General features: G+C 40.7%; 17 protein-coding genes across 28 annotated transcripts in view; 8 read left to right on the forward strand and 9 right to left on the reverse strand.

The window, feature by feature from the left end:
* The first annotated feature begins 1,012 nt into the window (after window positions 1–1,012).
* glis3 (GLIS family zinc finger 3) lies at window positions 1,013–19,156 on the forward strand. 2 transcript variants are annotated; one of them, XM_056402847.1, is made up of 10 exons: window positions 1,013–1,492; window positions 1,960–2,428; window positions 3,008–3,182; window positions 3,270–4,413; window positions 9,234–9,395; window positions 9,532–9,642; window positions 11,783–11,924; window positions 12,086–12,158; window positions 16,961–17,118; window positions 17,859–19,156. In XM_056402847.1, the coding sequence occupies exons 2-10, from the start codon at window positions 1,990–1,992 to the stop codon at window positions 17,984–17,986; spliced, it is 2,532 nt and encodes an 843-aa protein (XP_056258822.1). In that variant the 5' UTR covers window positions 1,013–1,492; window positions 1,960–1,989; the 3' UTR covers window positions 17,987–19,156. The 2 variants fall into 2 exon arrangements, with proteins under 2 accessions (XP_056258822.1, XP_056258821.1); XM_056402846.1 differs by lacking the exon at window positions 17,859–19,156 and having other exon boundaries at window positions 16,986–17,112.
* Window positions 19,157–21,288: 2,132 nt separating this feature from the next.
* rfx3 (regulatory factor X, 3 (influences HLA class II expression)) lies at window positions 21,289–38,471 on the forward strand. Of its 2 annotated transcripts, XM_056403203.1 has the most exons (17): window positions 21,289–21,431; window positions 26,031–26,143; window positions 26,302–26,390; window positions 27,275–27,533; window positions 29,018–29,092; window positions 29,386–29,567; window positions 29,695–29,814; window positions 29,912–30,036; window positions 30,165–30,280; window positions 31,128–31,243; window positions 31,427–31,581; window positions 31,708–31,805; window positions 31,959–32,108; window positions 32,222–32,430; window positions 32,515–32,668; window positions 32,975–33,017; window positions 33,428–38,471. In XM_056403203.1, exons 2-17 carry the CDS (start codon window positions 26,036–26,038, stop codon window positions 33,706–33,708), a joined length of 2,280 nt encoding a protein of 759 aa, XP_056259178.1. In that variant the 5' UTR covers window positions 21,289–21,431; window positions 26,031–26,035; the 3' UTR covers window positions 33,709–38,471. The 2 variants fall into 2 exon arrangements, with proteins under 2 accessions (XP_056259178.1, XP_056259179.1); XM_056403204.1 differs by lacking the exon at window positions 29,018–29,092.
* Window positions 38,472–38,524: 53 nt separating this feature from the next.
* smad4a (SMAD family member 4a) lies at window positions 38,525–46,787 on the reverse strand. 2 transcript variants are annotated; one of them, XM_056403206.1, is made up of 12 exons: window positions 46,424–46,787; window positions 45,918–45,978; window positions 45,200–45,555; window positions 44,900–45,074; window positions 44,463–44,492; window positions 44,171–44,374; window positions 43,732–43,839; window positions 43,020–43,070; window positions 42,717–42,900; window positions 42,374–42,542; window positions 41,863–42,001; window positions 38,525–40,835 (listed from the first exon to the last, which is right to left on the reverse strand). In XM_056403206.1, the coding sequence occupies exons 3-12, from the start codon at window positions 45,437–45,439 to the stop codon at window positions 40,624–40,626; spliced, it is 1,512 nt and encodes a 503-aa protein (XP_056259181.1). In that variant the 5' UTR covers window positions 45,440–45,555; window positions 45,918–45,978; window positions 46,424–46,787; the 3' UTR covers window positions 38,525–40,623. The 2 variants fall into 2 exon arrangements, with proteins under 2 accessions (XP_056259181.1, XP_056259182.1); XM_056403207.1 differs by lacking the exon at window positions 45,918–45,978.
* Window positions 46,788–51,404: 4,617 nt separating this feature from the next.
* LOC130186745 (bone morphogenetic protein 10-like) lies at window positions 51,405–53,756 on the reverse strand. The gene is made up of 2 exons (XM_056404016.1): window positions 52,940–53,756; window positions 51,405–52,486 (listed from the first exon to the last, which is right to left on the reverse strand). Exons 1-2 carry the CDS (start codon window positions 53,277–53,279, stop codon window positions 51,432–51,434), a joined length of 1,395 nt encoding a protein of 464 aa, XP_056259991.1. The 5' UTR covers window positions 53,280–53,756; the 3' UTR covers window positions 51,405–51,431.
* Window positions 53,757–56,227: 2,471 nt separating this feature from the next.
* Window positions 56,228–73,071, reverse strand: arvcfa (ARVCF delta catenin family member a). Of its 3 annotated transcripts, none has more exons than XM_056402749.1 (16): window positions 72,649–73,071; window positions 68,702–68,878; window positions 66,838–67,454; window positions 65,065–65,543; window positions 64,793–64,976; window positions 64,579–64,696; window positions 63,733–63,901; window positions 62,748–62,765; window positions 62,574–62,606; window positions 61,422–61,549; window positions 60,632–60,782; window positions 60,350–60,542; window positions 59,897–60,008; window positions 59,369–59,456; window positions 57,448–57,524; window positions 56,228–57,186 (listed from the first exon to the last, which is right to left on the reverse strand). In XM_056402749.1, exons 1-16 carry the CDS (start codon window positions 72,667–72,669, stop codon window positions 57,094–57,096), a joined length of 2,658 nt encoding a protein of 885 aa, XP_056258724.1. In that variant the 5' UTR covers window positions 72,670–73,071; the 3' UTR covers window positions 56,228–57,093. The 3 variants fall into 3 exon arrangements, with proteins under 3 accessions (XP_056258724.1, XP_056258723.1, XP_056258725.1); XM_056402748.1 differs by having other exon boundaries at window positions 62,535–62,606; XM_056402750.1 differs by lacking the exon at window positions 62,574–62,606 and having other exon boundaries at window positions 72,649–73,070.
* An 11,033-nt stretch (window positions 73,072–84,104) lies between these two features.
* On the reverse strand, window positions 84,105–95,205 carry zdhhc8a (zinc finger DHHC-type palmitoyltransferase 8a). 3 transcript variants are annotated; one of them, XM_056402703.1, is made up of 10 exons: window positions 94,733–95,205; window positions 88,517–88,638; window positions 88,263–88,420; window positions 87,584–87,756; window positions 87,374–87,476; window positions 87,082–87,173; window positions 86,858–86,978; window positions 86,630–86,741; window positions 85,966–86,078; window positions 84,105–85,869 (listed from the first exon to the last, which is right to left on the reverse strand). In XM_056402703.1, exons 1-10 carry the CDS (start codon window positions 94,834–94,836, stop codon window positions 84,553–84,555), a joined length of 2,415 nt encoding a protein of 804 aa, XP_056258678.1. In that variant the 5' UTR covers window positions 94,837–95,205; the 3' UTR covers window positions 84,105–84,552. The 3 variants fall into 3 exon arrangements, with proteins under 3 accessions (XP_056258678.1, XP_056258677.1, XP_056258679.1); XM_056402702.1 differs by having other exon boundaries at window positions 86,630–86,744; XM_056402704.1 differs by having other exon boundaries at window positions 86,630–86,744; window positions 94,610–95,204.
* Window positions 95,206–95,557: 352 nt separating this feature from the next.
* On the forward strand, window positions 95,558–97,499 carry LOC130186727 (rhodopsin). The gene has a single exon (XM_056403997.1). The coding sequence runs from the start codon at window positions 96,357–96,359 to the stop codon at window positions 97,497–97,499; it is 1,143 nt and encodes a 380-aa protein (XP_056259972.1). The 5' UTR covers window positions 95,558–96,356.
* A 610-nt stretch (window positions 97,500–98,109) lies between these two features.
* Window positions 98,110–112,205, reverse strand: nup155 (nucleoporin 155). Its single transcript, XM_056403998.1, has 34 exons — window positions 112,058–112,205; window positions 111,661–111,827; window positions 110,679–110,816; window positions 110,440–110,536; window positions 110,176–110,246; window positions 110,002–110,094; window positions 109,388–109,651; window positions 109,222–109,295; window positions 109,015–109,106; window positions 108,805–108,902; window positions 108,529–108,696; window positions 107,781–107,881; window positions 107,355–107,525; window positions 107,129–107,239; window positions 106,915–107,009; window positions 106,738–106,823; window positions 106,121–106,262; window positions 105,914–105,980; window positions 105,709–105,824; window positions 104,972–105,075; window positions 104,594–104,727; window positions 104,222–104,413; window positions 103,800–103,938; window positions 103,529–103,664; window positions 103,228–103,381; window positions 103,035–103,139; window positions 102,626–102,780; window positions 102,298–102,427; window positions 102,085–102,198; window positions 101,815–101,935; window positions 101,601–101,711; window positions 101,107–101,243; window positions 100,894–101,000; window positions 98,110–99,517 (listed from the first exon to the last, which is right to left on the reverse strand). The coding sequence occupies exons 2-34, from the start codon at window positions 111,800–111,802 to the stop codon at window positions 99,379–99,381; spliced, it is 4,104 nt and encodes a 1,367-aa protein (XP_056259973.1). The 5' UTR covers window positions 111,803–111,827; window positions 112,058–112,205; the 3' UTR covers window positions 98,110–99,378.
* A 786-nt stretch (window positions 112,206–112,991) lies between these two features.
* Window positions 112,992–135,168, reverse strand: LOC130186451 (nipped-B-like protein A). The gene is made up of 47 exons (XM_056403600.1): window positions 135,043–135,168; window positions 133,582–133,730; window positions 132,815–132,980; window positions 132,330–132,430; window positions 129,801–129,909; window positions 129,561–129,709; window positions 128,825–128,955; window positions 128,652–128,742; window positions 128,009–128,527; window positions 126,407–127,900; window positions 126,049–126,162; window positions 125,635–125,817; window positions 125,269–125,340; window positions 125,071–125,160; window positions 124,873–124,973; window positions 124,693–124,779; window positions 124,352–124,583; window positions 123,808–123,959; window positions 123,623–123,703; window positions 123,381–123,481; window positions 123,137–123,266; window positions 122,958–123,040; window positions 122,619–122,751; window positions 122,384–122,527; window positions 122,189–122,275; window positions 121,679–121,896; window positions 121,482–121,578; window positions 121,294–121,392; window positions 120,988–121,134; window positions 120,370–120,504; window positions 120,176–120,274; window positions 120,021–120,074; window positions 119,812–119,920; window positions 119,561–119,697; window positions 119,198–119,338; window positions 118,983–119,076; window positions 118,506–118,660; window positions 118,290–118,380; window positions 117,960–118,133; window positions 117,625–117,815; window positions 117,348–117,455; window positions 116,349–116,549; window positions 115,927–116,073; window positions 115,418–115,782; window positions 115,135–115,309; window positions 114,656–114,844; window positions 112,992–114,004 (listed from the first exon to the last, which is right to left on the reverse strand). Exons 2-47 carry the CDS (start codon window positions 133,643–133,645, stop codon window positions 113,645–113,647), a joined length of 8,100 nt encoding a protein of 2,699 aa, XP_056259575.1. The 5' UTR covers window positions 133,646–133,730; window positions 135,043–135,168; the 3' UTR covers window positions 112,992–113,644.
* Window positions 135,169–137,468: 2,300 nt separating this feature from the next.
* On the forward strand, window positions 137,469–140,235 carry mlana (melan-A). The gene is made up of 5 exons (XM_056403693.1): window positions 137,469–137,704; window positions 138,538–138,630; window positions 138,801–138,897; window positions 139,201–139,308; window positions 139,947–140,235. Exons 2-5 carry the CDS (start codon window positions 138,542–138,544, stop codon window positions 140,013–140,015), a joined length of 363 nt encoding a protein of 120 aa, XP_056259668.1. The 5' UTR covers window positions 137,469–137,704; window positions 138,538–138,541; the 3' UTR covers window positions 140,016–140,235.
* A 56-nt stretch (window positions 140,236–140,291) lies between these two features.
* LOC130186515 (uncharacterized protein KIAA2026) lies at window positions 140,292–151,843 on the reverse strand. Its single transcript, XM_056403692.1, has 10 exons — window positions 151,351–151,843; window positions 150,058–150,869; window positions 149,386–149,586; window positions 147,639–149,272; window positions 147,397–147,458; window positions 147,127–147,216; window positions 146,881–146,996; window positions 146,464–146,669; window positions 143,766–145,826; window positions 140,292–143,037 (listed from the first exon to the last, which is right to left on the reverse strand). The coding sequence occupies exons 2-10, from the start codon at window positions 150,774–150,776 to the stop codon at window positions 141,035–141,037; spliced, it is 7,092 nt and encodes a 2,363-aa protein (XP_056259667.1). The 5' UTR covers window positions 150,777–150,869; window positions 151,351–151,843; the 3' UTR covers window positions 140,292–141,034.
* Window positions 151,844–154,436: 2,593 nt separating this feature from the next.
* LOC130186363 (E3 ubiquitin-protein ligase UHRF2-like) lies at window positions 154,437–185,498 on the forward strand. Its single transcript, XM_056403446.1, has 16 exons — window positions 154,437–154,759; window positions 162,758–163,153; window positions 164,807–165,126; window positions 173,951–174,169; window positions 174,456–174,565; window positions 174,677–174,863; window positions 175,823–175,946; window positions 177,668–177,775; window positions 177,966–178,070; window positions 178,205–178,311; window positions 178,817–178,979; window positions 179,248–179,385; window positions 179,659–179,893; window positions 180,177–180,325; window positions 180,662–180,760; window positions 180,861–185,498. Exons 1-16 carry the CDS (start codon window positions 154,607–154,609, stop codon window positions 181,005–181,007), a joined length of 2,760 nt encoding a protein of 919 aa, XP_056259421.1. The 5' UTR covers window positions 154,437–154,606; the 3' UTR covers window positions 181,008–185,498.
* Window positions 185,499–186,804: 1,306 nt separating this feature from the next.
* Window positions 186,805–193,222, reverse strand: oaz1b (ornithine decarboxylase antizyme 1b). The gene is given in 6 exon segments (XM_056404024.1): window positions 186,805–187,911; window positions 188,053–188,138; window positions 188,480–188,652; window positions 189,061–189,147; window positions 189,149–189,200; window positions 193,028–193,222. Coding segments are annotated over 6 exon segments (654 nt in total). The 5' UTR covers window positions 193,153–193,222; the 3' UTR covers window positions 186,805–187,780.
* Window positions 193,223–197,487: 4,265 nt separating this feature from the next.
* Window positions 197,488–217,419, forward strand: LOC130186128 (endoplasmic reticulum metallopeptidase 1). Its single transcript, XM_056402890.1, has 15 exons — window positions 197,488–197,861; window positions 200,030–200,334; window positions 202,253–202,380; window positions 202,559–202,664; window positions 203,133–203,279; window positions 203,469–203,561; window positions 205,978–206,190; window positions 206,362–206,582; window positions 209,375–209,549; window positions 209,854–210,044; window positions 210,353–210,505; window positions 211,093–211,295; window positions 211,434–211,549; window positions 212,046–212,209; window positions 212,749–217,419. Exons 1-15 carry the CDS (start codon window positions 197,587–197,589, stop codon window positions 212,923–212,925), a joined length of 2,667 nt encoding a protein of 888 aa, XP_056258865.1. The 5' UTR covers window positions 197,488–197,586; the 3' UTR covers window positions 212,926–217,419.
* Window positions 217,420–217,529: 110 nt separating this feature from the next.
* Window positions 217,530–253,697, reverse strand: ric1 (RIC1 homolog, RAB6A GEF complex partner 1). Of its 2 annotated transcripts, none has more exons than XM_056402889.1 (27): window positions 253,079–253,697; window positions 247,147–247,254; window positions 235,419–235,498; window positions 234,085–234,192; window positions 231,882–232,027; window positions 231,515–231,651; window positions 230,467–230,555; window positions 229,673–229,761; window positions 228,464–228,608; window positions 228,292–228,340; window positions 227,628–227,798; window positions 227,266–227,478; window positions 227,002–227,040; window positions 226,430–226,540; window positions 226,007–226,096; window positions 225,743–225,903; window positions 224,800–224,938; window positions 224,583–224,699; window positions 223,971–224,378; window positions 223,523–223,834; window positions 223,157–223,315; window positions 222,495–222,631; window positions 222,051–222,331; window positions 221,684–221,896; window positions 221,320–221,497; window positions 221,034–221,222; window positions 217,530–220,823 (listed from the first exon to the last, which is right to left on the reverse strand). In XM_056402889.1, the coding sequence occupies exons 1-27, from the start codon at window positions 253,217–253,219 to the stop codon at window positions 220,508–220,510; spliced, it is 4,326 nt and encodes a 1,441-aa protein (XP_056258864.1). In that variant the 5' UTR covers window positions 253,220–253,697; the 3' UTR covers window positions 217,530–220,507. The 2 variants fall into 2 exon arrangements, with proteins under 2 accessions (XP_056258864.1, XP_056258863.1); XM_056402888.1 differs by having other exon boundaries at window positions 230,467–230,558.
* Window positions 253,698–254,224: 527 nt separating this feature from the next.
* exosc2 (exosome component 2) lies at window positions 254,225–257,880 on the forward strand. Its single transcript, XM_056403691.1, has 9 exons — window positions 254,225–254,379; window positions 254,920–255,021; window positions 255,143–255,188; window positions 255,287–255,376; window positions 255,541–255,606; window positions 255,707–255,775; window positions 256,080–256,256; window positions 256,542–256,670; window positions 257,466–257,880. The coding sequence occupies exons 1-9, from the start codon at window positions 254,264–254,266 to the stop codon at window positions 257,544–257,546; spliced, it is 876 nt and encodes a 291-aa protein (XP_056259666.1). The 5' UTR covers window positions 254,225–254,263; the 3' UTR covers window positions 257,547–257,880.
* Window positions 257,881–258,579: 699 nt separating this feature from the next.
* The window catches only part of abl1 (c-abl oncogene 1, non-receptor tyrosine kinase), a 33,280-nt gene continuing 5,107 nt past the window's right edge, over window positions 258,580–286,752 (forward strand). The window contains exons 1-7 of one of the 4 annotated variants that reach the window (XM_056402932.1): window positions 258,580–259,143; window positions 259,901–260,268; window positions 281,302–281,466; window positions 282,458–282,753; window positions 285,258–285,530; window positions 285,769–285,853; window positions 286,189–286,366. In XM_056402932.1, coding sequence (XP_056258907.1) covers window positions 260,142–260,268; window positions 281,302–281,466; window positions 282,458–282,753; window positions 285,258–285,530; window positions 285,769–285,853; window positions 286,189–286,366 — 1,124 coding nt within the window. In that variant the 5' untranslated portion in view covers window positions 258,580–259,143; window positions 259,901–260,141. Of the gene's footprint in view, window positions 259,144–259,900; window positions 260,269–274,806; window positions 275,632–281,301; window positions 281,467–282,457; window positions 282,754–285,257; window positions 285,531–285,768; window positions 285,854–286,188; window positions 286,367–286,752 lie in introns of those variants that run through there. The other 3 variants (XM_056402934.1, XM_056402933.1, XM_056402935.1) reach the window with 3 other exon arrangements.

Raw genomic sequence — 286,752 nt, forward strand, 5'->3', positions numbered from 1 at the left:
AGCTTGACTGCAGAATCCAATTAGTACTCCACCACTCAAGACACAGTAGTCGACATAGCCTATGTACATAAGTTTTCATTGCGTCATTATCACAGATTGTGGAGCACAGCCCCTCCTCCATGTATGTTCCCAAGGAACAGCTACCTTCCCTCCTCTTATAAACATGCTGGTTTCCATGCCAACCTGGAGCAGGATCCACAGTGCAAACACTCCAGCAGCCAGGAGAAAAGTGCCCGATGTTAGGAGGTGGTGGTGGTGTGGGGGTGTGGGGGTGGGGGGTGGGGTGGGGGGTGGTGTGTGTGTGTGTGGGGGGGGGGGGGGGGGGTTGTTAGCAGGAAATATGAAAGGGTCAGATTGTGAATTGATAGAAAAGCCCAGTGGCATAAAGAATAGACAGAATTCGCACAGTAAAAACTTTATCAAACCAACGTGTCATGTTTTTGCAGAAACTGTCAAAAACAGTTAAGCAGTGTCTGCAATTTTGGATTTGGACTGGTATGATATGAGCTGCAATAACTGCAAAGAAAATAATTTTGAATGGCGTTTTTCTTCTTCTTTCTTTTCAGAACAGAATTCAAACAATTTTTACAATGTCAGTTTTACTGAGAAGAAAAACATTTAATCAATACCATGAATCAAAAAACACTGAACATGTGTAAATTTTAGTTAAAGCTAAACCACTGTGGGGCAGAAGGTTGACATTCATTCACTACATGTACTTCAGCTATTATAAGGCTATTATAATATGATATACTGTTGGTGACATCTGTTGTTTTATACCCAAAACTCTTTCACCAAGCAGCACAGAACTGATGTTTTTCTTTGTTATAGTATTATTATTAATCATTATAATTATCATTATCAATTAATTAATTAAGTATTAAATATTTAAATTATTCTGTTAGTGAGAACTTTTTTAAACTATGAAAGGTTATTTCAAGTATAAAGGGCGTAAATGTCAAGGGAATTTAAATTAACAACTCGTTTAAAAGTAACATTTGTCGCTATTAATGTGCAACTAAGCTTGAAAATTTAGTTTTTGATGGTAGTATGACGGAGCACGCGCTCACCTGAAAACTGCCTCTAATGCGCGCGTGCAAACACATGATAGGCATCAGTAGGAGTAACTAACAAACCTGTAACTAAAAAAAAAAAAAAAAAAAAAAAACTTTAATTATTTACTGTTAAGGTGCACTCAGTTTGAAATGACGTCGTCCACATAACGCCGTGTCAAGGGCAAAAGGGTAATCACATCAGGGGAAGAAAAGAAGTTCCTGGAAACAGAGTAGTGAGGGGGACGCCGCGGTTCAAACTGAGAGATTCCTCTGAGGCTTGACTTCTCTGCTCAGTGAACACCCATCACAAACCCTGAGAGAAACGCGACAGTTGATCTCCTGGTGTTATCCAAATTGCATTCACAGCTCGGCGGAGTGAAGCTGCCTTTCTGCCCGACATGTCACTTTTGGAGAAGTGTTTGCGACTACAAAAATAGGTAAGTGAACGCGCCGTCGACAATAGCAGTGAGATGAAAAACTTGACTGCAAAGGTCATATATTTCGACTATAAGATAGTACTCTTGTAGGAACTTTCTGAACAACAGTGAAAACATATTTAATAGTCCAAACTTATGATTTAAGAAGTCGCCTTCATGTTTTTTCTTATCATGTTTATTACAAAACATGTTAACTCAGTTATCATAATGACATTTTAATAAAATATATTTATCTATTTTCTTTGTCTATTTATAGTCTTTATGTTGGCTCATATTCATTTGTATATTTGTAAGCCTGAAATAATCTTGTTTAAACACAATGCACAGTAAAGTTGTTTATGGTTGAGTGGTTCTCCAAATGTTTGAGGTTCAAAGTATAAACACTTGTGCATTATTGTTTTAATAGTATCTTTCCTGTTTTAATTCAGCCGTTCTTCATGTGTGGACTGTATATGTTTGTTTGTTAGCTGCATACTACCAGCTCCTGAGTAAATTTTATGAATTGCAACTACTTGAACCGACTTCCTCATGAGCACAGAACTTCCGAGGAATCGGTTTCAGCCATGAGTGGAAAAGGTTGTCAGCTCCTGGTGTCCCCATGCAATGTGTCCCCGTCACTGAGCATGATCAGAGGACACCAGCCCAAGTCCATCAGGATTCCCCTGTCCCCTCGCCAACGGTCCAATCTCAGTCCTTCCTTAGGAATGGAGAAAGTGAAAAAAGGAGCCATTCACTCCCTAGCCTCCGGGAAACAGAGCGGAAGCCATGTTGTTCTGCCAACCCTGAGCCTCCGCAGGCAGGTGTTGACCACTGGGAAACAGTTAAACATGCCGACTGCACCCCAACAACAGCAAGTGCCTGCTCATCATCCTCCAACCACAACAGTGACAAATACCATTCAGACAGGACTCAGCTCCTCTGACAACAGCTTCAAAGGTAAAAACAAAAGTCATCAAAGGTGAAAAATATCTAATCAGCACAGGTGTGTGAGCAAAATCCAACTTTTACTTTTCAGGACAGTATTTTAATATTGCAGTATTCAAGATGTAACATCAAGCTCAACACACACACTGTCTACATTTCATCACAGAAATCAGGACACATATACCAGAAAATCATAAGCCTGACAAGAGGGATGTTATTGTCAGAATTCTCATTCCCAATGTGCTGTTCACAACTCACTCTCTTCTTGCTACAGCTCTTGTTCTCTTATTTATTGATAATTAACCAAGCATGAAGCTTGTCCTTAAATTTTCTACTGAGGAAAAGTGGAAGGAGGTGGAAAGTTTATTAGTGATTAACAGAGCAGAAATTGTCTCTGGCCTGCTCAGGTTGGTGAGGGGAATTCCACAATCTATTGTAAACCTCTATTAAAGCACAAAAATCTGATGCATTTATTTTAATTCGAGTTTAATGCCTTATGCACATAGTTGTGTAATATTATGTTAACACTGTGTTACTCTGCTGCAAACTACATGCATTCTGTTTATTGAATTTTGGGCTTGTGTCCCGCAGGTTGCCCTGCATCTGGGCCCGCCATGGAAGTATTCGGCCAGCCCGCTGCTGCAAACCTGACGGTGATCAGTAGTCCCGTGACTATTGTCACAGGCCAACCATACCCTGTAGGGCCTGCAGCGCCTCATCCTCCATCACATTTACATAGTGTAACGATTCCCCACACTGATGCCAGGTGGGCAATATCAATAACAGTGTGTGATGATGAGCTCACTAAAACCTTTAGAGTGTTACTAAAGTGGTTAACAACAATGTGTTTCAGGTCCTTACTGTCCCGAGAATCCCTGGCATCCACCACCCTCAGTCTGTTTGAAACACAGTCAATGTTTAGTGGAAGACATGACTGGCCATATGGCTACCGTGTGCTTCCTCCACTGGGACTACCTCAGTGCTCCACCCAGGCGAGCGAGGGAGGCGAGCAGCTCAGCATTTCATCAGGCACGGCCATGTCCGGCACGACGATATCAGGTGGCACAAGCACCTCTGCCTCCCTGCCTTCATACCTTTTTGCAGGTGATACTGGAAGCCCCAGACCATCTCGTGCTAAGAAGAGAGCTCTCTCCATGTCGCCTTTGTCAGATGTCATGGGTACTGATTTCAACTCCGTCATACGCACCTCGCCTACCTCACTTGTGGCTTACATCAATGGTTCGCGCAGCTCTCCAGCCTCCCACGCCACACTATCCCCTGTCCAGTCTGAGGGTTATGGTCACTTCCTGGGTGTGAGAGGCCGCTGTATCCCCCAGGTCCATCCCTACAGCATGCCAGGCTCTTCGAAGGCTATGGCCCCACAGACGGAGTGTGGCCGTATGCAGATGCTGGAAGAGGGAGGGGGTCTGGAGAGCCAGATGGCTAACATGGTTGTGGAACAGCAGTGCCTCCCAGAGGAAGGAGGGGCGCTGGAGAACACTTCAGAGAGCTGCAGTCAAACCACCAACAACCTGCTGCCACCTTTACAGTTAGAGCCGGCTCTGCTGACCACAGTCCATGAAGCTTCTGCTCCGCATGGGCCTCCACCGCCCTACCACTCCCACCAGCACTTTCACCTCTCCAGGCGTCACTGCAAAATAAAGCCCTCATATCAGGACCCTCTCACACAGGCCCCCATGGCTCCTCCAAGGCATGGGATGAGCTTTTTACCCCAGGTCCCAATGCTGGAGGAAGAAGAAGGAGAGCTGGAGGACTATGGTGCCCACTGCTGCAGGTGGTTGGACTGCAGTGCAGTCTATGACCAAAAGGAGGAGCTGGTAAGGCACATAGAAAAGCTACATGTGGACCAGCGGAAGGCTGAGGATTTCACATGCTACTGGGTGGGCTGCCCACGCAACTTCAAGCCCTTCAATGCCCGATACAAGCTTCTTATCCATATGAGGGTCCATTCAGGAGAGAAACCCAACAAGTGCACGGTACACCATGCAAATCACAGCTGTGTCTCTATTTATGCAATGTTTTATACTTTATTTTATTTGCATTATAGAAAAATTATTCCATGCGCTTTCTCACCTCTTAACAATACACAGATAGCAAAGCTTCCACTCAATCAGATGAATATTGTTTTCACTCATTTGTCAGAAGGCTCAGTGAATGCAGTCAGAGCAGGAGGATGAAGAATGCCAGGGGCTTACTGAGTTCAGTTCGCTGTGTTATATTCAAAGTTACAGTATCTAGCTGAAAAGTGCAGTTAAAGAAAAAAAAAAAAACTTTTTAAGGGTAAATGCCTTCATGCACTCTTTGTTTATGGCCAAGGTTTTAGATCAGAAATGTGGCCCCTCTCTCCTCTTAACTTTAGCCATGGGGTAATTAGCGGAGCTCTGTGATAATTGACATGGGAGTTAACTCAATTATGTAGTTATTAAATCAGCACAAAGGAGGCCTAGCACTTTAGATCTGGCATGGCACCATGGCTCTGTAGTAGCTGCTGGGCCTGTTAGGAGCAGGGGGTTTGCCAGGCCACCGTCTGAAGAACTTGGCCGTCGTTCTGGGAAGGTGATGCCCCATAGTCTGGCTCTCTACAGGTCTGCGTCTGTAGCCAAAGAGTTGGCATTTATCCATGGGCCTTATTATTGATGAACTGTTGGCTTTGTTTCTCCAAGATGCACAATCTAGTTCTTTCAGACGTGCTGCAACTTAATGATGGCTCTTTAGTTTGGGTCTTATTTCTGGATGTGATGTGAAAGATTTCACAATGTAGAGATTCCCATCTTAGTTTAGAATGTAGTAACAAAAGTCTACAGCCACGCTAATGGATCTGTGCCATGACGCGTTACTTTGAGCTAAATGCTTATGTTAGCATGCTAGCATACTTACAATGACAATGCTAACATTCTGATGCATGGCAGGCGTAATATTAACATGTTCGTCCTCTTAATTTAGAGCATTAGCTTGCTAACATTTGCTAATCAGCACAAAACACAAATTAGACCACAGGCTAAAGAGACTGTCATTAGTTTCTCAAGTATTTGGTCATAAAGCAAGGTATTGGACAGTAGTTTAACCTAATGGTTGCATTACATGAACAGTCAGGGGGATCACCACAGTGACTTCAATTCATCCTGAGGGGGCCAGCAAAACTAGCTGTTGAGATATTTCACTAAAAGCCAAAAGTGACAACCTGAATCATCATCTGGACAGTATGACCAGTGGACTGTACACCACTCTTTACTCCTTTTTAGTCCCACTGGGAAAATACTTGAGACTAAGATGAGTAATTGACAAACCACTTGCCAAACATGTTTCATGTCGCTGCTTTCAACAAGTCAATTATTAACGCCATGCATACCTGCAGTCGACCTTTTGTACCAAAATACTCACTTATTACTTGAAGCTCGCTCTCTTGCCATGGGGCTACAATTGTTAGATGGTTCTGCGTTCTGTGTAATCATTCAATAATGAAGAAAATAATCATGGTCACAACCCACTCCCACAAACAGAATTGATACTAGACTTATTGTTCCTGAGTCTGAGAATAATGTCAAGAGTGCAGACGTTTTCTGTCTATACATCAACATGTTCTTAAACCTGAACAAAATTCTGTCCATATAGTGAAAGGTTGAAAACTTATGCTTTAATGAAGGAAATGCTGCATAGTAAAAGTACATTCATATTTAGAGAAAGCTGAGCCCATCTTTCAGACTATGCAACTATAAAACATGTAGAGCCCAGTTTTCCTTAGGAAATGATTGGCCGGTGAATAAACTGATGCATGATAAATGAGGTGCGAGCCAGCAACAGAACAATGAGGTAGCTCTTGTTACACAGTGAACATATAGGGCAGGCCCAGACTTGTACCTGTCATTTCACGACCTGTTTACTGATGATTGAACGGTTTGTTAACATATCCTTGACTCGCCAGTCTATTTGCGTCTGTCACTGTGATTTAAACATATGGGGTTTTAAAAGTATCACTTGAACGTAAACCCCAAACAAAACAGATTTCCACAGTCGCTGTGAGTCAGCATGTTCATAATGTTTTGTTTTTTTTACGATTTTTTCTTTCTGTACTTCTACCATTTTGGTAATCCCATTACTCAGGTGGTGGAGTTATGGCTTCTTCAGTTATTAGTATGTACATTGTGGCTGACATGTTTGCATGCCATTCCAACACAGAGATTTAATTTAAGTTGTACTGAAAAGTTGCGCTTTTTATTTTTGGTTGTTTATACTGAATTCAAAATATTTAATTAAAAAATTAAATGAGCATCAGTCATTAGCACCGCTGACCAAAATTTCTACTTTTTCATTATGCATTCATTATAGTGTGATCAATGCATTTTGTAGGGTGAATGAAACCTTAGTTCCCTCCTTATCCACTAGATTTCCCTATATGAGCAGCTTGTAATTCAACCCTTGCCAATGTCACAGAAGGCCTAATGAGATTTCAGGTTTGACAACATTTTAAGCGTCATCCTCACAATTGTTTTGGAGTGAACTAACGTGGTTTTGGCACCAGGATGCTTCAATACTGGAAGTCATTTTTACATTACAGTCCCTGTATTCTTCTTTTGAAAACAAATCATTCTATTCCACTGCAATTATTTTGACTTTAAATAGACTGATGATAAAAAAGATTTTGAATCCTGGCCTAGAGATAAATGTTGTCTTGCTTTCTGGTAACACTGGAGCATTTCATCCTACATTTTAGTAGTAGCTCGAGAATGTTGCAAAACTATTATTTCCCACCCACCCCGGGGAATTTACAAATCAATAGGAACAGGGACAGAAAAGCTAAAAATACACTGTATAAGGAAACAGGTGTAACAAAAAGAGCAAAGAGGGTAGAAATATCACTGGTGAAACAGAAAAGAGTGGAGTCCAGACTGAATTGACCTCAGAGTAAGACTGGGCACTGGACAGACGCTGCTGGCACAGACTGCAGCTGTCATTGTTCAGCCAGGGCATGAGTACCTGCCAGGACCTGTCAGAAGCTGGCTGTAACACTGATCTACACTGAGGAGCCATGCTGCTTTCTTTTCAGCCCAGACGTCCCTTGCGACACACTAAAAAGCCCTGCCTGCTTTATGAGAGCTACATGAGACAGAGAGAGAGAGAGAGACAGAGAGAGAGAGAGAGTGTTACACAGTTACCTACCCCTGGCTAGTCCTGCAGTCTTGGCAGTATTTTAGCTTTATGCTGGTTCTCGCTTGTCCGTCCACTTTGGTTCTGAGAGACTATTTATCTCCGTCTGTGCTGTTTTTCTTGTGTTACTCTAGCTGAGAGGTTTGTTGTTAATTCTTCTGCTTAAACTATATTTAGGATTGGGCTACTTCTCTAATGCGTCACCTTATGAAAGAGCCTATAGCGCAATAAAACAGAATCAGAAAGAGTGCTCAAGAGAAGATTTACTCTCATGCGTGGGAAAAGGTTAAGAGGTTAAGAGAAGCATTTCTCATTTTGTGCTACTCTGCACTTTTGTTCGGTTTCCAGTTTAGTCTGTTTTCTTCATATTCAGTGCTGGTCAACGTACACCTTATGCATATATAAAATATCCAGAATGCAACCACCATCCATTTAACATACAAAAAATGGTTGCAATAACACTGACTTGTAACGATGGCTGTGCTGCAAATATGGTTTAGCAAAAAAACAATGTGAAAAATATATTTGCGTTCAATTTCAGAAACATGGAGAGCTTTTTAAGAATGTTCACAGGAAATAAATTGCTGCATTGTGATGACAGAGAGTGGCGAGCATTTCTATGTGGAATGCAGAGGAATGTTATTAGTGAATTATTAATGGGAAGAAAAAAGAAACATTTTAATTTGGCTTTTGGGAGTCATGACCTAGAGGTATCGGTATGTGAGGAATCCAGTCTTGGAGGAAAAAAATAACAAAATTGGACATGGTCTGTGTGTTTTCATCTTAAGGTTTAGTAAGGACATTCCAAACCCCCTGTGAGCAGGAAAAGGGAGAGTAAAGTCAAGTAAAGGATTGAAAACACAAAATGACAATACATGGATGTGTGTATGAACACTGACCCCTGCTGGTGACACTTTCGACAATCAGAGATGTATCAATGAAGATATGATATAAAAAATGTAAATATATTTGAAACCATGCGTCAGAAGGTTTGGTTCAGTATCATTTAGACCCACTGATGGCTGTAATCAGAAGGGCTTAAGATTCATGTAAATTACAAGAAGAAAATTCTCAATATAATTCTTCTTAAGTAGAAATTGTCTGATGGTAAAAGAAACGTGACTGTATAATGAACAAATAAAGACAAGCAATATAATACAGTCTGCCCACTGCTAATAATAGCCATGAGATCCAGTTGTTCATATATAACATACACTTGCCATTAAACAAAGATGCACCTGCCCCTCCCAGCTCTATAGCTGCTCGCCTGTCAACCATGAAACTAGCTGTGTGCATTTAGGGCACACTTGAGTGTCAGTTGAGACTAAATGACAGTAATTTTTCTATTCAAAGGTTTTCTATATTTCCTCTTCCACTCCCTCCCACGCACTAAGGTCAGCAGCCTTTTGTCTTTTGTGATACCAGCTAACAAGCTCATAGCTCCAAGTATGTACTCCGCAAGTATGTGTGCAACATCAGGTTAGAGATGCTCGCAGGGCGTATATTGAATATTGCCAAGGATAGAGCCAACAGCCAAAAAAACATGTAGGTTTTGTTTTGAATGTATGTAGCCTACTACACTGTGTAGTATCTTAATCTGATGGCAGTATACTGCTTGATCTACTTTTACTGTGTTTATATACCGTCACAGTTCGAGGGCTGCAAGAAGGCTTTCTCTCGACTAGAGAACCTGAAGATCCACCTGCGTAGCCACACGGGGGAGAAACCCTATCTGTGTCAGCATCCAGGATGCCACAAGGCCTTCAGCAACTCAAGTGACAGAGCAAAACACCAGCGTACACACTTGGACACAGTGAGTGGCAGTGCAGCACAGACACACATGAAATTATGGTATTTCAAAGTGTGTGTGTGTGTGTGTGTGTGTGTGTGTGTGTGTCTTTGCCTCTTTGTGGTGTGTTACAAGTTTTCATATATCTGTGGTTGAACAGAAGCCGTATGCGTGCCAGGTGCCTGGCTGTGCAAAGCGTTACACGGACCCCAGCTCCTTGAGGAAACACGTGAAATCCCACTCTACTAAAGAGCGACAGTCAAGGAAGAAGGTACGCACTAGCCCACAGCCCATGCTGTAACACATTTGATTGTTCTCAAATAGGAAAAACTGTAAACTAACACTTTCGTTTTTGAGAATATATTTTACTTACATCAAGTGCACCACTTTCAGATGGATTTGTTGTCTGATAAATTAAACATGGGCAAAGCGGAAGGCCTGATCTGAACACAAATCTGCAGCTAGAGGCAGATGATGTAGGTTTTAATTTAACTTGTGCAATGATGATAAATAACCATAAATGCTGGTAATGCCCTTTACATGACCACATCAGTTTATTGCTACTGTATCTCACCTCACATTGGTAACATCTTAACATAAAATGTGACGCATCAGCAATCGCACCATAACGCATTTCAAGAATAAAGCATGTAATGCCACTTTTGCTAAAAAGAAAGTTGAAAAGGAGGCTATGACACATAGGATTGTTCTATCAGTAAAACAATAGGATATCATGTCATATCAGACCAGTCTCATGTGTGTAGTATTGTATGGTACGGTATGGTATGTATGGTGGCAGCCTGGTGTCATTTACATGTGATTTAAAGGTGGTGAAGACAGTGGATTGCTGTTTGTAATGCACTGTAACATGGTACTTCTCAAGTCAGAGGGAACAGGTTCAACAACATGTGTGTGCTGCTGCCTTCAGATGGCAGTAAGAATTTTATGAACTAAAGAAGAGATTTTCACAGACAGTATCAAGCTGTTGTGGACAACAGAAGACTGTAAGAATCACTCATACTAATTCAAAGATGTATGCAGATTGATTTGCCCACCGTTCTGATTTAAACAAAATAAACATTCATTGGCTGGGGAGCGATTAGTGCAAATGGTTTATTTACATTTTAAGCATCATCACGTCCTTCCTGCGTCTCCTTCTGAGACGTCTACGCTCAGCACAAAGTCTAAGACGACCACTTGGTTTCCACTGCCACATTTGAATGAACTTTTCACCTGTTTGTGCCTCTCTTCCCACCTGCGCACCGTGCGCTCTGCGCTTGGCAGCAAAATACCACTCAGGTGCCCAAAGCCAGTTTCAAGGTCAGGAAATTACCAAACTGCTGCAGTGTCGCTTGCGCTGGTTGTCGCATCGCCACAAAAATAGTGCCAACTAGGTTTATTAGGTATTTGCAGTCATAAATACATGTATGTTGAAATATGAAATGTTTTCTTTGTCCTTTCAAAATCAGGTGATGGTACCGAGTATATACATAAATGTATATATATATACATGTGTATATAAAACCCAATTTATCTTAACTGTCATTAAATTACATCTGTGTTGTGTATGCAGTCACACACACCAAGCTGCCATCAAACTTATGCTAACACTCCCACAGTGGGGTCACACAAAAATCCACATAATCATGATGTTTGTCATATCTCTGTCCTGCTTTCACTCCCTTTATTTTCCACTGGGTTACAGATTTTCACATAATAGCACTGTTGTGCTGCAGTTATTTGCGTTATATTTGCATGTGTGTGTGAGATTCATGCTCTTTAGCTCTTACTGAGAGGTAAGTCACCATAGATACAGACAACGAAGGTGGGTAGTTACTAAAAAAAGTGACATTTTACAAAGTCTCCACATGCACAACCTCTGTCTTCTAAAACTCAAATAACCAATGTTTATTGTGACTGTGATTTCACTGATAATTTTCAAGATGGAGTGCATGTTATATTTGTTTCTTACTAAGACCACCACTACAGTATATACTGTACAGCAACCCTCTGTCAGCATGCTATAGCTCTTTCTTGTCTTGTCTCCAAAGCAAATTGTAGTAATAACTGACAACTGACTTTAAACTAGAGCCTAAAGAACAAGTGATAGGAATTTATAACCCCTCATGTTGGCATTTAATACTTTAAGGGTGTTTTTGTAGTAATATCTGACTAATCAAAAATCATCTACATCACAAAAATATATAGTGCACCATAATAATTATATTCATTAGAAATTATTATATCCATTATAAGAAATTTAAAGAAGTAATATTTCATTATTATTATTATCATTATTATTGATGTTAGTATTATATTGCAATGATTCAAAGAAAATTCTGCCAGAATCTTATAACTGTTGATGCTATCCACCAGTGTTTATGTTTATGTTCCATGTATCATTTCTCTAGATGAAATCTACTGCTGATGTGACCCAGGACACGCTGACAGACTGTTTAACCATTCACCCTCTACAACCAAGCCTCTCTCCTCTGGCAAGGATAGACAACAACTTGAACCCATCCCCTGGCGCATCCTATGAGTCATACTCTGGTACGTCTATGGCCTGGCTCTTTGCATTAATATGTTTTATATAAAAACTGGATAAATAAACATACAGTATTCCCCTGCAACCATTTGCACATAATAGGTTTATCCATTAGATTTAGACTGTGGTGGACAGCCCTGAAGTGTCTGTCATCCCTGTTCCCCAGCTGCTCCACAGGGACAAGACTCCTCCAGCAATCCTCACCTGGCTCTGTTGTGCTCCTTACAAGACAATTACAGGTACTAAGGATTTTGTGTTATTGTATTAAGTCTGAGGGATTTGTAATATATACAGGCAGATGACAAATTAAAGGAAACACCTGAATAAATTAGTGGAGAAACATAACCAACGCAGATGCTTGCACACAGGTGCACTGCTGCATGGCACAAGTAGGCTATCAACACCCAATCATGCTCTGTGGCAGATATAAAAATGCTGAGCATGCCGAGTTGGTTCTGATTTTGTATCAAAAAGGCAAGAGGAAAAGATCTAAGTGACTTTGAAAGAGGGTTGATTGTCAGGGGCGTGGATGGCAGGAGCTTTAGTCACTACTGCTCAACTGGCTCGTGTTTCACTAGGAACAGTGACTTAAGTGACATTTGTATTTAAATGGGAAAGACCTCAGTAAATAGGTTTGGAAACTGTGGTCGACAGCGCACATTTGATAACGGTGATGCTTGTGCATTAGTGTGATATGTAAGGAAACAGAAGAGCAACATCTTCTGCTTCCTCAAGTGATGGAGGAGAAAGTCATTTGTTCGACAGTTACATAAAGAGGAATATTGTAGTGGAGTTGCAGTGTATAAACCCCCCATGGTCTACGGAGATGTTGCATGCCCGCGTTGTCAACGATGTCGCCACATATGTTTATAAAAGGCTACTTTGTAGAACTTTAAAGATCTAGCTAGCCTAGATGACTAAGCTAACCAAAGCAATCATGCATACCATGGCCCCTGATTATGGTGCACTGCTGAGAAAATCAAACAAAAAGGTTGCTGACCTTGAGGAGGATATCTGACGGTTCTCCAACGAACTGCAAGCGAAGGATTCATTATTGTCAAGCTTCATGGATGTGGCATGTGGGCAGTCCAAGGAGTTGACCTCGCTCAGTTCAGCCCTCCAGGACACGGTTGTATGGGAACCCTCCTCCTGTCAGATAGATATAACCAGCAATCGCTATGGGCCGACGTGGTACTCCGTGGCTGCCTCTTCTCTTCGCCTGTGCCTCTCCAACCGCTACGCGGCCCCGTCCGACGACAGTCTGGTGCATCCATCTGACGGCGCCCTTCGACCTCATCCTCCCGACGTAGGATCCTACAGGAGGCCGTGTTCCGGCAATCTCCTAGGCCTTGAGCTGACAGGGAATCCCTCTCCCAGGTCTGCTTCCCTGCCATAGCACTTGCCTACCAGGACACACAGAGAGGCTCGTGCACTTGCCTTACAGGTGAATCCTCAACCATCACCTCCTCGTCCACTCTTCTCCCCAACCACACTAATAGGGGGTGATTCCATGATTAGGAATACCCGCTTTTTTAATGAAACCACTCTCTGTTTCCTTGGAGCCACAGTCCTAGTCATCCTGGACAAGCTCCCTGGTCAGCTGAGCTCACTCCAATCTTCCATAAACCGGGTGATAGTCCAAGCAGGATGTAATGACACGGCCCGGCAGCAATCTGAGCTGACCTAAAGGATTTTAACGACCTTTTTTGACTTTTTAAACTGTGGGAAGTCGGTTACTGTCAGCGGCCCCCTCCCAACGCTGGTCCCTGGGGTTGGGCGTTTTAGCAGACTACTCAACACCTGGCTCCAGTTCACTTGCAGAATCCACAACATTGGTTTCAATGACAATTTTAAAATGTTCTTGAAATCGATCATCCATCTCTAGGCCCGACAGAGTTCAGCCCAACCGGCTCGGTAGACAAATGTTAGCAGCTAACATTCAGCACGCACCTCCAATCTGCCCCACGTGACTGATTGTTTACTTCACACACCCCCTTCCCGGTGACTACCTCACTTACTATACCGACATCTCAAAGCACTGTTCCCCCCACCTGTGCCCCCTACAGGCCGCATTCACCATTACCACCTTTACCTCCCAAAACAGTCAATTAACCAACCTACCTTCTGTCATACCCCACCATCATCTCCCACCACAGGTCCACTGCACACTCAGTATCACACCCTCCTGCTGCCAATCTGATTTAATTCAAGTCCCTCTTCAACCTCTTCTATCTCCACCTACTAGCTACAACCCGGTACATTTTGGTATTGGTACATCCTTTTTATGTAATGATTTTATTGTCTCTAATAATTTAGATTTTTTTTAGATTTTATACATCTCCATCAACAAGGAAGAACATCCTTTTTTTTCTAATCAATACAGGCCTGAATGCTTGACCCCTACTGTGAGGAGATCTGGAAGTTCTGTTATGTTGTGGAGGGCATTTTGCCGACATGGTTTGGATCCACTTGTTCCCTTAGAGGGAAGGGTCACTGAAAATCAATACAAATTTATACTGAGTCTGATCACCTTCAATCTATGATGAAACATTTCTGTCAACGAGGGGTCACTGAATGGTTTGATGAGTATGAAATGATGTGAATCATATGCCATGGCCTTTGCACTGACCAGATCTCAATCCAATTGAACACCTATGGGAGATTTTGGGCCGACGTGTTAGACAGTGCTCTCTACCATCATCATCAAAACACCAAACAAGGGAATGTTTTTTGGAAGAATGGTGTTCATCCCTTCATCCATTCTGATCTGATGGTACCTGGTTGCCCAACACCTTATCCACTTGAGGTTGGTGTATAATCCACAACATAAATCATTTAACCTATGTTTCTATTCAAATTACATAATCATACATTATGTACACTATGTGGTGGACTTCCAACCACAGTTTTCTTTTTTTTTTTTTTAAAGCTATTAAAACCCTTTCGATTGTAAGGGCATACTGTGTTAATGTTTGCATACCCATTCCATAGCGGAAAAAAATCTTTGAATTGAACATGTGGAGTGACATAAGCGCTAACAGTTGGAGCAGTTAACTAACTATTACTTTCTTTTCATTTCGTATTACTGTTCACAGTTAGGACTTCAACCATGATGGATTTAAATTCTTCAAAAATCTTTTTTCTCCCTATTTCTGAAACAATCAACTTAAGCATTGGTTGCCATGGTTTCAAAGCTATAAGCTCATAATTAGAATACTCAGTTTAAAAGGAAGCTCTATTTTGTACCCTGTTTTTTAAACAAAAAAAAGCCTAAAGGGTTGGATTTTTGTGGTGTGTGTGTGTGTGTGTGTGTGTGTGTGTGTGTGTGTGTGTGTGTGGTGTGTGTGTGTGTGTGTGTGGCTGCTATGGCTGGGAAGAAGTGTGAGAGGTTGGGAATGGCCAGCAACACATTTCCTTAGTCAGCCCATAGGAAAACATCCCTTCATCTATACACTTCAAAGCATGTGATAAAGGATTTCTGTCATTCTGAGCAGCCAGATGCTCATGGCTCCTCACTGGCTGTGATTGTTCTCATATCAGCGGTAGGCCAAAGCATTCACTGCAGGATTCTGGGTAGACAATTGGGCTGTGAAAGCAGACCTTGCCTTGCCTCATTGGTCTTGACCGCTGGTATAAATGGATGCTATAGCCACCGACAAGAGCGGCTAAGGAATTCAATAAGTGAATCATAAAATCTAAAAAATACCATTTAAGGTCCAGTGGGAGAAGAGAGACGGTGTAATTACTTTTTTTAGATGTTAAATCAATTGTAAAATCCTTGTTGCCATTTTCTGTACACTTTTCTGGGATTCCTTTGGGTTCCCATTGAGTCCTTCAGTATACTGACAGCAAACTTTGGCTCCTTTAATATTCTTGTTATTGGCAAGTAGATATGCAAATGTCTTACTTGGCCAAACCTAACAGCAGGGGTGTCAGCTGCCATGGCCACTGAACAATATTTACATTTACTAGTTTAATCCTCTGTGTCTAACAATGAGTTACATGACTCTGAAAGTAATGTCCTTCGTTTTTTGTTTTTTTATAGCAATGAGTGACAAGGATGTTATAGTGATAATAATGGTTTAGTGGTTTAAAATATTACAGGAAAACTAAGAGAAAAACTATGTTCAATTCAATATGTTCAGACTGCTTTGCTTTATTGAGTAATTACACTAAATACAGTATTAATCTATTATTTATGTAAAAGAGTGATGAAGGAAAACATTGCAGGGAGACTTCCTCTATTGTGCTGGAAAATGCTATTGTTGCACAGGCCATAATGTGTGAGTGCAGATTGTAATATTTAAAGAGTGTCTCTCTTGCTACTTAAATCTATTTTCAAACACTTTTAATGATTTATTTGCACCCTAACTAGTCATTGTGTCCCTGTGTGAAGCTGTAGCAAATGTGGAACTGGACAAATACAGTTTTTGGTAAAACTGCATAAGTTTTACAGTAAATTTAACTGTGGTTAAAGGATGGATTCAGTTTGTGATCTTAGATTTTTCTGATCTGATGCCTTTGACATCTACAGTAAGTGGTTTAGAATGATCACCTTTAATGATGTCATTATATATACAGCTATATATAAACTGTGCACACTGTGTACAAACCAAAATATTATACATTGGATCATGTTCAAAGAGGATGGACACAATAAAAGCGACTCCTGTAGAATGTGTTACATTTCACTATGGCCCTGCACAAATCCTGCCTCTTTGAAGCTTGCAACAAACAAGTCTTACTGATTTAAATCAGTAGCCTAAGTAATAATTTTCATTTTTAGAAATCTTTTAATATTTAAAGTATTAGGTACACCTTACATGTTAATCCAATCCAGCCTCAAAAGTACCATAAAACTGAATCATCATCAAACCTATGCAAGGCTGTTGTTTTTGAAGTCATTTTAGGATGTTTGTATATGTTCCATAGAATACACATAAGTAATAGATGTTGGGGGTTTTCTTAATTATAAAAACATATATTGTTCTTTTTCTTATTTCCACAAGCAGAGTATTTAATTCGGTCTGAAATATTTCAGGTTTGTTGATCCTTCCCCTCACCAGCTCTTCCCTGGGGACTCGTGTGGGCCTTGCTCTTCCACCTGCCTCCCTCATCCTCCCAATGGGACATCCCTGCAGAACAACCGAGATCTGAAGCAGCCCAGCCAGCCGCCTGAACTAGCAGATCACAATCCAGGTACTCAGATGTTTATTATCAGTGTATTTCCAAGCTTTGTCAAAATACTCGCTCTGCCGATGTAAATACAATTGAGCTGGGGGGTTGGGGAGTTGGGGGGGGGTAACTGAAAATGGTTTATAGTGCAAGTTTCACATCTGAGCTTATTAGCAAATGTGTGGGCGGTTTGACAATCTGTTTGAACAGATTTCTCTCACATGCACATTAATCGTGCAGTATATCTTTATGATGTGTAGCAGGTGGCTGCTGATTTTCTAGTTAGACAGAATCAGGCAGCTCCTACACTCTATGTACCTTTAAATAGATATCACCCCTTCACCTCCCCCCAGACTTGACAGCCACAGTGATGTTGACAAGGTGTTCAGAAATACACAGTTCAGTTTTAACTGCTGAGATAAAGACAGGGTTTGAAAAGACTGAAATGAAACACGATTTGTTTCATTTATGAGGTGTGATGCTGCTTTTATAGTGGAACGTATAATTTAAGGTGTAATGTTATAGACTTTAATTGAATCGCTCTTTACAATAAGGATAAGGACTCTCGCTGTGCATACATACACCTGTGTTCTTCTGTGTGTGTGTGTGTGTGTGTGTGTGTGTGTGTGTGTGTGTGCGTGCGTGCGTGCGTGCGTGCGTGTGTGCGTGCGTGCGTGCGTGCGTGCGTGCGTGCGTGTGCGTGTGTGTGTGTGTGTGTGTGTGCGTGCGTGTGTGTGTGTGTGTGTGTGCAGGTGCATCTGCAGGGTTTAATGTCCACAGCCAAGCACACGATTTGGCTCCTCATCAAGATTTACATGGAGGAGATTTCTTCACTGTGGTGGACCACTGCACAAGCACAAGCCAGGTCTCCTGCATCTATACAGAAGGATAACATCACTCAATTGTGGGTTTTTTTGCTCCTTTGCACTATTTTGTGTCACTGCAACCTGGTTGGCAGCTTCATTTAGGGAAATAAAAGAATATTTGATAATAAAAACTGCTGCTCCCTGGGTTAGATAGCGCTGAAGGAATTGACACTTACATTCACAATGCAAGTTTTCTCTCTCTCTCTCTCTCTCTCTCTCTCTGTCTCTCTCTCTTTCTGTCTCTCTTCGACTAAATCTCTGTAAATGTACTATGTGACTCCACACTCTGGCCTCTGCCTCCATAATCAATGTATTTTAATGACTGAGCCTACAGGATTTTAATGTTTACTTCCTCAGTTTTATACAGCTTGTGTATCGCATGTAGTAAGTACTTCAAGTAGTTTCTGGTGGCATTTTGCACAATATTCAACACTGCAATCACAGCAAAGTATTCAAGGGATCACTTATTAAGGTTTTTCTTAGAACCATGGCTTTGTAACTATAGTAACAAGACAGCCTTACCATTTCAAAGTAAAGCGAGACATAGATATAACTTGTTGTTTGATATATAGTAATGTGCTGAGTGCTCCTGTGCCTAGATCATGAGGTGGATTTCTGTTGATAACCATACCAGTGATTTTGCATGTTTTAGTTGATTTACTGCAAACTACTTACACTTCACATTACAGATGTGTGATCCTTTCTAAAAGCAGCATAGTGCTCTACATTTTGTACTGATTTTCCTGCAGCCAGTTATTTCCATATGGTATGAAAATGACCTTATGTAGACAGCAAAACTTGCTCAAGAAAAGGGAAACTATAGCTATATTATAGCTGCTTTTGTTTTCTTTATTTGTTGCATTTAAATGCAGTTCCATCCAATTTGTACTTTCAGCTGCATTACTACGCAATCATAACACAACCACCAATAAAAAGCAGACATAATTACCACCATGAATCCAACACGAAAGCAATTTTTAAGTCTCTTCAAATTTTTAGTGTTGTGAAATGACCATTAGGATAAAAACACTTTTCAGAACTCAGAAGCATGTTTTGAAAAATCAGCAGCAGCAATGTGAAGTGTTTGTGTTTTGTAGTAAATGGACTAAATTATGCTAAAACGCTGCTATCGTGCCTTACCCTTTGAATATATTTGGAATGGATCAGGAAAAAGAAGTAAAACAATGGTAGCCTTGCTTGTCATCTGTCATACCTTGTGTCTCTCAGTAATATGAAGATGCACCAAACTCTCTTTTGGATCAGTACATTTAAAACATTTAATTTTGACACAGATCACACATCACGCAGATCATTGTCAAGGTTACAATTTCAATACCCCAAAACACCCCGCAATTGATAAAGAAGACTTGCACTTGCCTTTACACATTGAGAGCCAAGACAACACCACATAAAAATGGAAGAAACAAGATATTAAGTGGATAGCATCTCTAAAAATGTTTTAGTTGACACTTTAAAAAAAACAGCGTTTTTTCACACTAGAAAGCACATTTTCTCAAGCAAAAATAAAAAATATTTAATTTTTCAAGTTGGTATTTTTCTATAGAGTCTGTATCTCTACCTCTTTTTGCATTAAACAAAGCAAGACAAAGTTAAAAATGAACAGCAGAGTAACTAGTTTGCGGTAACTATACAAATAACTAAACATACCAGTGCAGGAGGCAATAAGCTAACATAAATCACAGACATAACTAGCAACTATGCTGCTGTGTACCTGAACAGTATGAAAGGTCCAGCAGGCACCAGTCTTTGCAGCAGTTTATTTTTTATTTATTTATTCATTTTCATTTATTCATTTTTTATATGAAATTGAAAGGACAAACTGTTTTACTTGAAAATAATTATTTTAGCAAAAGAGTGTCATGCTTCAGATGTGGGTTTCAGTAGTTGCTTAGCAACAACAACAGCTTTTCCAAAAAGCATCTGTCTACTACTGCTAACCAAAAAAAAGTGCTGCACAGTGGACACAGGTGGTTGGTTAAGCTTTGTATCCAGTAGGAAGCGTCCTAACAACACTGGCTTTGTTTGGTCACTGTTTCCAATTTAAATGTGCTGCATGTTTTTAGCCCTCCTCGTGGCAAATGACTTGTAGCACATGAGTAGCATGCTTTATATTTAGTAATTTCATAGATATCTATACAACCAATGTTTTTGTTTTTTCTAGCAATATCCACCACTTTTGCACAATGTGCGAAAATGACAACAATTTAAGGCTCAATGGTTATTGTAAATAATCTCTCATAAAGCAAAGGTTAACATCCAGCTTTACCTAAAACAACTCTTTCCCCAGTTAAATTTCACAAAGATAAGGCCCAAGCTGAGAACCAAACAAGGACCTTTTTTGATTCCAAAGCCCTGAGGCAAATGTTAACAGTCAAGTAACAAACACCTGCAGTGCTAACTTCTAACTGTAATTGTTTAGGTAGAAAAGTGCATTCACGAGGAGAGTTAACTTTAATACTCAGAAGGACAGTGAGATAATGGCAAAAATATTAACATGATGGTCATAAAATATACAGCACAGAAGAACAACTAATAATGGCATTCACTGTTGGCCTATCAAGCCAACTGCTATAGTGAATATATACTGGGCACTGCCTGTGTACGCTTGTGGTTAAAAATTCACAAAAACAGTTCGATACATCAGGTTCATAATTTTGTAAAAGTCCATTTAATGTGAAGGGAATCATGTACAGTATCCATGGCAAAATGAGCTGTTATTACGCATGCGAAAGACAATGGTAAAAGGCAACATCCAGATGTTGCTGAGGCTGAGACAAACACCACAGTTGGTTCATACAGTAGCTTTAGGGGCAGATTTTACCCTCCATAACAAGACTTGATATTAGGCCTGTAACTTCAAGTGTGCATATAACAGACATATTAGACTAAGCAAATGCATATTCATGTATTTTCATCATCATTACTATTACTGATTATTACTGATTATTACGCAGGTCGTGGATCACGGTTAGATGTTTATAAAACTTTGAGGCATCAGCTGAGGGAGAACAAAAGCGTCTTGAGAACAACCTGTTCAGAGACTCCAGGCGTCGTCTTTGCACCTGTTGGGAGCACTGAAACAAATTTCGGACTTTATTTAAATAACCTATAACATACAAATGATATTGAAAGTCTCCAAATAAATCATACTAAACGCAAGTGATCGGGTGTAAAGGCCAGCCTTGTAAGGTACTCTCATTACACTCTAATACATATGTATTTGGGTGTGATTTTATTTCCGTTAAGACTGTATTTAGTGCGCTATAATCTCCTCCCACCTGCCTGATAAGGTTGCGCGCTCCCGGTGAGTTTTATAGCAACTGTTGCCCAGTGAGGCAGCGCCATAGTCACCGTAGTCCTGGCGACTGTAACCCACCAACAACAACCTCTCGCTCCATCATTACCACCTCCTCCACCATCCTCATCTTCATCAACCAGTCCACAGCTCAGGTTTGAATACATTCTTTATTATTTTTTAGCCCGAGTTGAAGTCCTTTCTCGCTTCAACGTATCGTTATATGAAATAGAAATTAATGCTTTGGTTTATGTTTTGTCCGCTGCTGAATGAAGGCTCGGTGAATAGCAGGGGTACTTTGCTAGCGAGGGTGTTTCTTTGTAACGTGTTAGCCTGCTTGCTAACGTTGCCTGTAGATACCCACAGATGTGAGAGGTCCAGCTCGCTAGCAGGAGCTAGCATTGTCTGCTCACTGGGTGCTTTGTGGCTAAAAATTACCCAAATGTAGTCTGTTTGGCAGAAAACGGATTTTCTGTGTAACTTATTGGTTTAAACTTACCATGCTGGGTGGTAGCATAGGTCTTGGCTAATCACTGATGCTAGCTGGTCAGCTGGAGCAGGAGCAGGTGTCTGTTGTTGCTAGGTTGCTAACGCCAGCGTTGCCTTCTGACAATGCCTGTTGGTAATCGCATTTTATAGCTAATATTACGGTGATATTACAAGTTAGTGTTTCGGGGGTTCAATTGTTTTTGCTCATACAAAATCAACAGCGTCGATCAACAATATAAAGTGTTGTGAGCTAGCTTTCCATACACTAACTGCTATTGACAATAGCTAAGCCATTACTTTCCCTTTTGTCTTAGGGAGCCAGATAGCTTCGCTAGCTTTCCATCTGCCCTCTTTGTGGCATCAGATGGCTATGATAAGCTATCTGATAACACAAGGCTAAGTTTTGCAGTCTACAGCTTTAAAGCAAAAAATCACCTGCCGGATTAACATTAAAATACGTTGATGTTAGTACCCATTTTAACCAGAATCCTTTCGTTATTCTGCATTGCACATATTGGGTCTGGGGTTGTAAACGTCAGGGTTTATCCGCCCCTTCTTCAATACATGTGTACTCTATAAATGATGAATAACAGTTAAAAGGTTATATTTTGTATTCTTGTTATACACATGTACTGTGTGTGTGCATGTATTTCCTGGATGCGCAGGAAAGAGGAGTGTATTCAATCTAGCATGACACTGTACAGGGGGAAGATCCTTATTTGTGAGTTAACAGCTTCATATTGTGCCAGATTTGTTTGACTCTCACTTTAATGGAATGAAAACAGTCACATCTATTTCAGTCTATTCATACTTTATAATTTTTTCACACTATATAATGTTTAACTTGAATTTTAGCATTCCTTAATCCTGTAGGTGATTCATATAAGTAGAGACTTGATTTCTTAATATTGCATCACAATTATTGGGTCCAGTGGGTGTCCTATACAGCTGCGACCTTTGATTCCTGTTAGGAGAGAGAACAGGTGTGTGTGTGTGTGTGTGTGTGTGTGTGTGTGTGTGTGTGTGTGTGTGTGTGTGTGTGTGTGGAGAGGTGATTGGAGGACAGGTGCACTTATACTTTTAGTAGTGGTGGGAAAGCCTTACCATGTAGGACTATGAGTGTATGTGTTCACGATGGAAAAGGTATTCAGCAGTAAATAAACTTTGGTTGTCCATCGCCATACTTAGAATTTGGCTCTCCTTCTTAATTATTTGTCAATTATTTATGTGTAATTACACATGTAATAAGTCCTTTGTATGAAAAAGACCTGTCAAGTAAGACCTGATAAGTAAGTGGGCCTGACAGTGCTAGAGCAGTTCACACTAATTAGGTCAGAACAATAATGGTACCATTTTTGCTTATACTAAAGGCAAAGCCCAAAATAATGTAATTATATTGATCTGTGGGCATATACAGCCCAAAATAGGTCAGACACCCCTCCCAAAACATGCATACACACAAAACAGGATGTTGGTAACTGCTAGTTATTAGATCAGGTTACCACTTACCTGTAGTCCAGTAGGACAGAAATAGTGCCATGCCACCTGCTGCCTGGATCCTGTTGCATTTCCAATCACTTAAAGAGGGGCTGATTAATTCAATTATTCAGTCATCCATTTTCATGGCTTAGCAGAATACGGCATGTTTGGTTTGTTATTTGCCTCAGCCTGCCAGAAATAATGTGTGTTGTTGATGAAAGAGAGGACTTGGAGGTCCCTATTTTGTCCTTCCCAAACCCAAATCCGGCAACATCAGTTGAACAGTGTACATTTGGACTCATTCTGGTAACCTGTGTCATGATGTTTCAGGAAATTTTGGCACATTTAACATTTCTGTTTCCCGTAGTCCTGTCTTGACATCAAATCATTTCATATGTTGGACTCTAGCTTTGTGACTATTTTTGGCACCATCAAAACTGTATGTCATGTTTACTTTATAATCTGAATACCCAACTCATAAACAAACAGTACTTTGCATACGTGCTCTCCCTCCAGCTGTTTTCCTGTTACTAGCACCCGATCATGCTCCTGTCTTGCCTTGGGTTGAATTTGTGTGAAAGGAAGGGATTTTGTGTATGGTATACTTTTCAGCCTTGTTAACCAGCTCATATTTCTTTGCGTGGTGCATCAGACTCCACTTTTATCATACATGATCATTAAAGAGGCAAATGATGTTTCTGTGCATTCTGTGGTAGCTGCTGTGACTGTGTACCTATTTGTTGCTTGTAATGTTAGCAAGAGGAATTGAGGGGAGAAAACGCAGGGCAAAATGTTGCCCTCCTTGGTGGCTTTTGTTCCTCTGTGTCTTTGTAGGGCTTGCACTTGCTCAGTGGAGCACAGCATTTAAGTGGGCCACAAGGGAGTGCCTGAATGGTGAGGCAGGAGGTGTGTTAGTGTGTGTATGTGTTTGTGGAGGGGGTTGGGGTGAGGCAACAAGAGTGTGTTGTGATGCAGGGGCTCTTTTCCTCGATTAGGTGGGCTCAGTTGGGCACATGTACTTTAGCTTTCAAACTGCACTGTGGAACATGAGTCTACATTCTCCTCTCTTCTTCATCCTTTTTTTAGCGTTGGGATATAGTAAACTGAAGGCTACACTTTGATTGTTCAGAATCACATTTTTTTTACTCTGGTAGCGTGCATCCAATGGCCTTCACACTTCACGATAATGGAAGTGCTTGTGTATCGTAGTATGTAAATCATATGTTCAATCAGGTTGTCATTTTTTGGTGAATTGTCTTCATTAATAGCGTATTTACAAAATCACAGAATATAAAAATGTAACTCACCGGATAGGAGTTTATTTCTCCATCAGATAGACCACAGTCTGTCTATCAACAACCTGCTGACATGTCTGACAGTGATATTAGATGCACATATCCCCATCCCCAAGGTGTTCAAAATAGTCATGCTGAAAGCAGATGGCTCTTCGTTAATGAATCTCAGTTCTTCTGTGTCTATAAGAAATTGAATTTTTCCTGCTGCTTCACTTTTCCCCACACTCATAAGTGCGCTAAGAAAGACTGACTCAACTTTGTAATTCAACTTTGAGGTTAACACAAATAAAGTGACAGCCATCATCTCAAGAAAAAAGGACAATATGATATTGAAGATAAAGGGAAGGGACAGGCTGTCCCTGGAGAGATTTGAAGCTGTTAGGAGACCCAGCTTAATTAACCAAGAGAGGCTTGTTCATGGAAACTGTGATGGGGAGGAGGTGGCCTTCCCCTGGAAGGAATGGGTGATGTTAGCCATACTATTATTAACTCACAAACACAGGCTCACCAACAGTTTCTCCTCTCATTTTATCCTTATCTTCAAAATAGTTATCTTTACCCTTGGTTAGTAAGTACTTTAGGAATTCTCTCTGATTTACAGTGTAGCTCTTTTATTAGTAGTAATGATGCTAAATGGTAGAGTTACTCAATAATTTGATAACTTGCCAATTGTTCTTAGCACCTTTTCGTAGTAATGATCCGGGACTTCCAATCTCAAGTAACATTAGACCTGTAAAAGTGGGGACTGACAGAGCAACAAGAAGCAGCATCTATTTGGAGTTTGTTAAATATTAACTTGTTTTATGGCTGTGAACATGGAGACAAGACCATGTGTCACTGATGCATGAGGCTTTCAGTACATCGAGTACCACAAGGCAAAAGCAGGTGCTTGTGGAGAATTTCTGTAGAACAGCTTTCTAAGCATTGATTTGGGCAAAACAGACAAAGGTCTGTGATTAAACCTCGTGTTTTCTATTATGCCTTGAGTAGTATCTCATTTAGGCATATTTTATGGCCAAGGCTAAGCAAATCATGAGGATAAATATTGGCTTTGTTTTGTTCTATACAAAGCTTTTGTCATGACATATAATGGTTTGTGTTTCTGTTACTTTGTGCAATATGTTCAGGACATATATTTATATGTGTTGAGTTATTTGAAGTTCATGGCACTGACTTAATGACTATTTCACCAGTCTTTATAAAACAGTAATCTGTGTGTTTTTTCTGTTGTAAACTCTAAGTCTGTTGTTCAAAAACATTTAGAAGAATACAAGCATGTATTTATAAATCTATTCTTTGTTTACATGAGTTATTAATCTTTGATGCCACGAGTGTTGGCTCAGTGAAGCATTACAAAAATCATATTGTTGTTGTTGTTGAGTGTAAAGTTGCTTTGCCAGTTAGACCAGTAGGTTCAGAGTGCTCTTGGTTTTCAGCAATTGTGGTCCTTATCTATCTACAGCAAGACTGTGTTTTCTCTGTCTTATTCAGGCGCCATGCAGACCCCTGAAGCAGGCGCTGACTCCACCTCCACTGTCCCTCTTCAGACCACCGTGCCTGTCCAGCCTACCGGCTCCACCCAGCAGGTGCCTGTCCAGCAACAGGTACATACAGCATGTCTATGTGTGTATTCATGTCTGAATGTAACTGCACACATGTGCATATGATGCCTGTATCCATGCATGTCTGTGTCTCTCAGTGAAACATGTAATTTTAGTCAATTACATAATTAATTTGCGGGTCTTGCAATTTGTTTTGCCAGGCCCAGACTGTTCAACAGGTTCAGCATGTTTACCCAGCACAGGTGCAGTATGTGGAGGAAAACAGTGGTGTCTACACCAATGGCAACATGTGAGTCACTCTGCTACCCAGCTCTGCTCTTACACCACTCCACAAATATTAGTGCTATGTCTCTGCAGTCTGTTGTTTCTCCTCTTAAGTCTCTTCACACCATCATTCATGTCACAAGCACATGATGCTGGTGGGAGTGCACTGGTTTTGTGTGTTTGTTTTCTTTTCTGAGGGGTGCTCAGTCACCTGAACATGACCAGAAGTAGGTCTGTCTTCTAAGTGCTGACGCTATGTAAGGTCCCTTGGGTCTGAGGAATGGGGTTACATACACACTCCACTAACAAGCCCAAGCTGTGTTTGCCCTACTGTGATACACACATATACGCACATCAGTGCATATACAGAAACAAACACAACGTAGCTATGTGACATCAGCTACTGGCGGAAACACTGGAGGTGTAAGGTAGACCGATAGACTAATTACTTAGAAATACAAAATCATGCATTCACCAAACAACTGGACACATGGGCTGAGTTCCAGGCTTGTGACAACATAATGTGGACATTACATTTAAAGCTTCACCCAAATCACATACAAAATCAACTTTATTTGATTTACATATATTTGATGTTGCTTAGAACATTACTCAAAATGGCATTAACCATTACCAATGATGACATTTTGAATTAATTCATTTTGGATTGTTCACAGTATGCTAATTTTTGTTGACAGCATTTGACTGTGCCTACACAAACAAGGTGTCTTGTATAATTGAGAACCCATACTTGGACTGAAAAAATGTTTTATTCCAAGACAATGCAAAGTAACACAGATCATTTAAAAGTTGCAATAAAAGTACTCCATCATTTAGACAATTAGACAAATCTCAGTTTTATTTTCAGTTTGTGCACATTGACTGACTGCTAACCTCTCTTCTGAACAGAAGAACCTACTCATACTCAGAGCCGCAGCTGTATAGCCAGAACAGTGGAGGGAGCTACTTTGACACACAGGGCAGCTCATCACAAGTGTCCACTGTGGTGACATCTCACGGCATGACCAACAACGGAGGAGGGGGCAGTGGAGGAATGAGCATGGGTCTGGCAGGGGGTCAGGTAATCAGCAGCAGTTCTGGGGCTTACCTCATGGACAACGCTGGACCCCACCCTGCCACCCAGACTGCACGAGCTTCCCCAGCTACTGTAAGTGCATAGTACCTACTAATTTGGTTCCTCACCTGTCCTTGCCCGCCTGCTTTTGTGTGTTTTGTTGAAAGACAATCTGACTAGTATTTGTAGCGACTTTGTAGTCACTTCTAACTCTTCCCTGTTTAGATCCACACAGCTCTTCATTTGCTGACACCCAATTAGAATAGATTCCCTATTTCTGTCATACGTTATTGATCTATGCTGATGCCAGTCTCCTAAGAAGAGGTCCATACTTAGAGTCAATGTTTGTGTCATTTTCTCAAAACGTCAGTGTGTACACATAGTACACATATTATGTGACATTACAGATAAACAGTTTGTATGTACACCACCTCCGTGATTGTGTATGGTGTGTTTTATCTCGGGCAGTCTTCCTCTGCTGATGTATGTGATGCACTGCGTAGGCTGGGCCTGAGTCTCTGTAGTGATTTAACTACTGCCAGCCATGCTCACATTGTAACCCTTAATATTTTGTTCAAGTAATGCAGGCCTTTGTTCCCATCTCTCATTTCGTCTGTCTCTTATTCCCACTGTTTGGTGAAAAAGAAAGAGGGGATAAAACCTGGGGAACAGGTGTGTTAAAGATGGGAGAATGGTGAGGGAAGGTGCTTCTGGAGAACCACAGCTAACCCACTCCTCAAGAGTTTAGTATTGGACAAGCTGGTGCACACAGCACAAGGGCCTTGCTCTTTAGCTGAATGCCCCATTGGGCATTTTCAAGTACTGACACTTTTTGGCAGAAAAGTATCAATGATGTGTTACTGACATAACATTATGTGGATGTTAGTCATGGCAGAGAGTTTAATAATGACAATACAAAGGTGAAATGTTTTTTTTTTATGGAAAAAAAAAAAAATAGAGTTCAAAAGTGTGCAAGGTTACCAGTGTGTTTAACTGCTAAAATAGCAGCTCATCCTTGTATGATATGTATATTTTTTTCTGACTAATGAAATACCAAGGAGTAGACTTGGTTGAAACAGATGAAAGATCTTTTTGGCGGAAAGTGGCGTGCGATGGTGCTAACAGGAAATACATTAAGATATGGAATCCTATTAACTTGAGATTATTTATTTTAAACTAATGATCCTTTCATAAGAGTGAATTTCACATTTTCCAAATACTGCATATCTCACTTCGTAAGTAAACATCTGTCATGACTGGACAGCAACACATATTGCTACCAAGCTATACTAGTCTGGAAGAGTTGTGTGTCTGCCAGTTGTCCATGACTGATGTACTTAGTTGATCCTGCTGAGCTTATGTCCCTGTTTCTCAACTAGGCAAAGGTTTTCCTGAAATAGCAGGTAGTCCTGCTCTGCTTGGGTTTAGAGGTGCTTGCTTTGGAATCTTTTCTAGATTCTCCTTTATTTTTGCTAGTGGCCACTAATGTGTCTTCATCAACTCTTTATTTTTCTTGCTTTCATTTTTTTATTTCCCCCCTCTTACATTTTGTTGTCCTGTGCTTCGTGGTTTATCAGATTGAAATGGCGATTGAGACGCTCCAAAAATCTGAGGGTTTATCCAGTCAGAGAAGCTCGCTGCTCAACAGCCATGTAAGTTGCTTTTACGAATGCTTGCCCTCGCCTTACCTCGACTTTTGCTAAACTCACTCTCTTGCTGTTCTGCCTCCCTCAGCTCTCTATAAATTTGAGTTTGGTGTGGTGCTTTGCTGTTTTTGTTGCTCCTTTTAATTGTAACTGTTGCTTTAAATTCATTGGCTGCTATAGAAATGCTTTTGCAGAGCTGTGATGCGGCAGCTCACTGACTGTTGCTCTGAGGTCATTCCGGACAGTTTGCATGAACCAGTGTGAATCTCTTCAGTAAGACAGCATGTGTTCCCTTGTAGCTCCAGTGGCTGTTGGACAATTATGAGACAGCAGAGGGCGTAAGTCTACCACGATCCACCCTCTACAATCATTATCTGCGCCACTGCCAGGAGCAGAAACTGGACCCTGTAAATGCAGCCTCTTTTGGCAAACTCATCCGCTCCATCTTCATGGGACTCCGTACAAGGCGCCTTGGGACACGGTTAGCTTTTTTTTAGCTTCTCTTCTCTTCCCTCTCCTGTTAAAACAGTTTTTCCCAATCATGTGACCTTTTCTGTTCACTTCACCTGGAGACTCAATATGTGCTCACTTTTGGTTTTGTGTTGCAGAGGGAACTCCAAATATCATTACTATGGTATACGTGTAAAACCAGATTCCCCACTCAATAGACTCCAAGAGGACATGCAGTATATGGCTCTGAGACAGCAACCTGTTCAGCAGAAACAGAGGTACAGAGGCAGCTACTCATGCATAAAGACGTGCAGCACTTTTCACAGTTATAACTGATACTGAGGTATTGAACTTCACATGGCCATGTGATTGCAGGTTCAAGCCGGTGCAGAAGTTTGATAGTGGCTCTGGGGAGAATTACTCAGGTGGAGTCCAGCATCATCCTGGTGCGGCAGAGCAGACAGTCATTGCACAGAGCCAGCACCACCAACAGTTCCTAGGTCAGCAGCTTTTCTCTTTATCTGAATGTATATAAAACCAAAAACATGTGAAATGGATTGAAATGCAACGATATCTGACTTTAGATTATTCCACAGTGACAAATAAAGAGTTTTTATTACCTTAACAGATGCATCGCGGGCGCTCCCTGACTTTGTAGAGCTGGATCTGGGACAGAGCAATACAGAGAACATCAGTCCAGAGGATGTAAAAGCTCTCCAGTCCCTTTACAGAGAGCACTGTGAGGTTAGATAAATTCCCTTCAATACTGTAGCATTCATTGATATAACATCAGCCTTCACTACGCAGGCACTGTGACGATACATTTTCCTATCGATCTGCCAGTACTTGCTATATTTTGCTGCCACATAGATCTATTCCACTTATTTTCTACAAAGATTTTCATTCTCTACTAGAATCAAGTCCAGGTTTTTCCTCATTACGTATAAATGCCTCAATCCACCACTATCTATCATCACAGCAATGAAGTGGTTTAATCCTGCTTAAGCTTTCTTTAATAAGAAAGGTTTAGCAAGAATGAAAATACTGAACTAAAGTTTTTCAAATTTCGAAAAAGAGCACACGTTTAAACTTTGGCCGGATTCAGACTGTGCAAACTTTTGGAAAGGTCATGTGTGTTTGTAGTGACAGAGATTTGTAAATGCCATCCACTGGCATTTTGGAGCAGAATTTTCTCTTCATCCTGTGAAGTTTTCAATCACAAATCTTTTAATGTCTGGAAAACAAGGGATCAGGTCATTCACAAGTGACCAAAGGCCTTGTGGTCTGACAAACAGCTGTCCACCTTCTCCCCGTGCACATAGTTTGGTTAAGTTCTGAGATGTCCATGTATTGCATATCTACTGCCACATCAATACAATGGAAGTGAATGGGATGTCATTTGTTTGTCTGTTTGTTTGTTTATTTGCTCCTGAGAGCACTGACGAAATACATTTGACCTGGTTCTTCTGGATAATCCACAGACCTCACTCTCAACAGTTTTCAAGGGGACTATTTCTCCTCCTCCTTTTATAAAGTAGCTCCAGTGAAAACTATTCACTGTTTTTTTGTTTATTCTCTGTATTTGTTTCAGGCTATCTTGGATGTGGTGGTCAACCTCCAGTTCAGTCTAATTGAAAAACTGTGGCAGACATTCTGGCGCTACTCTCCCCCTGATTCAGTAGAGGGTGCCACTGTAACAGAAAACAGGTGAGCTGATGATGATTTACTATGTTACTCTGTTGGTTTTCTTAGATGAAGTCTGTCATGTTTTGCTAAAGAGAAAAATAGATACCAGATCATATTCAAATAGTATAAGTTTGAACTTATAACATTTTAGGGTAATCAGATTTCAAAGGGCATCTGTCAGAGTCTGGTTTGTTCATTCTGCAGCAGCATTAGTGAGATCGAAGCGCGGCTCCCCCGATCACAGCTACTGGTGCTGTGCAGAAACGAGGCTGTACTCAAATGGATGAGCACCTGTGACCATCTAATGTACCAGGCCCTTGTGGAGATCCTCATTCCTGATGTCCTGAGACCCATTCCCAGTGAGCCACACTATAGACAATAGACACCTCTCATGTTTACTTGTTTTCTGTGTCAGTGCTTGTAATATTATAATTAACTCGCTGCTGTTGTTTTTGTCTTGTTGTTTTCTTTGTTTTGTTTTTCAGGTGCCTTGACTCAAGCCATTCGCAACTTTGCCAAAAGCCTGGAAGGTTGGCTCAATAATGCCATGAATGCCATTCCACAGAGAATGATCCAGACCAAGGTGAAATATTGCAGCTTTGTGACAATGCTACACAAAAAGTCACATTAATGTTTTCAAAAGAAACAGTTTTTACTAGTAATATTGAAAGTTACTGTATGTATGATATACTACCAGTGGGTAACAACTGGGTTTTTGTATGCATCGCTTTTACAGATTGCCGCTGTTAGTGCCTTTGCGCAAACACTGCGCAGATACACATCTCTGAACCACCTGGCTCAGGCGGCACGTGCTGTGTTGCAAAACACGTCGCAGATCAACCAGATGCTGAGTGATCTCAACCGTGTTGACTTTGCCAATGTACAGGTCAGAACAGCTCCTTATTTTTGAAAATCCAACAGCTTTTTTTACGTGTACTATAGTATCCCTTCTATATTACAAGTGTGAACCTCCAGTTTTTTCTCTATGTTGCTGTACAGGAGCAGGCATCGTGGGTATGCCAGTGTGAGGAGGGAGTGGTTCAGCACTTGGAGCAGGACTTCAAGGCCACACTACAGCAGCAAAGCTCTTTGGAGCAATGGGCAGCCTGGCTGGACAATGTGGTCACTCAGGTGCTCAAGCCCTACGAGCACCGGCCCAGCTTCCCCAGAGCGGCTCGACAATTCCTGTTAAAATGGTCCTTCTACAGGTCTGCAAACCACCAACCATACTGAGCACGTGAGAGAGTGTTCAGCGTCGTGATACTCAAAATGTTTTTTTCATGTCTCTCCAGTTCAATGGTCATCAGGGACCTGACCCTGCGCAGCGCTGCCAGCTTTGGTTCCTTCCACCTGATTCGTCTGCTGTATGATGAGTACATGTTTTACCTAGTGGAGCATCGTGTGGCCCAAGCTACTGGAGAGACACCCATTGGTGTCATGGGGGAGGTACAACTGTGGCATCTTGTGTTTTTTTTTTGTATCTTAATGCAGGACTGATTTGCTTTTCTGTTTCACAGTATTCCATAGTGCCACTGTGATGCACTACAGCATATGACAGATATACTGTATGTCAGATGCAAAATAACCTTTAAGTATTTCATATCTGTCAATGAAATGATGAAATGGATGAATTCATCCCAGAGGGGAGTTTTTACGAAATGACAGTCTAATATGTCGTTTATATGGGGGGAAAAAATAACACAATGAAAGCCATCAGTAACCTCTCTAATTATGATGTTTATCTGTTTTTAGTTCGACAGCCTCAACACCCTATCCCTCACCAACATCGATAAAGGTATGTGGCACAATCTCTAGAGATTGAGAGCGAGAGAGATTTTATTGTTGCAGCCTGTTGTATGACTTGAGAAATAATGACATTTTGTAAATATACTGTATATATATATATAATATCAGTGAATGCATCAACTAAACATCTAGTGAAGAGATTCCAAGATCTTAGCAGCATTCATTTTTTATGATTCCCTTGTGTGAGCAGGGGACATCACTCACCCATTTAGGCTTCTTGATGTAGCAAAATTTAGATTTTTGGTGATGAGGAAGAAGGTATGAGATCATCCACTCAAAATAAATAAACTAAAAAGAGAAAAGTTTCATCTTCTCCAGGTGTGTAAAGCTTCCTATAGGAGAATGCTTGAGTCTATACCATTGTTTTATATATTGTATGTGTTGTTTTCTGCTGTCTAGATGAAACGAGCGGGATGGACAGTGACTTGGAAGACGACACGGAAGAGTCCGGGGAACCTCTCGCCAAGCGGGAGAAGTCGGAGCATGAGGTGATCCAGGTGATCCAGGTCGGGGCACTAGAGGATGGGTCTCACCCTGTGGTGGGGGTCGTTCAGCCTGGTGTCCTTCACTCTCTGCCCCAACCCCCGCAGGATCACACTGAGCACATCCTCACCCCCTCGGCTGGTACTCCCACCATCCGCCACTGCAGCACCACAGGCAACACCTACGCCTCCGTTTGAGGGTCCGGGGCGCGGCCCACCGTGGCTGGTGTATTTCTGCTGTTTCACTCTCCACATATCTTTCTCTCTGTAAGTCTAGATGTTTCCGTCTTTTTCATGCATTGTCTCTGTCTGCACTTGTGTGGACATGCTCTCCTCTCCCTATCCAGCCTGGTCAGTGGAGGAGCGCTGAAATGCTGATACTCAAGATGTGCTGTCCATGTCTGACTGCTTAGATTCTGGATGTGGTGTCATCCCATAAGTCTGTGCTCTCAATCATCAATGATCACAATGCGGCAGCTGGTGGAAGGGACCTGGAGGAAAAGGACTAATTTGACCCGTTAAATGTTTCCTGGTTAGTCATGACTTAACAGTAAACCTGTCTGTGTATACAGACAGGTTTTAAAGTGAAGGAAAAGTAGACTTCTTCATACTACTGATGTCTCAGAGCTCAAATCCACGTCACCAGTCCCAATGGAGCAAAGTCATCGATCTACTCAAGACTTTTGCCTATTGTACATAGTTTTGCTGTACTTTCAATTGGTATTACCCAAAACTCATGGTGCTATCATTGTGTTTTGATTTAATTTCTAGTTATCCCTCCTAATTTTAATATGATTTCTGTCAACATGCATTCCAATTGCTGATTAACTTTTGGCTGAACAAAATATTTTTGAGTATTGTATGTAGCTAAAAAACAAAGGGATGACTTTCTATGTATGTATGACATTTAAAAAAAAAAAAAAAAAGGATCATGGGGCAGTTTTGTCTGTTTGGTAGCCACCCACCGATAACCACTTATAGCTTTTAGCCACAGAAAAAGAAACCCCTAAAGAAATATCACGCTGCTACTCGTGTATATAGAGATTGGGAAGACCGGCTGTACAAAACTACTTCCTCAATGCTAGCTTTTCTATGCACTCCGTGCATAACGCTTGCCTTTGTTCATTTTAGATGCTCTGTAGTGGTTTATGTGACGAGCTGTAATCTTGAAAACAACGTACTGAACATGTTTCCCCCGGTTTTGCAGTTTCTTTCTTAAAGAAATTTCTTAAGTTCACGAAGGACCAAAAACAAACCAACAAGAGGAAGCTGAGAGTGAGCCATTTGGGCCGCCCGAGAGCTGTTTCCTGTCCCACAGTGCCATGTTGCAGAGCAGAAGGAATGTCAGGGATTAAATGTACCTCGGCTTTATCATAGTGCCTTATCCTTAAATGCAGCTGTCCTTGTAGTCCTGACTGTGTGGTGAAGAGAGCCCACAGCCCCTCTGCATTGTCCCAGCCACAGATTTGGCTTTCTGGTGACTTGTGGCTGGATTTGGGCTGGCTCATCAGTGTTGAGACCAAGGAATGCAGGCACAGACACACCTGTTGTTTTCTCTGGATCAGCTCTACTAAGCTTATTACTTATCTGAATCATGGTCTTTAGCCTTGCCCCTGCCCTAACTCTGCCCTCCTGAGGCCTATTCTTGCATTAGCCTTTGTTATTGGGTGAAGTGTATGTGTGTGTGAATGTGTGTGTGTGTGTGTGTGTGTGTGTGTGTGTGTGTGTGTGTGTGTGTGTGTGGGAACATGGATGCGTAGGTCTGCACTGTGTTTGTATATACGCCTGTGTGTCTGCATGCTCGTGTGTATGTGTTGGAACACATCCATCAGTCACCCTACCTCAAACCAGTGGTGCCAGCATTTGACGCGTGCAGAACAGTCACCAAACACTTATTGCACACACACCACTGTACTGCACAAATCTCAACGCGATAGAGAAAATCTGCATTGCTTTTCTCTCACCTCTGATACATTGTGATTTCAGTTTTTAGCCCATAAAATGCTTCATCCTTTGTTCCCTGTTTAAAGATCATCTTTGTACAGTGGACCAAAAGTAGATATTTTCTGATATTCAAAGAGATATATAGATATATATGTATAGTATATATAATGATGATACACTACATATATTTGTTGCTTTTTATGTGGTTGATCTGATTGTTTATATGTGATTGTTTCTTTTGGTAGCTCCTCTGTAGTTATTTTAGACTGTGAAATGGGAAAGGCATGGGGACTCACTTTTGGTTCATTAGACTTACATCTATACTTGAACTGTTACAGCCTTCTATGTTGTGGAGAATATTGAGATTAATCCTCTAAATAGGAACATTTTGCTACTAAAATAATTTTGGTTCTTGTTTTTCATGCCTGTTGAAATGGTCTGCACCATTTCTCTGCATAAATGTTTATTTATTGATATTTATTGTGTTTTTGTTTTTGCTTTAGATGCATATGTTACAATGGGAAGTGATAATGAATCATGAATTATACCACTGCAAAGAGCAGACCTACTGTACAGACGGACTGGAAGGTTTCTTTGTTGTTTTTGTTTTTTTTCTTTGTAAGTCATGTATGTAAGTTGAGTAAGGTTTTTAAAGAAGGGTTGGCACTGTATTTGCTGTAATCGGTCCTTTAGGTTCTATCACTAGTCCAAAAATTCCTTTAGATACTAGCAGTACACAGGAACAGTGTGCCTGCGTAGAGAACATGCTTAGCTGTGAAGGAGGGTGGGAAAATGCAAATACTGTGTGTCATTTAGTTTAGAAGTTTCATTAATTCTGCAACACTTTGGGGAATCTGAAAAGTAAATTCTGGCAAACCCAGAGACACATTGCTTATTTATTAAACCTACGGTACACATCTCTTACTGTAGCCTTACCCTGATCCTTCTGGCTTGAGATGTCTGACTTACCAGATCGAGGAACTGAGTGCACAAAAATCTGGCTCTCTTATTATATTCCTTAAGGACAGTTTGAAAAGTCTGTAAGAAAAGGTCAGTGAACGTTAAAGTAGCTGGAAGTTAAAGGTCGGGGGTATTTTGTTTACATCAGTCTGTGACCATAATGAACTTGCATGAGAGATTGCGCCTTGACTCTTGGTATTTAACTGTCAAATGCAAGTTGGGAAAGCACAAGATGAATGGATACAAAAACGTAAACCTTAGATCATCTCTTATGCTTTCTGCAGAACTTCACATAAATCTGTGTTCACATTCTAAATGCGAAAAATGAACTAACCCATTCCCAGGAGTTCACTTGACTGACTCCAACAATCAATGAATTTTTGAGAATGCGGTTGTAAAAAGTGATGGTGTTCTGTCTGTGACTTAAAATTTTTTAAATATGATGTAAACCTGGGTAGTGTGTACTGGTTAGGAATGAAGGTTTTCGCAGGATATATTATCTTGCCTCTCACTGAATGATCCTTTTTTTCTTCTTCTTTTTTTTTTTTTATATATGAATCTCAGCTCCTTTGTCATATGAATTAACTACAACACTGTAGATGGTAACATGTATTATTTTGTGCCTGAGGTGGACAATGCTTAAAAAATGTTTTCTTTAAATCTTAATTGTGCTTTAGGATCATAAGTGCTTTCTGGTCTTGCACGCCTACCATGTGCTGCTAGAAACTGTTTGTTAGTTTTTTCTCCCCGGTTTTGTTTATACACAGACTGGCGTGCCACACAGTGATTCAGCTTTCTGCATCTCAAAGCCTGCCTGGTTAACACTGGACTGATGTTCATGCTGCCAACACAATTGTACTTTATTTCTCAGTGTCTTTGAAATGGAGAAGTAGGATTGTTTTTTTTGTTTGTTTTTTTTGTAACAGCTGTTTGCAAATGAGCCTGTTTCTGACCAGGAAAAAAAAAAAAAATACATAAGCTATTCCTTAACTTGTCATATGAGCGCAAAGCTAGGAAATGCCTCTTCACCTGGACAACATGGCAGCTTCACTGACCCATAGCAGACTCCAGTGCCTTTAATTTCGCCCCGGCCAGAGCAGATGGCCTGGGTGACTATTGGGTCTCTGGTGGGCTACAGATAGAGGCTAACAGAGCAGACATTACATTGCACAGGTGCTGCCACTGAGAAGACACCAGGGCTGAGGAAGCATAAAGACCTGTCCTCAGACTGGACTATTTATTATTTACTGGATGTGACACCACAGACACACACACACACTGAGTAGTTTACACATGGTAGATCACCTGCAAACAGCTTTTTATTGTATAGAACTGGTTACTGAACAAGGAGTTACTGTAAGTAAAACGCTCTCTTATGACTTGTTTTCTCATGATCGTGATTTGTTTTGTCAAATGATATTTTCTGAATGCTGTGACCTGTTTGAGATTTGTATTTGGATGTTTTCAAGTGCCATTTGACAGTCCAGTGAGTCGTGGCCATCTGTAGCACGCTCTAATGCAAGCACAAGCATTTGGCAGTGGCATTTGGGGAAGGTTTTTATTTTGATTCACCCTAGACAAAAATATGTATATATCAAAAACTGAAAAGGTATATTTATTTGTGTCTTAATTATTTGATTTGTTCTTTTGGTGAACATTTTATCAAATATGTTGGCTAAAGTGCATTTGTGATTTATTTTCTCTTTTTGGGATAATGTATAGTATCCGATATAATATATACACACAAATTTCATGTGACTTTCCTTTTGTGTGCCGTTAAGTTTTCTTCATATCTTCTCAAATTGGCAAACAAACCAATGCGTGTAGGGTGATTTGTATTGTGTATTTTACATAAAAAACAAGGACAATTGGGGGACTTTTATATTTATAAAGACATTATCATTTAGTGTGTCGTATTGATGAATATAGAAACTATTAAAGACACATGTAGTTTGGTTTTCTGAATATTTCAGATCTCAGCTCAGGCTAGCTTCTTAGTGTTGTTTTCTTAAAATTTGTGACATGTCTTTGCAGTAATAAACGTTCTCTTGTTCAAAGTCAGTGTCCTCCCTCTTCGTTTCGCCTCACACTAATTAAAAACACTCAATGATAGAGTTAGCCCATTAAATTTTATTCAACCATATCCATACATATAAACACCAATATCATTCAAACTCAGTTATGTATTCAGAATGTATGACATACTTGTAAAGATTACGATAAGCATGAACTTGCATTTCCTGAAAATTGTACAGCATTTTTTTTTTCTTTTTTTTTTTTTCTTTAAATCATTTTCAATTTTGACCAGAGTGGCTCGTCACTGTAAAGGTAGCAAAAAGAGTATAAAATACTGCAACAGCTGTAGGTAAACAGAGCTCCAAATACCAAAATATTGTTTGAAGAGTGTTGAGCAAAAACTAAAATCATTCAGTTGATAATTAAAACCAAGCTTTTAGAAGCAACATTAACACTGAAATTACTGCAGTCTGATAACCTTTCCACTTTTCAGAGGGTTACTTTTGGCATCAATATGGCTTACGCTTCCTCTCAGAGTTCAATCCACGCTTCCTTTCCTCAGCTGTTGTCTATGTTAAGTCATACAAGTAATACTCAAATTAAAATGGGTGGAGGTGAGCTAACTTAAAAGTGATGCTCCACCCAAATGTATCTTTTGAGTATCAAATATTCACTGCCTGTAGGTTTGACAGGTGGTTGTTTCATAAACCACTCGTACACTACAACCACAACGTGTTCCAAATAATGATCGTGAAATAACCTTTCAAACCTGCTGTGAATGTTTGATACTGAAAATATAGATTCTGGGCATTCAACACTTTGAACTACATTTTTCATGGGTCTCACCAAGGTCATTAGCAAGAATAACTTTTAAACTATGCTAAGATATTATATGGATACAACAAGTAACCACACATGAGACTATGTAACAAGACAAAATACTCAAGCAAATTAATAAAGTGCTAATGGACACTATATGGGCATCTAATCAAAAAATGACAATTACAAATAATATTACGCAGATGTATCATAATAACATTTTCTTTTGAAAATTGTTTCATAATTTCAATTAAATTTGGGGTTTGAAAAACTTCAGTAGAAAACATCACTTCTCAGTGTCATAACAGCCTTGACTGGTGGTAGAATAACAGAACAGCTCTATAAAGAGAAGCTGAGCTCAGCTAAAATGGGCTTATTTAAATGCTCTTTACATCTTTAGAAACAACTATTCAAAAGGGAAATATAAATCAAAAAACATCAACAAGGACTGAAAAATATTTCAGATAACACCTTACAAGAAAATGAGTAATGAATAACATGATTTCACATAAATATCCTGATCTGTGAGGGGAGAAAAAAAACTCCACTTACATGAAGCCATATCAGCACCGGAGAGCCATTGGAGGAGGACTGGACCAGCAGTATACTCCAACTGAAATCACATTTAATATGTTCAGACAGAATGAGGCGCCACAATGTGCTCAGCTCAACTGTTTTTAAGCCAAATACTTTGCTCACTAAATACGGTAGCTCAAAAATAAATTTTGTCAATCAGTTACAAGGAGGGCTCCAAGCATCTTAAAATCTACAGATATGTCCACATTAAAAAAAACAGTATGGTGAAGCATGAATCATTTCCTGTTTGACACCCTACACTCTCTTTGAATTTGTTTTGTTCAGCAGTAAACCTTATTAAATTATTCATGAGCTTTTTGAATCTTTTTATCACAGTGTGGACACATTCCTTACCCTCACACATCAGTGTGAGATTATTTTTGTATCAAACTTGAGATTTGAGAGACATGCAGCCTTGATCACTTCATGCTGTTATGCAGTTCCAATTGATGAACAATGTCAGAATACTGGCTTCCTTCAATATGTGCATCCTCTTGGCCGGATTTTTCCACTGTGCTACAACTCCTCCCAGTGTGACTCACATGTTCCTCCAGCTGTTGCTTGGAAGTCACTGAACTTACAGACCTGGAGTCTCTGCGCTGGATATGAAAGCGGTGTGTTTGGAGTATACTGCCAGCCTTTATGTCATTGTTCCTACCCCTACAATCTACTCAGCATCCCTGTAGTTGCAGTCCTCCTTTGGCGCTCCAGGCGTATTGGTGGAGCAGACTGTTAAACGTACAGTCTGATTTTTTATTGTTTTTCTTTGTTTGTTTTGTACAATTAATGTCTTTCAACTCAGTCAAGAGGTTGAGGGTCAGCTATGGGCATGGTGTGCAGAACTTCATCCAGTAGCTGTAGAGCTCGGTGTAAATGGATTTCAATCCAGCAGGGCGTTTCTTTAATGCTTTGCCGTGGGTAGTCGGGCCCCCAGCCTTTCACGAAGCTCATCCGCAGGATGCAAAGCCTGCGCAGGTCATCAACCCCGATGCCTGCAGCAGCAGACAAACCTGCAGGGGAGTTACAGGCAGCAACTTTTAGATCAATGTGGCACTATAGGCCAACCCACAGCAGAGTTAGCTAAGTTACTGTTGTAGTAAAAGTTGGAACATATATCAGGCAGATACATGACTAAGCAGAAAAAGTACTACTGCTATATGCACATCTCCCACACATTTTACTGCATTTGAGCTAAAATCCATAGAACAGACTTACTGTAAATGTTGGCCCATAATGATGTTAGCTATGTGAAAATGTATTTCATCATCTAAAACTTAATTGTCAATGCTTAGCATACCAATGCTATAACCATTTTGTAAAGAAGCTTGAAATACTTAAAATACTACCAGTGTTAATGTGTTAATTCAAAGAAAGTTTGTTTACAGCAAGAACTTAAAACAAGAAATGAGGCAGCTGCAACATATAGTCACAATTCCTCCACCTCAGCTGTTAATTTGTACTAACATGACTTAAGTTAATAAATATATTTCAATATCAACACACTATGAAAGGTTTGTTGGTTGATCATTCAGTCATCTGTGATCACACATCTCACAATTCCAAGAAACCCTCCAACACCAAAGAGAAATACAGTGTAATAGCCAAGTTACACTTTCAGCATCTGGGTCTGGGTGCATTTTGGACTATATCCAGATCTTTAGCCGAATTTTGCAGTATAAAATATGCTTAGTCATTTTATATTGAATATATGTTCCAGTATTTATATTTTCCTACATAATGCAGCTGCACAAGCTATCTTGCCTAAAGCAAGGGTAATCTGAAATTAATGAAATTAGGCTAATTTAGTGAAGATATGATGACTGAATATCCATCCATTATGCTTTATCAACACTGCGGGTTGCTTTTCTTCTATTCGTGCTGCTCTACGATTCTCTTGTTCACAATGCTGTGCATTGCAGTGCCATAAGAAAGTCTCTGATATTAGTCTGATGCCCAAATGTCCAAACAGGATGATGCTAAGAAGCAATCATAATAACACACTTGCCTATGGGTAAGTGCAGCAGTTAGAATACTCACTGATGGCTGGGGCGATGCCTCCCACAGATCCAGGTCCAGGAATGTTCCCAGCCACCGCTGCTGCCTGAGCTGCAGCTGCTGCCTGAGCTGTTGCCGCCTGCTGCTGCATCTGCCTGTGGCACTGACGCAAGTCAAACACCTGGCAGGGGACAAGACAAGATATTGAATGAACACTTAACCATTTGACTGTCTACTAATATTGTGATGTTTAATGTTATCCTGAACAGGCCAGGTTCATAGTTTGATTAACATGTATATATGTTAAAATTTCCTTCAATAATACAACAGAAAAGAGGATGCTCCACGCGCTTTACTGCAATTACGGTTACTCCAACCCTGAGCTTAACTGCATTAACATAGGAGTATGACTTTTACAGTGGCTCCACCTTACTCAGATTAAAGCCTTAATTGCATTATGAGTCAAGTTATTCATGTGCATGCAAATATAGTCAGGGCCAAGAGCACTACTTGGAATGTTTCTGCTTTTCACTGTATGAGCATGCAGTCTTACCTTGATGTAAGCGCTGGGGTAGATCTTGTGTACTGCATCTCCAGGAGCACGTCCAGCCTCTCGATCCAAATAATAGCTCTGAACAAACACTGCATGATCACTCAAACAGCGCACCCAGACATCTCCTTCACCTTTGCACTCCAGCTGCACACCTTTACCAATGTGGAGCCTGAGTTAAGAGAGGAAGGGGGGGGGGTTGCAAACAGAGTCAGAGAAGTGAGACATTACACACACTTTGCATTACTGTCATTCACTTATCATGGCTAGAGACACACATTAAATGTTGTCTGCTTGGATGAACTGTATGATCATATACAGAACTTCCAAATATGAGGTTGAGTACCTGGCTCTTTCTATGTTCTCTGTCCTGTGAACATTGCTCAGCTGGCCCAGGCAGAAGCGATCCCCTCCTGATGGATCCACATAGCCATCCACAGTCACTATCGGACATGTGGATGGCACCTTAAACGTCTCCCCAACCTGGACATCCATCTCAAAGTAAGCAATGGAGCACCAGTATTCTGGAGCTGGAGAAAACCAATAAGAAGCCTCAGGTCAAAATCGGTTGCACTGATTACAGTTACAGTTTTATGACACACAAAGGACTAATATGTGGACTGTCCTCCATCTGCAGCTCGATACTCACCAGGGTGATTGGATATGGGGGGCTGGAACGCAATTTCATTGGTAACAGGCCCTGCAAGATAACGTCAATATTCATTTTGAAAAGCGGATCTGAAACCACACCAGGTCTTAAGATGTGATATATTATTCAGAAATTAGCACAGATCATGCAACAATGATGCTGAAAATGACTAGCTTTCATGAAGTTTAAGGGGTGGATACTGATATTTAGTAGTTATCGCAGATCTTAATTTCAATCCCTGTAACACATCTGCCTCAAATTCATAAATGTATAATTCAGTAATAAATGTTAACAAGTGTAACAAAGTGTGCCGGAAAAAACTATTTTGATTAACACAATCAATGTCTTGGTGCTGCTGCTTTCACTTTTACACTTTTTTACAACATTTACACACAATTTCCTTGAGACGTAAATCACCTCAGGATGTTCCAACATTCAAGGTGCAAATACAGATGTCTTCAATAAATCAGTCTACATCTGAGCTGACTTGTCCTTGAATCGCTGGTAAACTAACCGCTCTGTGCCTTCCTAGAGGTTAATAATGTCCTCCAGCCAGAAGTCAAAGTACATTATCTCCACTGACTTGAAAAAGGATCTATACTCATGAATTAAACAGATGTTCACATCTGTCAGTTCTCTGAAATGATATGTGCTATTTATCAAGTTTGATGCGAGAATTTTGCAGAAGGTATTCATGTTTCCATCGACTCACAGTAATGCCCTGTGTGCGGCATGGGTGGATGATGCTGTAGATGCCCATTCTGGTGTTGAGGCACCGTGGGGGTGAAGCTGCTGCTCCTGCTCCAGTTGGGGGTAGGATCTGTAAATATAAGTTCAAAACAGCTGTGTTGCCAAACCTGTGCCAACCTGAAGTCTGTGTTGTAGATCCAATCTTCAAGCTAAATACAAAACATAATTGTTTACTGCATTAATAGTAACTTTGCCAAACTGAAATTTTGTTGGCGACAGTTAACCCCCTCGTAAAAAGTTATGTTTTAAAATAACGTAAACCTACATGTACAATGAATCAAAATTAAAACTTTTAGAGAATGATTGTCATATAATCACATTAATTTAATTTTGACTGGAAAAAAAAACAGAGTGATTCTTTCAAATATTTTGACATGTATAGCCATTGTGTTGTGTCTCACTTGAGGGTCCAGCACTGATGGTAGAAAACGCAGAGGTTGAAGCTGAACTACTTCCCTCCGTCGGAGGGAGTAGAGCTGGGCTGCTGAAGGCCTCTTGTGGACCAGGCCTTGATGGTGGATGCTGGATAGTCTGCAGGTGGCTTTCAGAGCTGGAGTGAGATTGCTGGTTATCATAGTCATATTCATCCTTTACCAAGAGTGGACCTAGCAGAGGACGACAAGTATGGTTAAGACTGATGGACTTTCACAAAATCTTCAACGAGCAAAGTGGAAAACTTTGACACCTCCTTACCTGAACTTGAAAGGGTCAGTCCTGACAAATCTGCAAAAACATTAACAATGAATTTATGTAGGTTAACATTCCTAAGAAGAGTAAGATTTAGAATACGGGCTGTATTTTTTTCAACTAACTGCATCTTCTAACTTAATTATCACTGGGAATATCAAGTACCAGGAGTGCAGTTCTAATAATGACTAAATGTGCTGAGAAATGTGCAGATGAATAAAGCAAATACTAAAAGATGATAATAACTAAAAAAAAACAAAAAAAGCAATGCATTTAAGATATAAAAATCCAAATACAGGTAATCAACTGTTGTTTAAAAATCCTTAATTTGTAGGATTTAAATCGTGTTGAAAATTCACCAACATGTATCCCCTGTAATAACATTCTACCTTCATCGATAACCTTAAAAAAATGAGACTAACAAACATGTGATTCTCACTTACCAATGCCTGGAGAGACAACCCTTTCGTAGTGGTATGGGTTGACACAAACATTGTCACATTTCAGGTCAAAGGCATATTGGCAATATTTCACATGTTTTAATTCATTCTTGTGTAGATCAGGCCATCGCCACAGTCTTGCATAGACAACATGGGGAAAACCTTTACGCCCTGCAACCTAAAGCACAGAGAAGAACATCTAATGAGAGAGGCAGTGTTTCTGGCGAGTCTCTCACAATTTCCTCTTATAACTACAAGAGTGCAACACTAAACTAACTTGACACTGTATATCTGCTACTGTACCTGTAGGCGACCGTCCAAAGTTCGCTGTATGGTTACACACTTGCTTGGATGTGCTCCATTCGTAGTGATGGCTGTAATAAGGGAATCCAGCTCATCTTTCTTCTCCTTCAGCTTCTTGACAAGACTCTCAATCGCACGTTTAGCAAAACTTTCACTCTCTCCTCCCTGTCGGTGGCACATCAAGCTATGCACAATGCTCAGGCAGGCATCATTACTTGTGGGAGTGTTTGTGATTGACATCTTGCTCCTTAGGTTTCAACCTTGGGGAGGCTTTCCAGTTGTATGCTCTATGCCTTTACCAGTAGAGGTGACAAGGTGAAATTATTGATGATCAACTGCTGCCAACCTTTAACAACCTAAGACAGAAAGAGCAGTGTCTTATGACAGGATTCAGATGGGTATGCCAACCAAAATTTCACATTGCATAAAGTGGCACTCGTAGGTGAAGGAAGAACTGATTTACAAGTTCAACCCTCTTTGAAGTCAATCTACTGAACCATTAAAACCCCTTAAAGGTTTGTAAAGATGACAGCAAAATACCACCCCAGCCCCTGGCTATAGTTAGTAGGTTAGTTACAAAACCTATAAAGAGAATTATTTTAGGTTTGTCTGGGCATCTTCAGTTTAATGTTGTGTGAATATACTTAGCTTACTGTTACATGTGTTTACAACAACAATAACTTCTGATTCAAGTGTAACCACTGCATTGAAAGCTCACATTCATGCATGCAGAACCCCTCACAGGTCGTTCATCTGCAAATATGGCCATTATATCTTGTCTGAAATGCAAAACAAAACATTCTCATGGTACGGAAAACGGCGTTTTCTTATTTTTTACAGTTCGTCTAATATATTAAGATGAAATGTTTGCTAGGTTAATGTAAGGTATTTAAGAGCATTTTCACAGCTAACGTTAGCCCTGATGGGTACCACAGCTAGTAAACACAGGTAGTGATACCCTTTCACACAACGCCTCAGTAGTATGCAACCCAGCATGACTTAGAGTATACTGTTCAGTTATTATTTAAGACTATTCCTTCAAATTAATATATATGTCTAGTAAAAGTACAATTGTCGAAGAGCATGAAGTTAGCTGCCATTACCCAGCTAATGTTGGTGTTATCCATCACTGGGTACCATAGCGTTAGATGGCTAACACTGGTTTGGAAAGCATTCGTCTCCTCACATAATCAGCACCACGCACAAACTGATTTGTGGACTTACCGTGATTTTTCCGCGCTGCTGCGGTGGTCCGGGTGGTTGGAGATGATAAATGAGTGGTTTTAGGTACCGAGATTTTGATGCGCTGTGCAGCGTTAACTAGCTTGCTAGCACATACGCTAACAGCTAACGCTAAGGGACATTCATCAACTTCACGCTAGCTCGCTGGCTAATCTTTTTCTATGATGCCCCAAATCCGCTATCTCACGAAATGTTAGGATATCATACTCAATTAAATGCACAGTCGTTTAACTATTCACTCTGTTACACTCCACTGTAACAAAAAATATTTAGGCTAACAACAACACGTTTACTGGTTAGCTGGCCAAGAAAATAAACAAAAAATTCCTCTCCACCCACCACGCTCAAACTGCGCATGCACGCGTGAAATGTGACAGGCGTGGCGCTGCTGTTTATTTTCCTATTTGTTGAAAACACCTCAAAAATACCTACTGTTTGCAAGCCTATGCCAACATAGGGAATTTTAGAGTGACAAATATTTTACTAATATAATCAATAATTAATTTGTTTTGAGTATTTGTCTCACTGCGCTCTGGGATACTTTGCATATGTGCTAATTTGAGGGTCCACTGCACCAGATGTTCCATTCCTGAAAATTGTTTTTCCACCTCAGTAGTCAACAGTTAAGTCCAACAATCAAAATGTCTTCATTCTAATTAATAATGGCCAACTGGACTGGAATACCAACTGAGCAAAGTGGGTAATTGTTCAGTTGCACCAGACCCAGACTGACAATGTGTAACAATTGGTTTGTATGGTATAAAGCATGTTGACGTGTTAGGGGCCTTAAAGGCTGGTCCTATACCATTACCTCATCTTAAGTGCCTGTTTTGCAGAGAGTCACTGAATCAAAATCTGGTGATATTACCAGCAGTGGTTGGTTTCCTGGGCTGGAAGCTTCCAAGTGAAGCTGTGTGATATCTACCTGGTGAGTGACATGGGTAGGACAAACAGCTGTGGTAGGACAAACTGTGCAACAGCTCTTCTCTACCCCAGGCCCACTTACAATAACATGTTAATATGTCAATGATGACATTACTAATAACATTAACAATGGCTCTGTTCTATCCAAGTGTACCAGTAAGCCATGGCAATGTGACAGTGAGCATGCACAATACCAGCACCCTCAAACTGAAGCAGTTTTTTGATTTCAGCCAATATTAATTTTATGACATCATTAACTTTAACTTTCAAATATGTTCCATTTTCTGGATGTTTGACCTAGAACGGAGGAGACAACAAGGTCAGTTACCTCAAACAAATATAAATACATTGGCCCAGTGGTGGTTCTGGCTTGTATGGTGCCCTGGCACAACTAAAGACACACTATTCTGCACAAACTGTAACTTTTTATCAAACAAATTATCATAACTTTAAAAAACTATGTATATAGTTTTCTAGCATCAGGAAGAACCGTCGTCTGTTTGAGCTGTCCTACCTCCACAATCAGATACAAGAGCTTTATCACAAAACCAACCACACACACACACACACACACACACACACACACACTTTCCTCTGCCTTAACCTCAGGTCCATTCTTCTCAGCGTTAAATAAACCACACACATACACACGTGTTTCTCACCCTCACACTGGATCCAAGGTGTCTTTAAAAGCAAAGACTTCCCAGTAAAGACCAAAATGTCTTGCCTTGTATTTCACTACTTGAGCACGTTGCTCGGTCTTTCATGTGTGCTCAAACTGTAATTACCACTTATGGATATAATCCACATGGTGACACGATGTCACTGATGAGATGTGCAAATGTAACTATTTTTTTCTTTGCGAGCGTATCTATCTATCTATCTATCCGCCATTGCATTGGCCAACACATCCAGTGACACACAATCACACTACCGTCTCCTGCTACTCTCCACTAATAGGAATGTATACTGGTATATTCTCAGTAATGTATAATCAAATGATTATGAAATTGCAGTAAATTAACAGCTGTGAAAAAATGTACACATACCCTATAAAGAGTCAGAGTTATTATACTGTCACAAAACCACCATCTGTGGAGTAGTGGAATTAAACTCCTTCTGATAAACATTATGCTCAAGCTGATTACAAATCACTGATAAAGCAAACATCTGTTTTTCTCTCTAAACAATCTCTAAGAAAGCCTTTACTTGTTAAACTGTTGACTGTTTTCTTTTGTAGCGTGATGATTTTCTACTTTAATCAAAAGTCTCCCTCTTGTGGTTATACTGTGATATAGTGTGTCATTTCAGTAATGACAACAGTCCCCTGTCCAAAACTCTGTCCATATCTCCCACTGAGATGAGCCATGTGTTTAGAGCTTAAAGTTGGCAACCCATGACCCCTGAATAACATTGACTTTATTGCTTGGGAGTGATGAATAAAGCTGCCTTCACATAAACCTGCTCAAAAGTGTTGTTGACACAGTAGCGAATCCCTTTTCCATGCTGTTAAGTTAGATGGAACTGCAAATGATGTGTAAATTTTTCCCTAATCTTTTTCTCGACAGGTAAAATATCCATCATTGTGGTGAACCTTTGAAGAAATAACATATTTCATACTGTGTTGGTACACATTTATGTTATTTGAGATATTTAGTGTGAAATGTATGTACATGAACTTTAGGTTCAGGTCAAAATGGTTTATGTATATCATAAAGCAAACTGTCAAATTTACAATGTTTTACAAAAATAAACATAAATATATATTTATAATTTATTTAAATGTTTTGTAGGATGAAACCACAAGAACACATAGTGAATGTATTGGCAGAACAAAGAGAGAATCAAAAGAAAAGTACATGAATTAGCTACTTTAGACCAATCCCCCTACAGCTGTCTGATGAAGAATGAGAGTTGTTAATCAATTGTTTTGAAGTTCTAGACAAGCGATTTGTCCTTCAGGGAAAACCTGATTATTTCAATATGCTGATAAATAATTTAGCTAGTGCTGAACTGAAGCTGGTTCTGGTGTTTTCAATGTTGTAGTAAAGTCATCTCTGCTGTTATAAAGACACAAACAAGAATTTGTGGCACCCTCGAAGTGGTCAGTGTCTCTGATAAGCCAAACATGATCTACATGTGGGTTGGTTGCACTGCAATACCAACCACCTTGTCAACCGTGTCTACTACTACAGTGAACACAGTTGTTTATAACGCCAGACTTGGACCTGGCTTGGCCTTAAACTAAAGCAGCAACAAGCTATTGTCAGGACCACTTTTCAAAATAAGTATTGCTGTATGGTTACACACTTGGAATATTTCCTACATTTTGAAATTTTATTTCATTTTTTACACTGGAAGATCAATTTGTTCCCTGCCAGCCGGTATCTCCGCCCTGCACACTTGGCCTATGTAAATCTGCATGCCGAGTGAGGATCCTATTAAGTTAGAAAGTTCCACGGTGTTATTCCATTATTGTTATCTGCTTCCACCTGTTAACAGCAGAAGCAAGGTGATGATGTGACATGTATTTTTTCCATTTGTACTGTTGCCGTGGCCTTGATAAGGGTGTCAGCATGCCCGTGTCAGAAAAAGGAAGTGGGAGGGTTCAGAGGGCACCGAGCAACCTGATGGCAGGATTGTCAATAGAGCATGTTGGTGTTGGAGACCAGGAATCTGACACCACCTTCTCACAAATGCTGCCACTTGGAGTGGTGTCTCATCCTGAGTGACGGTCTACGAGACGCCAGGCTCTGACACCTCCTTATCACTGTGGCATGGAAGCGGGCAGAGAGAGAGGCCCGCCAGGCATGTGACCCTAAAGGGATGGGAATTAAGGTTGTTAGGTGGGTAGTGCTGTGATCACCTGACAATGAAACAGGGTCTACTAATGATCAAAAACTGCTCAGTGAATAGTTTTTGTTTTCAGATATTTTTATTTTTACACCCATAATAACATTAATGTTGGTGTGAGAACCAAAAGCAGGATATGAATGGAGGGTATAAAGACAGATCTCACAGCAGCTGACAGCAATGTTAGGTAAGAGAAATTGTGCATTTTCAGACAAGAAGCCATGAAAAGCTTCAAGACAAGACAATCCTCTCCTGGTTGTAATCCATCAAAAATATATTTTCTGCAAGTTTGGCAAGACAATAAGAGGAAAAATGTCACAGTCTTTAAATCATCTCAGTGGTTCCAACATGCCATAGGACACAGAAACAAATGATAGCATTTACAAATCTGCAGCATATATATCTAGTTGTAATGCATTTTGGCAAGACTGTGATTCAATTACAATTGAATTTAAGAGACTTTTCATGTTTAAAAACAAAAGAAAATAAACATACAGCATACTAACAGTAGTGCAAATCATTGTAATATGGTGGCTATCCTAAAATGTAGATTTTAAGCTGGGGGCCTCTCAACGTCTGCATTAGGGATAATTCTTGTTAGAGCAAAATGTAGCTGACTTCTTAGTCTATTTAGTACTGTATATTCAGTTACCGCACCCACACTGAAATAACACAAACTCCACTTTTGTCAGATTCTGCACCACGAAACCCGACACTCATGGATGCATCTTTTGTACTAATACAGATCTCACATACATATTTCCAAATCATGTTTTTGTAACTGATATCAGTGCTGCAATATTTAAACTTTTGAGTCGCTCCTCACTTCATCTGAGACTGGCTGAACAGCTATTTTATCAGGATGTTTTTTTGTTTTGTTTTTGTCTGATGTATGGTCTGTTACTGTCATTCACAATAAATTATTGAACTTATCCAGAAATACTCTAATATACAAAAATTGCTGTCTAACTGTCTAAAAAGATTTGCAGCATTACTTTGAAAGTTTTATATTCTACATTATAATAACTGATTTACCTTTATACAATTGCAAATTTACATCATGTAGCACAAATTTGTGTCCATCACTAATTTACAACTAAGTCCAGACTTGTGGTTTTACATGCCACTGTATGAGATATTGTGGAAACAAGCACATGAGAGGATGTGTGCGATGTGCAGTCTCTATCTCTGTGTAACAGCATCACTTTCAGGACTATCTGCATCCACACTCTGCCACCACCATCCCCTCATACTTGTGGTTGAAAGTGATCACCCCATTATCATGATAAAGGAGTGAGATCGGCTCCAACTTAGTGGGCACACAGCAGGCACGCGATGCTCTCTCTGGACTCTTAACACTCAGCAGAGTCTGCACTATGGCGTGTTTGGTAGGCGAGACCTCGGAGGTCATAGGTGGGTTGCACACGCCGTTGCACTCGTACGCCTCATAGCCCAGAGGCTGGATGATCCACGTATCCCAGCCAATGTCTTTAAAATCCACAAAGAGTGGGGTCCTCTTGCATGGCTCGCTCTTAACATTGCGACGGATTCGGGGGGGTGTGTCATAGATAAGGTTGGACTGCAGTTGCATGAGGGACTGTTTGTCCAGCTCGTCCTGGTTTGCATGGCCAGCGTTGTGATCAACGTGCCCCCAGAAAGCTTGTTGGCTCCGGCCCATGTTTTCAGGAAGGTCATTCTCATGTTCAATCATGTGGTTGAGCTCTTGTTTATCCTGTTTGTGGTCTTTGCTCTGATCATCTGAGAATACAATCATCACTGCATTGTGTTTTCCCTCCAAGCTCCTGTCGACATCAATCTCAACCAAACTTTCGCCCTCCTCTGTGACCTCTTGTGTGGCCCCTTCCTCCTCTGACCCCAGGCAGGCAATGTGAACCTCCAGTCTGTGAGTTGCACACCCTGATTTCCGCCAGAGCGTAACCACATGAGTCAGGTCAAACGACACCCAGCTGTTATCTTTGGCATGGATATGCTTTGTCACCAGTTCCTCCAGATCCCTCATCTCCACCACCTCCTCTCTATCCCTCCTTCTCCCTTCTTTCCCCACCTCTTTTGTCCAAACAACGCCCTCATGTATATTGTAAATGGTCACCTTGCAGTCAAGGCCAGAGTATGGTCTTTGGGCCCTCCGGACCAGGGTGAAAAGGCGAAGCTCAGCTATTGTTATGTGCTCATGGTGGGGCATGGAGATGTTGAAGAGCAGGGGATGTATCCTTACACCCCTGGCAGTTACACTGTAGGGGGAGGAATCTGAAATTAAAATATCAATAAGTGTGTCTCAATGCGTTTTGTATGCATTTCTGAGATCATAACTCAAGTGAAACTATGTTAAATATTAAAATGTGCCCTTGAATCAAACACACAGTTGTCATAATAAATGTATTTTGTTTGTTTGAATCATATTACTCATACATTGTTAAAGATGAATAACTTTATAATTTTATGTAAAACATATAACTCTTTCACATTTACATCACTTTGATTTGCATAAATCAGAGGAGTCCAGTTTTATAAATGATTAAACTATTTTTTAAAAAAAAGGAAAAGATGATCATTTAAGCTTTTTGACACATTTGACATGATCTTTTAATTGTCTTCTGGTTATTTATTTTGCAATGAAACAAAAAGTGCAACATTTCGTCATGCAGTGTACAGCCTACATTTCACAAGATTTTTGATGTGTTTAACAAAACAAGTTTGTACCTTCATTCTTGAAGCTGCGCACCATGTTGGCTGAGGGCACAGAAGTGCGGTCATTAGCAAATCGGTTGAACAGCTCCAACATGTACTCTGGTGGCTCCTTACTGGCAGCGAGGGGCCTGGGCTGGGGCCCCAGCTCTGTAAGGTTCAGTGTGGACAGAAATTGGCTCAGAAAGTCCTGCGCATCAAGAAGCGGATTATCACCTACATCCCTCCCGACTGATGCCCTGTGATGGTTCTCAGGAGACCTGATGGGACTGCTCAAGCTCAAACCAGTCAACACCAGAAGTAGGCCATTCAGAGAGCGGATAAACCCAAGGTTGGAGAAGACTGAAGCGGTCATGGTTGAGTGGAGGAAAGACTTAGATCCAAAGACTAGAGTATCAGATGAGAAGATGTGATGGATCCTTTGGAGAGGGCACTTGCAAAACAGTTCAACGTTTTGAGGGAGGACTGTCCTTCGTTAAAGGACAACAGGTTGCTGTTGGGGGCAAAGAGAAAACAGCTTTGCCCTTGTTGATCTTGTGCTTTGGTTCTGAGGGCAGGGCTGTGCTGTCCAATGTGCTGTGCTGACATGTGTGGAGATGTCATTGAGGCCCTGCTCGGCCCTCCTCTCTCTCTCCCCACCAGGAACATACGGCAATCCTTAATTTCCACTGATATTCTGTTTCATTTGGATGTCTATCTTTCTCTTCATAAACCAATGATAAAACTTGCCTTTTGCAGTCAGTGGTGGTTCTAGCTTGTGTGGTGCCCTGGGCAAATACCCCCCTTCAGCCCCAACACATTATCATAACTTTTAAAAACTTATATATATAAAAAAAACGTGTATCATAAAGTTATGATAATTTGTTTAATAAATATATATATTATTATAGATTCCTAAAAACAAACCTGCAAGATATTTCTGAAAATATCTCAATTAAAGTTCTTAAGTATTCTGATAATATTCCTGTTAATCTGCTAAAATATTCCTGAAAATATTCCTGTAACAAATTATCATAACTTTTAAAACAATTATATACCATCATAAATAGAAGCTCCAACAGACATGAAGTCATTGACGTAATGTGCACTGAGCATAGAAAACCAATCGCCAAATGTTTTTTTTGTTTTGTTTTGTTTTGATTTTTCTGCAAGCCCCCATGCCGCCCCCAGACAAGGTGCTGCCCATGTTGCCCATATCAAAATCCGCCATTGGCTGAGGACAGGTGGAGATAATAATAATAATAGCCTAATAATATTAAATTAGTCTTCCATATCAACTGGAAACAAACGCAGCTAAAACGCCCCTCCAGCTAGCTGGACCCCAGGCGTTTACCTTGCTTACTTTACCTGTTCTGTTCCCTCCTCGTTGGTTCTCGGTGGAAATTGTGGAAATTACGGAAATTCGGAAATACGCACGGACGACGCGACGAGTTTCGTGAGTTTCGCGTTTGAAACTTTTATTGCTTGTTTTGTTTGTTTGAGCACAGTTTTCGAAGTTTTTGTTATTATTGTTTTTGTTGTTTGATTTCACACACACACACACACACACACCCACACTTGTGTAATGTACCTCAGTTCGTCGGAGCCCAGACTCGATCCTAAGCCTCTGGGTTGAAGGTCGGCGTCCTTCCTCTCTGGACCAGCTTCAGCGATAATTGACTCGAGGACTCTGAGCGTGAGTCACCTGCAACAGGTGTGGCTCGGCTGACAGAGGAGGATACCTGGGGCCTCATGTACCAAAGCCTTGCCTAGAATTCACACTGAAAAGTGGCACGAAACTGGAAAGATCAAACCAAAAAATGTATAAAACTGTGGGCGCGCGGGATTCCACGCACATTTTCACACAGAATTATTTTAGTTGAACTTTATTCACGTTCTCTTGATTGAAACGAGTTAAAATATTTACAGTAGTATTTTGCTTATTTGCATCCATGCTCTGTTTTCAATAGACTCTCACATGGAATGAAGCAAGGCAAGACAATGAGACTATCAAAATCTTTTCCAACTTTACGGGTTAGTTTAACTACTAATTGCATTAGTTCTGTACAGAAATAGAAGTGAGCTATTTGATAGATTCCCCCTCCCCATCTACCACCACCAGACAGTGAGAGAGGAGACCTTCTCAGCAGAAGCTGCACAAACTAGAAACAGAATGTAGCGGCATGAAAATTATCACAATTAAGTTCCCCAAGATTGAAGACAGAAATGATGTTGTGTGTAGGCTACTATTTTCCTGTTAATGCAGGAAATCAGTTACCAATTAACTATATTGTTAATGTATGCTTTGCAATCTCCACAAGGGGCCAGTGCAGACTTAATATCTGTACTTATGCCTCCTGAAAGAAAATGGCATTAATCATTTTCACTGGGTGGTGAAAAGGCTGATTTTATGTAATTTGCATATGCTTCCAGATAATTACTGGTTTTGTTTTTTAATAATGTCTGTCTGACAACTCACTCACTATGCAGTCATTGCCATCACATCAACATGCAACCACCCCCAAACGTGTCCTTGTAAAACATGTTTGTTTGGTCTTATCACCACTTTTTGAGATTTCCCATTTAACTTGTTTGGTTTGTGTATTATTCTACATTTGCAATATTGTAATTTTTTTTCAAAGAACTGGGTATATACTCGCAGCAGACGAAGTAATCTGATTGTTTTTTCTATCTCCATTTTTGCAACAACTGCTTAAGAGTTGGGTCATATTATAGTGGGTTTGCATGTTGAATAATTACATTTCTATATTTGTTAAGCCTTTCTCGCTGTATAAAGGATGTCCAACTTACTCCTGGTTGTTAGCTTCGACTTGTGTCTGCTGGGAGTTCAGTGTGTTTTTCAGACTGTTCTCCTTGAATAATTAAATAAATTTGTCAGTGTTTTCTGGCCGGCGCACCTGCGGTTTGGCACAGATTTTGCCCCTCTGGAGCTGTGTTGGGCTAGTGGTCTGAAAACTTGCTCATCATTGTACTGACCTCTTTTACAGCTGACAAATGCTGCTACTTGGCATTCAGCCTAATAGAAACCACCTTTGTAGTTGTATTTGTAAATTAAGCCGCTTTAAAGTTCAAATCCTTATGCAGAGAATGTTTTATCATTTTGTACGCTGTCTTGTCCATGTAGTCTGAGTAGTCTGAGTAGTATTGGAAATTAGCACTGGCTGTGAACACATGTACATTAGACTAAAAGACAAATGCTTAATGTTTTCAGCTGGATCATGCCAGGGAGAAATTCGAGATTTTCTGAAATGGAAAGGGACATATAATTCAGTCTGTAATACAAAAAGAGAATACAAATAAAAATGAGAAATTATGCACATCATTTATTTTCATTTTTCATTCAACATCGCAATGCAAAAAGGACCACTGCAAAGCAGAGTTGTATTGAATGTAGGACAGCTTACTGGTATTAGCTAATACACATCAATAACCTTTAATTAATAACATGGGTATTACAATAAATATTACAATATAAATGCCTTCATTTAGAATATTAACAGTCCTTTGTTACACATTTACAATCCCATTTCGCCTATCATGAAACAAATGGAATAGAGACAATTTGCTAAAGACTGCACAGTCTAGTCTGATGATACATTTGTCAGGTATAAACTGAAGTCCAAATCATTTGCATGTTTTTGATGGCTAGGCCGACGAGAACCCTTATCCTAATGATCTCAAACACTGACCAAAAATAGTTTTAAAATGATTATATATCAGAATCTTCTTTAGCCCAGAACCCATGGGGATGGACAACAACAGATCCACATATCACTTTAGGTCTTAAGAGCTTGACAAACTAGGAGTATTACAAATTATCTCATACTTGTGTAGCAGTAAAATTTAAATTGTACATGTCATATATTCTTTGGAGTCTTGATTCACTATAGTTTGCATATTTAGGCTATTTCAGATGTCATACATAATCCTTCAGGTGTAGTGTATATCGCCCTAAATGACAACAATCCATCGAATCTATTGCCAAATAATCTCCGTAATAAATACATGTAAATGTTTGGCACAGTACTTCCTGTAAACAAAGGAAATGATTTTTAACTGAATGTGTTTCTCTGTCTGTACAAGAATGATCCAATGGCACAAATCTGTAATTCACCAATGGAAAGTGTCTCTGCAGGATTTAACCGGCTTCAGTGGCCATGTTGTCACGTTTACACCCAGGAGTCCAGCGGTGGAGGTTTGTTATCCATGAGGCCCACTGCAGGCCTGCCAGCTCTGATGAAGTGTTTTCTTTCACTTATCGCCTAGGTCGAGAAATATGCAAACCGCCATTGTTAGCCAATTTGCATGAAAAGCCCTGACAGTTGCAAGCACACGTCACAAGAGAGTAACTGTTTAAAATAAAATCCTGTGAAACAAAACTCGTATCTGCTTATCCTCCATGCCAGGGATAGGTTATGAAGTCAGTTATAAGTAAATGAGGCTGTATGTAAATCGCTGTCATGAAGACCTTTAGATCTTCAGATAATCATGCTTGCATTCAGTACATTAAAATGGCAGATTACCTGGAGAGCATCTCTTTCCACAACAGGGCCTTTCCCATCTCCAACTCTATCATTTGGCTCTAAACTGGAATATACATCTGCAAGAAACAAAAAAGATTATTATGCAGCAGTAAACAATATGGCAAAGACGTGGGGGGGGGGGGGGGGGGGGGTCTTAGAGAGAAACTGAACAGATGGATCAGTTTGTATGGAAACCTTTTGACAAACTAGTCACCTGTAGTAAGAAGCCTGCTTCCGGAAATTGTGAGTTTAGTCACTTTAGATCTTTATCTCCCAAATCAAAAAACCTTTTTTACATAAAAAGGTTCATCATCGCAGTTTTTCAGTTTAGCTACCTAACACGTTAACCTTGTAACTAGCTAATGTTGACTGTTGACTGAAAATTCCCAGTTCCCAGTTCCCAGTATAATGTACGATTTAAATAAACTGGGTCACCAAGCAGCATAGAGTAAACATGTTGATCCAGATACAGTTCCATGATTATACTTTCTTTCAGTTTTCAAAGATATTTTATTTCAAGAAAGTGGCTCGGCTGACATGAATGCTTGGTTACATTTATCCTAAGCTAATGAACCTGGATGCTATGTGGGTTATCCCTCTTTTAATTAACATTACATGGCTCGGTTATTAAAATGAGGCGCTAATGTGCTTGTAAACAAATGTAATCAAAGACCTGGCTACAAAGCTATTAGTGTGGGGTTGACAAAACGGTAACTTTTCCGTCAACAAATGTGTATCCATTAGAGTCTACCTGACTTTTCTTTCTGTGTCTGTGTGTCCTCGTTTCTTAGATTACCACAACGCTGCTGTTTTACTGCTACCACTCTTGTTGCAAGAGAGGACAAAGTTCCATTTAAATGAGGTAATATTCGCCTATATACCCATTTTAATTTAAATACCATTTCACTGTGAAACAATAAGATTGCAAATATGCTATATGTTTTATTGTTGTCTAGAGAAGCCCACAAACCCCACACCAACAATTGTTTTTCACAACAGGCCAGTAAGATGCTGTGAAAGAGCAGCAAATCAAACCAGCAAATGAATATATATTTTCTGCATTTATATACATTTAAATCAATGTAACACATAACAAATTGGGATAAAATTGGTCATGGTGTTGGTGTTATATATGCTATATCAATATATAGCAATGCTGTGTAAGCATTTGCATTGTAACCCTTGTTTTTTTCCTTTTTATCTGTTTTACTACAAAGAGTGCTGAGCTTTACTCTTCTATTTCTGCATTTTTATATGACAATATTAACTGTTACTAAAAATGAGAGGGACATGATATAGAACCACTTTTTTTAACTGTTTTATACTGCAGACCCAACGTGATGTATACATGGGCTGTGAGCCTATTGCCCTTTTTAAGAAATACGAATTTCCAAAAGGGCATGTTATCTATTCATTTAGACTGAAACACCAGATAGCGATACAGGCAAACACAACGAAATAATTCATTGGAAGTAGTGTATATCCATTTCCCCCAGATTCATATTTCAAAGTGTGTTTAAGTTGTGTTCATAATTCATAAGGCTGCCTTGAGAGAAAACCTCTGTGTGGGAAGCTAGAGGTCGCTCTCAACATGGGAAAGTGGTTGCCCTTTTGGTGTAACATTCAAATGAAATGTGATGCGTGGTGATGCGTGAGCCTGCTCTGCCTCTGGGAGAAACTGCTCAGGCTAATAAGCCAAGTCTGTGCACTGATAACCTTGGCAGCACACCATTGGTTTAAGGCTATGTTTCAGAAGAATGTGGTCTGGGACTTAAAATCCCTATTTCTTTGTCCCTGACATGACAAGAACCACAGTATGTTTAAAATCACTTTTTGTCCCCTCAGATAGAGGACACTTTTCTCATTTAGATGATGGTTTAGTAACATTCTGCTTAAGGAATGCATGCAATGATTTGCTGACCTTGGTTTTTGTCCATGAGAGGCAAGGTGATGTCATCACTGCCTTGTTTTCCACTCTTGGACTTTTTAGTCACTCCTGTGGTTGTTGGCTTTAAAAGACAAGAAAGATTAAATTACTGGGTGGTGACAAGACCTTTCCTGTTTTTTATATATAAATGGACCTTACATTGGTTTTGATTAGAATAACTTGGATAGAATCTTGGAGAGTAACATATCTTTTGTTTTTCTTATGTGACATGAGACTATTTGCTTAAAATTACAGATCACTTTTAAATCAAGTACAAATGTCATAATCCCCTCGTATATTATAATTTTCACAGTTAATCGTATATTGTTTTTTCTTATCCATGCTTGACAGCAGTTAAATCTCAACACATATTACTACTAATCGGTGTACACTGGTTTGTATAGTCATGCCACATCGGGATAAAAAATGTGTTACTCTTTAAACCTTTATGTACTTCATAATGCATGCTGACTCTGTTTATGCTCTTTGAGTTTTAAATGACCAGGAAATAGTAAGAAATACCTTAAAGTGGCCCTTGTTCCAACCCGCCTTGATCAAATTGTTTCTCAGATCCTTGTAGGCCCATATTGTCTGGAGTACGTGGGAAGCTGCCTTGGTCTCCCGTGCTGATTGGCTGACAACAAATCATCAGATATTATGGTAAACAACAGAGGACAGCTGTGAGACAATACTGTCCCAATGATTCAAATCCATTTCTGATTGCCCTGGGATATGATGCTGATAATATAATGAGCTATTGTATCAAGCCTGTGTTAGAAATACAGACAGACATTAAGCAGTTACAACAAATATATACTATAAAACCAGTGCATCTCTCTCCACATGTTTTCCATCTTATTTAGATTTAGATTTAGATTTAGAACATTTTAGCTTCAGCTGTTTGACTGTTTAGCAAGCTGGAATACAGTACATATACAATAGAGTAATATATTTTATTTGAAAGACATTACATACCTGGACTTGTTGATGGCCACCAGTTTCTGCACAGCATGACCCTGTATGAGCGCTCGGGCGTTCTCTGGGCTATCTGTGATGATCTCATGGATAGTATTCAGAATAGACACCACCGTGTCTCCCTCAAGATTCTTCGCTGGGTGCTGCTGCCCACATGGCAGATTCCCAACAAGGTCCCTCAAAGCATAACTCCCTTGTAACAACAGACATCATAGCAAAGTTAGTTAGTGAGTGTGCAAGTGCAGAGCCGCGTGTATGTAGTTGAGAATTACAAGCCTGAACCTATTAGGTCTTTATTCCTTCTGTCCATGGCCAGGTTGCGAAGAGCAATAGCCACAGCTCGCACCACTTTGTCTACATCTGAGCGCAGCAGCTCCACCAGAATAGGCAGCCCTTTCTCTTTTCTCACTGTGGCCCGGATGTAGCTGGACCACTACAAGCACAAACACAAAATATATAACAACGGATTTTTCTAAGTATCTGTGAGAGTTTGTTTTTAAAAAAAAAAAAGTTTTTAAATTGCCATCTATACCATAAGTAAGAACCAAGTTCAACTCGCTCAACTGTCCTCTTGTGTATGATGTAACTCAATTTCAAAATCCAAGCATTTTAAAACTCCTTTAAGCTGAGCCCTGCCCTAGCGTTGATGTTAAATTATAGTGACAGTCACGGCACAGTATATCTTGGCAAAGCACATTATTTGACAGCCCCATGGATCCACCTGGGGTACATGGCAGTAAAAGTGATTTTTGATCATGTCGGCTGGTGACAAAGTCAATCTAGCTAGTCAAGTTAGATTAAGATGATCAACCCTGCATCTCCATCTTTCTGCATACTTAGAATATTGATGCAGCCTCATAGACAAATCCTGGATCTGTTCCATGGAACAGTGTTTAAGGACATTAGGACACTATGACAGCAGCCATGGATATATAGCCTACTGACTTTCAGCAGTAAGCTCTAGATTCAAATAAAACTTATTTTGGGTGCAGTGTCTAAGCATCTCAGAAAATAATCAGCTACTGGTACACTATGAATGGGCCAAACAAGTGTCACTATTTCAACCACTCACAGCCCAGTGTCCCGCAGCAAGGTTCTGCAGCGCTCCTGCAGCCGCCTCCAGCGTGTTGTGGTTGTGACTGCAGGTGAGAAGAGAGAGGTAGAGCCTCACCACCTCCGGCTGGTACAGCAGCTCCAACCCTTCAACAGAAAGGCAAAGAAAAGCAGGAGTTGACATTCAAGCAAATTACTGCATCAGTGGCTAAAGACTTAAATAATGGTGTCATTAATAATTAGCTTGAAGTCACTAAATCATTTTGTATAAATGTTAACATTGAACCAGAAGGAAGGTGGGACAGTAGATAAAAAAATCTAAAATAATTTGATGAAACCATATGGGAAGAAAATAACAAGTCTAGCAGACTCCTGCAGACGGTTTTTGTACTGTGCCAGTAGAGGATGCTGGACGCCTGACAAGTGGTATAAAGCTGACCCAGGACCGTAACATGCTTGTCATTCTGATATGCATTCACTGGCTGCAGCGTAGGAGGCATGAGTGTCTCTGATCTCAGTTCTAATGGCAGCCAGATTCACATATACAGTATTCAGCTCTATTGTACTACTGTGGGAAATTCCCCCCCCCCCCCCCCCCCCCCAGCAGTTTCTATATACAGAATACATTCATGGTTAAAAACAGCCACACAAAATATATACAAAATGTAAAGATAGTTTAGCAGTACCAAATAAAGTATCAATGTCTGCGCCGTACACATACTGTAGGTCATGCAGAACCCTCAGCAAATTCCAATGCCTGTCTTATATTGCTAGAGGAAATGTTCCTCCTCTAGATGTTGTCAGATAAACGTGTTATCAGTCTTTGAGTTGGTGGGTCATTTTGTTTTAGTAATGAAACTCTCTTCAAGTGGCGCAGGTGCTGATGTGTGGCTTTGCATTTAAATGAATTCTCTTGCAGGCCATGCCAACGTCATGCATACAAAACAAAATGAAACAGAAGGCAGATAATGATGCTGTATAATAGTATGATGATGATGATGATGAATGATGGAAATTGTTTATATGGTATCTGCCTTTAATCTATTCATAATAAGCCTAATGTATTAGTCATACTGTCACCAGTATTTCTGTTTTATGTGAAGTTGCTATTATGTTTTCAGATATCATATACCTTTCATATGTTCTGTACGTTTTGGTAAATCCAATGTACCGTATTTTCTGTCCATAAATCCATTTTTCCAACCTGCACATCACAGACACACACATGCACACAAACACAAAACACCAGTTTTCATTATATCAGATCACGTCAGCAAATTCAATAGTGGTATCGAGTCACAATACTACTGCGGTGGAAATATTCAGGAGTAACAAGCAGACTGACCTTGATTGAACCACTCCTCTGGTGAATAAGGATTGAAAGGAAAAGAGGAGAGAACAATGTCAAAGATTAGATTATGTTGGACAAGGACACAGCAGCAGAAAACACAGAGCTTTTCTATGTGGTGAGACAGGACTGAAGAACTGGTCTATTCTGGGTAATGTTTGGCTCAGCTTGGCATTTGTCGTTTTTGTGTAATGAGCTGAAAGGTTAACATTGGTGAAAAGCTATAAAACTTTAAATCACAGTCAACTCTAACCCTGTTGTTTCTCTATTAATTAGTTCCCTCCAGCACAAACAGCTGCGATCTATTAATTACTGTATATCAGCTATAATTGAAATTGTTTCTTACGTCGGTTACGCATCACTGCCAAAAGTTTTCTCACAGTTTAAAACCGTCCTGTTTGTTGCATCAGTTGCATGGTGTAAAAATCACATATCTGATGTAACAAAGTATGAGCACGCTTTTTCAATTTGGGACTTGGCACTCGTCCTACAGAGCAAAATCTATCATCAGCTCCTGCAAAGGGTGATGAAATATTCAGGCTCTCATTGGCATAAAAAGGGGGCAAGAAATGTGAAACCGATGCTCGAAGGCAGGACACGTTGAAAGTACATGAACATTTTCAAACAGAAAAAATAGTTGGTTTAAAGTGACACCAGTAGATTATACAACTGTTAAGGGGAAATTAAGAAAATAGATCTCATGTAAAACTAAAAAAAAATGTATGTTGAGTGTTATGGGAGGAGTGGAAGAAAAACAAAGCTGGCAAACACTTAATTTGGGTTGTTCATTGTTAGAGGTATTTTCCATAATTCAAGATACAATAAATGTTTGTTTTGTCGATAAGCCAATGAATCGACATGAGACCTTTAAAAACATCAAAGACAATGAAAATCTCATTGTTCTTAATCCAAGCAACCAAAACTGAAATAATACAACCATCAATAACTATTCTGATGTTCTCACTTATTTTTGCCTACCAACCTTTGGGTCTTTTCCCGCCAAAACAGTCAGGCTCATTCTTCTTCTTCTGGTGCCCCACTGACCTCATCAGGTGATTGGCATGGGGCTCCTGAAATCGCTCGGCTCCTGGTATCTCTTTGTGAACATGGTAGGACAGGTTTCGCAGGATGCAGACGCAGTTCTCCACCGACTAAATGGTGAACAACGACAGAGGATTTCAATCAAAGTCACTGTCCAGAGGGTTCAAACACACTAGGAGTATTCACACTGACCATCAGTTTCCTCTTTAGATAAAAATGCATTGACTTTTTTTTTTCAATCAAAATAGAAATTTAGAAGAAATGTCAAAGACTTTGGAGAATACTACTCCTTCCATACTTTAATGACTTTGATGGGCTGGACTTGCATTAAATGGCTGAATGAAATGCAATTGTCTACAGGCTATTAACTTAAATTTGATGCTAAGTCAGTGAAGTATCCGAAACAAGTGCCAGGGGATTTATTGCAGTAAGAGATGGAGGATTGGTAATTGACTGTTTTAGAATGAAAACTCACTTGATGGTGACTTTAAAAAAAAAACAACAACCCAAACCCTCTATTGCAACATAGTGTTATATACTAATAGTCTCATTAAACTGGTTGTTTTGTCTAAATGTACCAGGGTGCCAGGTTTGATTAAATCTTAATCACTTGATGCGTTCAATGAACAAGATTTAGCTTGCTTTACTTTAGAGTTGACAGATGCTATCACAATTTGAAACTGGGTTTAAAAAGCTAAGCATAGTAGCCTTTATATTATTAACTAATAAAAAGAAAAGATACATCTTGGCTAGGATATTTTTCTTAAATTTCAAATCATAAGTCAACCTTATTGTCAGTATCCTTGTTGAGAACAGCTGACTGAAGGGCATGAAGGAGCGCGTCCACCAGCCCCTGACACTCCCTCAACCTCTGTCGAGCCTCCGCCCCATCTGAGCTGACGTTCCTGCAGAAATGACTGTTGTTAGCAGCCCTGCAAGAACTGGTTCTGTTACAAATCAGCTTTTAGCAAAATATGTCATTAGTTCCTTGCCGAGCTTACCTCAGACACCCAGAGGTGTTCTTGAAGACCGTGGTCCAGTCCGCGCTCTGCATTTTGGAGGGGTCGGCCGAGTCTCTCCTCCAGCCTGAGTGCGGGATGATGATTTCATCAGTCAATGTTTGAAGCCCGTGGTTGATGACCATCATCTTCAGCGGCTCATGTGAGGAGAGGTTCCACAAAGTGCCTGCAGGAGAGAAAATACAAAGAAAAGCTTTAGAAGCAAAAAGGTTTGCAGGTCAAGGCTCCAGGAAGATTCAGGAGTTTCGCTGTACCTGTGACTAACTCTTTGACCTCCATGCTGCTGGACTTCCTCAGCAGTCTGACTAAAGCTTGTATGCCATCACAGCTCTTGATGGCCATTTTGTTATTGTGGTCTTTCCCAAAGGATATGTTGCGCAAAGCACCACAGGCCTTGCGGTGGACTTCAGCTTTAGGATGGTCCAGTAATTCCACCAAGATCGGCACCCCGTTCAGCTGACGGACTTCCTGCTTGATGCGGTCATTCTCATAACACAGGTGCTGCAAATAAGCAGCTGCATTGGACTTGACTGGGTCCATTGGGTGGCTGAGCATCGAGATCACCTCATGCAGGTTGGGGTCTCTCCAGCGCGGGTCTCTGCGGATGCTGTCCAGGCTGACCATGCTGCTGCGTTTGTGGGGGAACTGCAGGGTCTGTGCTCGGCACATGGCCTGGAAAAAAGGATTCAGGTTCCCCTCCAGCTGGGCCATGAAGGCATCATCATAGCCACCTCTGAGGGGATAGAGAATGTCATGCACGACAAGAAAATACACAATCATCAATCTTGAATTTTAAAAGTTGTGTCTTTTGGTAAATGCACTTATTCACTTTCTTGCTTAGAATTAGACAAGATCAATACCACTATCTGTAAACTAAATATGAAGCTAATGTCAGCAGCAGATTATCCAATTTTAGCATAAAGACTGGAAACAGGGGAAAACAGCTAGCCTGGCTCTGTCAAAAGATTTTTAAAGAATCTAAAGCTGCCTAATTAAAATGTTAAATCTTGTTTGTTTAATCTATACAGAAACCGAAGTGTAAAAATGTCAAGTTGAGGTGTTAAGGGGGGGGGGGGGGGGGGGGGGGGGGGGGGGGTTATGTACAGGACTATTTCTTGTCTGGGTGCAGTGATTTCCTGAAGACTTAAGGCAGATTACGTTACCTTTTGACAGACCCGTGCTAGCTGTTACCCTATGCTTCCCGTCTTTAAGCTAAGCTATGGCTACAGCCTCATACTTAACCAAGTGGTATCAATCCTCTCATCGAATTCTCAGCTATAAAGTGAATAAGCATATTGCCCAAAATGTCATGTTGAATGGAAGGGGTTGAATGGCGTTTCTGAGTTTAATAGACTGAGCTTTGGTGACTTTAACAGCGTGAGTGACTCGCTTGTATCTTTTGTAAACAGCTCTGTCACTTTATATGGGCTAAGGAAAAGCTTCTGGCAGGCAATAACAGGTGAAACCTTCTTATTTATCGACTTTGCAGCAGGTTGCCTGATTGATACCAGCTGCTACTTAACTGCTGTCCATCTGTCTTTCTATTGTCCAGGCTGACTCACAGAAACAGGATAAAGGCAACTACTGTCTGTCTGTGCTGCTACAAAGTTGAGGATGCATTATCATCACAGCAAGGACAAAATTAGACTGAGTGTTGATTAGTGCTTGTATTTGATGTGTTTGTTACTGCTGCAGTATATCCCTGTCTTCACGTTTTACTTTTCCCCCATGTCTCATTTGTGGCCTCTGGATCTCTGCCTACATCTCTGCTTTTCAAATGGAGTAGCTATTCAGAAACATATAAACATGGTTAGATTTTTATGCACCATTGCATTCAGAGCTTTAAAAAATCACAGTGGTTCATGAGTGATTCATTTTCCCTTTCCTTACCTAAGTACATGTAGGGACTTGTCTGTATTTGACCCTACATCTAGGCACCATGGAAACTACAAGAGTCCTTGAAACCCATTCACACAGTCTGCTCCTGTGGGATCAATAAAGTTTGATTTAATGTACTGGCCTCTTACCTGGTTCTCGAGGGCTCTCTGAGGAGCTCCATGGTGGTAATAGGCCTGAACTGGTGGATCCCCCCCAGTGTTGGGTAGCTAGCAGTTGGGTGGTCAGTCTTCATGTCCAGAGGATTTTCTCCCCGTTCGCTGAGGCCATCGTCTTCTGTCTGGCTGCTGAGTCCTGCAGGAGCGTAGCTGTCCCTTAGGAAGGGTAAGGTGTAGTGAGCCCCAGGCTGGAAGTTTTTGGCAGGCCAGTAGCTGTGGAGAGTGGCGCGGGACAGGCTTCCATACCCCGTGCATAAGTCACCCCCGATGGTTCTGTAGCTGTCAGGCAGGGTGTACACTCTGCTCTGGCTGTCTGGATTCACTGGCTGAAGCTCCCCAGGCTGCAGTACCACATGAGGCTGTGGGGGTGCTGTGGTGGTGCTGCTGGTCGGCGTGGCTGGTGTAAGACACTCAGAGGGTTCAGTGTTTGCTTCAGGAATAGTTTGCTCAGCAGGAGTGTTATCTTGAGCCACTGGAGTCGATGTGAGATCAGGTGTGTCTGGTGTCGGGAAGTTCTCCAGTTGTGTCTCTGAGGATTCTGGGGTCTCACTCAGGGCCTGTTCACCCTCTTGTTCCACAGCCTTGGACTCCTACAAGGATTGAAGCACCACAACTATTACCTCCACAAAATTATAATCTGAATCACTGTTAAAATCCCATTTGTCTGTGTGGTCTGTGGGTTTCCTCCATCCCCTTAAATGCCATCAAATTGCTGTGTTTTCAGTCACAGCAGGAACTATTTGTTCTTAATTTAGTTGGGAAACACCAAACATGTTCCTTTTACCTAGAGTGTGTGTTTATTTCTCATTTAGACCGTATAGCCCACCCCAGCTCATTTTTCATAGTGATGATCAATCACTCTCATTTCAGCACTTCCCTGGCTTTGTGAGCCACCAGTAAATAATGAATTCTTCTTTCCAGCCAAAGAATAATGAATTCCCCTTGTTGAAAATGAGTTTAGATTGGACTCTGATGAAACGACTTGAGGTCCAGCCACTGTTCAGAAGCGAGAGCGAGAGAGTAAATTGCAGGAAATTTAATTGTCTGGTTTAGTCAGTTGATTTTGATTTTAACTCTTTCATTGTAGAGTGTGAGTCAAGTGTGTTGCGTGTAAACATGTCACAGCTCAGTGAAATAGAACTTAGTTGCATTAAATTTCATGGTATAATTGCCCCAGAGGGCAACTTGGCTTATTCTGCCTGTCATTGTAACTGAAACTCAGCGTTACAGCCCGGTCTGTTTAAGAGCACTATACAGTATCTTTAGTGGATGTGTGTGTGTGTCTATGTCTGTGTGTGTGTGTGTGTGTGTGTGTGTGTGTGTGTGTATGTGTGTGTGTGTGTGTGTGTGTGTGTGTGTGTGTGTGTGTGTGTGTGTGTCTATGTCTGTGTGTGTTTGTGTGTGTGTGTGTGTGTGTGTGTGTGTGTGTGTGTGTGTGTGTCTGTGTGTGTGTGTGTCTGTGTGTGTGTGTGTCACATATGATGCCAGTAACAGGTTGAAGATGTAAAAGTATATATCACACAAAAATGAAAAATAAAATAACTTCAATTGATTTCAAAAAGTAAAAAATGTTTTTTTCATTTATTCTTTAACTTTAAATCCAATTGCCAGGTACATTAGCTACCTCCTCAGCTTTCATTTTTTTCTCATTCTTGGAACACATTGATTCAATCTCACCATGCCCAACACCATGCCCAATTTGGCTATAATTTAGTCTAAAAACTGTTATTGATAAATAATTTGAGTTTGGAGAAAATTACTTCTCTGTGGTTTTGTTACAAACTGCAGAAAATCGGTAGGTGGTGACAGAAATGTGACCAAATGTAAAATCATGAACCTCAGTGTCTGTCTGCTGCGGGGTGTCAGTCTCCGTGGAGCTCTCATTGGTCGAGGTCATCACGGAGGCGATGGAGGTGGGCGTGTCCAGTTCGTCATTAGCAGATGGGGTATCCAGAGTGGGCTCTTTAGCCTCCTGGGGTAAAGTTAGTGGAGGAGGACCCTCTGAACTCTGCTCCTAAACCACACACACACACACACACACACACACACATAGAGCTGTAGTTGAGCAGCATCATTCCTGCATCGTTTGTGTGTATTATGTTCGTCGCGTTTACATTACACACAAACAGGGACATGATCAAGGGGAAGACAGCACTGTGATAGCACTCCATGTCATTAAGGCTGTCTACACACGATAAAGGAGCTGCACTTGACGCTGGTTTGTGAGCAGATTCAGTGCTGAGAGCTCAACTCAGTTCCACTCCATTATCAGATAATTTGTATAATTTGAAATATGAACTGTTCAATTCATGCTGAATAATGCCAATATACACACTTATTTTTTAAATTAGACTAATATATGTCTTGGAAATCAGAGACGTTTTCCCTGTGTATGAGCTTTTTGGTGAACTGTAATTTAATCTGTCCTTGGGAAAACAGTGGCAAAGTCATTCTGCCAATAATCATGTGTAGACAGCAGAGAAGATATACAGAGGGACATAATAAAGGATGAGAGATGCAATTTGCCGCTTATTTAATGAGGAAGTTGTATGGTTTCATTCATTGTGTGCAGACTACGATGCATAATATATCACTTCGTCATGCTTTATAGTATGTTACAATATTACAACAAGTAGAATTCAGGATCATTTGATAATTGCATGGTTGGTTTGTTAATGACGTGCACTGGAGTGTGTGTTAATTTGTTTTAAACATTATTGGAAATTTCAGAAGTTTCAGGCTCAATTCCTAATTACATTTGCTCCTTCCAATGGACACAGTTATTGCCCAACTTTCTGCATACTTGTTAAAAACTTTTATAATGATTTCAGGGAGCAGATTTCCTCCTTCTTTTTGACATGTTTAGAAACTGACAGGCCACGTCTTGCAGGGAGGCTCTCACAGATCAGGAAAAAAAAAGAAAAAAAAAAAGAAACAGAAAATATTGTTTTCTACATTTCAGCTGCAATAACGTCTTGAGTGCAAACACAAACAATGCTGTGTTTGGTAATAATTTAGGATGAGGTAAAGCAGTGTTTTTCAGAAGTCAGTTGCATCTGCACCTTCCATCTCCCCCTGTCACGTATGAAACGAGGCAACATCTGTATTGTTATCTGTATCTGTATTAGTCAAAATGACCATTCAATTATTATTATCAGATTGTCAGTAATGTTTTTAATATACACACAAGTGCAGAGCTTTCACTTGTTATTTTCTAAAACGGACTTATTTATGCCTTAATCTTTCTAAATGCACGTTGGTGTTCCTCAATGTGTTATGTAAGTATGTATAAAAGGACCCCTGACAAAACACAGCAACACTGTTATAGGATTGGATGTGAGCAGTCAGTTGCTGTTGTCATTCAAGTTATTCAGTGTGAGACCCGATTTACCACTGACTCTTAAATCAATAATCCAGCTGCTGCTCTGGTACAACATGTGGATATTTCTTTAATTTCCACTTGTTTATTTCAAACAGAACTTAAACTCTCTTTTCTTTTCAACAAAATGGGTTTCATTAACCAGAGTGGATTAATTATTCAGCATCTTGGTCGGAGAAAGAACTGGAGGCAGTATTTGACTGTAAACATATTTCATACTGATTTTCTTACAAACTTCACATTCATTTCGTGAGTGTGAGTGTCTACAAAAATTTCAGACTAATGATTTCACTCAGTATCAGATTATTTTATACACCTCTTTTAGCCCTGAAGGCCTTCTGGTTATAGCAGGTGAATGCCACTATAATCTGGGACAACAACAATGCAAACAACCCATCAAAACATTAGAAAGTGTAATTGAAAGGTTCTATTATGGAAACGATCAATTCTGCAGGATCATTTATGAGTCTGTTTATGCTTATCCACTCTCTAAATCAATTTTCATTTTCAGAAATATGACATAAATGTATATAATCTCACAGGTTCTTTATCACTCAGTAGCACAGACGCAACACGCAGAAGGACGTGCTGAGATAAAAGTGTCAGATAAAAACCGAGTAAACTGTTAAAATCTCCCCAAACTCTCGTCAGTCTGAGGCTGCGGCACTGAACCGAACAAGTGCTGAGAACTCAACTCCACTGCATTAAATCAGGCTGCAGTGAAGAGCTGACTGAATGTGGAGGGAGAGCGCCTGATTCGCTTTTCAAACACCCCACCAAACACAAGAGTCCCTCATTTCCGCGTACAAAATGTGTCAGAGGGAAGAGGAGATGAAAGGGTCACCTAGGAGGAATTGGCAGTGGGGAGATGATCCCAGCTTGAACACCTCTGGGGGAAGCTGATTGGATATTGTTAGGCAGCACTAAATGAATGCCTGGCTAAAAGACAGACGGGGTACCACTGTCCTCTACAGACAGCTTGATTAAGGATTTGGAGGACGATAATAGGCTGGACAGGGGCCTGTGTGCTGTCCCCGTCTGATTCAAGCTCCAGGGAAGGCCAGGCCACTGTGAGTCAAAGCTCATTTAAATAACTCACTGCACCATCACTAACTAAGTGTGCTCACAGAGCCAAATAGGTCAAGATGATGATTCTGAATCTGACTTAGCTTGAAAAAAAAAAGAAAGAAAAAGAAAAATGAGGTATTGTATAGAGATGTTAGGTGCAGCGATGCAGGAGACAGAATGACATGATTAGCATCTTGTTCCCGTCAAGTCTCAGTATTGAGGCCAGCTGCAGCCAGGGTATTATTTTGGGAGACACACAGTCTGATCTAATGCTGAGTGAGTTCAGATCTTGGTGACCAGCTCAAGGGCACAACAGGCACAAGCCATGATTCAAACTTGTCATGAATCCGTTCCAGAAAGACGAGAAGATTTGAAAAATGGGCACTCTTAATTGCAATTAAATCAGTGGGGCAGAGTCATTTTGTAGTGATCAAACTTGAGCATAAATTAGTTTGCAGCTCGTCTTTTATCAGACGGTGGGACTGAAAGAGTAATGCTTCCACGGGATAATAAAACATGACATCAGCCCACTGATGTCAGAAGATATTAGTCACAACTTTGTCACAACTCATCTCCACTATCTGTTGAATCAGTGATGCTCATGTTGGTCACTGTACATTTACTGAATGTGTCTCTGTGCATTGTGAATGAAATGGCACTGAAATGATGCAGATGCATGAAAAGATTCTACCCGTTTAAGGCTTGTTTCCTGCAGAAACACCATTGTCCATTATGCAATACATCTTGTTTACCCTTAATGTAACCAGGCTGGACTATTTAGAGTAAATACTGATTGAAAATTACAGCCCTGAAAAAAAAGGAAGGATGGATATTCATTGTCAAAGTTTCTATTTGGAGCCTCCTTTCACTCCTGATTACGCTTTGATCCTCAAATAGTTAAATACTGCATGGTCAGATTTAGTGTCTCTCTGATACATCATGGCAATACACTTACCAGAGTATGTGCAGCATTTTCCCCCAGAGGGACAACCTCTCCTCACAATGCAATCAAAGATTATCCCCTTTATGAGCTTGCATATGCATTTGCACACATGCACAGCCATGCGCGTGCACATACACACGCACACACACACACATAGACACGAACACACGCACTTGATGGAGATGTTAGCATCATGTCCCCATGCACACAAGGAGACTGCACCGAACAGCAGTGAGAGGCAAGGAGGTGAAGCTATTGATGCCTCCTTCATTCATCATGACAGAGGCAGAATGCATAGCTGTGGAGGGTTACAGTTCTCCGCAGGAAGGAAAGAAAAAAAAAAAAAAAAGAGGGAGGGTACAGAGCAAATAGAGCCATTCCACCACACACTTACCTCTTTCACTTCAGCAGGCATTGCCAAATCTTCTCTGCTTCCCCACAAATGATGAACAAGATGTGTCCCCCAGTGAGACGTCTGTTTCTCTGCCTCTGAATTTTTGCCTTGACTCTCCCTTTCAGCATTTGAGGCAGTTCAAACATGAGCAGCCATCCTTCCTCCCAGCTCTTACTAACACATGTCCGCTCTCCCTCTCCTTCTCTCTCTCTCTCTCCCTCTCCCTCTCCCTCTCACTCACTCTCTCCCCCTCTATTTCTCTTTCTCTCACAAACACACACTAGACGCACCATGCACACATTTGCTCAACACAGACGTTCTCTCACATACGTCCAGAAACACACACACTCAGACACACACACACACACGCACACACACACACACACACACACACACTGAGCAGGAACAAACGCCGGGCTCTCTCTCATTACTGCACTCCTCCTCTGATCTGTGCTGCAGTTAATGTGTGCGCTATTAGCAAGGTGCTGAATCAACTGTGTGATGCTGAGCCTGTGAATGGCTTAGGTAAGTGCAGAGCCCTGCAATCCCCGCTGCTCTACCCATATTTTCTGGCAGCCTTGGTGCGCAGGCAGAGTACACACATGCACACACACACACACACAGACACACACACACACACAGAGACACACACACACACACACACACACACACACACATATACAGCATTCCCTGTGGGCTCACAACAAGCAGATGCAGCTGGAGCACAGAGCAGCCCGCACTAGTTCAGTCCTGTGTCACCCATGTGCAGCATAATAAGGGGAGAGGGATGGGGAAGGTGCATAAACACTGTATGCAGCACCAGGCGGAGAAACCCACTCCATGCTGAACCAACAGCTTCGATCTGCAAACTGTACCAAACAAATCAAACCCCCCTTTTTCTCCACCACCCCTTTCACTGTCTGTCCACAAATCTTCTTTACCTAACACCTGCTCGATTCACTCTCATTTGCTGTGAGTGCAAAAATCAAACAAAGAAGATAAATGTAAATGGGGAATAAATATCCCGCATGCAGGTTAGGTAAGTGCTGCTCCTGTTTTGTTTTTTTTTTGTTTTTTAGATGTCGTCACCATAAAAATCTTTGAATAACTCAGTGTAGATGTCTTTTTGTGAGCTCCTGGCTCATTCGATTGCATCATTTTAAAGGCATCTAAGGTTGGTTGAAATGGAAGTGAAATAATCAAAACTGATCTGGGACAAAGATCCACTGCTCTGCTACATCATGATGGAGTCCAGTGTCTTACTTACTTTCTCAATTAAAAAAAGAAAAAAAAAATAGAACAATATGAGATATCTTCCAATTTTCCACCAGGCCACTTACATTGATAGGAGCAATAATAGAGAATAAAAAATGATCTGCTATCATCCACAGACCAGTGCTCTCTATCAGCTGTCTTTCTTATCGATTTAGGAGCAGCCCTTAATATTATTGATTTTGGAGCATTTCAAAATCTTTATTGGCCTCTATGGTATTTCTTTCATTTCGGTTTGTCTAAAGCTCAGACTCTGCAGGTTGTCTTTTTTGAAGGCAACACATCTGCATTCTCAAGGTTTGTTTCATTCAGACCACTCGGTTCAGTGAGCCTTTCCTCATTTTCATTTCATGCAATCCCTTGTTGATAACTCCTTGATACAATCCAGACTTTACACATTAGAGCAGCAGCAACAGAAACAGGTGAAGAAACACTTAAAAAAAGAAAAGAACATTGTGTTTTGAACATCAAAAGATAACTGATCTGTTTCATCAGTAAATCAGTTAAAAACTGAGACGCTATCCAAGCTCTCTCATAGTTAAGAGCGAACATTTGTGATATCTTTTTTTAATTAAAAAAAAAAAGAACAAATTGATCCTTTCATATTGAAATCAAAGCATCATCCATGAAACGGCATGTTTTAACGTCACTGGCATGTACAAACGGATCCATTTGTTCCAGAAATGATTACTGCTGTTCACTGCTCTCCCACTGCTCCATTTCCACACTCAAAGTTCCATCTGATGGAAAATACCAGCATTAAGTGTCTTAATGGTTTTGGGTCACCAACAGATGCCAGAGCGGTTTCATTATTCTAGGTACTTGTTAACTGTTTGATATTCTGATGAGGGATTTTTGTTTTTTGAAAAATGAAAATATAAATATAACATGAAAAACGAAAAAGTGAAAATAAAAAGAGAGGCCTCAAGCAAGGATGTCTGCTCTCCTTTGTATTCGTTTTAACCATCGGCTCATTCAACTCATTAAAACCAAGCAGGATCATTGGCATCTCAGCCAGAAATAAAGACGTTATCACCCAAAATATTTGCGGCCCACATGAACTAAATTTCTTGGGAATCCATCCAGTATAATTTGTTGAGATAATTTCACAAAGAAACACAAAAAGTCAGGGGATCGCTAAATACAGTAGAATTGATCCTGTGGGAACCATGAACATCTGTACAGTTTCCTCCATCCAGTAGCCATGTAGCTAGTCTTGCTAAAAATAAGGTTGGCATATTTATAGTTTGTCACAAGTATGAACAAAGGGCCAGAAGCAATGTGAGAGCAATGGATGATTTTAACTCACTGATCAAATCAACTGAAGGATATGAAACCATTCCTCCACAAGAATGACACATATACATACAGTATTCATGCAATCTAACCTCTGGCTTTTCTTCCATATTATCCATATAGATTTTTTTTTGTTTTTTTTTAGCCCTGGAAATTCTCCAGATAAGAACATCAGTCATCACTTCTGTCTGAATTTGTAAAAAATAAAAAAAATAAATAAAAAAAGATGTTATTTCAAACTTGTTCTTCGCAGAGCCGTGCATGGTTCTGTCAAAACAAACAAGAAGTGAAGTAGAAAGAAACAGAAACCTGCATATAGGTGACTGGGAGTTGGTGTGAGATGGCAGGGGATGACACTTCAGTGCCAGAGCTGAAAATGTCACTTATGATGGATGAGACCTTTTTATACTTAAAATGAATTACACTGGCTTTATTGACATTTTCCAAGGGTATAATTTACAGAAATTACTCAGACTTTATTACACTTAATGTTACAAAATGTCAGCTATATAGATCTGTGAGCCAAAATGAATATTTCACTCATTATGAGCCTCTTCCTACTCTCGAGCTGGTAAACCGTACCTGATACAATCTCGCACTCATTCTCCTCTTTTACAACAGATTGCGCACACAGACTCATGAAATGGGTCAAAAACACAACTTCTTCTTCAAGGACTTCCCTGTGCATCATCTCTGCAGGCTGAAGAGAGAAACTGCTTCTCTTCTTTGCATCTTCTCTGTGACACAAACAGCCTGTATCCTACTTGTTAACAAGGCTTGATATTACTGGTATGTTGGTGGTGGTACTGGTTTCCAGGTACTGTGAAGACCCGGTGGGATTTATCTCTAAACAGAAAATACAAAGCATGAATTAATTCCATTAAGAATATACAAACTGAGAGAGTCATGATATAAAGCAACTACCAACGTAACTTGAACATAACTAACACTCATATTTTGCAAGGTCTAAACAACAAAAGAACTCATATCACACTCAGTCAAACAACTGTGACGAGGAGAGCCTGGGGTTCTGCTGCAGGTACTAAGGAGCTTTCACCTGAAGTCAATCCTCCTTATAACCTCTGATTCCTCCAGCCCCTCCTCCTTCCTGCTCCTCCTGAGGCAGCTCCTCCTCTGAACCTGCTCTTCACCACACTACTCAGTCACACACATGTTGCAGCGTGCAGTTTTCACTGAACTGATTTTAACTTCTAGGCATCAGCATGTGCTTGTAGTAACCATCCCACAGTCATAACTCAGTCCTTCCAGTTAAGTGGCCAGTTCTAGATTGATCACCTCTATCTCCCCTTTGTGCGCCCTGACACACCAGCTGCCTTCACCCAGCCTGAGTGTTCATCCACCATCCTTCAGCAACATCATGTGTTGACGCACAACACCTCACTGGCTTTATTGTGGTCGCCATGAGTCTTGTCAGCTCAGTATCCCTATAATAGCCTAATCTGCACCCCCACTGTGTGTCCTTAATGAAGCAAGGCGGACAGGAGGAGGTCTGGGTGGGGGGCTGGGTGTTCTGGACTTTTATGCAGGAAACTGGAGCTTGACTTGTGTCACAGTCCTGCATTTAATTTTCTTTTTTTACCTGTAACAACAATCTTTTTCAACCTCAACCATAATCTTATCTATAGTTGCCGTGCACAGATATTGTAGAAAGAAGCTACTTTTAAAACAGCGGGATTGAACGTTATCTGAGATTTTGCACAAGGGCTTACTTTTTATGCTTCAGTTCAGCGTTTAATAGATCTGCTCCAGAATCCCTCACTTTGAAGCCTGTACGTGTAGATTTTGAGCATTTCCAACTTTGGAAGTTAATTTCGGTTAAATGTCTGCTTTTGCGATTGTTCGTGTTTTCTCCATGGCAACCAAAAAACTCTTTGCTGATTCATTCTTTGACTTCTGGTTGATTTCTTTTAAATCTTACATACTCATATAGTTCGCTACTTTCTATATGTGGTGCTCATTCATCCCCCCCAATTCAAATGCTCTTCATTAAAGTTCCTCTCCAGACATGTTTTAAACTGCGTCTTTCGCTCTCTGTACTGACAAGGTTTGTGGTGTCTCGGACAGAATAAGCTAAATGTTTGATCCTCAGTCAGACCCAAACTCAGATGAGGAGTGTCGTCTGCACCAAAATCGTCGATTAGCAAACATATCAGAACGTTTAACGTAGTGAGCATCTTTTATTTGTTTCATGCTGTTTGTTATCTCGCAAGTGGCAGTGGCCGACACAGTGTTTGTGGTTATGCAAATGCAAATTCTTGCTCTGTGTACTGACAAGGTTTCGGATTTATTTTGCCCGCCCATAGACCCCACAAATTGACTGGATTGGTTCCTTGGTTGTATGACGTATGAACCCCTGGCTGTTCAGATCCGTTTTTATGAGACTTCTCATTGGTTCACTGCAGTTCCAAGGTGGAAATTCGCAGCCATGGTGTTGACTGCTTAGTTCACTCATATACACATATACATGTCTTATTTAAAAAAAAAAAAAAACATCAAATGGACACGTTAAAAAGGTTAAAACATCGGAGGGGGTCTTTAATGAATACTAAGTGTGCCTCAGACTAATGAAATATGTTTGTTCAGGCTTCTAATTCAGGATTCTTGATATTAAGGCTCATCAAGCTCTTTCAGTAGCCACGCAGGGTCTGTGGATGGAGGCGGGAAACTGTACCAGGACAGGAAATGACTCAACATAGAAAGAAAATTATTACCTATCATTGCTTTCACTACTTTCTCTGGACAATACCAGGAACACATAACAAAGGCCATAACAAAGAACCTGAAGGACATGCAGGAAGTGTGTGCACACAAAGGATGTGCACTGTGTTGATAATAGCTGCCATAAATATAATGAGAAGCTGGAGTTGGAGATTTGATGTTCAAAACTAGCTGCAATGAAAAATTGAAATTGTAAATACCTTGTCTCCATGTGCCTGAGTGTTTGAAGAAATGTTCTTAACTGAAGAACATAGAAAGAACATGCTGACGACATGAATAGTGACTGACACCATGAGACATGTCCCATTGTTCTTTAACTCAAGTATTCGTACGATTGCAGGGATCGAGACTTTCAGGCAGGTTAAGAGACTCGCTGAAGAGCCAGTAGTTTGGAAAATTCTGCATACAATCATTCTAATAGCACAAGTTCTTTGGTTCTTGGAAAAATGAGACACCCTCAGTGGAAATTGGTATAGTCTTTGTGTTGCTTTCAATTCATATTCTGTGTGCCCAGGTCAGATAAACAGAGTTTCAATTTGAAACTGCCTCCGCAGACTTTTTGTGTTAGTTGAAAATGTTATGACCTTCATGTTCCACCACAATCCACCCATACTCCTGTTGTACTTTTTTTTTTTTTTTGCTTTTACGCTCTGCTCCTATCACCTGACCTGAAACCATTCACACACACCCACACACACACACACACACACACACACACACACACGTACATGAAACAATTTTCTCTATGTAAACAGCAACAATAATTCCTACTCTACTGAGAGTACTGGTGAATATGAAAGTGCAAAACAGACACACACACACACACACACACACACACACACACACACACTTATGCATCCACACACACCTCAGCTGTATTTGTAAATAAGGCTGTCACCGTTGTACAGATGATGAAGCTCTTTGTCATCACAGCAGTAACTGGATAGTAAATAGCCTCTACTATGTGACAGAGATGAACGTAATTATTGCGGCCTATTATATATAAACACTGGGATGAACAGAGGGTGCACAGTGCAGTGTAATAAACAGGATCTGTCGACGAACACCCACAGAGAAAAAGACATGTTACATTACAGTGTGTGCGGTTCTGTATTAATTGCAATGTAATGCCCACACAGCCTTTGGCGACCAGCAGGGCATTTTCACATCCTATTTCCTGTGGACTCAGTGCAAATTTTTGTCCTAATTAAACCCCCGTGCTGCCCACCTCTGCTCTGTTCAGACTGGCATGTGCATCCGAGGCTAATTCAATTTAAGGCAGAGACTAAACATCTATGAAGCGTTTACAAAAGAAAAAAAAATGGGAGACTGGTGCCAGTGGCGTGTTGTATCTCAGATGGCGCTGCCACACAGAGTGCATAATAACTCTGGAAATACCAGGAAAGGTCACCAAATCGGCTTCAGAAGAGAAAGGTCACCTTTCCTTTTTCATATTCAAAGAGGGGCTACACATTTAAGTTAAGTGCGGACAAACTGCTCCATTTGCATGAAGTGAACCTGAAGTCTGTGTATAAATGCTGCTGTTTCTGGAAGGGATCCTGTCAGATCGAGAGTTTGCCCTCAGACTATAAATGACAAAGCAACACCTGACGTCCTGGCTCTCACATCGACTAACTGCTGCACCCCCTTGGCGAGCTACAGGAACAGCAATAGCTGGCAGTGCGGATCACACATATAGAAGACAACTTCTCCTGAAGCGGCACTACAATGCATCCGTCCGCTGTGATTTGACAAATAATGTAAATATTATAAAACATGCCCCCCCCCATCCCCCCCCCCCCCCCCCCCCCCCCCCCCCCCCCCCTGAGGCAGAAAACAACACAGGGTTGCCATTAATCCAACTGCTTCTTGTCAAGTGTCACTGCAGCGAGTGCTTAATCACACCAACAGAGAGCCCAGAGAGGAAATGAAATGCATCAGTGGCACTGCAGCTGAAAATGACAATCAGCCAGTTCAGCGATGCCTCTGATGATCAGGCATATCAATGAGCTGAGAAGAAGAGACTGGGAGAGAGAGAGAGAGAGAGAGAGAGAGAGAGAGAGAGAGAGAGAGAGAGAGAAGGAGAGAGATACACCCACAGCTACAGAGAGAGTCAGCGGCACAAATGTAGGTCAGTCTGCAGCATCTGAAGGAGTATCATGAAAGATTTAGGTGACTTAGAGACTGATTAGAATGAAATCAGCTCATGTCAAGAGGTTATCATGAGTCCATATTCCTCACATGAAGCCTCGCATGTTTCAAGATGCTGAGAGGATCCATGGCAACGCAGAGAAGTGTGTGAAGCCAGAAGCAGGAAACACTGAGTGTGATTGAGCTATTGAACAATAATCACAGGTTATCAAGTTGTTATTATTAGGTGTAACATGTGAAGTAACATTGCTTTTGGCAATGACAGTGACAAGACTGGAAACTAATTGTGTTCAGAACATTATCATTGGTAGCTAATCAGGGAATACACACAAAATAATTTTGGGTAAAGGTTATGTTCTGTAAGAAATTTTCTACTATTGTAATGTTAGTTTAAAGAGTCAGTTTACCCAAATTGCAACAAAAAAAAAATACAACTAATTTCAAATTTTTCTCACTGTTTTTTTATTATTATTATTTGTCCAAGTTTAGATATTTCTGACCGTCTGAAATTTCTAATTTTTCAAGTCTGTCTTGATACACAATTCACATTCTTAAATATATGCTGAAAGAGTTGTTTTTCACTGCAATTATTCCTCCAATCCGTTGTGTCAGTTAAATATAATAACAATATTATTATAAAATAATAAAGTCTTTTTTACTATGAATTTCTCTCTGTGTTATTAACCCCCCCACCAAAACAAGGAAACACTGTCCATGGAAACACATAAGACAGTTTTCATTGAAATCACTCTCTACCCTCTCTATAAAAACAGTTGAACTGTGTTTTGATGTTAAATTTTGCATTACATTGAGATGGAGGCAGAAATCTGAGAGATGGTTACCTCGTAACTTGGGGCAAATGAGCCAAAACTATCTGCATGGACACAGACCTTTTAACTAATGTTTAATGTTTAGCATGTGTCATATCGTATAGTTGCAGCTTGGGATATAATTGAGATAAATATAATGAGAGTATGAGGACAGCAGCCTCTTCTAAGACATGCATGTATTTGTTATGAGGTAAAACATAGTAAAAATAGCATGATGCAAGATGGGGGGGCTTCTCAGACACCACTATTTGCAAAGAGTACTTTTGATCCACTCCTCTAACTCAACAACCTGCAATCCCTCTTTGCACAGCAGCCCTGTCATTACCATCATTGCCATCTTTCCCCCAGCTACAGAAACTAAGATGAGTGTGTGTGGGGGGGGGGAGCAGGATAGGGGGAGTGCAAAACAAGGGAGAGAGTAAAGGAAGAGAAAACATCAGATCATCCAAATGCCTATCCTGCTATGGAGTATTTTCTACAACATCAGCTTGTGTAAGTGCTTTTTTTTTTTGACTTAGTCCCACACAGGAAAAAGTCAAGACTGTGCTGGATTTAAAATAGGAGAGTGATTTCTATGAGAGAACAAAATAACACTGACACTTCAGCACCATAATCTCCCTGTGAAAAACAACAACCTATACTTCAACAATACAAGAATAACAGAGTCTATGGGGCAAAAAGGTAACAGGTATGTATTAGAAAATATATATTTTTAATTTAATTTCTGTTCTTTTGGGAATTTGATGTGTCTGTTTCTTTGTGATGATGATGATGTGCTTCTTTCTCTCTATGATGAACACTTTGACAAAAAGGAAACTCATCGGTGCTTCCCTCACTCGAACTGACAATGTGAAGATCGTGGGAAACTTTTGATGGTTCAGACAAAGTTTCAAAGACTTGACAAGTGAGAAAACGACACATCGCAGCCAACATCTGGTGAGGAGTAAGACGGAGACGCTGCCCAGGTCTACGACGACGGCTTTATCAATATTTAAAATGATTGATCACAGGAAAAGTTAGAAATGTATCTTCTTAGCTTTACCGCCACACAGCTGCTGAGTGCTGAGTCTCCACCTCTCTGTGGTGTATTGTGTATTGTTTTAATAAAACCAAATTCACAACATAGTTGTTCTGGTTCTTCTGTTTCTGTTGTCGGACAGAAACAGATATAAAGTAATGATTGAATCGCACCTCATAAATATTACATGTCAACCAGCAGTCTCTCCGAAGCCGCTGCACTGCTGTGATAAAAACCTTATTTTATGATCACAACTTCATCTGACAAAATCAACAGCAACAGCAACACAGGTTCTTGCTCTTGAACACAGTAAAACACTAAGTCAGCATTTTAGGATTTATCCACTCTGCAGACCCATCTGGAAAAACTTGTTTTTTGCATGAGAAAAATGCTGCTTTAGACAAGAGGCTGAAACCGACAGAAAAAGATGTGTTCTTAAATTTAATTAGCTTCATGTGGACATACAGTAATAGGTACGGACAGGAGAAACTGTTTGAGCTCACATGTTGGCACGTGAGTGTCGTTTAAAGAAGGCGTTGGAAAAACTGCAAACTTATCCTTTAATACGCAGGCTCCTTTTAAATTCAAGTTGAAACCCTGAACACTTTGAAAAGGGATCAGACACATAGTCATGGATGATCAGATCTCACTATCTCACTAGGTCTTTTATGTTTTAGTTTTTTTTCTTGTTGAGCTGAGTGTATTGTTATAAAGCTGAGCAGTGCTAACTTTATAGCATAGTGGTTTTTGGTATTGGTTGACGCTAAATGCAAAGAAAATATATAATAGATTAAAAATAAAAATTTAAAAGGTTTGTTGGGCTTTGATTCACAGTAACTTGAGGAGAGGAGGTTCATATGAGTGCAGCTTGTTCACGTCCCTCCTGGGTTTCTAAATAATAATAATAAAGCTTTGAATGCCCTGAATTGTCCTCATCCTTCTCCTCTGAGTTCCTCACTGTCGTGTTCTCAGTCTCAGTTTCATAGAATCTGAAATCTTGATAGACATTTTTTGGCAAGAACAACTGTTCTAATGACTACTGAACAATGCGTGTTGCTCTCTGGCACACTTCCTTTTTTCTTTTCTCTTTTTTTTTTGGTCAGGCTCCAGATCTTTTGTTGTTGTCAGATCTTTAGCTAAGCTCGTGAGAATGAGTCGGTTTTAAATCCCTCTGAATTTACCAGTCTGGTGAGAGATCTGTCAGTTATTCAGCTGTGATGTGAATTTCCTGCCGACACTTTAAATCAGTCGGGCCTTTCAAGCTCTCTCGTCATATCTGCGTGTCCACCTGCTGTAAGCTCAGGTCCGACAATAACTCACATGAAAAGCTCCAACCTCAGAGTAATTAACTGTCTAAACAAAAATGTGTTTTCTATCATGGCTCAAAGAAGGACCTGTCTTTAAAAATATTTCCATGAAAAAGAATCTGAATGACACAGCCAGACCTGGGAGTGAAGGCCAGCCAAAAGAGCATTTGATGCAATCTGAAAAAATAAAAATAAAATGCAAAAATGTGTCAGTGGATTCCTCATCTGAGCTCCCTGAAATATTATTACTTTAATGTGGAAATATCTGTAGTGATCATAACCTGCTGTGTAAAAAGGAACTTTTCAAGAGCAAGGCTCGTTACAGCGCCTCCATCGACGACGTCCTGTTTCCAGGCATTTTACACACAATAGCATCATCTACTGGAGCAGGCTGCCCCACTGACATCACACCACCTTCTGAAACTGGTCACTAGAGGGCGCTATATACAAATTCAATGCAGAAACTGCCATTGCAGAGCGGGTTAAACCGCTCCACCACAGAGCTGCATTTAAACTCTCTATCACGTCATAATTTCATTTTCTTCCCAGCAGTGCAGTCAGCACTGCTGTACAGATGTATGCAATTATTCATTGTAGCCGTTTTAAAAGTGAATGATTGTACTTGTTAAAATACATTTGGGCTCTTTCTCCTTAACGCATGTCATCTGTCGAGTTATCAGCTAAAATTATTTTGTGATTTGGAAGAAAAAAAAACTAGAGTGCAAGTGTAATATCTTTGAAGCAAGATTGATAATCAACAGCAAAACACAATTTTCCCTTTGCTGCAGAAGTGTAATCCTTCACTGACAGCCATTCACACCAGAAATAAGATTAAAACAGAACTGAAAATTACAAAATAAGTTTATTCATATAAACAACTACAAAAATCTATTAAATAAGGGGGGTTTTTTTCGGCAGGAGGAAAATTTGATGGTGTGGTATAACATAGTTTCACAAAAGCAATATCAAAACATGTACAAACAAATAATAAGTTAATCTGTAGTTTTCACATAGCTCTTCCGCTTTGACTGAGTTTATAGAGCTCGCTCTGTTTGTAAGAGGAGGCACAACTATCCTGAGATTCACCGGTTTTCAGATTTGGTCAAACTTACATGACTTTTGCAAGAATATTTCCGAGTTTATTCTTTATTTGTTTCTCACACCTAGTCCCACACAGGAAAGTCCCAAATGGCCTCTTATTTACAAAGTATTTTGGAGCTGTGAGAACTGAGACTAACACTGCATAGATGATTCATTCACACCATCAGAAGTTTTTTTTATTTTAATTTTTTTATTTCAGGGCTCCCAGAGCGACTGAGTCCTTCCCCTCAGAAGAGTACGTGAGCGAGGATCGTTTTGTGTTGGCATATGAGGCGTAGGAAGGGGCAGAGGACGTGGAGGAGGAGGGTAAGCGGGGCAGGGTGGATGTAGAGGAAGGAAGAGGTTGCGTCTGTCTGTCAGGATGGCAGTAGGCCGGAGAGGAAGACCTGCCCTTGCTTTGCAGGCTGCTGCTGCTGCTGCTCTGCAGAGGAGAGCTGGAGGTTTTCGGGCCTCGAGTCAGAGACGACGTGGAGGAGCTGGAGAGGGGTGAGGTCCTCATGCCGTAACCAAGAATACCTGTGCTCATCAGAAACTCCCTGGAGCCGTAGGCGGGAGGAGTCGGTCCACGGGAGCCTGGAGTTCGGATGTTGTCCGGCGGTAGACTCCGCCTGCTGGGGATGTCATAGATCCCAAGGTCTGTGCCGTAGAGCGCCTGGGATCTGGCTTGGAGACGCAGCATCCTCTCCCTCTCCTCCATCTCCCGTCTCTCGTGGATAGATGCCATCATGGTTTTTGAAAAGTTGTCATAGCGCGCAGCAGCAGACATCTGAGGTGGCAAGCCCTGTGGAGCGAGATCACGAAAGCTGTCTCGAAGACTTTGAGAGGTCAGCTCACGCATGGTCAGACCTGGAGGGGGAACGTCTCGGGATGTTACGCTTTGGGTTGCGAGGTCTCTCGGCATCAGCCCTTGAAAAGCAGGAGAAGGGTCTCTTTGCATGAAACCTTGGAAGGAGGGCGAGTGATCCCTTGAGGTGAGACCCTGCAAAGAAGGTGAGGGGTCTCGAGGCTGAGGAGACTGTCTGGTGACGCCCATGAACACGGGACTGTAGGCATGAGGAGGGGGCCTCTGCACCACAGTCCCATCTGTGCCCAGGGCCATAAAGTGAGGGTGGTAGCCGACTGGAGGCGCCCCTCTCTGAGCAAGGAACTGAGGTTCTGCAGGGTTTATTAGGTTATCATAGGTCAGGCTGCTGCTGCTGCTGCTGCTGTGGTTGGCCAGCAGGCTGGAGGAGGAGATGATGCCCAGCGGGGGATTGGATCCAAAACCATCAGCATGCATGGCCGGTAGCTGGGATTTGCTACCATGCCGACTGGCGTGTTTGAGGGTGAGGGAGCGGGAGTTGAGCGTCAGAGAGTTGAGCTGCAGGGAGCTGGAGGCGGTGCTGGTCTGGCGGGGAGACTGGACAGGTAGACCCACCTGCTGGCTGCCTCTCGCAGGGCTTTCTCTAGACTCAAAGCGGAGGTCAGGACTTTTGTTGCTCCCTTGCTGCTCTGATGTCCTCAGCAACTAAACAACACAATAAAAAAAAAAAGAGTCAGACATGGATCAAAACCAAGAGCTGGATATTAAGGATCAAACTCCTACAATCTGACTGAAAAGCACCTGCTCTGGTGGAATGGGTGATGAACCTCTGGATATGGCCTCCAGAACGGGCCGCAGCTGTGGCACAGTGGGAATGGATACAGGAATGATGGATTTGGTATGATGTCCCATCTCTGAAAAAGAAGTCACCATGAAGGATGTCAACAAATCCCATGAAAAGACATTTACAACTTCTGTAGCTAGTGGCGCATATGAATGAATCTTTAAATCTTTTTTAAAAATTGGATCAAAAATTGTTTTTAGAAATGCTACATACTTTCCTAAAACAGCAGGGCATTGTAGTTTTTAGTAAACTTTACTCAAACATGCATTAACAACACAGTGGCTGGGGACTACTTTCAGGCGTGGATTTATACACATTTGGTGCACTAGCCAGTATTCGCAGCACAATCTGTGTGTGGGGTTGACTCCAAGTAAAATACAGTGCCCATGTTCACCGCAATGAACAAACAGACAATACAAAGATAATAGTTGTTAGTAGAATCAATACATTGTTGGTGTCTGTTGACTTAAATACAGAATCTCACCAGACTTTCATTTACTCTGCAGATATATATCGACTTAGACTCGATGTTATGAGTATCTTTGTCACTTTACAAATACGAATACTGTGAAAATATTGCTGCAGGGCTGTGTCTGGTACATATCTGTCATTCTACAGTACCATCCATGGCAGCTATTTGGCCTTTCAGCAGGCCGTGGTCTGGTTTCGGTGGCAGTGGTGGTGGAGTTTTCAGCTGCTTGATGTCTGACAGCTCGACAGCTCCAGCTGAGGTCTGCTGGCGGGATACAAAAAAACAAAAAAACATCAGAGATCTAATTATATCCACTGACAAATGAGCGCACAATCTTTATATGACATGTGAGAAAATATTGACATGCTTGTACATACTTTATCCTGACTATGTATCCCGTTATCCCTGACTTTCACTGGCATCTGCCGGTCGATTTCCGGTCTCAGGAACGGAGGCTGAACATGGATGACCATTTTCTTACAGGGCCTTGCTGTGTACCTGGTGTCACAGGACAGAAAGAGACAGCAGGGAGTTAGCCAATGTGCTATTTGGCTTCCCTTAAATGATGAAGATAAAGTAGGAAAAAAAAAATGGCTCTCACTTTGGAGAGATAGGACTGCAAACCAGATACTCAAGGTTGTTACAGCAGCCTCGTGTAAAAGGATTTACTCCACCTTGAAACTTCCCAGTGACCTGTGGGAGATAGAAGTGCACCTGTTAATGTCATTACTGTCCATGTCAATACACCATGTTTTAGACTTATACATTTATATTAGATAAATGCATCAGAATAACACTACTGTAGAGGTCGGCTTTATTGACATCATTTAATTAATATTAATTGATTGCTCCTGACAGTAGTTTAACATTTTGAAAATGAAATAAAAACTGACTTGTTCATTTGTGGTGCGCCCTCTGGACACCAGGTACAGGTGGAATCCAGTGAGACCCAGGACCGGGATAAGAAACAGCCCTGATATACTGATCACTACCAAACTGGAAACACTGATCAGGAAAACTGCTTCGTGTTAATCTCAATTAGATGAATATTTAAAGATATAAAAGCGCAGATAGATGCACGGACACAGTGCGAATAAGGATACGTGACAGTGCAGTGCAGCTTCCACAATTCGTCCATGTGGTGCAGGACGTATATGAGGCCGAAGGTGAAGACGCCGATCATGTGAACCGTCAGTGACAACAGAAACAGGAAGAAGTAGCGGTAGTTGCGCCTCCCAATGCAATTGTTCACCCAGGGACAGTGGTGGTCAAAGTCCTGGTAGGAGATAGTGGGAATAAAAAAAGGAAATAAATTCACCAAAGCAACATCACGTACATCACTCAGCCTATATATGAAATATTTTGCACAACAGATTCACTGGTGGCTCCGTCGCTTGTAGAATGTCCACAGTGCTTTCTAAATACACTGCGCTCAATAGAGGCTGAACTGTTTTTCAAATTGCATTTCTACTGAGACTACAAAGGATCTGAGAAAAGGATTAACCTGATTAATGAGAACTCTCTCCCCCTCCATCACACTCTGTCCATCATTCACTGCAGAAATCCTCCTTTATTGACTTTCCCCACACACACTGCTAAGCTCGCTCAAACACTGTTCACGTTTCTCTCTGATCTGTCCACTCATGCATTATATTATCTCACTCTTACCACTCACCCCCCCCCCATTTAAATTCCCCCATGTTTGTCGTCACCCTCCCCTGTATCTAGTATTCTATAACGTGCCCCTTCTCCCCGCTAGTTTAAACCTTTCCACGCTCTCACCTCCACACAGTGATCGCAGACGCTGCAGTGCGAGCAGCGCGGGGGTCTGTAGAAATGACACGAAGCGCACCACTTCATCCGCACCTGGACGCCCTTCACGTCCACGTTCTTGTACAGCGGCGCGCGGAACTCATCGTCTTTGTCCTCGTCCTCATTAGCTGGAAAACAGTCATTGCGAAAATTGACACTTCCACGAATGAAAGAAAGAAAATTCTTTCTCCTACCGTAAGCATAATGTCACTTTGATTACGAACCCATCGGGAGAACACCGGCATCCATAAAGGTTGCCATGGTGAAGTTGGCCAGCACAAAAAGGAAGAGGATGGCACAGCATGGTGGCACAGCAGGGCAGATGGTCACAGCCAGCCACGGGCATCTGAATACACACACACGCAGGAGAAGAAAAATTAGGAAAACTGTTTCCTGCACTTGTCACTGAGTGTTCATTCAAAGCAGAATCCATGATGTAAATCAAGCGCTTGACGGTGTCTCTGAGCCGAGCACGTATCCATCACTTGGAGGTTAATGTTAACACAACGACAAAGACTTTAAGGGATAACCTTCATCAACCTATTTATCCTGAGTGGACCTGTGGATCCCAAAAGTACTTGTTTACAGTGAAAGATAAGCATGCATTAGTGTGCGTTCACCAAGTGATGCACAAACTGTATCTGTGTCACAGAGTGAAGCAGGTCTGGACACATGCAGGGCAGCAACTAATGATTATTTTCGGTATCGATTCATCTGTTGAATATTTTTTCAGATTGATCGGATGAGTCAGAGAATGGTGAAAGAAAATTGGATTTCTTCTTTGACAAATGAACAGTTCAAAACTAAAAGATATTCACAATACAATATAAAACAGACACATTACTTTTGTGTTATGACCAAAAAGCCATTGGAGGACTGTGTAATGTATTGCTGCACTGATACTGGGTTTTTTTTTTAGGCCATTACTGTTACAGATATTTGTGAACTATAAAAATAGTGATATATCGGCTGATGGTACATTTTCTTTTTACATAAACACATAACATTAACAATGTTGATACAGAGACTTGTGGTTTTGTTTTTGTTTTTTAAATGGTGATCAACATTATAAGTGGAAGATTTTGCAGTTTAAAACGTACACTAGTCCATCCTCTCTGGTGGTTAAACTATGTAACGGTGACACTGTTTCTACATTACTTCAGACCACATTGATAATAGTGTGCTGCAGATTCTTGTCACTTATCAGCCGACTTATACACCAACACCATATAGCTTCAATAAACTGATATCTGTCATTATATGCGCCTGGCCAGTTTGTTTGAATAAAGTTTGGCGCAGTACTATAATAAGCAGTCAAACAGCCATAATAATGTCATCCAGTTAGAGCAAGTTTTACATGAGTGAAGGCGCAAGAAGATGAAAGAAAAAAGTTTCAAGAAATTCAAATAAGTGGAGCTTGAACTTTTAATGTTTTTAATCACACAAGTAGATTTTTTTGAATGTTATAAACTATACTGTACTAAAAAAACTAATGTGAAGCTTTTTGTTTTTTAAATCACAGTATTGATCTTTGTGCCCTGTCAGGAATTTAACCAGTAATCTTTTTATGTGCCCTAAAATCTTAGAGAACCATCACTTATCTCTTCCACCAACCCAGTGTGTGTATTTGTGTGTGTGTGTGTGTGTGTGTGTGTGTGTGTGTGTGTGTGTACGTGTGTACGTGCTGAACTATACTGAATGGGAGTATGATTATATCTCTACTGTGTGAGATTAGAGGGAGGGGCAGTGTAATCAGGTTAGGGTGGTAGACAGAGAGGAAAAGATTCACTGGATTATATTAACAGTGTTTGATTGAACATCATGTTTAACCTACATATATACTGTATGGGAATTTTCAGTTTGAATTTACATGTTACAGTTTTTGGTGTGGTATCAGTATAGGTACAATAAAGAATAAAATATCATACATGCTCTATAGCACTGTTGAACAGAAACTGTTTGTGAGGACCAGAAAATGTGGAATACTAGTTACTTTTTTTCCATACAAATTATTCAGATATGAGGAAGTAGTGAACCATAAACACATACAAGTGATTAAACACAAGTTTGATCAAAAGTAGAAAACACTAACAACATTTAAGAGTCATCTGCCTCAACTATGCGCTTCATCCCAGTGCAGCTCCAATCCCCAAACCCCCCGGCTGGTTTTAGTCTGATGGGGGAGGGGTCCACCCCCCACCCACACACACACACCCCCTCCCGAGAGGAATGCCTGCTGATGCCGTGCCAGATGCAAACCCAGTAATCCCTGGGATTATGAACTCTGGATTACAGACCATTTCTGCCAGTCCGGTGCATTGTGGATGCCTCACATTAGATGCTAAACACATAGAGCGTGCAGTCAAGGCTCATCATATATCACAGTACACCGCTATACACGGTACACCATGAGATAAATCCAATCGATTCACTTAATGGCCGTGTATAACTGCACAGGACCCCCTCGTGCAAGTGATGTCGCCACTACATTCACAGGCTCTCTTCAGTAGATGAGGAAATATTGGAAGTAGGACAAGAATTTCTTTGTAGATTTTTTAACAAATTTAGCATAATGAAATTATAAGAATCTTCAGAAACAGTGAACATGTGATAAAAAGATTAAAGACCCCACCCCTAAGGCTGCTATTCAGGATTTGTGTCCAAGTTCTTCTCACTAAATAAGGTCATGTTTGACATGTGCTTAAATTGTCATAGCTGATCACTTACATTAAGCTGGGAAACTGGAGCTGGTTAGTTAAACATGTATCATAGATAGATAGATAGATAGATAGATAGATAGATAGATAGATAGATAGATAGATAGATAGATAGATAGATAGATAGATAGATAGATAGATGGGTCTGACTTCTTGTGGACAACACTACACAGTGGTCGCCTCTGCATGGATAGTGAGCCCACATCATTGATCTGAGACCATCTGGACCGCGGGGAGAGGCAGTTCATTACACTGCAGCGTGGCAAGACAAGCCCCACCTAATGAAACGGCCCAGGCAGAGCTGTATTAATTCACACGGAGCAGTAAGCTGCTCTCTGCAATCTGCACACTGCCCACGTCCCGCAGTGGGTCAGTGGCACAGCAGACACACCGCGCAGTTGTCGGTCGGAGTGAGCAAGTTCACTACAGGCTGGCAGCCAGGGCTCCTTTTGTGTGAAATATTGTAGCAGTTAGATAAGTGACGTCATTGTCAGGTGATACGTCAGATTTCTAGACACAACATCGGAGCAGAAAACGCCGGCGGTGAATAAATAACCACCGACTGTACAATAAATCTCCACGTGTGCGCACAATGTCGTGGGTTCAACCTTTTTTTTCACATCATCTGTGACTTGTGTCATCCAAATCTCATCTTTCCCCTGCAACAAAGATATGGACATTTTCTTTTGATGCATGCAAGCAAAGCCATCTAAGCTTTAAATCAGTAAAGAAAATGAGTGGAATAAACAGTAAGTGCACATTTAAAATATGGACTTTAATATGTTTCTGTTCTGAACACATAGTTTGCTTAGATCAACTGCGTTCAGTGCTTACACTATAACTGACAATTTCAGCACTTCAACTGCGACTCCCATACAACATTTCACATGCAAACAATCAACATTTTATGACATTTTAAACTCTTTGCAATCTAGGAATAGCAATTCTAGCAATTTTCAGCATGAGCAAGCACATTTTATTTTTTGAGGTTCAAAATATATTTTCGGTGTTTCAAACTTTACTCAGTAGATAAGGGAGAGTCTGAGCAGAGTTAAACTCGATTAGCAAGGGACATTTTTCTTGGTCCCTCTGATGTCTTTGGGCTTTGTTTGGGCGTAGTCTGACCTGTCTGAGTTTAACAATGCACAACGCCGGCAGCGCTAACCCAAACAAAAGTTCACGGTCAGGGGGAACAAAAGCAGGAAACCGGTAACTGATGAATTTTATCAGGGAAGAGGAAGACAAAAGAGCCTCTACAGTTCTAAAGGTCGTTCTATGACTCTACCAATCCTGCAGTAGAAACAGAAATGGGGAAATGCATGCTTGTACTACTAATGCATACAAATAGGCCCCAACAGTGATGATTGCATTACCAGGGGGCTGGGACTTTAAATGTATAACTTGACTGCAGGGTTGAGAATCGTGGTTTATTTTGTCTGCAGTGTTAAAATAAAGGGTCAAAATAAAGTGTTCATGAATATAAAAGGTAACAATAAGAGAAAGATGTGCACTTTTGAACAAAAGTATTGACACAGCATGAGTGTGCGTGAGAGTATTCCAAGCACAACACTTTAAAGGATGCACGGCTGACATTCACTGACTAATGTATGTTCCTATGATTCACACTATCCAGGGTAACGGCCAGGGTGATGTTATGGCAGATGACAAGCGATGTCCTTTTGACTCAGTGTTACCAAGTCTGGGCTGAACAGAGCAGTGGCACCTGCCCATCTCAGCTTTTGGAGGAAGGGAGTCACTCCAGCTGCAGCGGCTGACTTGGCAGATGCACAGGATATCAAGGAAGTTATTGCTCATATCAGAAAACTGTGATATTCAGTGGCAGCTGACTGACACTGACTTTCTGCCAATGTTCTCCTGAAGAGAAAATGTTTCCAACTTCCTGCTTAAAGCTGATATGAATGGTCTTTAGATCTACTGTACGGACTTCAATATAAAGGCAAATAGACACTCGCTCGACTAGTTTGGTGGTCAGCTAGAGGGTGAGGTTTTTAACTATTTTATTTTTAAGGTCAATAAACGGTAAAGCCATGAGGTCAGAAGATTTTAAGCTCTATTCTACTGGATTGTGTTGATTAAAAAACATTTTCACGTCATAAGGTCATTTCAGCTCAAATGCAACCCTCGTCCCATAAGACGCAGATTCATCACTCGTTCGTTCAATCATTTGCAGTGTCCTGGTTTTGCTGGTTTAGCACTGCAGTCCCAATTAAGCGATCTCTTTTCAATCCATCACGTCAGCAGGCCATTGATTTTTTTTCTTCTCCTACAGAGTATAGATGTAGTTCATCGGGATTTCTCCACCAACCTGTTTCTGAGTGCAAAAGTCTCATGACCGTGGCAAATAGACAGCTGTCAAGTTGTCAAATCAATTCCATTTTGACATATCTTTATCTTCCTGTGTGGTGAAAGCTCCGATATTAAATATAAATATTAAAAATACAAATCAAATTCCTATAAACCACATCTGCAGAGACTAGACAGGCCCAAAGGAGAGAGACGCTCTGTAATAAGAGTCATTAAATGTGTTGATATACTGATACTTTCTCGCTTTATATAGTGTAATCATGGCTTAGAAACTGAAATGAAAGCCACTGCAAGGAGGTAACAGTAAATGTGTGCTGATAGTAAATTCAAAGATCCCAGACTCCATTTTTCCCAGATGGGGGATCACATGGCATCAACCAGAGGATCCTAATCCCACACTCCCAATCTGGTGTCAGATTCCAGTGGAAACGGTGCACCGCTGGAGAATACAGGAGAAACTAGGACAGATATGGTTGCGGAGGTGAAGGGTCAGTAGACTGGAATAGAATTGATGAGGTGGGAGCCTTCATACAAATTAAAATATCTGCTTTTTATCCTTTCTTTATATTTCTTTATGAAGGCCTACATACACTGAGTAAAGGCTTTGAAATACTGTATATAAATCAACCAGACCTGTAGTCATCATTTAAATTGGATTCTAGGGTTTTATAGGATATTGTATTTGGTTCTTTGCTGCATGCCAGTGGAGTCTCACAAATAGGTCCAAATAACGAGACACTTTTACCAAATGTTGTATTGAATTTCAATACGATCCTGACACAAACTAACGATGAATAAAAACAGATTTAAAAGGTTTTGCGGGGTGTGTATTTGATTCCCTCCAGATAAATTTATGACACATGTGGGTCAAAATGACATGCTGATACGTGCTGATTATCCCCTCAACTGTGCTTACTCTGAGTCCTGTGGGTGCTCTGGGCAGGCACCCAGAATGGCCCACACTTTGAGCCAACCAGGTCAGATGTTAGCCGCCCCTGTCTGCCTTCACAGTGAAGTGAGGGAAGAGGAAGAAGAAATGGTGTTTGTTTTTTTTCTTTAACAGTATTTAAGCCTGTTTTTTTTTTTCTTAAAAATAATTTAGGATATAGAAAACTAAAAATCTAAAATTGGTGTAAAAGTGTAGAGTCAATATTATTGAATTTTGAGGGATGTTAGAGAAGAAGGTAACGCAAAACATTTTAAAAATGTTATAGTATCAAAATATAATTCCTCATGCAACAAATACAGAGATAGGCCTATTTGAATGAAGGATACCTGGTGGATGATGGTTGAAGAGTGATGGATGTCTGGATGAAACAGATGGATGGGTATGGATTCTCCGCGGAGCAAACCAACAGTGCATGTCACCAACTTTTCAATCCTTGCGGTCGCACTTACGTGAAGACGAAGAACAAGGAGGTAGAGCCGACCAGGAGGCAGGCGGCCGTGCACACCGGGATGAAGGCGCTGGGCTTCAGCGAGTCGGCGCCGCCGGCGGGCATCCTGCGTCCTCTCCTCCACACTCACCAGCGTCTCATACTAACGAACACACCGGAGGAGTGTTGTCGCTGTTATTTCTGTGTGTATCTCGGAAAACCCCCCCCCATAAATCACAGGTCGCCGGAAAACGAAAATCATAGTAAAACGGTGAAAAGAATTGAAGCTCCAAATGAAAAAAAAAAGAGAAAAAAAAGAAAAGAAAGAAAACCGTGCAGATCTGAGCGCAGTCCCGCAGCCCGTCCTGTCTGTCCCGGCAGGCAGCAGAGCACAGATGCCGCCTCTGGTTTATCCCAAAGGTGGAGCTTTTACACATGAATGACGTGAAGCAGCAGACTACTACACTGACTGAGACCCCACGCTGTGGTCTGATCAGCACTCACTTCATTTTTTATTTCTTTCTCTTTGACATTTGTTGTTCATGTTAGTCAGAAGTTATCAATAACATGCGAAGTGATTATCAATAAATGATATGATGTGATTCTGATGTTGCAATCCAAAGTTTCCACTAATGCAGGTTCAACACAATCAAATCACAAGTTTGATACAACTGTAATAAAGCAACATTTACTGAGTTGTAACTAATGGCTAATTGAAGGGTTAATAAATAGTTTACTAATGCTTTTTACGACTGAGTTATGACATCAAAAAGAACAGCGTTTGGGGTTGCCAGGTTGTGGAAAATCCTCCTGCAGCATCACACTCACTCATTTGTCTTTTTATGGAACTTTTAGTTAATCAGGGAAACAAATGGATTGTTAGCCCACTTACAATCTGGAAGAAGATTACAGAGCATCTGGGCCAAAATCCATTTATTAACAACTTCTTATTAACATTTACAACTGCAGACTGGGAGGCTTCGAGAGAGAAAGTGAGAAACCAATGAGTGTTACCCTAGACTAGAAAGAAGAACCAAAAGTTCTGCTGCCATTAAGACAGCAGCCTCTTACACTTAAAGAGAGAATACAACCAGAATGATATAAAAAAATCACAAAATAAAAGAAATCCAAAATTAGTGTTGCTGCTGAAGTGTTGCATGGAGAATAAATGAGGCTCTCAATTTGTGCAGCTGTAAGCAGCACAACCTAACAGGGGAATTGGACCGAAATTAAGATCTCATTTGCATGCAGGAACTTTTTTTTTTTTTTTTTGCAAAGAAGCATCAGCTAAACTGCTCTACAACACAGGAATAACTATGGTGAAATAAAATAGTATGTGGCTTTCCCCTTTAAGTGATCCAACAGTATGGAAGAGAGCAGTGAGTCTGTATGTTTTTGTCATTTATCAGAGGACTGAGTGCTGGCTGGGAGGTGTCGAGAAAGAACAAAAACAACTCCATCTCATTGGGACTACAAGATTAAGGCTCCTTGAGGGAAAACAAAATGATAAGACATTAAATGTGACTGGGTTGGGCTTCTAACCCTCCTTTATAAGTGTCAAAAGACCAAAGCATCCCACATTATAAGCTGGGGGAACTGTGAGACCAGTGAGGCTGTGTCATAAAGTGAAGTTGTCACCTGAAACAATGGACGCAGAAGAGCTGATTGAGTCCATCATCAGAGCTTTCATGTTTATAGCAGGGGTCCTGGGAAACAACTGGCTAGCTATACGCTCCCTGCCCGAGCGGAAATCTGGCATCCGCACCAACGAGGTCCTTTTCATCAACCTGGCTGTCTCCAACCTCATCACCAACTACTTGGTGGACCTGCCCGACACCATGGCGGATTTTGCCGGCCGATGGTTCCTGGGGGAAACCTACTGTGGCGTGTTCCGCTTCTGCGCCGACCTCTCTGAAACCAGCAGCATCTACACAACCTTCTTCATCAGCGCTTTCTGGCACCAGAAGCTGGTCGGCTCCCTGAAACGTGGGGGGGCGCCGGTGCGGCTGGACAGTCTGTGTCTGGTGGGGTGTCTGCTGGCCGGGAGCTGGACGGTGGCTCTGGTCTTCAGCATCCCCCATTTTTTCTTTGTCGCGGTTGAGGGAGGGAATGAGAGCCATGAAGACTGTATAGATGTCTTCCCTAATGCAATAGCCAGGCAAACCTATGAAATCTTTTATTTAACCCTGGCTAATGCTCTCCCTGTGGCTGGGATTGTGTTCGCCAGTGTCCAAATTGTCATCACTCTGCTTCAAAACCAGCGACGCATACAGGGTCATAGCTCTGACCACAGCAAGAAAATTGCTGAAAACAAGAGCACTGAAAACAGAAATGATGAGGGATCTGTCAGCACTGATACCAGACCAGACGCCTCAAAAGATGTCAAAGACTCAGCGTCCCGAAACGACATTTATACTGGCGTTCCTCCTTCTTCTTGTCCAAATGGAGGACTGCCTGGTCACAGTTCCCACAGCTCTCCCATCAACAGGGAAACAAACACTGACAGCAGATTTGGAACTCAACCAAATCTTTCTAGGCCCAGCCAGATGCCGGCTAAGCCCAGTGCGAACTCAAGCACTCAGGTGAGGGCAGCCAAGAGTGTGGTGGCTGTGGCCAGCGTGTTCCTGGTCTGCTGGCTGACTCATCTGCTTCTGCGAATCACCAACAACATCCACACCTCCTCGATGGTGGTGGAGGTGGCCAGCTATATTGCAGCCTCCTACACCTGCATCATCCCCTACATATTCCTGCATGGAGTGAAAAAGCTTTCTTGCTCATGTAAAAGGTAGAAATGTCTGTAACACATTCACTTTATACTCACTGTAGTGTTTCTCTAATCTAATATTCAAGTGGTCTCTAAACATCTATTGTTTGTTTCATATCTACTCAGAAAGCCATAAAAAACCTGGAGGAAAACTAAATTAAATATCAGACATTATTGTCCTCATTAAGATGTTTATTCTATTTGCCGTTTTCCTGACATGAATCACAGCACACATGATTCATTAATGAAATATTTTGTTTTGCTTGTCCCATTTTTTATTGCTTCGTCATTTGTTCAGTATTTTACTTCTCAACTATAAAACACCTTGTAACTTTTATTTTGAAATGAGCACAGTAAAATTAAAAAACGTATTTATTCCGCTACTATTCTACCCACACTCTATTTTATCACAAATTTGAATGCATTTCTTGTAAAGACACTAAGGTGAAAAGGAGCATTATGTATGGAGGAATATTTCAGAGGTGTAAATTAAAGTATGAAGGCACAACATGCAGCTTGATTTGATGCAAGTGTCGGGACTGTTCACACTGATTCTATCATTAGTTGATGTTCACTTTTATTTGCACTTCAGTAAATTTGCTCCTGGCAAAATTGAGAGAAGAATCAACCCAGCATCAAGTCAAAATTGTTTTATTTTTTATGAGGCTAAAAATTAAACAAGTATATACTAGAGTGCACAGCTAATTGGAGAAAAAGACCTGTAGCAATTACTGCCCGGTTGGTGATGACTGTAAGAAACCCAGAGTGCTGTTTTCAAATTAAAGATAATTACAAAAACACAAACAGGGACAACATTAGGCCCATTATTGGACTCCCTCTGCAGTGTCACATCATCACTCAGCAATCAAATCCTCCTTTCTGCTGTAATTTAAAAAAAAAATTAACACAAAATTTATACCTAAGAACAGGATATTGTTGGTTCACAGGAAACACGTAATTGTTGTGTAGTGTTTTCAAAACATCCTCAAATACAAAAAGCAATGACAAGTTTTATTTCTTTATAAAAATGTTTTATCAGTTTTTTTTTTTCCTCAACGCAGGCCAAAGTTGTCAGTGCGGCACCGTGAACTGCACTGTGTTAAAAAAATTGTTCTACATTCAAAACAACCACAAAAGCACTCATACACAACAGCACTGTTAAATTTATCAGCCAAGTAGACAAAATGCTCACTCTAAATAATACACATGTGAAAATAATGTTTAAGTGTGTGAATGACCTTTGGCAGAAGGGACGACATTATGGCCAAGTTATGTACATAATTACAACATCCAACTCTGAACTGTTTGTTTGGAGGAAAATGCATAACAAAATGATTCCCCTGTGTTGAAAAGGCTTTAGTCATGTATATTTTTACCTGTCCTAAAGTGTATTCATATGAAAATATCCCCAATCAATTGTCAGCAAGTGCAATATATGAAAACTAACCTGTAAAATTCAGATTTCATGTTTTTTTTTTGTTTTTTTTAATAATATATAAACATAGGTAACTCAAATATCTAATTTTCAGATATCTGACATAGCTATTTGCACACAATGCAAATAACCAACAGGCTCTTGCTTTCCAAAGTTGTATTTCAGCATAATGTTTAGACTTATAACAAAATGCATTAAATAAGTTATAAAATGTGTCTCTTCAGTCTCTTTCGTCTTTACCAGAAAACTATCACCTGCTCCCACTGTCCCTTAACAACAAGCACTTGCCAAGCGGTAACACATCAGACTGAAGAGAAAGAGGCCAACTCTGCTCTGGAATACAAACATCATCGTGTTGTGCGTGCTGATAATGTAATCACACTTTTTAAATCAGCTGTTAAATTAAGGCCAGCAGTGTGAGATCCAGGTCACCTGTTTCTTCTCCCGATGATCAATGTTATTAGTAACGTCAGTGGAGTTTCTCCAACTTCGCCTGCAGCGACTTGAAGTTGCCAATGATCTGTTGCAGGGCCGAGTTCGGGCTCAGAGACTGCAGCTCCACGAGGTATCCACAGATATTGTCGAGACACACGTTAGTGAATCGGCGTCTGAAAGAGGCAGAGAACAAACTGTTGAATTGACTTTACTGTTTGTTTATTGCAGTAAACCTTTGAGAGTTTTAATCACACACTTGGAACTTTGTTCTGAGCTCACTAATTTCAGTGTATTAATTTTCCCGAGAAAACCTCGATTGGTTTGCTGTAGCTGTCCCTTCTGTCAACGCTGGTTTTAAAATGATTCCAGTGTAAAAATCCAGTCCTCAGCCTTTACAGAAATTCATTCCAAAGCAAAGCTGAAGCTACAGTCTTATTTTGTTAAATCAAGTGGGGATGCGCCAAAGTTAGTGTTTTTATTGCAAAACTCTCTTTGTGAGATTCCTCATTGAACTGAGGTGGAGGGACAATAACAAAAGAGGGTAATTTGTACTGAAAAGGCTGCAAGTTTGGGATGTATTCACTTGCTTTGGCTGACTGAGACTGTAGGCGCTTCAGCTAAACGTGGAATGCATTTTCATGCATTTTGTCTCCCATCACTTAAATTAAAATCCCTTTATGAAGGAAGTTCATCATAGCAATTATAGCAACCGATATTCAGTGTGCATATGGCCGTGTGAGTATTGTTTGGAGACAGACTTGAAAAGTGTGAGCCTATTCTTTGAACAATGGCCCAGCGTGATGAGCAGGTCTGATCTGAAGCAATCTCACCTCACAGAGAGAAATGATCATGATACAAACAAAACATCAAGCTTGGCCAAACATCACAAACGTCAGTGTGCATTTTGAGTTTAAGGTAGACCTAAAGTGGTGCTGTGTCTTTGTCTGCCTGCATGTAGCTGGTGACAGTGATACACAAGTGACTGACAGACATGATCTGTTGCCTGGAAACAGCAAAAATATACTGCTGCTGCAAAAAAAAAAAAAAAACACATCCTAGTCTGATCAAGACCAGAGTTGTACTTCAGTTGTAATAAATTTGCTGCTCTCACTGCAGATTCTAATCTCTGGGTTTAAGTCTTATTTTTTTCTAATTTTCTGTTCTACACACAGCTGCAGGTAGTCACCGATGACACATTCTGGAAAAAGATAATGTTTATCATCAGGCCAGTCATTCAAAAAGCCCGAGTTCCTCAGAGATCCTCACACTAACAATGTTTTAAGCATTTTATCTCCCGTGCACACACTGGAAGGTTTTATCCAACATCACAATTTATAATTACAATTTACAATGACAGGATTTTATCTAGAGCAGCTTACAGTAAAGTGAGCAAGTAGGGGAGGGACACTTTGGCAGGATACAGCATTAGTTGTCAAAGGAATTTTAATCAGGGGCCTCAGGCTCATGCTAATGTCTTTGTTAAAACAAGGCCAATGCTGCAGCGCCCACTAAAGGCCAGCAGCTGAACACCTACTCAGACGATGATTACCTGTCATAGGTTGGTACTCTGCTCGGATCATCCACGAATCCTGAGAGAAGCACATGGATACACTCCACCAGGTGCAGAGGTTTCCTCAGTCGCTGCCAGCAGGGATCCTACAGGTGAAAAGGCAACGAGGCAGGGCATTTAAGTAAAAAACAACGCATGACAAGAACAGAATAGAAGTGATGCACTGAAACATATTTTACGTGAAGCATGTACCCGTGTTTTGAAGAGTTGGTCATAGACCTCCAGAAGACGTGGCAACTGTACTCCAATCTCCTGCATGGTGGAGGTGACGAATCCCACATCCCAGTTGAGTCGGCACACCTCCTGCTCCAGAAACTTAACCAGGAACTCTACAATCACACACACATCAACACTTGTTAGTGCTGCATATTCAGCTGTATGTTCATTACTGAGGAAAATGGCTGTGACACACTGTAACTGAATCTGTGCATGCATGCAAGTACCAAAGGATGTATATAAAATGAACTGGTCCCCGCAGAGAAGACAAGTTTGAACGGGCCAGTTGTAATGGGAGGATAATTAAGCAATCACCTAGAGCACCTGCATGACCCTGCAGTGCACCCCAGAGAAATGCTGACATAAATGACGCCAAAGGGAAGTCTAATTATATTACTGTTAACAAAACGTTGAACAGCAAGCTGGAAAATTCGAACTGGACATAATTGCAGCAATGCTTGAATGCTTACCCAGAGGGAAATATCTTGGTGTTCCAGCATAAATCCTTCCCAGTGATACCAGTTTCAAACTAAGAGACCTCATCCTGTCTGCTGGACTCATGGCCACGGTGTCTCCCAGTTCTGAAAGACAAGATTCAGAAAACTCGTAACTGATACTAATTGCACATTATAGCAAAGGAAGGGCTCAGGTTAAATTTTTGCATGGTGTTGACATTACACTTGCCTTTCTCCATGATCTCCTGCCACAGTGAGTGCACCAGGATTGGGTCAGAGTGTCCTGCACAGTGAATGATGGCCAGCTTGCACTCAGACAATTTGAAATGGTCAGCAAACTCCCCGTAAAGCTATAAAGGAGAAAAAAAAAAAAAAAAATTTTCCATTCATTGTAGGAAAAAATAAAAATAAATATCAAACAAAACTTCATCCATCATCCCTAAACAGCTATTTTAAATCTGTGACCCCAGATCATAATTTTTCTGATACTACATGTTACCTTTGTGATGTCCATGAGCTCTGAGTCCAACTGTGAGATGACATTTTTCACTGAGGGATGATGGGAGTACTGTCTGATCAGGGTCTCCTGGATCTGCACTTGGATACGCACCAGCTAGGAAGAGGACCAGGAAAAAAGGACCCTGAGTGATGACAATGCTAATTTTCATATCATGGTTATTTCCCCTCAGTGCGATCACCACAACACACATACCTCCATCTTTTCTTCCAGCTCGTGAAGGAACTCTCCATCAGAGGCCTGAGCTGAGATGCAGGAGGAACTCTTAGCGGACAGGATGGCTCGAGCGATATACTCCAAACGCTGCTTCAGAGAGATCTCAGTGCTGCATGACAAGAGAATGAACAACAAGGCTCTTTTTTTTTTTCCATCATGTCACTTAGAAAAGGAAAAAATAAACAGTTAAAAGGGTCCATGTACTGTATATGGTGTATGTGGTAACCCGGGTTTTTCTGGAGACATTTTAAGTGAAAAATGTTCTACCATAATGAATCTGTTATATCCTGTTGTTGTGAATCCATACCTGTGCATGTCAGCGAGGCGGGCCAGTACATGAGCTGCCTTGCCAAAGTTACGGTTCTTCTCATAGTAGCGCCACAACAGGTCCATATTGTGCACCTTACTCTGGTCCTGCTTGATCATATGCATCAGGTGCTCCTCCAGGTATGGAGAATTCACCTGGACAACAGAAGGCGAATGAAAGGAAACAATGGTGACAGACATAAGGATCTTTTTTGCATTATCACTTGCTTTTTCTAATTTACAGTGTGTCTCTTTTTGTCAGAAGACTTGTGTGTGGGGCCATAAAATCTCGGTGAAAATCAGACTAAACTGACGTAATCATTTTTGAAAATAACTTTGATTGCAATATGTACAAACAAACTACAATAAAATGCAAGTTTCAAGTGATAACAGATGCACAAACACACTACCTCTAGCAGCTTGTCAGTCAGGTCGGCCTGAATCAGCCAGTTGTACAGAGCAATGTGAAATAGCTCGTCCTGAGACCTCTGGGCCAGACCGAGCATCTGCTCAAACTACAAGGGAACAGATTTTCATTAGAAATGCAGATCATATACACTGTTGCGGCAAGAAATAAGGATCGACTGTCCCCTTCTCACTCACGTGGGCTGTTGCTTCTTCATTGCTAAGCATGTTGGGGTCAGAGGTCATGACAGGCGGCCCAGGTTGCTTTGGGACACTGGGGGACTGAGGGGCAGCTTTGCTCTGATTCACCAGCTCCTGCATGGTGTCTGTGATGCACTTATAACAGGAAAGTCTAGAGTGGAGGGGGTAGGGTGGTGGTGGTGGTGGGGGGGGGTGGGGGGGGGGGGTGGGGGTGTAGTAAAATGTTGGTGACAATCAGCCACAAAAACCAAAAACCATCAATAACACTGATGTGTGTACTACTTCTTTCCCACGTTACCTTTCCTGGAAAGCCTGCTGTCCCACTCTGTCCTCCTCAGGCTCTCCGTTCTTGTAGAAGTGGGGCCCCAGTCTCTGTGGATCTTTCTTGTCTGCTGCTGTGAGGCACAACTCAAGGACTCCCTCATAGAAACGCACTGACACAGTTTAAAAGAATTTGTTTTGGAGGCACTGACTTATAAAACAGGAGATCTAAGAAAATGTACAATGAGCCTTAATGACCATATCAACCACACAAACAGAAAGCAGAGGGGGCTCTTGTGTGTCCCTACCTTGTCTGTACTGGTTGCAGACGAGTGGCAGGTCTGTATGTTGACTGATCTGCTGATATAGACGTAGAGACTCTCTCAGTGTTCTCTCTTTATCGGGTTTATTTTGGACCTGCTTGGAGCTCTGCAGCAACTCATTAGCCTGAGTGGAAGAGAAAAGTAATAGTTTACATGCTGTAACAATGAATCAGTGAGGGTGAATCAATACCTTTTAATGGCCTTGATGCCACCCAATTATGCTCAAGATTGCGAGAAATGTGAGAGCAAGACACAGAGGCAGGCACCAAACATAAAAACTGCAGACACCTAAAAATGTAATACTAACATAAGACTGACATTAACCATATGTAGTACCGTTGAAGGCTTTAAGATAATTACACTTGGAAAATTTGAAGAACTTTCAAGGACATTTTGTTTGCATGTACCTTGGAGCAAACGCTGTCATCGCTACTGTACAGCAGGGGACAGATGTCCCGCAGGTGATTGCTGATGGCATCCACGGGGGCATTATCTTTGATGTAGACATTAATGAGCGCTGTGACGAGCGCTCCTGACAGCTCCTTGCCCTGGATCACAACATCCTTAAAACTTGCTCCTTTCACCTGCTCTTGAAACTCCTACAAACACAGAAAACAATGTGGCAGAGTGAGAAATAAGCACACCAGGAGCAATGAAGAGCTCACATTGTGCATCAGGTGTAAACAAAAGGCGTTCCATTCAGCAAAGCATGTGGGTGAATACCACAGTGATGATGTGTGAGCATCTGTTTGTAATGCAGGGTCTGTGCACACATTTACCTTTGGCAGTTCAGACATAATGAGGCTGAACTGATGATCACAGAGAAGTTTCCAGAGGGCCAGAGTTTGATAGGAGCGATGCACTAACTGCTGGATGCCCTGCAGGGACACTTTCTCATAGACCTGAGCCTTGGCTGGATACAGATGGAAACACAAAGAGACAAGAAACACAGCAATTAGAAAGTATAAAACATCAGGTGTAACATAGAAAGGATGAACACAATGTCTGTCCCATTTTTTCTACATTGTTAGACCATCAAATATGTATATTCTATTCATTCTTGATGAATAAGATTCAGAATATTATATATACTATAGATCAAACAAAGGCCCCAGACAATATTCAGGAAAATGTGGAAACCTGCACTCATAACTCACTCTGATATTTCCTCTGGAGCTCCTGCTGAACCTGCTGAGAGTTGGCTCCATCAGGGCGCATAAATCCCAGCAGCCTTTGCTGCAGGTTGGCAGGAGAGCTGAAACTAACAGGGACAAGAACAGATGTTATCCAAGAGAGATGGAAAACAAGACTCAGGTAGAGCAGAGTCTAACAGTAAAACTATTTTTTCATATTAGCTACACAATCATGTTTCAGCTCTTCCTTAAAATACAGCTTTGATGTATTCTTCATTGCAGCCCAAAACAGACAAAATTACACACGTCTAAATTAAACTCAACATTACCTGTCAATTTGACACAAGGCTAATGTGTTGACAAATTTCAATTGAGCCTAAAGAAGAAATTAACATTGAATCACAGGACAGAAAAACTGCACCTGAACTGCCCTCCACAGACAGAAATATTCATGAAATGTCTGGTCACAGCCAAACCTTTGACATAACATCAGGTGTTTTGGCATTGATAAAAAATTTTTTTTTAAATAAGCTTTAGGTCACATCACTGACCAATGTGTGGCCAGTAATGGAACACGTTTGACTGCAGTCTCTGATACTTCGTGATTCAGTGAGGACGGCTTATTAACTTTAATTTGCAGCCAGTGAACTGATAAGGAAAGGTGTGTGCCAATGTGTTATTAGAACTAGCCAAATCTATTTGAACTTCAACACACCGATTAGGTTTACGTAAGACTAAGCAAGCAGAGAGGGAGCTCTTACCTTGCAGCACCGAGAGAGGATGGACTGAACTGCGAGTTTTTATCAAGAAACTCCCTTAAACCGCAGAGCTCCAGGAGGACCGACTCCAGATCAAACGATCCAACACTGGTTTCCAACTGTGGAGATGGCAGGTAACAGTTCATGTTGACTGATCACTGCTAGTATAATTATTCCAAACATGTATGCTGATGCTAATGCTACTTACAATACTGACAGTCTGATTTCCTTTGCTCATGACTTTCTCAACAGCAAGGCTCCCATCCCAAATATTTCTGAGGTCAGCAGGAACAAGAGAGAGAGAGACATGTTATTCAGTATGGATGCCATTATTGTACATCAGCATTCACGCTTCTGCTGACTGAAGAGAAGCCCACATATTAAAGCTCTCACCCAGAAAACAGGATTTACTTACCCAAGAATGCGAGCAAAGTAGACACAGATGCCATTGTGTTTTCCTGAGAAAATCACCTCTGGGCCAGCTGACATGGGTGTGATGGGGGCAGACCCTGAGTGCATCGGTGCGAAAGGAGTGGCCAGGGCAGGGGGTACGATGCCTGAAGGGAGAGTAACGTAAATTGCAATACTTTAAACACGTATTTTATGATGGTTTTTATCAAATGTCATGAATGAAATGATTTTAAATGGCATAACATTCTGTTTGTGAAACCTGACTGCCCAGTTAGTCAGATATATTGTAATGTTATGTGTGTATGAGGATTTGTGTGTGACAGGAGTTGTCACATACAAAGGCTATCAAGGCTATCTTTTTTTTTTTTTAAAGTATATTTTTTTGGGCTTTTATGCCTTTAATGGACAGCACAGTGGAGAGTGACAGGAAACGGGGAGGCAGAGAGAGGGGGAATGACATGCAGTGAAAGGCCGTCCGATACGGGATTCGAACCGGGGCCGACTGCAGCGAGGACTGTAGCCTCTACACATGGGGCGCCTGCTTAAACCACTACGCTACACGACGCCCCTATCAAGGCTATCTTTAGACCGACCCCAACAAGCCCAGTGGACGGCATTTACCAGGTGCAGGAGAGCTCATCACAGGTCCAACAGTACTGGGCGATGCCATGGCTGCAGGGAATCTCATCTGTGCTTCTCCTCCATATCTGATCACGTCAACAAAATAAGAGTTGCTTTGAGTTTGTGTTCAGTCCAAGTAAGTGTAAATATATCTGTGTTTAGAAAGTGTTATGTGACCTGAAGAAAGCTCGGGTGGCCCACTGTGAAACCTCTCTGTCAGAAGCAGCATTGGAGCAAGCCAGGATCAGCGCTGTGGCGCAAGCTTGCTCCTCCTGTAGAGAACAAACAACTCAAATAAGTGTTTTGTGTGTGTGAGAGTGAAACACAGTTGCAGTCTGGTCTGTGGCTGCATGCCGTAATCCTATTAAACAATGAATATCATGCTTTGTACCCTGTGCAGCTTGAAGAAGCGCTCAATTTCTTCACTTTCTCCTCCAGCACAGCTCACAAGCAGATGACGGAGCTGATCAACTGGCCGCAGTTTTTGGAAGATATGACTCCCCTACAGGACAGAAAGGAGTTCACGCTTAGTATACAAAATTAAGACAGTGCTCAATCTTGTTATAGTATGACAAAACTATGTATGCAACATGAAGAGTCAAGGTAACAGTTTTAACCTTTGCAGAGAGAAGGACAAACTTTTGCGGAGGGATATTGTGCTGCTGGACCACCACTGGTGAATCAGTGATAGGGATCTGTTCCTTGTTTAGAAGAGTAAAAATCTTGGTTGGCCTCTCCTCAGTAAGAGCACAAAGGGCCCAAGAGTGCCCATCAACATTAGACATCATCTGCAATAGAAGGGAAGAAAGAGGCATAATGCACAGATTTTATTAGCCAGTATTTCACAGCTTTTAGCTGGTAAAACAAAAATAATGCCATCCAAAAACATAACAACTAAATCAATTAATCAATAAGCTAGCAAAATGATATTGCAGTCTCCGTATGAGTTCTAAAACAGCTACAGTGTTTTTAAGGTCTGTAATGTTATTTCTAAAAGAAACTTAATGTGCAATCCATTTACTACATGCTTCTTATGTGCCAACCTGAGTCTCCATCAAGGGTTTCTTGAAGGGAAAGGAGTCATGATTGATGCACCACAGAATGTCATTGTCCTCTGTCTCAGAAGCAGCCATTAGCAGAACACCTGCAGGATTTAACAAAAGACCAAAAAAATATTAGGATTACGGCCTTGTGGTTGTATTCCTCTGCCAACCAGTCAAGTTACAATTTACATCCATGTCTGTCCAGACTCATATAATATAGGTAGTCAACAGTTTGAAGGAATTTTATAATGGGTAATAATAGGTAATACATGTATTTTATCATAATCAATGTATGAATTCTTGAGTTATGGCCAAAATCGTGTTTTATGAGGTCACAATGATGTTGACCTTTGACCACCAAATTCTAATCAGTTCATTCTTGAGTTGTTCCTGAGATATCACATTCACAAAAACAGGATAGACCAACTGACAGTCAACCCTTTTTCAAGTTCATTAAATTAAATTTACTCAAATAAATTAAATTAACTCAAATTTTGAGTTAAATCAATACAATTTTAATACATTAAAAATTGTATATCAAATATTTTTAATTAAATACATCAAATTTACTCAATTAAATAAAATGGAGTGAACCTACAATTCCTCCGCGCAAATGACAGCATTACAAGCAAATCTGTATTCGTGCCAACACTAGTCCTGTATTGAACATAGCACTTAAAAAAAAAAGAAAAAAAATGTACAAGAAAAAGGGTTGACGTTGTCTCCGGTAAACTGGGAAATAGCAAACCTTTGCTGTGTAGTGCCTTATGGACCTTTGAAGGTTTCTGCAGGGTAGAAGATGCAGAAAACCCTGGTGGCAGACGGACATGGACCAAAGCTAGGAGGCTAGGTCGAACTGCCGCATGCTTCTGGTGTGGAGGGGCAAAAGGTGTGGTGCTGAAGTAGAGACGTACACCTACAGAAACATAATATGTTCAGGCACACGTAAAGAACAGACATTTCATGTTACCAAACATGTAACCCTCAATTTTGTTTATCTTCACTAGTGTTCCGTAATCTTTACCTGCATGAGTGACAGCGAGTAGGTGACAGTCTGAGGACTCAGATCTATCAATCACAGAGATCTGAACAATGGGTTTGAAGACAGAACGATCAATTGTCCTGCAAAGGAGGGAGAGTTTCAGAGAGTCAGAAAAAAATTCTTAACATCCCATGATGACAATTAATGACCAATGTGGAAGAAACATTTGAGGTTCATCAAATCTGGACATACCTGGCTATGTTTCCAGCAGCCGCAACGATGGAGCTTTGTGACATGGTTGCCACACGACTCATCCCTTGCCCATCAGCACCCAGGTCATATACCTAAAAAAAAAGCAAATTTTTAATTACTGACAATAACCAGTTTTGCCAGTTTCGTCGTTAATCAGAAACAGACCCACATGTGAAAAATGTAGATGATATCCAGCCAATGTCATACCTGCAGAACACCTTTTTCTGAGCGTGTGAATAGAGTGTTGCGGGAGTTGTCAATAGCAATCTGCACAATGGGGTCTGTGGAGCAACAGGACAACAAAAAGTTAAATCAAAGTTTATTTAGATCAGAGACATCATTACTCCACATGGTAATGTCTTGCTCTCCTTACCGTCTTCAGAAAAGGAAAACTGGAGCACAGAGGGAATGAGGAAGGACAGAGAGCTTTTGGAGTGGTTGATCTTTCTGCAACGCTGGCTTAGCCAACCGGCCTCAGCCTGGTAAGCTATCTCATAGAGGCAGCCGTCCTTTCCTGCCATAAAGATGCGTCCCAGGTCGGTGGAGGTAATGGACAAGATGTAGGTGTTGTCTGTGGGGATTGAGAAGAGGGGGTCTGGTAGCAGCTGCATCCCGCCAGACATGCTGTCGTTCAACCCTACAACAAAAAAGAGAGAAACAAAGATGACCCAGATAAACCATTACAGGTGTATGTGGGTATTAATAACACTGTTGTAAAAATAACATTGCAAGAATATGGGATATGACACCTCAGTTCCCACCCTGATGTCTATAAGTACCATATTAAGTTAAACAATGCATTTATCTATGCACTGATTCTGATGTGGATTTCAGAATCTCAGGATAAGAGGTTCAACTCTTAAAGGTAAAACTCCAATCAATTTGAAAACAGAGAATCTTCAGAATACCTTTTTCAGACATCTATAAAATTGCATGCTAAATGAAACAACTAAAATGCAGTGTGGCTGGGTTGTATGAGAGACTCACCAGCCTGGCTCTTGGGGAAGCTCAGCCCGAGGATTACTACATCCACAGAAGTGGCCAATACTAAGAGGTAGTGAATGTGTGGCTGTAAAATCCCTGAGAATAAAAACACAAATAAATATTACTCAAATAAAAAGTAAATGAAAGCCATTGGTGAGTTTCTGCATCTATACATACCTTGTTTTGGTTTTACTAGACCCACTGCAAGAATGGTTTCAATAAGGCCATCAAAATAGGCCACATCTCCTCTGCAAGGAACACAACAGACAAAAACAAATTAACTGTTTCCACTCCAGGTTGGTCTTCATGCAAGTTTAAAATGTTAAGTAAAAAAACAATTCTCAGTGCACTGAGCAATGCATCTAATTGCACTGAGTAAGTGCTTGGTTAAAGGGTTTTTTCTTTCAAGCATCTTATCCCTGAAAATCTAAATATACTCACCCATCTTCATAATTCCACATGAAGATGTCATTGTCAATAGTAAGCCACGCTCGACAGATCTCAGGAAAAACTCCCATCATGCAATTACATTGCATATCTATGAAACAGTCAAGTTAAAACTCAACTTTCTTGGGTGACAAAAACAATCAACTTTAAATGTTTACTATAAATCTGATAAAAACCTCAGAATTCAACTCAAAGCACTGGAATAGTTTTTTCCTGAATGACCAAAAGGATACGGCTGAACTGCTCCACCAGCTCAGGTGGCAGAGGGACTCGACGGACTGCACTGAGCTCCGGAAGGTTTGGCACACTCAGTAAACCTGGTCCTTGGAGGGGGTAGTCCATATCTGACACTCCAGAGAGGGACGGCATATCTGTCAAAACATGCAACAAACACAGTAAGTTTGATTATGCGCTATCCTAGGATTTAAATAGTCAAATCATAATCCCATTTCCTTTGCATCCAATCATATTCTGTGTGAAATATGACAAGGGGAAATATTTTAGCATGTTATGTTTTCTATCTGTTGATATATGTTTTCCCTCTATAACCCACGATAGAAAGCTGGTTAACCATCTTGATTTTTCATCTTTATATTCCATTTATAAATGGTCTGAGCCATTTCTATCATTGCCTATTTGGAGGGGAATATTGACCAATTAATATTTTGGTAGTCTGTATTTGTTCCATGTCAACATATGCTTCCAAGCATTCCACCTGTGTGCCAGAAAAGACAAAAACTGATTCTGACAGCTATAAAAAAGACTCAGGTGTAAACAGTAGAAGCCTCATTTCACAGTTGAATGGAAAACTGATATAAGATCAATGTCTTAATAACAAGCATGATTTTAATCAATATAATTTTTTGTATCTTCAAATTACAGTTTCCTTTAAGCTGTATAACCACAAACACTTTATCTCAACCTTTTCTTTTTAAATAATACAGGCCTCTATCTCGACCTTCTTCGTCACCATATCCACATTACTCAGACCCATGTCTCAAATCTTTCTATCTTGAAAAGTAACAATATTGACGCTAATTGTATGCATCAAAGCTTACTGTGCTATTTGCTTTTATCAGCATCGTCCAACCTCCTGCTTAACCCAACAATTAGTAGTTCGGCATGGCAGCCCTAAGGTAAACAGAAACACTTAAGGAGGATAGCTACTGTTCGATCTCACCCTCCCTTACTGCTCAATTCCTCCACATGACTTACTGTGTGAGGGGACGCTGAGCAGCTCCGATAGGTCAGGAAAGCAGCGGTCATCCTGCAGGTGTTTATCAATCAGCCGGGCAGAGTTTTCCAGCGCTTCAGCGAGTGCAGCGGCGGGGCTGCTGGGTCCAGCGCTGGACGGCATGGCTGAGCTACAACCGCTAATGTATCTACAGAGATAATCGTGAAGAGTGTTAGCAAAGTTAGCCGAAGTGTCATACGTGAATAATAGAGAAATACACTGCCAAATTCTCTATGCTATAAGTTAGCTAATGCTTGCAAGCTGCCTGATAGAGGAATGCCGGTTAGCTGACTGCTAGCATTACAACCTTACTATTTAGCTACAAGCTAAATGCTAGCAAGTATGAAACAGCGTTTTAAAGTGAACTCGTTGCTTTACCTGACTGAAAAGACTCCGCGTGATACTGAGTTATTTAGCTAAGAAGTCTTGTTCACCAGCTCAGCAGTAAAGATTTAAACAAATACATCCAGCACGCACACTCAACCAGCAGCCCGCCAACCTCATGCACAGCGGCAGAGGCGAAAGGTTTTTTCCGGTGAATCATCTTCTTCTTCGTCTCCTTAATTTTCCGCAGACTGTGCGAAGTGAAGCTTTGTGCTGCCCTCCATCGGTCAATGTAATTTTGGGTGTAATATTCACTAGACAGAAATGCATCTGCACACACAAACATATAGATGTGATAATATATATATATATATATATATATATATACATATATTAAATATATGTGTTAAAAATAGGATAAAATATAAGAAAATGAAAAATAATAATATAACAAATTTTGGGATTTCAAGTATTATACAAAATAAATTTAAATAGTTTTACTTACATTATCCAACAGAACAGATATATTTTTTATAGTATATAATATATATAATATAATATTATAATTAAATAAATGTAAGCCAGTTCTTGTTTATCATTTCAGCTACAAAAAATAAGAAAAATACATTTCCCCTAGAAAGACATATTACATGTGAGAGACATCGTTTTTTATTACACTGAAATGTTCAAATCGATGTGTATGTTTTGAAATTCCCAATTTTCATTTTTGCTCCTATTCAAAATGGTTGCTATATTTTAAAGGGTGGAACTTGTGTATGACCACTCATATTATCATATGATGGTTATAACTTCTCACATACAATTATAAGCTGGCTTAAGGTTTGGTAGCCTTCATATAGACCCAAGACAGAAACGATTCTCCGATATATAGGTATACAGGTATTCCAGTAGCTGAGAGTCCTTATCAGCTTGATTCCACAGACGCAGTCACAACAGAACTGTTCACAAAAATAAACCCAAGCAAGTACCAAGGACATAAGAAAGTTTTATTGCAGTATTTGTTTCACCAGAAGAGCAGGGGCTCACTTTTTTTGCTCTTTGTTCTATAACATCAAAATCTATATTAAAAACAATATAACTTCCCCTGCATATAGGCACAGATACTGCACTGCTTTTAACATAAATAAATTATATCAAAGATATACACAGTGTGGTTAAACAATAAAATGTTTAAAAACAAGAAGAATGAAAGCAATTAAAAGTTGTCGGCGCTCAGGTCAAGTGAATAAATCCATCTGGTGCTAGTTTAAACTCCAAAAAACACTTTATTAAGAACATCATCAATACACTAATTTCCAACATTCAGTTTAATTTTTTTTTTACAGAATTATGTTCAGATATAAACATGTGTTAAACTATGATACAGTGGGAGTAAAAATCAAACAACCAAGTTGCTGCACAACAGCGAAGGAACTCCCACACAATGTTTTCCCAAACATTTCCTTCTTGTGTTTTTCTTGTGATTAACTTAAACATCTCTGTATTCACACAGATCAGTGTTCACAATGCTTGTCTTCCATCAGGTCCTTAAATCTAAAGAGGTTTCGTCCTCTCTCTGTTTTAACATATTGGATCCAAAAGGATTTGGGCTGTGAGGGGTTTCTGAGTAATTTCAGTTGATTAACTCTTAGTCCCCTCCTTGGCAGCGTATAGCACCCTTAACGTCTGTGCCACTTTGTTCGTAAGCTTGTGTCCACTTGTCAAGGAGATTTTCTTATAAATAATGTCTGACTCCTTGATAGTGTCAACCCAAGGCACCTTTTTGCGACCGTCCCGTTTCTTTGCCACAACCCAGGGCCCGGAATAAGACCCAGTCATCCAGTGTATACTGTAGCCAGTTTTGGTCTTCTGGATGACCCTGGCAATCTGTGGTCTGTCTTTGTATTTGGGACAGCAGATGGCAATGACGTCCATGGCCTCCACCTTCTCATTCATGTGACCTGAATCCTCTACGGAATCCCTGCCTTTCCTTGGTTTGCGCTGTGGATAAAAGACGCAGCGTGTTAGCGTGTCCAACGTGAAACCTTTATACACAGAAATCTTACACAGATGTTTTTAATGTTGGGGTAATATGTGAGGTGGAGCTACAGCAGAGATGCCAGCTAAGTTGATCTGTTTGCTGCAATAATGATAACAAAATTAAATTGCATAAAAAACATTATAATGTTTGTGTACACTGGAGGAGAGAAGCATTAGAAGGTCATATCATGTTATATAGATATTGTATATAGGAATACAGTATATATATATATATATATATATATATATATTTAAACAGGGTCAAATATTTTCTTTTCTCATCATTATTCATTCTAGTTGAGTGTACAGTGCTGCTTTGTGAAACCTATGATGTTGAGTTTTTAAGACTGTGTCAGGGAGGTGTTGGTTCAGTTCTTCTGTAATTTCTATGGTTTTAATAAAAAATCCCCCCTCCTTAGATGACAAAGTTTTAAGAAACCCACATTTCCACATTTTCCCAAAGCAGTAATAAGTGACTTCTATTGTGTAGCTTAACTGTGATACAAACATGACCTCACAGAGGCCAAGTGTGAACAGTTTCTGTGCAAAAATAGTTTCATTACAGAACAGTTAACATAGACATCCCAAATTTAAGGAGTTTTAAATTCTTACTGCAGGTGGATCGTCATCCTCACTTTCCTCATCATCTGTCTCCACTGGAGCAGTGTGATTATTGTGATTGTGGTTCTGGGGTTTTGGGCCCCTCAACAGTGAAGTAATGGCTTTGTTTCTGGCATTGGCACTTGCTTCACCCTCCTCGTCCTCTTCGTCACGATCCAAGTGATCCATCAGTACCTTGAACTAAGACACAAAAGCAGGCATAAGTTAGTGAGGACAAATAGAGCAACTGGCTATTCATCTTGTGGCCACTGAAAACATTGCACATTGGATTTTCATTTGCATTAACTGACAACCAAATACATGACATGACTATCTGAACCTGAAATTCCAGTAACATACTGTGTTTTGCACACACTCTCTCCCACACACACACACATCTTTTTGTCTGCTACATATCCCTGAGATTAAGATAACACATGAACAAATTCAAAACTTTCTGAATGAGGAAATGCATAGAGCTGAACACTTACATCCAAATACTGTTTCACAATATTCCTCTTGGTCTCATAGCTGAGATCTGTGTTGGCTAGATCCCTCTTCAGGTAGTCCAGTGTCTGACGAGGGTTGAAGTGCACCTTAGATTTCCTGTTCACAGCCTTGTCGTACACTTTTGCAGACTCCGTCGGTGAATACTTCTGGATTTTGCTGTAACACGAACAAAACGTTCAGCTGAGCTTGTGTCTTGTTAACAACTACACTACAAAGGATATTTAGTGAAAGATTTGTCGAATGGGTGTATTTGGTGTGGCCTACCTGTCTGAAAAGCCAAAGAGATTCTTCAGGTGCTGTTTGAGCACCAGCAGCATCAGAATACCCTGTGAAGCACTGGCAAAGTCCAGCAGAGGGCTGGGGTTTTCAGGCAGACGCTCCATCACTGCATCTTCATCTTCCATGTCAGAGTCAGAATCAGAAACCACAGATTTCTTCCGCCTGTGGGCCACCTCATCATCCTCGTCACTGCTGCTAGAGCTGCTACTGCTCTGCTCTTCGTCCTCGTCTTCATCGTCGTCATCATCATCATCAGAGCTATATTTCCTCCTCCTAGACTGCTTCTTCTTCTTCTTCTTCTTTTTTATCTTCATCTTCTTTTCCTGCGGTACAGGCTCTTTCCGTAAAGACTGCAAAGAAAACAAAATAATTCAAAGACAAACTACATATACCAGACATGTAATATTATTATATTACATTTGGATTTGCATATCATGATGAATAAAACAACTAAGAACAATGACTCATATACAAAATTGCACAAAGCTTCTAACCTCCTTGAAAGACTGGAGAAGGTTGCTACCAGAGACAGACAGAGTAATGTCTATATGGTGCATGATGAAAAGAGGCTCCTCCTGGGTCTGGTAGGGGAAGCAGGCCAAGTTGTCTGCTATGAACAGCAGCATGTTCACCTCTGTTTTCTGCAGGGGACAAAGAATAAAGCATCCAAAATTTAAATTACATACACATATACATAAGAATTCTTTTTACAATTCACTGATTCCTATGCAGGACTGCATCAATTCAAACATCAAGTGGGTCAAAGCTTTGAGGGTATGCAAAGATGTGGTTGTGTGTAAAGCTTTGGGAGAAGCAGTGGAGCTAGCTAATGCATAGACGGATGGTTGGAGATACAAAAAACTACCAATCTACACACAGAGAGGATAACTGATCTGAGGGAGAGCGGCGAACTTACAGAGCTGTCATCAAACAGGTTGAGCAGAGAAATGAGGAAAGCCCTTCTATGTTGTCGGTTCCCACGGACCATGGTGTAGAGATGAGAGCAGAGAGCAGAGTCTGAGTCATCGTGACGAAAACCCCGGACCGCTGTGTCTTTCGATCCCTTTATGGCCTGCTGCACCTGGTAAGACATCTTCAACCCCGCGACTGCCTTCATCTGTGAATTCACGGAGAGATACAACTTAGCATGTGCAGAGATGAAATTGTAAGTCCCTTAAGTCTTTGGTCTTTGGTCCTTCTAAGTCTTTGGTCCCTCTAAGTCCAGAGGATGTATCACTAGTAAGCTAAACCACCTCACCCCATATGTGAAGTCTCATGCAAGAAATCTTGGTGTTATCTTTGATTCTGACTGCTGTCTTGTTCCATCAGTTAAGAATCATTTCCAAACTCAAGCCAATTATATCTTTCCATGATAAGGAAAAAGTAATTCACGCCTTCATTACATCACATCTCGACTATTTTAATTTCCTGTAGTTGAGCCTTCCCCGGTCTTCATTAACTCACTTGCAGATGGTACAAAATACAGCTGCAAGGATGTTGACTGGTACTAAGAAGTGCAAGCATATCACCCCTGTCCAAGCTTCTTCATTAGCTCCATATTCATTTCAGAATCCAATTTAGGACCTTGCTAATTGTTTGGCATTTTTGGCCCAACTTATCTGTTTAAATGTCTATAATTCTGGATTGGTCCCTGGTTGTTTATTGTTGTTGTTAGTATGTTTCTCTTTGTGTTTTTATGTTTTTCTTTTTTTCATTCTTTAAAAACCTATTTGTGTAATGTGTAATATACTCCTGTAAAGTTTTCCTTCCTTATAGCATTTGCAGTGTAGCTTAAATCATTTTAAATTCTCCTTTCATAACATCTACACTCTACTGCCCTTAGCAACTGTTAAAACAAACCATCTTATTTACGCTTCTACCTTTTCTGGTGATTATAAACCAGTAAGCCACTCACATGGATGAATCCTGAATATTTCTTGTCAATCTCCACCAGCTGCTGATCAGCCTTGTTCTTCATCGTTGGCTCAGGGTCTGTTCCCATGGCAATCAAGTAGGGCACACACTAAAAAAAAAACAATTGCTTCCAATCTGTGAACAGCTCATGATGCATTAAAAATAACAGTGTCAGTGTATGATAAAAAGAATATCTCACACAGATCTTGCATGTAAAATGTAAAGAATATTTAAGGTGATCCTCATCAAAGTGCGGTGGAGTGAGATTGTGAACATACCTGTACAGGATGGATGAGGCCCTGGTTGAGAGTCAGTGTAATGACACTCAGGGCAAAGTGCCGAACAGTGGACTGTGAGTGGAAGAAGGACTCCAGCACCTGCTTCAGGTAAATCTGCATTATGGAGCTGCTCATGCCTGATGAGATGTCCCCCATTTCCTTCAGATCCTCCTGCTTGGCTTGGTTCTTCCCTAAATATACAAAAGCATCACACTGATCAGTCTGTGGTTGTTATACTTAACTGACATGTACAATGTAGATTAACACATGAACATTCAATGATGATCCTAAGATAATGGGAGTAACAGAACACGAAATGGATTTGTAAAACTCACATTCGCGATCAGCCTCCTGCATTCGAGAGTCCTCCTCCTGCAGGTATGTCTGCAGGTTTTTTAGCACCTGGATCTTCAGACTGACCAAACTGTTCTCATCTGAGAGAGTATTGTTATACAGAACCTTCACATCCTGCACGAACATGAGCTCTGGGTGCATGATGAACTGGAAACCTTGAGACCATGGAAACAATTTAATTACAGATGTCATTACTGAGGAAACTGACGTCAAAGACACAAGCTAATAAAGGATGAGAGTTGTCAACAATAAATGACAGTATATATATAGCGAATACATCTTATGTTAAACGGAGATGAACTGCACTATACCTAGACCTATGATGGCCTTGATCTGGACCTCTTCATCTTCATGAGTAGTGAAGTAGAGCAGAAGCTCCAACACTTTGTCCTTGATGACAATCTAAGATAAAAAGGGGGGGGGGCATGGCAAGAGTCATTCATCAAAACAGGTTCCTCAGCAGTTCTGCATACAAGCAACATTATATAATCTTGTTTATGTTTATAGAACAGAGTGCTGCTGTTTACCTTGCTGGTACCCTTGAACTCCTCTTGGTCAAAATCAAAGTGTCGACAGAGAGCCCCCACAGTAAACAGTGAACGCAGGAGAGTAGGTTTGTTAGTCGCCAGAGTGGAGCTGTTAGGGTCCTCTTGGTGCTGTGTCTTCAGTTTTGCCAGAGCTCCTACAAAATCATACAGACAGTGAAAACTAAAGAAAAAATAATTGCGGGCGTTGTTCTTCTAGTTCAAACAATAACTTTTAACTAAGAATCTGGATAATAAAACACTATTCGGTGACTGTTCAATTCTCTTATTTATATGAATGTGAGATGAGATGGTGAGTATAAGCTTAAAATGTAACCTTTAAATTTAAGGTGAATGAACAGGTTAAAAGGGTTAATAAGCCCTATACACGTGTTATTAAATTCTTCCTCCTTTTTTCCATTTTAAGATGTATGAGAATTCTGCTACCAGCAAACTAATGTTGCAGTGCATAATCCTTACCATAGTAACGATTAAAACAAGCCCAAACAAACTTGTAGTTGTGTGTGACCTTGTTCACAACAGCACCAAGACAGCTCACACAGTGTTGTACAACCTAGGAAGCAAGCACAATTAATTATATTATACTATATGCTCATAACGATTGTCTCACATTTATGCTGTTCATGTTTTCAGAGAGCTCTCTGTGAAAGCTGTTAATGGCAAACGTGACTGACCGTCATGCCATATTTGATGATGAGCTTCATCAGGTCTTCTTCTATGGTTGTGAGGAAAGTCTCACTTGGGAGCTCCATCAGAGGCACGACCAGCTCCAAGATCTTGGCCACGTTGCATATCACCATGAAGTCATTCTGCGTCTGAATTGACAGCACAAAGACACATGTCAGCGGCACAGTCTGAAGCCGAGCTCAAAAATGCATTTTCATTTTGCTGCCACTACATGTTCCTATAGCATGACATAAAAATTTGTGCAGGCACCCTCTCAACAAATGATTTCTCATACTTTCAGTCAAGTAAAATATAATATGATAATGTATTATATTTATAATAATATATGAGTACAATGAAGTTGTACTTACATTGCACTTAGTGGTCAGGTAAGGCTGCATGGTCATGGCATGTTTGACCATTAACTGTGCTCGGATCTTGCTAAACAGGTAGAGAGTGGTGATGCATGCTACCAGACGACCTGAGTTGACCCCTTTGTCCTCACAGTCTAAAACACAAAAACAAACTCAATAAACATTGGCATTTGTAACAATACAGTAACACAATAAAACTGCAATATGAATTTTATAAGCAAACATATAATTAAATTTCTTTTTATTACCTGCAAGAGACTCCTCATATTTCAGTATGTGTTCCACAAGATTGTCCACCAACTGAACACAGGCCTTCTTAGCAGGTTTGTAAGAAGCGTTTTCTTCGGACTTCAGTAGCTAAACAGTTGCCACACAGAAGTTAAATAAGCTCACACAACAACTATCATAAAGACACACAAGCTGCTTTTGACAGTTTCGACAAATTAAAATAACTCACATTTTGGAGAAGCTGCTCAAACCAGTCATAGCCTGAATCTTTACATGCTGACACCTATGATGAAATCAAAGTGACATGACATGTCAAACACCAAAATATTTCATATGTCAAAGACTGGAAGAGAATTTTCTGTCACAAGTCTGAATAGTACGCACCACATCTGTGATGTTCAGGATCTTTCTGGTCATGGCATCTTTGTCATGGCTGGGCGTAGGGGTGAACCAGAGTTTCTGGAACGTCTCATTCACCAATTTCTGCACGGGCACAGGCATTAAAATATATTTAGTGTATATTAATAAATTAGAAACTGCCACTTGTAAGAGGTTTTCACATAAGGATAAATACAAACCTTGATCCCCTCCTCATCATTGACCCTGCGGATCATCTTCACACACATCTCAGTGATCTTGTGGAAGTCTGGTTGCTCCAGGCAAATATCCCTTAGGATCTTAATGACTCTCTTCCTTACACTGATACCGGTGTCCTATGTAAAAACAAAATGGGTACAAGAACAACTCAATACAAGCTTAACACAAAGTCCATCTTTTGGTTATTGTGAGGTTTTCATAGCAAATATCGGTAGGAATGTGAAAATGAAACATAGAAAGCAATTGTGTGGATGATGAACTAACAGTGAAACATGGGAGAAAGTGAGAATTGTTTGCAGTTCTTCAATTGATCTTTAGGTGGCACTGTGCGGAAAAGATGATTTAACCTCAGCTGAACTTTTGCACTTTACATGAACTTTTTGATCATAGTTTGCTGAAGTCAAGTGCAAAGATCCAACTGACCCTGCCTTATGATAGGCACTGCACACTGTATTCAAACCCCAAGGAGGGCACATGAAGTGACCAAATCAAATTAAATATTACCACCAGGGAAAAAATGGTTACACTTGTGTATGATACAGATCCTCACACTCGGGTGTCAAAAAAGTGAAGAGGAAAGCTTAAGAAAAAGAAATTACCAATATCCTTTCAATGAGCATGTCATAATACTGCTCAATGAGCTGAGGTCGACTTAGCACGAAACGGCCCAGGAGCTCCACAGCTGCCTCTCGCACACTGGTGGAGTTGTCCATGAGGCGACAATGAACCCCACGCTGCATATCCAACTGAAAACAAATAGTACAGCATTAGCATTCAACAAAAGCTAAACATGATGGCTGCTAGTCTGACAGTGTTAAACTGGCAAAAGTGTCTGCTAATGCCACAATGCTCTGTAACAGAATCTGCTGCTGTAGTTGTGTAGCAGCCAGCACAGAATGACTTACCCGTGCCAAAATACTTGGATCCACAGCCACTACTTCAGACAGACACTTCATGGCTTTAGTTCTGACTGCAATAGCACTCTCACCCAGTACCCTCAGAATCTATACATGAGATACAAAAGAAAAAATCTTAGAGACGGGCAACATAATATTATATCTCACTCTTGATTATGATAAATTAATTCTCTTACCTGTGATAAATAAATATCAAAGCTCTGTGCAAACGGCCTCATAGAGGCCAGATATCTGACAATCAGACAGGAGTCCTCATAGTCTACTGTGTTTATCCTGAAAGACAAGTCAAGAGGACAGTTTATTAGCAGGATGAGTGAACAAGCCAAAGAGCATAGCAAATTAGTGCAGTGATCCAGAATGAAGTAGTATTCACCTCAGAGAACTGGAATGTGATGTTGAAGTCTTGATGACCTTGCGAAGGAATTTTTTTCGTGCCTCGGCTCTCTGCATAATCTCCCCAGTTGAGTCAACATTCTTGGAGAGACAGAAACCTTTGGAGTCCTCGTCATTTTCATTTTGAGACTTAATCGCTTTCTCTGCCTCGCTTGTTGTGTCCCTGTACCACTGAGCAATGTAAAATTTCCGGGCAAACTGGATGAAAGAAAGGTGTAAACATGATGAAAATGCTGATTATTTTAAGGCATGCTTTACAGTATAATACCACTGTGACACCAAGGAACACTATTTAACCGATGTGTCTATTACACTGAACATAACAACCTGTCCTATGCCAAACTAATTAAGAGCTTCATGTAACACACAGAGTACACAGGGTGCATATTACTGCATGCAAACACTTGGCATCCACTCTTATGGGAAATTATAAATGTGACCACAATGATTTTTGTAAAAAAATAAAATAATAAAAAAATAAAACACTCACCACAAGAGATGTTTTTGTGTCACTGTTCTCATCTAGGTAGTCTAGTAAGTCCTTCTGAAGTTGCTGGATCTCATCACTGCCTGGAGTCTGTAAGGAGATCAATAAGCAAAGAGCATCTCAAAAGCAGTTCAGCAGCACTGCTTATTTATTGTAAATGTATAGGTATTCAAATGATTCTGTAATTATTTTGTCTACCTCTCTGAGGATGCGGTCAATGGCCTTTTGATCCATCTTGCTACTGACAGAATCTTTACGCAGGCGAGAAGCAACAGTGCCGAGGTAGTCTAGCGACGCTACCCTGAGTGCCATTTCTGTCTGCTTGTTACTGAACTGATGCACCTGGAGCGCAAGAAGTGGAGGTAAAATGTCACACGAAAAACTAATTCAATTGAACAGATTCTATTGGACAGATGTGAATGATGCTACTCACCAAAAGTCGACCCAGTAAACTGAGCAGCAATTCAGCTGCAGGCCACTCAGGCTTGTTGATTGTAGACAGGAGGTCATGAACAAAGTTCTCAAACAGCGGCCTGTAGTCATCCTCTCCCTGCTTGCTGCCACACCTGACACACACAGATACAACCTTTTATTATAATATATTGTTTAACACTGAGCCTTTTAATATTAGAGCCTACTCCACAGCAGGAGCAGGACACTTGGTGTAAAAGTCACTCTTTAACAATCTAGAGACAGAGCTAACAGACCTATAGATTGTGGCTTAAGGTTAATAAGGAGTGGATAAAATCCGGTATTGTATAGCGAGACTCACTTCTTGAGAAACACAGATAGGAAGTTCTGAGCTGTCCTCATGGCGGTTTCATAAGAGTTTGTGATAAAGACATCTTTATCCACCTAGGAAAAAGTATGCAATATGTAAAACAATTTCTGAATCAAAACATGTTTTCTCATAAATATCTTTTAAATATCAATTAAATCCTTTGTCTATACCTTCTTGTGATGTTCATCCTCTGTATCTCTCTCAGAGGGAAGGTGCACCACACACTGGATGAGCTGTAGAACCAGGGCTGTGACCATCTGGATATACAGGGGCTCTCCTTCTGAATCACTGTTGTTTAGCCTGGGGCAGAATGAGACATTTGTATCCTTAAGTTTACTGAGCATCACAGGGGACTTCAATGATCAGTTGCTCTTGTCATTTCACTGAACAAATATTCACTCTAGATGTAGTTACCTAAAGTTCCTGAGGCTGCGTTTACTAGTAGGCAGTCTAGCGAGAGAGGTGAAGATCTCTTCAAGAATGAGCTGCCTGTGCTTCTCATAACGAGAGAAGACCTGGGGAAGAGTAAAATGCAAAGCACTAAATCAAAAATATAATAAAAGAGAAGTCGTGCAGGGACATGTCATCAAAAAAAAAAAAAAACACCAATCTGATTCAAGAGAAAAATGCTAAACTACTAAAAAAAAAAGACTTACTGCTGTCACTAGTGTGATGGCACATAACTGCAGTTCATTGACATTCTCCACGAAAAACGGTGTAATACCCAGAGTGGACACCTAAAAGTCAGGCACAGAAGCAATCAGGTACGTTAGAGCACGGGAGTCAATGGTTAAATAGGGACAAAAACTTAAATGACATCAGACTAGATTAGGAGTCTCACCTGGAGAATTGTGGTGTCAGTTAGCAGCTGGATCTCCAGAAGCTCTGAGATGCTGCTAACAATATCACACACTTTGTTGTAGAGCTTGACTACCACCTTCTGTTTATGGGTGGAACACTTTGCTTTCTTGGACTTTGAGGTATGCCCACCACCTGAAGTGAGGAAGATGAGTAGAAAATAAAAGTTGATTAAAAAACACTTTTAACATCAGATGAAAAATACCAAGGACATATGAGTCAGGTCTTTGAAATTATTTTCTTAATAAATTTATCTTTGAATGTGTCAGATATTTGCAAATATTTGCACTTTTTTGGAAATAAATCCATGAAGGTTTTGCAACTGCTTCCAGTTTTGGCTCATCACTAGATTTTCAAACAAGCCCAAAGATGATTTAAGACACGATCAGTTCTAAGAAGTCCAACGTGGATCAGACTCATCTACTTGTTATTATGTACATTTTTCACAAATAAAAATAGCTCCTGGAAATCAAGATTATTGCAATTTTGTAACGTCATTGAGAAGAACGGAAGAAAACTGTGCTAACCTCCGTGGGGATCCACTCTGTAAGCCGGGTCATACTGAGGGTAAACAGAGTTTTGCAGATGGAACTTGGTGTACTGCAACACCCGCTCAATCACGTCCTCTATGTACACAGCCTTGGGCATGTGTGGAGATGTCATAATGTTGAGTGCAGTCAGACAGGCATCAGCAGACTTAGTCACCCGCTCAATGATAAGGTCACGCCACAACCGCTCCTCATCCATGGAATCATTATCCTATGAATTCCAAAAACAATTGGTAAAAAAATAAATCAACTAAGAAGCTCTAAAATGAAAGAAAATCCTTATCATTCCGCAGCTAAAAAAATATCATCTGACAACTTACATGATTCATTAATGTGGAAAGTTTGACGCTGTCCTGAATGTTCTTCTCCAGGATATTCAAAATTTTCACCAGTTTTCCAGATGAAAGCTATGGATCAAATAGATGACGATGATTATTTTCACAACGCAGTTCTGAACCTGTGTGTAATCATGTGACAGTGCACGAAAATACTTCTTTTACCTTGTTAAAGGCGCCCATAGCTTTAATCTTAGCAGAATCACTGCCTAGCTCACTCAACTGGTGCTTTCCGAGCAAGAGCTCTTGAGGTATGTCATCATCATCTGTGTGAGGGTACAAAGTTATAATGTTGACATTTTTCAGTTCACCTATTCCAGAAATGTCAAGAACTCTGCAAACTGTGCTGTCCGTGATGTTTACCTGTGCCAGCAAGTTCCACATCCTCAAGGTTATCAAGAATGCTATCCATATTGGCTGTGAATCTCTTAAATGTGGAGGAGTCCATCATATCTGTTAAACAAATGTAAACAAATTGATTCATAAGAATATGTACTTTTAAAATGAATTAGTATTGAATTTGTGCTGAAGATGTTCAAATTCAAAGTGGTAAAACAATACCCTCTGGTGTCAGCTTGGAATCGTATGCCTTCCTGTTTTTCTGTTTTTCCTTTTTCTTCAATTTTCTGGCAACTGCACGAAAAGAAAACACCATAACAATAAGTCACATCCTTGACAGAAGCAACAAACACTCAATCACGGAATATTTAATCAAGAAAGACTTGGGTGCAGTAATCCAACTATCTAGGGAAATGGTCTGATTTATGGTTTCAAATAGCAATTATCTGAATGACAGCTTTCAGAAACAAGAATCACAATTTGAATTATCTGACAAAAATGACGCATTTCTTCTTTTTTTTGTCCACTGTCTGAGGTTATAACTGAGATAAAATCATTTTGCCTTCAGACTAAGCAAAAAATCCTCACCATCACTTAGGCTTGGTGGTGGAGAGTCTTCATTCAATTCATCTGGGTTCCGTTCACGATGACGGCTACCAGACCCCTTGCGAGCATTATGAAAACCACCACTTCGACTGTGCTCTCCAGAACCTTTCCTGTCTTCAGACTTCCATGACTTTTCATGGTCTTTCTTGGACTTTTTCCTTGCAGCTGAAACAATAGCAGAATAGGATGAGTCAGAAAATAACGTTTTAAAGAACTTTAAGCACCAATTATGACATTATTAAGTAATTTTATAAAATGTAATAAAAAATATCCAATATTTGGAGGTACATATTTTTCTTCTTACTCCAAGGTAAAACATTATTCCATCAATGGTGATGACAGACACTCTGGATGTGTATGACCAGACATTGTGAATTATCTAGGTTTAATGCTCACACTTATTGTCAGTATCAGAGCCATCATCATCATCTGAGTCCACCTCAGCGTACTTGGATTTCTTACTGATCATAGAGTGCCTTCGCTTGTTTGTCTTCTCACAAAATGACATGTCTGTAAGCACAAGAACTGGGTGAGCTGTAAGCACAAAAATAATTTATAATTCAAAAGAACACACAATCACCAACCACTTTTATCCACAACTTTTTGTTTGAAATAAGGTCTGTGACAAGAATGATTCCTGAGACAATGGTTTAAAGTAAAGAAACAATCCAGAAACTGGGCAAAATCACATTACTCATGTCCATGCCCCTACAGTTTTGGGGATGGATATTTTAATAAACAAAGTAAATCATACCTCTTCCTGATTTATCAAAGGAGGAGTATCTGGAGCTGTTTGTATTCCTGCTTTCCTTAATGATCCTTTTTACCTCATCAACACTGAGTTTCTGAAGCACAACGACAGGCTTAGCTCCTTTGTTTAAGTTCTCTATCAGTGACACTCTCTCCAGTCTGACCAGGGGTTCACTCCAGCCCTGTATCAATTTGCTTGAAACTTGTGGTTCTTTTTCTTTCCCATCCCGTTTCAATTTTGGGATTACAAAGTTCTTCAGACTCCCTGTCTTGCCACCCAGCAGGTATGAGGGGAACTCGCTAGGTTTTGACTCTGCTGCTTGGGAAGACTGCTGTTTGTTACCAGACTGGCATCTAATGCTTCCATCCAGACCTTTCTTCTCTTTCTTATTTTGGGGGTTTTGAAGGGTGGAACTGTCTGTCCTCTGACGACCATTGAGGTCAGTGGATTTCCTGCTCCCATCTTGCTTCACTGTCATGCTGTCAGATTTAGTATGACGATCAGGAGAGTGCCGGTTGCAGTTTTCCCTTGATAATGTCTTGTGTTTCTTTTCCTTGTCCCTGTCTCTGTCCCTGTCTCTGTTCCTATCTTTGTCTCTATCTCTCTCTCTGTCTCTATTTGTATCTCTCTCTTTGTCTCTATTTGTTTCTTTCTCTTTGTCTCTATTTGTATCTCTATCTCTGTCTCTATCTTTGTCTCTATTTGTATCTCTATCTTTGTCTCTATCTTTGTCTCTATCTCTGTCTTTATCTTTGTCTCTAACTATATCTCTATCTCTCTCTCTATCTCTGTCTTTATCTCTATCTTTATCTCTATTTTTGACTTTATCTTTATCTTTATCTCTGTCTTTATCTCTGTCTCTGTCCTTATCCTTTTCTCTAACCTTGGCTTTGTCTTCTGCATGTCTGGAGTTGCGCTCCGCCTTGCTCATGGTTTTTGGAGTCTCAGGTTGGCTGACATGGGTTCGGTGACTGTTGTGGTTCTTATCCTCTTTGTGGCGCGAGTCCGAATGCTTGTCATGTTTCTGCCGTGGTGTGTCTGGACGTCGGTCATCCGAGTGTCCCTTGGCACTGTCCATTTTGCTTTCATGCCTGTGTTTGGAGTCCCGCCGGCTTTCCTGTTTCTGTTTAGGGGTTTCTTGTTGCTCATCTGAGCCAGACTTTCTGGGATAGTCCGAACGCTGCTTGTTTATCCCTGGTTTGTTTTCAACAACTTTGTCTACCTTTGCATCCGACTTTGACTTTAAATGCTGTACGTGGTCCTCACACAACTTCTGTGCTTCCAATACCACTACAGGCTGTCCAATCACTCTGCCCGCTTGCTGCAGATCAATACTGACCATCAGAGCTGGCCGACTGGCACCGTTACTTGCAGCACTTGTCTTCTTGGGTGTCATCTTGCTGCCCGTGTGGCCCCCTTGTACAGCAGGCCAGTCACTTGCATCGGCTCCAGATTCCTGAGGATACGAGTCTTGCTTCCGTTTCTTCAGTGGCTTGTCTGCAATCAAGAACATTGTAGCTTAGCCTCTCTACATACACAAACAAACTTAGGGCAGGGAAAAAATGCAAGAAGGCACAGGGCAAAAGCAGACACACAGAAATTCACCTTTATCTTGGACTTCTTTAGACGACCGTTCTCTCTCACTGGCTGACTCACGTTCTATTCTGTCCATCTCTGCAAGTGCATCTATCTCAGCATCCTCATACACAACCCCACTGATGACTCCGACCTCCTTGGTATTTGGCCGAATGGGAAGCTGCTGACAGTTTACCTGCTCCTCAGCACTAAACCTGTGTGGCAAGTCCTGGGCATCCCTTGACAACTGATTATTATTCATCAAATCAGTTTCATGGTCTGAGTCCATATGTGCCCTGGGAGGAAGTTCTCCAGCTTCATCCATGTCTGGCATCTTCACTCTGGACAGTTTTAAAGTCAGCCTTGCAGAGTCTTTTGATGGAGAACTAACAATGTCGTACAAGGTATTTTGGTCCATCTGGTCATTTTCCTCTTTACTACTTTCTCTCTGCTTCTTTTTCTGGTCAGCAGAGGTGAGGAGCAGGTCAGGTGCTGCACTTGGTGGCACACCAGGTAGAGGTGACTGCCTGATAAGAGGAAGCCTGGACCCTGCAAATAAATTCAAGCAAAAGTGAGCACCAGAGAATAAGTTTTGGCAAAGAATGAATTGCTAGTGTATTATTTTTGATACTTCAAAATGAAGAATAATCGACTTGTTGCTAAGGCAGCATACTTTCTATAGTCTCTTCACTCCCAGCAGGAGAACACACAGACTGTGGTGATTTAACTGGAAATGCGGCAACCCTCATGGAGGGCTCATTCTCCTGTTGGAACACAAGACGTTTATCATCACTTAGCCAACATCTCCTGATGTCTAGTTCAGGATATTTTGATTCTCTGCATTACCTCATTTCTCAATCTGTGAGCCACGTTCATGTATTCTTCATCTGAGCCTAATCTGGCATTATGATTAGATGAATTACTTGATAGTTGTCCAGAGACCTTGTTGTCATGGCTGTTTCTCACACCACCAGAAACTAAAACAGAGGGCAATAAAACAAAATCTCCAGTTACATTATTTGCAATGGGCAATGCATCACATCTACACATAAGATAAACAGATTGCTTTTCCACTTTTACAGATGGCTGTAGGTTCACCATGTTACAGTAAAAAGAATGATTGTTTTCCTCCAAAAATTAGTGGGAGGAATTTCAAGGTATTCAGATAGCTCATGGTTAGAGTGTAACCAATGTTCTGTGAAGGAACAATGAGTGATCACGCCCTCACAGTCACAACTAGAAAATGTACTTTACAGCATGTAGTCATCTTGTGGAAGTCTTCTTGTTTTAGGCAGAATGCTTGTGTAACTTACACTTAACATACACAGTACTTATACGTAATCAAGATTATTTATCAAAATGGAAAAGCATATTTTCAATTGCAACATTTTGATAAATGGTTGTTGACTTGAGAATTGTTAAATATTGTCCATCTTGTCTGCCAGCAGCAGTAAAAATGCACACAAAGTTAAGATTCAAAACCTCTTATATGATATCCAATGTTTGCTGTGTGCTGTTATTCCTAAAAGAGCGCTGGCAGGCAGCTAATGACATGTTTCTCCTGACTTCACTTTGTACTCACCTTGCTGAGTCTGTTGGTGTTGGGAATAACTGGGTGGATTGTACTGCATGTAGTCTGCAGGGCTCTGAGGAGTATAGGGACTAGGTATAGGGCTGTTCTGCTGGGGTACGAACCGTGTAGCTGACCCAGACTGTCGGGATGCAAAACATCTGTAAAAGGAGAATTGTAAGAAGTCGTCTTAGCAGAAATACAGATGCTTCTGCTTTTTCATCATCTGTCAGTATATTGGCACCGCCTTACCCAGAGGGGCTTTGAGGGACAGTGGTTTGCTGATAATTTGATGCTGGACTCCCATGCACCTGATTCTGGGATATCTTATACTGTTGCATCAGTGGCTGCTGCATTACACCTAAAAGATAACAATCACAAAAATCTATTAGCAAGGTTATACAAACAATGAGTTGAATATATACTCTTCTGCAGCACCAAAACTCTCCTGTGTACCAAGGTAATGGAAACTCAGTCATATAGGTTTTCATATCCGGTATTATCTACACTTCTAGGTAGGTAGCTCAGGTTCAACGAAATACTCATTTGAAACAGAATAACACCTCCTGTGTAACAGTCTCCAGCTAAACCAAACACCATCTACTCAGTAGCAATAATGTGTGCTAATATTAAGACAGTGCCAGGTAATTATATGGCAATACAAAATGCGTTTCCCAATTTAGTAGGTACACATAATACAATCTTATAAATCCTGCCTTCCTTTTTTCCATTAACAGTTTGTCAAAGAGGTTTTACTTCAACTCTATGGTCCTTTTTGAGGCCATAGTTAGTGGTATTGTACTGGATTATATTTTAGTAAAAGGTGTTTCTACTATTGTGTCCAGCTGGTTCTAAACTATAAATGTGGGTGGATGAAACATTAGAAACACATTCAATATAAAGCCATCCAATACATTTTTGTATACTTGTGAATACTTGTGAAAATTATTTGGAGTTCAGAGTGATGAAGGCGGAGGTTATAGCTACAGGACAATACTGAGGGTTTACCAAGGTGCAAGGTTATGTACATCCTGTCTGGTGACAGGATGCCCACCTTCAGCACATTTTTGGAATAGCATTTCACTGGATCAGAAGCTGTTACTGCTGGCTAAAATTGCTCATATATTGATTAAGAACACGTTTCGCTCACCACGTCATCAGGCTCATGCATCAATATTGACAAAAGATCTTTGATTATATCTTTATGGGCTGAGTGTGTGGTCATCACCACAAACATGTGATTTTTTTTTCTGACTAATGACCATCTTGTAGTTGCCAGCATCTCTGACTCTGCTGTTCACACGGTGTACGAAGCTTTTCCCTCTTTTATTCTCTTTAGTACAAATAATGATTCAGTATGAAAGTGCGTATGCATACTATATGCTTATAATTACCTGTAATTGCAAGCTAGTACAGCTGCTTATAAAACAAAAAGGCTTTCCTGAACAAAGGCTTAAAGACAAATATGAAACTGTTTATGGCAATTAATGATGTAATTTTTGATTACAAAGCAAAGCTGCTAAGCATTTAAGAACTATATTTGAGTTTGAGTTTTAACCCTAGACCATTATTTTTCAATTCTTATAAACTTATCTAATAAACAGTGTTTGGCCAGGTCATCTGTCTCTCAGATTCCTTCAGCCACCACAATCAATTTAGGTGCTCAAATTATTGGAAAATGGCATAAAAATATTGGAAAATCATTTTCCAATTACTCTGGATAATCCACAGCCTTGAACAATTTTCTTTGGCATGTGCTGCATGGCGAGCTACGATTACAGATATGTAATAATTTGTAGAATTTATAATTAATAATAATGTATAATTGGGTGAACTAACCCTTTAAAGTAGCTTAATGCGACAACTGGAAGAAACTGTAAGCCTCTGTCAAAAATGAAGAACATACTATAATATTATAACTATAATATACTATAATATACTAACATCTTATCAACATGCTGTATGCTGTTAGCTGGGAAGATGGTCACCAATACATTAAAGAATCACCCTGGTTTTGTTCTGACAAACCGCAACATAACACTGCACAAACCTGGCAACCCCAGCACAAAGACTGGACATTTGGAATGTCATATTCACTATACCAATATGTTAGCTATCAAGAAACTGTTTTATACGGAGATAGGCTAGTTTCGCTCTGTTTCCAAAGTTTGAACTAAGCTAGGATAGATACACACAGACTACTCATCTGTAGTTAAGTGTTGCATTGCTCCTTACTGCTTATACTGATCATTTAAGACTAGACTTTGAAATTATAACCATATATTAGCACAACAAACTTCTGAATCGAAACAGTAAACAACACAACTCGTGATGTTAGAAGGAGTTCCCAAACTTTTTCTGTCTCGCCCCCCTTGGGAAGCGAAAAAAATCCCCTTTGATTTGTTATAGCAGAAAAAAAACAGAAGAGGAACTAATAACATTAATGCTGACAGTTTCAATGATTACTGCTAGATGGCAATAATAACCATATTAGTTACACCTGTGTTTGACGGGTCCAAATGTCTGATGTGTAAAAGGTCTAAATTTTCACTCTGTTTTTCCTCATGCAGTCGCTCTGCCCCACAATTTGGGAACCACGCATGTAGTGAAACTATGGACAAGTAATGCAAGTGACCCAGGAAATGCACAGATGAATAATTAGCTGGCGTGGAAGCCATAAGCACAGCCAGGCAGAGAGCATGCACTGAGCTCAACTGCAGAGTCAACAGCAATGACTCAATGCCTCCTCACCACCCCAAACTTTGCACTGGGTTGGCATACTTTTGTCCCTGAAGATTTTGGGGTTCCTGGACAGCAAAGTTTGTAGAAGCATTGGCATGTCACCCTCGGGTTCATCATTCCCCAAGTTGTCCTTCAACTCTCTGGAAAGCAAACAAAAGAACAGTCCAGAGTCATATTACAGGAAATAGCTGCCCACTTTCCTAAATGCAGTTTTGACTATAGCATTCTGATGCCTCTACCACTTTCAGTGCAGTTTAGACTAGCCCGTCATGATTCTGACAACCGAGAGCATGAACTTATCGATCTGGTAAAACAGTGACTATAATGTCATCATTGAAATTGAATGAGCAATGCCCGGCTTCACTGGTAAACAGTGATGTTATCACACTTTGTAATACATTCACAATAACATTGCTGACAACCATATTGCTGTAACAATGATTTCAGCTACTACTGGCAAGGTTTTCTCTCTTAAACTGGTAGTGCAGCGAGGTGTGAAACATTACTTGATACATGGTACTTACATGTGTTCAGTGGAGACTTGGTTAAGACTTTGTGCCAGCTGAGTCACCAGGTTCTCATCCCGACACACCAGCAGGCTGCTGACCTCTTCAGAGATCCTTCCATTGTAGAGCAGACTCTTAGCAGTGGTGGCAGGGAGAGGAGAAGGCAAGGGAAGCTGGTTCAACACTAAAAGGATGATTGAAAGACAAGTTAGGTTCGTTGGAAAATGAAAAGAAGCAGGATGAAATCATAAAATAAAACTTTCATTTTGGTGTTCACAACTTTCTATTCACAATTAATAGTTTGAAGGCTTCCATGTGTGATTTAAAAAATCTGTAATAATCTAATGAACATGCTCTCCTTTTTTTTTTTTTAAAGGCATTACATATATGGTAACATCAGAGTAAAGCAATGTCCATCGGTCTCTATTTTCATAATGACACCCCTTTGTTATGTAAACTTTTACAATCTAATGAGATCAAATACAGTAGTTCTGCAATAAATCATATCTTGGTGAAAAGTATAACGTTCTGTTGTTTAAAAAGTTATTCTTTATTTCATGTTTTTCTTTCATCAGAACTGATTTAGGTACCTGAGCCTAAAACTTCCCGTCATGAAATTCATCTCAGTTTGCCCTGAACTCACCAAGAGTGAGAAGCATCACAATTAACCATCTTCTGATATAATTACACAACCAGTCAAGTATTCCTTAGCCTTGCCGCATCTTGGTTTGAATGTTAGTGTTTAGGCAATGTGAACAGCATTAGAGAGATGATGTTGCACTTACAGTCTGTCAGGCTAGCAATTCCAGCAAGAGTAGTGATGGGGACATGAGGCATATCACCATTCATGCTGAAGATGAGGTCGAGAGGTCGTGTCAATGCACAGGCTGCTCAATATCACCAATCTCTTCCTATTCCTCACATCTCCAAAATGCTGCAGGGACAAAAAAAGTGGCAACAGACAGTCTTAAAGAATCCTCACTGTCAACAAGGTTTGATGCCATTACATGCAGCACTGTTCCCATTAAGATCATTAATATTAAAAAATGGTCACATATTTTCCATGTAACTAGAGTGTGCTTCTTGTAGGATAGGGATTCAAAACTGTGTCAGCTCATGAGTGTGCATTATTACAGTGCCAACATAACTGCACCTCTGACGTAGACAGATTATACCGGCCTTATAGCAAGCCTGGGCACGTCTTTACAAGTTATCGATCTGCAGCAGCTTCTGGTGTCAACCAGAAGGTTCTGGTGTCCAAACCATCTTGTTCCATTGGTCTTTTATCATTTTATAAATTCACACCTTCACTACGTGCATTTTTTTAACTGTGATATTTAAACCTCCTCAAGTCGAACATGCAACGGCTGCAGAAGCGTACAGTCAACAATTTTAGCTCTCTTACAGATGCAGTGTGTTGTGCATTGCTTATACACTCGGGTGGTGACAAATCTATCTGATATAATTAATGATAAAAAAGTTACAACGATTTGTCTCTCTGTGTCTCTGCATGTATAACCTCTAACGTTAGCTTGTATGGGGTTTTTATATTCATTTTAGCAGCTAAGACATACTATACAAAGAGCAATTAATAAAATTTTGTAGCTAGTTATATCTCGAATTATGTCTTTTGTTACTGTCAGTTAAGGTTTCCGGGCTGCCCAAACCATAGTAGCGACATTAGCACAACATGTCACCAGAAGTGAACGTATTATTACTGCGCTATTATTATTATGGCATCGTAGACACTTGTTAAAGGGACGAGCGAGGTAACGACGATTGTGAAAGTGACTAAAATCAACTCGGGGTTAGCCGGCTAGCAACAACTAGAGATGCAGCTAACGTAAGCTAGCTGGCTAGGTCTATCTGTAACTTGCCTAAGCTAGCATCACCGGGAGTGCATCGAACCCATTTAGCCGTGGGCTGCCGACTCTGTGCCGCTGTTCTTATCATACAGGTCGCGTATGGGTTTATATTTTCACCTAACACTTGCTATGGCCTTCATCGATGCATCTCTAGCTCACAAAGTGGACCTCGGACTTGCCTAAGGAAGCGTAACCCCGACCCGACGCCAGGGAGGCAGGGGTACAAAGCAAAGACCCCATCACAAATCAGAATTATCCCCCTGTCTGATCCCGTTAACGGTTCCCAACGGCTGCCTTGTGTGTCTGACAGAGCGGAAACACTCAGGAAGGTAAACAATTTGTCTGAAAAGAGGTAGTTATTTTTGAATCTGGCTTATTTACCTCTGGATGGGATGAGAAAGAGAAGTGGTTCTGGTGGAATAGGAGGAGGAGGAGGAGGAGGAGGAGAAGGAGGAGGGGGAGGAGCAGGAGTAGGATGGCAGCTGGAGCTGGAAAAGAGTCTCTAGCTCCCTCTCCGTCCCGCTGTTCAAACAGCTCCTCCGAGTAATAGCTAACACAACGGCAGTAATCCCCGTCGGGAGGACCGGGGGGGTTGGGGGTGGGGGGGTGACTCTTCTTTCTCACGGCGAACATATCTATTGGAAGGGAGAGAGCATCCCCTCAAAACGGCCTCATGAGAGGATTTTATCGGACGTTGGAAGTTATAATTGTGGGTACAGTTCAATTTCGGGGGAACATAGACAAAAAAGGGGGTCCCACAAAGTACCTCGATACCCCCCTATTTCTTTCAAATTGGAAGAATCGTTAAAGGGAACCGGTGGGGAGTCAGGCTAACTGACGTTCATGACCCCTATATGTCCCAAATCACAAGGAGCTCCTGCATTCTTGGTTGATTTCTCGGTGGTGCTAGTGGTGGTTTGCCGACAGCAGTTTTTCGATGATACATAGATTTATGCGTGAAAATAATAAAATCGTGTCATGATGTGAGTCTTCTTAACGTTTAGCAGCATAAAGGAACTGTAATGTTTACATCTGGTCCTTAAAGTTTTGACCAGCATAACTAAACTTCCTGCCTTTCCCATTGCAGTGCACTAACAGGGGGGTATAGTAGTTTCCACAATGCAAGGTAAATTTATATTTTTTCACTTCACTTTCACTTTGATGTGATGTGATGTCGGCTTATAGATTTGACATCACATCAAACACATGAACAATCAGCCAATCAGCTGACTGCTTCCTACTAAAAACTTAACCAAGTCTTGCCCAGGGCTACAAAAGTCCCCTTCTCCCTCGTAGATTTTCTCACATGCTCCAGATTACTCAGGAATGAGTGTGATTACATATATCTATTAAAGAATTCACTCATCCATAGTATCTAAGATTCTCTAAAAGCATCGAAACTTCAGCTGAAGACAAGTTAAGACTGACTCAATTTCATAAAGAGGTTTTGGTCTCCCTCTTGTGGAGAAAAATGAAATATTCTTGCAGACTAGACAAACATTTTGCTGTACATTGTCTCTTGCATTGCCTTCTCTCTGAATGCCTTCTTGTCCAGCTTAACCCTCTCAGACCGTGACATTTCCATTTTGATCATCTTAGGAAAATGTTTGTGCAACACAACAGTTCAGGCCCAGAGGCAACAGATTGAATGATGAACTAAAACAAAAAAACATTAAGAACCAATTGAGAATGAATGGCTGTAAGAAAATACAGTTTTATACAGTGGCATTCATCCTTCATTGGTGCCTTCATCGAAGTTCAACTGGGTATTTTTTTTTTTTTTTTAAACAGATAAAGCTTGATGAGTCTGGAGATGGACTCCACTCAAATGATCCACTAAATCCATTGAAATGAAAAACGTCATTCTTCCATGCCAATCACAATCTACAAACACATTTGCCTCACCTTTTCCTCCACACCAAGCTGAAGATTAAATGAGAAGAAAAGTTGCCCAAGCTCCCCTCTCCTGAAAGGATGACTTCACTTTTTGGAGATTCAAATGACACCAAACTGCTTCATATGGGTAGTATTTACTATGTAGTCTGTTAACTGGTGACACTTTACAGGCATGTAGTGTCTTTATTCCTTTGTGTTTTTGAAGGATCTCATCTTGGCCACCATCTTTTTTTGCTGAACAATGAAAAATAAAAAAATCCCTACACCCTTGTGCAACAACAATGTCTGTGAGAAGTTTTGGATTTATTTCCAAATGTGGTAACAATTTACCACAGACATTTTCATTTTGTTGAATCATTAACTTTTGGTTCCACACAGCCTGTACATCTTACTGTTCTCTCAGTTAGGTACACTGAAAATATGGCAGTAGGGCTATAGCCAATGATCAGCCTCTTGACTGGTATTTATTTTTGAATATTTATCTTTTGAATTGTGATGTAATTATTTCCCTCAAAGTGAAATGTTAAAGACATACAAGTTTCAGTAATCCTTCCCACTGAGAGTAAATGAACAGCAAATAATTTTAGCACTAGAGCAAGTTGGGATAGGCCTTTTTTTCAGCCATGAATCTTTAATTTTCTGTATTTTACATACAACTGTAAAATTCCCATGGCACCTTTAGTTTGCTATAGTAAATTATTGAATCAGGAGTTTATGGCTTAATTTATTTACATTATTGAAGGTGTTACTATTACATTACTGTAGCTATTATACACACACACACACACACACACACACACACACACACACACACACACACACACACACACACACACACACACACACACACACACACACTTCTTTCATATGAACAGCCAGCAGCTGACGCCTGTAGTTTCACGAGTGGATAATGTTGTTGCGTTCAGGGCCGCGGGGTTTCACGGTAATTACTCCGCTTCAATGGGTTTAGCCATGAGCCTCTAACCCGTGACGATCATGAGGGTTTTCTGCCCCTCTCTGCTCTCCGGTAGTACTGAGGCAAGATATTTCAGGAGTGAAAAAACTGAACTTCGAGAAGGCAGTCTTTTTTTTTGAGAAGCCATCCCAACCAGAGGAACGATTCTCTTCAATCTAATTATCCAATTTGGTAAGATTTGGTTCTGTTCGCATTTTTTTTTCTTCCAGCAGAGGCAATCCTATTGTGTATACTGGAGAATAATTTTTATTGTGCAAAGAGTTAGCCTACTTTTAAGTAACGTTATTGTCAGCTCCAAATAGCCTGTTACCTGATCAGACAGTTTGCAGAGGTTAGATGCTGCAGTATGCTGCCTGTTGCATGAATTGATTCTTTACATCTACTGCAACAGGTAATTCAGAATGACTACATTACTGACACAGTTTTTTGTGGGTTAGAGTAGATCCACTTTGAAATATTGATAGGTTATTGTTCTGACTGCTTTGCTGTCTTAACAACCTGTTGATTCGTAATCTTTATATTTAAACTGCACAGATGTCACATTTTCAACTTAATTCTACCTGTAATTTAAATATAATACTTTTTCATATTTTCCTATTGTTTTATCTTAATGGATCTTAATGAGAAGAGGAAGAAAAGAAAAATTATTATATTCCAAGGGATAACAAATCAGTTTAACAGTGCACAGCATCAATTGTGTTGAGACTGATTATGTCCTGTATTTGGTTTCTGAATCTATATTAAGTATATGAATCTTGGTGTGGGAATAATGTTGAGGGTTGTTCTTAACAAATGCATATTTAATATTTAATCCAATACTGCAGACCGATTTGACACCTGGCATGATAGAGTATATAGGAAATTCCTCATCTTCATTTACATGATGAAAATGAATATGATTTGTCCCACTGAAAGAAAATGTTTTATTACATTGTTTGAAATAATCACTGTGTGACTGCATTGTAGTTGCTCAGCTGGTAAAATGATTTTCTCTTGACTTTTAGCTTGATGCGGTGTAATCATACAAACGGAATGCCTCGTGGAGACTTCAACATTCATTTTGCCAGCAGCAGACGAGGATATGTCAGAGCTGAGGAGTATGTATCTATTATTATTTGGTTGTACCATGGAGCTTTAGTATTCTGATAAAAGTCTTTGTTATATGAATATGAATCAACTATGTTGATATGGACACTGTAAATCTCACATGCCAAAGTAAGAGATAAGGCTATAAACTAAACATTTCTGTATGTCTTTGCAAATCCAGGGCAGTGGGAATAGTTCTGCTGGTGGTCATCCTGGCAGCTTTGCTCCTCCTGGGCTGCTGGTACTTCAAGAAGAGGAGTGGCTACAAAATAATCAGGGTGAGACAATCATACTCCCTTTAATGAAGCATTAGCCTTGACATTTTATACTTAAAGGGATGATTAATCTGTGTTATTCTGACAAACAAAAGCAGACATTGAATGTTTCTGCACAATTCCACACATGCCATAAATTGATTTCCACAATTAATTTCCATAAATACTTTATAATAATCTTCAAGATCTTTGTTCCCTTTGGTATATCTTTTCATTCTGCTTTCTCTCCCTTTTCCCTAATGGATGTTTGTCCTCATTTTTCAATGTTTTTCCATAACTTTCAACTCATCTTTCTGTCTCCTGCAGAGCCCCAGATCAGGGTCACCAGGTTACACAACAGGCCAGTTCTCAGAGGCAGGACCTTCAGCAGATAACAAGATGGCTCTTACTGACTTTGGCAGCTTCCGACCTGTGGTAAGATACTTTACAGGCCCTCAATTACAACCTCCTTTTACCTGACACTAGTATTTTTAATGCCAGGAAAAAGATAACAGATAACATGACTATAACAAAATAGACCACTGGACAGACAGTAAGTAATAATGTCTATCATTATTAATATGATCAATCAACAATTAACTAGTGGACTGACTCAAATCCTGCACAACCCAAAGTCCATTACAGAGGGCACTTGTTGAGCTCCAGGGCTCTGAACACAGTGTAGAGCACGTGAAGCTGATGCAATGGATGCCTGAAGGAGAGATTATTATGTCACCAGACCTGGGTATTAAAAATGTTTTATTCCCAAGGGAGGTATGCATTTGTGTGTGCAAGAAAAAGGGGGGTGGGGCTGTTGGTTTCAGATCATATGAGATGGTGCTGATCATCCCTTTGTGTTCCTTTCCGCTGTTCTCCTGTGGCAATTACAAGTTTTAAGAGCTCATCAGTAGAGAGTCCAAGATTGTTTTAACATGTCTAAAGTTTACAGACACAATGCTGAATTCCATATGTGCAATATGTACATTATACATGTGATAGAATGAACATAATGGGATTTTTTTCCTAAATTTTCAGCTGTTTCATTTAGATGTATTTTTCACACCCTTCTCCAGGTTCCTAATGCTCCTCCAGCCTATGAAAAGATTGCCTCAGGGCCACTGCCTCCTCCCTATTCCCCCTGACGGACTTCTGTAGATGATGTACAGATGTCTGAAGAGAGGAAAATAACGGAGAGCGAACTCTAAACCTCATCTGTTGTCTGATATCTAATCTGTCACCGTCATTATGGTTCCATATGCTTGATAGCTAAATAGGTGAAACTATTGTATTCCTCACTTTGTAAAATTATTCACATGTATGAATGCAATGTATATACTGTAGGTTCTGTCACTAAACAATAAAAAATTATTTCACAAGGAAACGGTGTATAAGTAAGCAGTTCAAACACACTTGTCGGGGACAGTCGCATTGTTTATTTCCATGCAATAACGTCCACATTTGTTCAATGAAAATGTACCTAGTAAATATTTTTTGAAAAATCTATATGGTAAAAATAAATAAATGTGACTTCAAAACATTTTATATGGGCGCAAACATGTAGTACAAATTCATCTATTAGTCTATTTATATTGCTAAAAAGTAAAATGTAGTTCTCAAACAGTTACAAGGACAATGTGACAAAATCTCGATACAGACAGTTGTATTGTTCAAACTGACAGATAAAGTAGAGCAAGTTGTACCAATGAATAGTATCCCAATTATTACTTCTTCAAGCAATATCTAATGGCATTGAAAAGTATTACAAAAGCTTGAGTTGAAATTCATTTCATCTACCCTCCGTATTTATCTACTGATTTGTTACAATGGTTGTCATTACTGGCCATGAGGTTTAAAAAAGGAAAGTCAAGAGTCTATAACATTCATCTGAGGCAAACCTCATTAGTTTTCACTCGAGAAAACCATCACAGTATACATTTCCAGTATGTTTGAGTGAGCATACATTTTACCTATAAGATATTCTAACCAAAGGGTAAAACCTACTATATCCTAAGTGTAAGTTATGAGTCAAAGTACAGCTGAAAAACAGTTCTTTAACTAAACCCAGGATTACTACAAGCGATGGATATGAGCCCTGCCGAAACTAAGCAGCTGAAAAGTGGTGTCTGAGTTCTCGCATAGCTAGCAGTCTCAGTTAATTGGTTCACTTTGTGTTTGCCTGTGAAGGCTGTAAAGAGGAATCATGTGTGTGTAGTGCTCCAGTGGAACTGTTGGGGGAAACCACCAGTGCATCCAGTGGTTTAGGGCAGGCATTCAGCTCTACTGGATTGACCTGGCACTGAGCTGTACTCAAAACAGCACCATCAGGGCTAATTAGTAGCTTTGATGCTACATTGGTATGCATACCTAAGGCTGAGGTCTGCAGAGAGTGCTTTCCAAGTGCTTGGTTGGTCAGAATGACAGGTGGGTGGATGGTGTTGTTTGTCTTCAGTGATGTGATAGGTTGAGCTGGAGTGATTATTACAGTGGTGCTTGATGGAGGTGTGGTCACCACAGGTGCTGTTTCAAAGGTGTTAACAGTGCTTCCGATTGGTGGAACTGTTGCAATGGGTAGCGTTTGCATCCTAGACACCGTGCTTACAATTGGTGGGACAGCCACCGTTGGCAATACTTGTGTTCGTGTGCCAGCAAGCACTGGCTGCATGCCTGCAGGCAACTGTTTTTTGACTGATGTGTTGCCTAGTCCGCTAGGCAGTAAAACCTGTGAAAGAGCTGTGGAGGGTGCTGCAATTCTAACTGCTGTCTGCTGGGGCTGTATGCCTGGGCCCGGGGTTGTCACTGAAAGCACCTGCTGGGCAGGAGGAGAAGAATGCAAAGGTTTACCTGCTACCAGAGGAGCTGCAGCTGAGAGAGGTGTTGGAACTGGTATGACAGGACTGGGCAGGGAGACAGCTGATGGGCTGGGTAAAACAGGCAAGGATGATAGTGGTGCTGACAATCTGGGCAAGGGGTTTGCTACTGCAGGCAAAATGTTGGATGAACATTCAGCTTGCCTGGGTGTACCCACAGCTAATCTGATTGCAGCCAGTGCTGGGCCAAAAGCAGGAGCACTGGTTACCTCCGGGGAAAGTAGGGCTGGTACACTGCCTAACCTTGGTGGAGATGAGACCAGAGTGGGTGTACCTACATGAGGTGATGCAAAGGGACAAGCATGCACAGCTGGTAATCTAGGCAGAGCAGACACTACATTTGTTTTACTGGGTAACAACGTTGAGCCTTGGCCAGGTGTTCCAGTTAGTTGGACTGGTGTGACACTGGGAGTGGTTGCTAGCAATGATGGACCAACAGCAGGTGTGCATGCTACAAAAGGAGAACTTGCGGCTGGTACACCAGACAACCTGGCTGGGGACTGGGGTAAAACTGGTGCTCGAGGGGCTACAGTGACATTGCTTGCCCCATGGGAAGGTAATGACGCTCCAATGCTAGTGGCACTGGTACTAGGCACTTGCTGCGGTGCAGGGCTAGAGATGATAAGGACATGACTGCCTGGACCCAAACCCTGGGGAGGGACTACAAAGCGTGCACTGTTAAGAAGGATCTGTGTGCCAGCAGCAAGGGGCGTCGAGGTGTTGATGACTATCCTCTGCTGGATTGTGCCGGTAGCAGAGGTAGTGAATGGGATACTTGTGGTTGTTGCCGAGGACATGGATGTACAAGTTTTATTGAGAGCAACTTGAGTGGAAGCTAAGAAAGAAGAGGTTTCCTCACCAATGCCACTTTGGATTTTTGAGTGCTGACGGACAAGAGCGGGTATGGAGGTTTGGGCTTGGCTACTCTGCACAGTAGTGGTTTGCTGAGTAGGAAAGCTGCATGGTCCACTTGCACACATTCCAAGGTCCTTCTTTATCATGTTTCCTGTAGGCAGGGTGGCACCAGTAGATGTGGACAAGCCTGTTTGGGAGATCATTGGGAAGGAAGGGATACCCTGGAGATGAGAGCTGGTGGTCAGAGAAGCATAAGTAGCAAGCTGGGTAGAACAGGTTGTGATGGTATTTGAACTTGCGACCGGGACCAGTCCAGAGGCGGTGGATGCTGGACAGCCTGTATCTGAGACAGACACTGGTGTGCTCTTGGAAGGAGAACATGACAGGGCACCAATAGTCTGTCCAATGGTTGTTGTCTTCCCTGACAACTGGATTTGAACGCCTAGAGACACATGAGAAAAATATTTTACTCAATAACCCCACATTGTTAAAGGGGCTGTATTTGGGGTGTGAGTATTACAAATTTAATACAATATTTAAATTTGAGATGGGTTCTTTGGTCTATTAAAAGTAGTTTGTTTTCTTGAGAGAAGGCCCTGCTGCAATACATGTCTTTCATGTTGACAAACTGTCTACCTTATCAAATCATCATCTGTGGGGCGCCTCAGTGGCTCACCTGGTAGAGCGTGTACCACATGGACTTAGTCCTAACCGCAGCGGCCATGGGCTTGAATCTGACCCACGGCCATTTGCTGCATGTCATCCCCTCACTCTCTCTCCCTGACTTTCCTGTCTACCTCTCACTGTACTATCAAATAAAGGCAAAAAAAAAAAAAAATAATAATCAACATCTGTAAAACTGACACAATCAGTGAGTAAATGGTCTTCTATATTTCTAACTGAATCCTTGTTTTGTTTTTAATAGATAGGAACAAGATCAGCATGAGCGGCACAAGCACACCAAAAAACAGATTGTGACTTATTATTCATAGCGTGTCGTAATACTCTAACATATTTCTTAAGTTACCTTTGTGCCACATTTCTCCAATTACCCTATGAAGTCAACATGAACATATTAATTATGTCCAATTTTTGCAAATTTAAAAGACTGAATCAAACACAAGATACAGCAGTTATGAGAATTCCAGTAACATATCACATCAAACCCACCTGAAGGTAGACTGATGTTCTTGACCTTAGACAATGCTTCTGAGTTGCCACTGCCATTAGGTTGGCCTGGGCTTTTTCCAGTCTTTCGAGTCTGAGTTGATAATGAAGTGTTCAGCAGCTGTCCACTAGCCCCTGTTGCTATCCCCTGCTTTGGAATGCTTCCCATGGAGGTGGTGGAAGATGTTGCTGTAGGCTGACTGATGAACATGACTCTTGAACCAGGAAGTGATTTTGTGGAAGAGGGTGTGCCTGTTGGTAAGGCTACATTTGAGGTGGAGGAAGAAGAGGGAGTAACCAGGATGTATTTAGTAACTTGGGATCTCTCATCTGTACTGGCCCGTTTCACACCACTCTTGCTGATGACTTCTGCTTGTGTAAGAACTTGGGAAACACCAGAAGTACTCAGTGATGGGACAACAACAGTGTTTACTAATGATGCTTGAAAATGAGAACCAGCAGCAGCTGGCTGTGCTAGCTGGCCAGGCTTTGCTGCAACTGTAGAACAAGTTGAGGTGTTGGAGCCTTGATTTAAAGCAACAGTGCCTGCATTCTGGCTTCCTGCGCCTGTGACAGGAATGCTACCAGTGACTGCAGTGTGCAAGGGGGTTGTAACAGTGGAAGTGGGCTTTAATACTGAAGGAACCTGCTTCTGAGGTTGGGCTACTGAGATATTTGTCACTGCTGGGATGGTGCAAGGGGAAGTCTGAGAGGGAGCAGAAGGAGAAAAAGTTGGTGACGTCTTGGACACGAGGAAGGCTTTAAACTGAGGTGAGATGGTGATGACTGGACTGGTGGGCAGAGAGCCAAGTGCACTGTGGTCTGATGATGTCTGAACTTTAACAATGCCTGTGTTGCCTCCTCTTGTTGTTACTAGGATGGACTGGGAGTCTCGGATACACACAGTCTTAAGCTCCTGCTTCGGGTCTGTAGATTTAACAGGCTCAGTAGAAACTGCACTGGAAGGAGTTGTGATGGGCGAGGGGTTTGGTGTGACACCTTGTGGTGTGCTAGCTTGGGTACTGCAGACTTGTGACCCCTTGAACCCTGCTGCGTTCAGGGTCCCCTGTTGCTGACGAGGGGAAACAGAAGGAGAAGGGGTTCTCATTGTCCTGGCATCTTTTAGGGGAGCCACTTGCTGAACAGGGATTCTGTTTTCAGGAATGGTGAACCCAGGCACATTGGTGGACATACATAAGGGGCTGGCCACTTTAGAAACTGGGACCTGAATACCCTTTGATTGTTGTTGATGTAACGAAGACACCTTTTCTTCAGTTTTGTGAATAAGAAGGTTAGAAGGCAGAATCACTACTTGCTGCATGACCTTTTCCCCAGTGTTCTGGTTCATGACAGGATGAACAGAGATCTTAACTGGGCTGCTGCTGTCTTTTCTTACAAGGTGACCCAGCCCCTCAGGTACCTTGTACACCACCTGAACAGGACTTTTTGGTACAGCCTGGGTTGGTTTGGCCTGTGGTGATTTAAGAGGAGCTGCCGTCACTGTGGCCATTCCTGGCTGACTATGTACTTGCGTCTGTTGTAGTCCTTGTGCCTGCATTTGTTGTGAGTTCTGCTGGGAACTTGATGGAGAACTTTGTGCATTTGAAAGTTTTGTAGTAGCCGCTGCAGAGGTAGGCAGGGAGACCAAAGACCCTTTGCTCTTTCTATCTATGTTGTTGAACCATGGGCAATCAGCAGGTCGTTTCATTAAGGTCACTTTATTTCCCACACTCTTAGCCAGCAGGGTGGGGATGGGCGTGTAGCCCTTAGGTAGTCCAGTGGTGGGGTGGAGAATGGGGGGTCTGGGTGACAGTGAAGTCTGGGCTGGAAATCCTGCTCCCCATGCTGAGTTTGACTCCCCGGATTGATTTGATGGGATCAGTTCAGATCTAGACTGTGGCCCAGAGTCAGGCGTAGAAGTAATGTTAGTGCTGCCAGTCTGAAGTCTTGACAGCAGACTGACGCCTTTCTCTGTGCTGGCCAGAGGGTGTTTTAGGTGGATGGGAGGTACGTAGGTCGCCGTTGTTTCTCCAGCAGAGTCAGCCACAAAATCCCTAGTGCTTGCTGAGAACACAATAGAGATGTCTATTAGGGATGTGTGGCTAAATTAGCTATCTACACTTTGACAGACAGGTAGTGACATTCATTTTAACTCCTCTATGGCAGTTACATAACATCATAACTGTGTCACTTGTCACGGCACAGCAGCCTTTAGAACTAGAATTACTGCATCACTGTTGTATGCCTCTGCCTACCAGCCAAGTTGTAGGAAATATGGTCACAATCTCCCCTTCCTGAGAAACAATACTGAATAATGGCCAGAACTGACATTATGATGTCCCAGTAAAGTTGACCTTTGACCATTTGTACACAAAATGTCACCACTTCATTCATTCATTTTATGCTATTAGACATTTGTGTTAAATTTGTACCATAATTAGCATATGAATTTGTGAGTTATGGCCAAAATGTGTTTAGTGATGTCACTGTGACCTTGACTTATGACCACAAAAATCTAATCAGTTCATCCCTGAGTCCAAGTGAATGTTTGTGCCAAATTTAAAAAAAAAAAAAAGTGACAACCTTAAAAAATGGCTGTCACTGGTGCAGAGGCATAACAAGGAAAACACAATTTGAATTTTTATCATGACATTACAGTAGCCAAAAATTCGAATGTTAGATTGTAGTTAAATTACTTTACCTCCACTCCAAAGACCTCTGGGTACTATATGTTCCAGGTCTTCCTCTTCTGATCTTCTATAATGATCTGTGAGTGAAAACACCTCTTTCCCCAAACCTCTCTCTTCATCTTCATCTGATGATGATGACGAAATACACTCCTCACGAACAAAGTTATTGTACTCTGGGTGCTTCTTGAAATCATCAAATTCCTTCTTCAAACGAAGCCTGATATAGAAGCAAGAGAAGAAATAATAAAGCAGGAATTTCTCTCTGGTGCAGCAATGATCATAAAATACAATAAGCAGTTTAATCAAAGTTGTGGTTATTATGCTTTGTGCTCAAACGGAACAAACAAACAAACTAAGCACCGTTATCAAGAGACAGCTTTTTATGATGGTCTGATCCAGTCCTCATTTAAATGTCAAATGAGTTGTACCTGTTCCTTTGGTAGGCCTTAACAAGTTTGGGTTCCCAGGGTGAAAGCTCATTCAGTAGTCTGATTAGAGTGCTGTGGAGGTCTTTCACTGCTTCTCTCCTGTAATACCACCGGCCCTGCCAGTTCAAACATGTAAAAGAAACCTTAGTCAAGACACCAACATTAAAATGTGTGAGTGCATTGTATTCTCTACGGGTCTGGGGCATATTGGTACATCGTTTTGACAAAACTATGATTGTCACATACCAGTCTCTTTTTGGTGCTCTCCAAATCATCAAGTTCGTCTTCTGTCTTACTGATCAGCTCTCGCAACTCCTCAAGACTGGTGCATACCAACTAGAGAAGAAAAAACAAACTGAGTAAGAACATCTTAAGAAAAATAGGGGCAGAAGAACAGTGAGGCTTAAATCATGACAAAATGGTTATAGATTTTTTTTTAATTATTACTCAATTAATACAGCACTAAAAATATATTGCTATAGAAATTAGTGTATCATTTTGCATGAGAGTGAATACCTTAAATGATGGTTCAACTGAAGGTTCATCTTTAATTTTCTTTGAAGATTCATGTTTTTTTCCTGTCAAAAAGAAAACAGTCACTGGACCAACAAGTTGTTATTGAGAAAATTGTGAAAAAATGTGAATAATAAAGCAAATTTATAAACTATCCCCATGTAGCAATGAACACACACTGAAAGTAGATGCCAAATGAAACCACTAAACTAACATCAATATTTAGTTCTCAAGCTATTTCTCACCCATTTTATGTTTTTTCTTCTTGTCTTTTCTCTTGATCGTTGTGGTAACTCTCCGCACTGCAGACTTGGCAGCCTCAGCCTGGGACAGCCTCATCCTGTCCACGTGCTGCAGCTGCTTGTGCTCTCCTTTCACCCTCGGCAGCTGTTCCCTCCCTCGCTTTTTCTTCCGCTTTTTTTTTTTAGTCCAGATTTTGTCATTCACCCTCTCTTCACTTGAGTTTTGAGTGCTCTCAGAAGACAGCTGTGTTGCTAGCCCTGTTGTGCCACAGCAGCAGTCGTGCTCCTCAGATTTAACATTACTAGTTTTGCTATTGCAACGTTCCAAACAGGAAGGTCTTTGGTGTCCCTGACTTGGACTTTCTCCCTCCATTTTGAGCTCCACCAGTTTGGTTGGGGAGGCCAGACACACTGAGCGAGCAGGGGACCTGCCTGTGTAGCTGTGCTCCCCTACACTCAGACAAGGCTCCTGTGTCTCTGCTTTAATGGTGCGCATTGAGGACAATGAGAACCCCGGCTCCTGTTTTAATGCAAGTCTCTTGGATTGATGCTCCAACTCTACAGTCTCTTCCTTAAAAGTCATTTTCACACCACTTCTTCCTGTATGACTAGTGCGTGAAAGGGACAAGGAGTTAGTGTGTATTTTTAAGTCCATTTTAGAGTCTTCACAGGAATCCCCATCAGAGGACCCTGATTCAGACCCTTCCTCCTTCTTCAGTGACCACAATTTAAACCTTTTTTTATCTTCCTCCCCATCCCCATTTTCCCTTTTGAAAACTCCAAGTGTCTCAGCTTTTTCCTTTCCAAAATCATCAGAATCTCCTGTGTCCATGGAGCCTCCGAAACATTCCCTGTCACTTTTATTCCCCTCAGCCTTCATCCCATCCGACTCATCACCCTCTGTTCCTGCCTCTATTTCTACCCTTTTTACCCACACAGAAGGGAAAGGGAAGGCTGGGGGTGTGCTGGGGCTCTGGCAGTAGATCCTCAAGTCTGCACCACAGAAATGTGGGAAATGTATATAGGCATTCTCTTTGCTGTCATAGCCCAAAACAGACTCCCTACATTCATGGATGGGCTGGGCCAGCACAGCATCCTGCACACCTTTTTGTGTCTCATACACATGATCACACAGGCCCTTCAGAAGCCATACTCGCTGGTAAAAGGGCAGCGAGTGAAAAGGTTTCTCCTCCAAAGGACTCACCTCGCCAAGGGTGCTAAAAAACTGGTGGCAGAGTCCCAGCTGCTCAGCCCGACCTGGCTGATCATGGGAGGCACCAACAACTCGATACCAACCCATGACCCGCTGCCTGAGCTCTGACTCCCAGCGGCGGTAAGGCAGTGCAGGCCGGCGGTGCAGAGTGGCCCTTCGCTGGGGTGGGGACAGTAGGGAAGACATGATTTTAGAGAGCAGGAGGCTGCAGCGGGGCATCAGCAAACAACGCTCTAGTTCAAAAAACACAATCTCTGGGAGATTAAGGGCAGTCTGAGCCAGGCAGAGGAAATGCCCTATGGCAGGGAGTTCCCAAAGTGTATCCACAGTATGGGGGGATGCCTCTGACAACAAAGTCTGCTCCCACTCTTCCACCTCTTTGGCTGACATTTCCTCTGCTTCTTTCTTCTCAAGCTCACGTTGCCTGAAAGGTCAGAAAACATATGTAGATTGTTGGCTGGTTTACTTTTCCACCAAATTTTAACAAATTTCTTGTAATGTAAAAAACATCTACATATGACTAAAATATTCTCTCACCTCTTCTCCTCCTTGGCCCTCTGTTGCTCTTCTAGTCGTAAGGTCTGGACCATGATCGACTCATGCCCACCAACAGTGATAGTAGCCAGGCTTCGAGGTGCCAGTCTCCGTCTTGTGGAGGTGCCCCCTGATCCCCGTTCCTCTTCTGCACCAAAACGTCCTTTAGAAGTCACTGCCAAGGTTGTCTTCTCTCGCAGCGCCCTCATTTAATAGATGGAGGGGAAAAACAGATGTGTCAATATACAATAACGTTGATTGATGGTAGCTTTCATGATTGTTGGAAGTAAAACAGACAGTATATCTACATTAATGGTGTTATCCATATAATTTAGTATTTGATCAATAATAGGATCATGTACGCTGCTGAAGATACTCCCATTCTCTCATCAACAATAATTATCATAATAATTATAATTAACTCACTATGGACACTTTATGCAGTGTATAAATACTGGCTAGCAATCAAGTAATTCTACTACTGTCTCAAATTGCATCTACCAGATACTTGTGAGCTAATAACCTTGCCAGACAAATATTTGTTGCCTTCATTAACTTATAATGCACATGCCATAGTAAACACCATTACAGTCCTCTTTGATTGCAACTGTGTAACGATTTCTAACATTTACCACCAAAGCAATTTGTTTTACAATATCATTAGATTATGTTTACCTGGATAGCAATGTAAGCTTCTGCTCAAGCATGATTTCCAGCTTTTGAGCCTGTTTGGAGATCCAGTGGTCCACCCCATGGTAGCGGTAACAGTTCTCCAACATCAGCCTGAAGTCTGCAACAAACTCTGTTATGGTCTCATACTCTTGGCTGATGAACTTTTCCTCCATCCTCCGTAAGCACATCGATTGCCTGAGCTGTGCCTGACCCCGGCCCCGGACCCCTCCAATACCATGCTGGGCCTCTTGGTGGCCGATGGGATTGAGGAATGGGCTGGTGATCCCTTTGTGCTTGTCCAAGAGAAAGCCTGTGAATATCCTATAAGCTTGCTGCACCTCATAGTTCATATCCTCTTCAAAGCTATTGCTGTTGGTGGAAATGCAGACCTCAGGGAGAGAGAGGTCACTGTTAGAAAACTCTGACATGTCATCATTGCTGAGAGCAAGATGGTCACCCTCACCAGTAACATCTCCGCTGTCACCAGGACAGTGTAATGCCACCATAGTCTCAACTTCACAGGCACCATTACTGAGCTCTTCCTCTGTTATTACCAGGTCAGGGTCTTCAGTGCTGTTGCTCATCACTTTGGATTGAGACGACATTATGTCGAAGCTTGGCTGTGGCGCTGAGTCTTGGTCAATCACAATCAAGTCTTGGTTGTAGAACAGTGGTTGGCTACAAGCTGCTGTGATTTGGTCTGTCATATCACCCTGATCCATGGTGCAGGCACCTGAGATGGGTAACAGGTGTCACCTAGGGTGAACTTCGATGCTGTAAACAACACTCCGACATAGTTTTGATGCAAGGGAAAACTGGAACAAGACAAACAAACAGTGCTTACTAAGCATTTATACTGCCAGTTCCAAAAGAAAGTTAAGCAGAAAAATGGGGTGTTTCACACCTAACAAACCTAAGATCGCTAGGCTGATATTATAATTCCTGTCATGGCAGGTGCTCACATTATTACAGCCACATGATGAAACACTACGATGTTGCTATCTCATGTGGTTGTATCCAAATAACTAGCAGCTGAACTAGTTTTATCTACCTCCCTGATCTTTACAAACTTTTCCTTTTCCCTAGATCAATGACTCGCTAGCTTGAAGTTAACTAGCTAATAGCGAGCTAGCCACTAACGGTAGTTTAAAAAACAATTAGTAAACAAAGTTTGTTCTGCTTGCTCATAGAGAGATCTACAGCGCACTCCCTTATCACGTCTGTCTCCTGATCACGTGCGAAATAAAACCAAAACACACTGACCAGAGGCAGAGCTTGGTTGGTTAAACAACATACCTCGACGTTTTCAGTGCGGCTCCAGACACGCACCAGGCAAGACAGCTTTTAGCAAGCTTAGCAGCCACGACAGTTTGCTAGCTAGGTTAGCTTGCTATTGTCTCCAAACTGCGGCCTGCAATTGCTGCGTTCGCTGTCCATGGTGAAAATTTTGTAGCAACTAAATATCCAGCAGATACAAAGTTATGCAGACATCTCATGTCGTCAGCACACGGAGTGATGTCAGTGACAGCAAGATGGCTAAAGGAGCATTAGCCGGAGTAACACTAGCTGATTGTCCGACAATGCATAACTGTTCATTATCACTAGCCATCCAGCTAACCAGCTAGGTTTGCAAGTTGACACCTACTTTATGACACTTAAAAATTGCTAGGTTCACTTTACAGAAAAATTTGAGCCATGTGTCAGATATCGTCTGAACCTTGTAGGCTTACAAAAAGCTAGTAACGGACTACTGTGGCTTGCTTGAAGACTACTGAACCGTCCACTTCACTTCCACCCTGCGTGCGCCAGATGCAAATGTGCGCAGCCTGACGTAGCCAGCTGGTCGCGTGTCAGACCAAATTGTTATTCTGGTTTTGGGGGTGATGCTGACACACACTCACTTCACACTCTATTATTAACGTTATTGGAATTATGTCACCCATTGTCAATGTAAGAGGGGCATCTCGAGACAGCTGTCATTTGAAAAAAAAAAAGGGGGAAACGCCAGTAATCGATAAGACTACTGTACGCAACGACGACTCAGCAGCATCACTCTGTTTAAACATTCATTCATAACTTAAGTTTATTTCATTGAGGCACAGAAAACACAGCAGGTACTGCTTCATACAGAGTAAACTTGAACAGCACACATGTCTCACTTGCAACCACTAGATGTCGCTAGTCACCAATGAACCACGGACAGATGAGCGCGAGTACAACTTTAATTTACCCGTCATCTAACCTCTCAGGTAGCTCCTAACCACAGTCCGTTTACCTCACCCACATAGCTCAACCACATGGCTATTCTGGTTATGGTCGTGCTTGGGGCAAGTATTTGTCAATCATAGTGCAGGAGTCAGGATTTGTAAGCTACACGAAAGAATTGACTGCCTGACAGAGTCTAATCAGGGTACGAAACTCCGATTGTTGTGTTTGGGCCACTATAATTAGGCCTACACGGCTGTATTGGAGTGGGGATGTAAGGGGATTAGAGTTGTTTACCACCAGACTGCTGTGTTAAAACAGTATCCCTGAACATATTAAGCACCAGTCATTGTTTTATTATATCTGTCATGTCTATTAGCAAAGGACAGACCACCCAGCATCAGGGAACTGAGCAGATGTATTATTCTCTCATACTGACAGCTATAGACTTGCCGGTGGCACATCGAGGAGGTCTCCAGCTGGGACAATTGTTAATTAAGCAATTATGCCACGAGAGGCCTGTGCTTTACAGTGATTTTAGTTCACCTAAGAGGTATTATCAGACAAGGGCTTTTTCATTCCAATATAGGTAAGGCCTGTTTGATACACAATGGTGAAAAAAAAATCCATGCATTTAAGTGTTGTACACTTAAATGCACATCGTTGTACACTAATTTGACTTTTTATTTGGTATTAGATAGATAGATAGATAGATAGATAGATAGATAGATAGATAGATAGATAGATAGATAGATAGATAGAAATACAAAAATAAAATTGCCCTGCAGAAATTAATCAATCAAAGGTACATGAGAACTGGAGTGGTTTTGATTTTAATTTGAAAGTGACTATGGCTCAGGCACAGTAAAAAAAAAAATAGTTCCATCTGTGTGCAGCATAGCACATAAAAGCAGCTTCAGAACCCAGTTTCTTTCTGATTCAAGGTACTAGTAGCTGAGTGCTTCATATAAATATCTAATGGACTTAATCGGTTTATTTTTCATGCATATCAGGAATGTATTTTGGCCTTAGGCTGTTAAGTGATTTGTAAACATGCAGCAGCACTTTAAAATCAATTCTATAACTAAGTGTAAGCCAGTGTAAAGATTTAATCAGAGCAATGGGCTCAGTTTTACTGTTTCTTGTTAGAACTATGGCAGCAGCACTCTCAATGCGGTGCAGTTTTCTAATTGCCTTTTTGGGAAGACAAGAGACTTAATCTTTAGTCTTAAGTAGGTTAATCCTATAATATACTAGTACACTGATTTAACGAAACCTGGATTACCATCCGGGCAAAATAGAGGTATGGGAATATACACTACTAAAGAACAATATTAACTGACATGGCCTTAAGGTGAACCCTGCTTCATTAGCCGATCCTGAGGCCCTGTCTTTAAGAGCTTTTGTCAAAATCTATTTTTAAGACCTTCATTATATCAGATGAAAGTGTGCCTACATGATGCATGAATGAATTTGTGTTTGACCAAATAACAACACAACAAACCTGGGATTCCAGCATAATATTCTAGCATGGGATACATCATACACAGGGAGGGGAAGGAAGGGGGGAAGGTTAATAAAGGCCCAGCGGATGATTTTGCCCTGGGGCTCCATGCAGATTAATCTGACACAGTGATGGGAGAAGTATTCTGATGTTTTCCTTCAGTAAAAGAAACAATAAAACAATGAAATACTGCAATACAAATACAAGTCCTGCTTCAAGTTAAAATAGTTACTAACTGTAGCTGGCAGAGAATGCAGTGTTATAAAAGGTTTAATATTTACCTCTGAAATGTATTGGAGTGTAAGTATGAAGTAGCAAAAATGGAAATAAAGTAACTATAAGTACCTTAAAATTGTACATAGATTCAACTGAACTGAGGGTCCTGCTTATTATCATTAGCCTACAAATATTATTTTTGGTTAGGAGAGGGGGTGGTACTCCATTGACAGGAAGAAAAAACATCACATATGAAAATTACTGGTCCCTATGTCTTGACCACAGACACATAGGATTGTTAAACGGCACCACAACAATAGTAGTATACTTTTGTACCATACGGGCCTTCAGACATGGTCTAGTATGTTTTCACATTAAAGGGAGAGCTGTGCCTTTAACTGCAAACTGTGCTCGCTTAAACGTTGTTTCGCGAGATTTGCTTGGCGCCGCGACCTCATGTGAGACACCTCCTGCGCGAGCCAGTCCGACGTTACCTCTGCAGAGGAAAACGCAATGGATCCCTGATCATTTTTTATTTCCACCTCCTTTCACCCCTGGAAACCATTATTCGCGTCCAAATACTGCTTTATCTGCTATTTATTTGAGGCGTAACAGGGCGGTGCAACGATGTGGATCCAGGTTCGTACTATAGACGGGAAGGAGACGCGAACCGTGGAGGATCTTTCTAGATTGACCAAAATTGAGTCTTTACGGTTGAAAATACAGGACATCTTCAATGTAAGCCCACAACAGCAGCGCCTCTTCTACCGAGGGAAGCAGGTAAACCCAATTTTTGTGTCATCCCGTCATGCACCAGTCGGTTTTCGGTGCTTTGGCAGGGCTTGGTGCTGGTGGAGAGTGAGTGGTCCTCTGGTGTTGTAGCCGTTTCGGACCCATGCGAGCTTCCTGTTTTGATAGGAATTCGCCAATAGTTCTTGCGCAAGAGCCCGGGGTACGCGGTGTGCCAGCCCCTGGGGAAAACGGCGATATAACACGGATGTATGGTCTTATAATGGATCTGTTACACATTGTTTGGGCTGATGCTGAGGAGAGCTGCGTGCAACAAATGTCTCACCGCCGTAGACATGTTTGTTTACATTGCTGCGAGAGAGAAAAGAGAACATCGCCCTCTGCTTCCACATGTATACTAAAGTAGTGCAGTGCAAACAAAACAACCCGCATCACTCACCGATGTTAACTGAATTAACGGCAGACTGATCCACACATGCAGCAGCCAGTGTCCTTGAATATCTGTTTTGTGTTTGTAACATGTGGCACAAGTAGCTCTGAACTGTACTGATTCCATTAGGGACCCATCAGGCTCGTGCGTGTGGTGTGTTATGATGATGATATTAATGATAATTTGTGGGAGGAGGGGACTCGTGGCTCCACGTGCCCTGACATCTAAAAGCAAGTGTAGTTGAGTTCACACTTTGGTGTCACTACAGTATGCACACTGTGCAGTGATGAGAGACAGGACTGTCTGCCGTAAAAGATGCCCACCTATCTTCACATGGCCAGTAAGTTCAGTAGTGCACATGTATCTGATTTTTGTATTTAATCCAGGACTGTTTCCAGACACTAAGCCTTACTTCAGCACCATATGATTTTGGTTTGCAAGGCTGTAGTTCATTATTTTTCAATCCTTTCAAATAGATATTAACATCAGTAATACTATAATCAACTTGATGTATCCAGCAAACATCTTATTATCTTTCTGTTTCAATTCACTTTTAACTCTTATCAAAAATGAGGTACGTAGCACACATTATTTAGATATCCTCTCTGATTCCATGCTACCAACAATTGTTTGTTGTTTGGATTTGGGTCAATAATGCAGCCTGCACTTTATGCCTAAGCTCCTATAAGCACTTATCTACCCACATAATTGTATCATAACAAATTCCTCATATTAAGATCTTGATGTTTTGCACTTGTTGTGTCTGAATGATGTTGTAAGAGTTTCTATCACAGCGTGCAAATGTTCATAAATAAATACCGATATAATGTTTTTGAAAATGTGATCAACATAATATCATCATTTGAATACTAAGTCAATACTGTAATATTGATATCATGGTAATACTTTGATAAAAATTACTGTACTAATATCATCCATATTGCACATCCCACCTTTTTATGATATTGAACAGGCAACATACACTGGATCATATTGCCTTCATAAAAATTTTATGTACATGGCTTTCAGTCAGAAAATACCGTTATTGCTAGATACTGGAACTCTCACAATTTTAACATTAATATCATTCTATATCCTATAAAATTTATCAAAACTTGTAATATATATGACAAGCAGCACTCAAGGAAAAATACTTTTGGGCCAGCACTATAATGTCACCTTATCTTTGGGAAACTTGTGCAAAAACTACAATAATTGTTCAAAAACGAGACTAAAACAATGCATCTTGAGTCTTAAGGCTAATACGAGGCTGGAATATTTAGTCAGTGTCCTGAGGGGATGGCAATTCCACACACTGTTAAATCATGTAGTGTTGTAAATGTGATGATTCATATCTTATTGTGAACAGATGTTGGTGGACCTTCTCTCTAATATACAGAAACTGAGAAAAGTTTAATGTCATTAAATACCAGCAGGTGTGAGAACTGTAAGCTGCTGCCTGAGATGGACACGTGTTTGTGTGTGTCATGGCGGATGGTCGCATGCAGCGCGCAGCCTTACCGCCTGTGGTTTACTTTTTTAAACACACACGGGCATATTTTATGGTCTACCACACACACACAAAAACTCCCATTGTAACGGCAACTTTTAAAGTAGTAGATGCAGTCAATATTTGGAAAATGTATATCCTGAGCCCTAAGGTGTAGAGCTGTAATAATCAAATTTTGACAGACAGAGCAGTCTGTTTCCACTGTTTTATGTTCAGTTTGTTCAAATATATTAACATACTGTATATAAAAGAATCACAATATAAAAGGTAGAAAGACTGACCCACAGTATATCAAAATGTATGACGCTACCTGATGTTCTTCTGTCAGTAATAAGCAGAAGATGCTTACTGCCGACAGGACACTGGCGCCATGATTTATTTAGTATTTTAGCATCAACATTACAAAGCTGATATTAACACAGTATGACTCAGCCAGGCAAATAAGCCCTCGGGAATGCAAACGGCATACATGATGGTGTTGATCTCACATTGTTTACATTTTGTCATACTCTTCCTTCATTCATGTGAGTCAGGCCGTGTTATAGGCCACAAAATTCCTTTAGAACTGTTCTTATGCATTTTCAAGTTGTCTAACCTACTTCCTGTTGTGTAAGTTAATGATCATGAAGCCTAGCAGATATTAGATTCTGAGTCACGCAGGCTATGACGGGTACATCTTCTTCTCTGTTTGTGTGTGATGTATATACTGCAGGACGGAGGAAAAGAGAGGATGAAAATAAGAACTGTTTAGAGTGGTGCACATGTTTTTGTTGTAGTTGGCAAACCTAATAATGGCACAGCATTGTAATGAGAGGAGATGGGAGATATTGGGTAGCACAGTTGGTGCACCTATTGCACCAATGCTCCGTTTTACTAATAAGTTAATTTCAATGCTCTGAGCACTTTTTTCCTAAAATCAGCCAACTTGTGTAACTTGTGTGATAAAACACCATAGTCACAAAGCACAAAGCAAGACTCCCCCTTTTGCTTTATTAACAATTAATCAGCTGTTATGCTGGAGTTCTCCTGGACTGTCGGAGCTGTGGTTGCAAAGGCTAGGCCCATGTAGTAAATCCTGTGTTTCTTTCATTTCACCGGAAAATAAGTGGGGAGGGTTGATTAGGGGATTTCCATGTGTTTAGTAATGCAAGGAATGAGCCAGTGACATGCACCGTACACTAGCTAGTGCCCTTACATGCACGCAGTGGTGCCTGCGCTCTGTTAGGACTTAGACTTGTAGCAGAATAACTCAGTCTAATTCCTTTTCAAAATGGCGTCTTGTTTTTCCCTCCAGCTCACTGCGCACGCTGCCTCACCAGTTCAAAGTCATGCTTGCCCTTGAGTCGGAAGGGTCTCAAGCCAGCAAGCAGCCACACAACTTTGCGTCAGTGTTTTGTTTTTTTTTTTTAATGGGTTTTTTCATTTTGCCTGTGCACTCCTCGTTGTCTCTCTGTTTCACTTTGAACAACGTCTCATGTCACTCACGAGCAGGCTCACACACACACACCTTCCACTGTCCGTGCGGCCTTTCTGCTCAACGCCTACACTCTCTTGTACTGTAGGCTTCTCATTTACTAATTTTATAAGAGGTTTGGCCTGTTCATTAAGTGGTTTAAAGCTCAGCTTGTAATGTCTGTGTGCTTCAAATATAAGGCTGTAGTTCATTTGTTGTTTTTTTTCGTTCTACGGAGACAGCAACATGTTTCAAAAATAGTTGGGCTGTTTCCTCCTAGCAATTAGCTGTTGCCTATTGTTGGGCCGTAGGAAAGCTTTACTGGCCTGCCCCCTTTCGCACAGATAGTTGCTGTGACCTAGATATCTTTACAATTTGATTATACATGCATTGATGTTGTGGCTGCTCGACTGATGGGTTTTCTTTGTGTATTGCTAAGCTGCAGAATTTCATAGACAGTTTCGGGGGAAGCGGAGTTGGCTGCAGCCATGCATGTACACAGTCACACCCTTCTTCGACAGATAGGCTGGACAAAGAGCAAAGACAAAGAGAGGCACTAAACCTAGTCTACAACTGCAGGCTTTCTAACACTCCCACATGTTTTCACAGTTCTGCCACTCCTTCTCTTAGCTGTAGCTTTGCTTAGTGGTCAAATGTCCCATCTCTTAACTGTCAGCCCTAACACCTGCATTGTAGCAGTAGGGTTACCCCTACTATTTTTTCTTTTTAGTTCAGATTACCAGAGGAGTTCCTGGGCTATTATACCTGAAAATTGTCTCATGTTTCTTGGGTTTGGGTGTTTTGAGTCAATAATTGCACATGTTCATGTTTAAAAATGAAAAGCACAATCTTTGATTTAAATGTAAACAAAAGGATCAACTCATAACCAAGTTAAAAAAAGCAGGATTGCAACCTCATGTCTCTTTCAAATGTATTGTAAGACTGCACAATAATTAACTCTATGTTATCAATGCTTTCTAAAAAATTAGAGGAACAGAGGAGTGCAACTATTTTCAGTTATGATCAAATCAAAACAAGCAAACAAAAAAGTGAATTGCCCAACCCAATCATGTTTATAAATTTAGCTCAGATTTCTGGGCCTTTAAATCATTTAGTAATTGAGTCTTGTTATGGTCGCATTTACATTAATAATGCAAAACCATGCTTACAGTAAATGGCATTCATATTCATAATTTTGTCATACCTGCTCCCTGTGGAAGTTATTACACAGTGCATACATGCATAAAGGCAGGCGCAAAAGCTGCATTGAATTGAGCAAAAAAACCAACAAACAAAACAACCTTTGTCGCCTTTCAGGTTATTTGTGTTCATTAGCAGTGGAAATTTTTGGAAAAAGATTGAATGACTGTGGGCAGAACGTGGGGATAAAAGACCAAAGATGGAGGCTGAGTAGATGGCAGGCACGCAGACACATCCCATGTCATTGTTTTTGGAAATATGACCTATTTTGCTCAGCTCTTTGCTATGACTGGCTGTGGGCGGAGAAAAGGGCGAGGAAGAAATCGTGTAGGAGTAAGGGGTTTGGGTGGCCTGTCTAAGCAGAAGAGGCAAATTTCTTCTCTGCTTGGAAATCTCCTCTCTACCAGCCCGTACAGATCCAGCTTGTGTTTCACACCTTGAAAAGCTCTTTTTAGGACTAGGGCGCTGATATTAAATTGGCCACCATGACTTCTTGCTTTATTACTTCAGGTCCACTCAATGGCTTCTATTCTCATGTATTCTATCATTGTTATGCAGGCATAGATACTAAGTAGGTATTGCTGAGGTACTTTAATTTCAAAATGATTTCTGCATTAAGTGCTTTAAAAGCTTCTAAATAAGTTACTGTGTCACAGCATGTTGGCACAATAATAAAATGTAATGCATCAGCCAAATATATCTCCACCCCCTGTTTATGCTTCATAATGGCTTTTATTGGCCATAGATTTGAAACAATAGAAGCAGATTTGTTCTTTGATGATATAATCTGATACAGAAAAGGCAGTACGTTTTTAAAATCTGACAAGATCGGTCTCAGTCTAGATGTTCAGCATGTTTTTACAGCAGCCACAGGTCTTCCTCTTGTCTTTGTTTGATGTTCTCTCTGACATTTTACTTTGGTGCCTGTTACAATAAGAAATTAGTCTTTAAAAGACCACCTTTCGAAATGCAGCAGAGAAATTAACCTTGTGGAGAGGTGTTAATTTTACGCTATTCCTCTCAACAATGCGAAACACACACACACACACACACACACGCACGCACGCACACACACACTGTTGCCATGCCAAGGATTTTTGACTCTGATTTGTTCAAGCCTTTTGAGAAATCTTAAAGTTAAGTGTCTTCGGTTTGTCTAAAGCTTTGTTATGATGTGTGCTCGAGACTGAAGTCTCCCTCTGGAACACTGAATGACATTTCACTGAGTCACATAATGAAGATACCAGAAGCAATGTGTTTCTTTTTTTTTTTTTTTTTATTCTATGCTGCATTATTTATGATGATGGAGAAAATGTCATGTGTTTGATGATGTTATTCGTGCTACACACTAGAGATAGTCAATATGCCGATATTTCTGTCAAAGAGCTCTTGACCTACATTAATATATGAAGCATTGCTTGTTTAGATGGCGGTGCTTTGTTTTGAGGATCAGCTACATACGACTGAAGTCAGGGCTGTAACACCTCGCAGCCAGACGCTGATCACACTGATGGTAATGAAGTCACTGTGGAAAGCGGGTACAATCAGCATAGATATCATTTATGAGGTTTGGCTCGGCGAAAGGAATTCTGCTGTATGTTGTTCCGATACTTGAGTCTAACCTGCAGCTGCCTGCTGCAGGTCCTACCAGCTATATCATTGTCTGTTTAGGATGCTTCTTTTCTTAATGCAGTATCAAGTGGCAAAAGACAGAGAGTGGAGGATAGACAATTACTGAGACTAAATCAAAGATTGAGCTTGGGCATGGAGATAGACAAAGAAATGCTGAGATAGACTACCACAGACAGACAGACAGACAGACAGACAGGTGAGTATAGCAACCACTGTATGGCTGTGTTTGCACCACTGCTCCTCTGATCTAAATTTCATGAGACTATTAAAAACAGGGAGGGATGGGGAAATTGCGCTTGCTCCCTCTACTGCTCTCCTGCTACGCCTCCAACCGCTCTCCTCCTCGCTGTCAAATAACGAAGAAGAGAAGGGGAGCGTGAGCAAGAGCGAGAGTGGCGGCCATGCTCGTCTCTCCAGCACAATGGGCTTGTGGGGTTGAGGGCTGAAATGAATAGCTGATGTCTGTAATGAGTTGGCGTGTCCGCCATAAGCTCCGTTCCTAAGGCAGTAGCTGTACTGTATACTTAACAGAAGATTGGTTGCGGTAAAAGAGTAGAAATGGGTTTGTAATGGGCCCTCATCGTTTTGTTTTTTTTGTTTTTTTTTCAGGAGCTTGTTTTTTTTTTTTTTTTTTTGGTTTTTGTTGAAAGAAGCGTTTTCTGATGCCCAAACCCTGCACAGCCTGAAAGGATCACAGTGATGATGATGGTGGTGGTGTCGACAGAGATTGTATACATGATTCAGGTTTATGGAGGTGGTGGGGGTGGGGGTTGTCTTTTGGTTGTCATAGCAACCCAGTCATTTCTTTGCCCCAGCTACATCTCCTATCACTTTAATTCATGCATTCATTTCTTTTATTTATTTTTTCTTGGAGAAACTGGTGTGGGATATATACGAGTGGAGCTGCAGTCCAGCTTCCATTTCTATTGTACTGGATATGTAAACGAGTTAGTACGTGGATAATCAGTAGTGCCAAGAGCATACCAGTCCTGTGATGTTTTTCTACACTCAAAATAGGCAAAGCTGGTGTAACAGTTCACCTCCTATAGTCAAATGTATTTAATCAGTAGCTGAACATTGGCTCATTTGAGAGCAGACAACAGATGTTGCTGTGGACTCCTCAGCAACATCCTTAAAAACCTCTAGTGGATTTAAAGGCATGTAGATTTATTGAAGTGCTGCGTGTGTATTTTAATGTCCTCTTTTGAGTGCACGAAAACACACAGTTGTTTTCCCTCACTGTGCTCAATGTTGTCTCTGTCTAATGTGTTCTTTGTTTGTCCTTGACAGCAGCCTCGTGTATTTGTGCGAGGGCACTCCGTGGCGCAGTGGTGTTCATTTCATAACTCATGGATGTTTGTTAGGAAAGGAATTTAGCGTGAAAAGAAATGAAGGAGGATATCAGTCTGGACATATGTGTAATTGTTCAAATACACTATCTTTGGACCTGGTAAAATAAGATGCAGTCATTGCTGCAACAACGACTTGACAGAACATTTCATAATCGGTTGTTAAAGTGAAGTTATCCAAAGATTTCTGAGCAAAATTTAATTGATTAGATTTTTTAAATATTTTTGCAAATTGAAGACCTGTGGGATTAATTGTTATTAGTAAATAAGCAATATGACAACATTTAGGATCATATCATTATTTTTGACATCTTGTGGACTAGACGATTGATTAACAAATAATCAGTGGATTAATGAATAATGATACTACACAGTATGGCCTTTTGCATCTGTATATGTCTGTTCATATATTTCAGTGGCTTTTTAATTTTTTGATTTTAATTTTTTTTTTTAGATGGAAGATGGCCAGACACTGTTTGACTATAACGTGGGTCTCAACGACATCGTCCAGCTGCTGATTCGCTCTCAGACTGACCCTCCAGATAGCCCCGCCCCCAAGGACTCCTCGGGTGTTGCCTGTAGTTCAGCTCCCCCCCTTGACTCCAGGTCTGAAAGCCACAACTCCCCAGCTCCTGTCTCCCCCGCTGCTATGGAAACCAACACCAATATAGACAATGACAGCAGCAGCATCACTACCAGCACCGTTAACGAAACCAAGCCGGACACCAGCGCTACCAGTAACTCAACCAGTACCAAAAATGGGTTCAAGTCCCCCAGTCCAGTACGGGACACCCAGCCCCCAACATCCAGCAAAAACACACTAGCCGACCCAGGAATTGGTGTGTACAAGGTGAGGATGAGAGTGTAACTACTATTTGCAAGATTTTGCATGAAACTGGCTGGTCTGGGTCTCAGCTAAATTACAGAGAATTTAATGACATACAAGCCAAGTCACTGGCAGAGATTCTTGGGCAGGGCACTCCTATTTGTTTGGATGTTAAATGAAATTACAAACCAAATGTGTCTCATGCTTCACTGCTGTTGAAAACTCCAAACCACCTCGTAAATATGAATTCAATGGAATGTCAGCATTTAATGTTGAAAAAAAAGGAGGGCTCAGTAGCATCATTTAGCTCACATGAAACAAGGAGTGTGTATGATTTTTCACACTAGATTATACCTTAATATTTTTCTCTAGGCATGTCTAGTATTTGATGCTATACAGCTGTTGTCATTACACTGCCAATAGAGTGAGTGCAAACATGAATACGATATTGGTTTCTGTGCGTGTGATTTTTTTCTTTTCTTTTTTTTTTTCTACTCAGCAGCAGTCCTCCATTCCTCTCCCATTGTGTTGTGCTGTAGCTCTTCAGACTGCGTAGATATTGTCTTCCAGCCAAAATAACTGAAGCCTATTTGTATTTATGCGTGTCCTTGTGTGAAAGTGCATGTGTTGGGGCCAAATGCACCCTTCCCGTTCTCACTATTTAAGTTCCCTGTCAATAGATCTGGTTCTCTGAATCCCTTTAATTTATAAGGACTAATGACACGCACACAGAAGCATGCGGCTCATCTTGCCAGGAAGGCACATGCCAAACCACACATAAGGAATAGGTCTTTAAAACCCTGTCACTAACCAAGTTACAGATTTATAAATAGACTACAGTCAAAGCTAATAAATGTGCGACTCTACCCTGCTCTACTGTGTTTTACTGAGCTTTGCAGGCTGGCTGACCCACATGTCTGAGAATTATATGTGTAGGACTGGGCTCCTTTTGTTGCCAAAAGTCCAGTCCAGCATGCAGGAAGATCAATACTGTAACTAAGTAGATGAGTTGAAAATTGTGCAACTTCGCTGGATATCAAGGTCACATGCCTCTACAGGCGTTAAGCATTCACCACAGACTACAGTATTCACAACCCGACACAACCAGTGCCATGGATGGAATTCATTTCGAGACTGCATCTCAAACCCACGCATTTGAAGATTAACATCATGAAAACTCATTTAATGTTAAAAACATGTCATGCGGAGAATTAATTAATAAACTCTTTTTAATGTTACCCATTTGCTACAAATTGCCCATAACTGATATTACTCACATTAGTATTTTAATGAGTTTCTCTTTTAACTTGCTTCAGATGAGAGATCCACTTGTTGTCAATAATGCTACAGTTTGAAAAAAGACACAACAGGTTAGACAGTACTCCACGCTTTAACCACTGTTACTGTGCAAAAATAACACAACTTAAAACAGAGGCAACACAATGCTTGGGAGGCATCTTCTGAAAACTGATTTATACACCTAACAGCTATAAGAACTGTCTGCCGAGGGGAGGACAATATCTAAAGAATCCAGTAGTCTATGAAATACTTTGATTTAAAGTATGTGATGTGTAGCATTGGGCTAAAACATACCAAGACACCAGTGTGTTTCTTTAATCAACAGACAGATGGGATCAGAAGAGACCAGGTGTTATTTCTGTCTTTGTGTCTCCTCAGATTAACGAGCTGGTGGACTGCAGAGACGTCAGCATCGGAGCCTGGTTTGAGGCCTGCATTGAAAATGTGACACTTGCTCCCAAAGGACAGATAACGCCCACCAAGGGCAAGGTGGGCCGGCCCCCAAAAAGGACTAATGGAAAGCTGGAGGCCGAGCAGGGACAGGCCCACAGCCAGGGCCAAACCATAGACAGTAACAGGAATAATGTTGTGTTAAACTCGGAGAGTAATGGAGCCTCCACCTCTCAGACAGACTCTACAGCAGCTACAGAGAGCAAGGAGAGAGAAGAGGACGTAATTTACCACATTAAATATGACGAGTAAGTGATGGCTTAATATACTGGGGAATGTTGTTGCTGCAGCTGAACTGACTTTGGTTGCGAATGCAACAAACGAATTATAATGGGTTATAATAAAGGTGAAAAACGGAGATCTGACTTACGGAACGCCATTTGCACAAATAATTTCTCGGAGATTTTGTGTTTAGATGACATTAAAATGCGTGATAATGGGTAGAGGTTGGCCGTGTCAAGAATAATTTTGCCTCTTCTGGTTGTGGCCAACGGAGGACCTTGAATCAAGGCAGTCATACATATTCTTGAGGAGGGTTGCATCAGTGATGTCAAACAACATAATAAGTAACTGATGTGGGTGTTTCTGCACTTTTAAACTTCGTACACCACAAAGGAAATGAGGCTGTGGTTTAGAAGAATCCAATTTAAAGTTTCAGTGGGGGACGGTGAAGATTCAGAAGTAGAACCTAACAAACAGACACAGATTTGGAAATGATTGATATTGAAATTATAATTGTAATTGAATGGGACAATCATAGCTCACCAAGGGTTATGAGCTCCACGAACTATTGGGAACTCCAACAACCAAAAATCTCTATGCCTTAGACTTCCTTTTCAACACCGCTTTTAGACAAGAATGGAACAACCCATTGGCTGAGATGGAGATTTGCATGATAACTTGTCAAAAGGAAACATCTTAAGGCGCGGAGCATCAACCTGTTAACACCCATTTTAATGTCATCTTAAGACAAAATCTCTTAAGACGTTATTTGCGCAAATGGCGTTCCGTGCATTTCAGCAGATGTCTGCATGGTGTCGTCAGTGTGGCAGCTTTTTTGGTCTGATGAAGCAAAGTCACCCTAGATGGTAAATTGCTGTTTAGGATTGGCATTCACGGCGCTGCACCTCCAAATAGGATAGTGCGAATGTGTGCCTTCTTCACTGCATACGCTGTGCTATGGCGTAACAGAAAATAGGGTTTCATTCTTGCTAGTTATGCCAGTGTTAAAAATGTATTTGCTCATGCTGCTGTCGTATGGCGTACTAGATAAAAATGTCCACCAAACATAAATGCACGGTGTGTGTGTGTGTGTGTGTGTGTGTGTGTGTGTGTGTGTGTGTGTGTGTGTGTGTGTGTGTGTGTGTGTGTGTGTGTGTGTGTGTGTGTGTGTGTGTGTGTGTGTGTGTGTGTCTGTGTGTGTGTGTGTGTGTGTGTGTGTGTGTACGGCACTAGTGGCTGCAAGCATCAGTAACAGTGGTTCGGCGCATTGGGAATTGCAGCCTCTGCTTTCTCCTGGCAGTCCAGGGTATGTAGAGAGGGGGTTTGTGTAGTTGATGCTACAATTTGGACTCTATCTCTTGCGCTCCCCTTTTCCAGCAAATTAATTCAGAAGCTGACGTTTCCATGGTAACTCATGAGTTCTCAGGAGCATTACTTCTTTGCTTGCCTCCTTCAGCTTTGTCTGTAATTGCTGTGAACATGCCACTGGTGAGACATAGCCTCCTCTCTGCGTCTATCGTGGGGTGTGCATGTGCGCGTGAGTGTGTTTCTGTCATGGGATGTTGTGCCAGAGAAACTGTATCAAGGGCTGTTGAGCAGTAAATGTGTGTTTTCTCTTATGCAGACGTCATTCCCATTTGACATTACTCAATCTTCCAAATTCCCGGTATTCCGCTTTTATTTGTTGATTCTTCATTTGCAACAGGACGGGAGTGTTCCTGCAGGGACACTCCAATAATACAAACCATGTGTGCCACCCTTGTTATTCAAATTTAGTGGTTTTAATTATTTATCTTTTTGTTTGTTTATTCAGATTATTGTTTTCTCTTCATGTGCCTCATTTGCTTTATTTGACAGTCTAGAGGGAGATGAGAATGACAACAAAGGTCCCACGCTAGTTTTATACCCAGGACATCACAGCAATATGTGACTTGCGTCTTCAGCAACTGAGCCACGAAAACAACCCCAGCTTTTGTGCCGCAGAGAAGTCACAGCTACAGCTTGTCTAATGTACTCCTCTGCCTTCCACTAAATGCATAGTATCCCTCTCTGTCCTGAGCGCCATTCCAGGCTTCTTCCATCATTTTGTTTGCCAGAGAAAAGTGGAGGGTGGGTAAGATTGCTTTGCCTTCCCACGCGCACACACACACACACACACACACACACACACACACACACACACACACACACACACACACACACAACACACACACACACACACACACACACACACACACACACACACACACACACACACACACACACACTGCCCCCCTCCCCATAAACACCGCCATGTTTCTGCATGAAGCCATTCTGGACAGCATTTCTGCAGAATGTAATGAGCCACAAAATCAAAGGGAGCGATATGTTGGGAGAATCTCCTCTGTGCTGCTCCCAGGAACTGAGGTGGCACATGTGTGTGTGTGTGTGTGTGTGTGTGAGAGAGAGAGAGAGAGAGAGAGAGAGAGATGTCTGTGTATTGCTCCATAACAAGACTCTCAGATATGGTTTCATGGTTAAATCTTGGCTGAGCTCAGCATATGTTTAAGATTCTCTGTGGAGAGGATAACAAATATAGACATAAAATGGGCAAACATAATTTATGTACATGTTGTTTCAAGTAGACCCATATAAGTGTTATATGCAAATAGAATATGGCATCCTCTTTTTTTAATGGTGCCTTACAAAGTTGTCATTTTAAAACAACTTAAAACAAAAAAAAAAAAATTGACCAAACTGGTTGAAAAATAAAACACATACAGACTGATTAAAAAAACGTATTTTCTGTCAATAATCTGGCCTAACTTAAATCATTTCTTATGCAAAGGCAGAATTCCCTTCCGTAGGATGTGCAGGAATGAGGGTTAGACTGAATTGATGTCTGATCTTTTTTTTTCGTTTTTTTCCCGCTGATTTAAGCCTAAAAAAAAAAAACTAAAAAAAACCCCATAACATTTGTCCCTATCACTCAACCCTAGTGCAACCAGAAGACAACATGATTAGTCCCAGACATGTTTTCAGAATCCACATGTTGACAGGGTTATTTGTAACATTATACACACACACACACACACCCAGCTCTGAGATCATGGCCTAGTGACAGACATTTTTTTACATGGCAGGGTGCACAGGTGTAAATATGAAAATGAATAATGCCTGGATTCGATTAGGCTGCTTCACTCTCAGGGTCCTGCTATTGCGCGTGCTGGCTCGCTGTCACACTGTCATGACTTACCAGTTAGAACAACAGTGGCTTCATTATAATCAAGTGCTTCAGTAACACCTGTGCTTTTTAGACAATCTGAAAATCTCTGCTCTGAAAAAGGCCTATTCAGAGAAATCCAGATGATTATTATTATTATTATACTTTTTTAAAATCATGCCTAATATGTAGCTATTTCAAGTTATTTTATTTTACATGGATTACAGAGGAATGGGGATTGGAGTGAATTGGAGAGACACATTATCACTCTGCTTTAAAATCAGCATATTGGCCCTTTAATACCTGAAGTTGTCTTCTAAGGTCTGTCAGTGACTGAACTTTATGATGTGTCATTTTAAGATTAAAGTAATTTAGATACATATTTTTAAAAAAGTTAAAGCTTCTCATTTTGGCCTCAATTACGCACAAAGCCGAGGTTAAGAGAGACCGCAGCCGCTTTCCTTCGCTACTGAGAAGCAATTATATTCAGATAGCTTGTTTAGTGTCAGAGTATTTCTAACTCGGCAGCTTATCAGTAAATTGAGGATTTCTCATTTTCCCCCGCTCCCTTTCTCCTTCTTTACAGGGACTTCAACTAAGCACACAAAGCGCTAATGATGGTTTCATAACAGAAGAGACTCTAAGAGCCCCTCTGTCATGTTGTCTCACTGTCATAACTGATTTAATATGTTTCTAAATTTCATTAAGGTGCACTATGCATTTACAGAGGTGTTGACATGATTTTGGTTTCTTGTTTACCTCCTCTGTGCCTGAAAATCTTTCTCCCTTCTTCCCTCAATTCCAGGGAAAGTTGTACTTTACTTTGTAATATGAGCCTTTGGGTCCAGCCACAGTGACAGTGTAGGCGGATTGTCAGGTTAACTCTGTGTGGAGAGTCGGGGCTGATGCTTCAGACCTTCAGGCTTTGCAGCTGTGGTTTGGTTTTTTGGGTGTGTGATATCTGCAGGTGGAATAACTTTGGCAGTGTTTCACTGGAAAACACTGTATATTTGTTTCCAAGGGAATTAGTATATTTATGTGTAGCAGCAGACCTGAAGAACAATTGGCAGACATATCAACCAATGTTAGCTTTTTACACATACAGGTGCTGGTGTATATGTCGGCCAATAAGCATCAAGAAATTGTAGAACAGAAATAGGAGAACCTGTTCCATTTGAGAACCGGCTCCAAATTGTCTGAACCATTGGAGCCGTGTACCTTCGAACTTATCAAATCTATTTTCGATGCCAGCATATTTTTCTGACAAACTCGTGCGTCCAAACTAGTGGAAACTTGTCACGGCGGAGAGGAGGAAACAGTGCAAAGTGTGTCACGAAGGAAGGTGACCACAGTGCCAGTTGTAACGTCTGTAAAATGGTAATTTCAAGCAATGTTGGAGACACCAGCAAAATCCTCAAAACTCTTTCTATGCAACATGGGTTTAAATTCCAGGGATGGCGTGTATTTGACATTCTACACACGAGTGATCTCTCCCAACTGAGCAGCACTTTGTTACCTAAATGAAAATGAACGCTGTACAAATATTCTCTCATTTCATCCATTTTAGATGATGATTGACAGCTAGCTCACATGCATGCCTTTTTTCCTACTCTGGTTCTACGCTGTGTTCAGAGTCAGAGATGATAACGAAGTTGCGTTGATGGGAAACAGAATCATTAGGGGAAGCCATAAAGAATCGGACCGATAAGCAGAATCAATAATGACATTGGTATCAATAAAATCTCATCAATTCCCTTCTCTATGTAGAAATGCCAAACTAGGTTTGATGGCATTTTGAAACAGTATCTCCATTATATATATCAGTGAACATGGACAAGTTTTATTTTTTTACTGTTAAATGAAACTGTTAACTGCTCAGTATGTATCTTGGTCACATTAGGAGAAAAAAACCAACAAATATTAAGAGTAGTTGTGTATATTGTGAAAAATAGTTACATAATCTTGCTTTAATATTAGATATAACATTTTATTTTAGAATTGTCCATAAATGGTCTGAGGGACATTAAGGGCAAATGAGATTAATGGAGTGGCCACCGTACCCCACACTTTTGGAATGAACATGAAAGCAACATCCATAGAGAACAGCCTCCAACCATGGGCAGTTTGCATGAAGTACTGATGTCTCCTGTTGAATCACTTCCAAAATGTTTGGCAGCTATTGTCAAGGCCAAACTGATCCAACAGCAGTCAGAATGGGAGTCACTGAATCACTGAGTAACTGTTCAGTATGAGAAAAATTACCTAGACAAAACTAGCAAGAGCTTTTTAATGCACATTGCAGGGCCAGTAGCTTTGTCTGATTTGGGACAGTGGGCAGTCATGTTTCCCCATTAAGATAATTGTTGTGCTTCCATTATGTGATTCTGTTGCCTTTTAACATGTGTATGAAAGGAATGAAATCATATTCTACTGTCGCGGTCATTGTAGGTCAGAGTGAAAACGAAATGCGATCATCATCTTTATATAACATCAGGCCTTTTAAATTATTTCAGGCTACAGTAGTTCTACAGCATTGTAATTTTAAATTCATTATTTTTCTTGGGGCATATGTATCTTGATGTTCACTAGTCTGAAGTAGTACAGACAGTCCGAGCTTGTGTGTGTGGTCTTAAACCTCGGGTACTTCTGTTCCCCTTGTGTTGCTCCGTGTTCCCCTTCTGTTCATGCTGAGTCCTATTGTGTTCCAAGGTTGATATTCCTCTACTCTCTCTCTCTCTGTGTGTGTGTGTGTGTGTGTGTGTGTGTGTGTGTGTGTGTGTGTGTGTGTGTGTGTGTGTGTGTGTGTGTGTGTGTGTGTGTGTGTGTGTGAGAGAGAGAGTGAGAACGCATGTGCATGTTGGTGTGTGCCTGTGTGTGTGTGTTTGTGTTGCTTGTATTCACCCCCCACCCTCCCACCCTACCCTACCCAAAACCGCAGTAATCCCTTGGGCCTAAAAAAGGAAATCCCTGCACTGTGCCCCGGCCTCTTCTTCCTGGGAGTATGGTAGTTACAACTCTTACAGTCTGCCTCAGTAGGCCCTCTCCAGTCAATTTGCAATGGCTTAAAATATGCAGCACAGTCTTTTTAGAAACAAGGCATAGCTTAAGTGTGTATTCTGACGGGATAAAATCTTAAAATGTTGGGTATTATAGTTAACATTAATCACTTTTAGCCTGAGCTCAACAGGCAGTCGTTGGTTCTGCGTCAGTGCAGACCGTCTGAGAAAATACCCAGTTTAGGCTCCGCTTTCCCACACAAAATGCAAACACATGCTGCTCGCTCATGCACACAATTCTTTACTACCCCCCTTCACCCCCCACTGTGTGAGAAGACCGGAGTGTGCAGGCCGTTGTGCAGTTAAACTTCAGTGGTAACACATTGTTCATCTGCGAGCATAATTCCAGCTATTGGCAAGCAGGCAAGCTGTCAATTCATCTGTGGGTCAGGCCTGGTCCTTGCAGCTTAATCATGATTGGCAGGCAGGAAACCTGTGCAATTAACCTCACTTCATCCACTCCAAGTTTCTTTTGGAAAGGAGGATCATTTTAAATTGTATAGAATGTGCTACTGGTTTTCCTTATGGACATTCGACAGCAAAAACCCTTTTCACCATCAGGAAACATTAAACACTTGTGTATTTCTTGGTTAGTCTTAGATCTTGTATTAAATGAACAGTTTGACATTAGGGGAAATACGCTTATTCACTTTCTTGCCAACAATTAGATGATACGGGGGGGGGGGGTTATGTGCCGGACTGTTTCTTGGCTGAGCGCAGTAACTTCCTGGAGTCTCAGCTGGTTACCTGGCAACCTCAGGTGACGTCAAAGACGACAAGACCAGCATTGTTGTTAGAAGTTGAATAAGAATTTTTCCCAAAATGTTGAACTTTTCCTTTAAGACCTGTCAGTCAGTTTCAGTCAAGTAAAAGGTTTAAATAGCACCAATTATATCTCAAATTTCCCAAGCAAATAAGATTCATTCAGAAGTTCTTGGTTACACCCATAACGAATGCTGTATCCTGTTGCTCTGGTCATATAATAAGGTGCATACATGTATCCGTTTGCTAGGTTTGAGCCAAAGCCTCAAAACAGACAACATTAAATAAATAAAACTAAATCTATGTGGATGTTTATTCAACCTTACTCAGTCATTACTATTGTATATATTTGTTGCGCTTGGCTGTTGGTCATCTTTAGTCACCTGTTGACTGGGGCAAACGGTGCAGCGGTTCCCAGAAATTGCGCTCAGGATGTAGATGACTTAAGCTTAGATGACTGGACTTTCCTTATTTACTTAAACGTCTGACAAACAGTGTTATACAGTGAATACAATGATGCTGCTGTGGAGAATGACGGTCATTTCCTTCGCCGCCTGGCTTCTTTGAAACAACAGCCCCAGTGATGGTACTGGGAAATTTAGTATTTTAGTAAAAATATTTGGAGAATGCTGTGGACTGATTCCTGTCTATACATAATATCTTGGAAAAGACTCCCAAGTTTTTACTAAACCAATAAGAATAGTGTTTTGCCAATGGCAGTAAGGTTGCTGGATTAAATTAAATTTGGTAGGAGGCCATAGTGGTGAAAATCCATCATAATCCTGGGCTTCAAAAACCCAGTGCGAAAGCTGTTGTGTGCAAATGTCTCATGGTATGTGGAAGAAAGTCTTTGAAAATCTTCAGTACGTGACTGGGTTTTGTGTTATAGAAGAAAATTGAGAAAAGTCATTTATGTTTGATCATTTTATTTTTCTGTGTCAGAAACTCTCATATACTGTTTTGGGAGACTGTATCTTTACTATATCTGTGGAATTTGCCCTGAAGACTTCATGTGTAAAACTGCTGTAAATTTAAATCCACATGTTTATTGATAAAAGTATTTTTGGCTTTGCTTCACTTCTTTAATGTGGAGTTTCAAGCTAAAAGCCTGGCTGGTCTTTAAGGAGACCTGCACTAAAACTTTTAGGGCAATAGGTCACACCATCATTACATGCTGTGCTTCTGGTCTCAACTGCTTTCATTTGAGAGTGTGTTATAATCAACATTCGGCTTTCTGCGTAAAACCCACTTGTATTACTGAGTTTTTTTCCCCTCTCTGTGTGGCCTTCCATCGACATGCATGGACTTGCATGTTCCTGCGCGGGAAGGTCTATATTGCAGCAGAGCAGTCTGTGGCTTCTAAATAGCTTCTTTTAACATCCAGCTGTTTTTTTTTTTTTTCAGAACACATTGTTCTGAAAAGCTGCTTTTTTACTGGCTAGAGTATGGCAAAGTTTTCCAGGGGATTTTTACATTGTTCATTAGGATACAATTGATGCCACGTGCTCGGTGGCAGCTCAACCCTTCCCATGGCCCACGTAGCTAATGTATAAAGAAGTGAGCACATTTTAATTCCCCAAAAAACACATGGGTTGTGTGAGAAGTGTGGCTGTCACGAGATGCAAATTTATTTTATGGACCTCATGGTGCAAAATTCAAAAACCGTCTTCTTAGAGACAGGAAATGCCGCAAGGGTCTGAAGCAGTTATTCTCCCGAGAACTGCCTTCACAGTAGATAAGATGCAGTGTGAAAATCAGGGTGATGACGGCTGTCACGAACATTTCACACACCTAAACCTCCTTCCCTCTTTCCTTTTCTGTCTTCCCTAGCTACCCAGAGAACGGCGTGGTGGAGATGCGACCGGTGGATGTGCGGCCACGTGCCAGGACCCTGCTGCGGTGGGACCAGCTCCAGGTGGGCATGCATGTGATGGTCAACTACAATATGGAGACACCAGATGAGAGGGGCTTCTGGTTCGACGCCGAGGTTCAAATCCTCAACCAAACCTCTCGCACCAACAAGGAGCTCCGAGTCAAGATCCTCCTCGGGTGAGGATCTTCCTCCTCGGTGGGAGGGTGATGCGTTGGGCGGAGGGGGGGGGGGATATTACAATATCTGCTTAGCCAATTTTTGGTTTCGTTGCTTACAAAGATGTGTGATGTGTGACTCCTTTACACCTGTCTGTAACACTCTAAATAACGCATCTTTATGACTTCTTCTTTGGTTTTCTGTTCTTGTGCTTTCACCTCTCTCTCTGTCTCTCTCTCTCTCTCTCTCTCTCTCTCTCTTTGTCTCTCTGCCTTTCTCTCTCTGTGTCTCTCGCCCTCTGTCCAGAGGTCCTGGAGATGTGATCGGTGATTGTAAGGTTCAGTTTCTGGATGAGATTTACCAGGTGGAGAAACCAGGAGCTCGTGCCCTCTCAGCTGCCGATGGACAGTTTAAACGTATGCACACAGTCATACACACATAATGGGTATATTGGTAAGGTATACTTTAACTGCTAACACTGCTGTACCATGTGTGTATGAATGATTCCTTATTGCTCTTGGCTGCAGGTAAGAGCGGGCCGGAGTGTAAGCACTGCAAGGCCGACCCTGACGCCGAGTGTCGCTTCTGCTCCTGCTGCGTGTGCGGCGGGAAGCAGGATGCTCACATGCAGCTGCTGTGTGACGAGTGCAACATGGCGTTTCACATCTACTGCCTCAACCCGCCGCTGGCCACCATCCCAGATGACGAGGACTGGTGAGGGAGACTGTTGCTGAGCAATTAGCCACAAGATCCTGTGATAAACAGTATATTAAGAAGGTTTATTAATGGTGTTTTTGTATGAGCTGAAGTGCATTTAAGCAGTACTTAAGTGGTGATTGAGGTGAAAGTCAATAGAAAATAATGACAAAATGCAGTCGCAGGTGTGGGTTTTTGTAATGCAGCGGCTTTGAATGTCTCTCTGCCAATTAGAAATGAGGGTGTAAATAATTGTTTTTTTGGCAGTTACTGCAGTCGCTGAAAGGAAGATCTACACCCACCACCTCTGTTTCCAGCATCATGTGTTGCTTTACATAGCTAAAGCAGAAAAAAAGCTTAACACATAATTGATGGCAACGTTCACAACCAACCTTTTTTTTTTTTTTTTTTTTTTGCCAGTTTCTAGTAAATATTCAAGTAAAATGTTTAAACATATCCACACACATTTTAAGACCTAAAAACATTGTGCTTGGAATAATAGTTTGTGTATGACATTGATTTTCTTGTTTAAAAACATCTTAGAATTAAATTTACACTTTCTCCTTCATTGGAAAATTCTGAATCTATGAACATGAAAATATTTTGCGTTTACATCATTATGCACGGTGAAGGTCAACCAAGTAAAGTAACATTACGCAAAACATATTTATGAGTGGGCGGCAACTTATTATTCATGCAATATCTATCTATAAGGTACTTATTACCAAATGTCAATATCCCCATAAAAAACTGTGATTTTGCATAATTTTAAAAATCTGCTTATCCAACCGTTGAAGGTATCAAAGGCGTAGATCTAAGATTATATTGAACGTAGTCACACAGAGTGGTAACTGCTGGATTTTAGATGTTAAAACCAGCATCTCTAACCCACCTTATTATCTAGCAGTTAAGTTGTCATCAGACTCACACACCTGCCTACAGCCTCAGAAATGACTGATTTCCTCTCACTCGGCCAGGTACTGTCCCACCTGTAAAAACGACACCAGTGAGGTCGTGAAGGCAGGAGAGAAGCTCAAAGCCAGCAAGAAGAAAGCCAAGATGCCTTCGGCAACAACTGAGAGTCAAAGGGACTGGGGAAAGGTGAGACCCAGCCTAAAGTACACGCCCACCAGGTGCAGTGGCAGCGGCTCTGTGAGACTGAAAGTAAATTTGAACTTCACACCTGAGAGAAGGGTCTGTGGTTCCTCTTCAGAATCCCTAGACAGAGCACAGACTAATTGGAAAAATATGAAAAGAAGTTTGTGTCAAAAGATTGTTGATCCATTGTGTGATCCAGAGTGTTTTCTAAAAGTCTGCCATTGGTGAGATGCCAAAATAATACAAAAATGCTTCAGTCTCTTGTACTGGGCACATGTAGGCTCAAATGGCCTTCTCAGTACAAGAGAGTTTTCATCTTCCGCCCATCGGCTCTACACTGTGACACTTTCTGCAGCAAGCCGTCAGTTAAAAAATTCATCACAACACAACCAGATTACTGAGAATACTTGATAATCATGTCAGTATTTTTTAGATGCTACATTTTTTTTATTTGGGAATGGCATTTTCAAATTTTTCCACTTGAGTAAAGAATATTTTTTTGTCTTCCTGCAAGACGGCACAAGGGCATCAAGTGGCTATTTGAGTGTGTAACACATCAGGGACTCCAAATCAATCAAAAGGTCACCCAAAAGAAGAAGACTTAGACTTCTTCTTCAGGGGTTGTAGTCAGCAGCATGGATTTTATTCCATTCACTTGCTGCAAACTGGTTTGTTCTTCATTGTATTTATGTGTTTAATATTTCATGTAAGTTATTGCCTGCTCTGTGTTTGGGATTGTGCTTGATCAGAGATAAACGGTTTGTTTCATCATAAGAGATTTGTGTGTACCTCTTTGAAGCTCTTTCAGACTTTGCTCGAGAACACCGCCGCTCGTTCTCTCAGATCAGATGATCACATCAGAAGTTTTTGATCCAGTTAACATTTTTCAACATCTGCTTAATTTTAGATCAGACTCCTGGAGTTGAGGAATGATGCCGGCTTGAGTTACAGCACTTGGTTGCAAATGCCTAAATATTGATGTATTATTGTCTAATATCTTGTCATATAATTATAACATGACTCATGAACACATTGTTCTTCTCCTTTTCATTTTATCATGGTGGGAGAGGGCAAAAAGCAAAATTATCTCATTCGAGTTGCTGAGGCAGAAAATGCGGACAGGAGGACAGCTGACATGTATTTAAATTTGTTTTTTAAAAAAAGCATCTGTTTTAAGCATACTGTTAAATATTTTCCTCAAAATCTCCTCAGAGTCTTCTCATGGCAACACTTTGAGATATTGTGTGGCTGGTTTCCATCCTGGCCTGGCTGTCTCCCTGACGCTCTGCTCCATGGTGTAATGTGAACAATGCCATTAAGCATGACTTAGCCACTTTCCTGGAACTGCCAACGGAAAATAACTCCTTTCTTTACCAGAATGCTCCCTTTCTCTGTGGACTAATTGAAAACAGTCTGGCTTGTGTGTTTGGGCACATTTAAGTGCTGTGAGTCACACAGCATTTATACTTGACTTTCACATTATCGCAATTTTTTTTTTTTTTTTTTTGTATTCTGTCTTTTTGATGTCCTGTGCGCTCCATGAATGGAATCCTTTGTTCTCAAAATTTCATTTTAAGTTTTAACAAAATTTGACACACACATCACCACCCTGTTGTTAAACATTACAGAACTATGATCTAAAGGCATTTGCATATATGTGGACATGTAATGGTATTTTTGTGCACGACTTAGATTGTTTTTCTTCTGTCTCGATGTAATTGCAGGGTATGGCTTGTGTGGGGCGTACTAAAGAATGCACAATTGTTCCTTCAAACCACTATGGACCCATACCTGGTATTCCTGTTGGAACCACCTGGAAATTCAGAGTACAGGTCAGCTGTCTTTTAAGAGCATTACATATTAATTTGATATCCTCTGAATATAGACAGAATCAAGAAATCAAGCAGTTTTTTTTTTTAAGTTTCCCATCTTATACTTTATTTACTGTCAATATAATGTCATTGTGGACTGTGTTGTCATTTTATGTTATCAGCATAATTTAAATTGGTTTTATCCCCTCAGGTGAGCGAGGCAGGTGTTCACAGGCCACATGTCGGCGGTATCCACGGGCGCAGTAACGATGGCTCCTATTCACTGGTGTTGGCCGGGGGCTTCGAGGATGAAGTGGTGGGTGGTTTTGTATTCTGTTTGTGAAGATGTTTTATTTTCTCGCGGTCACGTGACGTAATGTGGTTTTCTTCTGGTGTAATATGCCAATTACTTTATCATTTGGTCACTTTGATTTCTGTGATCTGTCGTAGGACCGGGGAGATGAGTTCACCTACACAGGCAGCGGAGGTCGTGACCTCTCGGGAAACAAACGGATCGGAGAGCACTCTTTTGACCAGACCTTAACACACATGAACAGGTATGACACTTAAAGGAGACTGAACTACATATGTTTGAGCTCATAGATATGTCTTGTTACTTTAAGAAATGTGCACCATCCAAGTTTGATATTAAAAAATATGATGACTTCTTCTGGAGCCTGTCTCAGTTCAGGCTGAATTTAATTTTCTGTCAGTTCAGTCGAGCTTAGATGGTTAAACTTGTACAATTATTTAAAAAAATAAATAAATTAAAAAAAAACACTCATATGATGTATTATCTGAAAATCATCACATCCCGGGGCAGGAATCCAAATGGGCCTCATTTAATCTAATTGTGGTTCTTTTGAAGAAGTCATTTTAAAAAGGTAAAGCTCACAGATTTTTCCACTGTTTTTTTTTTTTTGTTTGTTTGTTTTTCTAAATAAAATAAGCTTAAGGGATTAACTTCTTAAAAGCAACTGATAACTTATTCATTAACATCCCTAATCCTTAGACAGACTTGGTAAACACAAATCTCTTTCCCTTGGAACCTGACTGCTGCAGGGCATTGGCCTTAAACTGCGATGCACCTCTGAATGACAAAGACGGGGCAGAGTCCAGGAACTGGCGAGCAGGAAAGCCGGTCAGGGTGGTTCGCAGTTCCAAAGGTCGCCGTATCAGCAAGTACGCTCCAGAGGAGGGGAACCGCTACGATGGTATTTACAAGGTATAAACGCGTCTTTGCTGGAGGTTGTAAACCGATATCTACTTAATTGAAGTTAATACTATCACAAATATGGACTGGAAATGTAGGGAAGACAATCAATCCCAAAAATCCCACACCTGTAACTCATGCTCATGCTCCCATCACTGACTCTAGAGACTGAAGTGTCTGATTCTGCTTTACCTCATGTAGCGATCTTAATTTTGACCTGCTTCAAAAGACTGAAAAATAGTCCTGAGTTTGATGTATTTACACACTGTGTGAATTTCAGGTGGTCAAGTACTGGCCAGAGATCGGAAAGTGTGGTTACCTGGTGTGGCGGTACCTGTTGAGACGGGACGATCTGGAACCAGCACCCTGGACACCTGAAGGGCTGGAGAGGATCAAGAAGCTGGGCCTAGCTGTTCAGGTTAGACTGTGAGTGTGTGTTTGTGTGTGAACTTCAATGTATAGACACCACAGATACCCCCTAACGAATTTCTATATTGTTAACCTCTGTTTGGATGCTACATATACATACACAATGGAGTATACGAACATGTACTGTCTGTATACGTACAGGACGTGTAGTATGTCTTTCGTGCTTCATACTAAAGGCCGCTGTGAAAACCATTTGCAATTCCCTGTTAGCGATTCCCTGTTAGTCTTTTGCATGTGTGCATCTTTCCCCATGTGTCTGCAGTACCCACCGGGCTACTTGGCGGCCATGGCTAACAAAACAAAGAAGGAGGCCTGTGCCAGACCCGGTCGCGGTGGCCGGAGTAAGCACTATCCCGGGAGGGGGAGGCCACGGAGACAACGCAAGATAAAAGAGAAAGAGGAGAATGATGAGGAAGAGGAGGACATGCAGCCAATGGCCAGTGTGGAAGAGGAGGAGCCGCAAAGTAACGGAGAGCAGAAGACAACCAGAGAGAGTGGTGGGTGCTTTCACAGTTGAAGCTCAAAGCAGGTCAGACAAAGGTGTTGTGAGAAGAGGACAGGTGAGAACAGCCTGAGCTTTTAAGATAGCTTGTAGATATACAGAATAACATTTGTTTGCTAAAAACCCCATCAGGATCGTATTTTCCCGAGGCACGCACCATTGCAAACGTTGTTTTCTTAACAGCTTATCTTTAATATTAATATTCATTATTCTCACGCTCCAGGTGTAGCTGCTTTTTATTTTTTTTTTTTTAAGTCTTATTTGTGTTTCTTCACCAGAAACGTCACCAGCAGCAGAGCCTCCCTCTAAACGGGTGAAGATAGAGGAGACCTTCCAGCTGTCAGAGCAGCAGCAGCAGTTGATCCGAGAGGACACAGCCAACAAGAAACTCTGGGATGAAGCCATGGAACACCTTAAAGAGGGGCCGGTATGAATCCCAGTACACCGTGACACACTAACACGGCGTTCACAAAGCATCTCACACAGAGAACTCATTGAACGTTACTGATACTGGTCTTAACTGCCTGAATCAGTTTCCTCTTGATTTTCCTGATTTCCAGATTAATCAGTCACAGTTTTTGTTTGGCAGAGATGAAGGCTTGTAAAAGTTAAAATGGCAGCATCGCCATCATGTTTCTGAAAGGGCAAGATTGTAATGATACTTTAGTTGTTTCTACACTTGCAGTATATGTTTCTCTGGTTTTTTTTTTCTTCCTTTTTTTTTCCTTCCTTTCATGTGTCTCTGTCCGTTTACATATGATAGAATTTCCTGCGCAAGATGGAGCAGATCTTCATGTGCGTGTGCTGCCAGGAGCTGGCCTTCCAACCCATCACCACCGTCTGCTCACACAATGTTTGCAAGGTGAGAACTGAGTCGGGTGTGTTTGTAACTACCGCTACTCAGAATCCCCCTGGGTTGTCGTCTGTTTGTGAATATCTCCTGCCGACCTCTCTTTTCTCAGACTTGTCTCCAGCGGTCATTCCGAGCGAAGGTGTATACCTGCCCCGCCTGCCGTCACGACCTGGGCAAGGACTACATCATGACCCAAAACAAGATGCTTCAGATGCTGCTTGACCAGTTCTTTCCCGGCTACAGCAAGGGCCGATGAGGTCGAAATCACATTTATAAGTAGAATACATACATACACGCACACAAGCATCCATTCTGTGCACCCACGTATACCGTCAAGTACCTAGAGCTCCACTTTAAAATGCATTGCGCACACATACTGTACTTACCCACGGGCAAATGTATATTGCATATACAGCCATTTATGTATACAATCATTCATACACAAACAACCTCAGTAGGGACTGACCTCATCTGTTGAACTTGGACTGTCTCCATTAACATCACCAGCCTGAAATTCAACCAAGGACATTTTTTAACCTCCCTACTCCTGCCACAAAAACGCACAAAAAGGAGCCCCAACTCTCGCACCCACTTGCCATCTCAAGATCTTAGCTCATTTTATAGTTTTCCACTTCCACTGTGTCGTCCGCAGGTTCCATAAACACGCATACAGCACGTTGTTAAGAGTGCATATTTCTCCCCAGCAATATCATGAAATCAGCCATTAGATTTCCTGCCAACCTGTGCGCATTTTGTGTACCATGTACGCAGTTTTACACCAAAATGCTGCGCTGAGTGTTTGACTCAGCTGGCAAATAAAGGTGCTAGGTTAAACAGTGATGTAGGCACAGCGGGACTGGCAATTTCACAAGGTTACTGAAGACACACAGATGAGGTAACTCACCCGGTACAACATTCAGTATGAGCGAGGAGGTCGTGTGTACGAGAGACAGCCGCAGAGTTGGCCTAAAATATACCAAGCTAAAATTAGAAAAGTCAAGATTCAATATGTATTTATATACAAGATAAAGCACAGACGTTTTTGTGACCTTGGAGCACTTTATTACTGACATTTGCAGCAGACTTGTTTAGTATTTTAATCAGGAGCATTTGTTAGCATCCTGCTAGCTGCTCACGTCACTTGGAATTACGCCATTGCCATGCCATGAGCTAATAAGAGCAGTAACTGTCTCACCAGGGTCAACTGTCAGAGCATTTTCAGAGAACAGAAATTGGCAGCTGTGTCCAGTTTGTTTGGAGTGTTGGAAGATTTCTGGCTCCAGTAGAGCCGCAACTTCATATGCTTAAGTGAACACATCAATGATCAACAGCCACAACTCTCTCCTTAGATTTTATGTGGAGTTAAAAACAAAGCATGTATTTCATAGACATACCAAAGACATGAGGGTGTGTAGAACAAATAAGAGGCAAAATTCTTCAGAAACCTGCTTTTAAAAAGTCATTTCTGTTGAGTAATCGCACCCGAAAATAAAATGCAATACACAGTATACTTGTGAAGTCTCGAACAGGACCATACCAAATTATGATCATTCTTTAGAAAGGCACTTTTTGTTCCCATTTCCAAGCACATAAAAATAAATATATAAGATAAACGAGGCCGCACTTCTGAATCTCCCCCATAAGCGTTATTGAAACCTCTTACACTTTAGAAATAATTCATTAAATATTCATGTTAAGACATTTATTCACCCGTGAATGAAGTTCTCACATCAATATGTGTTTTCACATGTACTGCCTTTCTCGGTTTCACTTCCTCAGTCAGATGAAATTGACTAAACTGTCCTTACACATTACATAGAGTATTTCCTGGTATTTCATTTGTCTACCAGAGAACTACTGTAAGGGTGTAATGGAAATTAAAGATTTACACAAGATTACACAAAGATTTAGTGCTCTGAAATGTTTGAAAAGCCTGAAGCGCGCTGCTTGCACATTCATTTCAGTGATGCCTGAAAGGGCACACTGTGGTCGTCCCTGGTGTTACCAAGCAACCACAATCAAGCAGGACCTCACACAAAGATGGTTAGCATACATTTTGCTCAGCAGATATTCATCTGCTATTGTTCTTCCTGTTAGACTCAGTATAATGTCCGCCGGAGAATTTAATATGCAGCATGATCTGCCCGTCCTTCATTTAAAAATAAAGTAATCCAATGAGTGACTGCACAACCAGGATGATGTGAGTTACTCTTTTTTTTTTTTGTTGTCAAATTACATCCAGAAAATGGACAAACAGCTTAGTTATGTGGAACCACACCATCAGAGGCTCAATGTTCAGTGATCACCCATATACAGCACAGAAGCTAGACACAGTGCGATCAGTGTAATGTTCTCGTGAATTGTAAATGTCCTGACCTGTTAGACAACAGGACATGGATAAGAGTGCCTTGTAGCATGATGTAAAAAAAAAAAAAAAACATCTAATACCAAAAGTTGGCATTCAATGCCCAGTCTGTTTCCTAATGTCGTTAACTTATTCTTTAATCAGGAAGTTACTGATTTAAAATAGTTATTTTAGACTATCTCTTTAGTTCCTGCTTGGCTGCTTATGTTTATACAGTGTTAAACATGTCACCACTTCTTTTGTTAAATGGGGAAAAAAAAGAAAAAAAAAAAGAGTTTTGCAGAAAAAAGTGGAAACTCCTCTTAGTGTTGTCTCAGTCTTGGTACCGCATATCAGGTATTATACAGACACTAGTTTTCAATAGCGCTTATGTGTGTTGAGATTTCACTGGTGCATACGAGCATAATATAGCTTTATTAATATGCCATTGACTATTTCAATAGGTCGTGTGTTTCCTTGCACTTAAATACAACAAAACGTTGACTATATAATAGTTTGAATTGTGTCCTACAACAGCACCCCATAGTCAGAACTTCTAACACTGAAAATTGGAGGAGTGACATAAATAGATTCGGGCCTGGGTTAATCATTTAATGTACATGCCCCTTTCAGCCAATCAATAGGTCATAGGTCATGATCAGTGTTAGAAAGCGGATTTTTTTTCTTTGTTGATATTCTGGATAACATAGTACATGTTTATATGATAAAGAACATGTGTGATGTGGAAAGGGTACTGCAGAGTGCGAATGCCTGGGATACTTCAGGTTTTTGGGGTTTTTTTATGTTTTTTTGGGCTTTTTCTGGCTACATTAGTTGGACAGAGGTGAATGTTCAAGTTCAGTGTATCAAGTGTCAATCATCAATCAACTAGTTTGAGGCAGCAATGTCCGTGCGGCTTCAGTGAGTAACCTATAAAAAATTAGGAAACGTTAGAAAACACATTTGTCTTCCAGATCATCCTGGCTAACACACCACGGTCTATTGGATGTGACTTTTCCACAGATGCAGCAGACAGCAAGTCTGAACAGAGCTGAAGACTATTTCTAGACTATTTTTAAGCTACTTTTGTTTAAGCAAAAATCCTAAACAAGCCATGTTTTTGTATTTATTACTTACCTTTTCTTATAGGTTATTATCTAATCAGCCTGACCAGTGAAAACTGCCCCCTTCATATCTTTGAAATGCACTTGGAAGCGTTACGTAAATGAAAACTGTCTTTTAATCACTACAGAAAAATACCTCCAACAACAAGGAGGACCAATGACCTAATCGTACACAATATGTTTCCTTTTTACCTTCCTTTTTGTACTTTCACAATAATAGGTGACTCAAAGAAGAATTATTTGCATTGCTGAATACAGAGGCCTCTGTAGCCTGTATAGTATTTGATGTATTATACTGTCCATTTTTCCAAGAGTTAAAAATGCGTTTTTTTCTATCTTGAGCAGCTAACAGAGATTTGCATCTTTTCCAGTGCTGATATGGTACTTTAAAATGTCCAGGGTTGGCAGGTCTGATGGGAACTCAAACGAAAACATCCCATGGAGAGCACATAGCCAGCAGCAGAGCCTCTGCACTGATCTGTGATTCGGACAGAGGTCACCTGGGGTGCTGAGGCTCAGATACGATATCCAAAATAGTTTCAACACTTGAGTTGATTTTGTGGGAAAATGTAGCCCCTTGTTCACGCGACACCATCACATTCACCTGTAACAGCCTTCAAGGCAAAGCCATGTTTTCTGTAGAGCTGAGACAATGACGGCTTCAAACGAGGCTGTTTGTTTGTTTGTGGTGATGTCCTTGTTTCTGTTCAATCATTCAGGATATTTTTTTTTTTCTTTTTATCAACAACATGCAAGTACAAATGCTACTATGGTCTTTAAAGCTAACTGTGATGTGCATTACTTCCGCTGTTGCTCAGTCTTGTTCAAAGATTATTTTTCTTCCTGCATTGACTGGCAAAGCTTATAAGCCCTCCGTTCTTTATCTGCTGTGACCTTCGCTCCCTCTCCTCTCTTTCCGCTGTCTTCTGCTCTCCGTGAACCTACAGTACTAACAATTTTTAGACGTCTTGTGGACGCTTGGCTTCAGTGCTGTGTTGTTTTTATTTCTATTGCACTCTATTGAAGAAAAAAGTTTGAGAAGTCACATTTAATTTTCCTAGAATGCTTACTATTATCTATGTCCGTACGCCATTTTTCTACCATTTTAGTTGCTTCTCTATTTTAATCATTAGTCATTTTTATGTGGCAGCCTCAAACATTTGCAGCATACGCCAGTCTGAGGAGTTCCATTGCTTCATATTGTGAACTGAAATTTTATACATGTCATAATAATACTTGATATGTACCTATTAAATATTTGGATTCAAGAAAAAAAAAATGCTTCTCTTCTTTTTGTCCTGTGTTTTGTATTTGACAGAATTCATGACGCTGATGACTTTGATCACTCCCAAAATAATGTAGTTTGGTTCATCACAGTTCTCTGACATTAGGCCAACTAATCACTGTTTTTAATACAAGATGAATAAAATTCCTCTGAAAAACTTTTGAACATATATAGTATATTTGAACTTTTTCTATAGAAATAAGCATGGTGCTCTTTCCACGTTATATTGTGAGTGTTTTCTTTTCCATACTGAAGGACAGTGAGGACATGAATTTTAAAACTTGTAAGGCTTTAAATGAGCACTTCATCTGAGTATCATCAGTATTGTTAGCATTCATTTGAGCACCAGGTGTTGCTTCTCTCATTATTGGCGCTCTTACACACCCACACAGGTGTTCTGAGTTATTTTTCCTGATTAGACTTGTGCTCTGCTTTAAAGGTAGGCTGAGCCATTGGTGGATGCAATGTGTTGTCACGGGTCTATTGAGCTATTCAGAAATATAAATCATATGATAAGAACTTTTTTTATATATTGCCTTTCAAAACAAAGTCAGAAGGGGCTTTACATGGGGAAATTAAATTAAAGCATAAATTACCAGTAAAACACACAATGTAACAATAAAATAAGACAAAGAGTGAAAGACAACAAACATTTAAGTTATAGTAAGGGAGTCTGCATCGACGCATTATAACGTTTGTGTAGCTACTGTGAAGTTCGTCACTTATTCTTTTGCCTAAAACAACTGAAGCCGTCAAAGAAAGAACTTCCAAAATAGAGTGAAGAAACATGTTTGCATCACTGCACACAGTTCAGAACTTGCAACTTGAAAATCAGCTGCACAATGGTTGTGTGTAGTTCAGTGTCCTGTGGAGCCTCCTGGTGGTATGAAGACACATGACATGCTCTGAATGTCTGCCCTGCTGCTCTTTTGTAAGTGACCTGATTTTCGTCACTGAGCAGCACAGATTACATTGTGTTGGGTACTTGTTACGTTATTACACAAAGGGCCATTAAATGTTTTATAGTGTATTGTGCTTGGTTTTATATATATAGTTACAACACAGGTGGTTGTATAATAAATGTCTGCTCTAGATCCAGTGCGCTGCTTGACATGCAGTTACATCACACAGAAAAATGATCTAGCTCAGGCTTTAAACTGGAGCAGCAAATTCATTCACAGTCCAGGATATTTAATTCAATTTCAAATAAAAACAAAAGGAAAGACATTTTAGAATTTAAATGTATTGGTGGGGTTCACAAATGTACAAATAGGCTTAAGTAAAGACATAGACAAGAGAATTTATTTGTTTGTTTTATTATCACAGAAGCACAACAGGTACCACTATGCAGGTGAACAACAAACTCATTACTATCATGAAAAACAAGTTGAAAAGGAATGCTAATCCAAAATGAAAAATCCAATCACAGCAATATTTTTCAACCTCCAAAACAAAATACTACAATATTGTCAGATATACATGGTAGAAAGAAGCAAAAGCACTTTGGATTATTCACTTTCCTTTCACTTTGTACCAATACACTCATCATAGGATCTTGAACTTGAAACTGACACATGCAACAGCATTCATCTTGCCACTCCACCTCTAGTCTAAATGGATTCACTATTCAGCAATGAAGTACCAATTATTGGGGCTGTCACTTAAAAGTAACGTTTCAAAAAATCCTTATACTTTAGAGAGGATATTAGTGCTACAAAATGAAACTGGTCCCACTGAATTGTATTTGTAATTCGGTTCAGAGAGAAGGAAAATATGGAACAAATTTTAAAGTCATTATTTAGCCAATCAAAAGAAAGCTGGAGTACCCGAGTGTAAACCTGATGACCTTTTGTTGTACATTCAAGAAATGAAGAATCCTCCATCTTAATCTATCATAAAAGGAAATAAACAAAACAAAGACTTGACAAGAAACTGAAATTATACGAGAACTTAACTTATAGCTATGACAACTGCAATATGATTATGAGTCCAAAAAACAAAGGTTCCCTCCTTTTTAGGTGACAACATCAATTAATCTTCAATGAAAACAGTATATTAAAACACACAAAGATAGATGGTGGAAGCAGGAGATGCACAGCTTACATATTCCCTTGAACACAAAAAGCGTGGGGGAATGAATACTTGCATACAGAGAGCTACCGCAGAGGGTTTAAACACAGACAATGGAGTATATGGGTAAGCGGGGACAGGATGGGCAAACATACAATGGGAAGAAAAAGGGAAGTAAGGATGGGGTGGAGGGGCTGTCCAGAGAGCTACTCCTCGTCCGAGGAGTCCCTGTCAAAATTGTAGGCCATGAAGAAAACGTCGGGTCGAGGTGGGACAAGGGCATGGCCCGGTTTCACAATCTCAAAGCCCAGGAAACTGAAGGTACGCACCAGTTTAGCTGGAAGAGTAAAGGAGAGACAAAAAATGTCAAGATGCCGTACGAGTCAAGACAGAGAATCCAAAAAAAATTACATGACAGTTGTGTGGCCGTTGTGAATGAAAAAGATGTGCTAGGAAAACAGGGTTGTTTGCAACATACCACGATCATCTCTGTTCTTGTAAAAGCAGACAAACACGCTAACGACTTTCAGATGTTCTTCAGCATACTCCAGGAGAGCCGCAAAACTGGAGAGAAAACAGAGGGCAGATTAGGTTAGAAAATGGAACATTTTAACATGCAGACACAAACACACAAGAACAATGACTGAATCTCTGACTAAATCGCTAGTTTATCCTCAAACAATTGGATGTGTTTTTACAGATTAGTTACTGCTTTTGGCTTCCTCTTACATGTTTCAAAGTCTATAATCAAGCCAAAAACTGAGATTAACGGGGAATCAAGGCCTGGAGGTCACAGCCATCACCTCTTCTAACTTAAATTGACTTAACTCTCCCGTCACACGGCTCAAGTATGCCAATGGGAAGACCTGAAGCTATATTCCACTTGAGCTTTTTCATGTCCTCACCTCTCCTTGCTGCCTTCAGGAAGAGGGTCAAGAGGTATCTCCACATAGAGCGCGCTGCTGCTTAAGACAGCATCCCACTGTATTGCCTTGGTGACAGTGGGACGACTTTGGAAGTGGAGTATCCCAGGGCGACCATTCCCTGCTGGCTCCTCCGTTACAGTCAACCTTCGGTCCTGGAAAATAAAAGCAAACAATGCATCTTAAAACAGCAATGGGTGACATTAAATGTATCACTGTCATGGTAAATAGTATGGAAATTTGGCCAAAATGATAACATGCACACATGAGCCTTGCAACTTTGGTCAAGAAAGGCAAATAAGCCTATAAATAAACTGAAATCTGAAGTGAAAAAATGAAACTGGATTGTGTTTCACAGCGTAGATGACTGAATCAATTAAGAGCCAAGTGTTCCTTCCCATGCTGAGTAAACAAAAAACATAATCACATGACAGAAAATGGTTGCACTGAAACAGAAAGAGCTCCTTCACAAGTGACAGGTTACCCTCATTTCCGCATTTGCATTAAAGCTCCTCTTACTACTTTTCAGCAATATGCATGTGTGTGTGTGTTTCTAGACTTACTGAGTAGACCGGCCGAGCTGAAGGAGTGTGATCCCGTGTGCCATTCCCTCGCCCACCTGGGATCTTCAGGGGTGGGAGAGGGGCATCAGGAGCACCACAGAGGCCCCGGGCCGCGGGTACTACTACAGTGCAGGGACAGGCTAGAGGGGGGAAGGTAGAGAGAAGACATAGTGAGGACACTAACAGAAAAATTAAGATTTTCTATTATTAAACATGTACCATATGTTACTATGTGCACAAGTGTCAAAATGCATATTTATGATCTCAAAGAAATGTCATGGGACTTTGCACAGACAAATATGAACTATAGCCGACTTTGCCATTGTGTGCCAAAAGAATTGCAGGAGTTACACATGGTGCGATACTGTGCATGTATCTTTACATTACTCTTCCAATAATACGTTTGAGACCTTGCATGGTCCGTGCAGTTGCGCAAATATGCGCATGTACAACTGAAAACAAACAACATTCTCATATTCATTCAGTTAAATTATTGAGGATCCTTGCTTCCCGCTGCACATACAAGCAGAAATATCAGAGAACCTTTGCCAAAAAAACAACATAAACATAGAAGGACAAACTCTTCTAGCATCATAACTGTGTTCTCTAGACTCCATCTTTGAATTTTGGGACAATAACAAAATTAGGGAGCACACCCCAGTTATTTCAATTTTTTCTATAGCCCCCAAAATCCAAACAATGGCTAATAGCTGATGCTACCACTTACTCATCTTATTTTTTTTTTTTTAAAAAACAAAAACTTAAGCACCTGCACAGTAGAATTATACACACTTTTAGTTCTTTGTCCGAGAGCAAAGGTACAGTGCTTGGGAAACAAAATGTCCAGTGTGTTCGGTTTGGTTTTATTAGTGAAGTAAGTAGTAAGTAACTTTTTCCGAGCCGTTAACTTTAACAAATACTACAGCTACAAACATTTTAGTGCTTATTCCACAACATGTGTTACACCAGCAGGCCTGGATGCTCATTTAGACTGCTTACAGTTTATGTTCCACAAACAATGGCGCTGTGTATAAAAAGTTGTTAACAGAACTTTTAAAAGAGTGGTATACTGATGCAGCAGGATGCGGTGGGAGGCAACCAACCCAAAATATTTGCTGTTAAAGCACGAACCCAGACTCCAATTTTTAAACTCACATTTTAGTGTGGTTAGCTGAAACAGCCAGTTAAATTGTTATCAGAGTCAGTCTCTTAAAAAATTTTACTCTGCTGTGATGAAATGTATCCGTGCAACTGTTGTATTTTGTGACATATATACAGATTTAAAAAAAGGGGCTGTAAGGATAAAACAGAAATAAACATGTAATGGAAATATGCTAATTTGTTGAAGCTGATGGTATAAACATGATACAGGCAACAATCAACTCAAGTTGTCTTATTTATATCTCAATCAAAACTTGGTGCTGCAATTTGGGATTGGTATTTTACTCTATTTGCCAGGATTATTGGCAGATTTATCAATGATGAAAATAATGTTAGTATCAGCCCTGACCTAAACCAATTGATCAATTGCTCAAGTTATCTTTCTTGCATTTAGACTCAAATTGTGTAGTTCTATTAGCATACAGTTCATACACTTTTTTTCACATTTTATGTTGCAGTTTTTTGCTAACATAATTTAAATAATAATAATTTAATTTAATAATTTCCCATCAATCTATAAGCACTACCTCATAAAGACAAAGTGATAATAGAATTAAAACATTTTTAGCGTAGTGGTTTAAGCAGGCGCCCCATGTGTAGAGGCTACAGTCCTCGCTGCAGTCGGCCCCGGTTCAAATCCCGCATCGGACGGCCTTTCACTGCATGTCATTCCCCCTCTCTCTGCCTCCCCGTTTCCTGTCACTCTCCACTGTGCTGTCCATTAAAGGCATAAAAGCCCAAAAAAATATACTTAAAAAAAAAAAAAAAAGGGAAAAACTGAACTATCACACAGACATAAGGATCCAAGCCCTTTCATCAGAACTTAGTTGAAACACCTTTTGCAGCGTTTACAGCCTGAAGCCTTCTTGGTATGACGCGACAAGCTCTGCACACCTGGATTTGAATTTTTTTTTTTTTCTTTTTTGCTATTTTTCTCTGAAGCTCTGTCGGTTGGATGGGGACTGTTGGTGGTCACTCATTTTCAGGTCTCCAGAGATGTTTGATTGGGTTCAAGTCATAGCTCTGGCTGGGCCACTCAAAGACTTCAACAGACTGTGTTGTCTTAACTGCGTGCTTCAGGACAATGTCCCGTTTGAGGGTGAAAGCCAGTCTGAGGTACTGAGCGCTCTGGACCAGGATTTCATTTAAGATTTCTCTGTACTTAGCTCCGTTCAGCTTTCCCACAACCCTGATCAGTCTCCCTGTCCTGCTGAAGTGATGGCCGTCCTTCTGAAAGGTTCTCCCAACTCCACATAGGATCTCTGGAGCTCAGCCAGAGTGGCCACCAGGTTCTTGGTACCCTCTCTTACAATGAACCTTCACTCCCAATTGCTCAGCTTGGCCGAGCAGGCAGTTGTAGGAAGAGTTGTAGTTGTTCCAAACTTGTTCCATTTAAGAATTATGAAGGCCACTGTGCTTTGGGAACCTTCAATGCAGCAGATTTTTTCCCCAGTCTTCCCTAGATCTGTGTCTTGACACAATCCTGTTTTTGACTCATGATTTGATGTTTGCTCCGATAAGCATTATCAGCTGTGAGACTGTATAAGGAAAAGGTGTGTGCCTTTTTAAATTATGTTCAATCAACTGAATTTACAAAAGGTGGAGTCACCCAGGATGTAAAAACATCTAAAAGATGACCAAGAAAATGGGAGGCACCTAAGCTAAAATACAAGTGTCATAGCAAAGTCTCAATGTGATATTTCAGTTTTTCCTTTCAACTAATTAGCAAAAAAATTCAAAAAGTCTGTTTTCACTTTGTCCTTATGGGGTATCAAGTTTGGATTGATGAGGAAAAATGAATTTAAACGATTATGGTATAAGCAACATAAAATGTGAAGAAAAGGAAGTGATTATGCATTATAGCTGGGTTATAAATAGTCTCTCGGTATATACAGCAGAGCCTGGTTAACCCTTCAAATAAGGTTTTTCAGGCCTTCTGTACATTCTTTCAACATCCAAGTACTTGGTTGTGCTATGACTACAAAAGAATGAAGCACAAACTGATAATATATCACTAATCCAAATGTCAGAATAACGTCTACAATCTCTAAAGATTTATTTAATGTAATCTATCTACGCAGACCTCCGCATCGCAGTGTGCAGTAATAACATCGTACGTCGCGAGGCCTACTGCATTGACATGTCAGTTGCGTAATAATCGACCTGACTCGGTTATCAGCTCACGAGACTAACGTGGACAGAAAATGCTCACCTGTCGACTTCACGTGAAGAATTTTTTTTTAGGTTGGTGCCATTTTATCTTACCTTTCCTGGAGTCACAAAATGTTAGAACTACTGACCTTAGTTAAGGCTGATTGGTCTTTAAACCGACTCAGACGCGAGAGATCGGAAACAATCCTTCTCTGTTATTAGTTTATGTTTTACCGTGCCTGGCGTGGCACATTCAATTAACCATTTCTTAGCACCCCCTTATTAAGATGGGTTAATTAATGTTAACTAAATTGAAGCGTTTACGTTAACTGGCGTAGTCAGCTACAGTCACGTAACAAGTTCGACGACGTTCGTAGCTAACGTTGGCTAATTTAACGCTGCTCTTGTTGCCTCTCGGACCAGCAGGTGAACGTCCGTACATTTAACATGACATTTTGTAAAATTACGTTATACCTATATATGTCTCAAAATGTAACGCTAGACCTCCAGTGATTCAGTGTATTACATATGTAATACATTTAAACGCATATTACTTCCGCTTTTCAGTGGCTAGTAGCTGCGTTAGCTTAGCCACCCCTCCCCCACATCACGGTTAGCAGTTAGCCAGGTGAGGTATTTTTCATCCTTTACTTACTTTCCAATCATGTCACAGATGGGGTTACTTAAATCCGCCATGGTAGAAAAAGACTGCTGTTTTCCTTCTTTCTCGCGAGCAAAGCAATGACTGTTTAGGATCCGCTGGAGGTTGGATTTTACCATCCGGCCTCGGGTAGAGACACGACGGGCTGACTGCTCTCGGCTATGCTCTGCTGGGAAGTGATCGGTCGGAGAACTGGAGCTGGTAGAAAAGAAGGGAGTTAAGTTACCCATAATGACAGTTACACACTTCCTCTCTAATTCAAAAATAAAAGTCGGATAGATGAAAAAAATGCAACATCACATTGCTAACATGAAAATATTCATTGGGGTTTCACAAGTTACATCTTCAAACTCTATAGCTGGATTAATGTCATGTAGCTTTAAAGAATGCAGCTATCCTATTATAAAATAAAATTCCTGTTTATACGAGAAATAATAAGATATATACTTGGTTTTGCATATATTTCATTTGTCGGTCAATGACTTGTTAACACGCTACTTTTGAACGTCTTAAGGCGTTTGTATTTGGGTGCTACCAACACGTAAATTATTTCATGTCGTCTTCAGCCGTAATTGGCGGCTTAACATGCTAATTACATCTAAGAATGATATGAATTAATTGACATGTTAAGAGGGCAATTCCGTTTAAAGACGATATGAAATAATTTACTTGTTAGGACGTTAATTCTTTTATATCGTCTTTCGACGTAATTGACATCTTAACACGTCATTTATCTCATACCGCCTTTATCCGTAATTATTTCGTAAGGACGATACAAAATAATTGCCGTAATTGAAGTGTTAAGACGTCACTTTAGGTGAGCAGAATTAACAACTAGTACATTGTTCTACCTACTAAACATAACGTATCTCAAAAGTAATCCCTGGTTTGAACAGGGTATGTCTAAAAACCATGGTTTCACAAATCCCTTTCCCTTTTAAAAGAAAAGGAGACTTTTATTATGAAAGCGGAAGACATTGTTACAGCTACGCCCAGAATGAGCTAATATGTAGCCTCACACTTATGCTAACAAGCTAACGCTAACCAGGAAAGCTAAACCAGGATGCTAAATACTGTGATCGTAACTTCACCCAAGGAAATTGACTGGCCTTGACCTGTGACCACGGATAAAATTGCAATAAAACGTTTGTTAATATCTGAGTACCGCCACTAAAAAGGTTCAGTTTAACCTTATGTTACAGTTAGTTTTAATATAGGGACAAATTGTCCTTGCCGTTTATTGCCTTTAGTAAAGTCGATGCCAAGCCTAGAAAACAAATAGCTTACGTTATGTTAGCTGCCGTTACGCTAGCGGCTGTGTGTTTACAGGGGGGCGTCTAATGGAAAAGTACCAAGGACAGAGAAAAAACTTTGAACAAAGACTAACGATTACTGAACTCCCATTGTCACCAGATTTCATCTCTTGGTGATACTTTTTCATTGTCAATAAAGTACTTTATTCAGTAGTCACTTAGTTTATGTGTTTAAGTGTGCACTGCTGAATAAGTACATTTACTCCAGTACTGTACTATTAATTAATTAATTTTATTTTTTACTTTATTAGAGTATTTCCATGTTATACGTTTTACATTTTTAATCTACCACAATTCAAAGTATTACACCACATTTTCTGACAGCTATATTTACTTTGCATATTAATATTCACATAAAAAACATATATAGTTTGTATAATATGATGATTTATTAGATGAAACTACCCACCAGTATTTACATCAATTCAACATAGCTTCATCTTGACCAACTACAGCGTTAAAGCACTGCTTACATGTTATTGCAGCAATAAAAAATAATGCAATGATAGACTTATATAACACTGACAGGTGTCATTCTGCATATTGAGTTCTTCTATTTTTGATACTGTTTCTGATACATCTGTACTTCTACTCAAGTAACATTTGAAAGGTAGGACTTTTGCTTAAAATGTTGTATTTGCAGTGTAGTACTGCTGCTTTTACTTAAATTATATGAATACTTAATCTTCTTCTGGATGTATGTCTCCTAAATGACAGTTGTCAGATTATAAGAGTCATTTTTAAATCTCTTTTTTGTAAATTGTACTAAAATACCTGGAATACCTTAGTTAGATTTTAACATCTTTAAATAGTGCTTGTATTTTTGGTTTTGAGCATAGACTGTATTCTATACTCAAGTTGTCATCAATTTATTGGTGAAGACAACAAAGCTCCCCTAAATTAAATGAGCTTCAAACATACTAATTCAAATGTGATGGAATAAAAGATCTAGACTTTGAAGAGGGATGGTGATAGGAGAAAAGTCAGTTTGTAGTGATTTACCATCCACATGATGGCGACAAAGCAGAACAACAGGCCACAACCCAACACAGACAGCCAACATCATGATTTCATTACAACCATCAATGATTAACTAATTTATTAATCAATTAGCATTAATGAACTTGATGCAGTTTTCAATAACAAGTAAATAACTGATTCACATCAAAGTGAATTCGGCAATGTACTTATATGTTTCCAAATGAAATAGATGTTTGTATATATAAATGATTCAGCTGGGGGTATAGTTGTTTGGTGGTATGGTTGGTATAATGACATTTGACATTTAAGTGGAAAAAACACATTTCTCTTTGTAAATCTTTTAACAATTTGTTTTCTCAAGTAGCTTATTCCAGGAATTAAACTGAATCAATATCATCGACTTATAGACAGGGCAGAGAAAGCATTTACAGAAGTATACAGCTATATACATAACATATAACATATGTATGTTAAGATAACAAGCACATTCAAATATAAAAATAACCAACCCATGATACACACTTCAGTGTGGTTGCCCAGGATGAATCCAAAAACCTGAAAGTTTACCCACAGAAAATCTTTAAAAAAACCGTAATACTTGAATGAATCTGGAAAAAAAATTTGCACCAAATTGTGACATAGGTTAGTAATAGAAACACCTCTCAGTAAACTGCATTCTCACACAACATCACCACGAACAGCAGCTTCAAAATACAATAAAATATTGAGTCAACCCCTCAGAAAATAGAAGGTTATAAGCAGTGTTGTAATGTTATTAATTAAATTTACTGGACTGCAAATTTAGTGGTACTTGTGTTTCCATTTTTTGCTACTTTATAGTTCTACTCCATTACATTTCAATGAGGAATATTGCCTACATGTTAACATACAAATTGTACATTTTGTATGGAAAACATAAAATCAGTCAACCAACTAATATACATTGTTTAAGATGAAACTATTCAACTGTAGGTTAAATAGTTAAAATTAGCTCCAACTTGACCTGCTAAAACATTAAAATGCTTATATGATAATCCATCAGGGATAATGGTCCTACAATGTAATATATAATAATATAACAATGAAAGGACACATTATAAAGGTTTTCTTAACTATTTTTGCCTTGCCCTACTTTTATGCTTCGATATTTTCAGTACATTTTGCTCATAATACTTTCATATCTTTACTTGAGTGTATGTCTGATTGCAGGACTTGTACTTGTAATGGGGTATTTTTTCATTATGGTGGTGTATTACATAGCTTGTCTGTTGGACCGAATTACATTACACAGGAAGTTCACTGAGTTCATGTTAAAGGGATAGTTCCACTTTTTGGGAAATACTCACTCTTTTGTTTCAAAGTTTAGATCAGAAGATCATTATGTCTATACTGTAAACATGAAACTAGCAAACAGTCAGTTAGCTTAGCTTAGCACAAAGACTGGAAACAGGGGGAACAGCAAGCCGGACTCTCTCCAAAGCTAACAAAATCCACTTACCACAACCTTTAAAACTCGCTACTCAACAAGTTATATCTTATTTGTTAAAACTATACAAACAAACAAACAAACAAACAGACAGACAAAATGAGTAAAAACAAACAAAAAGAGTAAAAAAACAACGGCTGGCGTTTCACATGCATTACATGCCAGATTATTTCTTTGATAGTAGTGTTGGCAGGCGAATAGTTGCTGTTGGACAGAGCAAGGCTAACAGTGTCTCCTTGCTTCCAGTCTTTATGCTAAATTGTCGGCCTGGTGTATAGCCTCATATAGACATAGACACGAGAGCAACCACCTAATGAAGAAACTCTAGCCTATTCCTTCAAGTGTCAGCAAAATCTGCCAATAATTGTTTAATAATAATTTTGTAAAATTTGTTAATTTTGTGATATGCTCACATGGGATTGATTATACTGGAATGTTGAGTGTCCTCTCTGGGCAAACAGATTCCAAAGACCGGTACTCGAGTTGAGGTTAGGGTAATTATTAGGTTCAGGTTAAAGGAAGAGGAAACACATATAAAAGGGGAAACCGATTTAATTATCACCGAATCTACTCCAGAGCGTTGGAGTCTAAAGCCAACCTCTTTCCTCCTCTGTTTGTTTTCTATTTGTTATTTTCAACCGCCTCGGCCGCCCGCCCTCTCATTCAAGTTTGTCCCTCAGTGCGATCCGTCGGTCGTCCATTGAAGGAGAAAAAAAGGAAAGCGACGCCTGAGAGCGACGCTCGCTTGCAGCTGATGTACCGTTGGCTCAAAAATGGAGAGCGACACCACTATCAGGAGAATAAAATCCTTCGGGACACAGAATTATGTAGCGCAAGATAACGACGGTTCCCGAGACCTGTGCGGGAATAACGGCTACAGTGGTGACCCGAAGAAGAAACCCGAAGTGAACCTGTACCTGCTGAGGGAAGGGTTGGCAGCTTCCTTGGTGTCTGTGTTTATTTTGGTGCTGTGGGGACTGGTTCATTTGTCATTACAGCAGCTAGTCATTGGAAAGCCGACCGGCGACTTCAACGCAGTGAGAGCCAGGTGAGATTTGTCTCTGTTCTCCTGTTTTGGCTGTATGTAAGCTAACTGTCTCGTAGCAGCAGAGCTCCGGCTAACCTTTCCTCTAGTTTGACAACAGACCCGCCTAGAAACCACTACCGGGTGTCACCTCCACCTCCAAGGTAACCTGCGGGACATACAGGTGTTTAAACAGTGTGAGACGGTTAGAAGAGTTCGGCTCAGGAGAGAAGAGGCACAGCAGCCTCCAGGAGTGATCGATGAATGATGTACCCTCCAAAGAGTAAAAAATCTCCTATTGTATGCCTGTTAAAATGATCCCTACATTCATAAACAAGAATGTTATTCCATAAACTCGAATTCTAAACTTGCAAGACCTGCAACTTTCAAGGTCAAGGTTGCTGAAAACATACAAATATAGTTCTATATGAAAGCCACAATATTCATGAAATGATGTCCACTGTTAAAATTAAAAGAATTCTAAAATATATATTGATATTATTTATGTATTTTATATTTATAAAGCATGAACATGAATGAACTGACAAATTAATTATTAAGAAAAATCAGTTTGTGTGACTATAGAAAACATCATAGACAACATCCTGTTCATTAAAAGAAGCTGTAAAACTTTCAGATAAAACAACCACGTAGCGAGATGGAGATGCAAGGATTATGGCACTGAATCTGAGGTCAGCAGGACTGTGGTTGAGCTCTTGAAAGTGCTGGGCAATGGGATTTGCCATCATTTGGCTAGTCGCTCCATAAATGAGTCAGGCATGCTGCATTTGAACTGATTAGGGCTCTGAGCTTCTTTGGTCACAATTATGGCTTTCATGACTCCATGCCTTGCAAATCCAGTTTTGAGTGATATGCATAAATGGTGCCTCAGAGGTTTCTGTAAAAATGGAGTGAAAGCAGAAATTCAGACAACATATTTAATGTCATTTGGTACTGCTTTTTCACTGCAAAAAACTACATGCACCAGTGGACTTTGTGATTTTGGGATCTAGAGCAGAAGCTTTTTTTAATCCATGCTTGAAACACATGACTTCACTCACTACAGTTTAATGACATGAATTATGAATGAATGTATTATTATTCTCTCACCACTTCTAAAATTCACTTGCTGGTGGCTGTGAGCATCATTGATGACAGCAGGACTTCTTCTGGTGTGGGCAGTGGAGCCAGCACTGGGATTTCTTAAACAGCTGCAGCAAACGCTACCAGCAGCTGCTTTTTTAAAAGAAAAGATGAGGAAAAGAATTTGTTTTTCTTTTTTCTGTGCTGTATGAGTTTCTTGCTTTATTTCCTGTTTTGCTTCTGTTAAAGGAGCCGGTGTAGAAAATAAGGTCAAAGTAATACAGAAACATGGCTCACTATCACCTGACTGAGTCAGGACAGTGGTCGTAACTCAGGACTCCTAACAGAGATCGGTTACAACCTGATTGTTTTTTAAAAATTAATTTCTTTGACATGAATCAAAAATAAATTAAAGCCTCCTTAGCATCCTTTCTGTTTAGTAGGGGGACCTTAACCGTTTTGCTGACCAGTATGTTACTCAACCTCAAGCTGTAAACTTGTTTTGCATGAAAAATGAAATAGTCTTTATATTTATTTTCTGTCTGTCGCTTAATTGATTAACTGACTGATTGTTTCAGCTCTAGTGGATGGAGTGAAAGCACATTCCTTCATATACAGTCTATGGGCGGCTGTCTTTTTTGGAGCCACCACATCAAACTGCATGTTCTAGCATTGCTAACTTGTATAAAACCTCATTAAAACTTACAGTATTTGAGTTCAAGGGCTCACACAAATATTTTGTAAATCAACAAAGCCAGCACCCCATTCATTGTCTGACACGAGTGAATGCAACTTATCTCCACCTTCTTGCTTTAGGAACATTAAAGTTTATCTGAGCCGTTAAAAGGAAATTTATTTATTCTAGTTTAAGTTTTGAAATCTCATGGTGATTTTAAAAGGAAAGTCATACATGCTATACACCCATACATAGAGACATACATTCAGTGATTCATTGTCTTTAACAATAACACTGAACTACAGGAAATTAATGAGATATGCTGTGATGTTGTAATGGAACAAGTAGGCTTGGTTTATTGCCCCTGCACAGTTTCACATCAACACAATATTCTCTTCCTCTCTTTTCTCTCCTGCCTCACCTCACAATCTAGACGGCACTTGGAGCAGATCACCAGCGTTGGCCCGCGACCAGTGGGCAGTCAGGAGAATGAAGTTCTGACAGTTGGCTACTTGTTGGAGCAGATTGAGAAAATCCGAGTCGAGACTGCGGCAGGCCCCCATCAGCTCACGGTGGACGTGCAGCGTCCCACCGGCTCTTTCTCCATTGACTTTCTTGGAGGCTTCACCAGCTTCTATGACCATGTCACCAACATCGCTGTCAGGCTGGAGACCAAAGGTGGTGCGAACCATCTCATGCTCGCCAACTGCCACTTTGACACAGTGGCCAACAGCCCAGGTATAATAACATCCATCCTTCTCTATAACAAACTGTCACTTGCTTATGTGAGTGGTTTACTGAAGGCATAGAAAGTGGGTGTGCCTTCTTATAAGGTTTAAAGATTAACAGTTGTAGCATGCAGTTTACATGTAGGTGCACGCAGAAAATCTTCACTCACCTGCATGTCTAATTTAAATTACCAGAAGGGAGAGGAGTTTCAAATGTCAGTCGTTGAATAATAAGTGAAACAGAATATTTATTTTTACAGTAGTTCCTGTATATTTGATCAAATCTATCTTCTTCAACCCAATTCAACTTCTCAAGTCTGCTGTTACAACTGTTACAATTGCCTTCTTGTACATCGTAACGGGTGAATCTGTGGTTTTAATTGTTGTGGTGAATGTTGCTGAAAAAGTGATTAGTGATTTATAGTCCTGTCACTTCAGGATACTGTTAGCATGGAAGTGGAGCAGTGAGGGTTGTTAAAACTGATTTTGAAAAACATTTTACAGCCATTTTCTTTGTTTTTTGTATTCCCATTTACATTTCTAACCATTATACCCTCACAAATCTTGCAGCTCTTCTCCTAACAGTGTGTAGAAGCCATGCAGTTGGTTTCCAGCATGCAAGTCCTCAGGTGTTTTGTGACGATCATAATACCCTCATTTGTTTCCCCTGTTATGAACTGTAGTCATGTGGGCCACGCAGAGTGGAATTTAAACTGCCATAGAAAGCCAGTCCAGAACATTTGGATCCAAAGTGCTTCTTGTAAATTATTACAAACAGCCACATTGTGCTTTTTACAGGAAGTTGCTTAGAGCAATCAGGGGATGGTATCTAAGCTGCACTGTAATAATAGTGTTTTTTGGTAATAGGTAGTATTTGGTGGTATGTAGTCATGATTTTTTTGTCTTGTTTTAATCCAGAAATTTTTTTGCTTTTTCGCTTTCACTCTACACTGTGGAGCCTGTTGGAGAGACATGTTTCCCAGTTCTCACACACACATAAACACACATGTACACACACACACACACGCACAAACACACACACACACACACACACACAGCTGCACCGGCAAAAGGAAATTGATCCAAGAGGTGTGGACCAGGAAGATACACATACATTTTCATGTCCTCCGCTGCCTGCAGGCCTTTGATTTCTTGGAATTCTAAACATTTGGCCCTGTAAAAAAAATAATAATGGAAAAATGAAAGAATAAAGAGGCAGCACACGGTCTTGCACATATTTTTGTTGAAATAAGTTGAATACATGCCGTCTTGTGAACTCTCACAGAGCTTTTTAGGGACAAGGATTAGTATGTCGTTGACATAAGTGGCAGTGACAGGGGCATGAATGGTGCCCAGACAGACAGTCAACAGGCTCCCACCCCCACCTCATGAAAAAACATGCAATCCAGAAAGCCGGAGCGCATGATGTCTCAGTTAGGCTCTCTAATCTTTAGGTCATTTTTTACTTTCTTTGCATTTATTCTCAGTAAATTGTGTCCCTCAACACTAACCTGTCTAATCTTTCCACATCACATGTCCTATTCACATGCTCTTTTCTCTTTCGTCCGGCTATTACCCCTTTTCCTTTGTGCTCTCACCATCGCGCAAGCAGTGGGAGATTGGTCTTGTTGCATTCTTCGCATGTTTGCACATGGAGCCTACCCCCTTCATGTGTTTTAGAATTTGTTTTATTCTGCTACACTCCAGAGTTATCAGCACTATCATCTGTGTTTTTATCTCACATTGCGGCACTTAGTTAGGACAAATTTATGATATTATGTGCACAGTTGCATGGTCTGTATGTAATGCCAGGCCAAGCCACCCTTTTTTTTTTGCCTAATATAAATGTGAAACGCAACTATAAGCTCATATTGCCCATATTTTGCAGGTTTTTAGAATTTTAAAACACACTGGTTTGCTTGTTTTAGGTGCCAGTGACGATGCAGTGAGCTGTGCAGTGATGCTGGAAGTCCTCCATTCTCTGGCCAACCAGTCCACTCCTCTTCACCATGGAGTTATCTTCCTCTTTAATGGGGCAGAGGAAAATATCCTGCAGGTAAAATGAAGTGACAGGGAGACATATTTTACACGTTGGGTGCTAGACTAGCTTGTCCACACCGCATTGGCTTGTCAGTTAATTTAAAGCTTCTCCTCACTTTCTGTCACTTGATATTTTATCTCGTATGTTCTTACTTTCTCTCTTTGTATCTCTGTTTTCTTTATCTCTCCATCAGGCCAGTCATGGTTTCATTACTCAGCATCCGTGGGCCAAGCAGGTGCGGGCCTTTATTAACCTGGAGGCTGCAGGTGTTGGGGGCAAGGAGGTTGTTTTCCAGACAGGTAAAGCAGTTGGTTAGCATGCTTTACCTCTGGTTTGCTATGTGTTTTTGTTTTGCATATGTGTGTGTTTTTCTGAAATTAGGAAAGCTTGCAAAAAATAAATCAATGCAGTTTTTGCTGTTACAGACGAAGTTGAGACACTGTCAAGTGTTGCATGTATACTGTACCTACATTATGTGGCCTTACTCCAACCTTTTACTATCTGGCCGGCTGACAGGATCTATATGGATTACTAACAGCCTGATTATGCTTCCTGAGGTGCATGTAACATTGCATTTATATTTTAGACGTTATCTGATGCGCTTACTCGGCACAGCTGATGCATGCAATAGATTAAACAAGCTTAAATACCTACATCAACAATCCACAAACAGCGGCCAGTAAACACAGCAGAAGAGAGTATATAAAACAACGATATGTCTTTGTCTCTACAATAATTACTCTGTGATCAAACTTTCATCCTTAAAGGTCCAGAGAACCCGTGGCTGGTCCAGGCCTATGTCCATGCAGCTAAACACCCTTTTGCCTCTGTGGTCGGCCAGGAGGTCTTTCAGAGTGGTATCATCCCCTCTGACACCGACTTCCGCATCTACAGGGACTTTGGTAACATCCCAGGTAAGGCCCTATAATATACAGAGTACAGAATATAAATATAGAAATGAACACTGTCAATGAACAATGACCAAAACCAGAATCCAGTGGCTGATAGATCTACAAAGCAAAGACACCCAACTCCCAACTTTTCTGTTTTCTGTTTTTTTTAAATGTCTTAATGTTTACATACCATATTTATTTCATTTACAGGCATTGATCTGGCTTTCATTGAAAACGGTTTCATCTACCATACCAAGTATGACACTGCTGACAGGATCCTGACAGACTCGATACAAAGAGCCGGTATGCAAATAACCACATCTGCATCTATACTTACATAGGTCTAATGTTATGCTTTTATTTAACACTCATTGCAGATCTGTTGTTAGCTGGTGGGTGTGTCTGTTTGACTGTCAATGAGAGTGGTGGTGTGGTTGAAACAGCGACCAGCACATTTTTTTTTGTTGATAAAGCCACAAAAACCATGCTGTACATTTGTGCTTTGTTCCCCAGTTTCAGACCAGTAAGCACTCTGCTAATCTCATTACTTCCTGGAGAACTAAGACATGCATACATGCATTACATACCAACCACAGACTTTTACTGTTGCACCTGCCCTCATTTACCTTGAGTCTCCATGTTGCTGAATTATTTTGCTTTACTTAACCGAGAATCCAGTCTGTCAGCACTAAAAACCCAGTTGGCATCGTTCCTCTCTTCTTCAGCAGCTACTGGACACCTCTTTTGTCTTCTTCTGTGAACATCAAGTCGCCATGAAAGGCATGAATTATTAGAGAGAGAAACGGAGGTTTCAGAGGAAGGTAGAAGGTATTTTTAGTCTTTGAAGAAGGAGGCATGTTTGTAAGGTGGAGAGTAGATACAGCACAGGGACGGTGGAGGAGGAAGATACACCAGTAGCTCTGATTTGTTGATGCCTGTGATGGACACAGCAGGTTTCTGGCCAGACTTGGCTCTTTAAAATCTTCTGCTTCACAGCTCGGACTTCAGACAAAGTGGGGGCAAGGTGCCATGCTAGCATGCTTACTCTTATTCAGATTCACTCTTGTTAAAAATGTATATTTCCTGGATTTTTTTTTTTGTAAAGAAGATACCATAAAGGTATATGAAAATGAGCATGGCAATATAACCACGTTATAAATGGTGTTGTGACTAAAAGGATTACGTATTAGTTTTCCTAATTAATCTCATCATAATTTTAGCTGTGTCATAGTGAAATTCAGATAGTAAAATTGTGGGTAAGTCACAAGCATTAAACGCTACATGAACTAGTAGATGTTGTACACTCAGTTGTTTACACTTTCAGGCCACAGTGAGAGTACCAGGCGGAAGAACAATGGAGCTTTGTTTTACACTTTGTGTGTGTGTGTGTGTGTGTGTGTGTGTGTGTGTGTGTGTGTGTGTGTGTTGTGTGTGTGTGTGTGTGTGTGTGTGTGTGTGAGAGTGTGAGCTGTTAACTGTGCAGACATGGAGGCAGCAGCAAAGATAAAAGAAACTTAGCCTCAGGCTGCAGGAACCAACACAGCAACCTCTTACCAATCCTTGATGTAGCCAGATTTCTCATCTACATTCAACATCATGACTGTAGCCAATTTCACAGCAAGTCCTCTACGTGTCCCATACACTGGTGTTCAACTGTTACGTAACCACGAGGGGCCATTCAGGCTATAAACCAGACTTGTTCTCACACACATCCACCGCCATAGTCTTTCACACACGCTACCGTTTGGACCATGAATCATATTTGCTCACTCACACCACTGTGTTCTCTTTTTTCTGCTCTCGTTCTCACTCATACTCATCATCATACTCTTACATACACCATTATACACTCAAACAATACGCACAACACACAATCACACAATAATGGATTTAAGATAGAATGAGAATGATTATGTGTGAGCTTGTGCATCTTCTCTTACATATACTGTCATGGGAAAAGCTATGATGTAAGTACAAGAGAATACTTGTTTTAAAAAGGATTGAAAAAAAGGGTTGTGAATGTATGTGAGTATGATGGTGAATATATGAGTGTTATTGTACATGTAAGAGGGTGTAGAAGTGTGTGTGTTTGAGTGGGAGAGCATAGTGTTGTATGTGCAAGATCCTGATGCTGTTTGTTAGAGCAGGTATGATTTATGGCCTGAATTATCTTCCATACGCTTTCATAACTGTAACAATGTCAAACAGTAATCATCAATAAAATTAGATGTTTTAATTAAAGAATTAAAGTACAGATTGTGAGGCTCAACACACATTATGTGCATGGTCGTGTGCACGTAGTTTTATCACTAGTGTCTGCGTGGCCATGCAGGAATTACAAAGGCCACTACCTCAGTGTAGCCTGTTCTGCTTGGCTGGTCAGAAAGTTATACTAAGTCATCAATAACCTCTGTCTACTGCACATAATGTGTCAAATCTATGAAGGATGATCCTTTTTTTAGTCCCCATTTCCTTCCACTGATTGTAGGGGTCAAATTACAAATTTGTAAAGTAGTTTGCACATTTCTATGAATTCTTACTGTCTTTCAGTCGGTTCTGGTTACAAGTCAAGATCATGGTCTTCTTGTACGCTCCAGCGATCCACCTGATGTATTCTTATTCTATAAAGCTGAAATCAATGCAGCTAAATGCAACAGTGTTACTATGTTACATTTATGCCTTCAACTGCTTCACCTCTGAACTCATTTCCTCTGTTTAGGCGACAACATCCTGGCGGTGCTGAAGTACCTGGTAATGTCAGAGAAGTTGGCTGATTCCTCAGAGTATCGTCATGGCAACATGGTATTTTTTGACCTGTTAGGGGTGGTTGTGGTGGCGTACCCCGCCCGTGTTGGCACCATCCTCAACTATATGGTAGCCACAGCCACCTTCCTCTATCTGGCTAAGAAAGCCTCACTGCCTGGCAACGGGGGTAGGTCGCATTTCTTGTCATGGATGTAATGTTATGTCATTTCCTGAACTGGAAAAATAGTCCAGTGCCAAATCCAAATAGTGAAACTCATTTTAGATTTCTGTAGAAGAGTTTGATGAGGTGTTTTTGTGTGTTAGGTCGTCATTCAACATTCATCTCCGTGTCTCTCAGGTGGTCGCTATATTCGAGATCTGGCGTGTGCCACGGGTGTAGCAGTGCTGAGCTGGCTCATCACCCTGCTGTCGGTGCTGATTGTAGCTCTGCTCGTGACTCTGCTGGGCCGCTCCATGTTTTGGTACAACCATTTCTACGCCTCCATCTGCCTGTACGGGGCTGCAGCCACTGGCAAGATGATCCTTATCCACACCCTCGCCAAGAACCTCTACTACGGGGTGAGTGATGGAGTTTTTCTTTTGAGTTTGGACAGTAACTTTTAAAGGGCAGACCTTTTGTGTACGTGCAGAATTTCAACTACCCTGTTCCCTGTGTTCTTATTTTACTATAGAGATTAGAAAAACAGGATATGAGGTCTATTCCAAATATCAGATGTTGCTAATTGCGTGGTGTTTTTACAAATTAATATTTATAACAAATTTCTTTTTTGCTTGTTTTGTGCACACTTATGAATATATGTTGCTTACAATGGCTTGTTTTTAGTATGAACTGTGAGCTGTTACACAAAAAATTCACATACACTTCTATCACATTGAGAAAACTATTTTTGTAACCCGAAGTCTAGGAGAGTTAGAGAAATATTTGCTGTGTTGAAGCTGAAAGAATGTTGACCAGCTTGACTTAGATTTATATCTTGAACTGTACTTCTTGTTCCATGAAACGGGTTTTTACATTTCTTTGTGGAGTTCATCTAGTTCAGTATGATGCTTGCTTTGTTTTTGTATATTGTTTGACGTAAAAAGGAGGTCAACGTATTTCTCTGAGCCTAATATCTCATGATGTCTCACTCAGCTCACATTTAATGGTGACTAAAGTGCAGAGAGGAGAAAGCCAGGCAGTTTCTCTTCCTCATTTGTGATTACAGAACAGCAGCCCTTTGTGTATGTTTGCGTGTGTGCGCATGGAGGAGTATAAAACTGTAGAGGTGTCAGACATGATGTCATCTGTCAGTCACACGTACACGCTCTTTTGTCTGAGTGTTTTTTAATTGTCAGTGCATCTCTGCCTGTTAATAGTAAAGTGTAATTCTTGCATTCTTGAGAGGCAGTGTTACAGACAGTCCTCTGTACATGTTAGGAACAGCTATTTGCAGACATATTGTGTGTCTGACATTTAGTAAACACAAGTGTTTATTTGAGGTTGAAAACATTACAGAAAGTGGTTTTTCATCTAGAGCTGCAGATAACCACATTATGAACTCCAGCTTATCCTGGCCATTTTCCAGAAAGGACACAGACCAACCTTTGTCCCATATGACACAAGGCTTCATTTTGCTTGTACTGAAAGAAGATAGAAATGACTGATGTCTATGGGATTTCTACAGATTTCTACAAACTGCGTGGTCACTGATAATTTGGTATTCTGGTTCACTTGCTTGATTTACCCCACAGCCAAATGTGTTCATTTGAAGCTATTTTAAACTGGATTATGATTCAGCTAATAGTGATATAAAAATGGATGCAATATTGGATTTTACAACAATTGAATTGGCAATGTTTAGGTTGGTTAAGCGTGCATTCATACTACTTCTACTTGGAGTGGAAGCAACTGTATTTTCCAACCATAACTATTTCTACCATTGATCCAGTACTTTAAGTTATTTAAACCATTTATCACTTACTTTTAGCTAACTCAATTGTTTCCATTTCTTTTTAGCGTTGTTCATGGCAGCATTGTTCAGGTGTTATAACTGACTCGATATGTGGATATGTTCTTTTCTTTATCAAATCTTAGATTCTGTTTAATCACATTAGTTGGACTACTCCACAATATTTCCACATACTCCCTGACAGTTGTTTGGGAATCACTGTTCTGGTTTAACCAGACTGACTCTCTGGCAGGTAATACTGCACCTTTTTCCTTACAGAAGTACATTTGCGTGGCAGTTATGCGAGACCATCAACTGCTGTAAAGATTAGTTGTGTGTGTGTGTGTGTGTGTGTGTGTGTGTGTGTGTATGTATGTGTGTATGTATGTGTATGTGTATGTGTAGGGGGTTTCTATATAACAGCTGTTTTTTTTGTTTTGTTTTGTTTTTGTTTTTTTTTGAGAAATCATTCAAGCAAAAAGTAATGTGAGAAACGAGCTTGACAAGTCTTTCTCAGTGAAGCGGAGAGATCTGCAATGTGTACTGGTGGGATGTTGAGCTTTATGATAAAATATTGCAGCAATCCTCTTAATCAGCCTAAAGCAATGCATGCACAGGAAAGGTCAATGAATTCTTTGTGCAGTAGTAGAGATTTTTCCCTTAATCCTTTTCATTGGCTTTGTGTTCCTTTTTAGTTAATAGTTTTAGTTTCAGGATAAAACAGAGGCCACGGTGAAAAGTTCCCATTGTAGGAAGTACCAAGTCATATCAGTACTTCTTTGTTTCTTTTTAATGTTCCTCCACATCAGTTCTGAATAAATCACTGCATTACATTACATCTTATTTGCTGTGAGAATACGACAAAAGTCAGTAATATCGTTTGTGATGAATGTACATGGGGTACAGGCTACCAATAAATAGCTTTTAGCTGTAGCAAGTTCATGAAGCTTCTTTGTGCCATTCCTTAATTACAGTAATTCATCTCATGGGCCACTTATCTGATGAGTGATGAGTAAGAGTTTCCACCACATAAAACTTTAATCATTCCTATCCGTCAACAGATTTGAATCCCAAATAGTTGTCTATACTGATAATTGTGATGCCTTGAATAAAGAAAGGGAAAACCAATAACAGCTCTGTTAGTCTATGATATTTGGTTGTTAAAAGTAGCAGACGGTCTTACTTTCTTAAGTTTGTCAGGACATTATTTTGTGTACATTTAGACATCTACATTTTAAAGATAACTGCCATTATAGAATTTAAGAAAGAAAATGTCTGATCTGTCCTCAAAATTGAATATAGACACATGTACATCTGCTGATTCCTCGCTCATTAAAGCAACATAAATCTGAAATAAGAAGTGTAAAACCAGAATCTGCACATGCATATCATATGATGTGTTGGGGTGTGTTTTCCGTGCAGGGAGTCCGCCTGGTGGAACTGGGTGATCTCTACTTTGATGTGAGCTTGCTTCTGTGGTGCTGCAGCCTGGTGTGGCTGACCCAGCAGGGCCTGTGTTCAGCCTATGTGCCCATGCTGATGGTGGCCTTCCCCCTGGCCACTAGACTGCTGCTAGCTAAGGAGTTTAAACACAGAGGTAAACACTCAACTTTAGTTACAAAGAATGTTTTTCTTAATCAGCATGTTTGTAATTTAAAGGAATCATTTGACATTTTTGGAAACAAGCTTATTTGCGTTCTTATTTCCCAAAAATGTCGAAACATCGGTTGTATGTAAGGATTCAGTTTTAACGCTAACTGTCTGAATGACATCAGAAAACTGATAAATTAATGATGGATTAGAGAGGGACTCTCAAAAAAGGGGGACAGCCAGGAGATTACAGGTGGATGGTCTGACCATGGTGTGCTCTGACAAACGCTAACCTCTCTATCTATCGGCAGGAGCATCGGTGAAGTACAGTGTGCTCTACCTGTTGGGCCTGGCGTTGCCATACGTCCACTTCATGTTCCTCATCTGGGTGGTGTTTGAGATTTTCACTCCCATCATGGGTCGCAGTGGCACAGAGATACCCCCTGAGGTGGTGCTGGCCTCCCTGGTCACCCTCACAACCATCTTCCTCTCCTCTTTTTTTGTGAGTATTCTCACATTATGTGAACACAACAGTGAACAACACATCTGTATTTCTTTTTTGTTCAGCAGAATCACCTTGAAATCACATAGTTTCAAATTTCTGGCAGCAACATTTTTGTTTTAGCAGCGAAGGATTTATTGACATTAATTGTATGACTTAAGATAAACAAAACTAATAGCTGTGTATAGCTCAATGCCAATGAAATATAATTTAATGTAAAATGACCACATACTATTCACATTTGTTGTAAAAGACTGCAGTGTATATTCTTCCCCCAGTAACACAGAGTATTTTCTTGACTGTATCAGCTGCATTTCATCTACTTAGTGCGGAGCACTAAGTGGATCCTGGCTGGTCTGGGCTCAGTCTTCATCATCATGTTCCTGTTGGTGTCCTGCGGCTTTCTATTTCCTTATTCAGGCAGTCCAGACAGCCCTCGGCCTAAACGAGTCTTCCTGCAGGTTCGGAGTCACTGCACACACACAGAAGCACAAACATGTACATGTAAACTGATGAATTTATTCTAATGCTCTACAAAAATGAGAGAAATCTCTCACACTCTTAACTAATTGGGAATAAAGATTTTTCTTTTCCGCTTCTGATTTTTGAAGACATTTTGGTAGTTGTGCAAAAAAATATATTGAATTTGAGAAAAATGCCCTCACTCAAATTTGTGACTGAGATGGAAAAATAAAATAATAATAAAACTCTTCTACTGCAGGATTACCTTGCATTTTCCTTGGTCACTTTCTGTGTTTGGTCTTGATTGACCATCATGCAGTGCAGCTTGTATGGTTAAAATCTCTTGTTGGGAGCATGAGAAATACAGATCGCCTTATAGCATATTTTTTGTATCTGGGACATTTCACAACATGACACATTGCCACATGTTTTCGTAATTGGGGAAAGAGCTCTCTGATTGCACCTGCTTGTATAAATCACATGAGGCCTCATTAAGTTATTCTATTTAAAAATCACTCGGTAAAACAGCTGGAGATGGTTGAAGGCAGGTTGAAGGAAAATGTTTTGTCCACCCCTCTCCCTGCAGCACACGACAAGGACCTTCCACAATCTCCAGGGCCAGGTGGAGAGCCGGGACTCGGGTCTTTGGATAAACAGCTTTGACTTCACAGCCATACAGCACATCACACCCGACATCCCTGAGATCAACGACAGTGTTCGCACTCACTGCCGGGAGGACCGACCCTTCTGTGGTTACCCCTGGTTCCTGCCAGTGAAGTTCCTCAGCAAGTCAGTAACACAGCTTTGTTGCTGACAGCAGTGTTTCTGTGCTCTTTTTTTATTATTCATATAATGTTATTGTCTTCATGTGCAAACTTTTCATGCTTTGTATTCTTCCTCACCTCAAGTATTCTGGTGTATTTGCAGGAAGAACTGGTACCTTCCTGCCCCAGAAGTGTCTCCCAGCTCTCCAGTGGAGTTCAGCCTTCTGTCCAAAGAGGAGACCAGCTGGGGGACGATCAAGATGACCTTCAGTGCAAAAGGTCAGGAACATGTTATGTAGATGTCGAAGTGTTTTTTCCAGAAGTTGCTGGCTTTAGATTCTAGAAAGTCTAAGTAGACGTCCAACCTAGCTTTGACTGACGCTTCACATTGACCTGAGCCATACAACTGAAACAATTCCAGTCTCAAGCAGATGTGTCCAGTGACACATTGAATGAGGTTGAAGAGTTTACAAGTAACAACTACTACTACTAACAATTATTCCCACCTCTGCTTGCAGGTGTAACACCCAGAAGCAATTTATTACTTGATGCATTGAATCTTTATGGGGTTATATTCCCAGTGCTGCATGTCCATAACAATTACAGTACAGCCATTTTTCATCAATATAAACTCAATACTGTTATTCATTGATTTTCGCATTTCTCTTTTTAAGTATCATCTGGCCAACTGAATACGCATGTGTGTATATTATGTGCATATTAACTTGTGCACATGTGATTGTACTTATGTCCTGTCCTGTTCCATCTCATGAAGGCCCCAGCCACATGTCTCTGTATCTGATGCCTCACCGAGGAGCCAGCCTCTCCACCTGGTCCTTCGGCGACGGGACGCCTCAGTTTGACCTGAGCGGAGAATATTTTGTCTTCTATTCCCACGGCCTTGATGCCCCCACATGGACCTTCTGGTTTGAAATACAGGTACTTATCTGCAATTAATAATAGCTTACAAAATCTATTTTGTGCTATGTTATTCATGAGAATTACTTAAACTGCTTTCTGTTTAAGGGGAGTGGAGGTAATTCTGTGAAAGAATCAGTGTTCCTCAATGTGATCAGTTCTTGGTTTAATTCTTGTAATTCTAGATTCAGTAAAATTCTTTTCATTTCATTACATTTCTGAATTTCTGCCAAACATCACCTGAGAGTTTCTGCAGGAGATTAGCTCCTGCCAGGACACAGTTGGACTGTGTTCTGTGTTTGAATGCATAGTCTTGCTGTCATGTGAAAATTCAATCTCCAGTTTTTGAGATTTAAATTTTTTGAATTGAATTAAAGACTGCAGGAAATGAACTCCACGACCCTTTAAAGACTGTCCTTAAAATCCATTGCATAAGCTAAAAAACATGCAGCATAGTCAAGCTAAAGACAAGGGCCTGGGAAAACTGCTGGTCAGGTTTTGTCCTCTTACACATTTGCCTTTGCTGACATTTCATGGTTGTCTTTCTTTTTCTCTGTCAGCCTCCCAGGGACCCGGACCCATCAGGCCCCGAAGGGATGATCTCCGTCGCCATCTCCTCCCACTATTTCTTTGGGGAAGACCAGAGGACTGCTCAGCTAGAGGAAATCCTCCACAGGTTTCCCACATGGGTTTTTCCTTCATCTTGGGTCAGTACCTACGACATGTACCGTTACTGAGGAGAGCACGCATCCTGAACGCTGATGCTGAGGAGGGCTGAGGGCTGCAGGGGCCCCAAGACAGCCAGAGAAAAGCGATATCAAGGAACAATACTGAGGACCAGCCCTGCCGCCTTTTCACTCTGACACGAACACACACTCTAACACACACTCACGCTCTCTCCCGGCCTGCCTGAGAGACCCCCATCACTGTGTCAGTAGGCTTAGTAGCTAACCGAGCAGGATGACGCGCAGAGGCATGCCAGAGGTAAGCTGACCAAAGCTTACGGACTGAATAACTCACCGACCGACGCACTGGCCACCACAAGCCTTGCGCTCACTCCTGGGGTAGTGAAACGAAGGGGTTAAGATTTTCTTTTTGTACTCAATCTGTCGTGCCTTTGCTTTCCGTCCTCCCGCTTTTCTTCCTCTGTCATGCTAACACTCTTCCTGAATGAATAATGTTGCATGGCTCCCTCTGCTCCTCTGTCTTTATCAGCAATTCACTCGGGCCATCCTCAGACTAGATGTGTCTCTAACTTCCTCTGCTAAAATAACACCACTACCACCATCTACACTGTAGGTGTAGTAACATACTGATGGATCTGTTTGGGAAAGGAAACAAAGACCTGTTTTTGTTTGACCCCTCCGCTGACTTTAACTGGAAACTTTGACACTTTGAAAGTCACTTTTCATCAACACGCACTTGTTATATTATGTGCAAATAGTTTTCGTATTAGCTAAGCAAACTGTGAAACTCCTCACTAAAGACCACTGATTTGCAGCAAGTCGTACCTATGTGTTTCAATGGGGCATGCCAACGATCTGCTTTAATTGTCAGAGAACCTGGCATGCAGATGCAGAACACTGTGCCTGTTAAATGAAAACAGCTGGCTGAAATCAAAATGTCAAGGTTTGTCAAGGTTTGAGCTTGATGAGGCCAGAACTCTCAAGGAAACACAGACTCGTGGCTGTGTACACGTCCTGTGATTTCTAATTATTCCCTGAACCTTGAGGGTGGCTGGGTGGGAAACCAGCAATGCAACTCCATACTTATTACTAACTGCATCAGTGTCAGTTTGTTCTGTCTCACAAGAGTTGATTATTTACATTTATACTGTAATAGTATTTATACTTGTTCTGAGATCTGTGCTACGAGTTGTCTCCAGCAGCACTAATGAATATCTTATTTTGTAATGAAGGAAAGTAGAACTGCAACGGTTAATTGATTGATCAATCAGTCAATAGAAAGAAAATTAATCTGCTGCTATTCTGATAATTGATTAATATCTTTTTACATTTCTATAATTTTTCAAGCAAAAATGCCAGAAACATGGCTCCAAGCTGGTTTCTGCTTTTCATAATTAACTTTTAGAGTGAAGCTGACCCTGCTAGGATCCACATAATCATTCACCCCATTCATCTAATTTCATTCTTCTCCCACTTGTGCTGAAATGCACTTAAGAATGTCAAATAATGCATTGGTACCTCTGGAGACAGCTTATAGTTTTATCTGTCGTCTACTCATTTTCGTGGCGTGTGTTCCAAATTTTTCCTCTTATCCTATTATTGGAGCTGCATCTGTACTGTTTATAACCCAAGTATCATAACTACAATCCAGTTAGTATGAACTGTTTTACATGTGTCCACTTCACATGGTGGACCCCATAGTGAACGTTATAGTCATTGCCACCACTACCTCCATATTGATCAAAACTTGTCCGCGTCCGACACCGATATAAGAGTTATTAATGGTCTTGTAAAGACTAGCTTGAATGTTATTGTGGGAAAGATTGAGATAATATTTAGCTAACTGACATTGACTAATGTTAGAGATAGAGAGATTATTGTGTGTCTGTGGGCTAGATCCGTTTTGTGTTTTGATAGATGAATTGCGTAGAGGTGCTATCAGAGAATCAGAATCTCCTCGCCTCCTCCAGTCCGACACACTGATGACATCTGTTAAAACACAAAAAAAAACAAAAGCCTCACATAGCTACTTGGTGGTTGTCCAGACTTCCCGGCTCCCTCCATGTGTAATCAAATGTGGAACCAAGTTGTAAAAACATGGGAGATTTTTTGCACTTTGGAGATCAACTGATAAAAAGTTATCGCCTTTTCTCCACTTTGTGTTACACCCGGTGACGCGTCCTTGTCGTCCATGTTGTCCGTTTTGGCTTCAGTCACACAAGATAAGAAATACTGACATGAAGGAGGCCTTAAAGTTTTGCTTCCAAAGACACACAAAATGTTTACTGTTGTGGACACAAACGTCTCACTGGTCTTAAAAGCTATCAAGTGCCACACTGTACAGCATTTCTTCAAATCCATCACAGCCTTCAATAGCACTTGGCAATTTGGAAACAGATTGTCCTACTATGCTCTTTCCTTTATGCATTTTGTGTAACGGCTAATGAGCAAAACAGAAAATGATGAGATTGAAAGTTTGGAAACAGGAATTGACAGAAACATTCTCATCACAAGGTTCACTCAGTAGCTTCTCAATCATATGACATGATATTCCCCAGCAGATGGAATAATTGCAACATAACATGATATTATGGAGAGACTATTTTTGTCAAAAGCCAGATGATCTTATCAGCTGACTGCAGAGTAATAACCTGCCCTTAAAAAAGAAAAACATCAAATCTATCAGATACCTGCTGTTATGAATTTGAAATTGTTGGAGATTTGATATAGTTTATTGTAATTGTCATTGAGTTTTTTTTTGCTCATTCAAAAGGACCATAACTGTTTATTTTGTACCCTTTACCACAAGTCTTATTTCAGAGTAAAAGCATGTTTGATTACTGAAGTCAACTGGAGAATAATTGCCCGTAATCTAAATGTGCTAAAACATGGGCGGAAAAAAACACCAGTATGGTCCTTTTTAATGTGTTTAATAATTTAAGCCTCTGTACCAGATGTGCTATTCCACAGCTGTTAGTAATGGAGTCAGCATTTATTGCAGCAGAAACAGAAACGCAAAGTGTTTCTTCCTCATACTGCACAGCTGGCCTGGTGTGTCCTGCACTGTGATCAAGATCATCTAGCTCGCTCTCTGACGTTTTGAAAGTGCATTTTTCATTTTGAGTTTCTGTAGTCCGTCAGTAGGTGATGGTTCATCAGTTAACGGAGCAGGAACTGATGTGGTTTTCACGCATGTCAGACGTCCTAAAGATGGTCTTTTATCTTATGTCTTTTGATTTAACATCTGATGAAGAGGCACCTAAAAATAGTCTGACATTAGAATGAAGTCTTTTCTGCTGAAGTAAACCATATATTTAAAAAGGACCTCCAGCTAACACACATCCACACTGCTCTGTGTGTGTGTGTGTGTGTGTGTGCGTGCACATGTCTGGCTGTACAGTGCAGTGGAACAGAAACTGATGACGGAAGTGACAGAAGATGCATCTATTCTGTTGTATAAAACGTATTTCAGTCGAAATACAGGAGGGTCTATGGGAGAAAAAAAGCTTTATTAACAAATGTACATTAATATTTTTCTAAAAATCTGTTAAGTGGTGTACTGTAGTTTTGTTTGAGGCTGAAAAGACTTCAAAAGCAACCAGAGTTACTGACCATTTCAAGTCGTGGCAGAAATGCGACCATTTTACTTGGATTTTTGTTTATACTCACAACATTAAATGGGATGATAGTTGATGAAAAAGTAATAACACAGAACTACGGGACGGAGCAGGGAGGCGTTTGATGTAAGTGCTGTGAAATGGCTCATCCTACGCCATTGGTGCTCCCCCTGTTAAGACTACAGCATACACTGACTGAGCATAACAGCTTAACATTTGAAATAAAAACAACTACTTTTAGGATAAAGTGACAAAGTCACATTGTTACTGTGCGACAGGATCTAATGCATTAATGTTACTCAGTTTAGACTGAGAGGCTGACCAAGCACCGCAGTGTGTTTGTTGTTGGACGTAGCTTTATCTTCATCACATGAAACAGTCAAAAAAAAAAAAAAAAAATCTAACAATCATTCACACAAATGTCCATATCAGCTTAAGAAATAAAGAGTTGAACTGAAATCTATTCCAGCATACACGCTAGAATGTCTTAATGCCTTTTGTTGAAGGATGTTTCTTTTTTTAATTTGTTAAAGGTTTTGTTATCGTTACGTTTTTTTTTTTTTTTTTCCAACATCTTGACTTTTCACCCATGCCTATTTGTTTTAGAAGTTCAGTTTTTGTTGAATTAAATTAAGATTAGTTTTTTTAAACAATGCTGATCATTTTGTTTATTTTTTTGTGATTGATGTGACACTTTACTGTAACAGTTAAGTTTCTCTTCTGAACTGCTGTTTTGGTTTTTTTTTTAATGCATATTTGTCTGTTAGTTGGAATTAAGTGATTGATGTGACTGTTGTGACTGGGATTATTGGGATCGATCTGGGTAACAGGGTTTCCATCTCTTGAATGGATGGGATGATTTTACATTATGCAAAAAGCTTGAATTAAATTAGCAACTGTACAGTAATTAAAATGCTTATTACATTAACGTTGTTTGCATTGCCCTCTATTTACCAACACGTCACGTCATTGGATCTACATAGTAACAGCAGATCAGATTATACTCTGGTTTAATTGTTCTCAATGAGGCAAACAAACCATTTTTAAAAATAATTTATTGGTTTTTTATGTACAGGGGAAAAAAATGAAGTAGAAAACCAAACATGAGTAGAAAAGGCAAATGTACAAGAGAGTATCTTTACACTGCATTGAGGATGTCTGCTGCTCCTGCCCCAGAAATAAAACTCTACTCTGAGTCAGGAAACAGGCAATACTTTTAAACTGTACACAGGAGGGAGGGAGCGCCGTCCACGTCTGTGTGAACGTGACACCCGAGTACCACGAGACACACCTGACCGACCGCTCCTTGCCTGCAGAGAAGGAAACCATAAAATATCTGCTATATTCATTTCCGTAGGAAATTGTCTCATATGCTGTCAGCATTAGTTTGAGCATTGATGGTTATGTTTCCAATGAGAGGGATGGGTCATGTGTGTGTGTTTGTGTGTGTGCGCGCGAGTGTGAGGTTTTGTTCCCTCTGCATAATGACTCAAGCGCTCAACCGAAGCAACCGCTTAAAACAGAAGGCCTCTGGACGTAAAAGTCTTTGGTTCATCAAGTTACCATTTTCAAGTCAAGTAAAGCTTACAGCAGAGCAGCGTAGTGTAGCTGTAGGCTTGTTCAGAGTGGAGACAGGCCCACTGGAACGAGGGTGCAGCGGGATTTACATTGAGTGACAACAGTACATCAGCGACAGCAGCACTGTGCCGCAAAGTCATTTTTGCCCTTTTGTGAATAGAGAAGAGTGTTCTGACAATACAGGCAAGTCATAAAACAGATACCATTTAAGAATCTAAATTTCAACAGATACCACACCCAGCTCGTCTTTGTACACACTGACAAGAGAGCAAAGAATTATCTATAAAATATGATTTGGTCTATCGTGAAAAATAAAAAGCAAACAGATGGGGGAAAAAAAAAAAAAAACAAAAACAGAAAAGAAGCAGTGAACATAAAAAATAAAGCTGAGTAACATTTCAATACATTGCACAACATAATACTGACATATCTGTGAATAAACCTTTTAGTGCTTATGGTAGAGAGCCAATACACAACTTTTTGATTAACTAAAAAGGGGAAAAAAAGTTTATCAGTCTTAAAAACAAACCAAGCACATCTCCAGGTATCAATTCAGCAATGATCATTCAGCTATAATGCCAATAAATAATAGTAATAATGAGACTAGTACAATAAAAATCAATTCCATGTGATGTAAGTCACCAAACATGTCAACACATTATCGATACGATGTGGTAGAGGCATTCAGAACTCCACACAGATGCACACGAATGCATGCAGTGAAATCGGAAGTCATTGTCTCAAGCGGTTCAGGGATGTGATATGCATGTTGGACTGGACGAAATGTTAAGTCCTTATCAGATGGTGAAGGTTAAATTACACAACAGCTCTTCCATTACACAACCACAGCCAAGGCAACAGTGACATCAGTTTCATCCTCTTTTGTCGGACTGATACTGACGTGTCACGGATTAACACTGACAGGGGAATCAAACGGTGCTCTTGCAACAAGGGACAGGTACAAAAATCTACAGAGTGGGATGGCTTAAATAACACAATATTCATGATCTGCCTCGACAGGAAACATATTTTTGAAACTCTCAGACCGACTGAAACCCAAGTGAGTGTTTTAAAAGCTGGATAACGCATCGTATGATTTGGTTTTTATAGCATGGGTTTTTAAACCCCCCCCGCCCACCTCACCTCACCTCACTTCACCTCACCTCATGAACACTGATCTGCTTTGCTTGTTGTCAAAACCTGGACCACAAGGTGAAGAGCAGTCAGCTGATTCTGGCTCAGACTCCCCCCACCCCCACCCCCCTCAAGACACTTTTTTTGGGCCTGGACTGCAGCAAGGTCGGGGTGTTGGTGCATGAAGAATACATGAACAGAGGTACTGATCAGTGGTAAGAAACTAGTCTCCACTCGCAAAGGTGGATTCTTCTTCTCAGGAGACCACTTTTTTTTTTTTTTTTTTTTGAAATCTTATCGTCATCTTATGGAGAATTACACAGAATTCATACCATGAGCTTTTTGTGTTTGTTTTTTTTTTTTTTTTTAACAGGGAGACTCAAGAGGAACAAGGTGTAAGTGATAGAAAAATAATGTTATTTTGTACACTGTTACATTATTGAAAAAGGTATCACAAAATATTTTTAAAATCATATGAGGTATGAAAGTATGAAACACCTCTTGTGTACACAAACAGAACTGCACAATTAACCACACGCTCAGACACACTTCAGTGCATCTTGTAAATGGTGCATGACTAGAGCTTTGTTCTACATTATGCTTCGCAATGTAGCATGATACTGTGATCGAATACACTCAGGTTTATTTATTTTTTTGTCTTTGAACTGATTCTTGCACTGTTTGTATTAACCAAAGGAAAGAATGGAGCTTTTTGTTTGGAGAGTAGGGGGGAAAAAAAACGAAAAAAAAAAAAAACTCTCCAATTGCGAAAGAAAAAAATAACACACAAAATATCTGTTTTTTTGGAAAAAGAAAAGCATGGTGCCTTCCTGTGCTGGTCTACAGCTTCCAAACACCACATCAATCTAATACAGGGGAGCTTTTTATCTATCAGAGTATTTTGGTAAGGTGAGACCTGTTCGACTGAACCCTGTTTCTGGTTGTGCTGTGATGTCTTTGTGCCAGTTGGGCTGTCTGTCGCTCTCTTGGTAGCTCAGTATCCACAGGGGCTCTAGTCAACACAAAGGGCAAATCTTAAGAGTGGATAATACTGACTGAAAGAACCTGCAGGAGAGGTACATAATGTGCACACGCACACACACGCACACGCACACACACACACGCACACACACACACACACACACACACACACAGACTCACACACACACACGTACGCACGCACACACACACGCGCGCACACGCACACTCAAAAATAAAGTCTAATTCCAGTCAGCCACTGCTGTCGCTGCTGTCCCTCCTCTCTTTAAAGTTCACAGGTTAGAGTCCAGAGGAGGCCCCTGGGTTCAGGACAAGGTGCAGTCGTAGTTTCCCTCCTCCTCTCCCTGCTCCTCTGTCTGCTCCGGAGGACAGTCCTCAGAGGGCGGACGAGGAAACCCTCCCGCAGGTTCAAGGGAGGGTAGGGCCAGGCCCAGAGGAGCCGCTACTCCTCTGCTGTCCTCGGGTCGGGGCACAGCAGCACCTCCCAGCCCCTCGGAGCCGCCCAGTTTGGAGCTCTGGCTGGTGGGCTGGAAGGCTTCGGGCTGCACCTGCTCGGGCGAAGAGTCCAACAGCTGCTGCAGCTGCGGCTGGATCAGGTTGAGAAAAGGTTTGTATCCCAGGCTGGAAAAAGATGAGCGAGAGAGGTGGAGAAAAAAAAAGGATTAACATGACATGACATGGCAATCACAATATTAGCATGCCACTGACACGTCTGTGACCACAGCAGCCTGAACTGGTACGATAAAATGAATCACATTAAAAAAGGGATTAAAACAACTGAAAGAGATAAAACAGGAGCAACAAATACACATCTGGACACTTTATACCAACCAGTCAGTGGAAGCCCATGTGTCGACAGCCAATAAGCCGTTTCGGACACTCTGCACAGTCTCTTGGGGAACCTCTGGGCTGTCCAGGAAGCCGATCACCTGCTTGATCACGTTTGCATCCCGCAAGATCAGACCAATCACTACGCACCACTCCAGACAGCCGGCCTCCATGAACACATGTAGCAGGTACCTGAAGGAGGCAGAGAGGAGCGACCATCGAACTACTGGTTCTGGTTTTCATGTTAAATGAAATGAAATAACGAAAACAAAGACGACAGTGGACTCACCTGAGCTGCACCTGCGACTTGTGCGGGCCCTTGTTGGCCAGCTCCATGGAGATGTGCTCCAGCTCGGCCTGGCTCAGGCTCAGAGTGGAGGAGTTCTCGTCCACCATCGTCCAGTCACCGTCCACCACTGAGCTGGTCTCAGTCAGGTCTGTGGCCGAGCCGATGCTGTACTCCTCCACTAGAGGGACGAGAAGTAAAAGAAAATGTTAAAACAGAAAAAAACAACTTTGTGACCAATTCTGTGATTAAAATAACAGACGACGACATCGACAAGTCGATAAGAGCCGAAGGCAGGTTGGAAATGTGACTGAACCTTTCGCAGACAAAAAGAGAGGACAGGGTTTACCTCCTCAGGTCTTGTTACCTTTGTTGGTGAGCAGTGACAGGAAGGCGTCCTGTGTCTGTGGTGAGTGCTGGTTGGAGTGAGCGGACGAGGCCGTGTCCATGTCTTTGGGCCTTTGCCCAAGCCTGTCCAGCCAGTTGTGGTTGGTGGGGGCTGCCTGAGGTGGCACTGTGTCCATGTCGCTGTTCAACAGGCTGTCAGCTGACTGTGACTTCAACAGCCGAGTGCTCAGCACTTAAAGCAACAACAACAAAAAAAAAAGCAGTATGAAATATTGGCATTAAGTTAAAATTGTTTTGTTTTTTTCAATTTTAAGGATTTTGAAGCTTTTTAAAGCTTTCAGTAGTTTCCTGGAGAACTCCTACATTATTTGGATCCCGTCACTGACCTGTGCGACACCGTCCGTTCTTCAGGGGCGAGCTGAGGCTTCCTGCAGGATTAACAGGGAACGGCCAGAGAAAATCTTTATGGAGTCTCTTCAACGCCGACACAAAATCGTCAACGTGAGCCACGCGGTTTCGTTCTCGACACAACCAGCCGATGAGTTCGAAGCCCAGCTGTGCCGAGAAGCATCCCAGGTCGCGAAGGCGCACCTGCTCCAGGAGGTGACGGGCGTGGCGCCAGAGCATCATATCAATGTACATGTTCTCCGCGCACTCCACGTCCCGACTGTCGGGGAATCGAAGGAGAGAGACGGAGAGACAGAGAAAAGAAAATGTGGAAACAATAATGTGAATATTGTGAGCAAAACAGAAAAGTAGTCACTCGCAATCTTCATTATGCATTCTGTGTGTGTGTGTGTGTGTGTGTGTGTGTGTGTGTGTGTCCATACCCTTTAGCAGAGGGTCCAGCAGGCATACTGAAGGTCTTCTGCAGGTTGAACTTTCCTGTGGTGATGGAGTCTGCCGACTGAGACAAACTTATGCTGCGATTTCTGAAGAACTCAAACCCTCCAGTTGAGCTGGGTTCCTGATACAGAGATACACATCATTAGTTTCAATTTCATCAGGTCTATAGTAAAACGTTTGTGGACACACAAACAAGATGTGTCAAGTACAGCCTCCTACTCCCAGCAAAGTAGGTCTGCAGCCGCTCGTGCTGCATTTCCATGACTCATGTGTTTGTGCTGAATTGTTATTAAATGTCAAAACACTTCTTGTGTTGTTATTATGTGAACGTTATTAATTAATATATGTGTGCTATTCTTACAGCGGGAGGTTTCACTACAAATGGATTACAAGTTAAGCCCTGAAGACATGATGGCAAATGAGGCAAATGTTTTGAAAACACATTTTAACACTGGTACATAATGCAGAAAGGGCTCCTTTAGACAATGTGGACATATGAGGACGTGTAAATAGGTTTTTCAGATTAATTGAACTTCCTTGAGACGACAGCTCTGAACATTTTGTAAAAATTCTAATCATGAGTGATTTCTATAGCCAGGGTCAAAGAAAAGAAAAAAACATCTTGAGATGATTTGAAGTTGCTCACCTGAGTTGTGGGTGTTGGGGGTGGAGTCTCCATCTCTCCTGAGCCAATGGCTTTGAGGAATCGGATCATGTGTCGGCAGAGGTCCCACTTGCCCTGTTCTAACGCCGTGTTGAAGAGCAGGGTGGCGTGCTGTCTGCTCACTGCTGGAACCTCCATGTTCTTTACAGGGCGGGAACAGAGGAAGAGACAGAGGACGGAGGAGAAGGTGAGCAGATTTAGTCAGGTACACACAGTGATATTAGTTTTGGTGGGGCTATGAACGAGACTTCGTTTTATGGTAAAGCTTTTTTCATGTTTCTGTCCTTGGCTGAAAATGTTTGATGATCTCTGCATCACGTTGTGAAAAACTGCCAGTTAAGTGAGTACCTGCAGTATAATCAGATAAGAGGCTGCTGTGTCCAGGTCTTGAGCCATGAGACACTCCTCAAACAGATCTTTGGGGTTTCCCACAGCTGCAAACAGGTAGTTCCACAGGGCATACTCCGTCTTCCTGGCGCAGTGGACGATGGTCTGAAGAAAGAGGGGGAACTCTGTGATGAACTTGGCCACAGTGGGAAGCAGAGGGTCGGGGATGGGCTCCCGCGATGTTGCCTCTTCTTCCAGAACCACATGCACCATCAGCTCCATGACATGGGGGAAGTAGGGGAGGGAGGCACATGACTGAGCCAGCATCAAAGCCTGCGGGAGAAGGGGAACATTAAGGAGTGGGAAGAATGTGCAGACTGTGTATGAATTGTGCATTTGTGTTGATTTTCTGGTATCCCCAGCGCTCCTTTAAATAAGCTGACGTGATGAGACAGGAGGCTCCACATACCTGTTCACCCAGATTGCGAACCAGCAGCTGCCTCAGGATGTGGTGGAGGTAGATCTGGGAGGTCCTCTCTACTGTGCAGTAAGGGAACAGCGCCTCCAGCGGCTCTGAGGATCCCTGCAGCCCGTCATAGAGCACAGTCTCATTGGTCGCCCCCAGTACCAGGGCATCCTCAAACAGCACGGCCAGAGGGTAGATGTTGATGTGGAAGGGCAGCATGATGCGTCTGGAGAGGAAGGAGTGGGGCTTGCGGTGGTCTCGGGGGAACAGCGGCAGCCACACTTTCATGCCGGCTTCACCGCATGACAGCCACAGGGCCTCCAGCAGGTGGCGCTTCTTCCTGTTGGAGCGACAGGTGGTCCACACATTCTCCACACACTGGGCCAACACTACAGGAGGACAAAATGGTAGCTGGGGGAGAGAGAAAAACTGTTACAGGGAATCCTTAATTTAACAAACATTGTGAAATCTAGTGCTGAGCCAAAAATGTGTGAACAATATGTTGAGATGAGGCCCATGACACACAGCTGCTACAGAATACTAAAGTTTTGACATGCAATTTCTGAATCCAGGTGAATACAGTTGAAAGGTTAAAATTCATTAAATCCAACTCACCAGCTTCTTGTTATTAGCGGGTGTCTCCTTTTCTCGTACCTGTGGTCCTGAACGGTCCCTCTGTAGCATGATCAACTGGCCAGCCAGATTCAACATGATGCTTTCTGCCATGCAGGCCTGAAATGGACACGCACAAAAAACACGAATCACCGTGCTACCTATATAGAATGTGCGTGTGTTGTGTGTGTGCGTGTGTGTGTCAGTGTTCTTGTGTTACCTGCTGCGGGGCTTTCAACGTGATGCCAGTCTCTGTGCGCACAGACGTGAGTGTGACAGAGACCACGAGGGCCGGGTGAGGGATGTAGCGAGACATCGACACTTCCTGCAGCAACTCCACGCTGGCTGACGGGTTTGGACTGGAATGTGTAAGTAAACACACTGTAAGTCAGAATCGTGACTTAAAGGTAAAAACACTTAAAACATTAGGAAGACTATTGGAGGAAGGTTTCAACTATAAGGTGTAAATCTTTAAGTTTGAGAGGTGAAAGCATCAGAAAGCACAGAACAAGACAGATATAGCAAACTGAAACATTTTATTCAGGTTGGTTTCCTGATTAAATTAAATCAATGTACCTCACTGGAAAGCAACTGAAATAAAATGAAAGGTGCCTAAAATATTGAACACAAATACTTTAATTAAATTACAGTTTAGACAATGTTGTGAAGTTCTGAGACTGGCCAGACGAACTATGTCAAACGTAAAGCTGAGGCCCAGTTCTGTCATGTGATAGATTTTAGGTCAGTAGCTTTAACTAAAAGCCTCTTTTCCCAAGGGAAAATGCAGCTCAGTTACACTATTACCTAACACTATTTTGACTGCTGGTGCCAGGGATTTCCCTGGTGTTGGGAGTGTGTGAAGGAAAGAAACTATGCTGAATGTGCAGAACACCATCCAGTTTAGAAACAATACAGTCAGCTCTGAACAGCACAAGCATTTGTTTTGAGTACTCAAAGTCTGGGATCTTAGTGAAGACACACTCTGAAAATCTGCCACTACTGTGGATAAACATATAGGTTGTAAAAGCAAATGGGCACATCATCCCTAATGTTACAACTTATGAAAAACACAGACAAATAAAATAAAAAAAAAATAAAAAATTGACAGGAAACAAACAAATAGGCTTGTCCTGGCAGCATAATGTGTATAGAAAAGCGCCCACCTGTCGTTCCTCCTCTCAATGCTATAGAGGCAGATGGAGCAGTCAGCTCTAAACAGGATGACCATGTCTCTGAAGACGTTGAGCAGCAGAGTGTCTGAGTGCAGCTTAGTGACCGAGGCAAAGGCGTTGTCCAGGTTGGATGAGCGTTGATACAGCCTCAACTAGTGTCAAGAGAGGGACCACAGAGAGAGAGAGACGTCGCAATGAGACTGATGCAACTAAAATCATGTGACGATGGAGGCGTGAGTGGTGCTTCGGTCTCACCTGCTCTTGCTGGTCTATAAAATTGTAGCAGGCCACCACCACAAAGTCGTTCCACCAAGCCAGACCTCCCGTCACCGTCATGTTCTGCTCCTACACACAAATGCAAACACACATTATTATTCACCTGGACACAAAAAACACACAACTGGAAATATTTTTCAAATATAACTTTATCTTTATCACATGACTAATATTTTGCCAGCCTATAAATATGTCACTATGAATTCTAGCCTGGGATAGAGAAGCTAGCTGTGCAGAGTTTTTTAAGGTAATTGGAGATAATTCATTCAGGACAAAATAAAAATTAGTATTGTCCTGAAGTTAACACTTTCCAGTCAACAGTTGTTCATTGGTAATTGCACTAATGCCGTTCAGAGAGGGTCATATTTTGATTCTTGTCCTCCAGTTCACGGCATCACATACCTGAGTGATATTTCCAAACAGCTTCCATTTCCTTGTATATAAGGAGTAGTGTGCAAAGCCCCGCCTCCCTGCTACAGCCATGCACTGGCCTGCTGTGTCTATGGCTGCAAACTGTACACACACACACACACACGTCCAAAATGCAGACAATGTTGTAATTTCATTCAATTGTTAACACAAACTACAAATACACACAGAAAACTAAACACAGGGTTGACAGTTAATATTCACCATCAGTTTCCTGCCATACTCTCATCTTTTTCTCTAGCTCACATGCCTTGTAGCACAATAATTCTGCCTATGTACACACACTTGTGATGGCAGCATAATTAGTCAATTTTGAAAACATTATTGCTGCTGTAAATGTCGCAGGTTTTACAGTCTGAGTACACATGTGGCCTGGGTGAAACGATAACTGTAATTAATGTTTGTTTTAACCCGTTTGTGTTACCAGATGTCTACATGTTTCACACACAATTTAACACACATTTCTGTGACTAACAACTTCCCTGACACTTCACTTGGTGCACCGGGTGGCCAACTCACACACACACACACACACACAAACTTACCCGTATAGGCCAGTTGCTCTCTAGGTATGTGCTGTGAATCTGGAGGAAAACAAAAAGAAATAAAGTGTAAATAAAGCCTCTGTTGGTGATTTTATAATGGTGGCCTGAGGCTGCAATTCTGTGGTAGCATGCTTGTGCCATACTTAGACATCTGAATCCCAAGAAGTAATTCAAGAATCTCATCAAGGCAGCAATCAGCTCTTAATTTGTTTTCACCATTGCATAAATCCCACCTAACCAGGTGTGATGACTGTGCTTCCTCACCTGGACCACGTGCCAGTGCTTGTGTCCCAGTAAAGTGCTGAGTCCCTGAGAGAGAGCGGAGTCGGGGTTGGGGGGGTGATGCAGCGGGCTGCCGTCACATGGGTGTAAGTGTGTGTGCGGGTGTGAGTCAGAGGTGCTGTGGACCTGCGTGGGGTCACCACAGGTCAGGTAGAGGCGATCTTCACCATGGAGTAACACCTGCTCCTGGTTACTCTGCACAGCCGAGAGAGCAACAAACAGAGCATGAAAGTTTAGTGTGTGTGTGTGTGTGTGTGTGTGTGTGTGTGTGTGTGTGTGTGTGTGTGTGTGTGTGTGTGTGTGTGTGTACAAAATCGATATTATGTTTTGATCGTTCCTCTCACCGTGCAGGGGTTGACTGTGAGGGCACTCTTGATGAAGTGGAACTGCAGTATGCCGGCCTGCAGGGAGGATTGAGGGGGTTCAACCATCTCCACCTCCTCCTGCTCTTCCTGCCTCCTCCTCTCTTGCTTGTTAGGGAGCACCCATAGGTGGTAACCCTCTGCTCCCCAGCTCTGGAAAGGGCAGAGTGCAAAATTCATTATGAACAATGGCGAAAGAAAACACATTGTACATGTAATGGACAAACTTTTATTCCCATTAAAATAATGAAAAAAAAAAACAAACAAAACATACCAATATGCAGGAAAATAATATTAATATGCAAAACATGCAATGACGAAAAAACTCATTACTCTAATTGGACAAGATGGAATTAATTAATGGTGCTCAGGCTCAGGCTGTGTTACTTCTGTTCCATTTCAATGAACAGCTATTTGCTTGTAAATAACACGGTTGAGTGGGAAATGAATTTTAACCACAAAACATAACCACTACCCCACCACCTGTTTTAACTCTGGTTTACTGTCATTATTTCTTTATCATTTCAATTCGTTTGATGATCTTTGAGGCCTTGAATGTCTTCAATATGCTTGACAAATCAAAAGTTTTATTTAAATTTTTTACATTAAGACACAGACAGTGGGACAGTATTAAAGCTCCACTAACCATGGAGCTGATTTTAATGGGGTCCTTTTTGGTACCATCGGAACGATACCTGAGGGGAGGACACAAAAATACAAAAAGAATTTTAAAACATGAAACAAGAAATAAAGGTTAATATGAAATGCATATGCATTAAAACGTGTGTATAAATGTGTGTGTGTGTGTGTCCACCCACGCAAAATCCTCTCCAAGAGTGCAGATGAGGTGAGCTCCAAAGACACTCCACAGCGATAAGCCACCGCACTCCCATGTAACCATGGCAACGCTGTAGTCAGGTGACCAACAGATGAGCTTGACTGGACCCGTCTTGTTATAGATGTCTGAACAGGTAAAGAAATCAGAGAAGTCAGGAGAGTTCAGAACACACAAGTTATTGCTGCATTGTTAAAAATACAAATTGAATGCTTTTGCCAAGGTTGTATTTGAGGCATTGAATCAATTGATATTTTGCTCTTCTTTGTGATGGTTTAGCTTCAGTCGTGAAACACTCCTCTCCTCTCACACACATTGCAGTTAGTGTCCAAGAATTTAAGCAGTGAAGGAGAGCACTGTGTGTATTATCTCTCTGTGTATGAGACTATGTCGGTGCTCCTATCTAAGTGCTAATATCTTCACCGTATAGACAGTGGAGAGACCAGGGTTTCTGCAAGGTTCACCATGTTACATTTAAAACTTTTAAAGAACTTGGATTTAATACCTGTTTCACAGTCATACTGGCTAAAATAGGAAATTACAATGTAAACCCAGTGGAAACGATGCATCTTAGAACGATTTATTATGAAGATTTTTATTGTATTTTTTTTTATATCAAATAGTTTTTATTACTTCCCAGCGGTATATAACCATAATTCCTAATGATATAACCATTGCATGGATGGATATAATAACCAATTAAATATATATATAAATATATTAAATAATTAATTCAATCCACTTACTGAATGAACTCTGAAATAAAAAGTGGATTGTGCTCACACAAGGCTGTTCAATCCTTTGTTGAAACAATCCCACTTTTAGTTTGTAAAGCTAAAATTGCAGATAAATATTGGATACAAATACATTTAATGACTAGCATTACTGGAAAAAACACTCTTAAGTCTTGAGGTTTTGAGGAAACTTAATGAAAGTGCTTTTTGCAGATTCCTTGGAAACAAATAGATTCAGTGATGGTCAAACGTGGCAGCTACAACCACTAGGTGGAGCTATGGCTTTAAATCCCATTATGGAAGTCTGGCTAAAACAGATGTGAACTAAGATGTATACCCAAGAGGCAGACAGCTGAAGGAATGCAAGTTATCTCAAAGAGGAATTTGTGTAGGGGTGAGACAGACAAAGAGAGGAGGGAGACAAAAAGGGTGAAGACAGAGATACATATGGGTGATACCTGGATAGTGTTTTGGTGTGAGCTCCAGTTTGTGGGAGAGCTGCATGGATCCTGTTGTGGTGTCTATCATGTAGACCAGTACTGAGCCGCTGTAATGAGAACAAACACACTTTAACAGCTACAGTGCAAGTGACCGGTGGCTGTAATTTGACACAACACCTCTGAGCTACATTTCTGTGCTGTGAACTACTCCCAGCACTTGACTGCACACTCATTTGGACACGCATGCATGCACATACCCCTAAACCAACAACACAAGCTCCAGGTATTTATTTGTACTGTGTGTGACTGCAGAGGCTTAAATATACTTTCTTCAGCTGCTGCCTACTGATATGTTAGTTAAACTCATTCACTAAGCTCATTTAGTGGCAGAAATCACAGCAAAGAGTAACCAGCACTTTCATTTGGAAGTTTAATTTCAAAGGTGTACGGATAATAATGTTCAAAAGTCTCAAGTTCAAAACTGTAGCACAGAGTGCGCATGTTGTTTCAATAAGGAACAAAACAAACTAAAAAACAACAAAAAAAAAAAAGATGAACAGGAAGAGCGTGGAGCAGCGAGGAAGAGAGATTCCTGCCAAGCTGGCAGATTGCACAATCCATGAGGAGTTTCTCACAAGCATACACTAGGTAGCCTCTGCAAACACAAACTGACAGATTCTCACAGTGGACACACACACCACATGGACAACAATCAATCTCTGTAACACACTTATGCAAACAAACACACCCCAATGTTTACTTCCCAACACTATATTGTAAAGATACAGACAGACAGTTGCACAGAAACGTACCTGGCGCAGCCAAAAGCCATCAGTCTGTACTTGTTGTTGACAGCCACACAGGTGCCATCAGTGACGTCTGCGGCCCAGACGCCCTGCAGCTGCTGGACAGACACACACACACACACACACACACACACACACACACACACACACACACACACACATACTTTATGAATTACGAGTAAATGATTGGGTGTATGATGTCAGTTGGAGGTCAGCAGAATGAGTTTTCAACTTTTGTGGCCATTAAACACATTTTACATTAAGTCTAAATGAAACACACATTATTAGCACACTGCTTGATCACAATTTTAACTTAACATTGATATCTGGACACATTCATATCTTAATGATGACCTCAACACCCACTTTCCAGTTTCAAGAACATAATTTCGAGCCAAGATTTCAGAACAACTTGTTAATGCTGAGAAAAAAAAAACCCTACAGATTCAGCCATCGCTGCTTAAATCAAGCCAAGATAAAGTAACAGCTCCAGGCCCTGTACTGAGTCATAGTCTCCCGACATAAATAAAAAATATTGTGCAGCCTTATTTATAAAATATGAGAAACTGTTGACTTGAACAAGTTGCATCACCAGATAAAGTATTTTTTTTCTCTGGAAATGGTCCTGTCTCTTTTCTTCGGGAACACTGAAGTAACTGGTGCTGCTGTCATTAAATCAATCTTTACTGAGACCAGAGAGGGCATCTGTACCCTGAGATACCCTGAAACATGGCTATGCAGCAGGTTCTATTACCTACACAAAAGCCCAGCACAACATTCAATTTCTTTGCAGAAACAAAAAGCTTGGTTATCATTAGAAAACAGAACATTTGTTATTCTCTCAGGGATTTGCTTGATTAAAAAAGGTCTCTGGGGTTTTTGTGGGGTCATAATGTCATACGCTCATTTGCATAGTAACATAAGCCAAGGCTTTTATCAGCTTTTCAATGCAAAAATGATCATACATTTTTTTCATATTCTGGGTTCGCTCCCTGCGTTTACCCTTTAGGAAACTGTGTGTGCATGTTTAACAAAGGTGGGTGAGAGTCCTTACGTCTGCAGTGATGGTGTTGCTGAGCGGTGTGATGAAGCCCAGACGTCCGTCACTCAGAACCACAGCGAATCCATCCAGGGTCACACAATACTCCATACAACGGATATACACTCCCTCCAGGTCCAGAGAGGGACCACCTACACACACACACGCACACACACGCGCACGCACAAAGTTTGAAGTATTCAATGCAACAAAGAGGCTGAATCAGGAACTGCAGTTAATGACGGGCTTTTGGAATGACAAAGTTGTTCATCTTATATTGAAATCTTCATAATTTATTTCCTAACAATAGTAAGTGGTTTGCAGTCAACTAGAATCAGTTCTGGTGTCTTCTCCTGTGTTTAGCTGCGTGCACGTGTCTAACCTCGAGCAGACTGCAGGTCTAGTGAGAAGGGGATTGTAGTGAGGCAGATAGCCTTGCGTCCATTGCTGCCTATCCCATCCCAGTGCAGAACATGGAGGTAGCCGTCTGCTGTACACACCAGTAAGTCCTCCTGGAGGGACTGCAGACTGGTGGGAAGAAGAAGAAACACACACATGTGCATTTTGATTCAAAAGAAGAAAAAAATAAAGTGGAATAAGTAGGAAAAGAAGCTTTAAAAACAACAGGGGCGGTATGTAGGAAGGGTGTGAACAAGATAACAAACAGAAGAGTGTTAGAAAACAGTGGACTAGTCATCATCCAGCTGTGCCCTCTGAGTGAAGCCTGAAGGTTTTACTGGTCAGATGTGATGAGGCCACATAGCTGACAGTGCCAAGTCTTACTGTCTTCTAACACACAACAGAACAAACTGTGTCTGTGTGTGTGTGTGTGTGTGTGTGTGTGTGTGTGTATAGCGCTTCATTGTCTTCCAAAAAGTGTGAGAGGCCAAGGACTAATGATGACACAATGGGACAACCGAGAGAAGAAAAGCAGACGTCAGAAAGGAGAGACACACAGATAGACAAAGAGTGTAAAGCACAGTGGAGGAGGCAACTACTTTTTACGGCAGTTTCACAGCAGGGGACACCCACTCATCTCCTGCAACCGTCAAGCTGTGCCTGTGAAATACTGACAGAGCGCTCTCCTTCAGCTGACTACCCTATAATCTACCCTAGTGCAGACGGATGAGGAGATGTGACGGATGAACACAGGGGCATGAAGGACGCTCACAATACAACCACGAGATGAACAAAAAATATGAACAAAAAGAAAGTTGAGCAGAAAGCTGGTGGCGTGACAGTTCTTGTCATTCAGCAAACAAAGACGTCAAGTTATACGATGTGGGGGAGACAACAGGGAAAGTGAAAAACAAGAGGAAAGAAACTAAATAGGAACCGAAACTAGCAAAGACTGAAACCACCATAAAGCACAAAAACAAGAAAACAGCAGACACTGGCTCTTATCTAACAGATTTTAGATAAATGTTGTTCCTTGGCTTTGATTATTTCTTCTCATCAATTGTATTATAATTTGAGAACTATGCCATTTAAACAATTGCAAGCTTCTATGGTAACAATGAACGAGGGATCTCCTGGTGGGTTTTTTTCCACAGTGCGCATTTAGCTTATTATAGGCCTTTATGGAATTTGGATGATTTGAAAGAAGAAAAACTTGCGATGCTGTGAAAGCGGTGTGAGACCTTTGTGATTTAACAGGGTGCAGAAAGGTGTTTTTTTGACAAAAGCACAATGTGTTACAACGGGCAAAAGACTGGAAATAGATCTGCCTTTCTACAGCATCGGTGATACTGACTTCAACATTATGAAATGCTTTAATCAGGATGATAGCAATGTTGCAGATCGACTTGCGAGCAAACGTAGTCAGGTTATGTCATAACTGAATTATGTTTAATGAGCTTGGCGGCTTATGGGTCTCATTAAACTGATGACCTAGACTGACGTACAGTGATGAAAATTTTGTTCTAAAGACTAAAAATTAGTTCAAAAATTGTTCGAGGTTGATTTGAATCCTTGATGCTCCAGATTCACGTACATTTCTCTGCAGGACTCTGTGTTTACGTCTAACAGGGTAGAGAAGCATATCTTCTCACTGCACCTCAGCCATCTCTAACTGCCAATGCTGACTTCCCATGAGACAAAGAAGAGAATTTTTCAAGCCATTACTCTGAGCCAAACGCCCTCCACAGAGACGCAAAGTGCAGGTCACAAGTAGAAGCTACAACAATGGTGGAATTTCTTTAAATACCCACTGGGGAGCAGAACAAAAACAATGTAAATGCAGTTCAAATCCCGAGGTCAGTGTAGGCTACAGGCTTTAAATCTACAGCACAAAATGTATTAGGATTACACATATATTTTGTTTTGACTTGTGTAGCTTTCAGAGCCTTTAATGGAAGACTTTCTATTAAAGAGAGAAACATCGTGTATATGAAAATGTAAACAAAACAATAACATTCTCTTGAATTACAGTACACAGTGAGCATTACTTTTGATGGTTTCAGTATGTGTGCACTTGAACTTGATGACACATGCAAGATCAACAGTGAGGGTGAGGTGGAGGCAGACGCAACAGGAAGAAACACATTGAACCAGAGCGAGACAAAGGACAATAGTAGAGCATTTACCTGGTGATGGGAGCCTCCAGATCCACAGGCTTCTTCATCTCTAAAGACAGAGCGGGGGCACATTGCTCCTCCTTATAACCTGGGGTCACCTTCACACGAGGACTTCCCCTGTGCAAACACATTAATACAAATACATTTATTAGTTTTACTGACGTGTGAAGAGAAGTGCCGAACACCCAAAAAATGCAACTCATAGGGCTGAAAAAAGCTTGCTTGATATGCCCAGACTTGCCCAAACTTTGCTGGTATGCTGTCTAGGAATGTGAGAGGCACACATCCACACACACACACACACACACACACACACACACACACACAAACACACACACACTGCAGACACAAAGGCATACAGGCACACGACATTGGATGCTTGAATGATACAAAGGAACTGAACACAGTAAGGCCTGCAGAGAGGCTATTTTTCATGGTTTGGACACCCTTTGTTTTAAGGGAGAACTTCATGCTGCAGTGTGAAAGGGGATTTTAGACAACAGCATGCTTCCTAATTTGTTCAGCCATACACAAAGTGAGGTCCATAAATAAAATGGCCTGCACAGAGCCCTGACCTCAACCCCATAAACACCTTTGGGATGGACTGCAGCGCCAACAGTGCTCAACCTCAATACACTTAATCCCTGCAGCCAGGCTCCAATCCACATATGGGTGTAGTCTCGGGGTGGTCCACATAGGTCACATTAATAATGCTGTGATAACTGCTGCAGCAATTAGCCTCTAAAATTTCACTACCTGCTTTTCTCTCACACACTACCTAAGAGGATTTAGTAGTAAAGCGCTCTTGTATTACTTCTGGCATTGTTTTCCAGCTGCGCTGACGGACAGCTGCCAGCTGATGAGACTACTCTGGCTTCCCACTCTGGGTGTAATGAGGAACTTGACACTTTCTTCAAAGTGCAAAAAAAATAACCCAAAGGGTAAAAAAAAAAAGAAAAAAAAAAGTAGCTGGAGCTTAATATTTGTCAAAATTCATTCCTGTGTTTGTTTATAACGGAAATGTCATTATGATTTCTCATTAGCAGTAATAAGAGTAGCAAGAAATTAGGATATCTGCCGTTTCAACTGATTGATGTAAACAACAAATAAATAAAGAGTGTTGCTCAGTAGCTGTGTTTTGTACATGCAACATTCAACCACCTGTTGATACAGGTAACATAACATTCATAATAACGATGGTTTAATGGCTCTTTTAGGGACACGTGATTTGATGATGGTGTGGCGTCCCTGAAAGCTACAGCTTGGCCCCTTTCACTCGGCTCACTTTACATAGGCATGTGTGCATGAATGTGTGTGTCAGTCTGTGTGTGTGCGGCACTCACTTTGGATAGACAGGCTCATAGAGGTACTTGTCATCCCCTCCACCCAGCACATCAAACAGGAGGATGTAGCCTTTGGCAGTCTGAAAAAAGAGAGAAAAGATGTGTCACTAAAAGAACAGATCAGTTTATTTACTCTCCAACTATCCTATTATCGCACAGGGAGATGGAAAGAGAAGTGTAAGACACTGAGATACTGTGAAAATGAATAGGTATTAGACTGGGAATTTAAAAGTAAAATTAAATTTTATCATTTAAATGTCATCACAAACTTGCAAATGCTTTCACTTCCTTTTCAGGCAGCCAAGGAGAAAAATAATGACGGGACTGGAGGGAAGGAAAGGGGTTTATCAGAAAATATAAACATGATCTGCAGAGTAGAGAGGGAGACTGAAAAACAGCACTGTTAAAAGAATCATGTGAACATGTTATACAGTAAGCTATCTGCACATATATGACCAACACAACCCCAGATGCATTTGTAGATGTAGGTCTAAACTGCTGCTACTGTTTCTTTACTTAGTGATAGGTGTTGGACTAAAGCTTTGGGTCTAAAACAACAGTCACTGCTCCCCTGTAACTGGTTGATATTTGCTGGACTCAGTTTTGGCTGCTTCATATCGATGGGGCAGTGCATCCTTGTTAAAACAGGACCTTTGATCATGCTGGTTATCTCAAGAAAACAAAATCCCACACATATACTATTCAATGTAAAGTTGCCTGATTTGGCAAAGTCCATCTGAATCCCATGACAAATATTTTGTCTAACATTATTTTTACTAGCCAAAGCTCATCAGCAAGGAGTCTTGATCAGTATTTTAGGGTATTTCATGCTCAGTTTGTTTTCTATGTCTCCTATGTATTAACCTATAAAGGATAATATTTGCAACACAACCACTGTCACAGACAAAACATTTGTATTCACAGGGAATGTTGCTTGACATTTTCCTGCACTGCATGGGCCTGAACAGGCTGAGCTGCCTATTCATTACTTCTGAAAACTGAATTTACTTAGGCTAAAAAACTGCATTTAAATAAGTCTATTTAGCCTGTTATTATGTACTGCATCAACCCCTTGACTATATATGCAGGTACACACTGCTGCTTTTACTGATAATGATGCTCAAAAACAAATTTGTCAGCATCTAAAAAAAGCTGAAACACACACGCTCCAGGCTCCATTCTGTGGAGACGCTCACACTATCTATAATGTCAAAATAATAGTTAAGTACAATATTTGCATGCTGATATTGCAGGAGGACTTTTTCCACAAGTACACACACACACACACACACACACACACACACACACGGTGCTGTCAGGGAAACTGCTGAAATTGAGCCTGTAGACTGAAACATGACACGAAACCTGATCTGGACTCAGACTCCAATGTCAGCAATAACATCCCACGGTTTTGCAACGGCTGTGCATAAAAACACTTCTGTCATGTAACAGAACCACCTAGAACCAGAGTGAGTTCGACACACAAACCATGATTCGACTATTGACAATGTTTTATTCAGTTGGGCTTCACTGTATGCCGTTGTTTTGCTCATATTTTGTGGCAGCGCACTGAAGTAACCCTTGACTTTTCTAGTGCGGTGACAGCGCTGCTGGTACCAGGCCAACACATCACCACAGCAATGAGAGAACCCAAGTCAGGGAGAGGATAAAGCCAGCAGCAACATGAAGCTTGACTAGAAAAGAGCAACCGCAGCCAGAGACGAGAGAGGGAGCCAAGACTGAGGCCTGCTAAATCCATCAGCGGCCTTGGAGCTCCACAAAGCTGCTGATGCACACAAAGACAAAAACTGCTAAACAACACTCGAACAGGCATAAAATCTACTTCAGAAAGACAAGAATTTGTCAGCAACTGAAGAAGTTTGTCTTATTGGTTTTTTTTTTAAATTCACACAGAGATCATTTATTGGGGTAATTTGAATACTGATAATGATAATAACACAACAATAAAGTTAACTGGTGTTGTGGTCATTCCCATGAATCATGTAATAGTTGCGGCACAGTATTAGAAGCTTTGTCTCCAACACAGAAATTTTATGCAAACATTACAGTTCACATATTTGTTGAGGCAGACAGCGATGATAGGGTCAACATACAAGTCAAACATCAGCCACACGGGCCCAGATGTGGCGCAGTGACGCGTTAAATTAACTTCCCGTCGTATGAAGTTTCTATGCTTCACAAACAAAAAGATTTCCATGTTATTGCTTAACTACTCGACACGATGACAGTGATACACTGCACACTTGTAGATAAAACCACCACTTTCAAAAGACAATATTTACTCAAAGTGAAAAACACTCTGCAAACATGTAATGCATCCTTGACACAAACCTCAACCTCCTCTCAAGAGCGACCTACAAGTTGTTTGCAGAGATATGCGCATTCATGATTTAATACACCCTGTGTGATACACGCCTCACATCAGCTACAGGCATTACACTTCTCCATGAAAACACTGATACTTTGATTCAGTCCTTTGGTTGACATTTAAGATAACGCAGGAAACACTGGATTGGTAACATACTAAAAAATACAGGACTTTTGCTTATCAAGTGATAACGTACTAAACGACCATGTGTTGAGTGGTTTGGTCTGAGGAACAATTATATCATAAACAAGGTTGCTACTGATTACAAGCTCTACTTGATTTCCCATGCATCAGTTTCTATAAAGAGTCTGATTTGTTGGGTAAGTGAATCAAAGTGAGATTAGTGGACTGGAGAGGTCACTGTTACACTGTTTGTTGAAATAAGCCATTGTGCATTGAGGTAACAGCGATACTACAACCACCTCATTCTCATGTTCGCACTATATATAGTTAATATGATCACAGTAGGACACAGTCTCATTACAATGACCTAGTTCGATATTACAGCCCAATATGCTCATGCAGTCCACATATAAACAATAACAAGCACTCGAGGAGTGCAGACCTCCATCAAGGCAGAGCATTTCCCTGGATTTGTTATTTCAACAACAAGAAAAATTTAGAATATTTAAACTGCAGCTGTTTCCAGAGCTGCACCAAAACAGACACAAAAGTCAATGGGACATTTATAGACACACAAAAACTCTCACACATGAATACATATTTTTTTCCATGGCTTGACTGCCAACCATCATCACAGGGGGGTGGGGGGTGGGGTGGGGCAGAAATCAAGCCGTAAAAGAAACTGCATATAGGCAAGCAGAAACTCTGTATCTAGCATATAACCAGTTAAAAGTTGGGAGGAAAATTCACTTCATAACTCTGAAGTCCTTTCAATGTGAAGTCTTCAATCCCCGGAGCCCCCCCGCTGAGCTGAGCCCATATACTCACACATCCCAACAAGGCTTCCCTCCCAGAGGAGGGGCCGTGTGGGCTCAGAGAGGAAATGTGAGTGTGACTAGCAAGCTACTGTACTTCAAAAGCATGTCAATTACAGGAGGCAGGGAATCTCAGTGGAGTATCAAAGATGGGAGGGGCGGGAAAACTATTTGGCAACCTAGGGAAAACTTCAGTGGTGTCTCCCACTCTCAACATCTCCTGCCTTTCATGTCTAGTTTGATCACACCACATACATGAAAGCATTTACACGCCCATTCATCTTTTCATGAGGCTATGATTAGCTTTACTTCAACTCATCTTCTCAGATAAGTGTAAAACAGTGGATGAAAGAGAAGAAAGATAAAGAGAGAAGGCCACTGTCGAGACGCATCCCATATCTCCGGGACTCTTGGTGATCCTGGGACGTTCACACATGCAGAGATAATGACGCAAGAAGAGGCAGGACGGTTGTTCATTGTCAACTGAAGCCCAATAAAACACGCAGGCAGTGAGATTCAAAAAGGGCCCAGCACTGAGGAAGTTGAAAAACTTTTCTCTTTCTGTCCTCTGACAAACGGGAACTGCAGCTCCTAAACCAGATGGTGGCACACTCAAGAGTCTTTCATGAGTCTGCAAAATAGGATGCATCCACAAATGCCAAGACCGGGCTCAATTTCTACTGCAGATACAGAACCGCAATGCCAATCAGAGGCCCCGCTTTACAAAAGATACAAACAAGCCTCTCTCTCGCTTCCTCATACTGGCAACATCAGAAAACAACTACCTGACTGAACCCATATATTAAAAATATGTCATTTGTGGTAAACAAGCCAAAGTAACCTGATTCTTTAAATGTAATCAATAAACCCTTTCCTACACCATGCTACTCACTTATAGCCTTGGTTAAGATGGTGAGGGGCAGGGGAGATATGTGACTAGAGTCTTAATGTATGTACATGTGGGTTTCAGATTACTGCAGTAGATGAAAATATATTTAATAATGTCCTGCTTTAACCTGGGTTCTCCTAATAACTTGTGGGCACTTATACATATCCAATAATTAGAATATGAGAGGCACATAATAGAGTGATACTGTAATTATGGGATTCAAGACAGGGCCTTAGCTCTTGTCACGTAACACTTCCTCCACTTCAGTTTGCACTTTAACACTATTTAAACCAACTATCAGGATTTGATGCTGCATTTGACAGAGGGGAACATTAAAGGACCGACTTTATGCTGCTGTAAATCACAAACAAATAGAAATGAAGAGGAAAACGCTGACTGGTGGTAACTACTCTAGTTCGGGCTGGCAAGTAGAATGAAAGACTTTGAAAGTCTTTCAAAGTAGAGAAAGAGGCAAGTCATCAGAAAACTATACATAGTGTAATAGAGTACTGAAGCCTTCCTTCTGGCATGTTTAAACAAGCTGCAGACTTCCACACACAGGGGCATGTGGATTTATCTGCGGTGGTTCCCTGAAGCTGAGTGCACTTTTAAACAAAGTGTGATCGCTCACACTATTCACAGACGTTATCGGAACCCAGTGGCTGTCACTGAAAAACATATTGGGCAGAAAAGCATGCAACATTCCTGACTGAACGAATACCCCATGTGTTTTTGCTGTGGGATAGTAGCTACCAGCATGGACTGCTAACAAGTATAAGTAAGCAAGCATGCAGTGGCAGAGCAAAGATGTGTGATGTGCATCTGTAACTGCAGTCCTACTGAAAGTGGTCTGAAAGCACACAGCTGTCAGGTAGTCTTGGCTTAAGAATGATAAGACAGCTGATACGCCTCATTACCATCAATTTATGTTTCTTCTTCTTTATGTTTCTCAAATTAAATTATATTACAGAAAAAGAAGACCTAGTAGTAATGCATATATTGGATTTGGTTTAGACCAGAAATAAAAAGTCAGAATACAGAAAACTGCAAGTCTTGGTCACTGTAAAAAGTCTTTGGTGAAAACACTTTCCTGAGTGCTGCTGTGTGAGTTTAAAAACAGAGACGGAACATTTTGGCCTCGGATAGATCCCAAAACACACAAGAAGAGCTAAATACTAAAAACTATTTCCCCTGTTTAAAGATTTTCATCCTGTCTTGACTCCTGCCACACAAAAATGTCCATCCCTCTCACTCTTTCAATTGCTTTTACTCTCTCTTGTACTCTGTCTCAGACACACACACTTAGCTAAAGATAGTCCTAGCCACGGTTTAGGAGGGTGATTACGTTAGCCTCAAGGTCTGCAGGGTGTGTGAGCAGCCAAACATCTGGGAAACAGCTGGTAAGGACTACTGCCTGGGCAACGCCGAACTTTATTGTTTTGCAGTCCCGGCTTCTTCAAGTCTGCTCACCGTATAATTAAACTACAATACTAATGAGGGTGAGAAAAGTTATGGGTTCTTGGAGATGGAAAAAAAAAAAATGAAGCTAGTACAGACATGTACTTTATATGTCATCCAGACCTTGTGTGTGCTTGGACAGAAAAACAACTTAGGTTCTTTTTAACGTGTGAAATTGCCGGAGCATTAATGGAGTCAATTTCACATGTGAAACGGGCATCATCCTGTGAGTGAGGATGACTGTACGACAGGGTGAATGGTCTGCTCCACAGAACTAGTGGCACCTCTCCTGCTGGTGTGTGCTTGTGCCCAGTGATGACCTTTTTATTTGGTGGTGATTAAGATATGTTTACAAGTGGCATATTAATATGAATTCACTCCACAAATCATGACATATTTCTCTTCTTTACATGATGCTACTTTAGCTGCTTTGAACAATAAAAAGGTATAAATATTGCTAATGATGTCAATGACCCTGATATTATTTGGTAATGATCGAAACCAAATTTTGTGGTATCACCCACTTCTAATGGCTGAGCAGAGTAGAAGTGGTTGGGGCTGTGGTAAGTTTGGGGTCAGATTTAGGTAAGGGGAAATATATTGACACAACACTGATTGCAGGCTTAGCTGCTTTACTTCAGTGCAGCTCAGTAGAAGTTACAGGCGAAGAAAATGCAACTCAAATTTAAAAAACAAAACTTTAAGTCACTGGAGTTAGAAGAATAGTTGCTAGTCAGTAGATCTCACAATGACTTTTACTTCTACTGAGTGTTATGAGACTGGAGTCAAACTTAACAAAGCATTTCCTGTTTGACAGTAAGTGCAAGTCGTGGAAAGAACCCAAAGAAAGAAAAGTAAAAACACAGCACAAGAGAAGGACATCCTCCCAAAGGGCAAATCAAATTTGATGAAATGAAATGATTAAAGTTGAGACAATCGTCAGGGACTAATGATCATGAGGGCATGAAAGCTTCCTTACAGTTAAGGTTGCGGCTCACATTTAGCCAGCAACACTGTTGGTATTGAAGAGGGATTTCTGTTGTAAAAGACACACAGTTTGTGGTTGTGACAGCGGTATTTTGACACATTTTTTGTCACACAAGCAAAGAGTAACTCCACTCCTACCCGCATGAACTTTGAATACTTTTCAGAGTCAGAACCAAACTCTGTTTGTGGTACCCGGGTGAGTGAGTGAACAAGTATGCCCCGGTATTTTTGGTATCTCCTGCACCCGCTCCCTGTTGTGTTTGGCTGGGTGGGCCTGGGACTGGGCCTGACTTATTGCTTTCCCAGACGCATTCACAGCATTCACTCATGTGTACTTTGGCACCACTACAAGAGGGAGGGATGATTGGACTGAGAGAGAGGCAGAGATAGAGGCCAAGAGGTTATCCCACTTATATTTTCTAATAAATGATGTAACCTTCACTACTTTAAATCAATCTGCCATTTTTTTGTTGACATGAACCAGCAGTCAAAGCATTTACACGACACCATTAGAGACCTCTGAGAACAGCATTGCCCACTGAAAATTTCCGTCCATTGTTTTTCCAACAGCCTTCATTTCCAGGGCATTCTCTGGACTTTTGAAAACCTTTCTAACCGAGGCACAAATACTGTATATTAATACTCTTTTTTTATTTTATTTTAATAATACTTGAATCGAAACATTTATTTCATACTGATGTTGTCCTTTTGCACAAAGAGGCCTGTACGTGTTGCGGCCCCTTTAACAACGTTAACAACATTATTTTCAACAGAATGGCTTCAAGGACAAGTGGTAGTGTTTTGGGACAAACATGTACTGCTGCCTGACACACTGACTTGTAAACAGCATCTTGTGCCCTTGACAGGATTTCCTGCCAGTGTTTACAAAAAATTATCTCTGTTGAGGTTTTTGATGAAATACTTAATAAGCATAACTAAGCTACATTACACTGAACTGCTCAGATACAGGCTTGCAAGAAGTAATGTATAGCCCTGTTTCTAATTACTTAATATAAAAAATAGCCATACGCTAAATTTCCAAATGTAAATATAAGAAAAACTCTGACCCAGCACATTGTAGGTGTGGAAACAAGAAGTCAAATAACATGGTGTGTTCATGGAGAAGCTGCTAAACCACAGAGCACAAACATTTGTACAATAATATTATGGTCCCACAATATGAAAAGACAGATTATCCCACTAAATAGACAGACATGATTATATGAGGAAAACCCAGTATTAGTTATGGTATTAATCATGGCTAATTTATTATTCTCAGACACGTGCTGTATTTTCATACACGATCGAACAGGTTTTACAGGAACATAGACTCTAATAGAGGTGTGTTCATTCAAACTTTCTTAATAACACTTATAGAGTCCCGGCAGCTCGCAGAGTCCCAATACAAAACAAAAAGCAAACACAAAGCAGTATACGCTAACGATTCTAATTAATCAATTCTCTTTGTGCGGTTTGTTTTGATGCCGTCTGCTGCTGTTCTGTTTGTTGGCAGTTGTCCTATGTGTCGCGGGTCACATGGCCTTTGGAAGCTGACTGAGTCATCTGCTGACTCGGGCACTTGCCTTGTGTGAGATTACTAAATGAGACACTTCCTCCACACAGTTAACTTGGCTGCTGCTGGGTGCTCAGCATAACAATCATGAGTAATGGTAACAAGAACGGAAAATGTCAGAGGTTGATGCACCATGAAGTTCAGCTGTCCTCAATTTTGCAAAAGGTGGAGTGTCATATTTTTCAGTGCATTACGTCACTACACATCTGGCTCTCATTAACACTGCTCGTCTGTGTCAAAGCGCTCTTTCTGAGATATTCTTTATCAAGGCTTTATCAACGCTGTGCTGCTTCTGTTTCGTATGAACGCTAGAACTAAATGATTGTCATTAAGTTAACATTTTATGTGAAACAAAGGCATTAGACCACAAGCAACACCAACCAGTGGAATCAGTGCTTCTATTACTCACATATAAACATAAGCTTTCTGTTTATTTACATGATGATCCTAAGATAAACCGGCGGATTTCATTACCACGTCTCAGGCTCCTTTGTCTACCTCAACATGTTTGACACAGCAGATGAAGCATCCCCCTGTTCCCTCTCTGAACTCACATTAAGTATTCAAGACAGTAGCTCAACACAGGACTCATTACCAGGGATTACATGTGATAAGAGTGATTTATATTCCACCAAGAAAATAATTAATGTGCCATCCTGAAAATAGCATCTCAGTAAATCCAGCCACGATGCACTCTGCTGCCTTGAGGGACACTCTGCTGCCTGTGGGCATCACAACCTGCTGTCTCTCTATGAACACCACCACTGTTTATACACTAATATTATGAGCAAATAGTGTAGCATTTCCTCTTGACCTCAGTGGAGCCTCTGTTATAAAGACTGGACACAACCAGGTCAGTATAGTTGTCAATGGATAGTGGACTTTCACTTTTCAAAGCAATGTAGGTCTGGACACTCTGCTGGAAAAAAAAAGGTGTAAACATTGACAGCTGATTGAAAATGATAATAGTGGATATTTTACTGCATGCATAAATCTAGTCATACTCATTATTATCTACATTTCATGTTATAGATTTTCAGGAAAAATAGATATGGTCAGGAAACGGAACTGCAATAGATATGATGATCCAACTGGAGGCTGATAGCGGAGGAGAAATCTGGCTAAACTAACATCACTAAGCTTGTGTGGGCTTACATGCTGGTGAGAACATCATCACTTCATCTTCATGGAAATGAGCATGAATTTTTAAGCTTTGTGGGCTGATAATTTACATATTCTTTTGGTTTTGGCTTCATCTCCAGAGTTTACCCAAGGATGGATTTATAACGACAGGAAGGAAGATCCTGGAGGAGAATTTTCATCATCATTTCAACAGGAAAAAAAAAAAAGGGGGGGGGGGGAAACTGGCGGTATGTTCCTTTCTCATCATGTTCAGCATTCGGGTAGTTATTCACAAAACACACACAAAAAATGAGGCCCTCTCCATCTCCCAAAAGAGCTGAGGTAGCTAGATCCTTTAGATCCTTTTAGTTCCCAACATAAAGCTCGCCCACAAGCCTGACCTGTTAATAATGAGGTCAAGGTTCAAGGGCAAAGGTGAGTGACGCCCCACCTCACCACCACTTTGTACACCAGAGAGACTATCTGGCTACTTTGACAGTACAGTTATTAACCACAGAACAACAACAGCCTGTTTGAGAGAGAGCTACTGTTTCACTTTGAGTTGATTGACTCACAGTCAGACAGAAAGTACTGGGATCAGCAGAGGACGAATTGTGACACTGATGTAGATAAGAAGCAGAGTGCAACTGAAGCAACTGAGTATTATCATCTTGAAATGTGACAGGCCAGTCTGTTTAGTGACCCTTATTGATTTATCTACAAATTACTGTCATTTGGCAATTTCAGGATGTTCCTGTTGGATCCAATTGGGTTTAACTTTAAGAGCCAACTGTGCACTTTCAGATAGTGCAGTATGTGACCAAATCACGACATTTAGAGCTCATATTGTTTTCTAAGTCGCCAATCTGGCAGCGCTAAACCTGGAGCTACTGGTGGCCTTCTGCGAGATGCACACCTGAAGTGATGACAATGCAAGTCAAAGCGTGTCTAGCTTCAGGTATCGCATTCCTTTTGCAGAGTTCCTAACAGTTTCCTGATTAAAGAGAAGTCCGGTCGGTGTACCTAGTGTTTCCGACTAGTCAGATCATATGACCAGCAATTAATTAATAAGACGCCCATGTGACTATGAGACTAGGAATGGAAAGATTATTTACACTTAATCAGTTACAATTCTCTATCATCTTTATCTATTCATTTTTTTCTTTACTTTCCATTTTCTTTACTGTAACTTTACAGCACCTAAAACTTCTAACCTCACATTATCTTCCCACTGCTGCACATAGTACAATCTGTGTGTGATTGAAAGTGAAGTTGTAACACAATGTAGAGAGCTCTGTAGGGAGAGACTGTGTGTCAGTTCTGCTCTCACTGCCACGGGAATACCTTCCTTGTATCTGGAATTCAGCAGAACAGAAATAAATAGGGCAAACTGCTGTTTAGAGACGTGCAGCTACACTTTCATTTCCCTCTTTAAAGCATTTGTCATGCTCGTTCTACTTTTATGCACTACAGCAACAAGGAAACTGCCGGCGTGCTTTTAAATAGCAGAAGAATCCAGATAAAGTTCTAATGTCAGTGAGTGATTACTGAAGCATCTTCGACCCACTAACTCCAGAAACTCCACATGCAATAAATCAAAGTGCTAGCAAAATGGTAAGAAGAATGGCTCCTGTTACAAAGAGTGGAAAGAACGAGGTGAGAAAAAAAAAAGAGCTGAATAAGAGGTGAAACACATTGGTGGTAGCTCGGTGGTAAGAGCCCTCAGATAAGTGCAACACCTGCAACAAGTGAAACAAGGCAGCTTGTTATGCAGGTGCTCTCATTTCAACTGTGCTAAGTACAGAGACTTGGTTGAGGACTGTATGGATGTGTATAGTTTATATAAACTTTTTACCCCACCAACAACATCATACTGTGTGTGGATTACAAAGATGATTGAATTCTTCACTTGAGTCAGATACGGCCACAGACCGCTTCCAGAAATAATGTGGGTGATCAACAACCCTATTTTAAATTTTAACAATACTGATGGTGCACCACAGTTTAAGCTGCCGCTCCCAAAAATACTCAACTGTCCAGGAACAAATTATCATGGGTGCAATAATTCAAGTTATCGTTTTATCCATTATGACTTTGACTGTATGATTTTGATGTGCTACTCTAATCGACCCTAACTGGCAAAAGAAATGAATAAATGGGCTGTTTCGGGAAGCCCAATTTCGAGAATCATTTAACATCAATATTACAATCACATGAAACATAATCATAGTGTTGGTGATGTCTAGTGGCTTTATCATAATATAAAACTGAACTATAGTTGATTTGTAACATTTGAGGATAAAATTTCTCAGTGTCAGAACTTCATGTGGTGTGAACAAATATGAGATAAGATGGTAGAGTGGTGCACTTACCGCCACAGCTATCATGGAGTCGTCTGGTTTCCATTCTGCCTTCTGGTAGAAGCCAAACTGGGCCGCCGCCTTTGCAGACTCGATATAGCTGACTATCAAAACACTGGGCTGTGGGAGGGGAACAGGGATATGGGAAAGAAAATGAATACTTTAAATGTCCTGCTGGTCATAGTCATCCGACTGCCACACATGACAGCACCAGCAACTTATTGTATATTACCACATGAAGATGAAGCATGCACGCTGTAATGTAAACATTTCAGTTTTACTAAAGCTTAGAGTAGAAAAAAAATGTATAGGACTTACAAAACTAGCTGCAATGAAAAAGTGTAATTTCGGTCTTAATGCAGTCTTATTATGATTTTCAAACTGCTCTCATGTATTAAGATGTTTAGCTACATCTTTGTTAATTTAAAATCTTTGTTACACTATAAATTTAGCTAACAACAAAAAATTAAATAAAAGTAATTATTCTTAGACCGAAAATAACACTCTTATTTCGGGGTGCAATGTCCCTTTAATTGGTCACAGCAACACACCAATTTTTTTTTTTTTTTTTAAATCTATTCAACCGAATCATTTTTTAAACATGCTGACAGAGCGGTACTTAAAAGCATGATAACATTTACAGTGATGACTGACATTTGATATTTAACACTAGTGTGCTAGAGGGTGATTTGTTGTCACTCATTTAACTGCTTAAATTAAGGTTCACTGGCAAAGGAACAATACGGATAAAAATTCTCTCGCAAAATAATGTGATTGCTCCGATAGCCACTGCTAAACTGCTCATCTTTACTTTGTGAGGCTCATTTATTTTCTGAAAAAAAATCTTTCAAAAGCATATTCAGGCTACTGTTCATACCATGCAACACAGACAGACAGATGAAGACTTTGCCTGAGGCTGTTGCCCTTAATTTGCTTCTGCTCCTGAATCACTATGGCAGATATTTGTCTGGATCACAGAACAATCATCATCACCAGTTCATTCCCATCCCCTAATATAACACTGGATTTTAACTATTGTATGCTTGCATCTTCATCTTTACGATCTGCAGTAAAATAAGAAGCAGAGAGTAACTTATGATTTATACTAACGTTCAAAGAGCAAATTGCGACATCAGCAGGTGTTAGAACAGCTGTTGAAGAGGTGCTGTGGTAATGAAGTCAGTTATTGAACACCAGAAAGCTTAACACCTGGCACAGCATAATACTGCTCATTTACAGTGTTGTAAAGTTGTACAGTTTTACTATGCAATGCAATTTTAATACTACAGATTAATACTGAAAATGAGTTAATACCTAATCATAATGTAAATATGTCTGCTAATTTGTCTTATTTCTCAGCAAAAAACATTGCCATTGAGACAGGTAAAGGTTTTTTTTATAGCTTATGATGCTACTGTTCTGGTGATCTCTTTTTATTCAGTTGATCCTCTTTCTTTTCAGACACAGAAATAGGAAGTAAGGAACTGCAGCATAATAATTTTAAAACCAAATTATTGACAGCTAATTCTGTTTTCAGTGAGACATGTGACAGACCTTGACATTAAAGAGAAGCTCAGGACACTGTTAACTGAATGGTTTCAGTTCGGTAACGAAAGCAGGGAAATATATCATGTAATGCCCGCTATGCAACATTAGACCTTGTACCCAGTCACTGTAATGAGAGAGCGTGTTTTAAGTATTCCTACCCTTCAGCGTTCCTTTCGTAGAATTAAAACTTAATGCCAGAAAAGGAGAAGAGTTAATGTGCTTAATTTTACCATTAATTTGAGGTTCATATCTACATCTTATAAAATGCGGTGTTTCCCCTACAACACCCCAAAGAAACCAAAGAAAAAAAGAAACAAACATTTACAACATTTATGTTGTTTACCTGATTTATGTGCACTTATTTGAATTACAATAAAAGCTTTACAACAAGTGTTATAAATTCCTATTAAAACCAAAGATGGACAAACGTCGACTGCAAATGGTCTGAAAGTCAGCGGAAGTGAACAAAACTTACATGTGACATTACTCTCGCAGGTTACGTTTTGATTCATTTTAACAGTGTTGTTTTAGGTTTTAAGAGTGCAGACCTAATCAGAATGTAGGGTGAAATGCTTCAATGGGCAATACACTCTTACATATACACCCTCTGAAGAAATTATAAGATAAAAATAATGTATTTTATTGTTGACTGTAATAATAAAATCGAATAGAAAATGTACACCCTCACTGCATTTAAAAAAAAGAAAACCTCTTACACAAAGGTCTCCAGGTAGAAAAATTAATTTAAATAATGGGTGTGATTATGAATTACATATTCTTCTCTTCCTCTGCAGCTGTGCTAATAGTTGACTGTGCAAATAGTCCTCTCCTGTTTTCCTTTTCCCTATACCTGGAAAATGCTCACTTTCCCTCCACAATGTATTTCAGTTATTATCATTTTGTACAATTAACCACTCAAAATTCAAAACAACTGCTTGTTGACAGTTACTGAGAATTTTTTGGATCAGTCACTGCAACACAAACACAACTAAATCAAACTTAATCATCATTAAATATAAAGAGTAAAAGAAAAGACTTGACAGGATTCTGTCAAATCATCCATCAATAACTTTGGTTATTGTACTTTCACAAAAGTCACTGCATCACCGAGCTCAGCTAATACACAGGCAGACGTGCCAACAGAAAAAATTGACCCAGAAGGACCTGAGTTTGCATGACAACACAAATAAAGAACCAAAATACATTATTCTTACTGAGCTAAAGATGAAACCGTTTGCAGGGTAGAAGGGACTTCAGCTCATGTATTTCCCCTGCATTGCCATTTCTCATGCTCTACCACAATTTCATGCAGTCAGTTGGGGAAACTGAAGAAATCCCAGGGAAGCGTAAAGGATTGCTCACAATCAACTATGTGCAAACCATATGTGCACATACACACACAACAGTGCTAATTTTCAACCAGAGCCAGCTATGGTGCTACTATTGCATAATAGCACTGCCACACCAACACAGTCCATCCCTCTATTCCTAGACATCCTGGGCAGGGCCCCCCTCCCCTCCCATACAGCTGTAGCAGGGTGACAGAACAGAACAGCTACTAGGCTGAGCTACTGTGCTACACGGATTAGTAATAATGCCTTGACTTAACTAGCCGGGCTCAGGCTCCACTGGCCAAGGTTGAGGATAGATGGGATTAAAGAGAATAGACCTGGTTGCAAAATGATAGAGGAGAAATGGTGGATTTACAATCACCTATATTCACCACATTAAGCAGCAGAAAACAGTATCTATGTAGAGTTTATGTCTGCTATGCTATGATATGAACCATGACGGACACATTACACATATTACTTTCACATTACAAAAATATAAGTGATTTTTATAAAATACTTTATTATGACAGCTTCACTCAGCTTCAACAGTAATATAAACTGTCACAACAGCATTTAGAATAAGTAGAGGACAATATTGTTTGCATTTCATGACAATCCAATAACGCATTACCTACACTATATCTAATTTAATGTTACCGTGCTGCTACTGTATTTATATATTGTTAAATTTTCAATATGTTTGCATTATGTATGCATTTAAATATATTTAGGAAATACAGAACTTGAGAAAGTTGAGCAAACAAATGCCTCTACTGTATCCCTGTGTGTAGAGTTGGGATGGATAGTGAACTGAAAAGACACAATGGATAGAACAGATGTGAACGGTGCATGACAGGAGGAAGAGGCAGTTCCAATTGACATTCCTGAGATGACCCTCTTCCTGGACGCTTTATTGATACTCACAGGCAGGTAGAGTTCTTAAGAAAGAGGGGAAGCAAAACATGGTCACATCCTGTGTGGGCCTCAGGAAATGAATGACCCTGATCCATTGTTACTACATCTCAACAATATACAAACCATGTAGAACACAGACTGCATTAAACAATGTGCTAAACTGCAGGTTTTCAAATTAAATGCCCCCTCTTCATATCAGCGTGGCAAAATCTGATGTACTCAAACTAATGCAGTCATGAGTATACAGTTCACAGCACGCTGCTGTGTATCAAAAAGCCATGGGACTTTTTGACTACATCAGATGCTGGCACTTGAATCAGTGCTGAGTGGGAAGTTACCAAAGATTTCATGAGCGTATCTACATTTATACAAAATTGAAAATGAACTGTAACTTGACATGGTACATCACTTGTGTGATGACAAATGCTGTAACAGCCACAGACAGACAACATTATTGTCTGGAAGTTAAAATATCCTGTGGGCAAATAAATAAATACAGATAGTAATCTGCAATAGCTACCACCATCTTGCACATCGCCTCAAACCTCGGGTGAGTTGACAGTTTGATAGTACTAACTAAAACAAGTCAAAATTGACATATTTTCTGAACTGAATTGCTCAGCGCCATGTTTTAAAGTCTTTGCATTTGTAGTCACCATAGACTAGTTTTTACAGTTTGCGTCAATTTGGCAATAATTTATTCCATTGTTCTGGAAAATATTGATTCCGCCTATATCTCCTCACAGGATACATCTGGCTTTTCTTTATTGTTTTTAATATTTCGTTTCTATTAAGGAAAGGTTTCTATCCGAGCATTCGTCTCTTTGATAAACCACTGGCTTACAACATTTCCATTAACTTCTGTAAATTTACTCCCATGTCTCACCTTAAAAGTCCCATCACTGATCACAATGATTCTGGTCGGCTGGTACAAATGAAAGGTTTATGGCATTATGACATAACATCACAGTTCCCTTGGCTCTAGACCAGCAAGTGCAGGGCCTGTAATGGAACCAATTTAGCCAGCCGTTTTGGATGTGATGGTGCTTGAAAGAGTTCACGATTTGGTCAAGGAACTGGTTTCAACACAGGACCCTTTTTGTGAAAAAGGCATATCAATTAAATTGATATCATTTGACTCAAGAATTCCAAGAAGGCCGAGACAAAACTCATCATGTTGTTGAAAAGACTGTCTTAAAAAAAAAAAAAAAAAAGAGTATGTCAACATTGGCCTTCAACTACACAGACGCCTTTTTGAGAAAAGCAACTTTATTTCTGAGTTACTGTGAAATTTTCCTTCTGTCTTATGCTGCTGTGGTGGAAAGAATGAAAATAAAGGGATCAAATGATGTGCTGGCTTGATTGTTTTCATTAATCATTTAACTCTGGCAGCCTGTTGAGCTGCTGCCTGACAGAACATACCACAGCATGAACTCAGTGAGTATTTGTTTTAAACCCCATTGGAAATCCCATGCTGATAATAACTTAAACTTTGAACTTGATCAGCCGTTTGTAGCAATGTGATAAAAATAGGAAATTGCACCTCAAGTACTGAATGTACCCGAGAAAAGCAACCTATCTGCATTCCCCCCCGGGGGAGGTGTGAGCTGCCCTCTGCCTGACATGAAGCATTCATCAGGTGAACTTCAGTTCCTGTGGCTACAAAGATGAAAAGCCACCAACGCCTTGTCATGAATGAGAGAGGGAATGAGCGGAACTCCATTCAGATACGATGTAGTGATTAACTGCACTGCTCTGTCTTTGTGAAAGGCACACGTATACGGATACACACAAACTGTTATGATGCGTAACAATGTCACCTGTCACCTATGCGATAGGTGTGTATGTGGCAGCGTTTGCCAACACATCAGGGTAAATACCTCAGTAACGACACCATTTTGCTCTCCGTTTTTATCAACTATCCTTTTAATAAACATGAAAGGCAGTCAGCCAGATTGCCACGCAGTAATGCTACGCATCTGAAAATAAAAATAATGGCGGTTGTAGTGTGTGAAGCAGGTTTAATGCACCATGCTCACCTTTGCCTAGCATTAACCAAAATGAAAGCAGCGCTACACGCATTGTTTTTGACTGTGCAGCTGAGTTCGTGAGCATGACTGAAGTGAAGCTGCAGCCGGTTGACTTACCCGACTAAACCATACGCTCAGCTGTGTCTCTGACAGCACGGCGAAGTAAAACCTCTGGGAGCTGGGCTGGATGTGGAATGGCTCCTCTTCGCTCCTCAGCGGACATAGCAGCCTCCGGGGCCAGCCGGTTAGAAAATACATGACGGCAAACTCTCTGCGCCTCGGCACTGCAAACAGTGTCGCAATGCCAGATCGTCGGTGCCCCTTATTCCTCCTAATGTATTTTTAATCCAAGTGACTCATGAGGGCCTCTATCTGTGAAAATAAAAAAACTTTAAATAAGTATAGGCAGTTCACCGTTTACCCTGGTCAGGCTATCAATCCATGGATGCCATACAGAAATTTCCAAGCAGCCGACGGAGCTATACAGCTAGCCCCGGGCTAGCACTGAATTTCCAACTTGAAGCTAATGAGTCCAAGGCAACGGCAGTGTAACCGAAAACAAAAGCAACCAGGCCCGTGGTGACACCATATAGCACCAAAAAGCGTGCTGCGGATGGCAGATGGGTCAACTAACTTTCTCTCCCGCTGCCGTATCAATCCTTACGGTGTCTGCACCAGCGATGTTTAATAACAGCAAAGCGTCCAGTTTTTACTCCTCTGTACCTCACAGTCGCCATCTTTACAAGAGTCTGCGAGACTCTAAGCTCATTGGCTACAATGAAGAAGTTTGCGTCGTGTTGACATCTGACGTCATTTCACCGTTACGCGAAACCACTGTTGCGTCGACGCCAACGTGGCTCGTCACTGACATCTGGTGGTGTTAGAATAAAATGTCTTCAAACCCTGCAAAAAAGACACAGTTTCACCATCACACTACAGTAGAACAATAAATACAAACGGACAAAATGTTACTGAGCTAGTCATGCTCCAATCTATCTTCCACGTTTGTAAACAAATTTGGTACAACAACATCACCACTGTATTTACGAGAACAAGACTAAATGATTTTTGCTGTCTGGGTGTTGTTTATTTCCTAGCTTAGCGGGCTGTCTGATTTATGCTTAATCATATCTTCTATTCTTCCGTGTTGATGGAGTTATCAGGCAGTTTTTAAAGTATCGGTAACGTTAGGTAGGAAAAAAACATTGAGACTCCTGTTTCAATAGGTGGCGGTAGAACACGTGTAGCTGTTTGTCAATTGCCAGAGAGGGAAGTAGGAGAAGAAGAAGAACAAACGTAAGCATGGCTGCTGACATGAGATTACCAACTATTCGAAAACCAGTGTCAATTTCTGCTTTCGATCGAAAAGATCTGGTCGTCCCCGGCGATGTTATCACTTCAGACACTGGTTTCATGAGGTAGGTACCGGTTGGTTTACCGGTGATGGATCGGTAGCTTTTTGTGTCTACGGTTGCCACATGATGTTCCCCTTGAAGGAAATCAAACTAAATAGCTTGCTGATCTTTGGTATCTTGCTTGTAAAGACAAGAAAGTTAGTCTTAGATTGACAGCAAATAAAAGTATGTATACACAGCTAAAACCTACTGACTGCACCGCCTTGAGCTCCTTAAAACTCGTGCTCCTTCCATAATAACACTGGTTTAGCTGGTGACGAGTTTATGAAAGATTTAAAACATAGGCCTATACTCAGCCTGTCTGGTGTGCCATCTATAATGAGTAGGGTAAATCCTCCACTTTCAGGCTGATATACAAATTCTGAAGTTAAATGGTGATTATGGACACTTAACAGGAACAAAATCATAATTTGATCCTTTAAAATAGGGGCTGTGTTGTCTATGAGCACCATCTGGAGGTCAATGTTAACCCAGCTTATTCTTTAAAACAATCGTGTTTGGCTGTATCACTCATTAACAGTGCTATACACCATTTATCCCCAGGGGTCATGGTACCTATGTTGATGAAGACAAGCTGACAGCTTCAGTCGCTGGAGAGGTGCAGAGAGTAGACAAGCTGATCTGTGTCAGACCACTTAAGACCAGGTAAGTGTTTCAATTGAGGTAAAAAAAAAACTGATGTGTGCTCGGATTTTAATAGGTTTACTTACTGCTGCTTTTGCGAATTGATGTAATTGTTTTTCTTTTGTATTTTATTGAATTGCAGATTCAATGGTGAGGTTGGAGATGTGGTGGTCGGAAGAATTACAGAGGTAAGGTGCTTCTCCATGTCACTTCTTCTTCTTCTTCTGTGTGGTGGTTGACATTTCTGACATGATATTTTGGTCAGTAAGACTTTTTTAATGTTCAGGTACAACAGAAACGGTGGAAGGTGGAGACCAACTCCCGGCTGGACTCTGTCCTCTTGCTGTCTTCCGTCAATCTGCCTGGAGGAGAGCTGGTGAGATGCTGGAAAATGTGATTCACTTCTAGAAGTGGTCTGTGTATACATTGTTAGCTGAACTAACATTATTCGGAAGGATAGCGGAATTGGTTTGGGCAGGAAGATATTAAAAGCCAACTTTTAGTTATTGTTCAAATATTTTATTTGATTTTGTCTTTTAGAGGAGAAGATCAGCAGAAGATGAGCTCACCATGAGAGAATACCTTCAGGAGGGCGATCTCATCAGTGTAACTAATCTTTTTTTTTATTTACGATCTTTCAAAAGCTGATCAATCTTCTTTTTCTTTTATCCATAATGTCTTTGGTGCGTTTGTCCTGTGCTTTTAGGCAGAGGTGCAGTCTGTCTTCTCTGATGGAGCCCTATCGCTTCACACCCGTAGTTTAAAGTATGGAAAGGTAAGTTCTGCCAGTGTACACAGTGACATGTGCGTATGTACCCAGATATTGGATTAGTCTAAAACTCTTTCACTGTTTTTGGTTCAGTAATCAACTTATACATAATTGTGAACATCAAAACAAATCACATACCTATAACCTAGAAATGATTATCTTGGCGATTACACTTTGTTTAAATACGTAATGTGGATTGTAAAACTGTATTATTAAAAGAAAATACTGTAAATCAGTAGTTATTCTTATTGTTTTAGAGACAGTCTTCATCTTATCTGATATCCTTTCTTGTATTTTCTCTGACCATTAGTTGGGTCAAGGAGTGCTGGTACAGCTTTCCCCTTCTCTGATCAAGAGGCAGAAAACACATTTCCACAACCTGCCGTGTGGTGCATCCATCATCCTCGGGAATAATGGTTTTGTGTGGTTGTATCCCACACCTGGTCAACAGGAGGAGGAGGCTGGAGGCTTCTACACCAGTTTGGAGGTGTGTACAGGATGCACAAAGAACAATATTTTATCTTTATACTATGAAGCTAATTGTGAACTAGTTTGGAGGTGGGAACAGTGGGAAAATTAACTTTATTGATATCCACAGTTTATTTGAGAAATGTATCTGGTCTTGTTTGAATATCTTTCAGTACTGTATGTAAGTGAACTGTAAAGATGCAGCACTCGGTTTTTATTAATTTGATTTACTGTGTCTATATTTCTATTTTTGTGTACATTCTGATCATATTTTTCTGTGCATCTCTTGTCTCTGTCCTTTCAGCCTGTTAACCTGTCAGACCGAGAGGTGATTTCCCGTTTGAGAAACTGTCTGCTGGCACTGGCTGCACACAAGGTCCTTTTGTATGACACCAGTGTTCTCTATTGCTATGAATCTTCACTTCAACATCAGGTAAGAAGCACTGTAATGACAATCAGTAAAGCCAGTATGCAATTGTTTTTGAATTGCACCTGTCGTCTAACAAATGTAAAGCAAAAGCAATGAAAAGATACTGCAATAAAAAAGTTGACATGTCTATGATGTATTGTGCCATCTTGTGGCCATATTGGAAACCCACAGCTCCTGGGTAACACTCGAGGTAAACAATTGATTGCAGTTCTCAACTTTGACTCTGCTGTTGTAACATTGTGGAACACACATGGTTTATTTTATTTATCCTTGGGGTGGGGAACTGATGACTTAATCACTAATGCTTCTCATAAATGTTGCGCTTATGTAATATAACAGCATATCAGTTCATCTCCTATTAGCATGTTGTTGTTAACACATTGCTCAGGTAATACTTGATTAGTTATCAATGTAGATATTAATTTGCAACAGTTTCTTGGTTGCTGATTACAGTAACTAACCAAAACTAACCTGTTGTATGAGTTACTGAGCTGTCGCCTCTCAAGCTGCAACTCATAGTAGTAAACATTATTGCTGTGTTTCTTGTTCCTTGTTTGTCCCAGTAACAAAAACCAAAAACAAAATAAAATGTTTACTGGTATTACTAAGAGGATTGAGGGGAAATACTGCATTCACAAAGTGTGAGAATAAATGCGCATTATGCATAATTTTTTATTACATTTTGTCAGTGTAACAATGTAAATATTGTACATCAGAATCCATAAGATTTGTTGGTTTAAATAACCAATTTATTTCAGTGCAGCTGATCTACTATTCTACACCTTACGCTCTCTGCAGGTCAAGGACATCTTGAAACCAGAGGTGATGGAGGAGATTGTAATGTTGACGCAACAGAAGCTGTTTGAACAGGAAGGTTAGACAACACAAATCCAAACTGACCCTGTCCCAAAATCAAGACCATGCCGAATATCTATGTCAAGGACGGACCACCTACCTGAAGACTCAACTGGCTTTTTTCCACAGAATCCTCCCTATTGTGACAGCCTGATGGGTAGTTCAACAGGTCTTGTCAGAAAAACTGCTGATCATTGTTTGACTGCTAATCATAAGTATGAGTAACTTTCAAAATACTGCAGAAATCACTTGAGCAGCTCTTCTTAAGTTTTAAAGAGGTATAGTGGAACACTTTTGATACTGTGGGAGGTTATACGAAAACTGTTGTATGCAATAAATTTTCTATGATTTTCAGTAATCAGTGTGGTATGTTTTGTTGAATAGTGAAGACATAAGATTCAAGAGAAGCAGTAAGAAAGGAGATGCACGTCAGGATAATTCAAACTACACAATGGGTTTTAGTTCAAGTATTTTATGCAAACTTTTCCCATTAGCAATAACAAGAAGTGTACAGAAGTGTAACAGGCTCTCTGCTCTCATTGATCCAGTAGAAGCATAAATTTATGTGCACCTTCAAAATGTTTATATAAAAAAGACAGCACTAACTTATTACTATTGAACTGGATAAAGTAAGCTAAACAAACACAGCTGATATATCACTTTTAAATTATTGGCCTACACTGGTATTAGTAGAAAAACATCATATGTACTTTACAGAGTCATCATTACATATGATATGTTTGGGCAAAGCAGAAAAAAAAATCTTAAGCTTCCATTTCTTTAGAAGACAACATTATCTTGTAAATAACACAGTTTAGACAAAATCCACTGTAATTAAGAAGAGAGTAAAGATGATTCTTTAAAAAAAAAAAAAGCAAGGTTTGGTGGGTGTACTTTCACATTGTCTTTGAATGCTGTCTGTCTCAGTGGAGTTGTAAAATTATTACTCTTTCCTCTTGCTCTCCCAGCATAATAGAACCTCTGCTCTGATCCCATGTACTAGCCCACGCACGCACGTGACGTCACACGTTGCCCCACCCACATATTTCTGTAAACCACCTTGCGTATGAAGTATGGCGGCCCCAGCCACACAACTACTACTCGGCCAAAGTTTATTGCTCAGATTTTCACGTGAGAGCGATGAATAAGTACAGAGACCGAGGAGTCGGTAACGAAGAGCTCTGCGACTGTAAACAGAGGAAAGGACTTGCAGGAAGAGTCGTCGGTCTCTCGCCGGCTGAGTTTCCTCGATTTCTCTTCGCCTCCTTGATAGAAGTGCCTTTAGTCCGGGTACCACAGGGGAAGAAGCTCCGAAAGACGGGAAGAGTGGACACGGAAGTTTGAAACAAACTGATTTATGTGGCTTTGGAAAGCACAGTTGCAAAAGTATTAAATTGGAGTGGCCAGAAATGTTTTTGTGAGGCATTAAAGTGCACTTGTCCGACTTTTATTACCAGCGTGTTCACAGCGACCCAGCAAGAGCCAACTGTTGACTGCTCGATGTGCATTTAAGGGTCTGGCGCTGCTTACCACCAGCTAACGTAAGTTAGCCTCCATGGCTACCTTCAACACTAGCTTGAGGTCGCCAGCTAACCATCAATATAAATGTTTCCTTGGACATGTAAGTTTCTGTTCACACTTATCTTTACTCCATAAGTTTGTGACTACGATACAAGTTTGTGAAATGTTGTCTAAAAGCTGCCATTTTTTATTTAAGTGCTTATTACCCATGAATTGATGTTTTTGACATCGCTTTTGTAATAAAAAGTTGCCCAACAACAATAGGGTTAATGATAACAATAATTAACGCTCCGCTGCTTTTCAGTGACCTTCCTTTGTATGTCCTCCATGTAATAGTTTTTGCATCAGCCACTTTGCTGTTGTTCCCTATTAGCACTAAACGTATTGAGAGTTATGTGTGCAACCTGCAGCACACTGAGGTTCAACAACGTTAGCTTGTCATTTCAAGAGCTTGATTGACGTTATAAAGAGGACATTCAGAGGGCATGCATCCTAGATGCAACAGAGGGAAATGGGGCTGTATACACTAGGAAACACATTATGGTGTAATGGTGTATAATACAGATGTACTGACAACATAGGCTAGTTAAAGTAGGACAAGTAAGAGACAGTTTAGGATATGTTAAGACACATAAACATCTGATTAATTTGCTTGGAATAGTTGTAATGTTTATTTCAACATGCACATGTTTAAGTTACCTCTGATTCACTGTGAGAGTGTTGTTTCCAGTTTAAATATAAGTCAGAATCACCTGTACTGTTTTTTAAAGCTTTCAAATGCAGTTATTCTGTTTGAAAGTATCGTATCGCTCTTAATGAGATCATCATTGAGTCATAATTGTTTTTTTTTTCTCTAGGTTCCTGTGAAATGCCTTTTTTTGACCTCTGATACACCCAGGCTCCATTAATGCATGATAAACAGAGACATACTGGAGTAATACGGATCTGCATAGGTGACTTGCATCACCCATACTCCAGGAGAGGACAGACGGAGTCAGGGAAAGGGGCTCCCCTCCCTGCCTGGGGGGCCAACGGTTGGACGGTGAGCAACTGAGTCCAGCTTGGAGAGTCCCGGCTGCGGCCTGGCACCCTGCCCTTATGGGGCAGCAGCCGGGGAAGTTTGTCGGGGACCAGAGGAGACCCAGTCTGCCAGCCTTTATAAAGGGTGGGAAGAGAGAGTCATCACGCCATGGGACCCAGCCCTGCAACGTTTTTGCTGTGCACGGTAAGAACAAACATTGACACACTGCAGTCAATTTGATTAGTTGTATAGGTTTTTTTAATGAGATTGTGAGGGATTAGCATTTCATATTTTTGAGTATCATGCGCCCCTCACTGACCTAGGATCAAATACCATTGTATCTTTTTGACTTGTTTCCCTTAGTCTGTATGTCACTTTACTTTTCAATGAAGTAAATCATATAATGAAGATGAGTAGACTGGAGTGACCGTCAAATTGATAAGGAAAAAGTTGATCGTGGCAAAGTTGAGTAAGAACAATGATTCAAAATGCGGAAGATGTTACCATGCAAACATAAAAATTGTAAGAGTGTACAGACAGTATCAAAACAACTGTAGTTGCATCATCGAGAATGCAGCTTGCTGGCAGAATAACAGACTTGCGATTGCACAACCTGGAGAAGAGAAAATGTTCACTTTAAAGCATGCGATAATACATTTTAATAGTTTATAATTCAACCTACCATGTGTTGATAACACAAGCATCTTGAAAATCCATTCCATGCTGTCAAACTTGACACAGGTTGACCCTAGAGATGGTTTGAAGAATCAGTATCTATGATTGGTCGCTTGCTTGGTTTTTGTTGTGATTGGTCGTCTGTCACTTGACCAATAGAAAGTGTGATTCCTTTTTGTTTATGTTAAACAACAACTCATGACCTACTGTTGCTAGCAAGGAAGACTTTAATCAGACATATAATGTGCAATTGACTGCAACCACTGTGGTGTTATATTGATTCACTTGGTATCTTTGGCATAATAAACTGATTAACAACTGAGTTACTCTCAGTGATGCATGACACAGTGATGCAACAGTGAGCTTCAGTTCACACTCTGTAGCTGTGCTCTTTACTGGTACATGCACTGTAATGTTGTACAAAATATTTTCAACTGACTAACACCCTGACAGGGTGACTTACTAATTTCTGGTACCAGCTAAAAGTAACTAACTTCATAAAGCCTGTTAAATCTAGGCAAAGTCAATAGAAGTAACCTTTGTGTGAATTTTGTTGCCTGCTGATTACACTTAATTAGGGCTGCACAATTAATCGAAATATAATCGAAATATTATCAGTGACAATGAAAATGAAATGCAAGAACGACCATTCCAACTGAAATTACATATAGTAAAATTTTTTTTTTTTGCATATCATGCAGCCCTACTTAATTCTTGTGTTTATCTGGAAATTAGTTTACTATAAAAACAGGTGGTTTTTTATATAAAGTGATTTGAATTATATACTGGTTTTGATATTAATGCATGCACATTTGCTTGGGCTTTTGATCCTGTGGTTGGAGATTTCCTAGTCTTTTGCTTGTCACATAGAAATGAACAGCAGCAACTGGGACTCATAAAAAACATTTGAGACCACAACACCACATTTAAACATTCTTGATAAATCCAGTGCAAAGTTCTTAGTGTATTTTTGACATTTGATGCTTCTGTCAGAAGACAGATAAGTCTTGGTAGACTGTTACATTAGGGTGCCCATCTCTATCAGGAAAACATGTATGAACAGAATACAACTTAGTAAGATCACAAGCCTGGTGAATCTTGTGGAGAAAGGTGCACTGAGGCTTTGCACCATGAAGCTGTGTACTGTGTGGCCACTATGACTGATGATCTAGACAGAGAAAGATGAGGGCCAGCTTTGTGCAAAGGGTACAAAGCAAAAGATTAGTCTTTCCCACTTCTTACCCCTATTCTTAGTAAGCCTACCTGGACTGAAGAACAGATGGAGAAGAAGTCAGAAACATTCATTAAAGAACCTCCACATCTGTGGTGTGCTTCTGTAGTGTGTGGCGGAGCTCAACAGTGCCTCCCCCTGTGTTTGTACAGGATGGTGTGTGGTGTGGTACTACAGAGTGCTATAAGATATCCTGGACTTGGCAGAAAACATACAGGCTGTATGCAAAATCGTTCACCATTGACTGTATAGGCCATTATATAGTCTGTTTGGCATTTTGAAGAGTCTGAATGTCTAGTGAAAATTATTGTACTCTACAAAGTGGATTCAAATAATCCACCAAAGCAAAGACAAAAGAAGCGGTCTAGTGGTCTTAGTGGATCACTGTGTTGCACTGAATCAAGGAAGCATTAAAGTGCTCTTGAAAATGAAAAACTGATCACAGTGAAGAAAAGAAAACATTATTCACTCCCTCTTAGACAGCAAGGAGAGCAAATGTATTAAAAGCCTTTATTTAGTTGGGTATATTGGTTAAAACGCTTACCGGATTCTTCAATAACTTCTATTCATGCAGTGTTGAAACATTTACAGGGACAAGTGAAGCGAAACATACAGATGATATTGATATGTGGCCATAGGTATTATCAACCATTCCTTTCCTCCATTCGGTGGCAAATATCTGTAAACCATCTTGTGGCTGATGGTAGGGGCACACCTATAAGATAGGATGGTTTCGGGGAGACCATTTGGTAGTTAATTGAGAAGGATGAAATGATATGGAGAAAAGGCAAGTTTAGGTTGCTGCCAGATGAAAGGAAAACTGAAATTGATAGTAAATGAGTGAATAATTTCAGATACTATTCTCATTCCATCCTCACTGCACTCCTCAGGGAGCCTCTTTTGCCTCAGGGAAAGGGCTGGCATGCTACCTTTATATGCTTTGCAAATCAGTGACCCACTATCCAGTGTGTGGTGTTGGAGATAGATGTCTTACCTGGTGATATTTCTCTCTTGGCTTGTGTATCTTGAAGTCCATGACCACATGAAGCAGTGTGTCTGTTTCCTGGTTAGAACCGTTTGTTCCTTTGAGTCACCCATTGAATAGCATTTTTAAAGCATGGCAGTGCACAGAAAGCTGACTTTTGTAGCTTCAAACATGACCTTTAGAAACCAGCGGTGACATCATTGTGTATTTCACTTCTTGTTTTTATAGTCAGTGGTTTGTTATTTACTAGGTTTGGCTTATGACAATGCCTTTGTGGTGGTCCCTTAATTTATGGCCCAGAATAGTACAACACACAATATAACCAAGATACAAGGAGGATTGTTTTCTAGCATAAATCACAATAAAGAAGTTGATAGAAATGTCTTTTTCATTTATGCATATAAACAACTAATAGAATTTGAACTGCTTCTGCTTGGATGCTTAATAATGTAATTAATACCCAGTTTAGGGCTAGGACAATGAAAAACAAAATCTAGATTATAAGATTCCACTTCAAGACATCAGTGGAAAGAATTTGTGCAGTAAACACAAAATATATTTATTAATGCAAAACAAAACTTCAGTTAGAATTGCTTCAGTTTAGACAAAAATGATCAGTAGAAAGTTAAAGCTGAACTTTTTTAGCCTTTTGAAATGATCGCTTGCCATTGAAACGGATGCATGCCATGCATCCAGCTAAACTGATAAGTTTACCAAATGTGTCTGTAGGGCTGTGATTGCCTTGGCAGGAGTACTTTCCACTGACTCTAAGTCTTGCATAACGCAGAGGGGGACAGGACAGGGAAGGTCAGAAAAACAGAATGAAAGCCTTTGCCGGTAAATGGATCGAATTTGGCAAAGGGTCAGTGACATGGGGCGTATTTGTTTTCCCTTTCTGCCCCTCTCCTCCTGTGATGAGCAGGTTAGACCATGAGAGGGGATGTGAGTCATAGTGCAAGAGAGGGCAATATCAACACATGATTTTATGTCTCGGTTGTTTTTTCTTCCTGGTGAGCCCCAGCTAGTTAACACTCGACTAGCTAGCATCATGCTGCGTCTCAACAGTCAGTTTCAGACCTGTGCATGCAGCTGCCTGGGAGAGAGACAGAGACAGAGGCAGTGAAGGGCAAGCAAAGACCTGTCTCTGCTCTTGGCACCTCTGTGTACTGTACAGTGGGGGAGGTATGATCTCACTGGCTTGCTCGCACAAATTGTAAGGACAGAGCACCGTAGTGGATTTCTGGAAACATTGCTCAAGAGCTGCATTTTCACCTGTTTTCTCTGTGTGTGGTTCAAAAACCGACCATGCAAGTCGATGGATTATGGAATAAATTATAAGATACAGTAGATTACCAGGCCTGTTTAAAAAAAAACAAAAAAAAAACAGGTCTGAGCACAACATATGAATGTACGTCCTGTGTATAATGTTTACTTGTAGTTACCACAATACATCCTGGATTGATAGAATGTGTATTCAGCTGGTAATTATTCAATTAAAGTAATTTAACTGAATTTTAAAAAAAATGCAAAAGTGGTGTACCTGTGATTGGTGTCATTGGAGATGTTTTAGTGGCCACTCTTATTTCCCTTAGTGAAGCAAAATTTTTTACACTTCCGTCAAATATGTGAGAGTCTCCTTCCTCCCTGAATTTTAGTTTTAACTACATAGGACAACAGTATGTCCGATGACCCTATGACTAGCAAGTTTGACTAGCTCCAGGAAGTGGAATTGCTGTGTAAAAGTGCTTAATGAAAGAATGATGCCTTTCATTTGTTTTCCTGCCGCCCCCTGATAAGGAAAAAGGAAATAGAAAAGCTGAGCGGGATCTGGTGGTTCTAGGGTTTAAAGGAAAGAGGATCTACTTTTTTAAGGCTAAAAACAACATCTGATTTGTAGGTAAGTTGGTAATTGCAGTGCCCACATTTTGATGGTAGAAAAAGGAAAATTTGCCCCCTCGTGGTTACATTTATTTATGGGGATAATGTGTTTTAATAGGGTATATCGAAGCTATGATACCATTTTCATTCAAGAAGAATACTTTTGTAAATTTTATGTGTTTCTCATTCAGTCTCTTTGCATAGAATACTTATAACCAGCATTATACATATATAGAAGACTCATGGGCCTGTGTGATTGGCGCCCATGGTGGGAGACAGTAGAAGTTTTTTTTGACTTATGAGCATCTGGTTTGGAATGAATTGGCTGCCATGTTGGAATTCCTCATCCTTTGTTCAATACATCAGAGGTTAGATCAAGAGCTGCGTACCACAGGGCAAACATCAACCTCTAACATATAATAAAGATAAGCTGCATCTTTTACCATGCCACTCCTGTTTTATGGAGGACACCATCATCGGCTCTGATCACGGTTTCACATTGTATATCACTGGTGTCCCGAACAAATGGAAATTTGACTTACTAGGGGTGCATTCTGACACAATAATACTATATCACCCCAAAACAAATGCAGTCCTGACAAGTTTCAGTAATATAACATCTAATGTAAACCATACAGCAGTGTTCTGATCGTAGATGCATTACATCATTACAGGCCTTTAAAACAGTAGTTTGTAGTGCTCTGTTTTTTTCAGTCATTTTGTGCATGAAAATATGTCTTTGTATGAAGCTTAACCTATTAGCTGTGAATCCCCCTTGAAGCGACTGAACTACTGGAAAGCAATGACAGCTGGAAACGGTGTAAGATGGTGGTTTTGGCATGCGATTGGCTGCTGATTGTCCTCGTTGTCACACATTTTAACAAGCCAGCTTTTACTTATAGACAACAAAAAGAGAACAGTGTCAACCTTTGGTTATCAGCCAGATGAGTTGTGTTGCAGGAAATGTAGGAACCTCTGGCATGTCGCTTCTTGCTTGGATAGGTTTCAGTATGGGCACAACAGGCCTTTTCTTCTTACTCATAAGCTTCACCCCACAATTCTTCTCTGGTTGATGCCTGCAAGCTTGCCTGGCAAAGCTTCAAGTATTTTCAAGGCACATTATAATGTGGGGATGAAGGAAGATGACACCCCACTCATCCATTGTCTTAATTCACTGATTTCCATTCAGGGTCATGGGGTGTTTGTGTAACGTGCAGAGGAGAAAACAGGAAGAGCATAAGAGCAACACTTCACTTCCATTTCCTGTATCTCCATTCTCCCCTTCATTTGTATGACCTCTGGAACTTGTCGCAATGGTGTCATGGTCAATGAAACTAGAATAAACGTCTGCAGCCTAGCTCTTAGATGTGTGAACATAGCAGGAATATCCATATAACTATCTTAATTTGAAGCCAGACTTGTAATAATGATAGAGCTATCTTATATCTTAGAACTATATTAAGATGACATCTTGCTCATTAATATGTGGCAGGTTGGTATTCCTTGATCTACTGTGTATGGCAGTGCAAATGAAGAGGCCTAGTTTTTGAGTGATTGTGGTTAATGTACTTTATAAAGTTGTATTCGGGGCAGCGGGTTGTGTGTGTGTGTGTGTGTGTGTGTGTGTGTGTGTGTGTGTGTGTGTGTGTGTGTGTGTGTGTGTGTGTGTGTGTGTGTGTGTGTGTGTTTCCTGCAGCATCTGTGTTCAGCGTGTATGCAGTAAGTGAATCCATTTCTCTTTTAGTCTGTAACTGGCTCATTCTTGGCTGGAACTTGAGGAATCTATACAGTCTAGACACCAAATCTCCTCCCATGATCCCTGTGGGTCCTGAAGATGGGAGGGGGGGGGGGGTGGGGGGGGGTGGGGTGTCTGTGTATGTGTGTGTGTGTGTGCGCGTGTGCGCGCATACACACCCACGTACATACCCACGCAGCAGGCGCCTCATAGTAATGCTCATTCAGGCCAGCTGTTAGGTCCCTGGTGGCTTGTCCTTCGCTATGCCTGGCCATGTGTCCACACTGTTGGGTACACCGACGCATGCGCACGCACACACACACACACACACACACACACAACACACACACACACACACACACACACACACATGCACACACACCAGAAGAAACTCAATTGAAAAGACTTCTCCCTTATCTAATTTGTTTACTACTTAACCTTGATAGTGGCTAAATGGTCTTTCGTCATGTCACTTTGAAAGGTTTACCTGCAAAATTTAGTGCTAATGTCTAAATGCTGTGTTAGAAAGCATGTGTTTTTTTTTTTTTGTGTGTGTGAGACACATTTGTCCCTTCCCGGATGACACCTTGCTGATTAGTAAGTGTTTCCCCCCTCTCATCAAGTCTTGACCACCTGGAAAGGAGTCCGCTTTATTACCACGCTAGCTGATGACTAGCCAAAACAGCTGTGTTTATAAATCAAGGTAGTCTATGCCTCAAGTTCCCTCTTTTTTTCCCCCTTTAATCGAGGTCCACAAGGACCTGAATTCAAGACACTAATTTCACTCATGTGCTGGTGTGCAAAGTCTGAAAAGGGATGACAAATGTACAGTATTTGATCTTGTGCAGATCTGAAATGAAGCAGGAAATGGACAAAAAATTTTAAAGATGAAATTAACGTAATTCTTCACGAATAAACTTATGACCACACATTTCCTACAAATGCAGACCTTGTGTCATTTCAAGCTTGTTGTGAAGCATTTAAAGAAATTGGTGTTTGGAAAAAATATGATATGAACCAGATTCATCTATTCTGTCTTCAGTTATTGTTCTGTCTTCACAGGAGTAGTTTACACTGTGAGTTTAATGGTTTTAGACTTGTGCTAATGAGTAAGCTCAGACTGTCAATGGTGACTCAAGCATTTCAACATTACCAGTATTTTTGTTGAGTGTCTTTGTGATATCACTCTGATAAGCAGTTAGGTTTAAGGACATTTTAGGAGAAAACTGACCCACTAAGCCTAAGCATAACTACATGAGATTCAGCTAGTGAATAGTTAGTTAATTATATTTAGACTTTTATTTACTTTTTCTACTGTTACACGTCACAATGCCATCCATGAAAAAGGCCCACTGTAGTGCTATGTTATGTGATCAGTATGACTAATAATAATGGATGCCTGGCCTATGGCTTCTTCATATTTTTCTGGTGTATCACATATGTTTGTATGTGATCTGTTGCACCAGAGGTGTATTGAGTAATATTGCCTATTTTGCACAGAGAAAAAAAGAGAGAGAGTTGAACATAGGGCAAGCCACAGCAGTGGAGTGAAGAATGTGACCTCTTGTGCATTCCTCTCTCAAATAACTGGTGCAATCCCCCTCCCTCTTTACCTCCTTTCTTTCTTTTCTTTTTTTCCCTTCCTCTTTTTGTCTTTCCCTTATCTTTGTTGTTGTGTCTCTATTTCTTTGTCTTGCTCTCATTGTAATGTTTTATTAAGTGGATTTTACATTGCATAGAACATTTTTATAGACATGGAAAACAATAGCAAAAATAGGCAACCGGCTAAATTAATCAGCAGACAATAATGAGCACTCAAAAATGTCAGTTTAAAATAGTAAACAGAACATAAACATCAGGCGGTAGCAAAAGTATATCACTGTTCAGAGTCTGGAAGTTGACAGTACATAGGCGTGTTTTTGCTCTCAAGCTGTGCCATGTTCTGTGTTCCAAAAAATCAGCTTCTTGTGCATGAACATTAAACTGTTGAAATTGAGAAATTACCAGCCACTTATAATTAAGTTAATTTGAAGGAAAAAAAATGTCAACTGCAAACAAAGGAAGAAAAAGAAACACAAAGGCACAAACCAAAGCTTAAACCAAAACTTTTTCCATATACATAAGGTACACAGTGTTTTGCACAGAACAATTGAAAGTGTAAGCAGTTGGTTTAGGACGAAAAGTCCTGTTGAGTCATTGATTCTCTCCAGTCTCACCCTGATTTTCGTTGCTTAGATTCATTTCATCATCTGCAACTGTATATGTTTTGAAATCTGGGCCTGCGATCACCCTTAAAGCTTGTGTATTGGTTTGTAATGTAGACTTTCTATACTGAAATACTGCTTAAAATTTCATTGCCTTCTTTTCATGTTAACTATGTGGGCATCCTCATATTGTTTCCAGTCACGGGGCCGGTATTTGTTATGTTCCATTTAATTGTCAAGGTTAAGTCCCCACAGTGAGAGGCCACCAGCATACCCACTTCCTTTTCTTCTCTTTGGTGGTTATCCCTCCATTGTACACACACATAAACATACAGTATGTACAATGCTCACATGCATGTCGAAAACCTCCGAGTTGAGTTAGGAATGCAGCGTGGGAGCTCTTCGACACCCGGGTCTACATGCACACACACACACAAACACGCACATTCACAGGAAAAAAAAAAAAAAACACCCCCAGTTCCCCACTCCATGCCCGAGCATGCAACCCTAGCTCCAGACACAGCTGTTGCTTTCTCTGCTGACAACCTGCTACCTAGGATGCCAGCTCTGTGTGTTTGTAAAAGTTTCAGCCATTTATGGACCCCCCCTTGTTCAGAAAGCCTCTGTCCCCTTGTAGATTATAGGATAAAAGTCCATGGGGCCATGGTATTGCATGGGGGCGTTTGGTTGATGTTCCTTTACTTGTCACAGCTTCTCTCAGTTTCTTTTCTTTTACGCTTTTCCATGTCCATTGAGCAAGAATAGGCAAAATCCTGTCCACCAAGGCGTCGTCTGGCCATTACATTATTGTCTGGTTCATTTTTTTCCCTCACCAGTCCAGTCCATACTGTATTGGTATGCCGTCCTGTCCTTCTGCCTTTTGTGTTGTATTAAGCTCCTCTTCATAGCGCTATACGAGGGTGCCTGCTATGCTTGCTGCATCTGGATTCACTTAGACACAAAGAAGAGCCCAAGCAGCTCCAGTGCTGCAGCTTGAGAGCCTCATAGCCAGAGTCACTCCTCTGTGTATCTGTTTCTGTTTTTACCCCAATGGGCGTACAGACAAATGGGGTCTTTCTCCAGGCATCTAAATAACGTCTGAGACACTGATAGTCTGTAAAAGCCGACAGTGCATTTACTGGCCTGTTTGTTTGTTTTGTTAGTCTGCTCTCATCATAGTGTTGTCATTTTAAGCTGTTCAATTAATAAAGTTAGCCAAAAATAATAGTAGAGGTTTTAGTGCTAACTAAGTAACCTTCTCTTTCAGTTGCTGTAGAATTGCAAACCACCCACTCATACATATACACACAGACTTTTCTTTGCTTCTTTCCCGTTCCCTCCTGAAAGAGTTTGGCTCTCCTAGTCTGCACACTCATAAAACAATGGAATAGAAAAAGATGTGCTTTTATGCCAGCACTCTGGGTCAAATTGAGTAGTTAAAATTCTGAAAATGACTGGATTAGCACCTTCTCCCCTACACACACACACACACACACACACACACACACACACACACACACACACACACACACACTCACACACTCACACACTCAGGTTGCTATTCCTGAGTAGAGCTTTCTCTTTTTTCCTCCTAATTTTCTCAGAGCTTTTCAACACTGATTATTAGCACAGCATTTTATCCCTGACAAGTGAGGAATAGTTGTGTGCATTCGACCTGACTGTCTGTTTTCTCAAAGTATGAAATTTTAACTCTGGGCTAACATCCATACATTTCAATTCTCTGCAGGTTTGCATATTTTTGGCACTACATAGTTTTGTCTGGGCCTATAGCAGTCTATTGTGTGGAGAAATGAACAAAGGTTCTGCTTAGTCACCTGGTTTGTGTTGCCCTATTTTGTGTCTGTCATCATGGTAAAATGGTTCCTCCAGTCCTGTTCCAATAGGTCGGCTGGGTTTAACTCCCTCTGTCTCAGCTCTGCGTGCTAGCAGGTCTGCCGGGCCCGTCTGTATTAAAGATTGCTGTAAAACTGGGCTGACACAGTGGACTGTTAACGGGTCACCTCAAATGAGAGGGATTTGGCTAGAGAGAGAGAGAGGGAGAGAGATTGTGTGTGAGCAGATACAAAAGAGCGTGCATATAAAATGGATTTCATCACAAATTATGTTTAATGACCTGTGGGTCAGTTTCACTATTTCCATGTAAAATACAGTTGGAGAACAGCTACTCAAAAGCGCATAGAGAATCAACGTAATGAAAGTTGTTTTTGTGTCTTTTCTCTTTTGTCTGTATGTATTTACTGGTTAAGAAAATATTTGAATGCGTTCTCAAGTTTACTTATTTTCCTCTGTATGTTCATTTCTATCCACATTGGTAACGTATTACCACCACAGGCTGATGCCGGAGCCTTTAACCTTGAACCAGGTCAGCCACTGTTTTGTTGTTAAGTGTCTGTGTCTGTTCTCCCTGTGGACAACACTGAGTGGAGAATTATGTGGAACCCTAAACCCTTAACCTCATCTGCTGGTCTGCACGCCCCAGACACTCTGGCTGCATTCTCCAGAGGGCCCTGAGTAAACAGCCACATGCACACACATACACATACACCAGATACATGGTACCTGGTTCTTGAATGTCTGATATTTAAGTACACTTGGCTGTTGCAGATTGCTGCGACGACTGCAGAGTGAGGCACAGCAATGACGGGATGAACTCTTTTAGGAACTTACACAGCTTTGTCTCTCTACCCGTCTCCCTCTGTTTTCCTCCTCTGTAATTACAAAGTTTGCTTGGTTTAAAAGTGTAATAACTCTTAATTCATTACTTAGATGAACAGGATTTTTGCCAAGCACTGGTTGGCTCACATTTCTAACATTTTTAGACGGTATGATTATGTTTGTGTGTGCGCCCTCATGAATGGAGCAAGTAGGGAAGAAATCAAGCATCCCTCAGACACACTCAAAGACAACATCCTATTACCATCTCCTTAATTTCTCTGTCATTCCAGCATCAACAAGACCAAGTATTAATTTATCATACAAGTTAATGGCCTATTTCTGCCTTCACTGCCTTGCCACAAGTCAAAATGTTAATAGCAGATGTCAGCAGCAGTTAATCATGTAATGGTATGAATTATTGAGGTGCATTCTTGCCCAGTGGACACTGGTGAAAAACTATTAAGTGCGAAAGTAATGCCAGATCATAATTGATAGTTAGGATATGAAATATGATACATGGATTTGTGTCAACATTATGTGTAACACCAGTATAGTTTGAATCATAACACTGTTGCTGCCTCAGTCAAGAGCTTGGGAATACAACCTGTCCTCTGCTTTAAGGTTGTGGAGAACGGAATCAGGAAAGCAGGAAGGGGGGTACATGAGAGGAAAAGGGCCAAAAATCATCCCGTGGGTGGATGTACGTCAGCTAACTGTTAACATACTAGGCCCGGATTATAAAACGCGAGCGAGCGATTCTCCTATGAGCTCACTTCCAAACAATGTGCTTCATGTTTCTCCATCTGCAACCTTTTTTCCTCTTCCCTCCTCAATTTTTATAGCCCCTCTCCTCTTCCCCTCATCCTCTCATCTCCCCAACACTTTGCGACTGCGGTAAGTTAATGGGCCTTTCTCAGAGTTCGAGGAAGCCTGCATTTCTTCTTAATTGGTGTTTGGGGTGGCGCATGAGAGGAACACAAATGTTTGCCATACCAGCACTGAAGCAATGATGTAGGGCCTGGTGCCATGTGACTGGATGTCAGGGTACTGAGGTCATTACTTACAAAGCCACTGAGACTGAGCCATGTTGAAGAATGCCCATAGATGCGAACAAAAGCACCACTGCCAGCACCAAACACACAAGCGTTCAAAGTTGAAGTTTCAAGACTAATAGTTGTGAACGTGGTTACTGGTCAGTTTTTAATATCTTTGTCTTGACTGTAGTAGCTTTAAATCAGTGAACAGTTGCAAAACTTCTTCCCTTAAGCCGTATCTCTGGTCATCACTATCTGTTCCAGGGCTTCATTATACATCATCTACTGTGCTTTTGAAATCATCCTCCAAACTTGTTGCCTTAAATCTATTGCCTTGTCTCGATTATTCACAACTGTGAGGTGTCAACCAGAAATGAAGTAGCTTGCCAGTTGTTGTGTAAAGAAGAGCCATCTTTCCATCTAGCCTGTTGCTGCAGAGGTGGGCTGCACATTCTGACTCCATGTCTTCCCACATTCATTCATTTGCATCTGTCACTGTTGTAGCTGTGTGAATACTTCAGGTTTGCATACTCTACGTTATTACAACAGTTACTGAGTTAAAACGAGAATAAGAGCTCTCTTCCTGCATCAGCCAGTCCATGAATTCACTTAATTTTACATTATGTTTTTAAGCATGCATGTTGAGTTCTTCGATAAATCTTACCTTCATGTTCTAATGAGAGGTGTTGATTCAACTTTAAGGTCATTTTAGAGGCTGCAGATTGTCACGCTGCTTGAATTGCATTGTTATACAGAGAAATGTTTTTTATACTTACTTTACCCTGATTGATATAAATGGAATGGAGAAATTATTGCATTTTCACTTTCAGAATTAATTCTATTGCACACCAGGAGCTACAGACATAGATAAAGATTCAGATGTGTCTGCTTTCACTCTTTGTTTGAGAACTAAAGCTAAAAACTGTAAAAGCCACTGTACCTTGTGTACTTTTCTGGATGGATCATATTTGTCGTCAGTGCTTTTGCTCCCTGACCGTAAATTCCAATGAATTGGTCAGCCAGTAAACTGGGTTGGCACTCATGTTATTTGCATGGTGTCATCAAGCCAGCCTCCCACCAGAATGTAATTACCCACTTGACTGGACCTCTTATCTCTGAAGTCAAACATGTACACACAGACTAGGATGTTTGTCATTTAAATCGAGAAATATTTGCCAGACAGAGTCAGTAGATTACAGCTGCCCTCGGTCTATTCTGGTTTCAGTCTTGAGTGTAATGATGATCGAGAATCCCCTTTTATTTATCTATCTATATATACATATATAACGAATGGACAAAATAATAGAAACGCACAAGTATATCCGGCAGTAAAACAGAGAGCACACCTCATGAATTATTAAAGGATTTCATAAGCTCTCTGACAATAAAAACATGAGGTCCACAGATTAAGCTTTTGTTGCATGGCTATTGTTTTGAATTGCATTAGGTGTATGGGTGTTCTTCACTCCCAGTAGATGGCCTACTATAATTTAATTAAGTTAAAGAAATACACAATTTGGATTTGTGTTGTCCCATAAGAAAGAACGGGAGAAGAAAGGACCTCAGAGTGCCAGTATTAAAGTAAAATAGATGCTTTTATAATGCCTGAATTTCGCTTTGTTTCACAATCTATTCAGACACAGAGACATTTATAACTTCATTAATAGTTACACGACTGTCCTTATTGCTTTTGTCTTAATTTCAAACTTTTCAATGGGTTTGCTTTCAGTGGATTTAGTTCAAAGCTATGACCCACCTTCTGACTAAGTTGTATGTCACCACACTTGGAGATAGCAGATAAAAGACAGAAGAAATAGATATGAAGTTATAATATGTCACACGAGTACTTTCCTGCTGCCAAGGATTATTTGTTCCCTACAGATAAGGCCAACCCACTGCTGCTATCTAAAATCACATGGTTAGACATGTTTCTCTAATGATCAAAAAATAAACACTCTCATTTTGATAAATTAAAATATATTGCTTACTTCATTCCCATTTGAAATAGCTTGTGGCAAATGAGCCTTGTGTAAAGTCCAGAGAGGACTGGTGAAGGTTATACTTTGGTCCCTCTTAGCTGCCAATGATTGAGAGTTTCAGCTATGTCTTTAACAACCCAGGCCTGTTTCCAGAAGTGATTCTTTAACCTGTAAACATTTCAGACTGGAGAGAGGGAAAAAGCATGGCTGAGAAGGAGAGAGAGGGGCAGAAAGACAGAGAGAGGGGGGAAGGGGGGTTAAAAAGTTGGGGGAGGGGCTTCTTGTAATCATCTCATGACTCCAACAGAAGCAGAGGAGAACTGTTTCAGTTCCATACTGAATCTTAACTTCAATCAAAGATTTAAATAAGACCTCTGGAGTTTTCATGTCAAGTGTTGGCATGAAGTTTGGGTGCTGGTGTGCTGTTGTTTGTATTCTTCTTGGTGAATGCTCGTGTGCGTGTGTGTGTGGTAGCGGTCTCTCCCTCTCATTGTGTGTTTGCTGCTGGAGGTGGGACGGCTCAGCTGATGTCATTGAGTGCAGCAGGCTGAGCCTGAAAGAGGCCCTTTGTTGGCAGCTGTAGCACGAGTAGTCCCTGTGCCTCAGATACACACTCACACAGGGGACAGGAGAGAGGAATGGCACCGCTCAGACTGCCCTTCTGCCCACTCAACTGACACATCTATAAGTCTAGCAAGCTTTTGGACCAGACCCATGCTTTTGGATAGCTGTTGTGCCTTACAGAAGTGGAGCTAACCAAAAGCCCAAAAGCCAAAGAGGGGGAAAAAAAACATGGAGACGCTCAGAAGAGAAAGTTGGTAGACTTTGCCGGACAGTGGACTCTGCTTTTTGTTTCAGAAAGGAGCAAGGAGAAGAAGAGGATTTACAGCAGCTGAAAGGACAGAGGAAAAGAAAGCTAGCATATTTCATCACCTATTTTGGCTTGGTGCTGTTTCTCCTCTTCTCCGGTTTTTTTCTTGTGTTTGAATTTTTCTTCCGTTGGACACATGTAGAGGGGAAACGTTCGAGGGACGTCTGATTTGAACAAGCAACAAAATTTTCAAGCGGGAAGGGAAAGAAAACAAATGAAAATGTTGGAGATATGCCTGAAATTGGTGGGGTGTAAATCTAAGAAAGGCCTCTCGTCCTCCTCCAGCTGTTACCTGGAAGGTAAGAATATTTATTGACGGTTATAATATTTTCTCTTAAGCATTGGCTGTGACTTTACAGTTTACTTTGGGAAAATGTAAACAAAAATCAAAGTAGAAATGTCAGACAGGAAAGGGAATTCTGGGGTTTAAGAGACAAAGGAAGAAGGATAGAAGATGAAGTAGCAAGTTAAGTCTGAACAATGATTTTTGGACTGTGGAAACTGAAGAATGGGGAGGAGAAAGAGGAGAGTAAGCACAGGGGAGGGCGAGGGAGGCCAGACACACTGGCTAGCTGCAGAGGAAAGAAGTGGAAAAAGAGACGGAGAAGAGAATACAAGGAAATCTGACTCCTGGCTGTGTCCCACTTAACTCTTGTTTATGAGGAGAGGGGATCTAATCTCAGTCTGCACTCTCCTTTTCAGTTCTCTGCCATGTTCTAATACTTGTGTACTGCTTCCATAATGAACATAGAAGATAGATATAGATGTAGATATATTAATTTCATGTTTCTTTGTAGAGAACTTATTTTCCATGACTTTTAATTAGACTGTTCTGGTCACAGATAAAGTGTGTAATTGATTTGCCCATGATGTATGAAACATGAGGGTAATTCAAAGAAATCCAGGGCACATTGTACATAATCAACACAGCAATTTAATCGTAATGGAAAACTCAGTGAAGTCTTATGTGTTCCAAAGATTGTGCAACCAAATGATTTAATAGAGATAATGGTCGTGGTACGCTCTCCACTGAAGTGGATGACAGTTATAAAGAGTCTCTAATTTTCAGACCATATGGTACAGGGCATAGCAAATCTCATGCAGAGATGATGTCCCACTCCACACTTAATTTTCTGCCCTGAAATACTCCACTAGAGCTGGAGGCCTTATTATTTTCATTGGCTCCAACTAGTAAGATTTTAGAATAAAAATCTATAAGCTTAATAGCAGGAAAATGCTATTTGAAAATGGTATGACATCTTCTAGTTATTCTAGTTATGTGATGTTAAGTTGCCTTGTTTTCACATGCACCTTGTTTCCACCTCTATAGGGCTCTGATCTGATCATCCTCTCATTAAAATAATATCTCCCACAGCGGGTAGAACCATATCACAAGATCGGAATCAGATCGCCTTGTTCTCCACCACCTCCCACTCAGGTGACGACAGGTGATGCAAGAGAAATATGTAAGCTAGAGGTTTTCCCTCTCTCAACCCTGAGAAATATGTGGTTTGGGACAAGGGCTGACTTCATGGAAGTGCACGCCACACTGTTGTGTAGATTTACGATTCGCTGCTGGTTTCTGTTGGGCCCACATTTGCCTTTCATCCAAGGTGTAAATGAGCTCATTTAAAATGACTGGAATCAAATCTAGCAGGGCTCTCTTGTTCATGAGCACCAGCACCAAGTGAAACCAGACATGATGTTTTCTTTTTTTTTTTCTTTTTAAGTAGTCTGGTTTTTGAAGAATTTTCTGTCCTGTGTTGCATCACTGTGTCAGTTTTGGTGCAGTCATAGCTATGAATTTTGTGCAAGTTCCGAACATATTTAATCATTTTGAGTGTCTTCTCAGTGATGCATCCAGGACATGGTGTAATTTCTCCCACTGCACCCACTCTGGAGAACTGCAGTTCGATAAAGGTCTTTCTCATTCTTTCTGATTCTTTCTCACTTACCTCCTGAGTTTCCTTTTTCATATGACTTTTCTTTTCCTCTCTCTCTGACTGTGTGGTTTTTGGCCCATGTGTCAGTGTGCTGTCACCCTCTCACAAAGAGCTGTGGTATTTGTGGCCCGTAAAGTGGACATGTGTGGTATGGACTGCTCAAATGTGCTCCCCACACACTTTATGACCAGGCCAAACTCTGGACATATGGTATGTCTAGCTTGCTTTCAGGTCTGGGTCTTGAGTATCAGTGTTCTTTTATATCTTGCTCAATCTCTCTCCTCAGCTTTAGCCCAAATCTGACAAAACACAGCTGTGTTTTTGACTTGATCCATAGTTATTTGTATTTTTCTCTATCTAAAATATTCACTGGGAACATACTACTCTTCCTTATGTAACCTAGGGATACACTGAAGTGGAAATCTTTGGCTGCTATTTTTCTTGCCATTTATTCACAAATGTGATTGTGGACATATATTAAGCCTGTGCGCAATGTAAACCAATACTAGCTTTGTTGAAACCATGTTTACAATTTTTGACTCATTTATATGATTTTATATTGGGAAAATTGTAATCTTTTTCAATTTAAAATTGGGCTTAGTAATTATGAAGAAATGACTGAGGGTGCTTGACAAGTTTTCGTTCTATGTCAGACAAGGATTAAATGATTGTATAGCACTTAAACAGATAGTTTAAATTTTTTTACCATAAGGTGCTATGAGTTTCTCACCAGTATTTATCTTGAACCATGAATTTTACCATCATATGTTTAAGGAATCTGAACTGCAATTTCAAGACAGGATGCAAACAAGTCAAAGTTTTTTTTTTTCTGTGAAACTGGCTAAATTAGCACAAGAAGATGACGCAAAACCTTGTCACACATCATGAGATGCCATTGAATTGAATATTATTGGCTTGTCTTTCTGATTTCAAACAGATATCTTATAAAACTGATCTTGTTACATGGCTACATTCTCAGGCTTAGATCTAGTACCTAATGAAGAGTGGCATGTTGTGCTGTTTTTCTTAACCATGTGAATGTGGGACTACAGTCTCTCTTTATTTTTGCATGAGGCACAGATGCCTATATCTTTGCCAACTGTGTGAAGCACCCCTGGTTGTAGCTCCAAAATGCAACAGGTCTGTCTCTCTTCTTAGGCTTGGAGCACACATAAATATGAGAGTTTGAGCTGGGCAGTGTGCTACGGACAAAATCAAATCTGGCATGTTCTCACAGGCAGGTTTGTGACCTAAAGGAAGCACAGTATTTGGCTTTGATTGTCTCACTGTGTTAAGGCTGGCGAACCTAGCTTGGCAGAGGACGCTTTCACCAGCCACTAATAAATACATTGATGCCTGCAACTTGTCAACAGTGTCATGTGACTGGCTGTGGGCCACATATGTTCTGTTTACTTCTTTGGGCTTATACTAGTTTAAGTAATTTATGGTTTGAACGCTTAGGCCCCTTCATCTGGGGTTGGCACAAACACTTTCAAAGCTTGTGGTTGTACTACAGTGGTAGTTGCTCACAGCTCTGTATTTGACAACAATCAAAATCATCTTGAGAGGGTGCATGTGACTCTTCTGTACATGCTCAATCAGCCCTCTGCTTTGTTTCCACCAGCTGTGTCTTTATCACTTAGTACACATTGTCCTTTCCCCCCAAAGTCAAGGTTCTTGATAATTCTGGCTGCTTTTACATCTCGGTCTTCTTCAGACTAGACAGACCTTAGAGCATCTTCTACAGGCAAAATATGTCTGTCATGATACATCAGGTGATCTCACGTCTTATTTCTTGCAAAGGCACATTGAAGATCTGTGGCCGGGGGTTGATTTTGCTCCAGTGCTTTCTGGTATATGATGAAAAGCTTGTAAACCAAAATGTCAGCTTTTCACAAAAGCAGCCTTGACAGTGACACGTGTTTCTGACATAATCACGTGAATTCAGTAGGTTTTATGAGCTTAAGAGGTAGAAGAAAACAGAAGAGATATGTGGTTTTCAGTTGACAGAGATGATGTAATAGATAGCCTGTACCTCTTGTTTGTGTCTAGTGGAGTGGGAAATGCTTAAATTTGGTCACATTTTTCCTGCCTGTGGCACCAATGGCCTTGATATAATGCACTCATTCAAAACTGTCATTGACAGCTGGTTTTCAGTCATGTTGGTAAAGGTCTGCTTTTGTATGCTACTGAGCTATCCTCAGCAAAAGCTTATAATCTTTGCAAATGTAATGAGCTGTGAAACTCAATATATCAGTGGGACATTTTAGCTCCAATTTGGGCATTCTGTTTTAGGAATAAATACCTTTTTTATGAAGGTTGAAACTCATTGTTTGTGACAGCAGGAGGATGCTCTGAGTGAAACCTCATCTCTCGCTGGATTCTCCACTGTTACCAGGGAATTTTAATTATATATATACACACACACACACCTACAAAGATCACAGCCAGTCAGTGTTGCGTCGTGTCCATGGATAACAAAAGTTTGCTCTTTAATTGCCAATAGGGGTAATAATCAAGTACATTGTCATTTTAGCCTTTAGGACAAGCCAAAATTTGTTTTTTTTTCCAATTTTATAAATCACACTAACCTTATCCTCTGAAGCAAAAACTTTCCCACAGACCACTGTTCCTGGTTGAATGATTCATTTATGTTGGGGAATAGTTTACTTCCTAGGCCCAGTCTATATTTTGTCATAGGATGTGTTAATTTTGTTATTTATATCAGGAAAAATTCATAATTGCAACTGCAAATTCATTCTTACTTCAATTGTCACTTCTGCACAAAGAAAAGTAAATGTTTTTGGATTGTGTTTTTCTTTTGTCAGTAGTTTTACAGTTGTTTGCAAGTGAGTATTTGTTGTCCAGTGTTAGCAGATCCCCAGACTCCACAGGTCACAGGATGTCTCTTTCAGTTATTTGTCTGTCTGGCTGTGTTTTGCTGTTGAAGCAACTTTTGAACAGGGCATTTTGCCTAGTTTCCTAAAAGGACTAATACATACATATGCCATAATTTGGACAAAATGCAAAGCAGTCAAAGGAATGTAATGGCCCAATGCTGTTTTTAGCATTTAATGTTTGAATATGCATCGCTATGCCTGGCCAGTAATACTCAGCAGCTAGCCCCTAATTTTTCCAGTCATAATATAATTGTGGAGAATTGGAAAATTAAGTTTCACCTCACTTTTTTTAGACTCTGGTTGTGTTTCCCATTCGCAATGAATTTTTTTGTCACATCAATTAAATATATATATGTAAATATAAATAAATATATATACATGTGGGGATTGAAATGGAAGATGCCTCAAACGTGTGACAACAGCTGAGCAAACCACGCAGTCGAGCTCATGTTTAGGCCAAACTGAATGGTTAAAAGTTCTCTCATCACTTCACTCTCCTTTTCTCTCTCTCTTTCCTTCTTAAACACTGTCTTTATCTTTTCTCCTCATTCTTTCCACTTCTCACATTTTATAATTTAGCCATTAGTTTTACTGCTGTGTCTGTAATTAACATAACTATGAATTAAAGCTCTCTGAACTCAATGCATGTGAGTGCAAGCACAGCCATTTTACACTTTCAGTAAAGATTCATGCTGGGATGCATTCTGAAGGTCTGATGTGTGGTAGATGTCTAGGCATTTAAGAAATGAAAACGAGGCAAGGATAATCCAGGAAATGAAAAGTTGTAGAGACAGCTGGGACATGGCAAGTCACATGATCAGGTTTATTACTCTAATGACACAGTGGGATCACAGCTGATGACCTGCAGAAGGGGATGCAGAACAATATAAATGACACATGGAGAGGCTGAGGGTTGACATTGTTGCTGAATCATTCAACATGTGTGAAGCTGTATGGGAAAATGGCCTCACAATGTCGCTGCATACCAAACACACGCCTACAGATCTCCCTCAGTCTCCCTTCAGAAATTGTTTGTTGTCCATTGTTTGATGTTTTCTCTCATATTCTCGTCACCTACACGTGTTCTGATTTTGTGATTTTGTGATTGTCTCTTTCTTTTTTTCAGAAGCTCTCCAAAGACCAGACTTTGAGGGTCAGGGTCTGACAGAAGCGGCCCGGTGGAACTCGAAAGAGAACCTGTTGGCTGGACCCAGCGAGAATGACCCCAACCTGTTTGTGGCACTCTATGATTTCGTTGCCAGTGGTGACAACACACTCAGCATTACCAAAGGTGAGGAAAAGAGAAAAAATAATGCCATTCATTCTGATATATTTCTATAGAGTAGTTCTTGAGTTCAACCAGGAATTATTCAGACTATTTTGCAACAGGGTTTAACGGTATGGTTGAGCAAATATGACAGTAATCCCCAAAAAGTTTTGATAACTGTCACTATCAGTGGATGTTGGCAATGACATGTAAAGTCACACGCACTTCGGGAGAACATTTAAGGTTATGAATCTTACTGGGAATCTGCTTATTTGTTTCCCATCCTGTCTCGTTCCCTCTCTGTCTTCATCCCCGTCTGACTCTCACTTCCTGACGATGGTCTCACCCGTGGGTTTTTTTTTTTTGTTTTGTTTTTTCCACTGAACCGACTGTAAAACAATACCACAGATGGATCGCACAGACAAACAGAGGAAGGAAGGAGAGAACATATGCACCGGAATAAACAAGAAAATGTCCTGTACAACATTAGTTTTCATTTCATTCTAAGATGGTCCATTGCACATGAATGGCTCATTTTACTTTGGGTCTTTATTGTCAAAAAAACATGGATTACATGAATATTTGAATTTAAAGTTTTATTTATTTAATTTAGATGCATCATTTAAGTCTATTTTTTGTTGTATCCAGTCCAAACTAAAAGGAAAGAAAACAATTTCCTGAGTTTAGGTCACCAAATGACCAGTGGAAAAGAAAAGCCCCCGAGTTCCTGTTCTTAGGAAAGATGACATTAGATACAGTGGATTCCTGCATGTCTGACTCAAAACATGCTGAGTTCAGCTCTTGTACAGTGTCCATGTTATGGTAGCCTGTTACTCAAAGAATATGGAAGCTTTATAACAGCCCCAGCTGTGGAAATATTCTTTTCAAAATCAGCAGGAATGCGCTGTAACCATTAGAAATAATATTAAAGTATGTGTATGCAGCCAACCAGGTACTTTAGCCACAATTAGCCTGGATATTTTTTTAATTCATTTTGATCTCACGTGTTGACTAGGAGAGAAGCTGCGTGTGCTGGGTTACAACCACAATGGCGAGTGGTGCGAGGCACAGACCAAGAACGGCCAGGGTTGGGTGCCGTCCAACTATATCACACCAGTCAACAGCCTGGAGAAGCACAGCTGGTACCATGGACCTGTATCACGCAACGCTGCAGAGTACCTGCTCAGCTCGGGCATCAATGGGAGCTTTCTGGTTCGCGAGAGTGAGAGCAGCCCCGGCCAGAGGTCCATTTCTCTGCGGTACGAGGGGAGAGTCTACCATTATAGGATTAACACTGCGTCTGACGGCAAGGTAGGCATCGGTGCAAACACAGACATACACTGCATATAGACAACAGGAATGGTTTCTACCCATCAAATAGCAGAAACATCTGAAAAAATACTGGTGACTTTTTGTCAAAGTGACCCCAACACAAACTCATAAATGTCTTTTGAAATACTTTTACCAGGGTTTCTTCAGTATTCACCAAATTACATTTAAGACTTTTAAGGACGTAGAAAGCAATTTCATACAGTTTCCATGGTCATGCCGGTCAAACAGTGGCAGAAAATCTGTAGGGACAGTAAGACAATTATTTTAGCACATGAATTTCTTTGGCATCTATATCACATTTTTGTCAGTACTTCCCAGCAGTATATAACAATAAATCCTAGTAATCTATTGAATCAATTAACATGATCTGGACACAGATATGTTTCAGAAAATTGGTGGATACATTAATCAATTTAAAAAAGTGATTAAGTAATTTACATCCATTTAAGTTTTTGCTAAAATTGACATTTGCCTAGTAACCTTCTGCATGCACATTTTACTGCTGCACCGATCTCACTTGTAGGTTATAAATGTGTAACATCTACCAACATCTACTGGCAACCACATCAAAAAAAAGCTGTAACTAATGTAACTATCTTAGAAAGAAAAACAAAAATGGAAATGCTTTTGAAGGTCTTTTCTGAGGGAACTGAGTTCAATACTTTTACGACACTGTGTTTCACACATGTTGGAGTCTAAATGAATCTAATGGCTAAACTCCATCATGTGGTTTTGTGGTTTTTTGCTTGTGTCATAAAGGCAGGACATCGCTTACAGCATGTGCCCAAAGCTTCTAAATTGTTTTGTATCTTCTGTAGCTCATTTACAGTAAAGATAGTTTTCAGATACAGTCATTCAAAGAATAGCAAAAAATAAGTATCAAACACTGAAAAAGTGACACATGCCTGCAAGAGCAGATCAGCGCAGTGTTGTATTCTCTCTTAAAGCTGACTGGGGCACAGGTTTCCATCATTCACAGACCTCCAACACAAAGACAGAATTTGACATTATGATTTTTATTTTGTTATTTTCCCTAAAAATGCTTCAAAATGTAATGAAGTTTTGCATGATGAATTACTTGAAATCATCAGCATGAAGAGCTTCAGGTTGGGTAAAGATGGCAGGTGATCTGGAACACATTTAGATTAAGAGCTTTTAAATAATGTGCAGGGTATCACATCCCGATGGTCATGATAGATTAGTGTAGGCCATATTTCACTCTTGCTGAATATCTTGGTGTGGGATTCCCCCAAATTGCTATGTCAGTCAAGAAGCCGCTGCCATTTTGGCTGGGTCACCCTCCTGTCTGTGATGCAGCGAGGTGAGCTAGCTCCAGGAACGCTAGCTATGACAAGAATGCCTCTAACCTCCACTGTGCTGCTCATAATGGCCAGCAGACGCAAGGCCGGGCCAGACACTGACGCCCATGCTAAGACATGCATTAGCACAGACAGTTGCAGCCAAGTATGCACACACACACACACACACACACACACACACACACACACACACACACACACACACACACACACACACACACACACACACACACACACACACACATACACACACACAACAAATGGATGAACACAGATACAGACAGCGACAGTGCACACACACACACACACTTGGTTCCCCATCTCATATTGTTTTCCGTTCTCCTACTGAGTTACAACTCAAGAGTCTGGAATGATAGGCTTCTCCAATAATTTGAGATTACCTCAGCACTCCCCCAAGCTGCAGCTTTGTCTCACGCTCACTGAATAGCTAAAGTTTGTTTGTAAGAAAAACTGATTTTTTTTTCTTTCTTTTTTTTTCCTCTTCGTAAATGGTCATGGTTTGAGCCAGGAGAGCAGCCAACTGACCATTAAATCCTCTTTAGATCTCAAAGGTCTTTTCACCACAGTCAAGGTTGTTCTTTTTCATTTTTTCCTCCACATGCCTTCAACTTGCGCAAAGAGCCCGTTCAACAGTAAAGCAATGCAAAGTGCAGATTGTAGAGCAAATCATTTTTAGTGTTATGTAAGACTTGGACAATGAAAAAGACTGTGTCCACTGAGCCCTGACCAATATCCTCCCTTCCACCAGCTTCTTGACAAATGCCTTGTGGGTTTCGTGACTCGCCTGAGACCTCTCTGTATGACTATGACTTTAATGGATTATTTCATGGTCTGTTTTTGATGGTTTTTCAGTTAATGCTGGATATAATACCACGTACTGTTTGTGATGTAAATGTAATGAAAAGTTACTTTTAACTTGTATGTCTTATTTTGGAAAATAAGTAGACAGTGGTTGACATAGTTAGTTGAATAGTACCTACCTACCTATGTTACCATAGTTGACATAATTTCATCTTGTATTTTGTTGGAATGCATAAATTAGTGTTATAACAGTTGGTTATAAATTATGTCAATATCCCAAGATGAACTGACTTCTCATGTACATGGACTCACATAAAGAACCTCTTGTCCCCCCCCCCCCAGCTGTACGTCTCGTCAGAAAGCCGTTTCAACACACTGGCGGAGCTGGTGCACCACCATTCCACGGTGGCCGACGGCCTCATCACCACGCTGCACTACCCGGCGCCGAAGCGCAACAAGCCCACCATCTACGGAGTTTCTCCCAACTACGATAAGTGGGAGATGGAGCGCACTGACATTACCATGAAGCACAAGCTGGGAGGGGGCCAGTACGGGGAGGTGTACGAGGGTGTTTGGAAGAAGTACAACCTCACTGTGGCAGTCAAGACACTAAAGGTAAGAAAAGAAAAAGGAAATCGGATTTATTTCTGCTTTTAATCTTATGTGTTTGACTGTATGAGGAAAGGATGGATTTCAATAACTTTTCGTCACCTACTGTTGTCAAATATTTACACTGTATCGGCTATAAATCTTTATTTTGGCTGAATAATGCTACCATCTGGTGATATATGGATGTAACTGCAACCAGTCTACGGATTTGCTGACTTTTTTTTTTGCCAACAACTGTGCCCAGGAGGATACGATGGAGGTGGAGGAGTTTCTTAAGGAGGCCGCTGTTATGAAAGAGATCAAACACCCCAACCTGGTACAACTGTTGGGTATGTAAACTGTTTTTAAAAGCTCTTTGTCTATGTGGATAGACTTAAATCTGGCTGACAGGAATAGGATAGGATAATAATAAAAATATTGCTTATTTTCTAACATCTCATCCTCTATTTAATTAACAGAGAATTTCTTTAGGGTTAAGATAGTTTGTTATGCAGATGTCCTTATGTTTGCATGTTAAACAGTTCCAGTATAATCCAGGTAAAGTGTATTTTTTCAGGGTTTCTTCTGTATAAAAGCTGTAACCAGATTTGCAGATGAAAGCAACATCCAGAAAATATTTTGTCAATAACGATTCCTTTCTTTTGCAAACTTGTTTCCATCGCAGGTGTGTGCACACGGGAGCCACCGTTCTACATCATCACAGAGTTCATGACCCACGGTAACCTGCTAGACTACCTGAGAGAGTGCAACAGAGAGGAGGTCAACGCTGTGGTGCTGCTTCACATGGCCACGCAGATCTCCTCTGCCATGGAGTACCTGGAGAAAAAAAACTTTATACACAGGTGGGTGTAAAAATCTTCCAATTCCTTTTTGGAATAAAACTGAGTCCTCAGTCAGAGTTGTGTGAATACCAGAGAAAACAAATTTTTCTCTGAGCAGCTCTCCTCTTTCTCTCTCCACCATCTGCTCTCACAGGAGGACAGACTTTTATCTCAGAAAAGTCGATGTTGTAACGTTGCTAGTTTGTTCTGGCACGTTTAACAGGGTCCTTTAGAGGCAACAAGATGATTTATGTCTCTCATATTTGCCAAACTGCATTTTAATTTTTAAACCTGACAAGACTCAGCTTGTGACTCTGCTCCACACAAAACATCTGTAGAAATCCAACACTTCAGTGAATGTTGTAACAAGACTGATATTTTTGCTGATATTATTTTTCTTACAAAAG

The sequence above is a fragment of the Seriola aureovittata genome, chromosome 18 (genome assembly GCF_021018895.1).
Source record: "Seriola aureovittata isolate HTS-2021-v1 ecotype China chromosome 18, ASM2101889v1, whole genome shotgun sequence".
Lineage (NCBI taxonomy): Eukaryota > Metazoa > Chordata > Actinopteri > Carangiformes > Carangidae > Seriola > Seriola aureovittata.

Bases quoted from the DNA above. Each gene is read 5' to 3' on its own strand.
- glis3 (XM_056402847.1), top strand. From the start codon at position 1,990: ATGAATTGCAACTACTTGAACCGACTTCCTCATGAGCACAGAACTTCC. The intron at 11,925-12,085 runs GTACGTCTATGG...CCTGTTCCCCAG, and splicing joins ATCCTATGAGTCATACTCTG to CTGCTCCACAGGGACAAGAC. The intron at 17,119-17,858 runs GTACTCAGATGT...GTGCATCTGCAG, and splicing joins ACTAGCAGATCACAATCCAG to GGTTTAATGTCCACAGCCAA.
- rfx3 (XM_056403203.1), top strand. From the start codon at position 26,036: ATGCAGACCCCTGAAGCAGGCGCTGACTCCACCTCCACTGTCCCTCTT. The intron at 31,582-31,707 runs GTGAGCCACACT...TTTGTTTTTCAG, and splicing joins TGTCCTGAGACCCATTCCCA to GTGCCTTGACTCAAGCCATT. The intron at 32,109-32,221 runs GTCAGAACAGCT...GTTGCTGTACAG, and splicing joins TTGACTTTGCCAATGTACAG to GAGCAGGCATCGTGGGTATG.
- smad4a (XM_056403207.1), bottom strand. From the start codon at position 45,439: ATGTCAATCACAAACACTCCCACAAGTAATGATGCCTGCCTGAGCATT. The intron at 44,493-44,899 runs GTAAGTGAGAAT...ATGTTTTTGCAG, and splicing joins GGTTGTCTCTCCAGGCATTG to ATTTGTCAGGACTGACCCTT. The intron at 42,002-42,373 runs GTAAGACTGCAT...GTCCCCTGCCAG, and splicing joins ACCCCAGCGCTTACATCAAG to GTGTTTGACTTGCGTCAGTG.
- LOC130186745 (XM_056404016.1), bottom strand. From the start codon at position 53,279: ATGACCGCTTCAGTCTTCTCCAACCTTGGGTTTATCCGCTCTCTGAAT. The intron at 52,487-52,939 runs GTACAAACTTGT...TTTTAATTTCAG, and splicing joins GCGCAGCTTCAAGAATGAAG to ATTCCTCCCCCTACAGTGTA.
- arvcfa (XM_056402748.1), bottom strand. From the start codon at position 72,669: ATGCCTGCTGAAGTGAAAGAG. The intron at 65,544-66,837 runs GTAAGAGGCCAG...CTATCCCCTCAG, and splicing joins AGAGAGCCCTCGAGAACCAG to AGGTGGCTATGATGATGCCT. The intron at 57,187-57,447 runs GTAATCTGCCAT...TTCTCGACCTAG, and splicing joins TGGAAAGAGATGCTCTCCAG to GCGATAAGTGAAAGAAAACA.
- zdhhc8a (XM_056402702.1), bottom strand. From the start codon at position 94,836: ATGCCCGCCGGCGGCGCCGACTCGCTGAAGCCCAGCGCCTTCATCCCG. The intron at 86,979-87,081 runs GTGAGAGCCATT...CTGTGACACCAG, and splicing joins TGCAGTCCTATCTCTCCAAA to GTACACAGCAAGGCCCTGTA. The intron at 86,745-86,857 runs GTATGTACAAGC...GTATCCCGCCAG, and splicing joins GGATACATAGTCAGGATAAA to CAGACCTCAGCTGGAGCTGT.
- LOC130186727 (XM_056403997.1), top strand. From the start codon at position 96,357: ATGGACGCAGAAGAGCTGATTGAGTCCATCATCAGAGCTTTCATGTTT.
- nup155 (XM_056403998.1), bottom strand. From the start codon at position 111,802: ATGCCGTCCAGCGCTGGACCCAGCAGCCCCGCCGCTGCACTCGCTGAA. The intron at 104,414-104,593 runs GTAAATGTGTGC...CTGTGTTTGTAG, and splicing joins TTATGTCTGAACTGCCAAAG to GAGTTTCAAGAGCAGGTGAA. The intron at 102,199-102,297 runs GTATGTGTGTTG...TCCTCTTCCTAG, and splicing joins AGCTGGAAGAAAAGATGGAG to CTGGTGCGTATCCAAGTGCA.
- LOC130186451 (XM_056403600.1), bottom strand. From the start codon at position 133,645: ATGAATGGTGATATGCCTCATGTCCCCATCACTACTCTTGCTGGAATT. The intron at 132,981-133,581 runs GTAAGTGCAACA...TCATCCTTTTAG, and splicing joins AATTGCTAGCCTGACAGACT to TGTTGAACCAGCTTCCCTTG. The intron at 125,341-125,634 runs GTGAGGATTTTT...CTTTTCGTGCAG, and splicing joins ACCACCAAGCCTAAGTGATG to TTGCCAGAAAATTGAAGAAA.
- mlana (XM_056403693.1), top strand. From the start codon at position 138,542: ATGCGGTGTAATCATACAAACGGAATGCCTCGTGGAGACTTCAACATT. The intron at 138,898-139,200 runs GTGAGACAATCA...TGTCTCCTGCAG, and splicing joins GTGGCTACAAAATAATCAGG to AGCCCCAGATCAGGGTCACC. The intron at 139,309-139,946 runs GTAAGATACTTT...ACCCTTCTCCAG, and splicing joins TTGGCAGCTTCCGACCTGTG to GTTCCTAATGCTCCTCCAGC.
- LOC130186515 (XM_056403692.1), bottom strand. From the start codon at position 150,776: ATGGATCAGGGTGATATGACAGACCAAATCACAGCAGCTTGTAGCCAA. The intron at 149,273-149,385 runs GTGAGAGAATAT...CTGACCTTTCAG, and splicing joins AGGGCCAAGGAGGAGAAGAG to GCAACGTGAGCTTGAGAAGA. The intron at 143,038-143,765 runs GTGGGTTTGATG...ATGTGTCTCTAG, and splicing joins GAACATCAGTCTACCTTCAG to GCGTTCAAATCCAGTTGTCA.
- LOC130186363 (XM_056403446.1), top strand. From the start codon at position 154,607: ATGTGGATCCAGGTTCGTACTATAGACGGGAAGGAGACGCGAACCGTG. The intron at 174,170-174,455 runs GTGAGGATCTTC...CCCTCTGTCCAG, and splicing joins CGAGTCAAGATCCTCCTCGG to AGGTCCTGGAGATGTGATCG. The intron at 175,947-177,667 runs GTGAGACCCAGC...ATGTAATTGCAG, and splicing joins GTCAAAGGGACTGGGGAAAG to GGTATGGCTTGTGTGGGGCG.
- LOC130186128 (XM_056402890.1), top strand. From the start codon at position 197,587: ATGGAGAGCGACACCACTATCAGGAGAATAAAATCCTTCGGGACACAG. The intron at 200,335-202,252 runs GTATAATAACAT...TGCTTGTTTTAG, and splicing joins CACAGTGGCCAACAGCCCAG to GTGCCAGTGACGATGCAGTG. The intron at 202,665-203,132 runs GTAAAGCAGTTG...TCATCCTTAAAG, and splicing joins GGAGGTTGTTTTCCAGACAG to GTCCAGAGAACCCGTGGCTG.
- ric1 (XM_056402888.1), bottom strand. From the start codon at position 253,219: ATGTATTTTCTAACCGGCTGGCCCCGGAGGCTGCTATGTCCGCTGAGG. The intron at 235,499-247,146 runs GTAAGTGCACCA...CTCTTTTTTCAG, and splicing joins ACTCCATGATAGCTGTGGCG to ACTGCCAAAGGCTACATCCT. The intron at 228,609-229,672 runs GTATCACCCATA...TTACCTGTTCAG, and splicing joins CACACCAAAACACTATCCAG to ACATCTATAACAAGACGGGT.
- exosc2 (XM_056403691.1), top strand. From the start codon at position 254,264: ATGGCTGCTGACATGAGATTACCAACTATTCGAAAACCAGTGTCAATT. The intron at 255,022-255,142 runs GTAAGTGTTTCA...ATTGAATTGCAG, and splicing joins GTCAGACCACTTAAGACCAG to ATTCAATGGTGAGGTTGGAG. The intron at 256,671-257,465 runs GTAAGAAGCACT...CGCTCTCTGCAG, and splicing joins AATCTTCACTTCAACATCAG to GTCAAGGACATCTTGAAACC.